Below are 288,358 nucleotides of genomic sequence, written 5' to 3' on the forward strand. Positions count from 1 at the left end.
TGTGTATAGTTAAATAAAAGCCAACACTGGCAATACCTTCTCTAGAAATGGAAGAAGCGAGATGCAGAAAACGTCTATGTGATCTGGCTTCTGGAGTTCTGAAGATGATCACTCTGCAGGATCTGGAATGGGTGGACCCGCTGTGAGGACAGAGGCAGAAGAGATTCTCTGGGCCTTGGGAAGAATGGGGACATTACTGATGATGAACACAGCTAACCTTTGTGGCCAGGCTCTGTTATCCAAAGACAGCTAAAGAGTACTTTCTCTGCATCTGGATAGATCTAAAAATGGTCCAGATTTAGACTCCAGAATATGAAATTAGGCTAGTCTTGTGAAATTCCCTTTTCTAAAGCCATTGTTTTTTTTGTTTGTTTGTTTGTTTTGTTTTGTTTTGTATTTTTGAGCACAGAGACTGAGGTCCAGAGTAGAGTGACTTTTCCAACATCCCCGGGTAGCCCGAGAGGACAGACTCTAGGCTCCTGCCTGCATAAACAGCTCTCTCTTCCTTGCCTAGATGTTTGGAGTGGTATTTTCCAAGATAAATGTTTAGAATCACATTTTTAAAAAGATTTATTTTTGATTTGTTTCTGTGTGTATGTGTACATATGCTAATGCCCTGTTGTCCAGAAGGGGCCATCAGATCTCTTGGAGCTGGAGTTACAGCCAGCCGTGAGCCTCTTGACCTGTGTACTGGGAACTGAATTCTCACTCTCTACAAGAGCAGTAAGTGCTCTTAAGCTCCAAGCCATGTCTTCAACCCCAAATCACATGTTTTAATAGCCATGCAATCAGAAGGATAGAAGAGGTGTATTTTTTTTCTTTTCTTTTTTTTTCTTTTTCTTTTTTTCTTTTTCTTTTTTTTTTTTTTTTTTGATTTTTCAAGACAGGGTTTCTCTGTAGCTTTTGGTTCCTGTCCTGGAACTAGCTCTTGTAGACCAGGCTGGCCTCAAACTCACAGAGATCCGCCTGCCTCTGCCTCCCGAGTGCTGGGATTAAAGGCGTGCGCCACCACTGCCCAGCTTTGTATTTTTTTTTTTTTCAAGACAAGGTTTCTCTGTAGCTTTGGAACCTGTCCTGGAACTAGCTTTTGTAGACCAGTCTGGCCTCGAACTCACAGAGATCCACCTGCCTCTACCTTCCAAGTGCTGAGATGAAAGGCGTGCACCACTGTTGCCCAGCTAGAAGAAAAGAGCTGTAAAAGATCTTAATGGAGCCAGGCTTGGTGGCACACACGTCTTTAATCCCAGTGCTTGGGAGGCAAAGGCAGTTGAATCTCTGAGTTTGAAGTCAGCCTGGTCTACAGTGTGAGGTCCAGGACAGCCAGGGCTACACAGAGAAACCCTGCCTTGAAAAACAAACAAATATAAGATGTTAAGGGTGATCTGTCTATTCCACTGTACCCCAAACCTGGTTGGTGTCAGGCCACTTGATGAAGTTTTTAAAGTACAGATTCCAAAGCCAGGCACAGTGGCATATTCCTTGTGGTAGTTTGAATGGAAATGGCCCATAGGCTCTTAGGGACTGGCACGATCTGGAGGTGTGGCCTTGTTGGAGTAGGTGTGGCCTTGTTGGAGGAAGCCTGTCATTGAGGGTGGGCTTTGAGGTCTCATATGCTCAAGCTATGCCCAGTGTGGTACCTGCTGCCTACTGGTCAAGATGTAGAACTCTCAGCTCCTCTCCAGTACCGTGTCTGCCTGCTTACAGCTGTGCTTCCCTCCATGAAGATAATGGACTAACCCTCTGAACTGTAAGACAGCCCCACTTAAATGCTTTCTTTTATAAGAGTTGCTGTAATCACAGAATCTCTTCACGGCACAAGTAAGCAAACAGATTGCAGCGCTTGCCATGATAGTACATGTCTGTAGTCCTACGACTTTGGAGGCAGAGGCAGGAAAATCTTTAGTTAAAGGCCAGCCTGGGCCTTAAATCCAATGGGACTCTGTCTCAGAAACAAAAAAAAGCAAAAACAGTTCAGTGTAGTGGCTCATGTCTGTGATCTCAGCCCTGTAGAAAGCTCAGGCAAAGGACAGAAAGTTCAAGGCCACCAATAACAATGATAATGATAAAGATAAATAATTCTTTTAAGAAATTAAAGAATCTGGAATTCGTGTTTGTGGGCCTAAAATGACTGGGATTTAGGAGAGCTGCCTATGGTTGTGAGTTCTTACCTCATCTGCTGCCCACGATCCACCTCCAGCTGATGTCCATGTAGCAGGAAGTGTGTTCACAATCCTCTACAGCTCTGTTCAGTTGATAGAGGGAAAAACTGAGTCCAAGGTTAGGGACTGGAGAATGGCTATGCAGACTCTAAACTCTTCCGTTATCCAAGACAGAACTAAGCCAGGCTGCACAGTTAAGCCTTTTTGACATATTAGTAGTGTTTTCCCCCAATGTTGTTTTTGTGGTGAGCATGTTTCGTTTTTCGAAGCAGCTTAAAAGCTTCCCAGCCATGCTGCAAGGCACTCATATTTGTGCAGTGTTTACAATGCTTTTGTTGTTCATTAAACAAATTTACCCAGAATAACCCAACATGAAAGAAATCATCATGTTTACAGTGAGCTCCTGACAAAAATATGCGTACCAAAGACAGACAACACACATAAACCTGCATTGCCGGGTGGGACATGATTTGCTGCCGAATCCAATTTTTCTCATTAGAACTTGTTTTATTTGAATATGACTCAGTACCCCGTGTAAATGCAAGGTTGTTAATCTTATTACTATATGGAAAACAAATTAATTAGTATGCATGCAGCTGGAGATGAGCTGTTAGCTTGGTGTTAGAAAGATTAGGAAAATACACTCATTATTCCAAATGATATCTGATACACACGTCTGACTCTGCTTTAAGATCAGTGCCAATATATGAGCAACAGATATAGCTAATGAAACTCGGGTCTTTGTGCTCAGCATCTAAATGTTGGCGCTGGCCGGAGCTACACATGCTGCTCCACGCTCCCTTCCCTTTGTTATAAAACAAAGGTCAGTGTGCTTGTCACAACATTTCAACCAGAGTCACCTACAGCAGACACCTCCTCAGGTCCCAGTTTCTACCCAAACCCAGATGAGAAAGGCCTCTTTCCTCTGCTTGGCCACCACATGTCATATGCCCACCCTACCCAACACCTTATGCTCTCTTTTTAAATTTATTTTTATGATTTTTAATTATGTGTTTGTGTGTGGATTCATGTGTGTGAGTGCCAGTGCCTTCAGAGGCTGGGGTGTCAGATCTCCTGGTGCTAGAGTTAGAAGTGGTTGTGAGCTGCCTGATGTGGGTGCTGGGAACCAAATACAGGCCCTCCACAAGAGTAACAAGAGCTTTTTAGTGCTGGGCCATCTCTGCTGGTCTTCTGCCTTCTTTTAGTCAAAATGAACACCTCCAAGGGGCATGTGTTCTGTAACATGGAGACTATTTCCATTTGGAGAGTCAAGGCATATTGATCAGATTTCCATTCTGTAATGTGTGTGGCATCACACACCTCTAATCCTGGCACTTGGGAAACTGAGGCCAGATGATCTTGAGTTTCAAGTCAATCTAAGGTATACAGCAAGAACCTATCTCAAAAAAGCATGCAAGCAAACAAACAAACCACTTCTTTTTGCGCTAGGTTGAGCAATCACTAAAATACATAGTCAGGCATATATATACAGAATATGTTTGTGCACACCCAGCACACAGGCAACATTAACTACCAAGGTGACCAGGGAGGGATGCTGGGTGATTAAAAGGCAGATGTTGGTAAGAATAGGTTGTCTTGCTGGGTGGTGATGGCGCACGCCTTTAATCCCAGCACTCCAGAGGCAGGGGCAGGCAGATCTCTGAGCTCAAGGCCAGTCTGGTGTACAGATGAAGTTTCAGGACAGTCGGGGAGACGTACCCAGAGAAATCCTGTCTCAAAAAGCCAAAAAAAAAAAAAAAACACAATTATAATACTATACAGTATCTAGACTCTCTGTGTATTTTCCATCTTTACATGGCTTTATTTTAACCTCTATTTCTTTTATTTTCAATTTTTAATTTTTGGCTTTTTGAGACAGGGTTTCTTTGTATCTTTGTCCTGGAACTCACTCTGTAGATCAGGCTAGCCTTGAACTCACAGAGATCCGCCTGTCTCTGCCTCCCAAGTGCTCGGATTAAAGGTGTGCACCACCACACCTTGAAAAAGCCAAAAATTTTTAAAAGAATAGGTTGTCTTTCAGATTTCTGCTGCACCTTTTGAATTTGAGCTAGTATTTACTCAGTAATTTTCTTAAAAAAAAAAAAAAGAAATAGAACAAATGCTAATTTTAAAAACAAAACCTAATAAGTGAGAATTATTTCTCAAATCAAAGCAACCAGAAACAAATACAACAAATAAAAGGGAAAAAAGTCCTTTGGGATATGGAACTTTGGAAATTCCATTAGTAAACAAATCTCTTGTTCACTTGGTTGCTTGTTTTTGTTTTTAGGACATAGCTCACGCTAGCATCAAATTGACTATGAAAGCAAGGATGATCTTGAACTTCTGAGTCTTCACACTTCCAGTGCTGGGTTTACAGGCATGCACTAACCTACATCTGCCACATGGATCCAGGGACCAAGCTCCAGTATCCATCCTGCTTGGTGGAAAGTGCCTCTACCAGCTGAGCCGTTTCTCTGGTCCTCCTGTGCTTCTCAAACGGTTTTTGACTATGATGTTTTTTAAAGACAAAAAACAAGCAAAAGAACCAAAATAGCACTGATTTACTAACGTAAGATGTTAGGGGGCTGGAGAGATGGCTCAGAGGTTAAGAACATTGACTGCTCCCGAGTTCAATTCCCAGCAACCCACATGGTAGCTCACAACCATCTCTAATGAGATCTGGCGCCCTTTTCTGGCCTGCAGGCATACGTGGAGGCTGAACACTGTGTACATAATAAATAAATAATTTTTTTTTTTTAAAAAGAAGTTGGTAACCCTTTCTAGGCTCTAGGCAACATTTCTAACCTGAAGATAGGTCTCAGTTCTGCTGTCATCTCAGTGATGAACCTAAAGCTCTTCCACCTGGGTCTCAGGAGCTCCACAAAATGAAACAGTGGTGTGAAGGGATCTCTTTCATCCCTTCTGGGCCTTAAAGTCAGGTCCTGCAATAAAGTATCAAAAGTCCCTTCCAAAGGATGGGCATGGTAGAGAGAGGAGCAAAGAGACCTAAGGTACCCGGGGTTAGAATGTCTTTCTCCTTCTTCTTTAAGAATCCAGAGGTGGAACAGATGAGGGGACCTGGGAATTTAGCTCATTGGTAGGGCACATGCTCAGCATGTACTGGGCCCTGGGTTTAATCCCCAGCACCAAAACTTCTGGAGGTTAAAAGAAAGCAGTGGAAATATTCCTGGTCCCTAGCAGAGTCTCAGCACTTCTATTTGTTCACTGGCAGCTTCGAGCAAAACCCTGAAGTAAGTAAGACTCAGTTTCCTCAGCTATAAAATGGGTAAAATAACTACTCCCAAATTCTTAGAGTAGACATTTATGACAGAAAGAGAGCTAAGAGAAGACAGCCCACAGAAGTTTTGTCAAGCTGTTTTAAATGAATTAAAATGGTGGCTTATCAAGTTTTATTCCATTTGTTAATAGATTTTTCTATGCACTTGCAAGGGCACAGTATAAGTCGTGGTAACTGTCCATTACCAGAGGCAAAATACATTCATGAAAAGACTTTCACAGAATGATTTTCCCATATACACACACATTAAGAATCATGCAGGAACTCAGGGCCTTTGACCCAGAAAATCTAGATCTGGGGATATTAAGGAAATGACAAAAATAGAAGAAAGTGATCTGTAAGAGGCCACACATGGAATTATCTGGGAAAGTGGAAAATTGGAGTCCTTCAGAATACTCAGTTCAAGAGGATGGCAAGCCCCTTAAGAGGACATTAAGTGGTTATTAAAATTATTGTTAAAGCATTTATTTTTAAATGATAATTATGAAGAACATGGGACATTATAGTGACGAAATGATGGTGGAAGAGCTGAACACAACGATGTATAAATGATAAACCACCCTGTAATCCCGCCACATGCAACAGTTCATTTGTTAAGGTGGCAGAGTTAGGGATAATTTTCATTCCTTCAATTTCCTTCATTGTTCAAATGTTTTAAACTAAATAAAAATCTGAGAAACTGCCCCGTATAGGCATAGACTGTTGTAGCGTCCATAAATTCCTCACTGGAGAAAGGGATTAGAAATGGCTTACCATCATGAATCCTAAAATAAGACCCACAGATTGCATTTTCTCTAGACCCTCCTACCCTCCCAAGAATAAATTAAAATATAAACAGCAGATTTTTTAAATTAATTAATTTATTTATTAAAGATTTCTGCCTCCTCCCCGCCACCGCCTCCCTTTTCCCTCCCCCTCCCCCAATCAAGTCCCCCTCCCTCATCAGCCCAAAGAGCAATCAGGGTTCCCTGCCCTGTGCGAAGACCAAGGACCACCCACCTCCATCCAGGTCTAGTAAGGTGAGCATCCAAACTGCCTAGGCTCCCACAAAGCCAGTACGTGCAGTAGGATCAAAAACCCATTGCCATTGTTCTTGAGTTCTCAGTAGTCCTCATTGTCTGCTATGTTCAGTGAGTCCGGTTTTATACCACACTTTTTCAGACCCAGGCCAGCTGGCCTTGGTGAGTTCCTGATAGAACATCCCCATTGTCTCAGTGTGTGGGTGCACCCCTCGCGGTCCTGAGTTCCTTGCTCGTGCTCTCTCTCCTTCTGCTCCTGATCTGGACCTTGAGATTTCAGTCCGGTGCTCCAGTGTGGGTCTCTGTCTCTGTCTCCTTTCATCGCATGATGAAGGTTAATATTCAGAAGGATGCCTATATGTTTTTCTTTGGCTTTACCTTTTTATTTAGCTTCTCTAGGATCACGAATTATAGGCTCAATGTCCTTTATTTATGGCTAGAAACCAAATATGAGTGAGTACATCCCATGTTCCTCTTTTTGGGTCTGGCTTACCTCACTCAGGATAGTGTTTTCTATTTCCATCCATTTGTATGCAAAATTCATGAAGTCATTGTTTTTTACTGCTGAGTAGTACTCTAATATGTATATACTCCATACTTTCTTCATCCATTCTTCCATTGAAGGGCATCTAGGTTGTTTCTAGGTTCGGGCTATTGCAAACAATGCTGCTATGAACATAGTTGAGCATATACTTTTGTTGTATGATAGGGCATTTCTTGGGTATATTCCTAAGAGTGGTATTGCTGGGTCCAGGGGTAGGTTGATCCCAAATTTCCTGAGAAACCGCCATATTGCTTTCCAAAGTGGTTGCACAAGTTTGCATTCCCACCAGCAATGGATGAGTGTACCCCTTTCTCCACAACCTCTCCAGCAAAGGCTATCATTGGTGTTTTTTATTTTAGCCATTCTGACAGGTGTAAGATGGTATCTTAAAGTTGTCTTGATTTGCATTTCCCTGATCACTAAGGAAGTTGAACATGATCTTAAGTGTCTTTTGGCCATTTGAACTTCTTCTGTTGAGAATTTTCTGTTCAGCTCAGTGCCCCATTTTATAATTGGGTTGATTAGCCTTTTACGGTCTAGTTTCTTGAGTTCTTTATATATTTTGGAGATCAGACCTTTGTCAGTTGCGGGGTTGGTGAAGATCTTCTCCCAGTCAGTGGGTTGCCTTTTTGTCTTACTGTCCTTTACTTTACAGAAGCTTCTCAGTCTCAGGAGGTCCCATTTATTCAATGATGTCCTTAGTGTTTGTGCTGCTGGGGTTATACGTAGGAAGTGTTCTCCTGTGCCCATGTGTTGTAGAGTACTTCCCACTTTCTCTTCAATCAGGTTCAGTGTGTTCGGACTGATATTGAGGTCTTTAATCCATTTGGACTTGAGTTTTGTGCATGGTGATAGATATGAATCTATTTTCATTCTTCTACAGATTGACATCCAGTTTTGCCAGCACAATTTGTTAAAAATGCTCTCTTTTTTCCATTGTATACTTTTAGCTCCTTTATCAAAAATCAGGTGTTCATAGGTTTGTGGGTTAAAGTCAGGGTCTTCTATTCGATTCCATTGGTCGACTTCTCTGTTTTTATGCCAGTACCAAGCTGTTTTCAATACTGTAGCTCTGTAATAGAGTTTGAAGTCAGGGATGGTAATGCCTCCAGACAATCCTTTATTGTATAAGATTGTTTTGGCTATCCTGGATTTTTTGTTTTTCCATATAAAGTTGATTATTGTCTTCTCCAGATCTGTGAAGAATTTTGACGAGATTTTGATGGGGGATTGCATTGAATCTGTAGATTGCTTTTGGTAGAATTGCCATTTTTACTATGTTGATCCTCCCAATCCAAGAGCAAGGGAGAGATCTTTCACTTCCTTGGTCAGAGTTACCCCAAGATATTTTATGCTACTTGTGGCTATCGTGAAAGGTGATGCTTCTCTGATTTCCCTCTCTGCTTCCTTATCCTTAGTGTATAGGAAGGCAACTGATTTTTTTGGAGTTGATCTTGTATCCTGCCACATAATAAAAGTTGTTTATCAGCACATCTGGAATAAATATCTGGATTTTCGAACATCTGGATTTTCACACTTGGGATGAACATCTGGATTTTCACATCTGGATTCGCGCATCTGGAATGAAAATCTGGATTTTTTGAACATCCGGATTTTCACATCTGGATTTTCACATCTGAAATGAAAATCTGGATTTTTGAACATCTGGATTTGCACATCTGGATTTTTGAACATCTGGATTTTTGAACATCTGGATTTGCAAATCTGGAACGGACATCTGGATTTGCACATCTGGAACGAACATCTGGATTTGCACATCTGGAACGAACATCTGGATTTGCACATCTGGATTGAACATCTGGATTTTTTTGTTTGTTTTTTTGTTTTTTTTTGTTTTGTTTTGTTTTGTTTTTTCGAGATAGGGTTTCTCTGTGGTTTTGGAGCCTGTCCTGGAACTAGCTCTTGTAGACCAGGCTGGTCTCGAACTCACAGAGATCTGCCTGCCTCTGCCTCCCAAGTGCTGGGATTAAAGGCGTGCGCCACCACCGCCCGGCGAACATCTGGATTTGCACATCTGGATTGCACATCTCCATCCAGGTCTAGTAAGGTGAGCATCCAAACTGCCTAGGCTCCCACAAAACCAGTACGTGCAGTAGGATCAAAAACCCATTGCTATTGTTCTTGAGTTCTCAGTAGTCCTCATTGTCTGCTATGTTCAGCGAGTCCGGTTTTATCCCATGCTCTTTCAGACCCAGGCCCAGCTGGCCTTGGTGAGTTCCCAATAGAACATCCCCATTGTCTCCGTGTGTGGGTGCACCCCTCGCGGTCAGGAGAGAGAGCACGAGCAAGGAACTCATTGTATACCAGGGAAAGTGACAGTTTTGTCTCCTCTGGGTCTCTTATGTCAACATCTGTTGAATGAGAAGGACTGGTGCTGGTGCTCAAGGGGTTGTCTCAGCAGAGCTCAGGCAAACCCGCAGCTTCCCGCTGTGCTGCAGCAACATCCTTCCAGAGGCCTTGCCCATGCTCTGCTTCCAAGCCTCACCCAGTCCAGCCATGTCTTAATCCTAAGAAAAAAGCAGGTGTGGCCATACTAACTTCTAACAAAATTGACTTCAAACTAAAATCACTCAGAAGAGATCGAGATGGACACTTTATACTCGTAACAGGAACAATTAATCAGGATGAAGTCTCAATCCTGAATATCTATGCCCCTAATATAAAAGCACCCACTTATGTAAAAGAAATATTACTAGAACTCAAGGCAGACATCAAACCACATACACTAGTAGTAGGAGACTTCAACACACCTCTCTCACCAATGGACAGGTCAATCAGACAGAAACCTAGTAGAGAATTAAGAGAATTGTTGGAGGTAATGAAGCAAATGGACTTAACAGACATCTATAGAACACTCCACCCAAATAGGAAAGAATACACCTTCTTCTCTGCAGGTCATGGAACCTTCTCGAAAATTGACCACATACTCGGAAACAAAGGAAACCTCCACAGATACAAAAAAATATCAGTGTCCACCTGTGTCTTATCAGATCACCATGGATTAAAGTTAGAAGGCAACAACAATGCTACCCCCAGAAAGCCGACAAACTTATGGAAACTGAACAGTCAACTACTGAACCACACCTGGGTCAAGGAAGAAATTAAGAAAGAAATTAAAGTCTTCCTTGAATTTAATGAAAATAAAGAGACAACATACTCAAACCTATGGAACACAATGAAAGCAGTGCTAAACGGAAAGTTCATAGCACTAAGTGCCCACTTAAAGAAAACGGAGAAAGCATACATTGAGGACTTAACAGCACACCTGAGAGCTCTAGAAAAAAAAGAAGCAGACTCGCCCAGAAGTAGAAGACTGGAAATAATCAAACGGAGGGCAGAAATCAACAAAATAGAAACTCAGAAAACAGTCCAAAGAATCAATGAAACAAAAAGCTGAGCCGGGCGGTGGTGGCGCACGCCTTTAATCCCAGCACTTGGGAGGCAGAGGCAGGCAGATCTCTGTGAGTTCGAGACCAGCCTGGTCTACAAGAGCTAGTTCCAGGACAGGCTCCAAAACCACAGAGAAACCCTGTCTTGAAAAACCAAAAAAAAAAAATAAAAGAAAGAAACAAAAAGCTGGTTCTTGGAGAAAATCAACAAGATCTACAAACCCCTATCCAAACTAATTAAACAACAGAGAGAGAACACGCAAATAAATAAGATCCGAAATGAAAAGGGGGAATAACCACAGACACAGAGGAAATTTAGAGAATCATTAGATCTTACTACAAAAGCCTGTATGCCACAAAACTGGAAAATGCAAAAGAAATGGACATTTTTTTAGATAAGTACCATATACCAAAGCTAAACCAAGACCAGGTGAACGATCTAAATAGACCTGTTAGTCACGAAGAATTAGAAACTTATCAAAAATCTCCCTTCCTAGCCGGGCGGTGGTGGCGCACGCCTTTAATCCCAGCACTTGGGAGGCAGAGGCAGGTGGATCTCTGTGAGTTCGAGACCCGCCTGGTCTACAAGAGCTAGTTCCAGGACAGGCTCCAAATTCACAGAGAAACCCTGTCTCGAAAAACCAAAAAAAAAAAAAAAAAAGAAAAATCTCCCTTCCAAAAAATGCCCAGGACCATATGGTTTCAATGCAGAATTCTACCAGAACTTCCAAGAAGAGCTAATACCTATACTCTTTAATGTATTTCACAATATAGAAACAGAAGAGTCATTGCCAAATTCCTTTTATGAAGCTACAATTACCCTGATACCTAAACAGCAGATTTTAAAATCCAGGATTAGTTCATTATTCTATTTCAGACACATAAAGAGAAGGAATATGTCCTTCCTCTCTTTTGGGTTAAGAGTTGCTCAGCCCAGTCTCACTGTCCGTTCTTCCCCATTGGCAGGAACTGGGTCACCATTTCTATGTTACACATTTCTTAACGTGTTAGAGGCGGTGGTGATAATGGTCCGAGAACGAAGGGACCCACAGTGCCCGCACTGTGACATGAGCGTCTAATTTGAGCCAGCTGAGCCTCCGTCTGCTCTCAGGATTCCTTGAGGACTTCGCAGGAAGGCACGGACAAACTGTTTGGATCGTTGTTCTTTGAAAATATCAGTGTGGGCTAGAAGAGAAGGGCTGCAAGTCAAGGCTTGTCTGGTGAGGCCCTGGGTTCTATTTCCAACAGGAACAGGAGCTCATGACCAGCCTGGGCCAAGCGAGGTCCGGTTTCAAAGGACAATACAAAAGTCAGTGGGATGCAATGGGCAGGGAGAGAATCAGGCTGTGTCTGAGGCTCCGTTGAGGTCTCATCTGTGAAGCCATCATTAGTAAAACCTGCTAAACATATGGTGACAGTTTGTGATAATAAGGGTGGGGCATCCCCTGAATGTTCAAGACATCCCAGTTAAATGAGGAAGCGAGACAAAAGCACAGGCAGTGCTGTGTGTCTCGACCACACTAGGAAAACCCAAGGCAGGGGGATCATGACTTCAAGGGAAGGCTGGGCTACACAGTGACAGCTTAGGAAGAAGGAAGGAGGGAGGGAGGGGGGGAGGGAGGGAGGGAGGGTTAAAAAACAAAAGCTCTAAATATGAACCAAAAAGAACAAAAATAAAACAAAAACAAATGTCAGTTACCAGGGAAAGTGACAGTTTTGTCTCCTCTGGGTCTCTTATGTCAACATCTGTTGAATGAGAAGGACTGGTGCTGGTGCTCAAGGGGTTGTCTCAGCAGAGCTCAGGCAAACCCGCAGCTTCCCGCTGTGCTGCAGCAACATCCTTCCAGAGGCCTTGCCCATGCTCTGCTTCCGAGCCACACCCAGTCCAGCCACTCCTACACAAATATGTTTCAGACATATTTGTGTAGGAGTGTGTATTCCAGGAGGACACAGGCACTGGAAGGAGCACATTCTAGGGATTTCCTGCAGACCAGGCTCGTGGGCCCAGAAGCCTGGCCGCTGCTTGCCTCCTGAGCGTGCTCTTCCAACTGGTATTTCAAGCTCCAGCATTTGTTTTGAGGTTATTCATCCAATGACAGGGGGCAGATTTTGGAACTTCCCTCATGCTAGTTGAGCAGATGCTTCCAAAAGAATCCTCAGTGAATCCCCGAAGAGCAGAACTAGGAGCAGTGGACAGAAGGTAGATGGAAGCCGACTCATTCTTGAGGAAAGGCTGTCTTACCGGGTGTCCCACAATGCAAAGGGCTAGAGCGCTTACTGTCCTTGGAAGTACTCAGCTGTAGGCTGAACATCTGCTTATTGGGATGGAGTAGAGCAGCCAGCCTAGAGGCAGATGGTTCAATTTAACGTGGTTCACTATTCCAATTCTGTTTCTGTTAATGAATTATTTACCAATTATTGCTTAATTAACAGACCACTAATTGATAAACTACTGGTTATAGCTTCTTGGAGGATGTCTTAGTTTTTTTGCATTGTTGTAACAAGATATCTGACTTAAACAGGAGAGGGCAGATGGGGGCAGGGTTAGATGGTTTGGGAGGGTCTCCTTCCTCATGGCAGAGAAGGCCTGATGGAGTCCATGGCTGAGGCAGTGTAGAGCTGGGTCTCCTCATGCTTCACGGCTTTGGGGAGTAGGAAGCAAAGAACCAAGGCTATGACTCTCAGTGCCAGAGCCCTCAGGCTAGTGCCTCATTCCCTCCAGATAGGCCCCGCCTCCTAAAGGTTCCAGAACCTCCCAAAAGAACCCCACTGTCTGGAGATGAGGCCTGCAAACACATGAGCCTGTGGGGGAACATTTCACATCAAACCATCTACAGAGACTCCGCCCTATTCAATGTCTCCCTGAAGAGAATGCCCATAGGAGGTGAAGGATGGGACAGAATACTCGTGACTCACCTATAGTGTGAAATACTTTCCTCAGTTTCTAGCCTGGTGGTGGTGGTGTATATGTATATATACACAGCAGAGGGCCCCTCATTAATGTGGTACTGACCTCTATCATATCTTCATTTCCCCCTCAGGATCCCAGGCTTTCCTCCCCACCTCCCCGTTAGTTCTGCCCAGCAGTGTGCTAACCCAGCAAGTCTGCATCCCGCAGTATCATGACAGCTGTTAACCTCACAACCCTCAGATGTGCTTGAGTTGAATTTCTTTGCTTCCTTTCTCCCAGTGTAAGAAAAGAATCCTTTCGAAGGAAACATACAGTTTTTCAACACGTGAGCTCTGTCGGCCTCTTCCAATCCAAACCCCACTCAGCGCCTGTCAAATGCTGAGCCATAGGTTCCTGAACGAAAGGAGAACTGTGTCTAGTCAGCCAAAATAGATTCTCCTTAACAGCACCAAGGAGTCAAAGAAAACGCATCCTTATTTTGTGGAGGAATTAGCCAGGCATTCTATCATTTGGTTCTTAGGACAGGAGTGAAGGGTAAGGTGAGTGGGGGGCAGTTATGTCCCCCATTGTCAAGGTTAGTAAACTGGGGAGGAGAGAGGTGAGGCTGTCTTTCAGAGACCAGGGAGCCTGAAGAGGGTTAAAGAGGCCTATCCAAAGAAGTTTTATTTATCCATGTGACTCACCAAAGTGAGCGTTGTGCTGTTCCTAGGGTTTTGGAAATGGAACATGCACTGTGAAGGCAAGAGGTAGACAGGGAGCTGTGACAGTGTGACAGCTCATGGACCCCACTAAAGAGCCAGGTACTTGAAAGAAATCCATGATACCCCGTGTAGTCGCAGAAGCCCAGGAAATTAGGTAGCTCTTGCTCACCCAGGAAGGCCATCTTGCAAAGCTCTGGCGGAAGTCCTATGGGTGCTCCTTGGGACTGACAGGTAAGTGGACCAAACCTTAAGATGAGCACAATTCTACATTTTGGGGACTGTCTCTTCAGCTGGTCCCAGGAATTTCTCTATCCTCCTGCCTAGCCAGTTTCTAACTAGGCTAAGGTATTTGTTCTTCTCCTGCCCCGTTGCTCTTACTGAAGCTTCGGGATGTAGCATTCTTGTCTTATCTTTTCCAGTTCACCCTTCCACTAGCCGGGTAAAATGCTGTCCTTTGGAGATCTTTGTAAGCTAGATGTATTGACACACACCTGTAGTCTCAGCACTAGGGAGATGAAAGCAGGACCTGGAGTTCAAGGTGAGCCTCAGCTATATGGTGAGTTAAGATAACCTGGGTTGCATGAGACTCTCTCTTAACCTTCTGTGGCCCCTAAATCTTCAAATGTCTATGAATACCCCTAGCAGGAGAAAGGAAGAACCCCTCCTTTGTTTCTTTACTGTACTTAGTTAAAAGCCTGGTTGGGTTGTCCCGTGTTCTAGGCTTATTTCTGCATTCTGCCTATGAGCGATTGATGGCAGGAGGCTCTCCTCTCCCTGAAGCACTCAGCCCTAAGCATTTTGCTGTTTACCGAATGGAATCAAATTAAGGACAAGAAGAGGGAACATGCCTGTCTCCAAAGCAGGATTGGAAATAAGTGTTTAAGTCTGGCTGCTGCCATTCTGGTAAGTTCCAAGTTCTTGATATTTGGACAGTTGCAGACCTGGTAAGTGAGGCAGAGACAATCAATAGTTTGGGACATTTTCCTTGAAAAGCTTTCCTTCCTCTCTGCTGTCATCCTTTCCTCCCTCCCTCCCTCCCTCCCTCCCTCCCTCCCTCCCTCCCTCCCTCCCTCCCTCCCTCTCTTCCTCCTTCCCTCCCTTCCTCTCTCCCTCCCTCTTTCCCTCCCTCTCTCTGTCCCTCCTTCCCTTCCTCCCTTTCTTTCTGTTTTGGTTTTTGAGCCAGACTTACATTATATCGCCCTGGCTAGCCTCAAACCCATAGTCTTCCTGCCTCAACCCTCACAGTGCTTGAGCTGCAGACCTGCTCTGGAAACCTGTCTAAATCAGTATCTCTCAATGGATGACTAGGTACTTCTGGTACCTGTCTGCTCACTTGTGGAAGTCAGGAAGCCACCTTGGGGTCTTATCTCAAAGCTCCCTCTTGTTCACAACTAATCTTACACTCTCCTTGCCTGTCTCCCTTCTGGACAGGGCCTGGGTCTCAGATGACGTTGTTTCTTGGCTTCTGACTCATGTGCCTGTGACCCTTCCACACAACCTATGAGGAGCAGAGGATGCTATGCCGAGGCTATCTGAGGCCCTCTCAGGAAACATTTTACTCTCCACCCTGGCTCTCTTGATAGTGGAACCCATTAGGCCAAGAGAGCAAGGATCTCTAGTACCTCAGGCTGCTGCCTGGCTCAGGGGGAGAGGAGTACCTTTGGAATAGGTGGTCCTTTAAAACGGGCAAGCATGCAAAAATGCCACCCTCCCTTCCCATCAGTCAGGAATCCTGCATAGACCCGTGGCTAGAATAGCCTTAGGGGCAGAGTTTTCTCTGGATCTTGGAAACTGCTCTGGTTGGTGCAGAGCAGGTACCCAGCCAGGACAGAGAGGGCCTAGGAGGTAGGAGGGACCAAAGGCTAACTCCCTAAACAGGCTTTGGTGAGAGCAGACAGGACAAAACACCACTCCAAGCTTAATTACAAAGAGTGCTTAATCCCTCCCCCCACAAATGCAAATCACCCACAAAGGAGAACAGGAACCCCAGTGGCCAGGAAGACCCACAGCCTTAGAAACAAGCGCTTCGGCTGTGCAGGGCAGCTCAGCTATGATCCAATACAATGACTATTGTCAGAGAGGGCTGTTTTTCCATGTTTTTGTTTCCTATTCTTCGAATTTTCTTTTGCTACCTAATTTCATGCATCAGAGGTCAAAAGACAAAAGGTTGGGCTTGGTTTAGAGGCGGCAAGCTCCCCACCCCCAGGAACGTGTGTCCGGAGGAGTGCTCTGAGGTCCTGCCGGGAAGGCGCCAGCAGGCAGGTTTTCATTCTTGCCTAATTCTCTTTTGTCACTTCGTGGGGTACACGAATCTGTGTTCAAGTGGCCTGTGAAATGAGATCCCAAACTAGGAAAAACTGGGTCCTCTTTAAGTTCCCCAAAACGTTTCCCTTTCCTATTCTTTTTGTGTAAGAGTTTGTCCAGAAAAAGGAAAACCCACCTGAATGCTAAGCCCATCAGCGTAGAGAACTAAATATAAGCATGTGTATGCATGTGGAGATAAGTTTGTATGGTTAGATAGGAATGTTTATTGTCAATATAAAAGCCGAGTGTGTGTTGCTTAATTAGTTTTTTTTTTTCTGGGGAAACTTATAAAGATTTCCCCAGAAAATTGCCAGCAGCTGTTCTAAAGCTTGTTGGAATGGAAATGACGGCAGCACTTTAGCACAAATGACTTGGTGTGATTATGTTAGTAGGAATTTTTGTCCTTGGACCTCAAGTCTTTTCAGTGTCTCATCTTGGTTTCTTTGGTATAGTGAACTGCTAGGTTCCCTTGTGTGATAGGTAGACCCCTGGGCATTCATAAAGAGAATAGCACATCATGATTTTTCAAATAGCTATTTTTTTTTTATTTCTTCTATGTTTACAGACTCTTCAAACTAACCTTATGTTCCAAACAGCTTCCAGCTGACTGAAGACTTCTTTGGAGAGATCTTTAGTTTTCTTCCTTTTGGAAAACTGGTTCAGGTTGGAATACCGTAGGACGGTCTAGCCCCCACCTCCACTACAAAGCAAAGTTGAACACTTTGGAAATGTCTCTGTGGCTGTGGGACTGGTGTCAGGAGCAGCTCACAGACCTTTGGGGCTTCAGCTTCACTTCTGTGTCCACCTCACTCTAGGCTGAGTTCTGGAAGGCGCTCCCAACAGAAAGCAGGTATCCACAAAATCTGAAAGACTTTTAGAGTATGGTTTTATTTTAGCCATATCTTCAAGCCCAGACTTTATACCCAGCAAGGTTCTGACCACCCCCATAAAGGTACTTCCCCACAAGAAATATAAAAAACAAAACCAGTCCACATTGCAGATTCCCACTTTAGGCTTCAGGAATGCACCCCATCCTGCTGCACCCCCCTGCCATAGCTCCAAGTTATCCAGAGAAACCGAATAAAGTAAGCGAGAACATTAAAGGGCCTACTAAAGCTTCACTTCCATTTAGTATTGTTATCGGCATTAAAAAGCAAAAGAACGGTTTAGCCTGCTGCTTTCACTTCCAAACCGCCTGTGAAGTGAGTACCTTTATATTCCAATACTTCATGGAATCAAATTTCATCACATTAATTTTTTATTAACTTAAAACACATTGAATAAATGTAAGTCTGGGCTGGTGTATGAATATTTAAAGCTCACATGCGACACGAAGAAAGAAGAAAAACGAGTAGAGAGAACGAAAGGCCCATTTACAAATACGGACAGAAATAAACATTCAATCTTTTTTATAAAAAAAATTGATTTATTACTGACAATTCTGGTATTGCTACTTTTCAAAGAAAACATAGAAAGAAACCAACGGATTCACAGTTGTTTTCAATCAGAATCCCTGCAAATCTTTCAACGCCTCGCTTTGGATTCTTAAGGTATTTTCAATCGCTTGGACGTGTTAGCAAATTTTAAATACAGCTGACGGTTTTCTGTATTCATATATTGCAAGTGAAAGTCTAAGAGAGTAGATTTAACCTCGGAATTCTCTAAGAGTTGCCGTCAAATCGGGCCTCTGTGCATATGTATACAGCATATACATTTGACGTCTGCCATGTGTTCCCGTGCACTGGAAACCAGTCGTGAAACTGAATTGAACTATTGGATTTGAGTTGAAATGAACCCATCCAAACGACCCCGGTCTGCACTCTTTGATCTGCACCTTTTTAATTAAAACAAGAAAACCAGTAAAGAAAAATAATCGAGATAACCCACCATAAAGCATCAGTTCCCCGGAGCACATAGCCCCATCATATATTCCGCGGTACCGGAGTATTTCCAGCCGGCGAGTGGCTGTCACATGGTACCCCAGCGAACCAGCAGCCAGAGTTCCAGAGCTCGAAGCCCCCTACAAGCAGAGGAACTTAACAGCAGCAGAAATGAGTGTTTTGACTCAAGTCAGCCCTAAAAACCCGCCGCAGCAAGTGACCAATGTTGTGTCCTTTTTGCACTTTGCGCCCCAAGAAGTGAAGGTGGAGGGCGACCCCATCCATCTAGGCACAGTACCTAGGCAAGTTCCAAGCTCAACGCAATGGCCCTACGGGTTCTGATTTCATGTCCACTTTCCCTGTTGCCACAGCCTGGGCCTGGCAGACGACGCAGGGCGGGGCTGGGCTTTCCGGGCACCGCCTGCTGAAGGTGCGGTACCACGTGTGTGCTGCGCGACTCGACTCCGGCAGTCCAGCTCAGGCCGCGGGATCTCGCTGACCTGGGGTCCGGACTTTAGGGCGGGGCCTCTTCCTCGCCTCCTGCCTGGACAGCTGCTCCCACCCACCAACCTCACCGGCTACAGAGAGAAGCCCTAGGACTAGAGTCGTTCGAGTGACTGCCCCCAGGGCTTGCCCAGGCAGCCAAGGATGACCCAAACCCTCCCTAGCACCCCAAGATCAGGGGAGGGAGATCGCCCGGCCAGAACCGAATCTCAGTTTCTGCTCCTGGGTGGTGTTCCCCTGCCTAGTAGAAGAGCTCGAACTTGGCCTCTCTCCTTGTCAGCCTTCCCCCTTCACCTCCTTGACTCTAGCCTTCTGGATTGGGGGAAGCTCACTGCGCGCCTCGGCCAACCCCTTCTGCGGGCTCTTTTCTTTTCCTGTCACTCTCTGCTCTCGGTTTCTGCTTTCTCCCTCTTACACACTGACGGAACACGCGGGGTCTTGGGAGCCGTGGCACCAGCCCCTTTCCTGGGCCTCCAGTCTGCCTCTTCCCTGCCTCGCCTCTGCCATTCTGTCTTTCTCTATATATTCTCCTAGCATTTCCTAACCGGCTTAACTAGCATGATTCTCTGACTCTAAGTGCTACCGCCACCCCACCCCCCGCCCCCGCCTCACTGCTTGGCGTGGAATTAAAATACACACGTTGAGGTTAGTGTGTTATTGCGGCAACGTGATTAGAAAAAAAAAATGTCTTATTCTGTTCTTAGAATATTTCCAGTCATTACGATTTGGTTTCCTCTCCAGGCGATGCCAGCGCTGGTTTCACCTTGCAGGCCGCCGCTGCGGAGCCCGCTGGCTGTGTGTATGTATGTGTTCAATTGTGGATATACAGACCCACGGTTGCAAACAGGGCGGGCACTCCGAGCCCAAAAGCTGAACACAGGTTTCTAGAGTTTTAGGCGAGGAAGTAGGGTGCAATCAGGGATTCGGACTCCTTTCTGAGCTTAGACTCCTTGCTTCCTGGCCCTTACGCGGTATCTCTAGGGCCTCAGCATCAATTCCGTGTCCTCCGAAGTGGTTTAGTTTGGTCACCTGCTCCGCAGCGGGGAGCTGCCTCTACTTTCAACGCTGCTGGCAGGGGGTTTGGAGGAGTTGAAAGCACGCTAACCGGTCGCAAGAAGACGTCAAAGCACAGCTGGTCGAGTGAGTAAGGGAACAGTAACTAGGCCTGGGTACCGCGGAAGGGGATTCTGAATTCTGCACCACGACCCGCTAGGTTGTGGCTTGCAACGGGCGCCCCCTCGGGAACGCATGTTCGTTCCACACTGGTCCGAGACGCACAGGGCGCACAGAGCTCCCCCGGATCTACTTTTTGGGGAGTCTGGCAACCCCGCCATTCCGTAGTGTTTGGCCTAATCCTGGTGCTTAGCTAGATGTAGGCAGGAACGAAATAATGGTTAGTGTGCCCTCCCTTAATCCCAAAGCCCCCACAAAACCAAAATATACGCCCAAAACTCATCATATCGTCTCACAAATATACAAGTAAAGCCAACACAGCAAAACAAATCCCAAACCCTCATCCAAAAACACAGCTCATTAAAAGGAATCAAAATCGAATAAAACAAAATAAACACATTTACCAACGCAGCACACACAAGTCACTTACAGATATAGAGCATATCAAAGCACTGTTCAGAGGAAAGGCCTGGCAAGGAGACAGTCTAGAAGGGCAAAGAACAAAACCCACACAAAATCAAAGCAGTCAAGACAGACAACAATACCCATCCCAGAGCTAAACCTGCAAAAAATCAGTTCCACAAAGGAAAAAAGAAAACCAACAAGCAAAACGCAAGAAACAAAAGATTCACAGATAATGGAAACTCACAGGAAACAAACAACAAAACAAAACCTCTAAATAGGAAGAAAAGAAAAGCCTACAACTCCCGCCCCAGCCCAGGGTGAACTGTCAATTCCGAAAGGGCTTTTGATCTCCTGGAGCAGGCAGGCCGCTCCTCCCCAGCGCAGCCTCTCGGCGTCCTAGGCGGAAGGGCGGGAAGCCAGAGCAGAGGCCCGGAGTCTAAAGCTCCAGGACCGCCAAAAATCAAACCGCGGAGTAGGGACCGGGACCCACAGGCAGCAGAGGGAGGAGGTGGCAGGGGGGACTGCGCAGACCCCTTTAGGTGTGGGGGCCGCTCGGGATTCCTCAGCCACGTTTCCGATTGTGGCGAAATCTGCTCAGTGGATTCGTGATGTCCGGTTTCCACTAGCCCCCTCCCCCCATCCTCGAACTCTAGGCTCTTCCCTCTAGGTTGCAGCCCAGCCTCGTGACCACCCCCTCAAAAAAATCAAACAAACTCTCTGAGGACGATTCAGTTTCCGAAACTGCCATTGTCCAGCGTGCCAGAAGTGCTCCCCCGCCCTGGAGAACCTTCCCCAGCGACCACCCCGCGGCGGGGCTCCGTAGGTTTCCTGAGGCCACAGCTTAGATTCCAGATTGGGGAGGGGACAGGAGGAGAGGCTTGGGTCGCAGGGAGCCGAGTTGGACGGGCCACACCTTTGCCTAGTCTCTACGCACCCGATTTCACCTCTGGAATCAAGTCTGGGAACTCAGGGGATGCCACAAGGTCTCCTAGCCTGAGGGCAGTGGGATTTCATTTAGGGGCCTGGGTAAGGTGTCCATAATTTTCGCTTGTTTCTGAATCTACTGAGATGGTTCTGCTTGGCCCGGGATCTCCAAAGCAAAGGTCCGGGTTTTATCCACAATCTTTCTGTTGAACCTCTGAGTTCCGGGCAGAAAGGAACCTGCTCTGGAGAGCAGATCTGGGATCTGGAGGCTGAGTGGAATCTGGGGACAGAAAGGACGTGAAGTTGCCCTAGAAGTAGAGCCCAGCAAAACTATGGAGATTGCAAATGGATTGGGGGTGGGGAAATTGGGAACTCCGAAGGCGGGCGCCGCCCTAGGGGTGAATCTGAGGATGCTGGAACGTCCCCCGTGACTGACAATTGTGCTAGCATAGTATTCAAAATCACCTACTTGGTAGAACTGCTCTTTCTTTAAAATAAAAAATCGGGCCTACTGGCACCTACGAAGCAGGGTTTGCATATAGAGCGAAAGCGCACAGGGCCGCGACCCCCAGACGCAGGTTTGGAAGCAGGTGCGACCCGGTAGCTCGGGTTTAGCCTCAGTCCGCTCCTTCCCCTAGGCGCGCGACTAACGCGGGGCGCAGTCTGAATCCTTCCTTCCCTCCCCCCAACCCCCTATAAAAAAAAGTCCGACGCGGCAGCCGTGGCGGCACTACTGCTCTCCAGGCCTCTCTCGCACGCCTTCGGCCGGCCCGGTCCGCCCCGTCTGGCACGCTGGGCAGGCCGTAAAGTCGACACCCTTTCCCGGCTCCTAGCCCCGCAGTGCGGGGCGGTGCGCCGGGGGCGCGGCGTGTCTGGGGACATCTTGTGATGTTGGCGAGAACAGGACATGATCTCACATGGCGAGAAGCTCTTTAGTTCCTTAATCATTTCACGGTGCCTTCGGACGCTTTTTTTCCACCTAAAACGTTTAGTTTCAGCTCAGTGATCAGCTACCCCAGCTCGGCGGGGGAGCGGAAGGCTTGAATTATTCCGACTTGTGAGCGGCCCCAGCACAAAAAAAAAAAAAAAAAAAAAAAAAAGGAAGGGCACAAAAAGTGGAAACTTTTCCCCCCTGTCCATTTCATCAAGTCCTGAAATATCAAAATGGATTTAGAGAAAAATTACCCGACTCCTCGGACCATCAGGACAGGTAGGACCACCGTGAAACGGGCATCATACATGCTAATGCTAACTCTGGGACACATTCCTAGCGCCCACGTGAAACAGAGGGGATGTGCTGAGTTTCCTGGGGGAAAGGCCTGTCGTTCTATGTGTGTTTGTAGGGCTTTCACTGCTCTGTTCTGCTGTCTTCGAGGAGACCCGTTTTCTTTGGTTTTTGTTTGTTTCTGTTTCTGATGCTTGTGTTGGTGTTAATCTGGAGGTGTGCAAGTTTGGGTCTGAGTGTTTGCTTAAAAGGTTCAATGTGTGCATGAGTGTGGCTGAGTTTGTGTGCCCCTAAATGAGTGTTTTGCTTGAGTTTGTGTGCTTGATTGTGTCTTCACAAGCTTGTATCTTGCCCTGGGTGTATTAGTGTATGCTTAAGAGTTGGTGCTTGTGTGGGTGTTCTTTTGAAGCCTCCAAAGCGAGTGTGTGTGTGTTTGTGTGTGTGTATATATATATATATATATACATATATATATGCATATTCACATATAATTTTGATAAGCACCTCACTCATTGTGCATCTGCTGCTTTGAGGGTCTGTTCCTAAGCATCTTTGGAAGGAAGGAAGAGGTGGTGACTCCGACCCCTCCATTTTTGGATGTCAACAGCTGTCCAACGTATACATGCCAATACACACAAAAGTGCATGTCTCCAGGCACAGGCATGGCTCTGGGCCTACTGGGGTATAGTGTCCAAAGCATGTGCTGCCAGGCCCAAGTCTTATATTGGGAGACAGAATCAAAAATGATGTGAACTCAGGGCAATTGGGCCCTCACTGTGCACTGTGTACTGTCTTATTCCTGGGGTACTACTGAATTGCATTTGTGTACAAGGGTCTCCTATGGCAGACACAACTTTGGTGGGTGAGAAGAAGCTGTCTGTGGGCTACTGATGACATGTTGACAGCCCCCACCCACTCCCTTTAGGTTTTCACCCAGCCTCTGACATTGTATGTGTCTGTGTGTCACACTGTATGCTCTGGCCATGTCCTGTGGGTGCTGCTCCAATGGAGGAGAGCTCAAGTGGATGTATATATGTGCCTAGTCTGGTCATTTAGCTGGGGTGACTGTATGTACATAGGTCTTCTTGGCACAGTGCCCCTGTGTCTCTCAGAGGCCCAGGCACTGGGTAGCGGGGTGTGTTTATGTCTGAGAAGATGAGGCAGAGCAGAAGGCCTCTGTCTACCCTAAGGCATAACCTGGTAAGACAACCCCCTTTTCTCATTAAGCCATGTGCCAATGTGCACACAAATACTCTGAACTATGGCAAGAAACCCACTCCTCTCATTCCTGGGTCATCTGTGAGACCCCAGTTCTACTCCAGCTTTTGATAAAGTCTAAGAGCAGAGAGGAGAAAACTTAGACCCCAAACCAGGATTTTTGTGGGTCCAGAAAAGCCACAACAGAAGAGTGAGGACAGCGGCCAGAAGAGCGTTGTCATGACAGGACGGATGCAGAAACCTGGGACGCTATTCCCTTTCCACTCTTCACTCCCAGACAACTTTCCCTTCTCCACGTGGTGGGATGCCCAAAGGTACTTGTGTCTGGGTTGTTTATTGTTGGAAATGGGTTGGATGCATGTGAGTCGAGAGGGGTCTGAGTGGCTGCCTCTCCTGACAAGCTGTCTACCACGAAGAATGTAATTCATGGCGGTCGATGGGCTCTTTGATTAGTTCAATCGCCTGAATAATCGTTTAATCAATAAAGCATTTCACTCTTCTATGCGGTTAGGCTAGGTGGGGTTTGTGTAGGGGTAATCCTGGGGGGTTTGGAGCTTCAATCCTAAAAGTCACACCCCTTACTGATGGGTTAGGGTAAAAGCCACCTGCTTGGGGTGGAGTCACAGCTCAGGCCAGAGTACCCTTCTGCCTGTCTCTGAGACCCAGCCTAGGACAGAGGAGGGAGAGGACTGAGGGACTGTCCAGGCACTCAAATGACCCTCAACTTCTAGACCTTTCATAGGCCACCAAACTGTCCTTCCTCCAGAATCCCTTCGCCAAAACCCAGCTTCCCCACTCCTAGCTTCTCTGTAACTCAAAACCCAATGTTAAGCAAGGCCAGCACACAGCAAGGAGCCACTTAAACAGATTCCCCCTTCCTTGGAAAAGTGGAAGTGGAGGTTCAGAGGACAGGAGCTTATGATGCTCATCAAACAAGACTAGGTCTAGATGCAGGGAGAATAGCACTTCCCATGCATGGGACAGCATCTCAGAAAGCTCTGGGAAACACTCCAGAGCATCCTTTCCTCTCTGTTCCAGGCACTAGAAGCTGAGGCCTTTGGAGAAAGGACTGCTAAGTCTTAAGTCTTGGGAGAGAGACTTTGTCCTGGTGCTCCAGCTCTGCAAGGACAGGCTGGTAGGGGTGACAAGCCCCAGCACAGGAAATGTGAGCATTGATTTAATGCTCTCCTCCCCAGTGACTCCTGCAACGTAACTCAGGCCAGGGAGAGAAGACTCTTGATCCACTTTCAGGAATCAGATGGGCATCTCTAAGCCCCATTTGCTGTGCAATCGCAGATCAGTTGCTTTTCCTCTTTGGTACTTTTTCAAATTAAAGGTTAAAAAGAACCCATCAGGTTAGAACGGCAGTGCCCAGGCAGCTCGGATCCTTCCCAACTGAGCACGGGGGTCTGAGTCTTGAAAGACCTTGCTTCACTGGAAGAAGGAGCAGGCAAATGGGCTGGGAGTGAGCTGCAAGCGTCACTCTCAGGCTAGAACTCCATAGCAGCACCAGTGTGCTGAGAACTTGACTTTCTGAAGACTGGAGGGAGTGATGGGGAGCTGGGGAGGGGTTGGGGGTGGCATGTGCCCCCCCCCGTCAAGTAAAGTCTCCAAGTGCAGAGAGAATTAGATAGATGCCCTCTCTTCAAAGGTGTTTTGGCTTCTGAAATACTCTCAAAGTGGTCATTCTTCCATCAGACAAAACTTGCCAAAGCAATTAATCAATTGAAATACGTTGTGCATTTTGTTAGTTTTGTCTCCATGGTGGTTTGGTTCCATAGGTCTATGCCCTCTGTGTAGCTCTCTGCTAGTCCTTCCTGGACCCAGGCTGCAGATGAAGGCAAAAGTGAGGCATGGAAGCAGAGCTCTATTAGGGAATAGCTGTGTGACCTCAGACTGGTCGTTGAACCTCTCTGGGCCACTGCCTGTAAGGATGGACAGGGTGGTCATATCAGGACTCTTCACTTCTTTGGGGATTTGAAGTTCTCAGAGCACAAGTACTCCAGGAGTGACAAGAAAACCCACTCAGAAGGAAATTTCCTCTGACCCAAGATCACTAAATATAGGGAGGGGCTACCTTCCTTCACTGGTTAAGCTGGGTTCCACAGAGGAGAACATAGCCCTGCAGATCTGCAGATGAACATCACTGCCTGTAAAAAGGGGAATCTGGGCTGTTCCTGTTAGAATGCTATCTGCAGTTTCACCCTGCCCTCAGAGTACCCTGGGGATTCTTTCCAAACAATACAGGACAACTGGCCCCTTCAGGCGTTGTCCAGATGAATTATTTGGTTTGACATCACCTCCCCTTCCAGCCTTCAGCCTTCCCTCTGTCCCAGACTTGCTCTAGTATGACCTCAGATAAGTTGCATCCTGCCTCCTACCTTCAGGTTCCACATCTGTAAAGTGTGTGTGTGTGGGGGGGGGCATTGCCCCAGAACCCTTTCAGTTTTAAGATCCTAGATCTGGGTTTGGAGCTCAAGGAGCATGGTTAGGAGCAGGAGGTATCACTGACTACTTCTCTGGGGCAGCACTCTTGAACTCACTAGTAGGAATTAAGAGTCCCATACCTGGCCTGGAAGTGATTCTTGTGGAACTACAGGATAAAGCCAAAGGAACCCTAGGCTACCATCTTTTTCCTGTTGTAACCTTTCTGCCCTAAGGCAGAGGTGGATGTGGGGGCAAAGGATCAGGACTGGGAGGGGTACCCGATGATGGAGAGAGAAAGCTAACACCCACCACCTTGCACACCACAGCCTTCTGAGTCCCCAGAGACTGGCCTTGGCCGTTTTCCTGCAGCTGTGGCCCAGTGGGGGTGGGGATGGTGTCAACAAGGGGAAACTTGTCTACATGTATCAAGCAGCTGTGACCAAGACAGCTATAGAGAGTGGACCCAAGGATCGACCTAGTATAGAGATGTTAGAAGTGGAGTAAGGGGGAAAAGACTGGACAATGAGGAAAAATTTAGGCAGAAAGTAAATAGGGAAAATGGCCTGAGGGTCCTCCAAAGATCAGCTTGAGCTCTATCCCCTCTATGTTATGACTGAAGCAGACATCTCAGTGTCCTTGTTCAGGTGGATTTATGTTTATGATTCAAAGAGGTGAGTGTTTAGTCTACACTCCCACAATTGCTGGGGCAGGGGAATGTTCAGTATCTGTGTTGGATCTGAGCACACTAGGGGGCTCACGGAAGGATAGCTGCTTGAATGAAAATACTTCTTTTTTTTTTTTTTTTAAAGTCCAGCAGCTTTGATTACAGTCTGAGAGCCTTACACTCCCGAGAACCTGAGCCATGGGCTGGTTAAAGAACTTTGCTGGATCAGCAGAATTCCGCTGGAACTCTATTTTGTCCTAAAGTCTACAGGAGCTATGGCGAGGGAAGGTCAGCTTTTTCTGGCAATTGGAAACTGCAGCATTTGTAGCCATCTTGGTGCCACATTGCCAGGCACTTGTAAACAGAAGCAACCACATAGTCGCGAGTTTCAGGTGCTCTCATTAGCGCGGGATGCCAGTGCACGCCTTCCGTTTTAAAGGAGGCCTTGCACCAGATGCGGAAATCCTCTTGTTGACAGAAGCTTTGAGCTGAGCGTATCACCAGCTCCCAAGGGACCTATCAGCTCCTAGGCTGAGACTGCAAAAAGGATCTATGGCTCTGTTGCTTGAGACAACCTGGTCCAAGTTTTCGAGACTGCCCAGTTTCTGGTAACCTCAAAGTAATATCCCCCCGACTCTGCCTTTGGTTAATGCAGCACTGGGGACTCTGGAGAGACCGAGAAAGTGGGGGGTGGGGGATACAGAGGAGACGGCCGCCGTCACTTAGTAGATTCCTGATAAAATTAGGAAATTTTTCCATTGGAAGGAATCAGCATCAAAGACGCCTTCACTAAACTGGCCATTTTACCGAGGAGCAAAGTGAGTCTGAAGCGGCAGGTATACACACGTAACTCCTCCACCTAGACTGAAAGCCGAATCTCTACTGCGCTACACGACTTCCTCCAATAACTGTGGGTGCTTTTCTTTCTTTTTGCCTTCTGGAGACTTCTCTTTCATCCTCACCCTTCGTCCCTGTCTTGGTTGCCCTCAGTCTCTAATTCTCAATCCCAGAATCCCAACTGCAGAAAGGTTGGTTTTGCGGGATCAAGAGCTGGGCTCTCCAGACACTGAGTGGGCCCTGTTCTGTCTCTCCCCATTTTCCATCCGCGATCCACTAGGCCTTCTCCCCACGCGTTTGTCAATGAACGTGGCGCCGCCGCTTGGGCCCCGCCCCCCATTCTCTCCCATTGCCCAGGTACCGGCTAATCAGGCGGAGTCCGTGGGTTGCTTAGCCAATAGGGCAGTACTTCGGGCTAGGACTGGATGCCCCCGTTCTGATTGGCTTGGTGAGGCGTGATTGGCAGGTGAGCTCCCGCCCCGCCCCCGCCCGGAGGGAGGCTGAGCCCCGGGCGGCGCTGTCCACACGCAGCGGGTCCTGAAAGCGGCTCCGGGGCGGCGCGGTGGCGCACTGTGCGCGCCGAGCAGGCGGAGGGCTAGCGCCGGCGGCGGCGGTAGCAGCACGGGCATTAGAGCCCGCAGGGGCTTCATCTCAGCACCGACAGCCCTGGCGGCCCCAGCGGCCCCGGCGGCAGGGACCCGCATCCTCTCCTGCGCCCCTTGCTCACCGCTCGGCAGACGCGGTGGCTGTCCCGGAAGAGGCAAGCCAGGGATAGTCCAACCGGACCCCCAAGAGCGGGCAGCGGGGTTCCAAGAGTTGGTAGCGTGAGGGCACAGCCAGGAGCGAATGGGCTGGGAGCCTCGGGGCCCGCGGGAACTTTGAAGGCGGCGGGTCCCGGGCTTCGGGGCGCTCCGGGCTTCCAGCCTTAGTAGCGGCAGCGTCTTAGAATCCGCCGCGGCCCCTGCGCGGCTGGAGAGGGAGTTCTTCTACAACTTCGTTGGAGACGTCGGAGAGCCGGCGGGAGAGAGGCAGAGGGGCACGTTCAGCCCCAGAGACTCGGAGCAGCGGGAGACAGGATCTGGCGGAGGCCGAGGGGTGGACAGACCCTCGAAGCAGCGTGACCGAAGCAGCCTGGCAGCTCGCGAGCCTCGCTGCCCCAGAGTGAGACGAAGGGCCGTGCGCTCGCGGCCTCTTGCAGGCTTCTGCTTCGGCGCCGAGCGCCCCTAGCTGTCCCGGAGGTGGGCCCCTGCGCTATGCCCTCGACGCCGCGGGCGCCTGGGCCTCTGCTTTTCGGGTGTGGGCCGGGAGGCGCCGCTTGAGCCCGCGGAGGAGCGAAGCTATTTGGAGTTGGGCGCCCGCTCCCAGACCGACTGCCTGAGCACCGTTTCCCGCCTCTCGGCTCAGCTCTCCGCGATCTTTCGCAAGAGGCTTGGAGAGGGACCCCACGGCTGCAGAGGTGTTTTCTGAGCCCACCTCACAGGGTGCCTGGCCTGGTGGCGCGGGTCCCTAGGTTCCCTGAGCAGCCCTTTGGCGCCGAGAGGCAACGGCGTGGGCCGACCTGCAGTCTGGAGCGCCCCGATGGAAATACACTGTAAGCACGACCCGTTTGCATCCATGCATAGTAAGTAGGCGGCGAGCTCGCTTCTCTCACTCTCCGGCCGGGGTCGGGTTGGGGGTGCCGGACTACGGGGCAGGTAATAAGTTCTGGAGGGCTCGGGACCTCTGTAGCTGCGTAGACAACTTTGCAAAGTGCAAGGCTTTTAGGTAGCGGACGCGGAACGCGTTGGCCGCCAAAGCCGAAGTGCCTGATCGGTAAATCCCGCCTCCAGCAACGAGGTAGTATAGGCGAGCTGCAGCCTTTCCTGGTCTCCTGAAGCTAATTCTCAAAACCCTGGTTCATACTCATAGAAGGCTCAGAACTGGGCCAGTTGGAGGGCAGGAAGTTTTAACAGAGGTCAGTGAGAGAGCGCCCCAAACCCCAACTGTTGGCGTCCTTTTCAGCTATGGACCTGACCAAGACTAATGCTTGGCCCCAACCGGTCCCTGTATGTGTGAAGAAAAGAAGTGAGAGTTAAGAAAGTGCACCTGATCCAGGGTTCCAAATGTCTCTTGGGTCGAGGAGAGGGGATTTAAAAACAAAAAATCAACGAAGTCCGGGTCCCTAAGCTACACTTTAGTTTAGGAGTCGGCCAGTACTGACAGAGACCTTTAAAGACACAATTGGGTCGTTCTCTGTAGGGTGCCTGCCTTGATATGGCTTCTCTCCTAGAAGAAAAAGAGAGGGAGAGAGAAAGTAGGAAAGAAAGAAAGCAAGCAAGCAAGCAAGAAAGAAGTTAATTAGTCCCATGCAGGCGCATCTGCCTTCTGAAAGCCTGTGCGGTGTAGGAGACCGGCAGGGTCATTTCGGGCACCGGCAGGGCCCTGCTGGCTGACCCGCAGGGATTCGGCCAGTTCACCCATTAACACAGCCTCCTGTGAGATGAGCTCTCTTCTCAGGCGAGTTAACGCTGGATTAGATTCGGAGATTTCAAGGAAATTCCAAGTGGAACGAATCGCGTTTTCCTTCTGTTGGCTGTAGAATCGGCCAGGGGAAGGCGCCAGGCTTTGGCAGACTGCTCTCGGGTGCCCAGCTCGGGTCTCTGTGGACTGGAGATCGCGGAGTAACTCCGTGGCTAGCAGCCGGCTGCAAGCTCGCTTAACCTCAACCAGTCGGGATCTACTCTAGTCATCATGGGTCCCCTATTTAACAAAGGCAACAGAGACCCGGCTAGAGAGAAGGCAAGCCGGGGCAAGAATCTTCGTGTCTTCCACGAGTGGCCTGGCCGCTGGGGAAGGTTTGTTTAGGCAGCCAAAGCGGGCTGCAAGCCGGTCAGCTTCTCTTTGTGTCAATATCCTAGTTGGAGGTAATCCTCCCAAGCGGCAACAAGATTCGCACAGAGAAGCGGCTTGCTCTGGTCCCAGCCCCAACGATTCCTCCAGGTTTGGGGACCGGGTTTAAGCGGTTTCCAGTACACCAGGGCTCCAGCGTCTTCCACTGCATTTTCCTGCACAAAGTGGCTCTGGAGCCTCTCTGCTTTTACTCAGAGCGAACCTGAAAACAAATGAGTTGGGGGCAACACACTGAGAGGTGGGCAAGTGTTGGCTCAGTCATAAAGCAACTGGGAAACAAGATGGGTAGGGCTGGCTCCCCTGCTTCTTCCCTTACTGGCGGAAGTCCAAAGGCCCGCACTGCCTCTCTCTGTCCAGAATTCTGCTGCCCAGAGTTCATGCCCAAGCCCTTGGGGAGATAGCATCAGACTCGGTGGTCTTCCGGTGTGCCTCCGTGTGGAGAAGCAGCTCCTTCCAGGTGCTGGTTAACCAACTGCTAATGCTTAAGCTTTCCTGCCGGGCCTTCAATCTGCCCCCTCCTCGGGAAGTGCTCCCTCCTCCCATTCTCAATCTCCCTGGCAGCACAGTGGGGGCTGGGCCAGCCTTGCTTCCAGAGCTAGTGGAAACCCTTGGCTTCTTTGGAAAGACCCTTAGTTCTTGTGCCCAAAGCTGTGTGCTTGCCCAGTGTAGTCTGTCTCTGGGTCCCAATTTGCTGGCAATGAGGGCAGAGAAAACAGGCTCTGCAAGGTGGCTGGTATAGCAGGGTCCTTTGCTTCATCTTTATTTCTGGCTCTGGTCAGTTTTTCCTTGTTACCTTCCTTCTCCCCCCCACCCCCAGCCCCCAACCAATTCTGCATAGGATAGCTTCTGTTGGGAGGGACAGGCCCTGCTGCCTAGCAGTCTTCTGAGTTCAGAGGTACCCCACATCCTCCTCCAGTTCCATCAAGCACACTGGCACAGTGACTCTTCCCCAGATGGTTCCTCCCTCCGAAGCATTTTGCCTGCTAGTTAACAAAGTACTTTTGTGTCAATGCTACACCTGAGAGTGACCCAAACTGTCAGTTACCAGTCATTTTCCAGAACAGGATACTGAGGCTAGAGAGAAAAAAAGACTGGCAAAGATCTGCTGCAGCTGGTTCTTGGGAATAGAGGCATGCTGTTCGGCTTTGGAGAATTAATGGAAGGGGGGGAAGAGAAGGACTTGGTCCCAGAGAGGCCAGTTGGAGTGTACACACATGCAAGGCTCTGCCTCTGTAGTCCAGCTGTGTCTGTTTTCACAGCATGTGTGCCAGCACTTGGCTGTCTGCTCTCTGTGATCCTGTTTGCCTCTGCCTTCTGCATTGGTGCATTTAGAAAGAATTTCAATGATCCGGGCTCTTGTAGTTCAGTCTTCAGCTGGCAGCAAACATCACCTTCCTAATTATCTGTGCCTAATCATAGTTTTGGGGGTGTGGGCAGTGTCCTTTGTGGTCAATATATCCCTAACAAGGTCTGAGGAGCATCTGCAGAAACCAGTTCCTTCCGGAGCAGGAGCAGAGACACAAAGGTCCTAGGGTCATCCACAATTCCATCGTTCTATCAGCCTTCAAACCCTGCTCTTCCAGATGGGGCCGGTCTTTACTTTTGCTGTATCTGTGTGTGTTTCCCAGTTTGTACCTAACTTGTTTGCATCCATTTCTGTGCCAGTCTCTAAATTCTGCTCCTCTTAGGAATGATAGCCGAGTTCATGTCTTGGCCCTGTGCCCTCCTGGCAGATGAGCCCTCACCTAGCTGGAACCCACGGTAGAACATGGGACTTCAGTCTTTGAAGAGATACAAAGCTGGAGAAAGACCCGAGAAGGAGGGAGAGGAAACAAACCCCTACCCATAGAGACCTGCCCTCTAGAGATCCCCTTCCATTTGTTAATCTATTTAGACTTTTCCATTCCTTGCCCCACTCCCTCTGCCTGCCTAATCTAGTCTCTGTGCCCTATCTCGCCTTCCCTTCTTTGCCTTCTGTCTCACTCGGCCCTCCTCTCTATGGTAGAGAGAGTATAGAGAGTCTATAGCATCTATATCCTGTGCACATACCTCTCTTTCCCTGTCCCACCTCCACTCTCCCTCAGACTCTTGACTTCCTTTCTTACCAATCCTAGATTAGCACCTTTCCTGAGGCCTGCCTTAAAGTGCTCTGTTGGCTAGATTCATGAATGAGGCAAGAGGACCAATAGGTTCTGGGGCCTGTCCAGAAAGTTAAGAAAAGTAAGAGTCACCTATGTCTAGTCCATGTCAGCTGGAGGCACTTGCCTTGGAGTCTGCAAACTCCTTAGTATTCCTTGTGGCCAAAGGGAGGTAGTTTGGGGGATCTCCTGTGATTTAAGGAGACCAGACTCCAGGAAACTTTTGGTGTTTGTTTGGTTTTGTTTTTGTTTTCTTATGGTAAAAACCTACAGATTCCCTACAGAACTGCTCTTGGCATTGAAGTGCTCTGAAGGCTGCCACTGTGTTTTGGGCAGGAAGTCTCAATTGTTAGTGGTTTAGTAAACAATGATTGCAGATTGGCTGCAATGCCTGGATCCTTAGATCATAGCAAATGTGCGCTGTGTCTTTTAGCTGCCTTTCCTTGACATGTGTCCTCCCAATGAGCACACGCCAATTATGGATATACTTTCTTTTACTTAGATCCAGCCTCTTCTGGAAAAACTGGTTCACCCTTTTCCCCCTTAATTGATCTCTGTCCCAGAACAAAGCTCTTGCTCAGGGTTGCTGAAATCTTTCTGTTTTAAGTAAACTATGCAATTATGTCCCTAGCTATAAAATTCTGTTCAGGAAAATTTTCTCTCTTCCTATTTTTTCTTCTCCTGTGTGCAATGTTTCAGAACAATCAAAATTCCTTAAAGGTACATTTTGACAATCAGAGGAAAATCCAGTGTAGTTTGGAACTAAGTGATGTAAATTACCTTTTAAAAATTGTGGTTTTCTTGGAAATAGCCTGAACTTGGAGATTTGGGAAACTCATTTGTGAATTTGTTAGATACTTTGAAGGATAAAGGTTGTTTTAGGAGTGTTTTATCCCTCAATTTCAGATGCTCATGGGCCTGCTTGTAGATCAGTCTTGGACTGGGGTAGGGTGGTGGTAGCCGAACTGTGGGTGTTGTTTCTCTGTTTTAAAGTTGAGGGGTGGATGTGTGTGACCTTGTAGGTGCCTTGACTTCCCTTCTAGAGTTCAGCCTGTCCTAGGCTAGGCGATTTCCCCTCCTTGGCCTCTGAGTTGTCAACAGCATCAGGATAATTCTCTAACTTGGCTTCAGTTTCAATCTTCAGCAATGTAAGTTAGCATACTTCAAAGCTATAAGGGCCAACGACTCTGCATTGTATCGGTCGGTTTAGTTTACTTCCTTTCAGCTGGAGGTGATTACCAGATGGAACATCAGAGTGGAAAGGGAGCTTTCTCTGACTCCTTTTACTTAAAATACATTCCATGGTACTCGTAAAAATCTGGTACTCAGTTGCTTTATTTCCTCCTAACCAACTTCAACCTGCTTGCAAATTGCAAAACTTGCCCAAAATTCCAGGGGCACACCTTTCTAACAAATCCTGGTTCAGTGGAGTGTGCCGTGTGCAGAATACCCTGTGACTCATTTCTTTTGTGTGCTCTGAGAGGGTACAACGGTCAGGCCTGCACGTCAACCTCACCGTCTTAAAGGAGGGCTTTAAATTTTTCTTTCCTATTTTTAAATTAAGGCAGCAGTTAGGTTTTGTCTCTGTGATCTGAAAATGCTGGTCATTAAAAAGAAAGTCTTCAGTTCTTGAATTAGGTTGCTGATGCAAAAACACTTTCCCCCTCGATATGTAGATCTTAGAACAGCCTGTTTCACTTTGAAGACATTTGTTAAAAAGAAAATGAATTCCACTATTTTCTTTTCCTCTTTAAATTTGATTATCCTAAGATATAATTTTCTCCCCAGGATCTCCCTCAAATTCCGCATTGTGTAGTAAACTGTGCTCCTTTCATATAGATTTCTTTTACACATTCCCTTACCGATTCCCGCAAATGAAGAGGAAAATGCTAGTAACTAAAAGAAAAATAAAAAAACAAAACAGTGTGGGGAGGTACCAGCGGCTCCGCTGACTGCCTGCAGATGAACAAAAGCTAAGACCGGTGTTAAAAAGCAACCTAGGGTCCTCATGTCATCTGCATGATTGGACTCCAGGTGCAAGACATTTAGCCTGCCAGCATTTGTGACCAGAGGGCTCTGGGTGCTGAGAAGGGCACTTCTACTATGTGACTGGTTCTAACCACCCTTCCCCTTGCCTTTGTTTCTGATCTGTTTCAGGACATGGAGGAGTGAATCAGCTTGGGGGGGTTTTTGTGAATGGACGGCCACTCCCAGATGTAGTCCGCCAAAGGATAGTGGAACTTGCCCATCAAGGTGTCAGGCCCTGCGACATCTCCAGGCAGCTTCGGGTCAGCCATGGTTGTGTCAGCAAAATTCTTGGCAGGTAAAGGACGGGCTCCAGGCTTCCCTCAATGTTTTAAGAAAGATCTAAGAGACAGTCCGGAGCTGCTCAAGGTGCCAGTGTCGACAGTGAGACACAGCAGCATTTTGCTCTCCACACTCAGTACTTGAGAGTTTGCATCATCTTTTGAGATCCTCCTAATCAAAGGAGCTGTGGGACCCTCTGTTATCAGTGACATGTGGAATAGGGTGACTTTGTCAGGAGAAGCAATATGTTTCTCAAAAGTCTGGTGGATTATTTTAGGGAACCCATAAGTCAGAGGCTCTTGGGAATTTCTTCCAAACCTCTTAGGTGAGCCTGGGGTCAAGGGAATGGCTGGAGTTGGGGGCATACATTATTTTATACAACCATAGATTGTTTATTTTCTTATTTTCCTTTTTCTCTTTTGGTGCAGGGCTGTGTGCGTGCTAAGTGATTGTCTACCACTGAGCTATATTGCCTGCCCTCACTATTTTCTTTTTGAATGTTTTCAGATAGCACTCAATATTTAAAATCCAGGCATCATCTTCAGTTGTATCATCAGCCTTCTCAAGTTGCTGTAGGGTTTTCTTTCTGTGTGTTTTGTTTCTTTTTTTTTTTTTTTTGTAGTGACAGGCATCCTACTTAGACACATTAAATTAGACAAAACAGCAACAAACACTAACTCTCAAATCTGACATTTGAAAGTTGCCACTTGACCCAGCAATTTGCTGCAAGCAAAATACTTACAATGACAGTCCTCTCAAAGGACTGTGCAGACGGTTAGCCTCATGTTTATTTTTCTTTTTTCTTTCTTTCTTTTTCTTTTTTTTTTTTGCCAGCCTCAGCACGATACAGGAAGATTTCGAGATGAGGAAATAAGCCTCTCTAGGACTGACTAGCATATGTCCGGCCAAGTTAGCTCTTGGGTTGGATGGGGGCCTAAATGACTCTGGAACTTTGTCTCTCTCCATAACCCCAAAACATATTGATAGTTGTTTTGATGCTGTTGTTGTTTGTTTGTTTGTTCTTGTTTTTTAATGTCCTGGGTATGTGACATTGTTCTAGGTCTTCCCGGGCAGACAGGCACATTCTCAGGTCAGCTCTTCAGGGTTTTCTTGCTATTTCTCTCCCTGGGGTCAGTGATCCTCGTCTTTGTCCTGGAGCTTGCATTACGGTTCAACAATCGACACCTGACTGTTAATCATGAGCATTTTGAAGTATTTTCCAAGTTTTCTCAGTTACACCATGACTTTCTGTTCTGTCTGCTGGAATTTAAAGTTGTTCCAACAGTGTCAACACTGTTAATGATAGTAGGAATAACCACATAGGGGATCTTGATTAAGGCCAATGGAAGACGTCTCAGGGACAGGAATCTGGCAGTTTCATTAGAACCACCTATCTCTGTGCTTATTCATCTTCTTTCTGCCCAGCGTGGGTCATATCAGCCATGGAGGACCAGGGCTCAGTCCGCTTCTGTTAAACACTCAGCCAGCAAATGACTTCCAGCCTGAGTTCAGGAAGGAGCCTAGGAAATCAGCCTGGTGGCCATGTTAGATGGTGGGTTAGGGGAAGATGGGAGAGGGTGCAGCAACAGGAAGTAGCATTCAGGGAGATGGAAGGAAGAGAGAAGACAAAGGGAAGAAAGAATAGAAAACGTACGAGAAAAGAGGGTGAGAGGAAGCTGTTTTAGAAGTCGCTAGTCTCACTTTTGGAGCCGAATGGTCCCTACCTTCTATGCAAGATGCTTCTTTGTGGGGGGTGGGAAGGGGAAAAGAGGGGAGGCCCTTCCTTTGTTTTTCCTGAGACATCTTTGCTGAGCTGACATTTTGTTCACTGTTTGAACACTTCAAGCTGCTGAGAGCCTTTCTCAGACAGCCAAATGACTGGGTCTCATGTTCTAGAGCCCCAAAGCCCTCTACATCTCCCATGGAGACTGAGGTGGACAGGGATCCTTCTAAAGTCAGGTCAGCAGACTCCCGTGGACCAGAATAGATTTGTCACTGGGCAGAGTGGCACTCGGAAGTTATGCGCCGCTCCGGTGCCTGGCCGTTTAAGTTGTCAACAATAAATTGGAATTTCATAGCTCATTATTTTCATAACTAAGAACCACAGTGGACAAAATGTCACTCTAATTAGAACTGCCTTTTAAGAAACAAGTTCAGCCCTAAAACAGTGTGACTGGGAATTTCTGAACTTGGCCTGTTTGACCTACAGATTGCCCCCACCCCCTAGAAGAATTTGATGGGTGCTCACGGGGTGACAGATTATAGAGTGCTTGGTGTGTGGTAGCTGTGGTTTTCAAAGGCTTTGGAGCAAGGCAGGAAAAGTTCTTGGGAGCAGGAAAGGTTTCCTGTCCCTCCAAGAAGGTATGTGGGCTGACAGGAGGGTGGACATTCAGTCTAGAACTCAGGGCTGTAGAGGATCTGGGCATCATACGAAGGCCAAGTCAGATCACGGAGCAGGGCCTCTGTCTCCTCTCATTGTGAATGCCTGGTCATTTGAACATTGGTGGCATGTCACACACTAAAAATAAAAGTGAGGATTTTAATCCCCATCCATGCACTCTACTTTATGCAAATCCTCTCTCTGTGTCCTTTTTTCCCCCCAAAGTCTTCACGGCCATTCTGAATTCTTGTTACCCTAATAGCTCTGCAAAGGAATCTTGGCAAATAGCCTCCGCTATTACAGGAAGAGGGTAACTGAGGCCGAGGAAGGCTGAGTTGGTCAAGATCACACAGCCAGTTGGTGTCAGAATCACTACAGGCATGGCACCTCTCCACTCCCAACTGAACGCTCTTTGTGGCTCTTTGCACCGAGGGGCACTGGGCTGGTGGCTGCCGTTTATCTTTTGTCTGTAAAAGCCGAAGGGCTGCACGGCTGTTCTGCTGAGATGAAAGGATGGTTATTAAGTCTGAATCCTCACTTGACGCAGTCTTGAGTTGGTGTTTCGGGAGTGTCTATGTTGCCTTCTAAGAGCCTAGCCCACGTGTCAGTCAAATGCAAGACAGAGATCTCGAGTGTCAAGACTGCGGAATTCCACAGTTGGCACTGCTCAAGCAGACTGGGCAGGGAGCCCTGGGCTGTCACATACCAGCCATGTAAGCAGGGGACTTTATTCTGCTGCCTGGTGAGTTTCTGCGTGGCCACTGTGGTTCTATTGGATTCATGTATTCTGAGAACATGTGTGGTCTACGTATATGTAAGTCCTATCCCGAGACTATCCTTGCCCTAAGAGGACCAGGTGATTATTGGTTCATGGAATGAGTGAAGGATGCTTGAAGAAAAAACCCCGCAAATGGTAAATCTCTCTGTCATTGTAAGGATCGCAGCTACTAATGCTTAAAATGTTATAATCAAAGCAGAAACTTGTGGTAATGCGGAGAGTATTGGACTCAAAGTCTGGTTTGAAATCTGGGCTGTCTCTGTAACTAGAGGAGCTGGGCGAGTCCCTTAGTCTTCCAATCATTTATATTCTCTTCTGTAAAATCCTGCTGACTTCAAAACATGTGTGAGGACTGTGGTAATTTGAAGAACTCCATACTCAAGAGTGTTGTGCCAGAATAAGGAGTTGTTATGTGATAGTAAATAATTGGCTTTCTCAGCTGGGGAGATGGCTCAGAGGTTAAGAGCACTGGCTGCTTTTCCAGAGGACCAGGGTTCAATTCCCAGTACCCACATGGCAGTTCACAACTGTCTGTAAGGCCAGTTCCAGAGGATCCAACACCCTCACATAGACATACATTCAGACGAAACACCGATGCTTGTAAAATAAAAGTAAATAAGTTAAAAGTAATTGACTTTCTCTTGAGAGGTTGAAAGGACTGTAGAGTCATCCAGAGATGCTGTGTACTAGAATTCAGGTGACTTTCTATCAAAAAATATTTTTTTTGTGGGTATCTGTTGAAGCCTTTTGTGATTAAGAACATTTTTGCTTCCAACAACTTTATAAAAAAGGAAGATAAGTTTGATTTTGTTTTATGCTTAAAATTGTAAATGACTCACTCTCCTCGATGATGAATAGATATGTCTTCACTTCCAGAATATTCGCTTACTTGGCCCTAAACAGACTTACCCAAGCTGAGAGTTTAGCAACCCTATAAACGTTCCACCATTGCTTCTAGGACACATTTCCATCCATCCAGTAAAATCACTTCATCCTCTTCCTCTTTTCCTCCCTCTTCTTCTTCCTCCCCTCTTTCCCCTCCATCTTCTCCACTTCCTCTTCTCTTTCTTCTTCTTCCAATTTCTTCTCTTCCTCACCCTCTCAGCATATATGTAGCCACGTCTCCTTGAGAACTTCCGATCCTCCTGTCTCCACCCCAAGTACTGGGATTGTAGATGTGTGCCACCCTTACCTTACTTCTTATAAATAGTCGAGGTTTAAAACTTATAATTTCTAAAATGTCTTTAAAAAAATCTTTCAACCTCAAGATAATCTTCTTTGGAAGAGGGAATCAGGAATTCCTCTGCAAACACTGAGAGAGACATCCAGTGATAGCTAGAATTCAGAAAAAGCAGTGGGTCCCTTTTCCCCCTCCCCCCAAATGAGCTTTCGTGCCACCCCTCTCTCTGGCAGGGCTTGGCTGTAAAACCCAACATCCTATTTGCGTTAATGAGGAAAAGCTGATAGCATGGAAAAGTCCTTAGAAACAGCCATTTACCTCAGGGAGGCCTCTGGAAGAGCTGTCGAGAATCGTGGTTGGTTTTTCTGATTGCTTGGGATTTGATTTCTAATACACATGTCCCATTAACGCTGGAATCCAACACTCTTTAATTTTATATCAGGGTTATTGTTTCTCTCTTTTGGAAAAAAATTATAGAGAGTCTTCAGAGAACTCTGGACATTGTTCTGCGGATGGGAGGGCCAGCAAACTGGAGGTCTACACCACCTTTCTGGGGAAATTTTAGTTCAGGAGGCTTGACCAGAGTCCTGACCTGGTACCCTAATCCTTTGTGACTCAGGGAAAGCATCTAACGTCTGTAAAGCCATGTTCACTATCACGGAAGGGGACTTCCCCTCATTGTCCAGGCGCTTATTCATTCATCTTAAACAGTTTGTGTGCTTCAGGGCTCTCAGAGGAAGAAGAGGAAAAACTAACTTGCATTTTTTAATAATCTGTAAAATGGTGGATGAATGTGAAAACATTTTGAATATATGTAGCTTGCTGTTGCATTGTCCAATATATGTATTTTATAATTATATTATAAAATGTAATATGAGCCATGTGGGCCATTTGAAATTTTCTCATAGACTACTTAGGAAAGTGAAACTAGTATGATTTACTTTAATTATGAATTTTATTTAACCCAATGTGTACAGATTGTCATTTTGACATACACCAATATGAAAATGGTTAGTGGGCCGGTCAGATAGCTCAGTGGATCAAAGTGCTTGTTGCCAAGCATGGTGGCTAGGTGTCCATCCCTGACACTCCTCGGTGGATGGAGTTGCTTTCTGAGCTTGGCACATACATGCACACACATGCATACATGCATGCACACAAAATACAATTTTTTAAGACATACGATTTAAAAGATTATCGAGCTATTTAATAGCTTTTGGTACTACATTTAAAAATCTGATTTGCTGTTTATATTTTCAGCACATCTTAAATCACACTTGTTTCAAATGTTCATCCACTTTGCAGGCTCCCACGGCTGACTATGGCCCTTTCTTCTGGGCTCCCATGGCTAACTGTGGCCTTTTTCTCTTGGGTCTAGGTATTATGAAACAGGAAGCATCAAGCCGGGGGTGATTGGCGGATCCAAACCAAAGGTTGCCACTCCCAAAGTGGTGGAAAAAATCGCTGAGTATAAACGCCAAAATCCTACCATGTTTGCCTGGGAGATCAGGGACCGGCTGCTGGCAGAGCGAGTCTGTGACAATGACACGGTGCCCAGCGTCAGCTCCATCAACAGGTGAGGGCAGGGCAGGGCTGGGGCTGGCCTACTGAAGGATCCCTGCTCCCCCTCTCTGAAGATCTGCTTGTTCTCCTTGGAGAGGTGAACAGAGGAGAACAATGGTGCTTGCTGGATTCTGTTACCTTTCTCCTCTCTAAAAGGGACAAGACTTCTCAGCTGAGGGAGAGGACGCTATGCCAACACCCAGGCCACTTGAGTTTTCTGAGCCAGGAGTGATTGGCACCACCCAGTTCACTATGTACCTGTGTAGATATAGTGTGAACTGTCGATAGTATGAACTATCCTCATCAGACTTTCACAAGCACCCCCGTCCCCACCAGGGGCTCCAGGCCTGAGTGCTAACTCATCTCAGAGGCTCCCAGGCAGACAGTCCAGCCTCCAGTTTGGACAGAGGTTGAAGCACAAGGTGTGGGAAACGAAGTTCCCTTTGGGCTGGGGACATGCAGCTCTTTGTTCTAACCCTGCTGCCAAAATGAAGTGAGATCTCAGCAAAATCTTGTGTGAGCGTGTGTGTGTGTGTGTGTGTGTTGTGTTGTGTTTTTCTGAGAGCCCAGGTCTCTAATGTGGGTTTTCTAATGATTCTAGTGTAGGTCTTCAGGGATATCAGGTGCTTCAGAGTCAAAAAGATGCTTACTTCCATGCACTCTCAGCTCTTGCCCATGGAGAGAAAAAAGCCTGCTCCACCATGGTGCCAGGCATAACGTTTTCCTGGAGTTCACATGGTGTCCTTTCTTCTCTCTCCCTTAGGCTGATCCAAAGCATATTGCCCAATACCATCAGAGCTTTAAAAATCAATTTCTGACTTGGAATAGATGTGGTATTACATCTGTGTAATCCAAGTACTCTGGAGGCTGGGGAAACAGTGATTTTGAGGCCAGCCTGGGCTACATAGCAAGACCACTAACTCAAAAAATAAAATACTACATAAAATGAAAAGTACAATCTAGAAGAAGAATTTCCTTCCTTTCTTCCTTTTTCTCTCCCCCTCTCTCCCTTTATCTTCCTTTCTTTTTAATGGGGCAGAGTCTCACTCTGTATCTCTACTTGATCTGGAACTTGCTATGTGCTTGAAATGATCCTCCTGTCTCAGCTTCCTGAATGCTGGGTTTATAGATGTACCACTGCCTGGAGAAGGTAATTTTCTATTATAGATAGTGCAGTCTCTGACCCATGTAAGCATGCAGGCAGGAGCAACTGGTGTAGCTCAGTTGGTAGACTGCTTGTTTTGCGTGCAGGAAGCCCTGCGTTACATCCCTAGTTCCTCTTAAACCTGGTGTGGTATAGGTCTCTAATCCCAGTGTCTGGAATTACAGTAGAGTTCACATCATCCTTGGACGACATGGAGAGTTCAAGTGAGAGACTTGAGATCCTGCTACAAAAAACCAAAAAATAAATAAACAATTAAACTGAGAAGCTCACAGTCGGGGATGGAATGGTGAGCTGAACAGAGACATTTGTTCTCTAAAACCCACAATAGAAAAAGATGTCGGGCGTCCTGGAATTGAACCATTCCAGTTTCTCCAGAGTCACACACTACTGCGGCTAGTGCTGAGCCTGCCTGAGCACAGAGAATTACTTACACTTGAAAGAAAGAGGAGGTCTGACTGGAATGTCTCCGAGGTCTCCTCTGGTCCCGATGGCAGCACGGTGGGCCCAAATGCACAGCATCACCATGGGATGGATGTGCTGGCTTTTTAAGTCCTGCTAATTCATCGACCCAATCCCTACTGAGGCCCTGCCGTCTTGCAAGGTGCTGAAGAAGACAGAAATTGGGTGCAATCCTTTTAGATTTGCCCAGGCGGGTAGAACTGAGGAGAAGGGGACAAGGCCAGGGGTCTGGGGTGAGGGGTGTAGAGTCTATTTTTTTTTCTCTGAGTTATGAAAGGTTACAGTTGCGAGTTCTCCACACCTGACTCATTACAGGATTTCCAGGACACAGAACAAACCTGATTTTTTCTCCGAGTATCCAGGTTATTGTTTTTTTATTTTTAAAAGTAAATTGCATTTCAGAATGACAACATTTTGCTATCAGAACAGAGAGTTGGCAAATCAGAGATCCAAGCCACCTTTCCGGTGAAAGTTTAGTGGAAGATGTGAATTTTACTAATGCATATCACTCTATTATTAGTAGGTACAATTTGAAATTTCCTGGTAGATTTTAAGAAAAGCAAAAAAATGTATAATTAATTGTGATTATATTTACTTAACCCAGCATAGAAAAAAAAGTATTTCAGTGTAAGATCAGTATGAAAATGACTAATGAGCTATCTAACATTCTCCTTTTTGGTCTAAGCTTTAAAATGTGATTGGCAGCACAACTGGACTCATACTAGACATAGTCCAGTGTCCCCATGTTTAAGCACCATGCCGCTTAGATCCCTATGAGGCAGGAAGTGGGGCTCACTGGAGAATGGAGAGACAGGAATAGAGGCAGTAGTGGAGAAGCTGGTCCACTCTGTAGGGTAACCTTGCACAAACACCTGGCCAGGATTTGGGGAGCCCACGTGTTTCCCAATGTAGGGTACACACACAATGACATGGTCCACAGAATAACCCTGGGTGCCCCACGGCAGTCACAAACTTTATTGCGTCTGTGGGTGGGGCAGGCAGATGGCTAATGAAGGAAGCAGGTGACTCCTGAGGCTCCAGGGACTGAGGCAGGTGAGACAGCACAGCCCTGTGGGTGGCAGCCACTCCTGAGCGTCAGCGAGCCAGAATCTTTCCACTCCTCAGAGAGTCTAAAATCCGACTCTCTGTGTGCGAGCAAATGTGGATGCATGCACACGAGAAGCATCTAGACTTTTACGTGGTGGCAATTCATTTCAAGGCCAGCACACAGCAGGGCTCCAGCTTGATCTTCTGGAATGCAGTGGAATTCATCGTCACACGATTTAGGAAAATCTAAGTGCCATATCGCACCCGTGAATTTTTGAACACTGCGAGCCTTCTTCTCGCTTCTTACAGTAGGGAGGTCTGGTAGCCTTATAGAATCCATCTGAAGGACAGCGAGATGGCTCAGTGGGCGAAGGTGTTTGTTGCCATGTCTGAGGAGCCACGTGGTAGAGGGAGAGAACTAACTCCTGGGAGTTGTTCTGTGATCTCCACATGCACTGTCGCAACTAATGGAAATAAATAATCAAGTGTGATTTAAAACTACATTTAAGTCCAGAGTAAATCATTTCAAAGAGACACATATAGCAAAGCAAGAAGTAGTTACAGACGTGGCAAAGGCCCTGGAGGGTGGACTTGGATGAGTGGCCCAGGACTGCCTGGCACGTCTGATACTGGAGGTTCTGCTGCTGGCGATGGGCCATGGCTAGATTCTGGGAACTCCTGGGTACCTTAGGCCACACATGTGGCCAGTTATTGTGTCCCCACGTGACCTCTCTATCTGTGGTCTCCCACAGCCCTCAGACCTGTTGTCCTGTGGCAGGTGTAGCGCTGAGGCCCAGATGGGAAGGCCAGGGGAAGGGTAATTGAGATGGAGACCAGAGTAGAACCAATGATAAGATGAGGCCTGTGGGAAGGAGGCCAGGAGGAGACGCCCCCATTCTTTCCCTATTTTAGGGCATCACGGTGTGCTTTGCTGACTGCTGATCCCTGGGATCCCCAGCTCTTTGCAGTGCTCCTTTTGGGGGCTCCTCACTGCACCTTCAGTGAGAGTGCCCCAAATGTGATGCAGTCTCTTACCAGTGCACCCCTTGACTCTAATCTCACTGGAAAGCCTATGCCATCCACTGCAGAACTGCTTTTATTTTATTTTTTTTTAAATATTTATTTATTATGTATACAATATTCTGTCTGTGTGTTTGTCTGAAGGCCAGAAGAGGACGCCAGACCTCTTTACAGATGGTTGTGAGCCACCATGTGGATGCTGGGAATTGAACTCAGGACCTTTGGAAGAGCAGGCAATGCTCTTAACCACTGAGCCATCTCTCCAGCCCCCCTGCTTTTATTTTTTATAGGAAGGCAGAGCCCGCTGCATTGAGAATGATGCATCTTCAGATAACCGGCTTGCAAGGGTCAAAAGGAAGAGAGTCCATAGCTCTCTCCTAGCCGTGCTCCCACCAAGGCGGAGTCTCACTATTCCTCTATTTTAAACAGCCAGAGAGGCGATATCTGCATTTATAGTTATCCTAGGGACCACAGTGTCCTTGCTATGGCTCACCCCTAGAGGCAGGTGCCATCCTGCTGTCTGCAGGAACTTCCTCTGGAAACAGGGCTGATGTGGAACCAGATATCACTGAAGCACCTCTGCCAGGCTGGTGGGGACTTTCTGGGATGCTGCACAGCCGCACTGGAGAGTCCTGTAGTTCAGGCAGGGTGTCAACTGGAGGTGGCTGTCTCAGAGCTTACTGAAATGGTGGGTAGAGTGGGGTCCTCCCTTTTCTGTCCCAGTTCTGTGGCTCCTAAACTAGTGGCCACGTGCCAGGATGAGTGGCACTCCCGGGGAGGGAGACCAGCTCTGTTTAGCACCAACTGGTTGTGTGCATGTGGAAAGTGGGGCCAGCGTTACTGGTTCAGGTCAGGTTTCTTTGGAAAAGCTCAAAGCTTACACATACTTATTATTTATTCAGTAAACAACAATAAAATAATCTGCAGGAGCTGGAGGCAGCCTGCTGAGTGGTAGTTTGTTAACTGCTTTATTTATTTTTGTTTTGTTTGTTGGAGGCAGGGGCTCACCCTGTGGCCCAGACAGGTCTGCGACTGCCGATCCACCTGCCTTGGCCTCCCGAGTGCTGGGATTGCAGGCATGTGCCCCCGTGCCAGCCTTACTTCTGCTTTTTAACCTCGACTTTGGCAGCAAGTCTTCTGAGACGTTCCCTCGCTCCCCTTCTTCATGCCAGTGGCAGGCTTCAGTGTGGCTGTGGATACACCCAGCTTAGTCCCAGACTTTTGGATTCTCAGTGTAGCTGATGGCCCGTGCATCTCTCTGTGTTGATGGTAGCTTTAGCCGTGTGGTTGAAGGGACCAGTATTTGGCACAACCGCACAGCCAACCAGTCCTAACCTGCGAGAGCCATGGTGGTCATGCTCAGGCTGGCTGGAGTCCCTTCAGTGGCTTTCTCTCTCTCTCCTCTTTAGCTGTGTGTGTGTGTGTGTGGTGTGTATGTGCATGTAGAAGTTGGAGTTTGATGTCAGGAGTCATCCTCGGTTTTCTACCTTATTGACTAAGGCAGGGTCTCTCACTTGAATCCAAAGCTTGCTAACGATCAGTCTAAGTAGCCATCGTGCCAAGGTCATCCTCTGCTCTCTACCTTCTGAGGCTAGAGTTGTGGACGGGCCACCCAACATTCACACGAGTCTCCCTGGGTTCTGAACTCTGGTCCTCATGTTTGCATGGCAAGCAATCAATAGCTGAGCGACCTCCTCGTCCCCTCAGCCCCTCTCCCCTCCTTTGAGACAGAGTTTCATCTAACCTACAGCGGCCTTCGACTTGCTATGTAGCCAAAAATGATCTTGAGTTTCTGGCCCTTCTACCTTTACCTGAGTGTACTGGGATCACACCCAACTCAGGTGGTCCTGGAGCCTGAAGGCAGCACTGTGTACGTGTGTACTAGGCGAGAACCGTAGCATCCAGCTACATCCCAGCCCCCATCTCACCTTTTCCAATTCACTGCAGGATCTCTTCCAGTAAAACTGTGTGAGAGATGATGGCGGATGTGGTCAGGGGGACTTAGTTTTTCCAAAGGGAGGAAGGATGCTGAAATGGAATTCTTAAATGCTTATAATGTAAAAATCCCTTAGATTCTGAAAAAGGGTTTCTGAATTCAAATAGCTTTTATGTCTCATGCAGGATGTGGTTAGCAGAGGGATCGCTTCCTTCAAATGTAGCTCAGGGGAAAGTGCTCAGGCCCGGGGGCTAGGAGTCTGGGCTGGCCCTGTGCTGTGTGACCCTGGCTAGATCACTGGAGCATGCTGGACTTCAGTCTCCTCATCTGTATGTCGGTTAACATCCGTGTTATCTTGGGCCATGCGTATGCTTAGCATTATAGGATGGGTCTTGTTGATTTAGATATGGTCTCACTATTAAAACCAGGCTGGCCTTGAGCTCTGAATCCTCCTGCCTCAGCCTCCTGGGTGAGGTATCACAATTGCTCCCTGTGCCTTAGGCAAATGGGAAGCATCTGAATGCTTTAAAGTTGAAGCAGCTCGTTCATCATTATGAAGACAGTAATGAGGATGATGACATGTGACATTTATTGGGCATTTGATATGGATCGGCCACATCTCAGTAGTTTATTAATTCAGCCCTAATAATAATAATTCCATGGTGTAGGAATGATTCTTGCTCCCATTTTTCAGATGAGCAACCTCCAGGTTGTGGAGATGAGAAACTGAAGGCTGGATTTGAGCGCCAGCACTTTGGTTCTGGGGTCTGTTTGCTTCCTCCCTGTGCTGCAAGAGGCCTGTTAATGGTTTATGGCCTTTCATAATGCTTTGTCAGTGGTTTATAGGTATTTGAAAAGAAATGTAAAAATATGTACGTTGTTTTGTTTCTCGACAAATTTCATAAAAAGGCAGGGATTTATGTTGGACTTCAGTAGGAAATTGAACATATATTTAGCATATCTGAATGCTCACTCATCTGCTGCATCTGTAGACAGACACAGAAAAATTAGACCAAGGCTGGCAGGATGGCTCAGCAGGTAGTGACTTGTCACCGAGTCTGACAACCTGAGTTTGATCCCTTCGACCCACAAGGGGGAAGGTGGCGACTCCTGAAAATTGTTCTGAGGTCGTATGTGCTCACGTGCACACACATTCACAATGTGATCTTAAATAAAAACACAACTAGGTTGAGTAGCAACATAATTCAAGAGGTCAAGGAATTATTGCTTCCAGGTCTTTATTCTATATATTCTGTATTTGCCAAATGAAAACAACTATTTTAAATATTGTGACAGACAAACAGATGTGTGCACATGTTGGCTGCATTTGAGGAGGTGTTTAAGCTGACTCGTCAGAAAAGGGCAGACGACTTCACTCAGGTGGCCAAGACGCAAATGCTCTATGATTAGGCTTATAGCATCGAATGAACAAGTCTATTCCAAGATATCAGCTAACGATGCCAAGTGCCCTGGGTGCCTATGCCAAGCTGTAAGATCAGGCCGGGCAGGGCTGGCCATCCAGTGAGGTTAACAGGAGGCACCTGCCACTTCCAGCAGAACCTGGAAACCCGGGGCAGCCTCAAAATGAGCATTTAGATGCAATGGTTTGGCACGTAAAGAGTTCCTGGTGGAATGCCGTGTGGAAAGTGCAAGACACGAAACTGTGCACAGCTTGGTTCTGATTTGTTGGTGGGAAATGGTGTCTTCATACAGCAGCAGGAATGTGGGCATGATAACGTATCCAGTGTCAGTGATTTTTTTCCCGATTTTTTTGAGATAGGGGTCTCAATATATAGTTCAGGCTGGCCTCAAACTTTCAATCTTGTGTCCCAGCTTCCTAAGTGCTGGGGTTACAGGAATGCAGCACCATGTCTGATAGAGATCGTCTTTTTATGTTCCCATGTCATCCACATAGTCTGCATGGGGAGATGGCTCAGGAGGTGAAGGACTTGCCCTGTGCAAACAGGGACCTAAGTTTGATTCCTCGGAATCCACATTTACAAAAGCTGGGTAGAGTTCTGTGCAATGGCTCAGCCAGCAATGGTGCGTGCTGCCAACCTGAGGATTGTTTGATCCTTGGAGCACATATGGTGAAGGACAGGACAGACTCCAGAAAATTGTCCTCTGTCTGTCTGTCTGTCTATTCATTGTTTTCCTGTCTCTCTTTCTGTCTGTCTCTCTTTCTCTCTCTCTTTCTGTCTCTCTATCTCTTTCTCTGTCTGTCTGTCTGTCTGTCTCTCACTCTCTCTCTCTCTTTCACACACACACACACACACACACACACACACACACACACTTATATTCTGAGCTCCATTGTACCAGACACAGGCAGATCTCTGGAGCCACCGGCCTAGCCCCGTAACAACATCTAAGGTTGTCTTTTGGCCTTTACACATACTCACACACTATTCACGGGCACACACAGGAACATGCAGACATGCACACATATACAGGCATGTAAACAGTAGTCTATAATGAACACACTAATTTAATAATGACGTAAAATTCTACCAAGTAATAGTTTGGAACAGCGCTTTTCTTGAGAAAGTCACCATTTTATTATGTGCCCTGGGCTCCTGGAGGCCCCAGGTGTGGGTCCTGCTGGAAGTCTGCACCAAGGTTCCCCAAGCTCCTGCAGAGTGTCGGTGTTGCCAGACTCTGGGCACAGGGAAGTCACTGATGCCTTTACTGCTTAAATACAGCGAGCCTTCGTGCGAGGTTTTCATTTTTTTTTTTTTTTTTTTTTTTTTTTTGATTTTCGAGACAGGGTTTCTCCGTAGCTTTTGGTTCCTGTCCTGGAACTAGCTCTTGTAGACCAGGCTGGACTCGAGCTCACAGAGATCCGCCTGCCTCTGCCTCCCGAGTGCTGGGATTAAAGGTGTGCGCCACCACTGCCCGGCAAGGTTTTCATTTTTTATGAAGAGTATTTGATTACTTAAACAAGTGGAGAACGACCTAGGGGAACTCCCTGGTTGTGCTGAGGCTCACAGTGAAATGGACTCAGGTTCATGTCAGAACCACAACAAGGATTTTGGGAAGGCAAACTGGGACACTCCTGGCTCTAGCTGCGTGGGTCCTTTCTATAAAGTTCATTGGTTTTAATTGAATAAAGTTTGGTTTTACAAGTGTGCAGTCTGCTGTTACAAGTCCTGCATCTTTGGAAGTAGCTGGGGCGTCTCCATCCTTTGTGGTTCTGGTGTGAACTTGGGTTCTGTGCTCTGTGGTCAGTTTGCACCTTTGCTAAGGTGGCCCTGAAGGCTGCTCCGGCCAGGGAACCGGAATCTTCGGTCTCTCAGAGACCACAGCTGGAAACTTTCAACAGAGTTTGTCAAGCACGTCCTTTCTAGCTAATTTCCTTGTTGGGTGGGTGTATTAATCCTATTTGTGGAGTCTTTAGGGTGAAGAAAGCAACATGAGAGCCCCGGCAGAGGACAGACAGGTTCAGTTCTTTAGTCCTGCAGGTGGAAGCTGAGCTCTAGTGAGGGGAAGAGTCTCTGGTGGGGCTGAAGATACACCTGAGAGCCGGTTCGGCCCACTTGGACCAGGAGCACATCAGCTTCTTTCTCCAGAAAAGGAGTCACTCAGTCAGGTGTGGTAGGGCACACCTGTAATCCCAGCACCTAGGAGAGTCAGGAAGATCAGGATTTCAAGGATAGCCTAGGGAGCTTGAGGCTAGCCTGAGTTATGTGAGATTCTGCCTCAGAAAACCTAACAAACCAAAACAAAGAAAACAAAACAAACAAACAAAAAAACTGAACAGAGAGGCACCGAGGTTTCAGGGGTGATGCCAACCATCCAAAGACACCCAGGGAGAAAACTCGGAACTCACAGTTCCCAGTTGGGGCCATTATCTCCCACCCCAGCCTGGCCCCTTTGCTGTATCTCTGCATAACTAGCTAAGGTTTCTTTTTCACTCTTCCTCCTCCCCTCCTCTTCCTCCTCCTTTTTATTTATTTATTTATTTTTTAATAGGGGCTCATGTATGCTACACTAGATTTGGACTTGCTATATAGCTGAGGATAACTTTGAACTTCTGATTTCCTTCCCTCCCCCTCCTCCTTAGTGCTGGGACTGTGGGTGTGGTACCAACACGTGCAGCTCCATCCTTGCTGGGGGTGGAACCCAGGGCTTTGCTCATGCTAGGTGAGCACTCTACCAAGGGAGCCACTCCCCAGCCTCAGGGTCTCTCTCTTTCCTTCTCAATGGTAAATAGTCATTTGTTTTTCTTTTTTCCCCCCTAACTGCCTACAGGATCATCCGGACAAAAGTACAGCAGCCCCCCAACCAGGCAGTCCCAGCTTCCAGTCACAGCATAGGTAAGAACTTTTAAAAAAAATTTGAAAATCTAATGGGCTCCAAATATTCTAAAGAACTTTTAATCATTCTTATGGACAGATAATTCTGCATAAAACACTTCACACGCGTCCTAATGCTTTCCCTTTGTCATTCTCCAAGGGCTGAACCTGGCAAATGAATTTTATAAATACCGCTAAAAGGTTTTGAATTTTACTGATTATTATGATAAATAGCTTTCACCATGAGACAGAAAATTGAAATCTAAGCCAAAAAAAATCCACTAATGGGGGTCTATAGAATGTCAGATAATTAAAGTAATAAATCAAGAAAGGGATACTTATTCATAACATTTTCTGCATCATTAGTCAGTAAGTAGTTTTGAATGTGTTTTTTTTTCTTCTATAACCAGCCTTCTGCAATTCTTTGTGCACTTGCAGTCTTGAGTGAAGATGTAGCAAAACTTCCCAAACTTTTTTCCTCTCTTGCTCTCGCTTCACTCTCTCGTACGCTGCCAACTGTTGAGGGCTGCCTCTGGGGTTTCTGAGGTCCACAGGGGAAGTCTAAGCGACCATGATTCATAAGGGTGGACTCCTAAGTTGTCACACTCCAAAGTCTAAACTTTTTTCTTGCTTCCTTTTCTAAGAGGAGTTGAAAATGACATTCATAATCAAGGCAGTTCTTGATGTCATTTCTCCACTTGGCACAAGGGGGTACTTCTGGGTTATTGGGGGAAAGTTGCTCTACTGTAAGGAAGCAGGTGGCTATTCGGCAGGCGTCTGCCGATTTGGGTACCACAGACCCCAAGAATTCTGCAGCACTGCATCTTAGGTTGTGCAGTATTCAGTGCATTTACATTGCTAGGTAAATCGGTGTGTATGTGCAATGTGTGTGTGCTTCCTTGAGGATACCAGAAGAGGGCGATGGAGTGTTTGGAGCTGAAGTTAAGGGTAGTCAAGCTGTTTGATACGGGTTCTGGGAACTGAACTCAGGTCCTCTGAAAGTTCTCTTAGCAAGTGCTCTTAGCCAAGGAGCCTTCTCTCCAGCCTCCACTGCCATTCTTTCTTTAAAGAAAAACCTGAACTTCTGGCAGAGACCTGGCTTATTGCTCTAATTCTGCCATTAGCTCACCCAGTCAACTAGACCAGTGTCTCACCTCTGAGCATCAGTTTCTCCCTTGTTGTATGGGTAGGGGCACAAACCGGGTGTTCCCTGTGATTTCTGATCCCCCAAGGGTGACTCTTTGAAGGGAGGTAAGATAGAAGTCCTCGCTGCCCACGGCCTTTCTTCATTCTGTACTGCCATTAGACAGACTTTACTATGCCCTTGCTATGAGAACCCTGGGGTTGGGGAGCAATGCCAGACAAAAGTCCCTGTCCTCAAGGGCTTCCAGTCCCATGGAAGAAAGTGGGAAGGGAGTTTGAAAAACAAAAAACAAATGAAAACACCAACAAAACAGAACAACACCAGCAACAACAACAACAAAAAAAACCAAAGCCCAGGAAACAGGTCTACATGAGTAGCAGGAAGGGGCCATCTCTCTGTTGGATGGAAAGACAGGGCTGAGAAGGGCTTCCTGGGTGTGGTGAGGGGGTGCTTGTACTGAGATTTCACTTGTGGCTTTAACTGTTTCAGGGCACATAGCATGAAAAAGAATCAAACTATCCCTCAGTAGCATTACAGGAATAATTCTACAGTAATTCAGCAGAATGATTTGTTTTACCCCAGAAATTTCTATGAACACTTTATCTCACATGTATGCAGCTTCATATAGTTTACAGACTTGTTGAGCATCAACGACAGTTGGAGCTCACAGGTTCAGTGGCTACCCTAAAGTCCTGTGTGAAGACAGAACTGGAACCTGAGTCCTCTGTGCCCAGTGTGACTGCAAAATACGTAACCAAGTGTCATCCGTCCTGTCAGAGACACAGCCAACCTTGTTTTCCCGCGTGGCTGTTGACACGCCACGTGGTCTCTTTATTCCTTTGTTCTTGCACCTCAATACAGAGAGGTCATGGGATTTGCATACATCTATTTTGAGGAGTCTTTTTTTTTTTTTTTTTTTCTGGTGAAGGGAAAGGGAAGTTAGCCATTTCTGCATTGGTGTTTCTTTCTTTCTTTCTTTTTTTTTGGTTTTTCGAGACAGGGTTTCTCTGTGGTTTTGGAGCCTGTCCTGGAACTAGCTCTTGTAGACCAGGCTGGTCTCGAACTCACAGAGATCCGCCTGCCTCTGCCTCCCGAGTGCTGAGATTAAAGGTGTGCCCCACCACCGCCCGGCACTGCATTGGTGTTTCTTAAGGGAGATCTAAACTCAAGCTTGAATGTGAACAGAAAGGCCCTGTACCCTGTAGGTCTCTGGAGCCAGAGACTGCCTCTGCTCCATGGAAAAGTGGCTTCTTCCTCCACCTGTGCCCTGCTCTGCAGAGTAAAGGCTCCATCTGCTTCCAGCTGGCGGCTCAGGGAGAGGTGTGTGAGAGCCGTCTACTAGTCTCGATGAAGAGAGGAAGAAGCCCCGCATCTCATAGTGGAAATCCAGCCACATAGCTAGAGAGGACCTTCGTAGATCCCCTGGACTCTAGTCATTGTGAAACTTGCTTAAGTCCCTCCTCTTTTTCCCTCTGGGACTTAGAGACCTGGCCCTGGCTACAGTAAATCACCACCTCTGTTTCCCCTTCCAGGAAAGGAAAGTTTAGACCTGAGGATAGCTATGAGTGCTGCATAGTTAGACTACTTTGAAGCTCTTCACCATATGAAACTAACTCCCCTCGTTGGGCGAACAGTAAAACAATCGGTAGCACCCTGGGGTGCTGCAATGGCCAAGTGAAAAGCGGGGTGGCAGTGGGAGGGGGACATGCTGTCTTTCTCCATATTTCACGGTGGAGGGCATTCTTTATTACACGTTATTTACTCTGTGTGTGTGTGAGAGAGAGAGAGAGAGAGAGAGAGAGAGAGAGAGAGAGAGAGAGAAGATCTGTATGCAGGTACGGCTGGAATGCAAGCAGAGATGAACGTGATTTAAGTATGCATCTAGGTCTTTTCCTGGCATTGGAGGTGGCACCGGCTGCCCTCCTCCAGTGCCCTCCTGTCTCCTGCACCCTCGGACTGGCAGAGATCTTAGCACTTCCCTGTATTTATTTATTTAGTTAGTTAGTTTTTCGAGACAGGGTTTCTCTAGCTTTGGAGCCTATCCTGGAACTCGCTCTTGTAGACCAGGCTGGCCTCGAACTCACTGAGATCCGCCTGCCTCTGTGCTGGGATTAAAGGTGTGCGCCACCACCGCCTGGCAGCAGCAATTCCCTTTTTATTCTGTGCTTGCACTCCTTTCTGCTGGGTCTGTGGCAGTTGTACCCAGCCCTGTGTTTCTAGTGAGCACCCTTGTGACAGGCCCACACCCCTCTCCTTCTACAGTGTCAACGGGCTCGGTGACGCAGGTGTCGTCGGTGAGCACCGACTCTGCAGGCTCCTCATACTCCATCAGCGGCATCCTGGGCATCACGTCCCCCAGTGCCGACACCAACAAGCGCAAGAGGGATGAAGGTAAGAGATGGCTACGCATCCCTGTCAGGGATGGACCAAATAGGGTCTATGAGGGGCACTCTTTCCTTGCTGGTCTCCACCCATTTTCACTCCGTGGGTGAGAAACGCCACTGTGGCCTGTGCTTCGCTGCTTTTAAGAGGATCCTGAGGACAGAGGACCCCAGCGCTGCTGTGTAGATGGTCTTAGCTCAGCAACAATGTCTCCTCTTTGGGTTTTGGAGGCAGGAGATGGGTTGGGGAGGGGCAGCCACTGCTTTGCTCTGCAGTGAGGGGCACGTGTGGGGAGAAAGGGCAGGAACTGGAAACACTCCTCTGTGGAGAGATGATGATGAAGGGTGGAGGGAAACACACTATCCCCCTTGTGCCCTTATACCTGAGATGAAGGAGCACTGGGGTCTCCTGGGGATTTCACAGCTGACATCTTTTCCCGTGCTACCTGTGCTGTTGGAGCTGGCCACCTCTGTGTAGGGCACAGGCTGCCGTAACCTGGCCTCCTTCCACTAAAACCCCCCACCCCCGGAAGTCTGTAAAACCTTAATCAGAAAATGTGCATGTGTGTGTGTGTGTGTATGTGTGTGTGTGTCTGTGTGTGCACGCACGTGCATGCATGCAGGCTGTGGTCTGGGGCTGGAGAGCAGAATGACAGGAACTTTGATTCAGTTATGTATCTGCTGGCACATTTCTTCCTCAGCATCATGTAAGGGTTGCCTGTTGTCATGAATACAGGCCTAATCACTTAACATCTGCACCTAGAAAATTTAGTGAGCCCAGTGGTGAATTGGCCTGGGGTCTCTATGCCCCAGGCATTGGAGCTGGCCTCCGTGTGCAGTGGTAGTCCAAGTTGGCATGATTCATGGTTCTCGAAGTCAGCTTCACCTCCTTCCCTTGCTCCCATACTTCAGAACAGATGTCAGAAGTGTTTAACTCAGTGGGTTGCTGTGCCAGCTTGCTGTGGGAGGCAGTGGGCCTGCCATTTCTGTTGGTTTATGGAGTTGATGGTGTCATCTTTTTCTCCGTGTCACATGGACTTCAAGCAGATGTATCAAGCTGGTGCCTGGCTATGTTTGATCATAGTGAAGGGGTGGGTTATTGGATGCCACTTTGCAGCTGAAAAACTCAGGCAGAGATTTTTTTAAATTAATTTATTTATTTCTTTATTAAAGATTTCTGCCTCCTCCCCGCCACCGCCTCCCATTTCCCTCCCCCTCCCCCAATCAAGTCCCCCTCCCTCATCAGCCCTAAGAGCAATCAGGGTTCCCTGCCCTGTGGGAAGTCCAAGGACCACCCACCTCCATCCAGGTCTAGTAAGGTGAGCATCCAAACTTCAGGCAGAGATTTTTGGAGAAAGCAAAAAAAAAAAAAAAAAAATCTAGTTTAATGTTTACTAACAGACATGTTCTGACGGCGGGAGGCCATGGTGCTAGAGAGTTAAAGGTTAACTGTCTTTGACCAGAAGAAGCTTTTTGGCCTCTCAGCCAGGCACATAGTAGTTTATAGGGGCCAGGTGTCCTTGAAGGTTGGTTAATCAGCTTGTTTACTGAGGATGGCAGCTGCTTTGGGGAGACTGATATTAAAACTTTTATTTATTTATGGGTGAGGGTGCACCAGTGCCATGGCACACACGTGGGGATCAGAGGACAGCGCGCAGAAGTCGGGATGTAGTGGCGCGTGCCTGTGATCCTAGCACTTGGCAGGTGGAGACAGGAATATGAGCCCAGAGCCAGTGTGGGCTTCACAGCAAGGGCCTGTCTCAAAGACAACAACAACAACAACAACAAACAGAAACAAAAACAAACAAACAAAACATGGCCTTTCAGAATGAGATGAAGGAATGGGTGCTCTGTGGTCCTCCCAGTCCTGAAACTTTAGTAGTCTTGAACCCTAGGAAGACTTTGCATGAAATCTCAGTCTGTGCTGTGGAGGCTAAGAAGGGCTTGGTAGTCTTAGAAGTTTTGTAGAATTGAAAAGAATGGAGACCTGAGTGAGGCCCCTCATGGCTGCCCTGCTTCAGCAAGAACGGAGTAGATGCAGCAGAGAAGTGGTTTCTGTTGAGAGATGTCTCAGGGTCAGGGGCCCTGCACAGGGCTCTTCCTTCCTCGTCCTTTCTTCTGTATTCCCCCGGATCTCTGCATTAGCCCCAAAGAGAGGTGAAGAGGCAGAGCCAGCGCCCTCACTTTAGCAGGGAAGGTAACCGAGGGTCCAGGGCGTTCTGTGCCATTGGCAGTCACTCAACTTGTGTAGACTAGGAAGTAAAGGGACTGAAGAACCCTGCAGCTTCACCCCTGGTGTTATCTGGATGCTTGTCACTGCCCCATCCTCCAGCTCCCCTCTGGAGGTGAAGCAGCTTGTGGCTGGGCAGAACCTGTGGTGGGTCCTGAGAGAGTGGCAGGCAGCAGAGCATGGTTAGTAGGTTGGATGATGTTGAGGGTGTTGGTGAAGTGAGACCTTGAGGTCAAGGGTTTGGGAGCAGAGGGTAACCCGGGCAACTGAGAGAGTGACTGGACACAGGAGGGACCAGCTGGAATGAGGCATCTCACTCTGGATACAGAAGGGTGCTGGCCTCTAGGATGATAAGCAGGCCTCAGGAAGTCTCTGCAGGAAAGGGGTATTCGAGGGTCAGGAGGAAGACAGTCTTGCTCTGCATCTTCTTGTGGAGCTGAGACATCCTAGTGAGGTCCCCCACTTGGCTCGCTGGTACACTATCATCTCCAGCTTGGACTTGTGCTTTGCCCTGTGAGCATTCCTACCTAGACCTCAGGTCTGGGGAGTCAGTGATTGGATACAATCTCAGGCAGAGGACAGGCTAGGGGAATCAACTGAAGTCTCTAAGTCTCTCCACAGGGCAGAGTGTGAGGTGACACTCTCCATGGGGGCCGAGTGAGCAAGGTAGAGAGCGGCCTGTTTAGATCCAAGGGGTCTAGGAAGGCTCATCTCAGGAGAGCATTAGAGGGCTAAGGAGAGAGAACGTGCCAGTCAAGGGTAATGGAGTGTGCCAGTCTGGGACTCCAGTGAGCATGTACAGAGAAAGGGCCAGCCCCAGGACTTGGACAGGGAGAGAGGTGGCAAACAAGTCAGGTGCTGAATACTGACTATAGCCCCTGAAATTTTAGTTTGAAAACAGAACAGCTTTAGAGACTCAAGAAATACTGTGCTAGCTGGGCGGTGGTGGCTCACGCCTTTAGTCCCAGCACTTGGGAGGCAGAGGCAGATCTCTGTGAGTTCAAGGCCAGCCTCGTCTACAGAGTGAGTTCCAGGACATGCACCAAAGCTACACATAGAAACCCTGTCTTGAAAAACCAAAAAGAAATACAGCGCTGAATGTCTGAGGTGTTGATGTGGTTGTGGAAATGACTGGCCCACCAGCCCTGTTCACTAGAAGCAGAAAAGAAGCCATAAGTGTAATTAACCATTTTCTGGAGTAACAATAAGGACACAAGAGTGACCGTGTCCTCCTCTACTCTTAGCACTCAAAGGTGGGATTGAGTTCAAGGCCAGCCTGGCTACCAGCAAGACTATCTCAAAAATACTAAAATCAAACCCGGGCGTGGTAACACCCAGGAGGATCAGGAGTTTAAGGTCAGCCTCTGACTGTAGTAAGTTTGAGGCTAGCTTGGGTTATGGGAGCCTAGTCTCAAAATATAAATAAAAATAAACAAACAAAAATGCAATCAACCAATCAATCCCCCACCCCAACCCGAAAATGAGTAAATAGAAAAGGAAAGATATGGAATTAAGGGTTGAGAAGAAGGATTGGTTGGTAAAGTGCTTGCCAAACAAGCATGAGAGCCTGGGCTTGTACCCTCTGCATCCTAAAAAGCTTCAAACAGTGGTGTGAGCCTATAATCCTGCTCTGGGGAAACAGGCAGAGGGTCCTTGTGCTCTCTGGCTCACCAGCCTGGCCGAACTGCTAAGCTCCAAATTCACTGAAAGTCCTGTCTCAATAGATGATAGATAGATAGATAGATAGATAGATAGATAGATAGATAGATAGATAGATGTGAATAATATCTGGCCTCCATATGCTTGTGCACCCACCCACACTTTTGTATGCACACATGCACACTTACACAGAAACAAGTGGAATCAATCTTAGCATATTTCCCTAGTCTAAACATTATCATTCCAACATATAGCCGAGCCTTAGGATATGCCATGCTGCCTCTTTCTGCTGGAGCTAAGTTGTTGAAGTATGGTGTGCATTTTACAGGCACTACACATCTCATCTGAAACCTCAAACCGGATGTTGTCAATCCTGTCAAAACAATGAAGTTTTATAGCTTGTGTGACTTTCGTTTTGTTATTTGCTATTCGTTTTTAATTTATTAACTAGTATTACCGTTGTATATGGGTGATGTGTGTGAGTTAGGGTCTTCGCATGCCACAGAGCACATGTGGCGCTTGAGGGTCAGCTTTGTGGACTTGGTTCTCTCCTTCTACCTTTGTAAGGGTTCGTAGTCCTCAAGCTTGCGCCACAGACCCTTCCACCCTAAGCAATCTGCCTTCCTGGTTTCTGCTTTTAACATTTAAGTGCACTGAAATGAAATGAAAAACATAGCAGACAAATGTGATGGTAGAACTTGCCTATAATCTCAGCCCTTGGGAGAATGATGCAGGAGGCTGGGTGGCTGTGAGTCTGAGGGCAGCCTGGCTGTGTAGTGAGTTCAAGGCCAGCCGAGGGTACGTAGCCAAACTGTTTTAAAACAAGAAGAAAAAGCCTTTAGCTGTCAGCTGCACGAGCCGTATTTCCAGTGCTTACCCATCACAGTGGGCTAATGGCTACTGTACTGAACAACACCATGCACGTAATAGGTGGTCAATAAATGCTTACTGGAAGAATGGGTAACCAGTCCCTTCAGATTTCATAGTTAATGAGGAGGGCAAATGGAGTCTCTTGTTGCTTCAATCCCAGGCTTCTGTTGAGCAGGTTAGGGCCTTTACAGAAAACCCTGTTTGAGTAGAGTCTCAGAGCCACACAAACAGCTGCCGGAAAGAGACTTTTCAGACTAGAAATTCCAGCTTCCTCTCCAGGATGTGTCTGGGACCATACCTGGGGAGATGACCCTTGTGCCCAAAGTTCAGATGGACTGTTATGTGACTGAGGCAGCATCGAGTCCCTGTGGCCTCTGGGTGGTTAAAAGGGGCTCCGGGGAGCAGAAGGCAGCTAGTGTATTGTGTGTGTTCCCTCATACCAGCTAGACTGGACCAAGGATGGGAGAGATGAACAGGGGCTGGACAAAAGAAGAGCAGGAGAATCAAAGGAGGCATCTGTTTTGGTTGCTGTGACTTTTGGAAGCTGTGACAGCTGAGGCAGCTGATGCTTCTGTGACGTGCAGACTTTGAAATGGCCTTCCTGTTCATGTGTCCCTTTGCTATCTTGGCTGGCTCTGAATCTGCTTTTTCATGGGATGGAACTGGGTAAGGGTTCTGTTTTGGGCAGTTCCAGCCCCTGCCAAGATCTTGCTCAGAGATGTCTGGGAGTCTTGGGGAAGGCCTGGACCTTCAAGGTGAGGGCAAGTTGAATCTTGTGGAGAGGCAGCCTGGTCCCTTGGTTTCACCTGTGACCTTTCATGGAAAAAAAAAATAACAAAACAAAACTGTGGCAGTTGTCCCAGGACCCTGCTGAGCTTAGGGTTCAGTGCCAGAGGCGAGACCTCTGTCTCCAGAAGACCCAAAGGAACTGCAGGCAGACTGGACTTGGGAGCATCAGGCGGGGCTGTGATTAGCAGCCATGGGTGAAAGGGCAGCCCCTCTGTTGCTTCCTGGGACTTTGATCTCTAGCGAGACCTTCTTCTGTCTTCTTCCGCTGGTCTCAAGGGCCCCCATTCAGATCCCCTCAACCTCCCTCCCCGCCTCCCCTGAGTTTGAAAGGCCATGAATACCCGAGGTCAGTGGAGTGAGAACCCTTTCACTAGCTCAGAAAACCCTAACGATCCAGCACCTGTATAGACTTGGGACAGAAGCTCCTCTCAAGACAGCCAGGCTCACTGCAAACAGCTTTCTGGCTTTTTAGGAAGAACAGAAAGACCCTGAGGTGCCAGTTTGTTAAAAATAATGCCAAGTTCAGTGTGACCCCCATAGTGAGGTTGGGGTAGTTGGCTGTGGGCTCCTCCCACAACTGTCTGTTCTTGTTGCCAGGGTGTTTTTGTGTCTCTGGCGGTCCCTTTTGTCTGGAAGCACCTCTCATGTTGGGTTCTCCTAGTTCTGTGTGTTTTCTATTAGCCACCCACCCCATACATCTTTTCTGTTTGTTTTTTGATTTCTCTTTCTTATCAATCCCAATAAGAAACGTCCGTCATTTGGTCAGTGCCCCACCCAGCAAACCCCTATAGGACTGTGATGTGGAGGGATGGGAGAACAAGGCCCAGCGCTCACTCCAGCCAGAGGCTGGTGGGCTCTGGATTGTCTGGGCAGAGGATGGAAAGAGTGGGGAAACTTCCTGTCAGATTTCCTAGAAATGGGCAAAGCTGAGGCTCTTCTGTCAGGGAGTTAGTGGCAGCCATAGACCTCGCCTCATGATTTATTTCACAGACCTGTGATCTCTGGGGAGCCCTGCCTCTTCGCGATGTTGAATCTGGGACACGGTTCTGAGCCATTCTAGAGCAGGAGAGGAATGGTCTGAGGACTTCTTGTAGTAAGATCTTGAGCAAGTAATCTGGTCACTGAACCTGTGATTTGTCATTTGGGAAGAAGAGGTGGCAAGAGCCTTGTAGATTATCCTGAGGCTAAAAGGAAGTGGCTTCCCTAGAGGGTTTAAGTACAGACTACATAAATGGTGCTGGGGACTTGAAGATGTGAGGACAGTCTCAGGCGTGTGGAAGGCTCCAGCCACAGCTCAAGCTGCGTGGCCGCTGAAACTCACAGGTCTGCCCGCTTGCTGACTTCCTGTTTATAACAGTCAGGGCTTGGTGGGGCGATGAAGGAGGACAAGCCGGGGAGCCCACAAACAGCCAGGCTGAGCAACAGTGCCCCCAGGTGTTGGCTGCCAAGTCAGGGGCCACTCCATATCCTTTCTCTTTTCTTTCAGAACTGAGTTTCCCACTCTCCTTCACAGAAAAAAAAAAAAAAAAAAAAAAAAAAAAAAAAAAAAAAAAGGACTGAGCAAGCCTCAGTTTTCTGAGGAAAGAGGTGCAGAGTGCACACCATCTGGTGTCCTGGTGTCCCCCAGGGTAGAGGACAAAAGCAGAGTGCCCAGGGCTGGAGGGCTGGGCCTCTCAGGGGTTCTTAGAGTCACCAGCTTATGTCATGGCCAGCAACTAGGAGGTTAGGACCATAATGATCTTCTCCAAGGTCATTGTGCGGGTGAGAACTGAGGCTGGGCTGGAAGAGGTGTCCGAGTGGGTCAGGTGGTAAACCCCAGAAAACCTGGATCCCCAGAAACTCCTTGGTGTCCTCTGGGGTCCTTACCGTTACAAGGCACTGTGACCTTACCTTGAGTCTATTGCTGCAGGAGAAGCTCAGCCACTGATGCTCAGAGACACTTGACCATGAGCACCGACCTTTCAGCTGTGTTCCCTGCTCCTCCTCTCTTTGCTCAGTGCTGCCAGGCCACGAGTGTTCTCTGAGCCCTGCATCTCAGCCATTATGCATCAGCACCCTCTGTCTGGCCGGGGTTGCCCAAGAAGTTGCTTAGCTTGGTCAGCCTGTCTGGGTTGTCCCCAGTCAGCTCGCTCCCTTGTGTGGATGCTCAGTGCTGGTCATTCAACCTTCACAACTGGCTAAGGCCATGGCTGCTTCCAGGGTCATCATGGAGGCCTGGAAAGAAATGATCATTGCCTGACGGAGGCATCCATTCTCGTAGTAGCTTTTAGGGGGCAGGTAGGTGGTTTCTGCCATTTTGTTGTGGCCCCTGTTGTGACTTCCCTGGCCTTGTGAGGGATGTCCTGTACATTCATCTAGATGGCCCCTTCCCTGAATTCTCTTGTTGTCCAGGCAATGACCAAGGTCCTCACTTGCAGTGTTCAGAGCTGGGTGGCAGTGGGCTGGCTGCAGGTCGTGGCTTCATCTGGAGGTTGGAGTCTGGAACTCTGGGTGATGACCACCCTTTGGGTTTCTGGATGACTGCTCCCAGCCTGCTCTAGCACCTCAGTTGTGCTAGTTTCTAGGTCTCAAGAACCTAATGCTTCTAGAATCCACGCCTAGCCCCTAGAGAAAGGAGTCTCACCCCGCCTAGAGCCATGGGAGGCAGGCCGAAGTGGCAAAGGGTGTGTAAGCTTGTACACAAATGTGTGCACCATTATGGTCAGGGGTGTGGAGAGTCCAGCACAGGCCAGAAGTGGATGGGCTGGGAAGTCAGATTCTTGGGGTGAGTCCAAGGAGCCATGCTGTAGATTTCCAGAACAGTGGGGCTGAGGTCATTTGTGTTATACTCCCCAGGGCAAGAAGCTCTGATATCACCCGAGGACGTGTTGGGGTCCATAGAGATGCTAAGGACTGGATGTCTAGTTCCCAGTCCAGCTCTTCCTTGTCCAGCCTTTGAAACCATGAGCTCTCCAGCTGAGACCCAGGCAGCTAGCTGCAAGGGCTCCTGGGCAAAGAGTCCAGGTGGTCTCCTGCCGGCTTCATGGGTCTTTCCCTCGGGCTTGGGGCCTGTCCCATGGGTGGGGGGCCAGGTTTCAGTTCCTCCTAGCTCTGGTCCTTCAGTTTCACTTTGATTCAGTGAGGGAGAGCCTGCGTGGGAGCCAGAAACACTGACACCCCCCCCCCCGTTTACATGCCTACTTAGCCCAAGCCTCCCACAGTCTCCCAGACGCTAACATCCGTTCACTGCTTTGGTGTTCAGGGAAACCCTGGGATATGACAAGCAGGTCTCACATTTGGGGTATTGGAACTCCTTTAAATGTAAAACTCATTGAGGGCTAATTAAATTATTGGGCTAATTAAAGTGGGTAAAATTAAATTATGTATTTATTAAAATAACAACACTAAGCGAGTGATGTGTATAATAGTAATAAATAAAGCATGTATAAGAACTGTTTTCCAAACTGAAAATTTAGTAGGCGTAAGGCCGTTCTACACCTGTGCAAGTTTCCTTAGGGTCTGGGTTGACAGAGGACAGCTGGAGTCTCAGAGATGCCTCTGTAGCATAAGGCCACACATCCCAGGCTCTGCAAAATGCCACTGTGTGCTCAGATGAATGCAAATGACACCAGGACATTATGGTGAAAATCGTTCCAATTTCACAGACCCCCCCCGCCCCCGAGGGGTCCTGGGAACCCCCTGAGTCTCTGGACTACACTTTGGGGATTTCTGCACAGGTTGCTCCTGACCCGGAATGTGCCTGTTCATCTCTCATACAGACAGGGATAGTAGATACGTTGTTTCAGTTAAAAGAGGTGGCGCGGGGGTCTCTCATTCCTAACTGGGAGTGGCAAGGCACATGGGATTTGTCAATCTTCCCACACAGAAAATGTGTAGTGTAGTTTATGACTCTTCTCTTGGCCTTTGCTTCCACAGAGAAACGTGACCACTGAGCATTTTGTATTCCAGCAGAATGTCCGTAGGGTTTGAGGTCTCCAACTTGCATCCTTTGTGCTCCCTCAGAGATGGGGACCCACTGATCTCTTTACCCAGTTCAGTTCCGCACTGGCTTGCAGGCCCCTTCCTGGACATATTTTTGGTGGGAGAAAAATTCAGCTGTGATACTGATTGGGAATGAAATATAATAAAATAAGAAAGTGTCTTTAGAATCTATCTTGATGCCTGGCACTAGACGAAAGCAGATATGAAAGGAGATTTTTGATCTGATTACGCAGGGGCTTCTGGGTGTTTCTAGACTATCAGGGGAGGTGACTCATATGCACGTGTGTGCACAATGTGTGCTCATGTCTGATTTCACTCTGGCATCCCAGTCTTCACTTTCACCAGCGTGCGTGTCATTTGCATTCATCTCAGCTTAGCTGGAGAGGAAGAGCCTGCCCTGAGGCAAGCCGAGATGTGCCAGGGAAAACAGATGCATTGAAAGAAGTTATCAAGAAGATGATGGTGTGAGAGACGTGGCTTATAGTGAGATCAAGGGAGCTATGAGCAAACAGGTGTGGCCCCTTGGGAAAGGATTAAAAGTGAGGCGGGGTTAGAACTTCCCAGCACCAACCACCAGGTGGCACCATTGACCCAGGACCGCTTAGTTGTTGTCTAGGGTACCAGGGCAGTGGGTACCGGACATCTATGAACTGGTAATGCTTGTTCCTGGGTTGGAGTGGCTTGCCTTTGTATTCCATTTACCTGAGTCTCCCTTCTCTGCCGGAGGGGAGGCTGACCATGGTTGTGGGGATTAATTGTGCCTTTTTTTTTCCACCTTGTGGTCCAGATGTCTCAACACAAATTTTTCTAGGAATTCTTTGGTCTACCCTGAGCTTTTACTTGGTGTGTGACCTTGGGCAGGTCACTTCTCGCGGGAAATATCTTTCAGTAAAACTCTTCCTGGTTTTAGATAAAATATCTGATTGGAAATGCTTCGGAGTGTGTGTGTGTGTGTGTGTGTGGCTGTGTGTCTGGGTCCCTAGGGACTGTTGCAGGGTTCTCAATGTCCTCCCCCCTTAGCTTTGAATCTCTGCCCACGAACATAGAACAAGGCCTTTTGGCAGATGCCTGCTTGAAGACATGGCGTCTCTGTCTTAAGTATTTCTTCAACCCCCTTGTTGTTCTCCTTCTCTGCATCTGCCCTGGTCCAAACATGGTTCCTTTCGGACTATTGCTTCCGGCCCACGCTGGTCTCTGCCTCCTCATTTCTCCCGACTGTATTTGGCACAGCACACTTAGTGTCTCCTCTGCAATTCCGTTCTGAGCCGTGGCTCACAGGAGACTTTAACCGTTCTCACCCACACATTGCCCCCAGAAGCCCTTTGAACTTCTGAACAAAACTGGCTGACTCATGAGACGGAGCCCTCACTACTTCAGGTTCAGGCTGTCAAACCAAAGCTCCTTCGGCAGCTCCTCAGCGCCATCTGCCCTTTCCTGCTGACATCAGGCAACCTGGGGTTTGCTTCACCCATCGCTACTCCTGTGACTTTGGGAGCAACATGTGAGCCTCAGTTTCCCCATATGGAAACAAAGGCGCTGGTTGTGTCTGCAGCTCAGCCACAGGAACAGACTGAGCATGTGGGGTGCCAAGGACTCTCCCAAGGCCTTTCATTCTGGTACTGTGTCCCTTCCCTGCCCCACCATAACCCAGCTGACGTTCCAGGACTTCAGGATCCAGCTTGTCACTTCCACAAAGAGGGATCCCCTGGCCACCTGTCCCTTCAGCAATGTTAATAAAAATAAAACACCTGTCATTCATCTATCTCCCTTGATTCCCAAAAGCAGTGAATCCCATCGGGGTGGAATTCACAGCTACATTGGTCACCAGGTCACCTTAGTGCCCAGCTCAGGCCTGCATGGTCACTTTAGTGCCCAGCTCCGGGTCTGGTGCATGATAGCATGTAGGTCCCATATGGGAGGCTGGGTGGCTGAGGCATGGGTTTGGCTGGTTAGTAAGGGGAGGCTGTCGGATAGAACTCACAGCCTTATCCATCAGACTCCTAGTCTCCTGTCCAACCCAAAGCCTCCAGCATGACCACCAAGCCCCATAGAAGGGAGCTAGGAAGACTAATCTACAGGGGATGGAACATCCTCTGGCCTAAGGCACACATGCATACATACGTGGGCCTACGATTCTCCTCTTGCCTGATGCCTGAGCATGTGTTCCTAGTGTGACTGGACTGTGGCCCAGACCAGGAACTACAATGAGAAACAATACAATCACCAGCACTGGCAAGTTTTGATGACATGCATTTAATGATTAATGCAGTGCCTGCAACCAGTTACCATACGGGTACTCTCAAGACCCTCTATTTTCACAGAGATTCAGAGAGGTCTAGGAAGTTGTCCAAGGTCACTCAGCTCAGCCCAGAGTTTGGCAGGGTGGGCAGGGATCTGCCACTCTGGTTCGCCTCTCAGTGTCACAATAGGATAGTGCCAGCGTAGGGCTGAGAGTCTCCAGGGGCAAGTCCTCGGCTCTTTCCAGTTCTGCCCCGAGCTGGGACTTGGATGGACACAGCTCAGGCTTGTGTCCCTGCTCAGGTCTCCATTTCTGAAAGTTCTCCAGCAGCGCTCTGCTCTGTGCTCTTCCCTGACACATTGGAGCTAGTTAGCTTCGGTATCGGCCGGCCACTGACATGGGTGACACCATCGGTGTATGGGGTCCTCCCAGCTACTGGCTGTGTGTGCGTTCATGGCTGAAGGTCTTCCTTGATTTCTTTGTTAAAAGTGGGGGCTTCCCCACTTTCCTTGGTAACTAAAAATGTCACCTATAATATTTGATTTGCACTGGCCAGATAAAATTATCATTATTTCCCTTAATATCAGAGCAGAGTTTTACCCTGACTCTAAGATTCCGTAACAAAATCTTGAGAGGGGATATTTCTCTGTCTCCTATTCTTTGTTTTTGTTTTTGTTTTTCGAGATAGGTTTTTTCTGTAGCTTTGGAGACTTTCCTGGAACTAGCTCGTGTAGACCAGGCTGGCCTCGAACTCACAGAGATCACCTGCCTCTGCCTCCCGAGTGCTGGGATTAAAGGCGTGCGCCACCACCACCCAGCCCCTCTATCTCCTATTCTTTTGCCAACCCCACCCCATCATTTTTCTCCCATGGTCTCACTGTAAAGCCATGCTGGCCTCCCACTCCCAGTGATCCTCCAGCATCAGCCTTCCAAGTGCTAGGATTGCAAGCACCATGTCTAGCTTTCTCTCTTGTTTAAAAATGGCATATCCACTTAATAAGATAATTCTGGCTAGGTTCAGAAGAAAAAGAACCAACCAGAAGTTATTCATTTATGGACATAGGGTCTGATGCCGCTTATGCTAATCTCGAACTTGCTTTGTAGCCCAGGATGAGCGTGCGCTTCTGATTTTCCCACTGAGATTACCTGGACTGGAGGTGTGCCGCACACCCGGTTTATGTCATGCACAGGACGGTTCCCAGTGCTTTGTAGGTGCAGCAAGGACTCTAGACGGCAGCATGTTAGCCCCATCCTGCAGAAACTCAGCGGAGTCCAGTTGTGCCTGACGGGAGGCTGCTGTAGGCTGTGAGATCACACAGGGCTGGAAGAGCCTGGGTTTCCTTGCCCAGTTTCAGCACTGCCTTGCCGTGTGACCTTAGCTGTGGTCCTGCTCCCTTTTGGACGCTGGAAGCCTGACGAGTCTTCTAGCTCCGGATCCCCTCTCCTTTCTCCTCCCACCCTCCCCCCACCATCTTCTCTTCATGTCCTTTCTCTCTGAGACACAGACTCCATCCAGTACCTCTGAATGGCACTTTTGTTCAGTGAACATTTCTCCTCTGCAAAGGGAGACTGGCCGGGTTTGTATCTTTTAAATGCTGGACATTTTATCAGTTAAGAACCTTCATAGCGCTCTCTCAGGAGACAACCTCGGGGAGGCAGACTGAAGAGGCAGACAGGGAAGTCTGCTGGAGACCATTGACAGGCGAACAGCAAAGCCTCTCTGGGGCCCGAGGCTGCATCTCTCCAGCAAATGGCTCCTTCCTGTTCTTCCGCATGGCTCAGAGAATCTTCCGGATCACCTTCCAGATCAACTTCACCTGTCGTCCTCCTGGCTCCCTGCAGGGAGAGAGGGGTGACAGCAAAGTCCAAGTCTGGCTTGTCCTAGTTCAAGGCCCCTTTGAGAAAGGGCTGAGAGTGTCGGACTCTCAAATGCTGGGCCCTCAAGTCTTTCCTCTGCACTCCCTTGCTGCTGATCTTGAGCAAGCTTTGCCGGGCCTCAAACTCCCCTCCCCTTTTCTTCTCCCCTTTTCTTCTTGGTGTGTGAGTGTGGCATGTATGTGGCATATGTGTGTGGTGCATGTATGTGAATGTGTAGGTGCACACACCTGTGCACACTCGTGAGGAGGTCACAGAAGGACATCAGGAGTCTTCCTCTATTGCTTTCCAGCTATTGTCTCAAGACAGGTCTTCTACCAACTGTTTTGCCTAGACTTGTAGGCACTGAGTTTGCAGGATCCACCTATTTCTACCTAATACGAAAATTACAGACATGCAGCCATACTCCGCATTTTATGCCGGTGCCCGGGGTTCAAATTCAGAGCCTTATTCTTGAAGAACAAGCAATCTTACTCACTGAGACATCTTCACAGTCCTTTCCCCTCTTTCTGCTTTTTGAGACAAGGTCTTGATGGGTAGCCTAAGCCAGCCTCGAACTCCCAATCCTCCTGCCTGCACCTCTCAAGTGCTGAGATTTCAGGCATGTGCTACCATACGCAGCTCTGTTTTCTTACCAGCAAAAGGAAAACAAGTCCCTCAAAGGCCTGGCAACTTAGTGAGTCCCAGTGCCCAAGAAAGTGCTCTATAAATGCTAGGGCACCAATCACCTACTGGGGCCATAATGCCGTACATCTTATGAATCTGATTTGGGATCTTGCCTAAGGATGAGTTTTGTCATCTATGGGGATGGGGGAGACAAACAGCAATGAAGCCAAGACTGGAGAATGCAGGTCCAACTGGCCACTTGTCCTCTGGGGACTCTGGGACAATTTTCCTGCCTTGTGTTCCAGGTACTCTCTTGGAGGTGGTAGTGGTAATGACAGTATGGTCTTTTTCAGCAGTCAATCATGGTGGCGCTCGCCTACAATTCCAGTAGGAGAGGGTGGAGGCAGGAGGATCTCTTGCTCCAGGCCTACATAGAGAGATCCTGTCACAAAAACAAAACAGAACTTAACAACAATAAAAGTAGTGCCTCCTGGCTGGATAGAGCCCTTGTATAGGGTCTGTGAAGCCATGAGTTTCAGCCCCAGATCCACACAAAAAAGGTGGCGGTGGTGCACACCTGTAATTCCAGCTCTCAGAGAGTGGAGGCAGGAACAAAAATCACAAGTTCAAGGTCATCCTCAGTTATTCAGTGAGTTCCTGCCTAGCCTGGGATAAAAGAGACCTTGTTTCAAAGCAAGCCAGCCAGCCTGCAAGCAAACAGAATCTGCTTCCGAGGGTTGGAACGGGGAAGGGGGACGCTCAGGCCTTGCTTTAGGACTTGGCTGTGTGTGCACTAGGCAACCGACTGATGCTTCCAACCCTTGCCTCCAGCACACTCAAAGCCGGGGCTTAGGCTGGAAGATTCCAAGCCTCCAAGTCCTTCTGAGCCTTGGCAGGAGAGGAAAAACAGGCGGGAGCAGCGAGAAGGGGTTTATTAAAGGCCACGCCAAAAGTTGCATCCCAGGATCCTGCCTTGGCACCTAGCGATGGTCCCTTCTTCCGAAGCCGGAGCTACTCCAGGACTGGCTTGTTTTGTGCCCCCGCGGACCTCCCACCAATCCCCAGGCTGGACCTGCAGGTTCTTGGCCCCGGGAGGGCTCGGCTTTGCCGCACCTGGTGTGGAAGGAGGAATCAAACCTACCGCGGCAGCACCGGGCGCCCTCGGGAAGGGGTTGCCTGCCATCGCGCCTCGCGCTGGGCCTCTGCTGAACATTTGCAATTTAATTGACATTTGGCGGCTGGAAGCCAATCAGTATAAGTCAATTGACGTTCCGAGATAAAACTAATCGGCGACCGGGAGCTGCTCCCGCCGGCGCTGCTGTGGCGGGCCTCGGGGCGCAGCGTGGCGGCCGCTGCGCCGCGGGCTGGCCCCGGCAGGTAACGGCGCTGGCGCGTGTCTCGGCCAGCGAGGGGGCAGCCCGCGGCCCGCTGATTGCCGCGCAGCCCACGGTGGCCGGGAGAGGCCCGTAATGAATGACTTTATTTGCCGGGGCCCTGCTGAGAACAATTGAGTTTGTTATGGTAACAACGGATGCCAGCTTTCCGCCGCCCCGGGGGGTGCGGGCGCGGGAGCCGAGCCACAGGAGCTGCGCAGCCGAGCAGATGATGCGCGCGCTGAACAGAGGGGCGCCGGAGCCGGGGGCCGGGGACAGAGCAAATGTTACATCCGAGTCTGGCTCATCAGGAGAGCAGCTCCGGGCCGCCTTGGACAGTGCTGCAGATGACGGATAAGGGATACATAGTGCATAGCCGGATGGGAATTCATCGAGCTCCCTTGCTTATTGAACAGGCCAGTCTTCCAGATTGTATCTATGACTGTCGCCTTTGGCACTGAGCTTGGAAGTAGGTTCCCGTCACTTTTTGTTATTTTTACAAAAGGGACAAAAGGCATCCCTTCCTCAAATACTGTGGCTTGGGGAGTTGAGGGACAGCATTTCAGAACCAGTTAGCTCTGCCTCATGTCTGCATCCTCAGGCTTTCTGGCGTGACACCTGCCATAGGCAGACTTCCTTATCCCAGCAGAGAAGGATGTCTTCGAGCTCGGAGGACAGGGGCTCGGAGGTGCATCCCAGAAGACTTCAGGGCTTGACTTAGAGCTGTGAGCTAGTCAGCTTCTTGGTAATCTTGTTTCTCTTTGGTTCTAGACACACTGGGTCTACCTCCCCCCTCCCCCCACCCTTCCCCCCTCCCCCCACCATTTACAGGTGTACAGACTGATGCAGAGCCTCTGAGGAAACAGGGTATCCTCTGCATGGGGGTCTGGACTGATAATGCAACAGAGGTTTGCTGTGAGAACCTTGTCCCTGTTCTGTTCTTTTTCCAGGCCTCAGTTTCCCAATCTGCAAAAAGGAGGGAATTGAAATTGGCTCACAGAGCCATCAACGGGGAAACTGGGGCCAGGGTCAGGCCTCTGCTTCTACCTCAGAGCCCTTGGGTGTTGCATGCAGTGTGACCACTGAGAATAAATCATTCCCCCTCCTCAGTTTCCTGAGGCAGACAGTAACAGGCTCTCTATGTGACAGGCATAGCTCACAGCAGCCCTCAGAAGCATGGGGACTATTGCTGTCTTCATTTTTGCAGATGGGAACCAGGGACAGTTAGAGAAACAGTCTAAGGTCACAGAGGCAGTAAACTGGGGACTAGGTGCAAACCCAAACGGTTGGCATAGATAGCAATAGCGCCCTTGACCCCTGCCCTGTTCTTCCCTGCTCACCTTACTTCCCCCCCTTTGTTCTTGTGGCCCCCAAACTCATTGTTCACGTTTGCAGGATAGCAGGTGAGTGACATTTCTAGCCTTTTCTGTTGTAGAGATAGGGTCTCATGGAAACTGCCTTGAACTCACTGTGCGGTCAAGTCTGGCTTTGACCTCCTGATCCTCCTGCCTCAGCACTCTCAGCTGGGATTACAGGCATGTGTCACCATACTCTGTTACCCCGGGCCATTTCTTCTTCTGGCTTTGCCCTCTGTACCTGGCTGTGGATAGCTGAGAATAGGCAAGGAACAGCTAAGGCAGAATGCGGAACACTCCTTGGCGTAGTCCAGCAGGATTTTTGAATTGAGAAATCATTCTTTTTAATTCCTTTCTTCTTTTTTTCTGTAGACCAGATCTCACATAGTTGAGGATGACCTTGAACTTCTAAGCCTCCCATCTCTATCTTTGGGGAGCTGGGGTTACGGGCATGTGCCACCGCACTAGCTTTGAGGTTTGCTGAAAAACAGGTGGAGGACGCAGGTCTTGCCTCTAGGAGCAGGCTTCCAGAGCAGTTTTGGGGCACCTGTCTTTTGTCCCTAAAACAGTCTCTGGAGAATTCTTTGCATCACTGAGATAGTCCTTTCTCAGATGCATAGACTAGGAAAAATGGTCTCCAGTCAGGCATAGTTCTAAACGGCAAGACTGGAAGAGCTGGGAAAGTGTTCATCCCAGCCAGCTCTACTCCCGTCATCCCAGCATCTCCTCCTGGCAATGGATGAGATGTAGTGCCTCCTTTGCTGCCCTAAGATGAAACTCAGGTAAAAGATAACCTACCAACACTCATCATTTTAAAAAGTAATATAATGCCCAACTGTAGCAAAAACGGGAACATAAAATAAAGGGATAATGAAATGTGTACTTCATTACACACAGGCTCAGGTGTGACTGCACCAGGAGACGCGGGGAGGCGGTTAGCGCTTGCCCTTAGCGCGGAATCGTCATGAATCCAGCAGCTACAAATGTAGACAGCGGTGGCTTTATGCAATATCAATGCCTGTGGCGGTCCTGCCATCAGTAAACCGAGTCTCTGAAATTGTGATCATGTCCTGATAAAACTCCAGCCAGTGCAGAGCGCCGTCTTCCTCCTATTTATATGGTGGTTGTATTCTTGGGAGTCAGTAGATATTAAAACACCGAGGTTTTGTGGCTCTGAGTAAAAGAGAGTTAGGTTCTTGGCCCAGATGTTTATACACAGTCTCTAACAACCTGACTGCCGAATGTGTCATTCTAAAGGTATGTGGGGTTCATGACAATTATTTTTTGAGACAAGTAGACTTGCCCAGCCTCGAGCTGGATGCACAGATGAGGACAACCTCGATCCTTTACCTCCCTCCCGCATCCTAGTGCTGGGATTGCAAGAATGTGCCCCCAAGCCTGGCAGCACACAACCATCTTCCTTGAACCCCACTGTGCTTTGTGACATCTCTGGTCCCTCTCATTCACTGTCCTAACCCCCACCCTCCACTAATGACAGCGACTCACAGACTTCCCAAACCCTTTCATCCCATTACTCTTTACTGAGAGCCACTTGGCCAGCGCTGGAGAGACGGCTGCCAGTAACATACTTGTCACATAAGCACGAAGACTTGAATCCACATCCTCAGCATCCACACAAGAAGCTACATGAAGCCTGTCATCCCAGGACTGGGGAGGAGGAGACAGGATACCTGGGGCTTGCTGGCCAGTATGTCTAGCCGAATTCGTGAGCTTCAGGTTCAGCAAGTGATTGTCTCAAACAGGTGGCAGCAATAGAAGACATCTCCAACGTCCCCTCTGACCTCCACATGTGAGCACACACACGCAGACACCAGACCCCCACCCCCTACCTCACCCCCACCCCCACTCCCCACCGCAGATGCCCACCAAGGGCTGTTGCTACAGAAGGTCTCCCTCTGTGTGATCTTCCTGTGGGAAGCTCTGCAAGTCTTTCTAAAAGCAGAAGCCTGCAGCTGGAGTCATAGTGTAGTTGGTGGAGCGAGAGCTCGCTTAACATGCAGTAGGGTTGAGTCCAATCCTGGGGCGGAAGTTCAACATTATCCCTGGCTATACAAGACCGTGTTTCCCATAGTCCCTCTCCAAAACCACACACACACCACTTCGTATTCTGTGTATCTACTGTGTGTAAGACCTGAACTGTGGAAACAAAAAAAAATCAAGCATGTCACTTGAATTATATGTAAGCTTTGAAGGCTGCTGGACTCCCAGGGGATCTCGGTCAGTGAGTGCAGGCCCCTCATCTCTGTTCTCCATGATCCCCTTGACTTCCTTACTCATGCTCCCAAACCCAACCTTGGCTGAAATATCACCTTCCTCCAAGAAGTCTTCCTTGATGCCAGAGCCCAAAGATGCTTGAACCAGAGATCCACTCTAGCCTCCTCTCCCTGTGTACCTTGCCATTTTATTTGCTCATTACAGACAGGGTCTCATGTAGCCTAAGCTGGTCTTGAACTTCCTATGCAGCCCGGGTGGAGGACCTTGAACTCTTGATCCTTAGAATCAGATAAGCAGGAAAATGTCACAGCATGAACATGTTTGAGGTGTAGAGATTGTTATTTTTATCATTTTCCGGTGTAGCTTTTCCCTAGGCATACCACTAGTCTGTCTAACGTAGAAATACGCTGAGTTCAGAGCCCAAACACGTCAACTTGCTCCCATAGGGAAGAAGGAACAGGGCTTCCATGCAGAAAGAAGAGCCTTCTGGGCACTTGTGGTTGCTGTCTTCCATAAACCCGCCCCTCTTGTGTGTGCACTTGTTGGGAAAACACACCAGATACACACAAAAGCCTCTGGAGTTCTTTTCAGCTGGGACGGGAGATGACACACGTTGGCAGGCAGAGGCCGGTCTCTGTGTATCCAAGAGAAGTCGAGCCAGGCCGAGTATATCTAACAGGTCAAGCTCTGAAATGAAGAAGCAATAAGCCAGTGAAATGGTACTATCACCGAAACATGATTGATCAATTGAATTCTATCAGGGACAGTGGACAGTGAGATTAACTCAGGCCTGATAGGTTCAATGAGTTAAAGCATGATGTTCATTTCAGCTTCATTTCACCAGTCTTTGCTTGTGAAATTGGTCAATCAATAGAGGTTGAAGATCATATATATATATATCTATATATATCGGGGACTATCTTATGGCGAATATCATCTTGGCCGTTGGCTCCTGGCTGGGGCTGCCCAAGGCAGGTAATGGAGAGAGAACAAGGATTCCATCAGCCCTATCAAAATGGCCTGGTATCTTCTCCAAATGAAAAGTATTTTTGGATCTCTGATGATATATCTTTTTTTCTCCCTCTCACTTTGATCTATGCCTAAACCCATAACCATCTTGGAGGAATATAGTGATTTCTCTTGAAAACATTTGTGCAATGATCAGACAGATACACTTCAACATATGAACCTTCTTTCTAGTTATATTGTCCTTGGAGGCAGAAAAATAAAAACAGTGATTTAAAAACTCAAATAGGGGTAATGTGAAGATGGCAGACTATATGATTTGAAACTATTATTTATTTATTTATGCATAGCCGGGGTAGGGAGGCAGACTGCTGCGTGCTGGGGGTGGGCTTACGTTTTGGATAAGGAGTCTTGGAGCTGAGCAGATAGTTAGGGAGGGAGGCCTTGCATGGGTTAGTGGACTTTGTACAGTACCTCTCTTTGGCTAATTCTTTCCAGCTCACCTTAGGACTTAAGTCGAATTGTTTCCAAGGAGCCCCATTTGAACTGTCCTGTCCCAGTCTGGATTATGCGGAGTAGGTTAGATTGAGTTCAGAGCACCCGCCAGAATACCTGATCCTATGCCTTCTACTTTTCAGCTGTGGCCCTTGAGTAAGGAATTTAACTTCCCTGTGCCTTGTTTCCTTCATCTTGGAAGTTAAGGCAGCAATACACTTGCTGTTCTTGGGCGTTTGTGAGAGTGGGTGAGTTAGCTGCTTGACCCCAGGGCTCTGTCTGCTTTGCAGGCTCCCAATGCTTCTCTAGGCAAAACAGCATGAGTGACCACTGTCTGCATCCTCCACCCCAGGGTGGGAGTTAAGACTCGAACCCTCAAAGCTCTGGAACAAGGGCCACAGCAGATACCCACCTGGTACTCCTGAGTAGTAAACTGAGGGACTTGGTGCCAGCATCAGGGGCCTCGTGGCCTGGGCTGGCAGCTTGATTTGGACCTTCTGTCTGGCCCCTGGCTTTGCCATCTGGTCTCACGGGGGCTATCCCCAAGGGAGTGATATTTAGTCCCTTGGGTCCTTTCCATTACCGGTGCCTCTGACTCACTGAGTAACACATAGCACGGTCAGATTCGCTTGAGTCAAACCTGAATGCATTTGCCAATTTTACAATTTCATGTTTTCCTTCCCTGCGAAGGAAGATTGGGTGAAACGAATGGCTGAATCGTGGTGGTTCCCGTGGAATTTCCCTTCATGCCACTTCAGATTTTCTCAGTCTGTGCCCCTAGTTTAGGGAGGGATGTATAAAATCACCTGGGATGTTATCTGGGTTCTGGGCTGCCCTGGACTCTTTCCTGCCCTGCCACCCTGGTCCCTAGAGAGAAGTCTGGTTCCCCCATAGATTCCCTAAAATGGCAGCCAGCTGGCTCTGATTGTCCCTGCCTAGATTCCCATGACCTTGCCTGGCTTGGTGCTTTTTACCTGTTCAGGCATCCTGACCTCAGGTAGCCGCTTCTTAGGCCCCCTTAGGTTGTTAGGCCGTCCTGATCCACCCCAATGTCAATGTGTGTGAACTGCTTCAAATCCTAGGGAGAAATAAACTTGTGGCTGTTGTTCTCGCTCCTCCTCCAGAGTCACAGAGGCAAAGGGTGGTTTTCTGAACTCATAATGGAGGCTGGCCATTGTGGAGTTTCCCCAGAGCGTGCAGCCCCATGGCCCCTTGCACCTCCTTAGATTATTCCTCTAGTCAACAAGCATTGATCAGAAGATCAGCATCTCCTGTTTGAGATAGTCACACAGAGCCTCTACCCTCAGACAGCAAGGAAAACGAGCTTGCGCACCTGCCATCTTAGAAACAGCACCTGCTATGCACCAGGTGTCTTGCTCTGTGGTTTGCAATGACCCTTTTGGTAACTCCGTGTATGGTGAGCATCCCATTTTGCAGATGAGAAAATTAAGAATTAGGAAGGTTAAAGAAATATCCAGGCAGGACCTGGTGGCACAAGTCTGGATGGAATCTTAGCTACTCTGGAGGCTCTGGCAGAAGAATGGCAACTTCCAAGCCTGCCTGCAGAGTGAGCTCGAGGCCAGACTGCCTGACCCAGTGAGACCCTGTTATAACAGGTGAAATAACAGGCTAGCACTAGAGTGCTTAGAAAGTATGTACAAGGCTCTGGCTTCAGTCTGAGTAAAACACACACACACATGCACATGAGCACACACACACACACACACACACTGGGAGAGGGGAGAAGTTGCTTAGGTATCATGGGTTTGTAAATGTGGAGTACCCAGGCTTCCCCAGTATCCCGAAGCACATCCTCTTCATCCTCATGCATAGTAAGAGGCCTGGGAGTGCTCTGCTGTGTATTTACTCTGTGATCTTGAGCAACAACTGAATCTCTCCAGTTCCCAGGACTTGAAATGGAGATCCCTCCCTGAGACCAAGTTCAGAGGAGGGATGATCAGAAGTCAGCTTCAGACTGGAGTTGTGACCTGTGAAAAGCCCTCTAACAGAGACCCAGAAGAAAGGGTGACTAATTCAGACTTTCAGGCGGGCTGTAGGAAGGAGGTATCTTTCAGGCTGAACTTGCTTGGCAGGGTGAAGGGTGTGCCAACACGGGGCAGGGAGTGAACTAGCATTAAGGAGCAGGGAAGAGGCAGAAGAAGCCAGGCAGAAGCCTTCTGAGCACTGTGGGGGGTGGGGAATGAAGAGACTGGTCCTGACTGGGAAGGCAGATCACAGAGGCTCCAGAGGTCCTTGGGCCTGGAAGGGGAGGCTTGAAGGGTTTTCCCAATGCAAATGATAGTGACAGCAGAGGCAGAACCCGCGCTCCCACTGTCTCTGTCAAGCCTCTTTCTTCATTGCTGGGACAGATGCAGAAATGCTTTTGCTAATATGGCCCCAGCTAATGTAGCCAGCCTCAGCCCCTTCTGGCTCCTTACCCTTGGTGAGGCCTGTGTGATCTAGAGCCCCTCCTGTGGAGAAATTCCACAGTTGATTTTACCCACAGCAAGGGTTCTGTGAATTCCACTCAAAACATTTAAGATGAGGATTAACATGACTGGTCTGTTTTTATAGATGTTGCTTTTACTTGTTTTTGTTTGTTAATTTTTGAGATAGGGTCGCATGTGTTCCAGGCTAGCTTTAAACTTGCTGTGTAGCAGAGTCTGGTCTTGAACTCCTGATTTTCCTGCTTCTACTTCCCAAGTGTTGAGAATTCAGGTATGGGTCACCATGGCTGTCTAGACTGCTTGTAGAACTGGTCACTATATTTGCAAAGATCAATTCCAAGTTCCTTCAGCTCATTTGACCCAAGTTGGAAATGCCTTAGGTGACAACCGAGTCCCATCAGGCTGGCTCAGGACCCCAGTGGCAAATGGTGAGTCTGTATGTTGGCAGTGTGCCTTCTGGGTGCACAGTGGAACCACAGTTGATGTACCTCGAGAAGACCTGGGGCCAGAAGAAGGACGGAGAGTCTGTAAACACAGTAGTGGGGCCTGAGCAGTATTGCTGGAATTGTAAAAGGCTCTGGGGAATGTGTTTCAGGGAAGAAAAGGGAGGCCTTAGGTCTGGGTGGTATGACTCAGAGATAGAGCCCTTCTGTATTCTTCCCAAAGCCTTGGGTCCCATTGTAGCATCTCTCTCTCTCTCTCTCTCTCTCTCTCTCTCTGTCTCTCTCTCTCTCTCTGTCTCTCTCTCTCTCTCTGTCTCTCTCTCTCCTGTCTTTCTCTCTCTCTTATACAGGAATGCCCACACACATACACGCACACACAGGCATGCACACACATATTCTCTCTCTCTCTCTCTCTCTCTCTCTCTCTCTCTCTCTCTCTCTCATACAGGGATGCACATACGCGCGCGCACACATACACACACAAGGCATGCACACACATATACACTCTCTCTCTCACACACAGAGGGGGAGAGAGAGAGGGAGATGGAGAGAGAGAGGGGAAGATGGAGAGAGAGAGGGAGGTGGAGAGAGAGACACGGGGATGGGGGGGTTTCTTCCTTTCTCTTCTCTGTCAGGAGCCTCTCTCCATAAGGAAATCTCTTCTTTACTGCTAGTCCATTTCCAAACAAAGCGTTGACAATTATATACTGGTTGGCTGAAGTAATCACTTAGGGCGTTGGTAGTTGTGTGTGTGGCATTGCCTATAAATGCAATACAGAAAGGACAGTGATCATTTGATATTATTTAGCAGATAAAATATAAGTCAGTTTTGAAGGAGAAAGGAGTTAGAAATGGCTTTATATTCTCTCTCTATATATATATTTTTTAAAGACAGGATTTCATGTTGTGGCCCAAGCTGGACTCAAGCTCCTGATCCTCCTGCCTCAGCCTTTCAGGAGCGAAGATTACAGGTGTGTACCACTGTAACTCAGCTTCAGTGAGAACCTCAGTGGTCCTCACCTCTTTAGTTTACTGATGGTTACTCTGGGGCCCAGAGACAGAGAGACACTTAGCCAAGCACACACAGCTAGAACCCAGGTTTGCCAGCTCTTAATACTTCTCCCACTGGGCCTGGCTGCCCTGCTGGGGACAAGCTGTGAGGACAGAAGAGGTTTGCATGGCTCTGGGGCTCTTCCAGATCTGTGGAGAAACAGAACTTTGAGAATAGCTAGTGGCTGCTGCCAAAACTCCAACCTGGTTTCTCAGGGCTCCTCAGTGTCCAGCTGAGGCTGAGTCCCAGAGGCCATGATGCCAGAGGGGTTTTGCAGACTCCTGATTGTTTTATCTTTTTGCTCCCAGTAAGCATCTCCAGACATAAAGTGTGTGGTGGTTTTCAAAGAAAAAACCAAAACCCTGCAAGAGAAATGCAAACTCCCAGAATCCGCCATGCTGTGAAGAAAATGCAATGGCTTTATGATCTTTTAAGACACACAAGAGAAGGCTTTCTCCCACCAGATGGGAATCTCAGGCCATCTTGCTTCTTCCTGCTTTGCGTGACCAAACCCAATTGTATAAAGCTTTTAGCTTCAAAGCTGGGTTCTGAATAACATTGGCTTAACCTGAAATTTGAAGCCAGCATTTCTTTGCTTCCCGAGAAGGGGCTTCCTGCCCCTTGCTCCCCTGAAGCTAGCTTCCAGAATGTTAATTCTATGAGCCATGGTTGACTAAGCCCAGCACTGGGTCTATTACATATTATTTGATTTGGAGCCGAAAGAAAAAAAAAAAAAGATTTAAAGATACCATGCCCCTGTATACCTTTGCACTTTTGCCCATATCTGTCTATATATTTAAGCATACTATCCACGGTGTGAATTTGGAGTTTCTCCCTGGAATAAAACCCGTCTGAGTTTTTCTGTAGCCTGCTTCTAAGACCACAGCCTCCAATTAAGTCAACATCTCTGAAGCGCCACAGACGGTCACATTGCCTGCCTGGCGGGTCAGACTTGCCCTTGTGCTGGGGATGATTTTTTGTGCTCATCTCTGTAGCTGCCTCTGAGCACGTGATCTCTTGGTGTAGCTCATACCCACAGTGCACCCACTGTGTGCAGCATCCAGAGGCAGACTGGCGTGCCCTTGCCCTCTTGGCACCAGATTCCTTTTTGCTAGAGTGCTCACCTTGGCTGATACTTGCGCCTGGCCTGGCCTGGCCTGGCCTGGTTAGTTTTCAGTTAATGTTTGCCTCTCCCATGAGTGAAACTCCGGGAAGGAAAGGGCTTTCTTGCCTGTGGCTGCATCCTTTGCATCAACACTTGCAGAGCTGGGAATAGCTGAATGAAGACCCATAGAGGGATTCCGATTCGCACAGACCAAATTTGCACAAGGAAGGTGTTGTCATAAGTGCTTTGCACAGGTACTTCATACGGCAGCGACAGAGATGAACTAGCGAACAGCGCAGTGTGAGCACGAAGGGCCAGGGGCTTGCTGCAGAGATGCGGGGTGGCTAGAGTCCTGAGAACGGGAGCTGGAAAAGTACTGGGGCAGTATGGAAGGCATCCCAGAGGAGGAAGTGTGTGCACTTGCAGGCTGTCCGTCCTGGAAAACAGGACACAGGCCAATGAGAAGTGTAGTTTGTGTTACTCCTGGGTTGACTGGGTAACCTGCAGCTAACAGGCTTACAGCAAACGCTATCTTGATTGGCTCCTGGTCTCTAAAGATGCAGTTGGAAGCAGAGTTTAGGAAACAGGGCCTAGGGTTGAGGAGTGAAGTGGGTAATTCTTTCCCCAGCTGCTCAAGTCTGCTCAGGGCTCCTTCAGTAAGACTCAAGTTTTCTGTGGCCTCTGAGCCTCTCTACAGGCTCCTGGGATTTCATCTCTCCCTCTCTGTTCCTCTCCTACCCATCCTTTACTTGTGATTCAAACACAGCCTCCACCCCTTGGAAGCCCCCCCCCCCCCCCCCCGGGCAGGGGCATTCCCTCTAGCTTTACCTGGTTACACGTGTGTATTTCTGTGCATTGTTTTATACTCACTGTCGGGCTGTGTGCAGTCCCATGTTTGTTTGTTTGATCTCTTCACGGAAGTGGGCTGTCCTATCGAGATTGCATCCCTCGTCACTGCATCCTCTCTTCTTGTTTGTTTTATAAAAATTTAATTTGCCAGCTGGAGATATTGCTCGGTGGTTATGAGTATGTATTACTCTTGCAGAGGTCCCTGCACCCATATCACAACTGTCTGTAACTACAGCCCTAGGGGAACCAAGGCCTCTGGCATCTGTGGGCACCCACAGTTATGAACACATAACCCCTCCATACAGACACAACATCTATACGTATACATACTTAAAACAAAATCATCTTAAGTTTTTAATATTACCTGGTACAGAGTAACTTTTAAAATATTTGCTAAATTGAACGTGTAATTATGTCTTTAGGAGTGGCCTAAGTCTTTTCGTGGCTGTTACTTATTTGTTTTTTGTTTTTATTCTTGACAGAGAATCTTTTGATAGGCTAGTCTGGAACTCTCGCTATTCCCGCCTTCACCTCCTGAATTCTAGGATTACAGGCATGCACCACTATACCCAGCAATCCCATGACTTCTTAAGGAAATGTCACTTAGTTCTTTCCCCACGGAGCAGGCATGTGAATGGAGGTGCTTGCTTGGGACAAGTTGGTAGCATCTGGGTCATCAAAGCAGCCTGAGTTCCCTTGAGTGCAGCCCATGGGGCCAATATTGATTTAGAGAAAGTCACAGCTGAACCAGGCCAGCCCTTTTCCTGAAAGACCCTGTAGAAGTGGGTCCAGGTCCCAGCTAAGCTGCTTGAACCCACAGTGCGCACAGTGTTCTCAAGGGACCCAAGGACCTATTGTACATAACTTGAGTTGGCTCCATGCCTCGAACTCTCACTCTGTGCTAGGCCCTACTTGGTGACCAGTGACCTGTCCACAGGGATCCAGAGTCAAGCCACCCTCCCTGAGCTTCCTCGGGAGATGAAGCTCCACCCTCCAGGGCTCTCAGTTTAGAGGGTTTAACTGGCCGGGGAGCCTCCAGGCCAGGCAGAGTTGGGTCTTCTTGGGGAAACAACCAGTAGGAGAAAGAGTGGAGATTTTGGTGGGAGCTGGTTTCATCTGGAGTTTGCTGGCTTCCTGGGAGTCAGTGTGGTTAGCTGAAGTAGGGAGGCAGAAAGCAATCTCTTAAAAATTGATATGATCTCCATGGCAGCAAGAAACCTGATGGGTGCTTTGGAGTGCAAGGTCACTGGGGCAGAAGTGGCTGGGACAGGATGACTGGACAGAGAAGTTGCTGAGTAGGAGAAAGCTGAGCATTGCAGGTGTGTGTGTGTGTGCATGTGCGTGCATGTATGCGTGCGTGCGCATGGGCATGTGTGTATGCACGCGTGTGTGTGAAATTTAAAACATACAAAAGACGGTTCAACCCCATTTTTCAAATTAATAATTCATTGTATTTTCTTTGAACTAAAAACACCATCCCCAGAGACAGACATGGTGGGCAGCTAATGTAGCCGAATACTTTCTTAACTTATGCATCAGAATAGGCAGTGCTTGCAAGTTCTGAAAGGCAGATGCATTATATGCAATATTTCTCTTATATTTGTGCTAGAAAGTATGTATACACAGAATATATGTATCTGAACATTAGTAAGAACACATCAAGCCATCTTCTCTGTTTTCACAAAACACTGTGGACATCAGGATCCTGCACCTTGCTCATTCTTCACATAACCGTTGATCCTGAAGGTCTTTGCATCTTGGTTTGCTTGCTGTTCACTGCTACATGGTTTTCCGCTGTTCCAGTAACGCCACAGCCTGTTTAGCCAGCTCCCTAGGAATGAACTTGGCTTGTTTCTAGCCTTTTGTTCCAAGAGCCTTGTGCATCTATCATATTCCATATACATAAGCCAGCTATAAAATATACTCCCAGAAGTGCCGTCTCTTGGGGATAGTGCACATGGGATTTTGACAGGTTTTTGTCATGTCATCTAGCACAAGTGTGTGACTAGAATGGTACAAGTGTCCTCCTAGCTTCCTAGAGCAGCGTGTTACAGACTGGGCACGATGGCAGTGACGGATGTGCAGGGTGAGGTACAGAAGCGACAATACCCATGACTAAGTCTCTGACTCACCCTGAGCGCAAACCCTTGGGCAAAGAAACTGTGTCATTTCTGAAGGCCTGGAGTTTTCATCTGCGAAACGGGGGAATAGTAACATACTGAATTAGTTCCTATTTTTGTTTCTACCACGCAATTCCTCAGGGCAGGTAACTTGGTAATTCCTCATGATTCTGCAAGTTCAAACCTGCGGTGCAGGCTCAGCCTTGTGTGAGTGTGCACATGCTTGTGTGAGAGAGGAAAGGGCTGAGATGAGAGGGGGAAGAGGAAGCAGGAGGATAGGCACCACCAGACAGGAAGCCAGAGAGGAGGGCACCACTGATCTCATGACCTCCTCCCCTCCACCCCTTTTACACACTCACTCACTATCAAACCTGCAACACATAAGCACTAGGAGCACAAATACAAACCACGGCACATGTATGAGGGGTCCGTGTGGAAAGTAAGGGACAGAACCGCTAACAAACGGGCTTTGCACTGTGTCTAGCATGCGATTATGAGTGGCTGACTCTGCAGTTAGCAGCAGGTGACCTTGTCCCGCAGCCCCTGAATCCCTGTCATGGGCAGGGAGCTGGCTGGAGGGTCAGTCCGGCCCCCTCCCCAGCCTCAGGGTCTGGCCTTTCCTCCGTGAGTGGCAGAATAGCCTCCACTTACCCTTTCTCTCTCATGCTCACCAAAGGTATCCAGGAGTCTCCAGTGCCAAACGGCCACTCACTTCCAGGCAGAGACTTCCTCCGGAAGCAGATGCGGGGAGATCTGTTCACACAGCAGCAGCTGGAGGTGCTGGACCGCGTGTTCGAGAGGCAGCACTATTCAGACATCTTCACCACCACGGAGCCCATCAAGCCGGAGCAGGTACGCTGTGACTCCTGCCCACGACACCTGCTGCCACCGTGCAGGCCTGGGTCATTCCTGGATGCAGGGGAATCTGTACAGTAAGGCTGAGGGTCTTTGCAAAGTGGGCTTTTTTGTTGATGTCGGCCAGGCTTGGCTGGTCACAACATCCCACAAGGCCAGGAGGATTTGCTCCGGGGGCCTCTGAGGCTTCTTGGCCTGCTAGCTCTGTCTGTAGCCAGCCACAGAGGCACGTGATTCCTATGGTTGCTCTGCCGCTAACAAATGCGTGCTTTCCCGGGGCTCTTTGGATAGGGGTGTATGTGATGAACTTCTGGGTCACTCCAGGGGTTTTGCCATCCTCTCAGTTAGGAACATGATCTCGATATATAGATTCACTTTGTGGCCTCGGGCTCACAGTAATGGAGTGGATGGATGATATCTCGTGATGTTTGGCCTGTGCTTGGCATCATGGGACTCCTGGCAGGTGTGACTAGGCCAGGCATGGGGTCAGTCATCAGAAGGCCCTGCTCTGACAGGTAAGTCAGACACCAGCCTTTCTTTTATGGCTCTCTTTGAGATGAGGAGATTTTACAGACCATTTAGGCAGTTTGCTTTCAGATGGGGAAACTGAGGCCCATAGAGACAAAGCAGCTTGCCTAAGAATGCTCAGCAAGTACTCACTAAGCAAACACTGGCAACTGTTTAGTACGGAGAAGGCACGGAACCAGATACTATGTGCCCATCAGTGAGCAGATAAGCTTGGACTCACCCCCAAATCTGTAGATTTGTAGAAGAATCACAGCTTGGTACTAGAGAGATGTCTAAGTTCCTGTCAGACCCTCTAGCAGAGACTAGCCATCTTGGACACTGCCATAGTAAACAACAATAGGGGTATGGACGTGGAGGAATGTGTCTGGCAGAGCGAATGTCAAGGGCAAAGGCCCTGAGCTAAGGTGGAGAGGCCAGGAGTGGAAAGATCCACTGTGGCTGGGATTCAGGGAACAGGGTGGGAGGTGACGCTGAAGAGATGAGCCTGGTCGTATGGACCGAGGGAGGATGTTGCTCATTCTCTCACAAGTTAAATGATCCCTCCCCTGCAAGTGACATGGCCATGTGCACTGGGCAGAGCTGACCCCATCCTAGAGCCTGGGTTTGTGGAGAAGACTATCTCAGAGAGCAGCCCTCCACGGCTGAGTGTTTCTGAGAGCTGGTAGAAGCCACATTTCGTCTGAGCTGTGGGAGACGTAAATAAGAGACCAAGGGTCCAGAGCTCTGTGCCCGACCTGGTTTTCCCACACAAGGTTGCCAGCATCTCCATTAAACCAGGCTGATTGAAACACAGACACTGAGTGTCGAGTCCCTCTGCGTTTTGTGGGAGTCCCACAAGTCCTGAAGTGCCACTTTATCCATTTAAATGTGTGAGAGGATGGGCCCAAGAGCAGGCCTTCACAGGTATCCCAAAACTGTCCAGGCACCTCCTCGCTCGCTCTGGAGCTCGCCGGTCCAACACATTTCCTGCATCTGAGCAGTGGGCACAGTACAGTGCCAGACTTGGAGGGGGCAGAGGCCCAAGTCAGGTGGCATCCCTGTCAGTTCTTTCGCAGAATGGTGTGATGTGAACTCTGGAGCCACAGACCTGAGAAAGCTCGATGGATGATGTGGAATACTGAAGAGGGGAGGCATTAGCTGTGAGGGTTGCCCCGAGGGCAACCGTATTGAGGAGGGAATGCTGCACGGATCCCAGGGCCGAGGCCATACGGGCTCAGGAGGTAGACGAGGCCCAATAGGGAGAAGGCCTGAGCTGCGCGGGTTCTGGGAAGATGTGTTTCTATGGTGTCCTTCGGAACCCTGTGGCCTGGTGCATGCAGGCCTGTCTGTGAGTTCCAAGGCAGGATAATGACCGACTCAGTATTTTCTGGCTAACCCGCTTCACCTCTCTGAGGCACACCGTAATGAGGAGAGATGGAAGGTGAGGCCGGAGGGCGCCCTGCACACAGGCAGGCACTGGACTATGAATGACACACCCTCGCGCCCTGTTCCCAGTCACTAGGGACAAGTGGTGACTTGAGCTGATGAAGGGGCTGCTGCAGAGTAAGACTCGAGCATCAAGGGTATGAGCTCCTCGAGCCCCCTCCTGCTCACTCTCTTCTGAAAGACTGGTATGGTAGTGATGCCAAGAAGTGGGCCCCTGAGCTGCTGGCTGTGGAGACTGGCCATCTCATCCACTTGCCAGCAAATCAAGTGGCCTGCGTCTCTGTTAGTGGCCTGATGCGGGGCTTGTTATTTCTTTCACTGAATGATCTAATGGGGGGCTATAAAGAGCACGTCCTGACTGAGGAGCTGGGACCTTGCTTTGAGCCCTGCCTCTGCTCTGTTGAACTCCTGGCTTTTTTTTTTTTTTCTGGACCTCAGTTTTCTTATTTGTGTAACCACAGTGGACAAGGACAGCAGCTGCAGCCAACTGACAGTAAGAGCCAAGGTTAGTCACTTCTGCGTGACAGGGACTGAATGCGGCCCACACTGGACCGTTCCTTTAAATGTCCCCCAAGCGGCTGGATCATACCGCTGAGGCCCTGTTTATGGATTTGAACTTTGAAATAAACTGTATACCCATTTTCAGGCCCAGGATGGTTGAGGCTACAAGACTAGAGTCTGACCTCAGGCTCTTCCCTGTCCTCATGTTGTTCAAGATGGTGTCATGGGTCTTTGTGTCCTTGAGGGTTCTGGGATCTGTTCCTGGACTGGCTAGTGTTTGCCAGGCCTTCCTCAGATAGTCTGTGGGTCATTCCAGGACATACACGGGCCTGGACAGATTACCCATCCCATTCCAGGGAAAAACATCACTAACTTAATGCCAGGGTGGCCCCGAGGTCACCGTTGGGAGCCTTTCCTGCTAACTTCTGCTCTGAGTGGGTGGCCATCTTGGACTGTCTTTCAAGGGAAACTCAGAATCCCCTTTGTCTTGGTGGAAGAGGTTAAGGAGACTCACTCTGGGCCATTGAAGCACTTCCTTCTCAAAATTGTTATTGAGAAAGTAGTTCTGTTTTCCCTAGATGACGGGAGAGTGAAAGTTACCACAGAGCAAGAGAAGTAGGGGGCAAAAAAAAAATCTGCTGATGTGCGTGCATGTGCGTGTCTGTGTGCGTGCATGCGTGCGTGCATGTGCATGTCTGTGTGTGTGTGTGTTCACGGCTGTGCGCAGATGTACATGTGTGTCCAGCAAGTGGAATCTGTTTTAGTAAAACTCAAGTTGATGCTGGCTGTCACTGTGGTGGGCACTGGCTCTGGCAGAGTGGGTCCCTCCTCCGGCCACCGAGAGGACGCAGCCGATTGCAGCCTGCTGTATTTACCCTCGGCAGACTATTAACCAACACCAGGCTATTAATCTGGCTTTTGAGCCTTCACTAAAGCCCATAAAAGCTCACAGTTGTCAAATGGAGTTCATTTTAATTTCCTTTCAATCACAGTAAATTATTCAGGTGATAAATCAGCTGGAGCAGCCTCCTGGCTGTAATAGAAACCCTAATTCCTGGCTAATTATCCAGCCCATTGCTGCCAACAGATCAATACGGGAGCAAAATGGAACGGGCCCAGGGCCCTCCCTCCCATTGGGGCAGAGATAGAGAGACAGCTGGGGACGGGGATGTGCTGCTGACCTCCTGGGAAGTTCAAAGGTCATGGGGGGTTAAATCAGGAGATGGCCTGTTTCTTGTCTAACAGAAAGCCACCAGAAGTGCCTCCTGTTCTCCAGAGCAGCTTTGCCCACTGCATGGTGGCTCTTCTGTACGCCAGCAGGTGGACTGGTTTCTAACTTGGCCTGCTCCCATGGGCATCCTCCCCATGGGAAGGGGTTGGTTGTTGGCATCACCCAACAAGACTGATCTTGTTCTTCAGGGGCAGACTCAGAAGCTACCAGGAACCAGAATAGAGGCCTGGGCATTGGGGAGGGATGTGAGGCTCTGGCTTCAGGGGGCTCGTTTTCCTCCCTGGTGTATGTGTGTCCTGTGAGGAGGTGAGGAGGGATAGGGAGACGGGTATATCAAGCCACACTCACAGGAAGGTTCCTGGGGATGTCTAGAGGGCGGGGCAGATCTGGGCCTGTGGAGACAGTAGTGTTGCCTGGAAAGGGTGTTCTGCACAGCTGGAAGGGCACAGGCAAAGGTCTGGAGGATGCCAGCATGGGGCCGGACTATCTTCTGAGTGACAGGAAGTCAGGGACACAGATCCCAAGTGAGGACATTTGATGTTGCTCTGGGATCAGAAAGTCTCAAAGAATTCAGCTGCTGTGGCCTGGACCATGCTCCCTCATAGGAATCCATCTTCACTGGGACTTCTTGCCTCTTGCCCTGCCCCGGTGTGGTCATTGGAGCTTTCTTCCTGCAGCCTACCCTGCCACGAGAACTGCTTGTGGTTTCCTCCCTAGTCTGTCCTTTTCAGAACCGTTCACTGTCCCATGTCCCTTCACTTGCCCATAAGATGCTCTTGCTCTGGCTGGGCCTCACCCCCCTGCACTACAGGAGCCGAGCTGCTTCTGTGTCAAGAGGGTTGCTAACCATGTCTCTCAGGCTGGCATGTGCACATGTACGGTACGTGCCTGCGTGTGGACACAAGGAAGAGCGTGGCAAGTGCTTAGTGGCACTTTCTTTGATACTGTTCACACTCTAATCTGCTGCTCCCTGGTTCCCTGCATGGAGCATCAGTCCACACCTGAATACACATCCCTGTCCCCTTGGTCCAGGCCAAACAAGAGTCCTGTCTACTCTTGTGAGTCACCCATGGCCCCACAAACCCCTGTCTCCTGTTTGACTCAGGCTCACAGAGTGCTAACTCTTACCGAAGAATCATAGCCAGTGTGTGCTCACTGCTCACCCTCACCACAGGCCGTGGCAGATTCAGCAAAGAGCCACTCGATGCTTCTTCCTCCCACAAGAACCTCCGTCAGCCCACTATGCAGACGGCACAGTGAAGGTCCAGTGAGACGGCTGTACCATGACTTAGCCAAGGGAGCACAGCAAGCCCAGAGTGAGGATGAGAAATGAGCACTCATTCCTCGGCAGGGAGCGACGGGAGTAGAGGGACTGTCTGCGGCAGGGCAGGAGTGAGCAGAGGTCTCGCTCCCCAGTGTGAAGAAAGAGCGGTACAGATGACACCTACACGTGACACACACTCTTTCACTTCAATGTCTCCTTGTCTTTGGATTGAGATGGAGTGTTCAGTAACTCTTACTTTCTAGGTCCCTAAAGGTACCCAGTATGCCTAGACAATCCTCTCTCTTCCCTTCCTGTCGTCATCCTTGCTAAGAGCCCCAAGTATGAAAATGACCTGGGTCTGGGGACTCAGGCTTCTTGGCATGCTGTGTAGACACTGCCCCGGAGACACCCATGTGTTCTCAGGCAGCTTTGAAAACATTCTCTAAGCCACTGGGCACTCTTCTCTCTTCCTGTGGATCCCCCCAAATCATGTTGTCTGTTTCACGAGGCAAGGGAATTCTTGGGGGGTGACCGAGGGAGGTGTCCCCATATGAGAGCACGGGGTCCCCAGGCTTCAGGAATGTTTCTCCAGGGTTTCTGCATCTGTGGTGCTGGATTAGACCAGGCCATCCTTGAGATTCTTTTAAGCTTTAGCATTCTGTAAGGTATGAAATTAATCAGAACCCATCTCTTATTTTTATTTTGACATGTTTACATTTCCCCCCCTCCTGTCTATTCTACTCTTTTTGATGACAGGCCAATTCCATGTCTGTGGCGTTTAAGATTACAAGGGAATTGTCACAGCGCTGCCTGCACCTTGCTGGGATGCTCTCTCATTCATGTATTCATTCATTCATCCTGGAAATCTTGCAGACAGGCCGTGCCAGTGACACTGGCCACCTGTGCTATGGTGTGCGGCAGAAAGAAATAATGGCTGACACCGCCTAAGGCTCTGTGTGAGTGCTGACTTGGGTCGAGGTTTTCCCCTCAAACTACGCTGCCCACTATCTGCAATTTAAAAGAGAGAAACAGTCTGGGGACGTAGCTCAGCTGGTAGAGTACTTGCCTAGCATGCACAAAGCCCTGGATTTGGTGTCTACATGAACCCAGTGTGGTAATGCCCAGAATTCCGGCACTTCGGAGGTAGAGGTAGGGGGAGCAGAAGTTCGGCTGTCTTTGGCTACATGGTGAGATTGAGCCATCCTGGGCCCCATGAGACCCCAGCTCAAAGAATAAAAAAACAATTAAAAAGGACGGAAGAACCAGGCATTCTTGTCCAATAGCTTGGTTAGTTTTGAAGCCACACTGGAGGTTCAGCTTAAGGAATTTAGTATTATAGAGCTCTTCAAAATTATAGGAACAAACCTTTCCTGGTTTGCAAATTATATCTAAAATGCACAAAGGTTGTTAACACGGTCGGGACCACTTCAGGTTCCCATCACCGTATTTCAAATGATAGGCGCACTATACCAAGAGCAACAGTAGAATATTTCTGCTGTGTCGGAGGTGGGGAGAGCGGTGTGTCCTTAGAGGCTGAAAAGAAGAGGGAAAATAGAGCCCCAACTCCCAGAGCTAGTGTCCTGATGGCCTAGGGTGCCCGTTCTGCTGGCCCAGGGTGCCCGTTCTGATGGCCCAGGGTGCCCGTTCTGATGGCCCAGGGTGCCTGTTCTGCTGGCCCAGGGTGCCCATTCTGATGGCCCAGGGTGCCTGTTCTGCTGGCCCAGGGTGCCCATTCTGATGGCCCAGGGTTCCCATTGTGAAGGCCCAGGGCATCCATTGTAAAAGCCCAGGGTGCCCATCCTGGTGGCCCAGGGTGCCCGTCCTGGTGGCCCAGGGCATCCATCGTAAAGGCCCAGGGTGCCCGTCCTGGTGGCCCCGGGTTCCCGTCCTGGTGGCCCAGGGTTCCCGTCCTGCGCTGTTTCTAGTAAATGAGGGGTTGGAGTATGCTGCTAATTTTGGCAGAGACCTGGCCTATGTCATGTGAGAGTTGTCACCCATACACTGGCAAAACTGCCCGATAGCTGGAAGGTCCGCATTGTCTGTGGAAAAAGCCGTAGGCCAGGCTCATCCTTATCTTGAGAGACTCAGAGTAGAATAACAGTTTCCAGCAAGAAGTTGAAACCTCAGACCTGTGCTATATCCAGGTGTGGTTTCTCACATCATACTTGGCATAAGAAACCCGAGTATAAATTTATACTAACTGAATTATGTCAGTGTAATCCCAGCGATGCCTCAGAGAAGCACGTGGAAACTCGCTCCTCTTGACCCTTCTACAACCGCGTGTGTACTCCATACAGAATTAGCCACAGCTACTCAAAATGACCTCACAATCTAAAAGATGCAAACCTTGCAAGGGAATGCGAGTGAGACAGGAGACAGCTGGAGAATCCGACTCCAAGAACCTAAGAGAACAGGAAAATTAAAAGAAACAGTAAAAACCATTATAAAAGACTAAAATATCTTTTAAAAAGATACAGATTAGAAAATCACATCTAGAAATAAAAGTGGTTGGTACTCATTAGAATTAAAAGTTCAGTGACAGGGTAAACACCCGCTAAGAAACAGCTGAATAGAAAATTAATTGTTTGGGAGACAAGAGTTGAGGAACTAGAAACACAGCAGAGAAAGGTAAAGATTGGGGGAAATGAAGTCGTAAAATCCCTGAATTCACTCTAAGCACCACTCTGCACAGGTGTGGGAGGGTGTATCTCGGTGGTGCAGTGTCTGCCTGAGATCTTACGGTTGATTGCCAGCACAACACAAACACACAAACACACACACACACACACACACACACACCAGTCCTGAAATGAATCATCACATGTACACAGAATCCTGGTGTTGGGGAGGTGGAGCCAGGCAGATCTCTGGGGCTCCCTGGCCATCAAGTCACACAAATTTGTGGAGCCCCAAGACCCAATGAAAGCCCTTGTCTCTACAAGGTGGGCGGAGGAATGGCATTTGAGGGTGACTTCTGGCCTCCATGTGCACCTGCACACACATATGTGCTTGCACACACATGGTCCTGAGCACACACCCGCATACACCCTGAACCCCCAGGAGAGAGTAACACTTGAATTATAATTAAATAAGCAATCACTTATCATTTAAGGTGGTGTCTACCACCAAAGCCCCTCACTGAACGGCTAGACAGTGACTTCAGAGAGAGATTAGAGGCTTCCAGTTTCAGCTCTGAGAGGTGGAGTTTAGAAGTTGTCATTTCCACCTTCACTGCAAAAATAAAGCTGAACACATGGAAAATGAACAGACTTTACTGGCATATCAGAGAACTGAGGTCCCAGGGTTAACAGTTGCTGCAAATTGTGAAGAAGCATGAAAAAGCAGAGTTAGAGATCTCCTGCTTACACTGAACCGAGCTCGTACTGAAGTCCTATTTGCTGCCATTCCTACTACTTGATATATCACATGAACACTTCAGGACCTTCTTATGTGTGTGGTGCTGGAGACTGAACCCAAGGACGTGGGGAACAAACACTGTACTGCTGAGTCATAACCCCAGTCTCGCATGTGCATGATACATGTTTCAACAGAAAGTTAGGCAAGAGAAAACAAAGCAAGAAGAGAGAAAGCATCCCAAGAAGAACTACACACAACATAGACTTTAGAGACATCCAAAAACTAAAATAAGTAAAATTGATACGTTAATTGCACTAGTGGAAAAAGTAGGCAGGCTGCAAAAACATGTGGGTAGTAGCAAATGATGGGGAGACTCGGAAGGAAGAAAGAGAGGAGCCTAAGTCAAGCACACCTCTCCTGGGCTCACTGATAGAGTGCGTGAGGCCTAGCAAAGCATAACCGAGCTTGCTGAAGTTGTATCAACAGGAAGTTCCCAAACTGAAATGCGGGGGGGGGGACAAACCAACAAAACAAAACAAACAAACAAACAAACAAACAAAAAAACCAAATTAACAAAAAAAGCCCCCAAGCTCTGAACTGCGGGAATCTAAAGAGCCATCCGCACGTAATGTGAGAAGAGGAAACAAGTGAATACCTGGAGTGGTAATGGCCAAGAGTTCCCCACCGTGAGAGACAAGTGAGCAACCCACAGATGCAAGAATCCGAATCTCAGAGAACCCAACCCACGCAAGCACCAAACTGTCCACGTGGAGGCTTATCACAGTCAAATGTCAGGAGATCCAAGACAAAGCCATGCAAGAAATGAGAATATAGAAAACCACCACATCTCCTGGCATAGACATGCATGCCTTTAAGTGCAACACTCAGATGTCTCTGAGTTCGAGGCCAATCTGAGCTATGTAGTGAGGCCCTGTCTCAAGCAAACAAACAAACAAGCAAGTGAAATAGAAATAAAACCCCGCCATGTTGTTAGAGGAAGAAAGTGAAGAATTACAGATATTTCTGGTTGGAAACTGTGTAAACAGAGAATGAGGTTTAATATTTAATGTGCTGAAGGCTTAAGGTGCACCTCCTGGCAAGTCAGCCACACTCCGGGAGATGGCCCATCCCAGGAGCACATAGGCGGCATAAGCTGGAGTCAATAGGAGATTGGGGAAAAAAGGATTGGAAGTTGAAGGGGTAGGGAGGAGGGAGTGGATCTGGGAGGAGTGGGGCTCAATATGATTCAAATGCATTATATGAAATTCTCTAAGAAATAATTTTCAGGGGCTGGAGAGATGGCTAATAGGTTAAGAGCACTTTTACCCACACAGTGGCTCACAGCCGTCTGTAACTCCAGTTCCAGGAGCTTTGACGCCCTCTTATGACCTCCACAGGTATCGCACACATTTGATGCATATGTAAGCAGACAAAACACTCATACACGTAAAATAAAGTCAGTTAACCCAAAAACATTAGAAAGGGAGCATTCGAGTATTGAAGGGAGAGGAGAATTATCTGAGTCAGGAACTAAGCTGCACAAGGAAGGAAGCCAGAGTGAATTAAGATGAAATAAAACCTATGGTTTTTAATGTTCTCAACTGGTCTAAAGCCAGTGTAACTAACTAAAACTAGTTTAAATTAATAATAGTAACATCGGATGGAGTGATTAATATAAATTGATTAATATAAATAGACACAGGAAATGATTGCAACAATGTCCCGGGGGCAGGAGGGTGGGAATGGGAAGTGCCTGTACTACCTGCTCATGAGGAGAAATAATGTCATTTTGGAGGTAGATGGGGTGTTATAACTCTGTATTACAAATTCCAAGGAAAGTACTGTAATTTATAAAACTTTCTAAAAAGAGTAAGTGAAGTGTTAACAGAAGAAGCAAAATGGAATCATGGGAAACGGAGTAAAGCAAGGGGAGGGTGGAGTAAAGAATGAGACTGCGGAACAGGAAGCTATAAACAGTAGATATCAGTCCAGTTCTGTAAGAACCACTCTGGACGTAAGTGGTCTGAATGGGCCCATCAGAGGATGGCGAAGGGCAGAGTGTGTAAGAAAAGTCAGGGGACTCAACTAGACATTGCCTACAAGAAGGACACAAAACTTAGGAGAGAGTAGGTTTTATGAAGTCATGGTAACCAGTACAATGGCAAATTAAGAATAATCTAAATAAGATTATTCAATAAGTTATATTGACTGTCAAAATCATGGCTAGTTTTGGGGACTTAGACACAAGTAGAAGAAGAGATAATAATGGCAGACAATACTGACAACTACAGCATTCCAAGGTCTCATGCTGACCAGATAGAGGGCAGACATGTGATGGACTGTTGGGAGCAGAGGAGTAAATTCAGAGTCCTCTCTAATATGTGTTGTTAGATGTGACAGAATGCGTGACTTCTAAACCAGAAGAGACAAAGAGAGACACAGAAGATTCTCAGGAAATCCAAAGGAATATAAGAGGAAGAAGGAAGGGCACAAGGAAAATGCAAGACAAACAGGAAGTTAGATCATAAAGAGTAGAACTATATAGAAGTAGTCAAATTAAAAACTCTCAGATCATAAGTCATGTGACATAACCAAAGCATACAAACATGCTATTTATAGAAAGCAACTTGAAACAAGATGAAACAGAAAGAATTCGAGTAATGAAATAGATAATATAGATCCATCAATACTAGCCAGAAAAGTTGCCTGGTAATAGCACCACCAGAGAAAATAAATTCTAAGGTTCCAAACCTCCCCAAAGACAAAGGAGTCGTTTTTTTTTAATGATAGCAAAAACAACTCCAAGGAAATTAGCAGAGCAATCCCCAATTTCTACGCTCTTACCCACAGAGTCTCAAATATCAGCAGTAACAATTGCTAGCCTCAAATTCCCCGATATCGTTAGAAGACTTTAAGAACCCAAAGAAGCAGTCACGCTGACAAAATGCCGGCAGGGATGTTTGTAGGACTCAAGCAATGTAGTGAACAAGCTTCATGGAGCAGCTCGCACCATGGCCAAGTCACAGAACCACAGGCTCTACATACAGTGACAGAACTTAGGGGACCGACAGCTCCCCAGCTGGGACGGCAAGTCCGAGCAACTCCAGCAGCTCACCCTAGACACTGTGTTCTCTGATCGCAGTGCAATAAGGTTAAAAAATGCATAGTCCATGGACTGGAGAAGTGGCTTAGTGGCTAAGAGCAGTGGCTGCTCTTCCAGAGGACCCAGGTTCAATTGCTAACAACTACATGACAGCTTACAACTGTCCGTAACTCCAGTTCCAGAGACTCCAACATGCTCGTACAGACAAATGTGCACATAAAATAATAAATAAATAAAAGGTAAAATGTATAGTTCAAAGAAAATATATTTGAAGATTCAAAGCAAGGTCCAGTGACATGGCTCAGTGGGTAAAGATGCTTAAAACCTGATGACCCGAATTCAATCTTGGGTACCCACATGGTGGAAGAATAGAATTTCCACAAGTTTTTCTGTGATTTCCATCAGTGTGTTATGACAACTCAGTACCCACACATGCATGAGCACACACACACACATACACACAAGGTAATTATGAACAAAGGCATTCATTTCTTGGAGTCCTTCCTACTTGTGAGAGTCCTATCTTAGTGTTTCTTAATAAATCTTCATTTGATTTGATTAAAACAACAATAAAAACAAACCCAGAAACACCCAAAATAAACATCCTGAAAAAAAAATCCATGTGCCAAAAATTTTAAGTACTGGTGGAAAACACACACACACACACACACACACACACACACACACACACGCAGAAAATGAGAGTATCTAGCCATGCATCTACACCACAGCTGAGCAATGAAGCGGAACAGCACGGGGAGCAGACCGTGACCTTGAAAACATTTATGGAATTCTCTGTCTGCTTACCTGCAGACACATCTTTGCACCGTGTGTGTGCAGTGCCCTCAGAGGCCAGAAGAAGGCATCGTATCCCCTGGAACTGGAGCTATATATGGCTATGAGCCACCACGAGGGTGCTGGGAACAAACCTTGGCCCTCTGCAGTAGCTGCTAATGATCTTAATTGCTGAGTTGTTTTTAACACAGCCCCTGGGTGCATTTCCCCCCAAAGGTAAAAGTCTAAGGAAAATTAGGAAGTCTCAGAAAATTAGAAAATGGTCAGCAGAGTCCATTCCAATAAGGTCTATCCCGATAAAGTCTATTCCAGAAGGAATGTAATACATTGCAAAAAATCCAAATGGTAAGTCAGTAATATACAAAAATGGGAGGCTGTCTTCCTGTTCCTCACCTAAACTGCCCCCCCCCACAATGCCAGCGTTAACAGTCGCTCACAACACCCAACTTCTCCACCTCCAAGCTTGTCCTTCAAGGAACTGGAGCTGTCTGGCCTGGAGAAAAGGAAACACAGTGACTACCAAGAGTATTGTCTGACTCAGGAAGGCTCCCGTGGGAGCGCAGAAGAAACAGGCATCTTTGTGGCGCAAGGGACAGAACCAGGGTCCCAGGGGAAATCAAGAGAAGCGACTTATGTCTTCTGTCTTGGGGAAATGATGGAATTTTTAGTCATGCCTGTGTTCTGAGCTGAGGACCATCACCTGCTGCAGCCTGGTATTCAAACATCTGAGCTGAATCTGACAGCCCCGGGCTCTGTGAGGAAATGGCAGCAGATGGCTCTTGAGCGGTGACTCAGGGAATTTCAGGGCAGGTGAACACAAGTTGGAAGGTCTGGAGGAAGCTGGAGCGGTCAGGTGTGTGTGGAAGATTGACGTGAGCAGGTGAGCAGAGAGACCCGAGGAAGTGTTACAGCAGACAGCAAGGTGTAGTCCGGTAAGGCCAAGGAACACGAAGTCTGCAGACCTAGCCTTGTTCAGACAGCCCCAGAGATAGAAGGGAGGCCTGCCCCCCATTGGAGAGGGTACCAGTGACCTGGCACTGTTACAACTTCTTACACTGGCTGTGAGCTTCCTGGAGGAAGTGCGGTCTTGCTTGCAGCATCTGCGGGAGCCTCCTGCTTTTGGGTTTGATCACTGATTCCTGCTCTGTAGTGGTGAGCGGCAGCTGCGTTCCAGCCCGGCTAGCTTTACCTGAAATAATTACATGGAAACTGTATTCTTTTAAACACCGCCTGGCCCATTAGTTCTAGCCTCTTATGGGCTAACTCTCACGTCTTGATTAACCCATTTCTATTAATCTGTGTAGCACTGCGAGGTGGTGGCTTACCAGGAAGATTCTTAACCTGCTTCTGTCTCAGAGAGGAGAGCTATAGCGTCTGCTTCACTGCCTTCTACCCAGCATCCTGTTCTGTTTACTCCGCCTACCTAATTTTCTGTCCTATCAAAGGGCCAAGGCAGTTTCTTTATTAACCAATGAGAGTAACACATAGACAGATGACCCTCCTCCATCAGATTCCCATCACTTCCTGGCAAGGGTTTACTTTTCTACCTTCTTGGATAAAGGTGTTTAAAGATGCTCGAGTATCAGTGCTTTCACCTCAGCCTTCTCATATCTCACGCAGGGACAATGGTAACCTTTGTCACAGTGCTGCCTTGATTGAGTGAGATGAGTGCAGATGGGGCTTAGCAGGGTCTCTCTAGAAAAGAGCGCTAGAAATCCAAGCAGGTAGGTGATGTTTTGACTAAATCTCAACGGTTTGACTTTACTACCAATAAAGACTCCAGAGCCAGATGCTGGGGTGAAATCCTGCTAGTTCAGAGAGAGAGAAAGCCCCTAGCTGGCCTTCCTCCTTAGCCAACGTCCCAGAAACCTGCCTCCTCCACTGTCTCAAACAAAACTCCTCAAACTCAGTGTCCCTCCCTTCTACTTCCTATGCATCTCTCTATCCATCCTCCTGACTCCCTCTTACTCTCTATAGTTTTTTAATAAATAATTTCATAAATTATTTAAAAAATAATCCTGCCAACTGGTTGCTTCTCTGCCTCTTGGTCTTTGGTTGACTTTGCTTAACCCTGTTAAAAATATTCAGGCAGAAAACTCTTGGATTAAAGGTGTGTGCTAGGGCACCACAACTAGAAAACAGGTTTTTTTTTCCATAAATAATGCAATCTCTGGCTTCACAGTCTGATCAAATATCCTACAACAGATAGGGCAGGGTGGGGCAGGATCCAGTTTGCATCAGAATGCCTAGAACTGGGGTGGAGAGGAGCACTGGTCCAGAGGTCCCACCCCCCTGCAGTGGTCCAGGGGCTCCATCTGCCTGCAGTGGTCCAGAGGTCCCATCCTCCCGTAGTGGTCCAGGGGTCCCATCCTCCTGAAGTGGTCCAGGGGCTCCATCTGCATCTGCCTGCAGTGGTCCAGGGGTCCCATCCTCCTGCAGTGGTCCAGGGGTCCCATCCTCCTGCAGTGGTCCAGGGGCTCATCTGCCTGCAGTGGTCCAGAGGTCCCATCTGCCTGTAGTGGTCCAGAGGTGCCATCCCCCCTACAGTGGTCCAGGGGCTCCATCTGCCTGCAGCGGTAGAGCCTTTGTGCCATTGAGTGGCTGGGGCTTTCTCCTCCCCAGACTTTCTCTGCATTTACCGGCTACAGATTATACAGGCAAATGAACTCAAGGCTTCTAGGGGAAATCCTGCTAAAGCAATAAAAATAACAATTTGTACCACTTTTAGGACTTCTGCTGAAGGAGCTAAGAAACCCTGGTAGTAAATTATTAATTCTGGTTGGACATGAATAGTTCTAGTTCTGCAAACAAGGGCATTCCTGTTTCCTTTCTGGAGAAACAGGGGACTTGGATATTGCTCAAAGCGGAGGGGCGGGAGGTGCTGCAAACTCAGAGGAGAGATTCAGAGGGGCCAGCCAGCAAGGCTTGGAAGATCCCTTCTGGAGGAAGGGAGGGAGCTGTTCCGGGCGACGCTTGTCACTGTCACTCATGCTCTGGCTGCACTGCATGGCCCACATGGCAGGGCTCTGAGGAGAAGCCAGGATCAGCCTGGTGTTGGAATCTAACCCTGCACTCAGGAGACACTCGCGGGTTACTGATCCATATTCTGACACCCCCAGAGAATGACTAAACGATACAGACAGGGCTCCTGCCTGCCCCAGCCTACCATCTGGGGGACGACACACAAAGTGGTGGGGAGGACAGTGAGCAAGGGATTGTCACATGGAAAGCAAAGGGGAGGAGGATGAGTGACAAAAAGGGCATGGACGTGTGTGTGCTCTGTCTGGGGAAAGGGAGTTCTGGGTGGCCTGAGTAGGAGGTACAACAAGGTGGGAGCGATGGTTCCGGAAGGCCTATAGACTTACATATACATGTTCTATATACTGTTCTTAATTTATACCTATGTATACACACGTGCATACATGTAATTAAATGTTATATGTGTGTACACAATCTGGACAATGCACACAATTAATTACTTTGCATCATCCGGTTTAATCCTTAGAAACCCTTTCAGGAAAATATTCTCATCTTCTCAGCATCGGTGCCCTTTGCTTTTGGGTGTTGAGTATGGATTGGTGGCCTTCGAGGCCACGTCTGGATCTGCTGTGGCTTCCCTGTGGGATGTTCTTCTAGGAACAGGCATGTTAATTTATTATGAATGCATGTAGGATGGAATCTGGCCACCAAATTACAGAATATGGGCTGTCTGGAGAAAAAGGTCCCTTGTTGCCTGTGTCCTGAGCAGCATGGGATTTGCGGAGGACATTTTTGACTCTCTTTAAGACCTGAGGGAGAAGCTCAGTGGTGGGGTGTGTGCTCAGTATGTATAAAGCACCAAATTAAAATAAAATAAACAGAAAAGAAAGAAAAGGCCAACATCGATGTATGGGATCTGGTAAAGGTGATCACTTTGCCCTGTTTGGCCCTGGCCGACTCATCATTGTATTGTTCTGAAGGTTAGGAGCTACATACAGAAAGGAGGTCGTGGCCTTTCACAGTCTGTTGTGGAACTGCCTAGTGTCAAGAACTGCTTCAAGTGTCTCCAAGGGGGTGTGGCCCAGCTACTGAACCCATAAGTGGATATTAGACATAAAGCAAAGGATAACCAGCCTATAACCCACAACCCCAGAGAATCTAGGTAGCAAGGAGAACCCTAAGAGAGAGATACATAGATCCCCATGTGAAGCAAAAATAGAAAGAATTCCTGAGAAAATTGGGAGGGGGAGAGGGAAGGGAAGGGAGAGGAGGACATGAGGGAATGGAATGGTTGAGATAGGGGAAGGACAGAGAGGGAGAATAAGGAAAGAGATTTCTTGATTGAGGGAGCCATTATGGGGCTAGCAAGAAACCTGGCACTAGGGAAATTCTCAGAGATCCACAAGGATGACCTCAGCTGAGACCCTAAGCAGTAGTGGAGAGAGTGCCTGAACTGGTCTTCCCCTGTAATCAGATTGATGACGGCCTTAATTTTCATCATAGAAACTACTGGAAGCAGATGCAGAGATCCACAGCTAGCCCCGGGCTGAGCTCCCAGAGTCCAGTTGAAGAGAGAGAGGAATGATGACATGAGCAAAGGGGTCAAGACCATGATGGGGACACCCACAGAAGCACCTGACCTGACCTAGTGAGAGCTCACTGACTCTGGACTGACAACGTGCGGGGTGGGGGGGGAACCTGCATAGGCCCAAAGTCGGCCCTCTGAATGTGGGTGACAGTTGTGTGGCTGGGGCATTCTGTGGGGCCACTGGCAGGGGGACCATGGTTTATCCCTAGTGCTCGAACTAGCTTTTTGGAACCCATTCTCTTTGGAAGGATGCCTCACTCAGCCTAGATATGGGGAGAGGAGGGGCTTGGTCCTGCTCCAAATTGATGTGCCAGACTTTGTTGATTCCCCATGGGAGGCCTTACCCTCTCTGAGGTGTGGATGGGGGTTGGGGTGGGGTGGAAGGTGCGGGGAGCAGGAGGAGAGGAGAGAGAGGGAATTGGGTTGGTATGTAAAATGAGAGAAGATTGCTTTAAGAGATTAAAAAAAGAATTCCACCATAAGGCAGGCATCGCTGCTCCTTACACTCATTCCTGTGTGTATTTCCCAGAGCACAAGGGAACCACCTGAATTTTTAAGCCATGGAATAGGTCCTGGAGCTAGTCAGGAATCTAGAAAAATCAAGCATGCTGTCATAGTTTTAGAAAAAGAAGCTTCCCTACCACAATCAGAACCTGTCCCAGACTCAGTAGGTCGAGACCTCTGGAAACAATCACCCTAACGTTGGTTCCGTATATGATCTTCTAACTAACTCTCATGGACAACGACTGAGGGACTTGGACCAGTGGGCAGAATTCGCTAGAAAGAATAGCTATGACTTTAGTATCTTAAAATGAAAGTTACTATTTTCTGTTTGAACTGATCTATAAATACCAATCTCTTTGAACATCTATTTGATTTGTTTATCTTTTTTTTTTATTTATTTTTTATTGATTTGTTTATCTTGATATCAATTCGACGTTGGAAGATACTGGAAGCAGCACTTGTCAAAGCCAGCTATCCAAAGGGAGTTTTTATTTCCTTTGTTTTTTTTATGGCAGAGACAGGAGTGTGGTTACATCTGTCCCAAGAGTCTTCTAGATCATAGTCTGTGGACAGTAAGGTTTCTAAGGTCTTGACTGAAGCGCTCTGTGTTGGAGAGGATCCAAGACACTTCTACAGACACTCTTCCCAACATGGTCCGTCAGTGACTCCAGGCTGGGTCTCTTTCAGGCCGCTTGGCTTTCCCAAGAGGATACCAGTACCTCTCCTAGCCGGGTCTGCATGTGACTAAAGACAGCGGTTTTTCTGTTATCGTTGGCTAGGACTCAGAGTGCTTCCCACTGTTGCTAGTTCAGCGCATACATGTGATTCCTGGGGAGCACTGCTGGGCGGTGTACAATCTCTATGTCTTCCACTTATTCTAAAATGTTTCAGTTGGGTGACTGAGCCACCTGGATGGTGTCCTCAGTGTTACTTTCCCTGAGTTGCACTTTGAGGTGATCCATGACCCCTCTGTATAAGGTCACCCATGGGATGACCACCAATGACTCCGTTGATTCTTAGGGGGCTGGGAGAAATAGTGCCCGGATGAGAGTCAGTCTGAGAGCGCTGAGTACCACACAGGTCTCCTCTCATGGCCTCTGTGAAGCTGCTCATCCCTTTCTCTTCTCCAGGTGGTAGTGAGGAGAACCTAGAGTGGCCCCTCCTGCAGCATCTCCATCTGTTTCTCATCTTGATCATCTAGGTCTTGGGGGCATGGAGAGCAGAGCCATCAAGGCTGTGGGTTCTAGCCTGACTCCGACAACCACCAACCTCAGGATCTTGGACAGGCTAGGTAGCCTTGCTAAGTCTCAGTTTCTCTGTCTACAAAATGGACACAAGGAGAGTGAGCTTTCTTGAGCTGTGGGAGAGTTAGCCAAGGATTCCTATGAAGTGGAGAGACTATGCCTACCATGTCATGTGTGTTCCATTTTCATGACTACAGTTATTTGTCTCCATGCTTTATTTATCTTGTGTATGTGCACATGTGGAGGACAGAGGACAACCTTCAGGAGTCTGTTCTCTCCACCACATGAATCTTGACTATCAAACTCAGGTCACCAAGCTGGGTGACAAATGCCTCTTCCCGCTGAGTCATCTCCCTGGCTCCTTGCTCTTATTTTAGGCTCTGATTTGGGCTTTCGTTTTCCCCCTCTACACCTCTCTGTATTTTTTTGCATTATGTGAGCTCTCTTCAGCCTTTCCTGGAAAGTGGGAAATGAGTTACAAAGCAATCGAAGTTAACCAATTTAATAATGTTCAATAGACTAAGAGTTGTTGGAAGACTTCTTTGTCCCTCTCTAAGTTTATCTATTCCAGGGGCTTTTATTATGAAAATTATCTTGAGATAATATTTACCCTTTTTCCTTGGGCAGTGATCTAACTCTTTGCCTTGTACTAAACCATCTGCAAAGGTGTGGCCTGTGGGTGTGTAAGCGCGTGAGGGTTGAACTAACTCACAAGCCCTCTCAGCTAGGTCTCCAAGAAAGCTGAAGACAGCAAATGCGGTTGGCTCCATGGCAACACCAAGTTCCGGCTTTGAAAAGTCACTCTAGGTGTGTGAAAGCCCAGGCTCATGCCCTGGAGACCAGGAGTGGCCGTTTGAAATGAGGAATGGGGGATGGTACTGGAGCCACTGCCAGTGGGACCCTAGAACCATTCGTGTGGGAAAGTGTCTGGGCACACCCTTCACCTGCACCCATCCCAGAGTAGCCTAATTGACCAGCTCCAGGACAGTGGGAGACCCCCCAAAACAAGGTGAAAGGTGCCCGAGAAACACAGGTGCAGCATGGCCGCTGTGACCCCCTACTTTGGAGCACAGATGGCGGCACACTGTGCACAGTGTGCTATTTTTGCTGTCTTCTGTTAATGAGCGTTTCTTGGGATTGATTGTTCCACAGAAATAAAATGCTGCTTTTTGGAGCTGGTGAGATGACTCAAGGGTAAAGTCACTTGCCACCAAGCCTGACCCCCTGAGTCTGATCCAGAGTCCACACGATGGAAAAGAAAATAACTGTCTCCTGCAGGTTGCGCTGTGACCGCCATGTGTACATTGTGGCATTAATATGCACACACACACACACACTACATAGATGTTGTTTTAAAATGTGCTGCTGCTTTTCTTTATTTTAAAATTTGAGACAAGGTCTCATATAGCTCACGCTGGCCTCGAACTTGCCAATATAGATGAGACTGGTCTTGAATGCCTTACCTTCCTGCCTCCACCTCCCAGTGTGCACCACTGCACCCAGCTTTGCTTTATTCTCTTTAACAGTTATACTAGCATTCTACCGTGTGAGCTATCGAAGACTGTGTAGGGTGTGTGCTTTTGGTTGCTTCTGATAGTTTTCTTCTTAAGAGTTTGTAGTGAGCATTTCCCCTCATGTTTCTTTCTGTCTGTGAGAGACTATCCTGGCATATGTTCTCAGGGCTAGAATGGCTGGCTCAGTATATGTGCATTATGAATTTTTTCTTTTTTAAAATGTTTTTGTTTATTTATTTATTTGGTTTTTCGAGACAGGGTTTCTCTGTGGTTTTGGAGCCTGTCCTGGAACTAGCTCTTGTAGACCAGGCTGGTCTCGAACTCACAGAGATCCGCCTGCCTCTGCTTCCCAAGTGCTGGGATTAAAGGCATGTGCTACCACCACCCGGCTTATTTATTTTTGAGATTGTAATTTAATCACAACAGTTATCCCTTCTCTTTCTGCCCCCAAACCCTTCCACATATCCCTCCTCACTCTCTTTCAAACTCACGACCTCTTCTTCCACTAATTTTTATTACATATATATATATATATACACATATTTTCTAAATGGAAGTTGTTGAATCCCTATGATGTGACTCGTATATATGTTCTCAGGGCTGACCATTTGACACTGAATAACTAGTTGGTGTACTCATCCCTGGGGAGGACTACTTTACCACTCTCAGCTTTGCCTGTAGTTCCTTGTGTGGGGTTGAGGCATTATGGTCTTTTCCCTATCCAGTCTGGCAAGTTTGTTGGTGTTGTCCTTGGTCAGCTCTTGTTGGGCAGTCATGTTGGTGAGACTTTACCAGTGTAGCTTCTGATGTTACTAGGAGAGACAGCCTCACAGCAGACTCCCCGATCCTCCAACTCTTACAACCTTTCCACGCCCTCTTCCACAATGTCCCCTGAGTCTTAGGTGCAGGAGTGTCTTGTGGATGTATCCATTGGGATTGGGTTCCTCAGCCGTGCATTTTGATTGGCTGTAGTTTTCTGTAGTGGTCTCCTTCGGTAGTAAAGATGTTTCCTTGATGAGAGGAGACAACTACTCCATTTATTTATTTATTTATTTATTTATTTAGGTTTTTTTGAGACAGGGTTTCTCTGTAGCTTTGGAGCCTCTCCTAGAACTAGCTCTTATAAACCAGGCTGGCCTCGAACTCACAGAGTTCCCCCACCTCTGCCTCCCAAGTGCTGGGATTAAAGGCATGCGCCACCACCGCCCGGCAAGACAACTGCTCTTAACTGTGGGTATAAGGACAAATGTTTATAGATTGTGGTTATGGATTATGTTGGTTTAGTGCATTGAAGGCTGTAGATTTTCCTCCAATAACCATGATTTCATTAACACTGAGTAGTTAGCTAGATCTGCAGGACTAGTCTTGGTCTCCCTCTTGATGAGCAAGTCTTAAGTCTAATTAGAGAACAGCCGGCTACCATTAAGGTGAGCACGCCACTGCTGTGTCCGTACGTCATCATGCCATGCTGGTTGTGGATGTGGTTCATAGGTGCCACTGCTGTGTCCGTACGTCATCATGCCATCCTGGTTGTGGATGTGGTTCATAGGTGCCATGGCAGGGTAGCCTGTCAGTTGCCTCCCTTTTTTGGAAGCTTGCATGGCATCTTCTAGTACCATGAATGCTGGTCTTCAGGGAGGATGCTTTCGGGTCAGATTTAACTCAGGGGTCTTTGGGCTCTGTGTCTGAAGTTCATGATGTCTTCCTTTGTCGCGGCCCCCCTCGTCCAGCAAGGATGACGCGACCACCGGAGCTCTTCTCACTGCAGTTTTATTCAGGACCTTTTGACAATTGTAAAATCTCTCTCTCTCTCTCCCTCTCTTTTCCTCTCTCTCCCTCTCTCCCCGGGCAAACCTCTCCCAGCCCTTAAGAAGGCATGGGCAACCAACCCTGGATTGCCAGGTGGACACTGCTCATAGGTCCACGCATATGCAAGCAGCTGACAATCATTGCGTGATCACAGCATAAGTCAGGTCTTAGCCATAGGAGTTGATTATCACAGAGAGCACTCGCTTTCGGGATTGCGGAGGGCGGGAGCCAGCACCATCATGTGTGACTCCACGCAGCTCTCTACATTGCCATCAGGTGTGGCTTCACGCAGCTCGCTACATTCCTTCAGCAATAGAGAAGAGCAACCTTCCACCTTTGAGGGCTAGCCAAGGGCAGCATCAGTAGGCTGTATGTTCTGGGACTCTCTTAGAAAGTCCTGACCAACAAACCAAAGAGGGCCCCTCATGTCTGGGGTTGGGGGTTTTGTTAGGTAGTCTTTGGCTCTTGGGGGCAGGATTATGAGCCTCTATGAGAAAGGCTCATTAAAACTATATATGTATATTTATTCACGGAATCACATGCATTATAGCTGCTTTTTAGAATAAATAGTTCTTAGAATAATTCCTGGTGACTTTTTCAGACACCCATATTGTTATTTTGCCCACTCCTTTCCTTCTCTTGTATTTACCTCCCTCTCCCTTCCCCAAGGGGCCTCTCTTTTTCTCCATTTCTCCTACCAGAACACTATGAAGTTTTAAACATAAATTTAAACTGCTCCCCTCTGAGGCTCATGCCCCTGTGTGAGTAAGGCCTGGCTCTAGGAACTATGGCTTCAACCTTTTCAGTCTGGAAGACGAGAAATGAGATGTTGTGGTTTTAATTTGTACTTTTTTGACTGTGAGTGAGGTCTGCTCCCCCTCATACACTTTAATTTTGGAAAAATTACAGAAAGTTTTCAGAAAAGTTGTAGAGGTAGATCAGCCAGTTCCCACATACCTATCACCCAATTTCCCCTAGCGTTAATGTCTGGCCTAACCACAGCTCAGCTCATTTACCAAAACTAAGAAACCAGTGTTGGTACAATACTAAAAACTAAACTCCAGGCTTTCACTTTTGAGCAAAACTAGGCGTGTTTTGGTGAAAGCAAAGCTTGTACCAGAGCCCCTCTCTCTCCTGAGCTCAAGAGTACCACACCTTAAACCTTCACACCATACCCAGCACTTTGTGCTGTCCGCCCAAGCCTCTAAAGGTCAGAAAGGCTGGACTCCATGGAACATGGAGCATGGAACATGTTTTCTCTCCTTATTTTGGGAAACAAATACAGCGTCTGCTGTTAAATGTCCAGATAGGCACTTTGTTCCATCAGCAAGTGCCAAGGTCCGGAAGTAGGATGCTTCATCCATTAGAGTCTCAGGGAAACAAGGGGACCACGCAATATCTCCTCTCTACGTGTACACTGAGCACAGGGCGGGGATGGCTGGGCTGAAGCTCCTGTCTGGAGATTTGTTGCGCATCCGGCTAGAGATTTCCCAGGGTATTGTCAGGGGATGAGAGTGGCAGAAGAGGACCCGGAGGCAGGAATAGAGAAACTCCTTTCTCCAAATGCTTCATGGATACCAAGCCTTTGTGTAAGTAAACAAAGCACTTCATCACACAACCGCATTGTCTCCCAGTAGCACTGGTCATTATGTCCTTCTCGGGGAGAGAAATCTGAGGTGTATTTGTTCCAAAACACACACAGGAAGAAGCTGAGCGGGTGCTTGATCTGGCTTCTCCTGCAGAGCTCTGTGTGCTCCCTCTCCGTGCGGTCTGTGGTCTGCTGTTCAGGGATGCTCCGCGAAAGCATTGGGTTAGGTGTGTTCCACAGAGGAGGAAGTTGAAGCTTGGGGAGGTGAGGCCACGGGTCTGACAGGAAGGGCTCGCGTTCCGACCCAGCCTCGCCATCTGTGTGTGATCTGCCTCCGGCACAGCTGCCTGCAGTATGACAGAGTCTCCTGGGTGTTTTTAAGCTGCCATCACCACATCAGGGACAGCAGCTCTTCTGTGCCAGTCCGTTGCTGACTCCTCTTTGGGAACGTGCCTCTTCCTGTCCTTTTCAAAGCTGGGTTTCCGGGCCCTTCTGATCCTCTCACCACCCAGTCCTGAGATCCCCTTCTATCGTCACCTGACTTCAGGATATGGGTCCAGAAAATGTACTAGGTACAGAGGAGATGAGGAGGAACATGGTGGATAAAAGTAGCTGCCCTGAGGGAGCTTCCATTCTCCGGGAACAAAGAAGGCATCTGACCTAGAGGCCTAGAAACTTCTGTGGGGTCCAAGTCGATTCTCCTTCCTGCTGGTCTCTGAGCATCCTGGTGTTTCCTGGGACAGTGGCACATTCTAGTGGCTGTTCTAGAGGCTCAGGATGTTTTCTCCCTGGAGGCCTGGCATTCTGCAGTGCACCACGGGCTGAGGGCAGGTCCCCAAGCTGTTCTTGGGGCTCATGTGCGAATGCACGTGATTTACCGTGTCTCACCGCGCCACATGTCTTTAAAATTACAGTGCCCATTTCCTGCCGAAATAATTTTCACAAAGAGTGGCTCCTATTACCACAAGAGGCGTGCAGACGTCATGATTTATTATTATTTATGGTCCCAAGGCCTTGTTTATGCAAGACGGGTTAGGTGCGTGCGATAGAAATGCCATTATGCAAATGACATTGAATGTCCTTACTGCGCCTAAATAATTTTTGTGTTGGACGATTAAACCTCATCTGTTATTGATATGGGCTGCAGTCGGGCTATTACAGAGTCCCAACAGTACTTACTCCCAGTAATGGGAAAATTGAGAGAGAGAGACCAACACAATTGCCCCAAGTGGGCTGTGATGGTCTGGAAGGAGCTAACACCTCTGAGGCCTGAGCAGAGAGTGCCGTGGACTCCTCCTCAGGATAAATAAGGCAGGCAGTGCAGGCAATAAATTAAGTCCGCGTTGGAGTAGGCGCCTTAGAGGATTTGCGGCCCCTCAGTCTTGTGATTTAGCTATTTGATTTAGCCAGGGGACCAGAGCTGGGGCTGAGGGAGATGCTAGGGCGGAGGGGAGGGGACCAAGGGTGGCACCTATGATGCTGGCATCCAATCTGCTTCGCCCATGCTGCTTCTGCGCTCTCCTGCTCGTGTGTGCTCTCACTCCCACTCCCACCCCCCCTTTTTTGACACAGCTGTGAAGTCCCATTTTGATCAGTGTTGATAGCTTATGAATTCCAAAATTGACAAAATTTACAGAAAAATGAGGATAATCCATCTTCCTTAGCAGCCTGTCAGGAGCTGGCCATACTTCATAATCTCCAATTACAGATGCTATTTTCCGACATTTACATGCAGATATTAGAACCAAATGAAAATGAGAAACAAAGAGAGAATGGAAATGCAGCTATTTATATGTATAAAAGACAAACAGGTAAATTCGAAACATTTAGATTGGATTTGGGGGTCCCTCTAGGAGGCTGGAAAGAGACAGCCTGAAGCACGTGGGGTTTGAGAACAAAATGGTAAGAAGCACGGTCTGCCTGGGTTCTGGCAGTTTGGGTTAAAAATGGGGTAGAAACTGAGGACATTTGTCTGGGAGTAAAGGGTACCATAGAGTCTTCCCCAGGGCTGTGACACAGATTTCACAGAAGGGCACACTTAGAACCATCCTCGATTTATGGGGAGGGGTGTCTGCCACTGGGTTGACTTTTTCTCCAAGACCAATATTAAAAAAGTTGATCAGTTCTGATGACAAATGCCCAGACTTCCCTTGACAAGGGGACTCAGGAAGGTGCCACCACGTGTTGGAGAAGGGCTCTGGCCAGGTGTATGATGAGTTGCCAATAACTTTTCAAACGGGATATAAATAATAAAATTAATGGGAAACGAAGGGGTACCGAAAGATGGATCATGCCTGCTTCCTTCTCGGGGCTAATCTGGCGAAGAGAGGAGGGCATGGGAGGCGGCTTAGTGATGAAAATGTTCTTCCCACAAAATTGAAGGGAGAACAGCCTTGCTGCCCTCGCAGCTGCATGTGGCACCGGCTACTGGAAAAGCCGGGGTATTAATTAGCACCGCTTTGGATTAAACTCTCCCAACCATGTCGGATGGTACGATTTTTCTCTTTGTGAGCTTGACACGGGGTGGCAAAGAGAAGCCTGCCTAGACTTCTCAGCCTCCTGTTACACCAAACTTGTCTTCCACTTAAGGATCAAATCTCCTCCTCTTCTGGAAATGAAAATGAGATATTTGGGGGCTTTTGCCGGGCAGTTGGGCTCAGAGATGGTTTTGTTGCATGAATGCAGGGATTGGAGATGGGTCTCAGTTGCCTTTGGCTTGATAGCTTTTGTTTGCTTGTGCGGAGCTTGTTTCTAGCCAGCATCTTTGTGTTATCTGAGCCTTGATTTGCAGGAAAGGAGCTAAATGAATGTGAGCATCACTGGAAGAGGAACAAGGCACACTTTAAACCAACCCAAACTGAGCCTTTAGGAGAAGTGGGCTTGTTTACATGTACAGTCTCAAGGCAAACGGCTTGCTTGTTTAAATAAATTATAGGCATTAGCCCTGAAAATAATTATTATGCTTTGTTTCCTGTTCCGAGGTGCAGGCTTCATGAAATTAACACATTACTGCAAAGTGCAGACAGTGTGTAATGGAATCAGAGGCTCTGACATGAACTTAACCTTGACAGAAAGGCACATAAGCAGAGAGCAGCGCTGCCATTGAGCCCACCTTTTCTTTACTGTCAACTCAGATGAAATTTGGGCTTCTCCAGAATTGCTGAAACCTAAGGCCAGCCAGCATCTCCTTCCATCAGCTTCTAGTAAAGTCAGGGTGTCACCTTTGGTAAAGAACACAGAACAGAGCCCACAAGCTGACGGGTAGGTGCCCAGCTTGTCCTTAACGATCTAAGAATACCACACCCTTCCTTTCTTTATTGTTTCCCATGGGTGTGAAGATTAATTGTTAATGTTGACATTCTATCTGAGCATGTCTATCCTTTGAATTTATCACATAGGAGCTTTCTGTGGCAGAAGGCTTGCTTCAACACTAAGCACCACAAACAAATCATATACAAGCTTCAATATTAAAAGGGAGAATATGGGGGCGGTTGCTAAAGAGATAACTCAGTGGTTAAGAGGGCTTGCTGCTCTTGCAGAAGACCTGAGTTTGTTTCCAGCACTCACATGGTAGCTCATAACCTTCTGTAACTTCAGTTCCAGGGCTTCTAATGCCCTCTTCTGCCCTCTGAAGGCACTGCATGTACCTGGTGCACATAGTAAATTTGCACATACACAGAAACTAAAAAAAAAAAGAAATGGTGAAGTTAATGACGTCTGTGACTGGGCCAATCTGAGGGCATTTTATGTTAAAAAATATTTAATATTGTAGTATTCGCTATGCTTTTGTGTGTGTGTGTGTGTGTGTGTGTGTATGGGGTGAGGGTGGGGGATGGGTTTCTGTGGGTGCATTGCCCATGGAGGCCACAAGAGGGCACTGGATTCCCTGGAGCTTGGGTTATATGTCTTGGTGAATATTTCACCACAGGGGCTGGAATTGTGTCCTGAGAACAGAACTCTGGTCCTCTGCAAGAGCAGTCTGTACTCTGAAGCACCAAGCAGCCTCTCCACCCCAGTCTGGTAGTGTTTTCCAGAAGACGTCATTATTGAGCGAGGATCTGAGGGGCAGAGGGAGTGGGCACCGAGTCGGGAGGTTTAGTTAGTAGTAGGTGAAGATGCTGGAGACTGTGAGAAGCCACACCTGGCCTTGCAGCTGGCCCTCCTGGCCTGGGCGGCAGCGCTTCACCACAAGGCAATCGAGAAACAGAGAAATGAACACAGACTCGGGAATCAGCACATGCATTTGCCCCTGCTCTGCATGTTCCTCAGCCTCAGTGTTCTCATCTGTGACATGACAGGGCTAAGGACAGTGACAGAGGGTTGGTCACGGTGGCGTTCATTCTCTTGCACTTTTTTTTTCCTTTTTATTTGCTGATGGGGGCTGATTTTCACACATTCATGGTACTTGGCACCTGTACCTCGTGCTCACCATCTGTAAGGGGGTTTGCGATACCCTGCGGGATTGTTCGGAGGATTAAACGAATCAATACCTTTTAACCTGCGGCAGTCCCCCGTGTGTAGGAAGCACGTGGAACATGCAAGCTATTTCCAGTTTTTAAGGTGCATTAGGATTTCTTTGAGTTCCAGCAGAATCCTCTAAACCATAGATCGTGGGTCTGTGTTCAGGGATTTCTTAGTCTTCTTTTTCTGGAAGTTCCATGGCAGTTTCTGTTTGGCCTAGGGAATCTTTAGTGACAAAGAGGCCATTCTCTTCAGGCGCCCTGTGTTTGCCTTTGCAGAGAATTGCCTGTTAGCGAGTCCTTTCTGACAGGGGACAAAGGGGCAGAGGAGTGGCCTTTTGGCTTAAGGGAGGGGTGGGAAGAATAGGCACGGTTCTGCTTTGCTCTGCTAGTGGAGGTGGTCAGAAGAAGGGTCTGCCCCTCCCCGCCCCGCCCACCCCTTCCCTCCCCACCCCACCCGTACCCTGTCCTGCTCTATCTGATAATAATTCTCCCCGTACCTTGTCCTGCTCTATCTGATAATTCTCCCGTACCCCGTCCCTGCTCTATCTGATAATTCTCCCCGTATCCTGTCCTGCTCTAAATGATAATTCTCTCTTAGAAGGGAAGTGGTCCACTATCATTTCTTCTTGGTCCCAGGAAAACCTCCCTCTCCTCCTCACAGCTGGACAGTATGAAAGAAGGAGAACTGTGGGCATCTTGGGGTGGCTCCTCTCCTCCCGTGATGAAAAGGGTCCTCTTTTTTCACCCCATACTCAGGCGTCTTGGTAGATAAGAATCCCACATTTCCTTGAGAGGAATGACCCTCCCAGCTCATTGCTAGCTTTAAAGCAGGATGGGACAGCCATGGGGAAAGCTGTGGAATTTGGCTGCATAAGACAGAGCTTTGTTTCTGGGACTTTCCTTCCTTCTACACATTAGGACCTGAACTGATTGATCCTCAAGAGCAGGCCCAAGCCTCACGCGAGTCTTCCTCCCCTACCCTCAGGTCTCAGACCTGCAGGCCCTCACCCTTCCGGTGGCCCCAGACATGGGTGTCAGTTCTCAAAAGGCCCCAAGGTTCAGATCTTTGTCAGGACAATGAGGGTGTCCTTGTGGGGAGGGGCCTTCCAGTTTGTGTCTGGGGACACGTGTGAGCTTGCCGATTCCACACTGGTTGCGGGGTGGGAGGAGGACGTGAATGCTTATATTTTGTGTCACATACACAATCACTTCCGGTTCATGGCCTCGGAGAGCAACATTAGGAGCCAGGAAATGAGGACCCCAGAATCCGAAGCAATTGCTCCAGCCACAGAGGGGGTGCAAAAGGGGTGGCGGAGCCCCTGGAGCCCTGTATGGAATCAGACAGGAAGATACCAGCCTGGGAAACTCAGGGGGCATTTGATGGCGGTGGAGTAGAGAAACCTTACCCGAGGCCTCTAGGGAAGTCTGAGCACTGTTCCCAAGGCTGACTCTGTGGCAGTAGAGTTGATCCTCAGGAAGTGATGAATTCCTTGTCACCGAGACACACATTTGGTCAGCTCTGAACACCAGATAGACGCTGGCGTCTTGTCTTTGGGCCCCGAGCCTTGAGGCTCACGTAAGGCCTACCAGAGGCCAGAGAAAGGTTTCTTCATTACTCTTTGCTGAAAGTTTCCCTGGGACAGAAGGCATGCCCTCTGACCCCACTGTCCTTTCTGGAATGTCTCTGCTTTGCCCATCCCACCTGGAAGCTTTTTGGGGTGCTCTGGGATTGCAGACAGAAAGAAAGATACACCATCCAACTTTGCATGTGTCTCCTTGGAAGCCCTTTGCTCCGCTGAGAATCTTTTTGACCCAGACACGGCCACCGTCCTAGAGAGACAGCAGATACAGTCTCTGCCAGTCCTGTCCCTTATTCTGTTAGAGCTGAAAGACCATCGTCATCGCTTGTCCCCCCTCACACTGTGAAGCCCCTCAGACACCACTGGCAGAGCTCAGCCAGGCACCTGTCCCTGTCCCTGTCCTCTTGGTTCCAGGCATTTGTATCACGGCTGTTTTGAGCCGGGTCAGGAGCTGCTGCCACAAAGATAAGGGGGACTCCTTCACTCCTTTAGAAGCTGACACTCTCGCTGCAGGATGGGGACCCTGAGTAGTTAGGATTGCAGTGGTGATGTGGCTTGGTAGATGTCTGCACACTGGTGTGTCTGGGGGGCATAGAGGAGGGAAATCAGGGAGGCCTTCCGGGAAGAGGGAGGCCTTCCAGGATCCTTGACAATTCCTGCCTCAAGCAGATAGTAGTAGCCGTACTTTGTAGACGACAGGTACTATTACTAGTGTCATTCATAGTCTACAAGCAGCAAAAAGTTTATTTTCAAATTTTGCTTCATTTAATTTGGTTGGTGGAGACAGAATGCTAAAGCCTATTTGTTGGTTTGCAGTTGTTATTTTGAAAACAAATGAAACCTTTTGTTTTGAGATTGCTATAGACAGATGTAGAGTAATGCAGAGGAATCACATGACTCTTTCACCCAGTTTCCCATAATGACCTCAGAGCTAGGCGTGGTGACTGGCAGCCGTACGCCCGGCACTTATGGAGTCTGCCATCCCCTCTGTGCCTCCACTTCTTAGCAGTTTCATTGAAGTATTTTCCACCCTAACATTTTGGTGTTTTTCAAGTTCGTTGTTGCTCTTTTTGTTTGTTTTTCAACATGCCTGGCCATGGGTAGTGGAAGGAAAGGAAAGGAAAGGAGAAAATAGGAAAGGAAAAAGAAAGAGAATAGAAAAAGATTTGCCCTCCAGTTCTTGTGCTCTTAGCATTCCCTCTTCTGTGTTTTCGTGGCCTTCCAAATTTGCTCACAAATCTCCAAATTCCAGATAAGAAAAGGAGCTGAGAACAGGCAGTGTGTGACCATTTTCTCGGTTCACTTCATGAACTTAGGTGAGACCTAGCGCTGGCCTGTGTCTGGGGCAATGGCTACGTTTGAGTGAAATCTTTTTCTGCTCCATCTCTGCCTCTGGGCTGAAGGACTGCTGGCATGAGCAGGCATGAGGACACCCGGGCTCCCTCCTGAGCTGCTCTTCTTCATCTGCCCACACTCCAGGGTCCCAGCGAGATAGTGGACCTGCAGGATGTGGCAGGGAAGGTACCAGGCAGGAGGAAGGTGTGAGGTCTCCTTTCTCCAGAATGGTTTGGAATTCACAGTCCCTGAAGGCAGAGGCTGGAGTAGGGATGCAGCAGGCTGGAGAAGCAGAGCAGGCATGGGGAGGGGCCAGAGAACGAACTCCTGGCTCTTCTTGGCCTCTTGGATGCTCTCATTATGTCACAGTACTCGGGGACTGCTGGTGAGATTACTTCTTCCTTACTGGGACCAGATACCTGGAAACAGCCAGTTAAGGGGGGTGGGTTTATTTTGCTTGGGTTCTGGGGGATGCATTCTGTCCTGGAAACTAGGGAGTAGTGGCAGAAGGATGAGGAGACTGGCTACACAGCATCTCTCGTCTGGATGCAGAGGCATGAATGCCGTGCTCAGTCCCTGCTCGACGGTGCCCCACTTCACTACTAAGGCTTGATTTTCTCTTAAGATATTGAGCAGAGTGTAACCGTCTCATTTATCATACCTGAAATTTAGCAAATCCCTTGCTGTTATCAAGCACGAGTTTCCCATTTTATGGCATGATTTTTTTTTTTAAGTACATGTTTTACAGTTTGCCTAAATCAGGGTACCTATTGAATTGATTGACATATTTCCAAGTCCCTGTTAGCTTGGCAGCCTCCTTGCCTCTCTTTTCTCACCTTGGAATTCACTTCATGAAGATGGAGATTGTGCTTTGTCTTGAGGGCCAGTGATAACAGCAGAGAGTTATCAGCATTAGAAAGGGATTAGAGGTAGAGTGAGCGGGCCCCCAGAAGGAAGTCTCTAGAAGCCTTGAGGTGTTCTTAGGGGAAGAACCCTTACTTCCCCAGTCTCCATCTTCAGGCCAGGCCCTGAGGACTCTCCCCCTCTTCCCTAGCCTCGAGCCTCCTCTGGGGAGGGGCGGAGGTGAGGAAGTGTCTGGTCCTTCAGACAGACACCTAAACACTACCATAGGGAGTGGGGGGAAAAAAGGAAAGGAAGGAAGGGGTGGGTGTCCTGGTTCTGACTGGGCTCCCAAGGGCTGTCCGAGGCCGTAGTACCCCAGCACGGAAGTCCCCCGTCCAGGGCTGGCTGAGTGGCACCCTGAACTCTCATGCCCGTGCTGGGCCCCTCTTCTCACTTCCCTCTTTCTCACGTGTCTGTTTCTTCTCTCCTCCATGCTATGGCAGTGGTGCCCGGTGCTGATGAGACAATACTTGGTGCAGCCCCAGGCAGTGCTTTTCCAGGTAATTTCCTAGGGACCCAAATGACATCCGGTGCACACTCTCTTGGGACACGTGCCTCAGAGTCTGTGGCTAGGACTCCTCAACTGCTCAGTACCTGTCTCCAAAGTTGCTTTCCCTCTCCCAACCATCAGATTTTCGTGCGCTTCCTGAAGGCAGGCAGCCAGGACTTAGAACGAAAACACCATTTCACCCTGTCTCACTGGCATAGCCTTTCCCCCAGAATGGGTCCAGGAGAGACTGAGCCGGGACAAGAGTCCCTTGTGATCACTCCAGGCTTCATTTCTGTCTCCCATTGGGCCAAGATTTCGAATGACAGAGAAACATGAAGCGTGCCCACTCCTCTGATTCTCGGACTTCAGACATCAGAGAAGGCAGCTCTGAGTGTCTTTGTAACGCTGGTGTTGAAGAGAGGGTGAGGCCCACCACGAGCTGGAGTCTACTCTCTGTCAAGGAGGGTACACAGTCTGAACTGGTGGGCACGGCCTCTGGGCCCTTGGGGGTGTCTGTGGCTGCAGGCAGAGGGGTTTAGTTCTGTTATTTGTGCGGGACTGGGCAGTCTGTGAACTGCTGGCCTCGGTTACTGTTTGTTTCTGGGTCATGGAGGAGGACGGCAGCAGGGGCTCCCAGGAGAGGGAGCAGGAACCTGACATGACAGCTTCAGACAGACTTTGCAGGGCTCAGAGAAGGGGAGAGTGGGGAACACAGCTGGGCTCTGTGACTGGGGGTGATTAGGATGGGCTGAGGAGCCCAGGAGTGTGGGTGCATCAACACACAGTGTGTGTCTGTATGTGCCCTCCACAGTCACGTCCCGTGGGCTGGCACTCGGCTTCCCGAGTAACAGAGAAATGGAGGAAGACAGACGTTGCTACCAGGAACGGGGCACCAGGAGCCCTCTCTCGTCTCTGGCTCATCTCTCATCTTTACATCATCTCGTCTTCTTTTTTTACAAGAGTCTCTCTCTCCTAGGCCCCATTTTCCACAGAGGACTTGTCTGAGGTGATCTGAAGTCCGTCTGAAGGAGTCCAAATGTACTGTAGCGAAAAGGGGAGGCTGTTGTTCCAGGGCCCAGCAGTGGTGTGGGTCTGCTGGCTGAACCCCGAGTTTGACTGAGCTTCCAGCCAGCCAGAGCTAAAGGGGACACACAGTGGGTTTCTAATGTGCTAGTTGTTCGGTCGGAGGCAAATGAACAACTCAGCATGGGAAATAACCTTTTCCCCAGGGAGTTAAGGGAGGGAAGGGCAAGGAATTTGAATATTCTAATGGGCAGTGTCTCCAGAGGTTAAAAAAATACCTTTGTATGACCCTTTTCTTGTATTGTCTTTAATAAGTGTGCTTCTCCAATGACTTTGACCAACACTGGACAGGGACCCAGCTTTCCTGTCACCTGGCCTGATGAGGCATATGAGCGGGAGGAGGCAGGGTTACCGTGTCACTTGGAGCTCCTGTTTGAAAACTTTCTAGTTAATTCTTTTGCTTTTCTGCTTTTTTTGAGACAGGATCTCACTGTGTAGCCCCAGCTAGCCTGGAACTCTGGATCCCCCTGCCTCATGGGCGCTAAGATTATTAGCATGGACTGGCATTCCTGGCCGCCAGTAAATTCTTGAGATCTGTACTTTATGTCATGTGGATGGACAATTTATTCATTCATTAATTTATTCATTCATTCAGTGCACACTTGCGGGGAGGCTGTAGGGAGGCCCTGTGTTCTGAAAGGAGAGAGACAAATAGCTGTTATATATGGAGGTGCTATGACAGAGTCATGCAAGAAGCCACAGAGTGAGGAAGCAGAGGAGTGATGATTTCGTGGGCGGGTATAGAACCAGGGATGGCTTCACCAAGGAGGTCAGATTTGAGCTGGGTCTCATGGACAGCGTAGGAGCTCTTTTCATACGGAGATGGGCCCTCCAGACAGAGATGGATAGGAGCCTGGCATGTTGGAAGCCCAGCCCGTGAAAGACCTGGAGATGGGAGAGAACACCACAGGCAGTTCCGAGGATAGACTGGAGGAACAACTGAGCACCCCCATAAAAGATAGTAGCCTGCTCCCAGAGGAGCAGAGGAGGAATTGTCATATCCCAGCAATAGCACTGGGCCCCTGCTGGGTGGAGACAGAGCTGCTAAAGCCTCCGTTGGCCCACAAGCCTGAACTCTTTTTTTTTTTTTTTTTTTTTGGTTTTTCGAGACAGGGTTTCTCTGTGGCTTTGGAGCCTGTCCTGGAACTAGCTCTGTAGACCAGGCTGGTCTCGAACTCACAGAGATCCGCCTGCCTCTGCCTCCCGAGTGCTGGGACTAAAGGCGTGTGTCACCATCGCCTGAACTCTTCAGTGAGGTTCTTTCTCTTTGCCTCCTGAAATGCTTTAGTGACCGGCATAGGGAGCCTTCGCTGCATGCCGAAAGTACCTAGTCTCGCGAACCCAACAGTTAGGAGAGACTCCGTGCACTCACGCTGTCTGACACGGAACAAAATCAATTACTGGTTTCCACCTGGAAATTTAAATACATGAAGAGACAGGAAATCCCCATCAGCCACACTTTTGCAAATGGTTCTGTCTCCTTGGGGGAACCTACGCTTTCCTGCATAGCCTCAGCTGCCAGCTGTGTCTGCAGATAGAGTCCTGGAGACTGTGGCCAGGGAAGGTGTGGGGGCTGTGCTGACACTTGACTGGATGCTGAGGGCCTGGAGGAGCTGCTTGTTATTTAGCTTTCTTTCCACGGAAGAGATCCATGGTAGTTCAGTTCCAGCCGGCCTACCTTCGTGTCCGCTCCCTCAGCCAGTGCCCCATTCCCATCTGGCCCCCTCCTTCCCTTAGCCTCTCAGCTCTACTCAGTAGTTCCAACTCAAGGGACGGAGCTCACTCAGCCCACCCACAGAAACCTTTCCTGACCACACCCACCCCACGAGAATGACGGCCCGGTGCTTTCCTCTATCTTGGATGGACTTTCTGGGGCTCTGCATCTTTCTCCGGGAGCTTGTGGAGGATCTCTTCTGTCTCACGCACCCGCATGCACGCAACAGGGCCTAGCATAGGTGAAGCAAACACACTCACTGTGCTCGGGCATCCAGGGAGACACAGAAAGGGGAACTAGGACCCATGTCCTGGCATCCAGGAGCTCTAGAAGGTACCACCGCAAAAGAGACGCCCCCTAGAGGCATGGCCGTGCACTGCAGGAAGTAGCTGCCTCTGGGGAGCTTTTATCTCAGATGCATTCTAGGGTGTGAGCAGCAGTTCTGTCCAAAAGGGAGAGAATCTGGACAGCGACCTTTCCCCAACAGTTCCCTGCTGCATGGAATGCCAAAATGCTCTTCAAATGCTGCTGTTTCTAACTCGCAGCAGGAAATGGATTTTCCTCTCTACCCACTCATATGTGAACCACGATTTACAAAATAGGGCTTAACTTTTTTAGGTGTGAAAGCCTTGGTCTCTGTTCTATGCCTTCTAATTCCGCTACCAGTGAGCTGGGGATATAGCTCAGCCGGTAGAGCGCCTGCCTGGCATGCATGAAGCTCTAAGTTCAATCCCCAGCACGGCAGAAAATTGAGTGTTATGATCCATGCTTGCTATCCTGACCCTGGGGAGCTGAATGTAGAAGGATCAGAAGTTCAAGGTCATTTTCAGCTACATAGTAAGTTTAGGCTAGCCTAGGCTACATGAAACCCTGTCTCAAAACAACCCCAAAATAGCAACAAGAACCAGCTAAAAGAAAACAAAACAAAGAAACTCAATTTTAAGTAGTTGGAACCAACTGTTTGATTTCATCACTGTTACAGGTTGGGTCTCACAGTTAGAGAACCATTAGGGTAACTGTCAAGATGCTGGGGTGAGAGGGACCCATGTTTGAATCCTGGGGCCGAGGTGCTGTTTGGCTTTAAGTTCATCGTGTTTCTTCTAGAATCGACGTCTCAAGCTTTTGCATTGAGAGGTGGAGTAACACAGCCCCCTTCATGGGCAGAGCTTGGCTTGAGATGGAAGGCACAGGTGAAGTCCCTGACACGGTGTTCTCTGGAAGCTGGGAAGGGCTCCCTGAGCAGCGTCACTGCCCTCTGAGGCTGGGGGCTGCAGTGGAGCTGAGAGGACCGCAGGCGCTGGGGTCCCGAGGTGTGGGCCATTGAGGACAGCTCGGAGAGTTCCTGGGGCTTGTCAGTCATCTTCCAGAAGAGACTGATTCCAAAAACATGTAGCAAAGAATCCCTAAGCCCATAACAGGCCCGGCTACTCCATGGAGAAGCCAGGCTGGGGCCCAGGTCTACCTGCACCAGGGACCACTAGAAATCTGCAGTAATTAACGTGGTGTGTTATTGGCACCGGGAGAGATAAATGGACCAATGAAACAGGATCCAGGCTGGAAGTCATTTGTGCACATATGGAACCTTGATATATAGGTAAGGAGATGTACAAATCAGCAGGAAGAGATGGACTCTTTAATAACCAGCAATGGGCAACCGGTTATCCATTCAGAAATGGGGAGAAGGGAGAGATTAGATCTTTATACCAGACACAAAAATCAATCCCAGGTGGATTAGAGACCTAAATGCAAAAGGCAAAGGCACCTGATCTGGCCAGCTTCAGGTCCTGCCCAAACTCCCGAGGCACAAACGTGGCCTCATGGGATGGAGAATGAAGCCTTGGGGAGGGGCACGGGGATGCTCATACAGAGTGACCTGCCACAGTGAAGACAGGAGCGGGTCTTAGCCCTCTTCCCATCCCACCAGTGCCTTCTCATCCTCTGGAAGGTCTTCTTCTGGGGACCATTCCTCAGGGGACGTGTGTCCCGCTCCACCGGCTGGCCCTGCCAAGTGGTGCCGCAGGAATAGCAACCATCATTTTCCCAAGTACACGAGGAACTCCAAGTCACAGGCTCTCAGCCTCCTCACCCACCTACTACTGTCCCTGCCTGCCAACTATGTCATCTTGAACATACAGGATGTGACTGCCGTTGGCAAGGCCAGGCTCCGGAGAAGCCCCCGGCCAAAACTTGGTACACACAACCGAAATCTTTGTCTTTCAATGTTTGTAGTGGGATTTGGAAGGGGCGCAAAGACATGTCGTTTATGGTTATAATGTCGTCCTTCCTTGAATGGGAAGGTCCAGGCTGGTATTTTTTCTGCCTTCCCTGGAAGTCATTCTGCAATGGCTTCAATGTCAAGGAAATGGCTCATCATAGGCTTAGATTTCATGAGTGACTTAAAGAAATGGAAACGACTCTGCCCAGCACATCTGGTTGTTGTGGGTTTGATAAATCTGACATCTGTGCCTGGAACGTTTAGCACACAAGTGTTCATAGACTTCCAGAATCCAAAAGTCACTCGTCAAACTGCGATTCGGCTGGCTCTATGTGCTGAATTAGAGCTGGGAACTTCTCATCGGGAGTCTCTCTGATCTTCTGAGGATCCAGCCCTCTTTCTCTTGGACTCTGGATTGGGTGATTCCTCAAACTCCTTCTTAACACTTGTTTCTGGGGTCCCACCCTGTTGTCTGAGAGCCCCCAAACCAGAAACCAGGCTGCCCCTGCCCTTGGCAAGTAGATTCTTATTTCTGCCTTGCTCTGACGCCCTCCCTGGCCTCTGGGGCTGAGCCGGGGAATCTGTCGGTTAGATCTGACTTCTTGCGGTGCTGTGTGAACTCCTGCCCATCTTTCCACCTGGGAACGGTGGTCAGTTCTGGAGACATGTACTGCTCTGTTGAGCTGCGTCTGCCCTTTCCGCCTGGGTTTCCCGGAACCTCTGTGGACAGATCATGGCCTTGCATCTGATCAGGGGGCCTCTAGGCTACATGCTGAGATGTCTGCTTCCTCTTTCAGACCACAGAGTATTCAGCCATGGCCTCGCTGGCTGGAGGCCTGGACGACATGAAAGCTAACTTGACAAGCCCCACCCCTGCTGACATCGGAAGCAGCGTGCCAGGCCCGCAGTCCTACCCCATTGTTACAGGTGAGCATACCTGGATGGGAATTTGGGAGGGAGGGAGGGAGGGAGGGAGGGAGGGAGGGAGGGAGAGAGAGAGAGAATGTGAGGTTGGAAGCTGTTCTTTGTGCTTTTGGATATGACTGGGCTCTACTTTAATGAGGTTAGAAGGTCCCAGCTCAGGTCAGGTGGCAGACTGCTGGGAAACACAGGACACAGGTTGTGGCTGAAATGCGACATGACTGCGCGCTGCTTCGCAAAACTAGAGGAGAATGAGTGCCAAGAGAGGCAGGGCTGCATTCAGAGGGGCCCTGTGGTGGCGCCAGGCACTCAGAGGTCTGGGATCTCTTCCTTTCGCGAACCAGGACATCCTGTGGTTGGCGTCAGCTGCCAGGAGAAGAGGGACTCTGTGAGTAACCACTGGTGCTTCAGATTTCCCATCTGCGGCTGCGCACAGAAGGGCTAGGAGGGGCTGGGTCCGTGCCAAGCAGCTGGCTTTTCTGGCAGCCTCCATTATTGCCATCAGTGTGAGAATTAAGAGTAGCGGCCTCAGGCTGGTGGTGCCGCTCAGCCAGGGTTCTGCCCAGCACGTGCGGGGCCCGAGTTCTGGCCCCAGGGCAGGCTTCCACTCCCTGCAGGGCTCCAACCAGAATTCCAGCTGTGGTCTTCCGATCTGTATGCTGGGGACAGTGACAATGGCTTCAGTATGGGACTCTTGTGAGGATGACCAGGTCCCCACGCACAAGGTGCGTGGACTCTTGCCTAGCACAAAGTAACTAGCCAGCAAGTGTGTCTGCTGTGACTCCCCGGAGCCCTCTCATGCTGGTCAGTGTGGGACTTGCTGCTGTGGGGGATCCCCTTCTCCAGCCCAGCATGGGAGAGCCCTGGAACGGTCACTACAGCCAGCTCTGGGAGGCAGGAGGCAGGAGGGTCTCCAGAATATGAAACACAGATATACTTAGGCTGGAACTTGGGATCCAACCAGAGATAGCAGGATGTCCCCATTGGCTGGTGGACATAACCTGAAAGTAGTTAACAGAACCAAGAAATTCTCATGTATTTGAAGCAGGAAGATGAACAAGGCAAGATCTAGGCCCAAGGGTCCCTTAGTGACAAGAAAAGAGGCCTGTCTCTGAGACCTAACAACCAAGTCAGCCCTGGGGCTTAGGGTAAAAACAGCCGAGCCCTGTGTGCAGGTCTGGGTACTACACGAGCGTTGGGCAGAGCAAGAGTGACTTGGTACTCGGTTTAGCTAAGCTGGTGAACAGCCTGAAGCCAGCTGAGCTTCAGGGAGGAGGTGAACAGAAGGGATGCCAGCCAGGGAGCTCCAGAAGGTGGGATGTTTCCCGAGGACCCCTGCCGGGGTTCACTAGGGACCTTCATGACAATATTGCTGTTACACAGGGGCAGAAGCCAAGCTGAGATGTGCCCACTGTATGGAGTAAGAAACTGAGTCACAGCCACCCTCACCTCTTAGGAAACTGCACTGCAGAGGAAACGTTTGGGGCAGGATTTAGGATGTGGGTTTGGGCGCATGCTTATTTAGGCGGCTAATAGTCCAGTGAACACTGAGGCTAAGATTCTTGTCTGTGGGAACGAGATGCATGCCTGCTAGCTAAGGCTAATCTGGCCTTCAGATCAACCTAATTGCGCCTCATGGAGCTTTCAGAAAATTTGAGCCAAGACTTTAAAAAAAAAAAAAAAAAAACAAGCCTTCTGATATCTCAAAATATTAGAAGAGCTGGCCCCATTGGGCCGTAGTCCCTTGGACCATGGCAGGTTGGGTCTCAGTGGCAGCAGCTCCTCAAACAGGCCTCCATGGTTCCCAGCCAAAGGCCACCACAGTCACATTAGAAACCATGCATAGAAAGGAGTGTGTATTATACTTGGATCTGCAGAGTTGCAGTTGAAAAGGCCAGCAGCACGCTACAGGGGCTCCCAGACCTGCAGAAGGCTGCAGGAAGGTCAGGAGTAAGATACATGGATTGGTTTTCAGAACCCTGGACCAGATATTAGTTTGTGTTTATTTGAATTTCTTCATTTTTAAAGTCACATTATAGCACAGAAAAGGAGTATAAACATCCCTGACCAAAATTAGGGCTATGCTTAGTTTTGAAATGTCAGGGACCTTCTAGAGCAGGGCATGAGAGGGTACACCTATGGTATCCAGCACTCAGGAGGCTGAGCTGGAGGATCAGGAATTGGAGGCCAGCCTGGGCTGCATAGTAAGACCTAATTTCAAAACACAAAAGCAGACATACAAAATGGAAGGCATATTCCGATTATCAACATAATCATTAGCTTCCTTATAAAGAAGTAATATTTAGCATAATAGAAGAACAAACCCTTCAACAACGACATATACAATCCCAGAGAATAAATTTAGCTTTAGAGCCACAGTGACAGAATAGAACAGTAGAGAGATGCTTCTTCCTAGACTGACTGTCAGAAAGGCGTTCATTCCCAAGTCACCGCTTACCATAAAGCAACCCCAAGGAAAGCACAATAGGCTTTAAGAAAAATTGCCAAAATGGTGCTAAATACTGGCTAAAACACTGCAAGGTAGCTAGAAATGTTCTGAAATAAAGAAATAAGTATATTATTAGAACACTCCAGAACATATGACAAGGTGACAAGGGGCCAGCAAGATCAGTCGTGGGTAAAGTGCTTGCTGCCCAACACACACACACACACACACACGCACAACCAACCAAAAATAATAAATGTAATAAAATTTTAAATAAGAACAAAAACATGTGATAATTCTATAATAACTAAACCTATTGTAGAAGTTGAGGTTTCAAACACATGGGCTGGGATGGACAGAGCAGAAACAGGTCCAAATACATGTGGCCAGATCCTCATTTCACTGTCTCCATGGGAACAAATGGGTTGAGTTAACAGTATGCTAACTAACCAGATTTAGTCATAACTCATTGTGCTGTATATCAAAACATCACAGTGTACCCCTAAACATGTATATTTATGTATCATTTATAACAAATTCCAGTTAGTCAAAACTTAAAAAAAAGTCATAATAAACTAGAACAAAAAAATCTTAGGGAAAATTATAATCTTAGTGTAGAAAAGGCCTTTAAAATGTTTCAAATGCAAATAATTGAAAAATGTTAAAAGCCTTTTGTATGTAAAAACATCCAAAGACAAAAATAAAAACTATGGTAGGGAATGTAATACAGATGATAAAAGTTAGTTTGTTTAATATGTAAAGAACTTTTGTGTACACAAAAAATATTGCTAAGCACTATATATGTGTGTGTGTGTGTGTGTGTGTGCCTGCTTATCTGTATGTGCACCGTATGTGTGTACATGCCCAAATAGGCCAGAAGAGGGCACCAGGGCTGCGGAAACTGAAGTGACTGGTTATTGTGAGCAGCCTGGTGTGTGCTCTGAGACCCAAATCTGGGTCCTCTAAGAGTAGCAGTCCCCTTAGCTGTGGAGCCGTCTCTCTAGCCGCTGTAAAAAGGGCTCTTAAAAACAAATAAGGCCAGGCAGTGGTGGCCCACGCCTTTAATCCCAGCACTTGGGAGGCAGAGGCAGGTGGATCTCTATGAGTTTGAGGTTAGCCAGGTCTACACACCTGTTTCACATCTACTTTTAAATAAGAATCAGAACAGCACCTGGACTATGAAGCACAGGAGGAGCCAAGTGATGTGTGTCTTGCTAGGTACACATCCTGAACGCCCGTACTGTGGACATAATGAGGTTACCCAGGGCTTTCCCGTGCACAGAACACACGCGTGAAGGGGTATGGGTGGGGAACTTGTACGGGCTCATCCTGGCATTATGGTTTACCCGTAGGTTGAGGAACTCCTGGCACAGCTCCAAGTGAGACACAGCAGCTGGGGTCCTAGGAAATATGAGGTCTGTGAAGACTGTGGAGATGGCAGGTTCACACTTACATGGAAATGACGTGTAGTTCCCAATTCAAACGACTGTGAACAGGTTTTTACCTACTTGAATGTTTGGTGGGATGAGGCCATAGTGAAGGAAAAAGAGAAACATGGTCTGTCTGTCTGTCGGCCAACAATGCCCCCATCATAGAAAATAAACCCCATGAACATTCCAGACCTTGAAAGAAAAGCTGCAGAGCCGCTGGGTCCTGGATCTCTTCATTTACTTCAGCCTGTGTTAGTGGCTGTGTTGGTGGCCATTGATCTGCCTGTCCACCTCTGTCCATCTTTTCTGGCCACAACAAGAATGGGGGATAGGAGTCCCCGAGTTACCCCATCCCTGCTTCCATATACCAGGCAGCCCAAGGAAGGTCTCATTAGAGCCCGAGTCAGTCTCTCTGCACCGTTTATATGCCACATTAAATATTAAGCTAAACCCTGCTCTGCCAGCCAGGGCCACGCTTCAGAAACCGCTCACCCTCTGCAAATTTGGTGACATGACCATCCAGTTCCTGCTTTGTCAGCAGTTTAGGCCGGTCCTGATTGGGACTAATTACCTGCAGGTGTGTGTCCTTGGGCCCCAGGCCTGCTGATGGGGCAGCTACTGGGTTTACCTACCTACAAAAGGGCATGGCAGGTGTGGGGCCAGGCTCCTAGCTTCTGCCTGCCTCCCCACTGGTCAAAGAGCTGACAGTCTTGTCCCCAACTGGGCCTCTCTGACCTTTTGCCTTTGAGAATAAAGGAGTTAGGCCAACATATGTCCCTGTGGTCTCTTCCCTGGGGACCAGGTCTTTGCATCAGCAGATTGGAATGGCAGGACACCGAGGAAGGCCTCCTTTGGCCCACATTGGTAGTGGCCTGGGATCTGAGACATTTCTGACATCGCTCCCATCAATCCACAGATGCCCTTCTATAACACGGTGGGTGAGACCCATAAAGGCAGAGAGAGTAGCTGCCAAGTCCCCGAGTCTCCAGCTCTGCCTGCTACAGTTAATGTTGGGAGCATTAGGACCCCAGACACCCCTATGCTCTCTTTATCTGAGCAGGAGCTGAGGCTAGAGGAAGGAGCTCAGAACAGGAGCCAGAGGGGAGGAGTTGAGTCTACACTTGTCACTTAAGTACTCTTGTGTTAGGGGCAGATTCGGTGTCCTCTGTAAGCTTCAGTTTTTCTAGTTATGAAATGGGAGAACGACTGTTTCTGCTGCCTGCCTGCGATGTTTGGGAGATTGTCTTGGATTTTCATTTCTGGTTTGTAATACTGGTGATGCCAGCAAGGTCCGCTGCATCTTCGGCAAGAGCTCGGTGGTGGTGGTGGTGGTGGTGATGTCTGTATTGGCATCTGGCATTTTGTGAGGATATTTTGAGTGTACCTTGCTTAGTGCTAAGCATGGTGCTTAATATATATCTTGGTTCTTGCATAAATGAGTCCGTTACCTCCATCCTTGGTGTATAACACAGACTATCCCACTGTTTGTTTTCTATGGGGCTGGGTAGGGAGGCAAACTCTTGGGGACTCTCAGAGGGTCCTTATTCTGCCCGCACATGTCCACAGAAAGAGACTCAGGACATTTGTTGTCAGGACATCTGGCTGAGGGACAGGGAGTGCAAGGGCCTGTGGGCAGTCGGGGATGTTTTCTTGTGTGTGTGTGTGTGTCTTGCAGTTCTGTGTGTGTGCTCATGTGGGTGTGCAACCTGTGTGTACTGACACACGTGTATGCATAAGCATGGAGGCCAGAGGTTGATGTTGGGTGTCACTCTCGATCCTTCTTGACCTTGCTTTTGAACTGGAGCTTTTCACTGTACCTGGAGTTCACAAACTCAGCTGTGCTGGCTGGCCATGGAGCTTCGGGATCCGCCTGTCTCTGCCTACTCAGCGCGGGGATTACGGGGTGAATACTACCCCACCTTTTAAACACACAGCATTAGGGAGATGAGCTCAGGCCCTAATGCTACTGCAGCAAGCAATGGACAATCTCCCCCATCTGAGAAACACTAAAAACCTCTACATCACTTTTGGCCTGTGAACGGAGGGGCTTGGATCCTTGGGGGCAATCTTCAGGGTTGGTTCCAGGCCCCTGGTGGGCGACCCCCTCATACTGAGCGACTCTGGAGCTTTTCTAAGGAGACTTCCTGCTCAGATGTGCTCTGCTTCTCACTCAAGCTCCTGCTGGCTAGCCGCCAGGCAGCTCTGAACAGCCAATTGTTCATCCTTCCGTGGGGAACACCTCCTTTGACCCACTTTTTAGGAGGCTTGTGGAGGCTCATCAGACGCAGCTAAATACCTCTTCCCTCAGAGTGGAGTCATAATGAAAAATGAAAGCAAGACTCCGAGAAATGTCTGTGTACCCAGGCTGCTGAGAAGTGCTGGGGGAAAGAAAGGACGGTGAAAGTCGTAATACCGCATGAGAGCTTGGGACCCAGTGCTGGCCCACCAGCTTCTAGGGGGAGAAAATGGGCTGTAGAAGTGGCTTCGCGCCTTGGAAAGGGTGATATCCGTAGCTACTCATTCTGTGGGGTCTCTGGGGACAGTCTCTACCCTCCCTGGGTGTGCCTGCATGCAAGGGTGTGGGGGGGTTGGCATTTACAGTCAACACCAAATGAACACACAGTGTGGTTTCACAATGTCGGGAGCTCTGGAACAGAATCCCAAGGGGGATATTATTGAAAGGCTGGGTGGGGAGTGGGCTGAGGTGGTGAATCAGTCTCCCCAGAGTGCCAGCATGTGATCAGAGATGTCAGTTATGAGAAGTTTGGGGATTATTTGGGGAAAACATATTTTCCAGCAGAAGACACAGCCCCAGAAAATGTCCTCTAAATGTATAGAGAGAATGAAGGGCCTCAGGGGTGGGGCCATTTCTCAGTTCCCTCTCAACTGCCAGTTGGGCCCAGCCTATAACTCAGACCTTGGGGTTTCTCGGACTTAGAAACTACCAAGCAGGGTAGTGGGGCTCTTCACATAGTCCTGCACAATTCCTTACCAAAACTGGGTCACCTCTGCTGCCAGTGACCTTACTATCTCAAGAGCAAAGAACCTTCATATGGTACATGCAGGAAGCTGCCTTCAGTTGAATCACCTTCAGGTTAGGAGCTGAGGGTCCTGCAGTCTAGGCTGGCATCTGTGCTGTGAGCTCACAGACCTAAGCATTGCCCCAGATATCCCTCAGCTTGGCATGTGCCCTTGGCATATGTCTACCCCAAAGAGTTTTTGATGTGCATAACATGTTTTCAACACTAAAAATATCATCTTTCATATTGAAGATCAGAGAAAGATCCAAATGTCCACTGGGAGGAGACATACAAAGTTCACAGCGGCTTTATGGGGAAGGCTCTTCGGGGTTATTAGTATTATTCATTTCCTATGACTTACAAGGCAGAGAGCAATGTACACAGTAGGCTGCCTTTTGTGTAACCGTGTACTTGGACACTATAAATGCATGCTTGTATTTGTGCATCTTACACCCTGGAAGGAGCCTCGGGCACACACGACCATGTTTAAGCACAGAGTGTGAGAAGAGTACATTATTACTGAACCGTTTATATCTGCAAAAATGTTAGTGTGGTGTGTGTGACACACACACACACACGAACCATGGCACTCACATGAAGGTCAGAGGACACTCTCCTGGAGTGGGTCTCTCCTTCCAGCCATACGGAAGTTCCAGGGATTGAGCTCAGGTCACCAGGCTTGCTTGGCAAGAGCCTTCACCCACAGACCCACCTTGAAATCCCTGTTTACATTTTAAAGCTTCTGAATGTTGTCTATTTAGCAACTACAAAAACAGTTTAAAAGTGGCCTCAATAAAATCAGAGGACTTGACCTAAAGATTAAAACAACTCTCTTAGTAGGGCAGTGGTGAAACACACCTTTAGTCCCAGCACTCAGGAGGCAGAGGCAAAGAGATCTCTGTGAATTCGAGGTCAGCCTGGGCTACAGAGCGAGTTCCAGGACAGCCAGGGCTACACAGAGAGACCCTGTCTCAAAAAACACCTCTCTCAAAAGCTTGGTGGACTTGCTCCTCTTGGGTCAACACGGGGAATGTGGAAAGAGGCCTGCCCCCTTTGATACCCTGGGGAAAACCTACATAGCCCTCCAGCTTACCTGACTTGCTAGCATTCTCTGGCAGTTGGGTTTCCAGCTCTGCCTACTTCCTCTGCCAGGCCCCTCCAATTTCCTTTGCTAGCTGCCGAACACCCCCCAGCTGTCATGAGCCTTTGCAGAAGCAGTGAACTCCTTTACATCACCACCTAGACAGTGCTGAGACTAGACCGCTGTGTAAAGACTCAACGCCCAAGATGGAGAGTCTCCTCCTTCCCTGCAACGCCGGTCTGTTTGCCTTCCAGAATGATTTGGGGCAAATCCAGTTGGTTTTAAAATGCTTGTTTCCACATCGGTAAGGGAACCCATGGTCGTCGGTCCTCGGGTTCTTAGGATCCCAGAGTTTTCAAATGCTCGTATCTGTAAGACTACTCTGAGCCCCCAGAAGCCCAGAGGTCTGATCAGTTGAAAGGCAAAGTGAAACACAGGCATCTTCATAATTAACACGCACATTGAAGAAACGATGCCTTGCTTTCAGGCTAGCCCAGTGTTCCCAAGAACCATTTGGTGAATGAATGAATATTTGCGTAAAGTGTGATGTCAATTAAAAAAATTAATTTCCGCTGAAAGTGCTCTACTTGCTTCTGACCTTGGATTTTGTAGGATAAAAATAAACGGAGCTGGATGGCCCTCCTGGTAATGTACTAGTAGATTTTTTATTTTTTACACTCTCGGGCAGCTTGGACGGCTACAGTTCCAAACAGCCCTCCAGTGGGTCTCTGGTCCTCCAGCTTCCCGGCGCGCCCAGCTGTGACCCATCCTCCTAAAGCAGTGACTTCGTTAGCAGATTCTGACCAGAGAGCTTCCAGACCTTCCCCCCCCCCCCCCCCCCCGTCTAGAGAACAAAGCTCCTGGCTGATTTGTATGGTTCGTTCATGCATTCCTTCATTTCTCCTGCCATCAAGACTTGGGTCTCCCTGCCTGTCGGCCTGTGTGGGGCCTGAGGTGTCAGCACGCTCGCTCTGATGGAGGAGGCACACGTGGAGACCTGCACAAGGCAGAACAAAACAATGGGAAAGCGTCAGCTTCCTGGGAGACCCTGTGCACGTGTGCTTGTGGTGGGGCGTGGGGGTAGGGTGGGAGCATATGTGCCTTCTCTTCGGCCAAGTATTAGAAGAATGCTTTGTGGAGAATGCATTGTTGTCTGTGGGAAGCCATGTTTCTCTGCTCTCAGGGGTTAATTTTTCATCACTTCTGTCTGTCTGTCTCTAAATAGGATTTTGTTATGTATGACTAGTCTGGAATTTACTAAGTAGAACAGGATGGCCCTACATTAGTGGACAGTCCTGATTCTGCCTCCCAAATGCTGGAATTTCACACCACCATGCCCTCCTTATCATGCCTCTTTCTTCAAAGTTCAGGGTGTTCACTTGGTTTTGCTCCTTGGTTTTCTATGACACGGTTTCTCTGTGTATCCCTGGCTATCCTTGAACTTGCTCTATAGACCAGGCTAGCCTTAAACTTAGGGATTCGCCTGTCTCTGCCTCCTGAGTGCTGGGATTAAAGAGGGTGCCTGGGTTCCTCCAGCTGCAAGTGGAGGGGTTTTCACCTGCCTCCCACCCCCACCACCGCCCTGCTTTTGATAGCACTGAGCTCCTTGTCATCACAGGACTCCGAACAGAGCCTTCTGTGTTCTGAAGCACAGCCAGGCTGGCGCCAAGGCTGCCTCCACCCTGCAGCTTGAGGACTGAGGGCTGGGGGACCTCTGTTTCCAGCTGTTTGTGTGTGAGCCTGAGTTCCCTCCAGACACGGGAGTAGGACCTTGCTGTGCGACCAGAATACCTAATAGAACAACCGGAGGGAGGAAAGAAGTGCTTCCCCATGGTTTCCGGGGTGCTGTCCCATCCTACGGGGACAGCGTGACTGAGAAGAGCATTCACACCATGGCAACCAGGAAGCAGAGGACAGCAATGCAGGGCGAAGCCATGGCACGACACACCCCGAGGACATGCCTCATGGGACTCACCTTTTACAACTAGGCCCCATCACCTCCTTTCTCGGCCTCCCCACAATGCTGTCATGTATGAATCTGTTGATGCATTCATCCATTCTTTAGGCCGAAGCCCTCAGGAAACACCATCGTAAATGCCCTCAGAGGCAGGTTTTGCTGACTTCTTAGGTATTTCTCAGTACAAAGGGACGATTAAGATGAACTATCACGTGAGTTGGTGTTGAAAGGCATGGCACTCCCTCCTGGGCCATTTAGGTCTTATTTTAAAAATCTGGATCTCAGGAAACTAGCCTGAGGCAGAGGCAGACTTTGAGGTCTTCACACAAAGGGGTGGCTGCCATGGAGCCAGGGACTCTGGTTTTCTATTCTAGACAACTCCTGTGTCTTAGTTCCTGGTTGTTGCTATAGCAGGTTCCCTCAGTGGCTATCTCATTGGTTAAAACATGGGCGCCTGGATTCAGGCCTGTTTTTTCACCTTCTTCCATTTGGCCACACTGGAGCCCTGGCTCCTGCTGGCCTCCTGACTAGGATGTCCTGTTGTTTGCCCAGAGGTGGGAGCCAAGTGTGAAAGGAAGAATGGATGCCCTGGAGTCGGGTCAGACCACACCCTAGGCCTCCTTCACTCTTACGGCTCTGAACACCTCCCCTCTCTGGCCATTGCTTTTCACGCATGTTGGGAATGGGAGTTCCAGTCCTGGCCAATTACCTCACTCTAGGACTGTAGTGAGGTGTCTCTGGAGATAAGGCGAATGTCCCATAATCTGTAAGCACTATGCCCTTTCCTGTGAGCCCACAGAGAGCCTGTCACCCTGCCGGCACCAGGTGTTCCAGGTTTGACTCCTAGAAGGAAGATGAAAGCAGACCAGGGCTTTGCCCATAAAACACTTCCACCCTGGGGCCTGGGAACCAGCTACTCTCCCCATAAGCCTTCAGCACAGGTCTCCTGGGAGCAGTCTCTGTGTGCGTGTGCGTGTGTGTGTGTGTATGTGTGTGTGTGTGAGTGTGTGAGAAGCTCTCCCTTCCCCCGACTGTCCCAGTTAGAAGTGATGCTCGCTCATCTGGGCCCTGTTCCCAATCCTCTCTGCCTCCTCCTATCCAGCCTGGTGCTCGGCTTGGGATACAGTAGGGACTTGGGGAGTGGAAGGCAAGTGGATAGATGAGCTATGGTGATTGGTTGTTGCTAATCGCCCCTCACTCCACCCTGCTAGGTCATGGTCAAGGTTATTGATATAATTCACACACTCACATACATATCTTCTGTGAGCAAAGAAGCACATTTGATTTTGAGATATTATCATAATTATTATTTCTTTCCCAATCCATTGCCTTCTACTATCTGCCACCTCCACTCCCCACCCTGCTGCCAATGTTCCAAGCCCAGAAAAAAAAAAAAGCCTTTCTAATTTATCTCTATTAGCTTTTATTTTCATTATCTGAGGCTGTAGGACTCCTACACTCTGAGAATGTCTATGAAGGCCTGATGAGGCTGCAGTCAGCCCGAGTCTTGGGGTGCCCTCTGTTTATTGGATGGGCCTGTCTTCTTTCCTCACCGATCTCTCTGTATGTGTCTATTGTGCCTTGTCCAGGATGATGTCCCTGGATCTCCTGATCTATGTGAACTCTGGGGCCAGGCCTCTCTCCTGAAAGACGGTCTTAATTTTGGACAGCCAGAGTCACACCCAAGTTAGGGCCCAGTCGACCTAAAGTCACCCCTGGGAAGGAAACACACATTTGCCTCTGCCCTGCCCCGTGCCAGGCAGTGTTCTCAGTCCTTTGGTTTATATTGACTTGTCCAGACGGCATCTCCTTCTGGAAGGGGTTATTCTCACTGTCTCCATTTTGCTGTGTGACAACAGGCACAGGGGGAGGTGCATAGAAACTTGCTGAATGCCATACAGCTTGTAAACGGTTGCGGCAGGATCCAAATGCAGACAGCCAGGCTACAGAGGCCACGCGCTTGACCATGGAGCCTCTCACCAGGCCTGCTGTGCTTGTGACAGACAGGAAGTGCAGCAGAGGAGATCTCAGTGGGGCAGACCACAACCCAGGGGACAGAGCGCGCACAAAGCAGATGGCGGTCAGCCAATGTCCCTTTTATCTTGGGAAACCGTATTTGCTATTTTTCTCATCATTGACACATGCCCGAGCAGAGCAACTGAAGGAAGGGTAGGCTTACGTTGGCTCACTATTTCAGGAGGATTTCCATCTGTCACCGTGGGGAAGGTACAGCAGAATATGTGGCTGGTGGCAGGTGGGCATGGCGGGTTCCTCACACTGTGGTTTAGACAGGAAGCAGAGGACACAGTCTGGAACCAGGAGTGGGTAGACTCTCCAGACACCAGTTCCTACTGAGCTACTTCTCAGCCATGCCCTGCCTCCTACAGCCGCAAGCTAGACCCAGCTGTTCAAAACATGAGCCTGGGGTGGGGGGTGGGGTGCAACTCAGACTCAAGTCATAACAGAAACTTGGACCCTCTCTATTCTAGCATATTCTTACCTGGGTCAGGCTACCTGGAGATGTCCAGTAATCCTGGGAGGCTTAGCTTAGCCACTGGAAGACTTCCCCACCCCATAGACTGTCTTCCAGTATGAGGAGCCCACACCAATCCAGCAGCTCCTACCTAGACCCAAACTTTATTTCATTCTTTTGTTTTGAGGGGGAAAGCAATAGAGAGCTGATCATCACTATGTTCCTCTGTCAACTTTCTGGCCAAGCCTCTGAGGGAGCGCTCATGACTTTGGGTTTGGTTCTCTTCAGATATGTTCCCAGTTCCTCACCTTCAAGCTGAGAAGGCTTCCTGCGCCCTTATCCAATATTGCTCTTCCTGGCTGAGAGGGCAAAAGAGGCCAAGAGCAAGAGCAGACCTTGAGGGTTTGTAGAAAACCCCAGCCGGGTACCTGACAAGACTAACAGGAAGATCCATGGGATGGGAAGGCCGGCCTGCCTCACTAACTAGAACCTTCAAATTTTGTTTGAAGTCTCCTTTTCTAGACTCCCATCTCCATGCACAATCAAAGTGGTTGGGTTTGGGGGTAAGGTGGGAGCGAAGGGCCAAGAGGAGAACAGTTAAGGGTGCAGTGGTTCCACCAGCTGGACGGACTAGGAATATTTTAGCAGCCTTCACTACCTGGAACACCAGCTCTGGTGTTGTTACTTAGAGGAGTAGTGTTGACAAGGACGGCCAGGGTAGGGCTAGGTGATGAAAAGATTCTGCTCGGTTCATTAGTTCAAAATCTCTTCTGGATGGAGGAAGAGGTTCCCAAAGGAATCAGGCCCGAGGCTCTGGGTTCCACGTGTGCTTGCCTAGTCCCTAGAACTCCCAGTTCAGGTCTCGGGAGCCCTGTTTCAGCTGCTCCATTCCATGTTCCGGGGGCGGGGCCAAGTGGCCAGCCTCTCTGTGACTGGAGCTCACCTGCAGCAGGAAGTGATGGTGGCTGCCTGGCACCCTCTCGGGTGAATCCCTTCTTTGACCTTTGTGATTATTCCTGTTCAATCTCCCCTCGTGCTTTTCCTCCCCGCTTTGAGGTGCTCAACTCCTGCCCCCTCTCTAGGGTATTAAGGATGTGAGTGAAATTGATGACCAAGATGCCTCGGGTCTTTATGATGATGAATGACTTGCACTGCCAAAGCTTTTATTGTCTGTGATTTGGGGAGAAGGAGAACTGATATATCAAGGCTGCCTGTCACACATTTAATACAGTTATAAATCCTGACGTCACTGGTGGTCAGGAGCCGGAGCGTTCCACCGGCTTCCACTTTGCAGAGCCTTTATGGATTTTTATCCTCCTTGCCCCTTACTTGGCTTGACTGTCACAATTGCGTGGGGGGGGGATGGGCACATTGAGGTAATGATTTTAAATATCGCAGGGACATTCTGGTCTAGGGAGGAGATGGAGCCCTTCCTTCACCTATGGTCACAAAGAAGCCAGTTGAGAGTCTTAGGTTCTAAGATGAGCAAGAAATTCCTCACTGGGACAGCACCTAAAGCCTACCCATACAGACTCTCTCACCTCTGCTCCACCGGCCACGCTGGCCACGGCTTTCCTAGCGACTCAACATCCGCTACCTGCTGGTGCTCCTTCCCTCCCAGGGAGGGCAACAGGAAAGCCTTGACTTTTGATTTACAGAAGAAGAAACCGGGGCTAAGAAAAATGAGGTGTTGGCCCTCGTGGGCCACACCAAGTAGATACCAAGGGAGTTCCCCCAGGGTGAAGCCACGGAGCATCTCCATCAAGTTTGGGGCACCTGCCAGTCCTAGGGAGAATCCTTGACCCTCTGCTTTAAGAGCCTGGGAAGGATTTTAAATTTTCTGACTCACAGTTTCCACACCTAGAAACAAGAAGAGCTCTCTCTTCCTAGACTGTTGGAGGGTCACATGGGGTCACGGATATCCCTTTCCTAACAAGCTCCTGGGACAGCAGAGGGAAACGTTTTTTAAAGACTGGAGGGACAGTGAGAGAGGCATGCACTCGGGAGCCAAGGAGGGCCACCTCTTCCTTCCCGAGGTTGTATGGAAGTGGCCGGGGGAGGCTTCCTGCAGAAACCTACACTGGACCCTTGGAAGGAGAAGAAGTAGCCAGGCTGGGACAAGCTTGTTAGCAGAGGGAATAGTGTGGTCATGGTGAGGGAATGTACCCAGCAGAGATAAGCAGATGGAGGCGAGGGAGGGACAGGTCACAGGGACTCCCAGGGAACTGACTCAGAAGTTAAGACATCTCCAGGGCCTCTAAATAGCAAGTGGTATCCTATAGGACTCTCTTGGGGGGAGCTCTTGGCAGGGGACATACGTAATGAGGATGAGACATAGCAAGAAGCTTTGACCGGGTGACAGAGGTTGCAAACTCTCAAAAGAGAAAGAGTGAGGACATGGGCCAACTGTAGTAGTGTGGGTTAAGGAGGAACCACGAGGCTAGAGCTGGCTGCAGCACAAAGGGTGGGGGCAGGGGATGACTGGGAGACTGAAGTCAGGGAAGCTCCCTGGTTGGAGCTGGGAGACTAGGCAGATGAAGAAGCACAAAACAAAAGCCCCTGTCCACATGGGTTCGAAACCCCAGCACTTCACCCAGATTGAGCCTAGTGGAGTGGCAGGGAAGATGTTCTCTGAGCTAATGGGCCCTCAGTCTCGCCTCTGTGCCAAGCATGGTGCAGGCACTCCCAGGGAATGGTGACGGGGTCCCGGGTGACTGTTGGAGGCAGCCAGGCTTGAATCTTCCAGTGAACAGCTGTCCCGGCAGGATCACAAGTCCTAGATGGGAACGCGTGTGCCTGACTCTGAGTGTGCTCAAGACAGGGAGTGTGGGGGCAGGGCTACGGTACCCGGGGAGGCGTCTGCCCAAGGGGAGATGCTGAGGGCGGCACAGAGTTTGCTAAGGCATGGAGATGAAGTGAGGAAGAACAGGTTGTCTGTGGTGTGGAACGAATATACCACTTCTATCAAAATGGTTGGGAAGAGGCCAGGGGGCATCTGGCTGTGAACTGGAGGTACTGAAGAGCCACAGGCACAGCCTTCTTCAGGAGGCTGGAGCGGCAATGGGAACCTCTGTTGTGACCGGAACTGGCTATGAGGATAGTCCCTAGTCCCCAGCTGGAGGCTATTGCAGGAGAGGTGGGTGGACCCGTGCCAAAGTGCCCAAGCTGGGCCCTCTCATCCAGGGGTGCCACCAGAGCCCGCTGAATGCCCTCATTGTGCCTCTCATGTGCTGGGGAGAGACAGGAGCATTGCTGGCTGCCTCCTGCTGGTGTGTGGAGCGCCAGGCAAACCACATGAGATCCCATCTCGCGCATAATGTGCAACCGAGGACAAAATTAGATTGAGAAGTAAATGGAGCCGAAAATTTCCGAAGCATTTCCCGTCAAGAAGCTGTGTGATTGCATGTTTTAATTCTCTGCGTTTGGGTGGGGATGGCTGGAGAGAGAAAGGAACTTTGATGGGAGGGTACCTCTGGGTTCCTGGGGCCCGAAGGCCAGAGGGGAGAAGAGATGCCTTTTGTGTCTGTGACTTGAGACTCCACACAGCTCCCTCTGACTTACAAAAATGTTCAGTCTGAGTAGATTTGCTCCTTTTTGGAGTTAAGGATACTGGGACTGGAAGCTGCCTTGCCTGGGGCTGTGTAAACAGCGTGCAGGCAGCAGGACTGCCAGTTCCCGTGTGCGTGCCATGTGTGCACAGCGGCACACACCTATAACCCCAGCCTTTTGGAGACTGGGGAAGTGGGATCTTGAGTTTGAGGCCGTCCCAGGCTACAGAAGGAGTTCCAGGTCAACCAGGACTACATAGCAAGGCTCTGTCTTAAATGCCTAACTCCTCCCAAAGCCAAACCTAACTCACGCTGATGTCACACTGAAGAACCCTCTTCCCTCTCCCTCTCTGCACACACACACACACACACACACACACAAACACACACCTTTTCCTTCCTCTAGTTCCAACCCTGGAAATTCCAGGAGGCAAAGCCACGGCTTGCTCACATTGGCAGTGTATAAAGTGAAGTTGAGAGGACTAAGGAGAGGACGCCATCAGAAAGAGTTTGCCACGCGGGTGGGAAGGTCTGAATCTATCCCCAGCACACACATGAAGAGCCTCGAGTGGTGGTGAGTGCTTGTAATCCCAGAGTCAGGGAGCAAGGGACAAACCCACCTCTGACGCCCACTGGCAAGCAAGTCCCAGGTCCCATTAAGGAATTTTGTTTCAAAAGGAAAAATTAAAATAAAAGGTAAGACCAGTGAGACAGTAAGATAGCTCAGCCAGTAAAGGTGCTTGTCACTGAGTTGGTCGACCTGAGTTCAATCCCTGAGCCCTACATGATGGAAAGAGAGACCCAACTCCTGACAGTTGTCCTTTGATGTCCACACACATACTGTGCTGCATAAATACACACACACACACACACACACACACACACACGCAATTAGGGAAAAAAAAGTGTGTAGGTTCTCCTGAGGAACACCAGCAGAGGTTGACTTCTGGCTTACACACAAGCAAGCACACTCATGTGCACACATACAGGATCATCATACATGCCCTCAGGGACACACCAACATGAAATAAGCAAAGAAGTGAGGCTTAGCCGGAGCTGTCATTTGTTGGTAGCACAGAGGCAGAAGGCAATGGCAGATCCTTCTCTATCTCTGTGTGTTACCCCATCTCTCCCTGCACAGTGGTTTCCAGAAGGCTCCAGAGACCCTGCTTACTTGACTGTGTGTCTGCAGAGTCCAAGCAGATACCAAGATTCTCGGGGTTGCTGCCAAAAGAAACAAAACAAAACAAACAAAATGCTTTCTGGCTCATTCCATCTAGGACCCCGAGCCCCAGACTAGTGACGAACTCAGTGCCAATTTCCTAAGCTCTGTGACTCAAGGGAGGAAATGGAAGTGGGAGGGAGCTAGAGAAAGCAAAGGGAGGCCATGGGTGCAGAGACGTGCAGGGTGGCTCTAGAACCCAGGCCTGGCTAGGCTGACTCTCTGCACAAGGCTGTACCTTTGCCGTGTCTTCACAGCTCATAGAATAGGCCTTTGGTCGTCTCCAGCATTGCTAAAGCCTTTTAAGACTTTTTAGTGGGTTTTTTAAAATGGGGTCTAACTATGTTGTCTAGGCTGGTCTTGAATTTCTGGGCTCAAAAGATCTCCTTCAGTAGGAGGTCCTGTGATCAAACCCAGAATTCATTCTCTCTCTCTCTCTCTCTCTCTCTCTCTCTCTCTCTCTCTCTCTCTCTCTCTCTCTCTCTCTCTTCCTGTATATCCCAGGTTATGAAGCAAAGGTTGGGTTTGAACTCCTAATCTTCTTACCTCTACATCCCAAGCGCTGGGATCACAAATGCGTCCCATTTTGTCCAGCTGTTCCACTCTTGCTTGTCACGAGACCAGGGCTGTGACCTCTGCCTCTCTAAGCTAGTTTCCTTTGCTGTGGGCTTTAGTTGGGGAGCAGACAACAATCAAATTCAGGACAGCTTACTCCCGTGTCCCTTCCTCCATGATGCTCCCCACATGGTAAATTCCTATCCCTGCATGGCCCAAACCATCATGCCTTCCGTGATCCCACCTGTGCCTCCTGATGACCCACGAGGGAAGCAGGGCAGGCCAGGGGTGATTGATTATCTGCATTTCACAGGAGAAACCAAGCTCTGAACTGGCAGGGACTTGCAAGCAGGAATCTGAGCGATGCTGGGCTCTGAGAGCAAGCAGGAACGTGTGACCGTACCTGCTTCTCTAGGAGGGGAGGGCTGTGCTCCGGCTGCCTGCAGTGCCAGCCCAGCAGTGTGATTTAATGGGTGTTCTCTGCAGCACATTCATTTGCTACGCCCCCTAGGAGGTGCCACAGCAGGGCAGAATTGGTTTTCTTTGGCAAGCAGCACACCCGCCCAACCCTCCTCTCTCTCTTGGCGGTTGCTTACCAAGGCTGGTCTTACTCACTGGATTGGTGAAAAAGATGAAGGACAGAGTAGGTTGTGTCAGATGTTAGCATTGCCCAGATGTGCCCACCCCCAGACAGGGCTCTGTGACACTGACATCTAGACCTCAGGATGTGACAAGGACAGGTTGTGGGGCTGGTTCAGGGTGGACCTGAGTCCCTTGCAAGAGATCAACCTGTATCAGTGGTGTGAACCTTTACCTACTGGCTTTTTCTTGAGTCCTTCAGTCCTTCAATATTTCTTTATATTATTTGATCTCTTAAGTAAGCAGACCAGGGCTCCGGGTTCCAAGGCAGGATGTTCCAAGAGGGGAGGGAACATACCTGAGGTATAGCAAGGGACTGGTGGGCTTTCTCCCTCTCCGGCCCAGGCTGGTTCTGCCCCAGTGGGCTTTACCTGTGATCCTCCAGCTCTGACCTCACTCCTTAGCTTGTAAGGACCAGCAGGCCCCTCCCACCATGCTTGATCTATGCTAGACTCCCAAAGGCCTTGGTGGCTAAGAGTACAGGCTGTTGGGGTCCTAAATCCAATCCTCATCACTCCTAATCTGGTCCGTTTTCTGCCTATGCAACCTTACGCAAATTACTAAATCTGTCCCAGCATCACTTGACACCTACATTGATGCGCTAGGTGTAAAACCAGCCTAACTGACACTTAGGGCATTTGCACAGGCCTTATGCGTATGAAGTCTTCGTTCCTGCTTACCAGTCTACGTTTGTAGATGATGGAACTAATGCACGCTCAAGGCTGTCAGTGGTGGGAACTCAGTACCTCAATAACAACAGCACTGGTTACTCTCTTCCATAGGAATGTGGGGATGGCTGAATGGCACAATGCACTCAAGTAAGAGTGATAGACAGTGGGAGCTCCCCAATGTCCACACTGTTCTCTAGTCACCGTGCATGCTCGGTGCAAGCTCTCCTGCCACAGGGCATGCAAAGCGCAGGCTGCATCACTGTGGGACAGGGGTGAGTGGCTCCCAAGGCTCTGCACACTGGAAGAAGCAGTGGGTCCCTCTCCACTCAGTGGCCTCCAGTTCTATCGTCACCTGATGCACACTGGTCCCAGCCTGGCAGAAGCACAGCATAAAGGGGGTATGTATAAGGAAGGGCTGGTCATGTGGAGAGTGGGCCGCAAGGGTGGCCCACAACTCTGTCTCAGTCAAGCCTCCTGACTGTCCCAGTAAAGAGGAGCTGTGTGAACACCCTAAGCAGTCCTGCAGCGCCCGTGCCACTACAAGATGGTACGTGAACCGGGAACCAGGCTGAGAGACTTAAAAACACGTAGACAGAGACAGACAGAGAGGGACACAGACATGGGTCATCCTTGATACAAGAATGCCAACCTTTATTGTGCTCAGGGGCAGCTTATATAGGGATCTTTAGCCACGCCCAGCTCTCGGGATCTTTCAGCTGCAGACTCATCTGTTTCAGAGCAGCTGCAGGCGAGGTCTTGTGCTCAGAGCAGCTGCAGGCACAGGTGTTTTGCTCAGTTCACTCCAGCAGACAAAGAAAGTCAAGGGGCCAGGGGTCTGAAGCTCCCAACAGAAGACAAAATGTGCCCTACTTCTGACGACCTAAGCCAGGCTTATCCTGTGACTAGGCATGACTGATCCCCCGTACAGCAGTGAAGCCTTGGGAGACTGTGGGCAGTCACTGGTATTGCCACTAATTACCCTGACCCCTGAGATTTGGGCTCTGTATCTGCTCCTATCATTTTCCTGTCTCCAAATGTGGTGGTTAATACTGCTTGCCAGCTCGACTGGCCCTGGGGTCATGCCCGAGAAGACAAACCTCCAGGCTTGTCTGGGAGCAGTGTTCTTTTTTTTTTTTTTTTTTTTTGGTTGTTTTGAAACAGGGTTTCTCTGTAGCTTTGGTGCCTGTCCCGGAACTAGCTCTTGTAGACCAGGCTGGCCTCAAACTCACAGAGATCCGCCTGCCTCTGCTTCCCGGGAGCAGTGTTCTGGATGGGATGGCCCACCGTAAGTGTGGGCAGTACCATCCTGTGGGCTGGGGCCCTGGACTGGATAAAAGCTGAGCTGAGTACCAGCGTCCCTCTCTCCCTGGTCCCCACTGTGGAAGTAACCTGTCAAGCTGCTTCATGCTCTGCGCCCCGTGACTTCCTGCCACGAGGGACGGTACTCTCAACCAGTGAGCTATCAGGTTGCTTTCTCCAGGTATTTTCTACAGCAATAGGGAAAGTAATCAACACACTGTCCTTGCCACTCACCTGTCACTCTTCCTAATGGCAGCATGAGCAGGCCAAGTCTCCTTCCCCACTTTTTAGTCTGCTTTTCGTAATACGCTAGTGGGAGCCCGGGAAACCAAGCCACCAAGTCTGTCGGAGCGATATGCCTCTGAAGATTAGCTTTTCCAGAGTTGGAGGCAGGAAGGACTCAGAGCAGCCCTTAGACCTTTCCTTTGGCTGTTCATAGCCACACGGAAAGAGGCTTACATTGTCGACTGGGGTATTCCAAGCAGGCGGGACAGGCCATCACTGAGCATTGGATACTGGTGTGCACAGGCCTGATGAATTTTGGATGAGTATTTGTTACTTGTATAAGTGACATGGCCAAGACAATCTTGGCATCACGAGGCCATCCTGGAAAGCAAGGACTTTCCCCTATGGCAACTCAGTTCCAGAACAAGGGACAGCAACTTCGTGTGTCTTAAATATCATTCTCCTTCTAGACTGTGTGTGGACCCCTTGGGGAATGGACATTGTCTGGCTCTTAAGAAAAAAAAGTTAATTTTAAATCAAAATGTTAATTTTGAATAGAAGGTAATACATTCATGTGATTAAATATTTAAACTGTAGAGGAAAATATAAAATGAAAAATAAGCTTCTTCCTTGCCAATCTCAACTTTCTTGTTCAGTTTTGTGTAAACATTTATCACCTTAACGTCTTATTTGTCTCTTAGCACATGGCTCTTATCCATTAGTTTTTACTGGCAGGGATAAAACTATACAGTACAGAATCCTCTATTGCATTTTGTTTTATACATTTAATAATATATTTTGGAGATCGTTCCATAATCCCCACATTCAGATTCCTTCTCCTCCCTTTCTTCTAATTAAATGCAAGTCTTGGTGTGTTCCACTACACATCTCCACGGTAAAGTCTTGGAATCAGAGCTGCTAGTTAAAGGGAAGGCACATTTTGTATTTTGCAGTTTATTTATTGAAACCAAATATATGGGATGATGCATGGTGTGGGCAGGGGAGTTTAGGGTCTGAAGGCAGAGCCTCAATCGACACGCATCTCACCCCGTCTTAGTTAGGGTTTTTATTGCTGTGAAGAGACACCATAACTACAGCAAGTCTTATAAAGAAAACATTTACTCGGGGCTGGCTTGAGGTTCAGTTCATTATCATCGTGGCAGGGAGCATGGGACTGTGCAGGCAGATGTGGTGCTGGGGCGGTAGCTGAGAGTCCTGCATCTTGCAGGCAACAGGACTGAGACACTAGGGTTATCCTGAGCGTAGGAAACCTCAAAGCCCAGCCCCTCAGCGACACACTTCCTCCAACAAGGCCACACCCACTCCAACAAAGCCACACCTCCTAATAGTGCCACTCCCTGAGATTATGGGGTCAGGTACAGAGTAACTACCACACACCCTTACTCTCTGAGTATGTTATTTCAAAGTAAGGATTGCAAAGTTTTCCATCTCCCAGAGTGGTTGTGATGCTCAGATAGAATGTATACACAGAGCCCCTGTGTTTGGAGCTCGGTAAGAGCTACATGCATGATGTTTCAGTTGTTACAAGGGCTGTTCTCGTGTCTTAGTTCTCTGGGGCACTCAGGAGCATCACTGAGCAGATTTCAGATACTGCATGAATGAGTGACTGGACCAGCCCTAGTTGCCTTGTGGCTCCTCCTTCTGCAAACACAAGCCCCTGGTCTTGGCAGAAAGGCCCAGAGTCACTGTGAAACAGCACATCTTTGATAGTGACAAGTTCAAAAGAAGAGGGACTTCTGAGCAGTCCCTTTGTACATTTCAGCTGCCAGTGGGGGCTGTGAGCTAGCGCTATGCACATTGTGCGCAGGTTCACACGAGAGGCTGTGCCACAGGCCTCGCTCCCTCTCCAAGCCCTTGGTATTGCTCTTCCATTTCCCCCAAAGTGGCAGATGTCCATCTTGCTAAAACCCTTCCTCTCATGCCACTGTCTCAGGCATGGTTCCTACAACAGATAGCAAATACACTTTTGAAAGGTTAGAAACATAATCGTTTTAGTCATAATTGCTATAACAAGATACTAGGGAAAAGTAACTTCCAGAGAGATGTGCACTCCGTCTATAGCACCACAGTTCCCAGCCCAGGATCCAGTGGACCTGCCCCTTTGAGCCTCTAGTGGGGATGTTGGATGTCTGTGCTTTGCTTGGCCTCCTCCACCATCAGGGGCCCTCCTCTCTGGCAGGTATCTGGTCCCAGGCAACAGTCCTGACTCTAGCCAGGCCTGGCAGTGGATGGAGCTGCTGCTGGTGAGGTGGGGTCAGATGGGACTCCAAGGCCTTGTGGATGGGCAATGGTGGAAAATTGGAAGTCTAGGGACTAAACATTTGGACGTATTTTCTTTGTTCTTCAGGACATATATTTATTTTAGTTTTGTTTTTTAAATTTTAAAATGAATTTCTTTATAAATGCTTGCAAAATAATTATGTTTTTAAGTTTTAAGATCACATTAGTTATTAGCATTGACATAGTCAAGATATTCCAAATGAAAGGGAACTATGTGAAAAGCAGGACTCCCTCTACTCCTAGCTGTCTGAGCAGCCCCATCTCCTTCAAGAGGCTTCATTCCTGGACACATGACAAGACCGACTTTTAACCTCTTTTTACTCAGAGGCTCTGGGGTGGCCGGGGGGGGGGGGGCTGTGAACTGGTATCAGGCAGGCACTCTTGGCAGCAGCCAGTACCAGCCTCTCTATTTGTCCCAAGACAGAGGACACCAACTCATAGGGTTAATACCTATGCATGGGAAGAACTTTTTCCAACTGTTTCCACCGAAGTCCTTTATAGCTGGGGTGGAAGGAGAGGCTACATGCAGAGACCTCCTTCTTGGCTACCCGGGGTTGTCAGGACCACGGACAGCAGCCCCTCTCTTGGCCAAGGCGTCATCAGTAGCTTCCTGTCCACCCCAGCCAAAACTCATTCACAGTTAATGACTGCCTCTCCATTGAGAATGGAGTGGTGTGTCCCATCCTGTCTCTCCCTCCCTACATCAGGTAGGTGGAGGGGGAGTTGAGTCTGTGTCCCATGGCATTCAAAGTGAAGGCTTTGCACACTGTCAGAGTAATGAATTCTGCAAGGGCTTGAAGCAAGGGCTGGAGCATTTTTGTGTCATGTGTCTAAGAGTGACAACCCCCAGTGGTTAATTACTGCCACACGATGAGAACTGAGCTGGTAGCAAAATGAGATAAGTTCATTATGAGCTAAATTTGAAGTTAATTGGATTCAACCTCCCCCCACCCCATTAGTCTACACACAGACTACCTAGGAAGGGGCTGGGTGGAAGAAAAAGTTGTATCTGAGCAGAAACTGGTAAGCCAGTTCTGGTCATTTTATAGAGGTAGCAAGGAAGAGCCTCTGAGATGTGGGTAAGAGGGAGCCATGGCTCCTTCGGCCGAGCAGAACTGAATCATTGGGTTAAGATCACCATGACAGGTACTTTCTGTACCTCCTTTTGACCAAGCCAGGGCAGGCAAGGTAGGGACAACAGTAGCTCTTGATTTCTGGAGAGTTCCAGTCCATAGGCAGAAGGAGGACAAGAGTTGGGGTGTGGGGTTGAGAGTGGGGCGTTGTTTGGTGTCAGAATGCCCAGGGTTTGGACGTGGCTCCATTCCTTACCAACTATGTGAACTTGGGAAAATGCCTAAACCTAACCTCTGCATCCTTGTTCTCATGTCTGGAAAATGGCTGGCAAGAGAGCTTGTCTTACGAAGGTGTTGAGGGTTGTATACAGAATACAAACAGTACTTAGAGCATTGCCCATGCTACAAGCATAGCTGGTATTGAAGATTGGCACGAGAAGTCCTGTTCCAAAGCACGCCTCATAGAAAAGCTGTGGCTCTTTTGGTTGGCCAGTGTCCAGCGCGCAGCGTCCAAGGTGAGGGAAAATACACACCACCTCAGCACAAGAGCATTCCCAGACTTTGAAAACGGTCGTAAAGAGTGCCATTGTTTCAGTCCCTAAAAGTACTATTTTTCCAGTTATAGAAAGAAAGACTCAGATAATCTTACTACTTTTCTGAAAAGTCACACAGGTAGTAAGTAGTGGAGGTAAGATTTGAACTCAGGCCCGTGTGTCTCCCAGACTTAACCCTTCCCTGCCACATTCTAGATTTGGCTCCAGAGGTAACTGTGGAGGGTGTGTGAAAGAATTGCTTATGGGGGCTTCCTGGCTCTTGAGGCCTGGCCTCACAGCGCTGACCCAGCCTCTCCTCCCTGGAGGGAAGGCTGCCCTCTGGCGGCCATGCTCCTCAGGGCAGCTGTGGCTGTGGCTTGCCTTGGCCCAACCCTGCTCTCTCCCCTAGATGCATTCTAAAATGTCTGGCACCTTCTCTTCATGTGTTCATCTATATCCACACACCTTTTGTTGTCCTTCATCCAAAGACTTTCTGGAAGACTTCTGGACTCTAACCTTGGACTTTCTGCGTCCGTCAGCTGGCGGGCACACGAGCTATCACAAGCAGAGCTCCTATGAACTCACAGGCAGGTTTTCACAGGGGCACTTGGTCTCATTTCTGTTGGCGGTACAACTCGTGGAATTGCTGGGTCACGTGGAAGCTCTATGTCCAGCCTTCTGAGGCACCGCCAGGCTTTCTGAAGTACGCGTACCATTTTACATCGCCTCCAGCGGGAGACGAGAATTCCAGGTTTCTTCATCTGCGGAAGATTATATTCTGTCTTTAAGATGCATCTGTCCTGGTAGGAGAGAAACACTCTGTCACTACGGCTTTGGTTTGCATTTCCCTAATGGCCAAGGCGCTGGGCAGCTTAATCTGGGCTTCTATTGCTCCTTTTCATCCATGTGCCTATGAAAGTCCTTTGCTCATTTGAAATTGGTTTCTCTCTCTCTCTCTCTCTCTCTCTCTCTCTCTCTCATTAATTTCTGATGTTTTTAATATATTCTAGATGAAGCCTTTTATGAGAAAATTGATTTGAAAATATGTTCTCCCATGCTATGGTCATCTTCACTTTCTTTTCATTTTAAAACCTCCTTGGTGAGAAGGGGCATAAACATGAGCCTTTGTGTCGTGCTGTGTTTGGAGATGTTGATTCTGGATCAACTAAGCAAGAGCTTAGTATCTTATTAATTGCTTTGCATGGATGGAGGCAAGTGATAGAGAAGGGGACAGGGGAAATGCTCTCAGAGTCACAGGGTCCACGCTCCAGGCTAGGAGAGTCCTCAGAGGCCAGCACAGCAAAGCTAGGCCTTGAATTCTTTCTGTGTTTCCTCCCCAGGATGTGGCCAGCCTCTGCTTGGATTCAGACTGGAGTCCTTGGAGGCCCCAGGAAGTGTGTTTGTAGTAGAGAATATGGATTAATAACAGTAGATCTCACATAGAAATCTTGTATCAATCATCAAAGGCTTAGTAGACCAGACTGCGATGCAGGGCCGACAATCGCTTGTCTTGCTCATGCCTATGGGGGTCAGTGGGAAGTGGCTGAATCAGGGGAGGACGAGTCATTCTCTACCCTATCTTCCTGTTTCTTGGATGAGAGACTAGGTGAGACGTGTTCTCATGGCGACAGCAGAAGTACCCAGTGCCACACCCAGACACACACTCGCACATCAAGTGCTGCCTGGGGAGTATCTACTGGTACTCTGTTGTCCAAGACAAGGTATATGGCTAAGGCCCCACAGGGGCAGAAAAACCCTCTCTGTTCAATAGGGAGAGCTAAAACCCATTCCTTTCCATTTCCCTAATTTTTGAATGTGGTTATGTCCTTGCTACCTCTTTGGAGTCCCGCCACCACCATCGTTCTTTTTCAAGATGGCGGGAGGAGAGGTAGAGTGTTGTCTTTTGTAGATGAGGACACTGAGGTTCAGAGTGGTGCAGAGTCTCCCAGGGTCATACCGGGTCAGCGGTAAAGCAGGGCTGGCAGCAGGAGCTGGTGCTCTCCTTGCTCTTCTGCAGGCTGCTCTAACGCATTAAGCTGGAGGCAGTCCTCTGCCCTGGTCCGTATGGAATTTTGTCAGTGGTGAAGGTAAGATGGTAGTGTCCATCAGCAGCCTCCATCCTGACTGGTACTGCTCCCGGGCGGAAGTGCAGAAAGTTGAGATGTCACAAAAAGCTGTCAGTCTGATTTCCTCAATTTTCCCAAGAACAACTGTGTGTTCCTGAGAGTGCTCGTAGCTACAGGGTAACGCAAAGGAGCCCCCAGGAACCAAGAGACTCAGTGGCAGTGTTCCTGATAGAACACACGTCACTATTTGCCAGCTTCTCACAGGGTGCACTGCCGGAAAGGGAAAGAGTGAGCCCAGCAAGGCCGGAGCCAGCACCAAGCCCCACTGAGGAAGAACCTGCTTCCAGCAGCCCGAGGCGTACCTATAGGCCTCTGGGCAGTGCTACACACCTGCGGGGAATGAAGGCTACGCGGACTTACAACCTCATGCCCACAGCCCTTCACATGTGTGCACACTTAGGCCAACAAGAGCCTCGGGGGCTCTGAAAGACTCAACTGGGAAGTCTTTTTAAAGTTGGAGAAACTGAGGCTGAAGAGAGAGGTAGTTTGACTTGCCCAGGGTCCCACAGAGGTTCAGAAGCAGAGGTGGGACTGGGACAAAAGGACCCTGGGTGGTCTTTTGTCTTCCCCCTCCTGAGTGCTAGTGAGTGTTGTGTGTCCAGTGTCATACAGCCCTGTTCTGGGCAGCACGTGGCTTCTTCCCTGGAGACTGACAGCCACCTCCATTGTGACTTCCAGTGGCCTGTCAAAGGCCTCTTCCCTCTCTGCTGTGTCACCTGCTCATCTGGTCCTGTTGTCCACCTTATCAACTCGCCCTCCCAGTTGCCAGCCACCCTTTCTCACTGCTCCTCACAGTCCCAGCACCCCTCAGTATCAGTAGAGGCTCAGGCTGAGGGCTAGAGCCCTGGACTCAAAGCTGAGCCCCGCTTCCTGCTGGATGGGCCATTGTGCACTGGTTACTTATCCACCCTTCCTCCACCTTCCCCTTCCACACTGTTGTTAGCACAATGGTGTTAACATGTCGAGAGTGTCCAGTGGCAAAGCAAGGGCTGTTCTGTCATTAAAATCTCATCACCTCAGCTTTGTCCAATCCCCTCCAGTGTGTTTCCATTGCTCTGGGATAGGGGACAGGAAACCTTTTGAAGGACCAGAAAAGGCCGTATGGAAAAGCAGGCTCCTGCAGATGACTTGGGGCTGGACTGGACATCAAATGGGTAGGAACCAGAGGGAGGCTGCTTGAAATGGGAACCCCCTGAGCACAGGCTTGAGGGTGCAAGCAGGTTGGCATGGCAACTGGCAGGTGTTGACGGAGCTGGGGAAGCTCGGATTGAGGAAGCCGCAGAAAACTAAGCTGAAGACTTCTTAATGTCAAAGGTGGTGGGAGCTAGTCTTCCAGGCTAAGGACACCCATCCATGACTTGACAGTCCCACCAGCTCTTTCCCTGGCTCTAGCAGGGGAGCTACTTTTCCAGGCCCAAAGCAAATCCAGCTGGCTACTTCTGGTTGCCATTTCCCCACACCCTCCAGTAACTCCTCTTGTCTTATTGTATTGCCTGAGACTGTCAGAATAATTTCCCTTGCTAATAAATTTCCTTGTCACATTCTTGGCTTTGATAGGAAATCCTCCAAGTGTTTCAACAATGAAGTATAATATAAAATATTGACTATTTTAAAATCAGTGTAAGACCAGAGTGTACTTCGATCTTATTTACTAACATATAAAGAACGAAGTTTGGGTAGTAGCCAATGTCTTTTTCATCTCTTTCATACAGCCAGTTTTTTTAGATAGTGATAGGAAGTTCTAACCAATATTTTGATACTGAACCATCCTTTCATACCTGGAATGAAACTCGTTTGGTCCTAGCCTGTCGTTGCCTTCCCCGAGGTGCCCGATCGGTGTGATAGTGGACTTTTGCTCCCATTGTTGACAGCCGCAAGAACAAAGTAACTTAGTACCATGTGAGTGAGTCATGATACTGACCTTTAACCCTTAATCCTTCTGCTGTGTCTGCTAAGTGCTTACATCACAATTAGGTCAGGCTGGTGGAATGAATTGGGAAGACTCTCTTGGTTTATAGACTAGGGCGTTTAATAACATAAGAATATATCCCTTGAAGATTTAAAGCAATTTTCCCCAAACGAGAACAAATAGAAACTTGCTCAGGAAGCTAAGTGGACAAGGCATTTATGGTTTAATAAAGACATTTGTTCTACTTCTCCCAAGACTATGAGGCCGCTGGTATTTTTTAGTTGCTCTTGTGTTAATTATGGTAGTTTATGTTTTCCTAGAAAAATCAAACCTTTTGTCCAGAATTTCATGTTTATAAGTATGCAGTTCATATTCTTATTTATGAATATTATTTTTCTATTATTTTAGTTATGTCTTTGTTCATTCTTTATCTTTTTAAAGATAAAGATAATAAACATAATTTCTTTATTGATTCTTTAAGAATTTCACATCATGCACCCTAATTCTGCCTACCTCCCAGTCCCCCCTTATCTTTTCCTCATCCCTACAATGCCCTTCCAAAAAGAAGATTTTTAAAGATCAATCCAAAATAAAACAAGCAAACAAACAAGCCAGCAAGAACAAGAACAAAATTTAAAAAAAAAAAAAAAAAAAAAAACCTTCTTCCCTTCTCCATCTTTCCCTCCTGTGCAACACCTCTCCATTTGTCTTGGTGGCACTGGGAGTGGTGTGTCACACAGTACACACTTTGCCCCATCAGCTTCACTCGCAGATGTTTATTGCAGCAAGTCACTGGTCTGGTTCAAAGCCTCTGGTTTCTGGTACACCATCATCAGTGGGTCCTCACGGAAACTCCCCTGGGATATCCTGTGGGTATCGTTCCATGGAACCAGTCCCTTTATGAGCTCCAGCAGGTCTTAGGTGGAGTAGATGTTAGGATGGACCAACCTGAGCCCTGGCTGTGGACCTGGGTGGTAGCTGAGCTGGTCAGTCCAGGCCGCTGGGGATGCCTGACTCAGGCAAGGGGGCAGAGCAAGCTCCCCTATGCCCTTGCCCTTAGGTTCGGTTCTCCCCTTGCTAGTGGTGTAGGTTGGGGCCTTCTCTCACAAGTACAGGGGCCGGCTCTCCTGTGAGGGTCAGGGCCAGCTCTCCCATGAGGGTCAGGGCCAGCTCTCTTGCTACAGTGTCCACTGAGAGGCAGGGCCAGTTTTCCCAGGGTCAGCGAGGGCGGGCCTGGCTCAGCATGGCCCTCTGATTTCATCACACATGGTTCCTTTGGCCCCTTGTGGTGATGCTGGCCACAGACATCAGCACTGAGCTCAGCTGCAGCTGGACCATGGACCCAGACATGGCCCTCAGCAGCAGCCTGGGCCCATTTATCTTGATAAATTTATGGGATTTGTTTTAAACCTTGACTTAGGTCTGTCTGTTTCATTGGTCTTTTCAGACGAGACTGGGCTGTTTGGGGTGGTCTGGCTATAGTTGTCACTTTATTTTCAAACACTGACCCTTGGCTGTGTCTATCTTTCTGTTTCCCCTTTTATGTATTGATTCCGTCCTCCTCTTCCTGTCCCCGAGTGGCTTTTATTGCTTTTTTCTATGGCCTTCCGAGTTGAGCTCTTTGCCAAGGTTCTGATTTTCTGAACCTTTGCTTGAAGGATCAAGGTTTTAAAGTGTGTACCAGCAGCAAAAACTGTTGACCAAACACGACCCAAAGGGCAGACACTTGTTGAAGAATGAACTGGATCCCGGGAGGCAGACCCCTTGCTCAGACTCTCTGAGTTTCCATGGGCACACACTGCCCTCCCTTCTCAGGACCCTGAGCTAGGGTAGGCCCTGGGCTGAGGAGTCTGCTGTGTCCAGTGGACCCCAAGTTGGTTGCTCCTCTCCCTCCACCAGATCTCAGTTTTCCATCTGCAAAATGGCAAGAAGAGCCTCCCTAGCCCCCCATTGACTCTCTTCTTGAACAGGAATGGCGGGGACTGCCGGACTCCCAAGACCCTTGGTGCTTCTGCAGAGTGGCTTCTCTCACTAAAATGTTTTAGCCCTGTGCCCTTCTGACCTTAGGGTACAAAGACTTGGAGCCCTGACTTTGCAGAGAGGTACAGGGAGCCTAATGGGGCAAACCTCCTTCATCATCTCTGGTCCTGCAAGCTCGACTATTTGCTTCTGTCTTGCCCCTCCTTGAGAGGATTGCCTGGTGCAACTCGTGCTGAGGATGATGGACTCCGGTTAATCCTGGGGCGTCTGCTCAACTTCGATATCTCATGTAAAGACACCTGAGCCAGGGTTCCCAGCCTTAAGCCAGGGAAGTGATGAGCAGGGGCAGGGGACCCCTTTTGGGGGCTTCTGGGGTTCTGGAAGTTCTGGAAGGTTGGTGGACTGTGAGATGGGGCAGCCTCGGGAATGGTCACTGACTGATGGCCCCAGAAAGACTGTGGAATCACTCAAGGCATGCTCACATTCTCATGCTGGTGTGGGTTCTTTGGGGGCCATTGGTTAGTGATGGCCCTCCTCCAGCCACCCATTGGTGGAGCTGGGCTCAGAGGCCGTACGTGTGCAGTTGCTTTGTAAGAAAGACTGGGAAGTGCTCTGAGACCCATCTCGGCTCTGCGTGATCAGCAGTCACTCATCGTGCAGCCCACGGTCCCTTCTGCACCCCCCCCCCACATCCTCGGTGTCCACACCCTAGTCCCAAACCTCCATCACTTCCCGCCACTTCCCAGGGTGGCAGACAGTGGCTGCGCCCCTTCCTTTTAGGGTAAGCTGCCAATTCTCTCCCCAAGGACAGTGGCTTCCCTTGGGGTCCAGAAACTACAGAACACAGTGCTTTGCCAAGGTCTGTCTTCCACGTCTCGTCACCGGACTCCCTGTCATATATAACCTGCAAGAGGGTTTGAAGGGCCACAGGCCCTGCTTCTCCCTGAAGGGACACAGACAGTAACACGGTTGTGCTTTCCTTGCTTACAGCATTCGGTTACCTTGAGATTACTTTCCACAAGCCTTTTGGATGTTTAGTTACCCTGTAGACTTATGCACAAAATGCCTACTATGTGCCACAAGGTACCTGCTCTGCCATGGGTCCCCCTGAGATCTGAGCCACTTGCTCCCCTTTTGCTTCAAGTCTGCTTTGCCGTCTCCAAAATGTCAGCGTGCGCTAGCCAAGGGGAGCTCTCCGTGCTCTTCTTGCAATGATTCTTGAGCAGAGCGAAAGACTCTTAATGGATTGCCGCCTCTCTAGCAGGGCCATAGGGATGGGCAGGAAGTCATCCCTGCTCTCCAAGAGCTGCAAGCCTCCACTGGAGGGTCTTGACCTCTGTGTGCCAGCGGCAAGGCAATATTGGGTTGGGAGAAGGGTCCTTCATGTTCATTGAATAAAGGAAGATATCTGGGCCCTGGGACAGAAAACTATGGGGGCTGGAGGGTGTGATGTGCTCCCTCCCCATGCTGTTGGGAATGGAGGAGGGAGATGTGTCAGCCTGTCTTGGAAGGCAATGGTGGGCTACATGTGGCAGGAGGAGGATGGACCGTATGCTGAGAACCAATCAGGGGCAACAAGGTGGAAGTGGAGCAATCAAAGTCACATGAGTACACAGCCTGGTATGTGACACCGATGTCGTCCCACCTCCCTGAGGGGTGTGTGTGTTTGTGTGTGTGTGTGGTGTAAGCATGTATGAGTGACATGGGGAAAAGTGCACGCTGGTGTTCAGCTTCCAGAAGTGACAAACGTGTAGAATGTCCAGGGAGCTGTGGCCAAACATCAGGCTGCAGAGATGCTCACCCTGTGATATGTTGCTTTGATTCTTCAGGCCGCGACTTGGCAAGCACGACCCTCCCTGGGTACCCTCCACACGTCCCCCCCGCTGGACAGGGCAGCTACTCTGCACCGACGCTGACAGGGATGGTGCCGGGTGAGTTTGCACTGCCTGCATCTCCACAGCAGGCGGCAGATGGGGTGGCCATGGGAGGGCACTATCTGCCCCAAAGCAGCCCGGGTGACCTCCATGCTTCTGAGAAAGCAACCTGAATAAATCAAGAGGTTGACTCAGCCCCTTCTGCAGCTGGGGCTGCACTGAGGAGGACACCAGAGGGTGGGTCCTTGTATGACACTTAAAAAGCCTCTGGTCAGCCTCACTGGGTGCCAGGGCCCAGAAGGGTGCAGGGCCAGCCAGTTGGAGTATCCCCCATCCTTCCTTCCCTCCCTCAACTTCTCCTGTATTCCCCAATCTGTGTAATATGAACCACATGGAAGCCCCACAGGCTGCTCTTGGTGGTGTTAACTCTTGAGTGTGAGAAGTGTGTTTTCAAGGCAGACAGGCTGTCGACTCCTGAGTTTGCCACTGGACTGAACACCATGAAAGCCTTAAAACCTGTCCCTCTACCAGTGGCATGTCAGCTTTGACACTGAGATTAGAGATCACCGTTCCTTAAAGGATGCCCTCTGCTGCCCTCTCCCCATTATCCCATGGACCAGGGTGAGTCCACAGAACCGTGGTGCTCCTTCCTCCACTCTGGAGGCCCACCCAGATGGAGCTGAGCTTCTTCTGGCTCTACCGCAGGGCTGTCCTCTTGAAGATGCCCTAATAACCTGTTTGTGAACCCTTGATGGTGAACTCTTGGTAGGGACTTGAACGAGCTTGATTGTAAGGTATATAAGGCTTCACAGGTGTGTGTGTGTGTGTGTTCACATGACAACAAGTGGAGCAAGTTAGGGCACAAACAGGCAAGTGGAGTTTCCCACACTGTGTACCCTGGCAGAGAACATCAAGGAGCCCCACAATTCAAAATTCCATCCTGGCCTAGTTGCGTGCGCAGTGTATTTAACAAGGTAGGAGGATGGAGCATATTTCATTTAACGGTTTGTTAGCTTGATTTATGCCTTTTAAATATGAGGCATATGGGAAATGGCCTCCACGGGCACTCTTGTCCTGGGCCTTGCCAACACCTGGGAGGCCTGCCAGGTTGCACAGCGAGAGCGTCATCTTTCCTGCTGCAAGGATGGCCCTGTGGCGGATGCCGGAGAAATATAGCACCCAGGCTCACGGAGGTGGTGGGCACACACTGCCACTACCACACCCTTGGGCTCCTCTTTCCCCAGCCTCTGCCAGTTGGGGTCACAGACCACACTCAAGAGCGGCTCTTCCCCTTTCTATACACTTCCGTATCAACAGGCAAACTCCTTTCTCTGTGCTCATATAAACAACGCTGTCAGATGGGCTAGCTCGAGGGCATTACCCCATTCTCCTAAATGGCTGGGACCCAAAGAAGTTAGTGAACTTCACTGGGCTGCCAATGGGCTTAGCCCTTAGCAAACGGGCTTCCTAAGTCCCTAACCCTGGCTTTTCAGGAGGAAACTGCTGTAACAACCCTGGGTCCTGGTCCTAATTAGGGCTGATTAAAGTCACATCACCTTGATGGCCCTCCCAGAAAACCCCAGCCTCCCCCAGAGACCAAGTTGAGAGATGCAGCCGAACCTTTCCTGGTTTATCAAAACAAAGCAGCCCTCGGACCCTGTCGTTCCTCCAGCCCCAGTACCAGGCTCCACACACAAATGGCTGTGCCTGGCCGAGGCCCCAGTGGGATGGTGGTAGCTTCTCATCCAGTAGGGATGGCAGCAGGAGTCACGGGACCATACAAGGCCACAATCTCCCGTCTGTTGCAATGGGAACACGGGACTTCTGGGACTCCATCCTCCACCACAGAGGGGAGTTGCACAGAATTGAAGGGAGGAAAGCAGAATTACAGTTGGGGAGCCTGCTGCTCAGGGACCCTGAATTCTTCCTTCTCCATATCTCTCCACTGCTTCCTGCCCCGTCACCACTCCCTCCTCCTGACTGGCTCCGACCTTTCTCTTTCCCCACACTCGCAGCAGTCAGTGACAGATCGAGACAGCTTAGCACTTGCTCCTCAGTGTCCTAGCCACTGTCGCGTCCCTCTCCCAGCATGCATTGCCAGGGTCTTGCCCTTGCTTAATTTGTGGGCCCCTCTTCCAGCCCTCCCTGTCCCCAATCACTCATCTCCTTCATTCAGTATCCTGGACTGGACCACTTCCCACCTTGGCCTGTTGAGATCCAGCCTCGGTCTCCAGGTCTGAGCACAGACGTCACTGCCCACAAACTTCCAGGATGGTCTCTCCTGGGGTCACTAGTGTTTGGTGTTCCATCAGCTATGTTGTGCACACCGCTTTCACTGGAGCCGTTTCAGCCTTGGGCGCCATCATAGTCCCGAGCACGTCCTAGGTGCCTTCTGTGAGTGTCTGCTAGGGGACAGTAGCAGGGCAAAGCAGATAACCAGTGCTTTAATTTCCTGTGACAAGCAGAAGAAAATCCCCAGTGCAGTGTTCGGGATAACAGGAGAATTCTCTCACGTCTCTGTAACAAGTCTGAAGTTAGGATCACTGGGCCAAGATGCTGGTGCCGGCACAGTCCCACTCCCTGGGAAGCCCTGGGAAGTGGCTGCTCCTCAACTCCTCCAGCTTCTTCCTTCCTGGAGCTGCAGCGCTCCAGGGTCAAGTCTCTACGCCACCCGTCTCTTCTGTCCCATATAAGGGCACTCAAGTTCTCAACTTCTTCACATCTGCCAGCCTGTCTTGGCACTCACAGGATTCACACAGGAAGCCTCACACGTCAGGTTCTAGGGACCGGGACGAGACTACCCTGTGATCTGTTTGAGATCTTACATTTGTTCAGATTTCTGCTGCTTAACCTCTGGTTTCTAAGCCCGTGAGGTATTTATGTTGGGATCCAGTTCTCACAGCCGTGGCAGGCCTGTTGACGTGTTCTGAGAAAACAGTTGACATGACTCCGGGGGAGCCATTATCTGCTTTCCCCAGCTCTGAGGTGGCCGCACTGGAATGGATGGTTTCGCTGTAAATCAGTCTCCCGTACTTGCTGTGGGCCTGCAGTGCAATCTGCAGGGAAGCCAGAAACCCCATGACTCCCTGCCTCCACGGGCTTTAGGAAACGCTTGGCTGTTGCTGCTTCCCACGTGTGGGTGGAGGCTCCCCTTTCTAATATTCGCTTTCAGGGCACACACAACAGGGACTGCCTCCAGGGTACACTCAGGCAGCTGAACTTTGGGCTGTGAGAAAGCGGGCCTGTGAGGTCTGTGTTGAGTGGCAGCTTGTTGGCATGTCCTGCTTCCTGGCCCTGAGGGCTGTCGCCAGGCTATCTGCCCCTCCTGCTCCCGGGCAGTCGGGCAGTCTCGTGTGAGCTCCTCTGAGGTGTTTGTGGAGCTCCTTCCTGCAGCCCTCTGCAGATCCCTTACATCGACAAAAGCAAAGGCCGCACGTTCTATCCGCTTAAGGTGGAGACAGTTTTCAGTTCTTATTTTCATCAAGTCTCAGCAAATGCCAAAAGTTTTGCACCAAAGATTCCACAGTGCCTTGATCGGTGAGTAAGCCTGAAGATGTTTGTGCAGCCCCACAGATATTGACATGGCATTTGGAACTCTTAAATATGCTCGGCTGGGGGGAAGGGAGTTCGCTGCCCTTTGGCTTTAGTGAGTCTGAAAAACGGGGTAAGCATCTTTGAGAATCACCCAAGGCATCAAGGGCTCCTGCCCAGCCCCTTGTTTTGCTCCTGCTCTGGAGCTTTAGGAAAAAGTACCAGCAGGGCTGACAGTGTTCCCATCTTCCCCAGGCTGTAGTGGATAAAGCTGATAGACAGGAGACCTGTCAGGGCAGTGTGCGTGAAGGAGCATGACTGGTCCCTGTGGTCCCTGTGGTCCCTGTGGGCCCTGTGGGTCTTGGGCACTGTAGTTCTCACTAGTAGTCAAGGATTGGGAAACATGACCTCTAGGACCCTTGCGATGAAGTTGCACACTGAAATGACCGTTTTGGTCTCTGAGGAGGTTACAGGTGAGGACAAGGACAGAAGGGGCATCTGGGGCCAGAAGGAAAGTCTGGAGCAAACTGCAGGGTAGAACAGGACTGACTGTGCTGTGCCCTGACGGGGAGCGACCTGCTCCTCTGGCCGCAGCACCGCGGCTTTCTCTGCTCCTCTCTTCCAGCCCGCCTAGCTCATGCACACTTTTCTGTTCTCCTACATAGACAAACTGTCTCCAGGAACCCACATGTGTTAATTCCCTATTCCACCCATAACAAATGATCATAACACAGTGACTTAAAACAACGGAAATGTTTCTCTTCTAATTCTCGAAGTTAGAAGCCCAAAACAATGAAATCGTGCTAACGTCAGGGTATTGAGCTCCTTCTGGACTCGCGGAAGGGAGGGCTGTTTGCTTTCACCCTCTAGCTTGTGGATACTGCAAGCATCCTTTGACTTGTGGTCCCATTGTTTCATATTTAAAGTTGGCAGTGTTGGGCCTCAGGTTCATTGCCACCTTTCCCTCCCAGTCCTCCTCTACCTCCTGCTAGAGGAGCGTGTGCTTACCTCAGGTTCATTGCCCAACCAGGCTAATTCCCTTTGCTTCAGGACAGTTCACTGGCGACCGTAATTCTCTCTGTCACCTTCATTTCCCGCTGCTATGGAGTCTTACTTATTCACAGGATCTAGGGACTAGGATGTCAGGAAAGGAAGGCTTTTCCTGCCCTGGTGAGACTATCCCTGATTCTAAGTTCTGCCAGTCAGGCTTAAGGGCTGGGGCCTAGAACCTGGCAGGATGTGGCTAAATTTAGCAGGCACTCCTGTGTGGTCTGCCAATTCTTACAAAATCATGCTCGGCGCAGGTGGTGGATATCATTGGGACACTTTATTCCCACCCCATGCAGAGACCCTTCCCAGGGTTAGAACAGAATCCAGTGCACTGGACGGGTTTAGAAAGGCCCCCAGAGGCTAGCCAGTCAAGAATTGGAGACTCAGCACTGATGAGAGGTGGAGCCATTGCCCTCTGGGTGCTTCTCAAGAGGAAGAACGGCTTTTGCTTCTCCTGTGGGGTTCTCAGCCCCATGCCTCCTGCTTTTTGCTTGCGCTCTCATTGGGCCTTCTGAGGAACTCTGGCTTGGGCTGGGTCCCAGAGTGCACACCTGTTGCTCGTTTCTGACTCTTTGCTGCCCTCTTGTGGTCTGAGTCATTCTGCCGTGCTAGGAACGGACTAAGGAACCCAGACACAAGAAGCCACAGGAGGTCCATTCTCTTGTTAGTTATTAACTCTTTAGGAATTTTCTAAGAAATACTAAGTGCTGGTTCTGGGTCCAGTGTGGCATTTCAGACCCAGCTGCTGCCCTCAGGGAGCTCACAGTCTAATTTGGGAGACAGGTTAATAAAAAGTACATCATCCCATGTAGTGTGTTAAAAGTTATGGCATGGAGGAGACCTCAGTCAGTGAAATACCTGTGTGCAAGCTTGAGGCCCTGAGTTCCCTCTGAACCCACATTGAAAATAAAAATCTAGGCACGGTGGCACACATTTGTCATTCCGGCTCTGGGAGGGCAGAGCCAGAGGATCACGGGGCCTGCTGGCCAGCTTGCTTGTTTGGGTGAGCTCTAGGCCAGCGGGGAACTATCAAGATAAGGTGGAAAGTGTCCCCTGAGGAGTGACTCTGAGGTTGTGCTACGGACTCCTTATGCATCCACATGTGCAGATAGATAGATAGATAGATAGATAGATAGATAGATAGATAGATGAAAGATTAAAAAAAAAAAACAGGAATGTATACAGTGCCCAGGAAGTTGGGGGAAGGGATTGTTGAGGTGACTGGAGCAATGGAATGGAGTGGAGGCAATCAAGAGAGATGTCTCAGAGATCGTTTGAGTCAAAGCTTGAAGATTAGATTTGCCAATCAGAAGTGGGTAAGGGACCAGTATTGTCATCTAAGAGCCCCAGAGAGACCAGAGCACATAGGCACCTGGGGACCAGACAGTGTGGGCTCCTGGGGAGCAGACAGTGTGGGCACCCGGGGACCAGAGCACATGGGAGCCTGGGAGGACTGGGTCTTAAGCTTTGCAGGGCTAGAGGAGAAGAGCAGGAGAGGCAGAGTGACCATGATAGACAGGCCCCTGCTGGCACCATCATCACCCTCTTGAGCGTCAGGGCATGAGGCAAGGCTCTGATGGAGATGTCTGGAATGTGCTCAGGACCTGAGCCCTTGACCTCCCAAATAGCTCAGTCCTATGTGGATAAATCCACCGAGGAGTCTCTGGGCGTGGGGAGAAACTGGCAGCCCTCAGACGCTTTCTGAGGTCTTGTTACACTTCGGGAGAAGGTACTACAGAGGCAGAGGTCCTGCCTGAGCCAAGGAGACTTGGAGTCTGGTCCCAGCAGCCAGACTGTCAGACACTGATAGGAGGACCTTGGGCATGATCCTGGGGCTTCCTGTTCCTAAAATAGGGGGCAGTGGGTGGAGAAACAGGACTGACTGCACCCTAAGGAGTTTCCTGGTCCTGCCACTCCGGGGCTGGTGTCCACACTAAGGACTTTCCTGGTCCTGCCTCTCCGGGGCTGGTGTCCACACTAATGTCATCTAGCCAGCCTAGGAAGCTCTGGAGTCCACCCGTCTCTACTCTAAATGGGCAGAGATACACAGTCCTTCCACACTTCCACTGGAAAAGCCCCCCAAACTGCCTTGGAGACCAGAACGAACTCTCAGGACCACCACACCGGGAATGGGTGCCCAACAGCTTGGGAATCTGGAGCCTTGGAGCTGGTAGATGAGGGGACCATACCTTGGGTACTTCTCTGGGTCACAGTCCATGGTATGTGAGTCTGGGCTAAGATTCTGACTAAGCTTCCACCAAAGGCCCTTGTTTTGTTACTTTTCTAGTGCTGTGATGAGACACTATGGCCAAGACAGCTTGTAAAACTAAAGCATTTAATTGGGGGCTTGCTTACACTTTTAGACGATCAGTCCATTATCATCATGGCAGGGAGCATAGTGGCAGACAGAAGACAGGCATGATGCTAAAGAAGTAGCTGAGAGTTCACATCCGTTCCACAAGTTTCAGGCAGAGAGAGAGAGAGAGAGAGAGAGAGAGAGAGAGAGAGAGAGAATGCGAGTGGTGCCTGGGCCTACTATTAGCTTTTGAAACCTCAGAGTCACCTCCAGTGGCACACCTCCTCCAACAAGGCCACACCTCCAGATCTTTCCCATGAACTGAGGACCAAGTGTTCAAATATAAGAGCCTGTGGGAGCCATTATGGTTCGAACCACCACAGGCCCTCTCCTGGTGGTACTCCTTGAAAACAGTACAGTGACTAGGTTGCAGTGGCCTTGTAGATAAAGGGGCTACAGTCAAGATTTGCTTTAGAAGAAGTGAAAACATTTGTGGGAATTGTGCACACACTGGATGCATATGGGGTGAGGTGAACCTGACGCCTTCAAGGCCCTCCCCCGCTGAGAGGTTGGGGTGCTTGTTTGGTACAGAGAGGAACATGGGAGACACATGGAGTTCTGAGGAGGTTGGATGGTCTTGCTGGGTCTTACGTTGGGCCATGATCAAGCGAGATTCTGATGTGGAGATTAAACACGAATCCAGTGCTGAGGAAGGACGCCATCCCAGCCCCTGGCCCCACAGTCAGCACAAAGCAGCTTGACTCAGGCCTAGATCTATCTGCAAATGCCTCCAGTACCACTGTTTGCCAAAAGGCTAGCCAAGAGGGCCCCTGGCAGTTCTCTCTGGTTATCTACCTGAATCTTGCCTGGGAGCAAATCGCCTCATTTGCTTAGCAGGGGATGGGGTGGGGTAGGAGAGACTGAAGCCGTAGGAGGAGCAGGGCCAGACAGCACCCACCACCCCTTTCATGCTGGAGTGCCCAGGGCTCACACCAGCTTTTGTCTACTGGGCATCAATGGTCTGACCACTTAAGGCTGAGAACTCCCACTCACTCCTGCCCGGCCTTCCTTCTGCTTTTTCTCACATTATCGTGGATATTAGCCCCTACCAGACCGGAGATCCTGCAGGGGGCCCACCCTGGATCTCCCACAAGACTGTAAAGAGGAGGGCAGGATCCCAGACAGGCCCTGTGCCATAGGCTTATTCCCTTTTCAGGACTTTACGACAGTCTGATGCCTCGGGGGGAGTGGGGGGGGGATGTACTTCGCCTCTGAGATTCCAGAAAGGAAACTGGCAGGCTGGCATTAATAAACGTTCTGCGAAATGCCTGCAGATCGCAACATTAACTTTTATTAACTATTACATTTAATGCTCATAAAAATTTCATCATACTTGAAAACAATTTGAGGTTAGACTGCCTCACTTTGCAAATGTTCCCAAGTCCACACCGTGATTGCTAAGAAATCACAGCTAATAATCTCTCACATCGCTCATGGTCAAGTGGTTTCCAAAGCAAGACTATGGATATGAGGTTTTTGTAATTTTCGAGCCAAAATTAATAGTGTGCTGTAGTTATTGTGCTGTAGGGGCAGAGGGTGGTACTTGTGTGCCCGGGGAGAAGGGACCTGGCACAGACCCGATTCCCTGTTAAACCCCCTTGACCACAATGAGTAAAGGCAAGGCCTTCAGATGACGAGGTGTCAGCGGCCCTGGTTCCTCCCTTTGGTTTGTGGATCATCTCCATAGGAGCCTAAGGACACCTTGCCAGGCCTGGAGAGAAGAAAGTGTGACATCTCGTAAACCCAGGGATGACGTTAGCCTGGTCAGGGCGTACCAGGCTCAGAGAAGGGAGGGGCATGTGCTTCTGTGGAGGGCAGTGTAAAGATAGGGAACACACCACAGTCCATATTCCCATGGGGAAGTGAGAAGCCCATCAAAAGCCTTCAGAGGTGTCTGTGCCACTGTCCCTACACATGGGAGGGACCTAGCAAGATAGTTCTCACCTGGAGAAACTTGTGCTGGTCAGGGAGGGGAGGGGGATGAGCAAACCAAGGGCCAGAACATGATGGTACACATAGGCCCTGGGCCGTGCATTGTCCTGTCTGCACTTGGGCCCTCCTGGACCAGCTCTGGGCTGTGTTTTGCCTCTTTGGCTTGCGGGAATCCATGCTCCTCTATTCTAAGACCTTGTCAGCTGTCAGCTGGACCAGCCACCACCTCTAACTCACTGCACCTAAGACAACTCTCTCCGAGCCCAGAGCCCCCAGAAGCAGCCGGAGTCAGTAAGGTGAGGCCTTTGTCCTCCAAAGAAAGTGTTCTCAAATGATACCAAATCTCCACGTCTCTGCCACCCACCCCCTAACCTGCAGGGTGTTTACCGTCCGTCCGGAGAAATGATACACACTTGTTACCCAAGTTGCCACTGAAAGCGCCTTGTGAGACAGGAATGTTCACCCTAGTTCAGAAGCAAGTTAACAGCTCTGGTGGTGATGTACCTAGTTTGGATCACGCCTTAGGCGACCTGGGAGCAAGCAGACTGAGTGAGGTCTAGAACTCTTATCTCAAGTTCAGCCAGCCTTGGTGCCCCTGGGGAACCAGGAGGAGACTGTTTGATAGTCTCTGGGCCCCGGGGAAGAATATGGCTTCCCTGGTGCTCCCCTGAGGCGCCAGACTCTGCTGGGATGCTAGGACACTGTGCTTCAGGTTCTGGGGTATTCCTTTCCCCATCCCTAGCCATCTGCCAATGTGAATCGGCCTTGGGCTAGCCAACATTTACTCTCTCAGGCTACCTATTATTCAATAAATTCCTCTATGTAGACCCCGGGGCCTTGCCCAGTGTCAGCTCAACCCCAGGCCACCACCAACCGTGATCTGCTTGCTTGGAGCTGTTGGGACTATGTGCCCCAGTCTCATGATTGCTTTTGGGGTTAGACCCAGTCTGGAGCTCCTCTCGGAGGCGGGACTATGCCCGTTCCCAACACCCAGTAGATGTCTGAGAGCTGTAGATAGAACTCACGTAAATACTACCCTTACTGTTTGCTCGCGTAACTGGCCTGAGCGGAGTCCAGGCTCAGGGTCCAGGGTGTCATTACGCGGGGCTTGTGCTCCACTTAAACGCCGCCCTAGTCCTTCCAGTATTGGCTCTGGCTGCTCTCTGGAAGATACTGAGACAATGGCCCTTGTTACCCTCTGTTTGAGCTATTTATTTTTTTCTCTCCACTTTTCCCTCCTTCCCCTCCCAGGGGACTCGCCTCTCGCCCTCATCCCTCATGTTTTCCCTTTCACTTGCTGTCACTCTCATTGTCCTCCTGGGGCCTGGAAGGCAGGGTGACAGGCAAGAGGAGCCCAACCAGGCTGGGGAGGCTGGAAATATAGTCATTAATGGGAGCCGGGAAGCCCAGATGTCCTCCCTGAATGCGGGTAATTTGTTTTTAATGAAAAACCACGCGGTGACCCTGAACAAATGAATTGTCTTTATAAGGAGCCGATGTGCAGAGGCACAAATTAAGGACTTAAGGGAGACTCAATGCCAGGCTGGAAAGGAAGGAAAGAAGAAGCAAGGAGGGGGTGAAAACGCGAGAGAAATGAAAGACTTTAAAACGACAACTGTCTCCTCCTGTTCTTTTGTCTAAAGAACATCCCAGCTCAAAAATGCTTTGGGAACTGTTCTGCCGGACCGGAGTTCAGGACAGTTGGGACTGTCTTGAGGCATTTTTCACCCAAGTGCTAAGAATATGACCTCTTATTTGCTCAGAGCTTTCTAGTTTCTGAACCTCGCAGCTTAGTTGTTGGCCCAGTTTACAGAGATGAAAACTGAGGCCCAGCAGAAAGGGCTGCTTTAGAGCCGCACAGCAAGTGCAGGTCTTGGAGGACAAGGGAAGGACCACCCGCTCCAAGTTTGGCTCTTCGACATTCCGTACTTGTGTCTAGAAGTGGCTTTCTCTGTGAGGCGCCAGAGGAGGGTTGTGGCCTGAGTTGGTCTGTGACAAGCGACAGCGCCATGTCTATTCTGAGGGACTGGGACTGAATTAAATGCACTGGTACTTGGGGAATGAAGGAGTCATACAGAGAGAACACCCAGGAATGACACTGAGGGTGGGGGGCAAAGACGAAAACAGAAAAAAAAACTGATTGACACAAAAAGTTCTGTGTCTGACTTTACCCACTCAGGAATCAGCCCTGCAGCCTCCACCTCCCGGGCTCTTTTATGAGGGGATGGAGCAGATCATGATGGGAGGGGCAGCCATGTGGGCACTGTCTCAAGAGAGGCTGCAGCTAGCCGCTCTGCCCACAGTGAGCAAGTCCACCCTGTTGGACAGGTGGTTGAAGCAGGCCTGGGTTGGGGACTGCAGATGGGTTCCGTGCTAACGCCTACCCTCGGGGTCCAGAAAGGTCTCCAGGCAGTCTGCAGCAATGTCACCCTTCATCGGGGATAGAGAGGCCTGGAGTCCCAAGCTAAGGACAGGAGAGGCTGTGGGCAGAGTCACAGGGAAGGCAAAAGGAATGGCCAGTCTGTCTTCATGTCCCCACATCGCCTCAGTCTTTCTTGAAGCAAGGAAAGGAAGCATCTTGCCTCCCACCCTCACACAGACTTGGTGTTTCCAGAATGTTCCAGGCACCAGAGCTTCTAATCAGTGTTTGAAAAACCCTGGTCCCCCTTGCTCTCCATCATGTTCCTGCTGGGGCCTGTGGGCCTGGCCAGTTCTGAGTGCCCTTCCTGCTCTGACCCAGTGGATATAGATGGTGACCTCCTCAGGCCAACAGAGTAGGCCTAGAACCTGAGGCATTGTGTGTGTGTGTGTGTGTGTGTGTGTGTGTGTGTGTCGGGGGGGAGGGGTTCTGCTCCTTCCAGCTCTGCTTTTTACCCTAGTCAGGTATCTGGACAAAATGCAATGACTGTGTTCTTTCTCTGGGTTCAATCCCTCTGGAAGTGGGAACCTAACCAGAAAATTGGGCAAACAGAAAACTCAGACCGCAGCCCATGGCCTGCGGTCACGAAGTCTTCACCCTGGGTTAGTCCTTTGCCTCCCAGTACTGACTGAGTCCTTGCTTCCCCAGCTACCAGAAGCAGACCCTCCTCACAGCAGGCATCCTGGAATTGAGGGGTTTATTCTTTACCACCTTCCAAGGTGGATTTCAGCCCCATCAGGCTGGCCAGAAATCCCCATCACAGACCAGCAGGGCTGCCCACCTTCCTTGTAGGGCTGGACACATGACCACCCCACCCTTGCAAGGCAGCTACACTGCTCACCTTGGTGCCCAGCCCTGCTCCTGGAGTGGCCACACCCCTCCCCATTCCAGCCCGGGATACAGGGCCTCTCTGGATGCATCCCAGGGCATCCTTCCAGAGATGCACTAACGCACTTCCAACCAAAACACGGGCAAGTTGCTCTTTCTACAGTGGACAATTACAAACACCAGGCAGGGCTGCCAACTGGCAAGTAAATTCCGGAAGTGGCTTGGCTTCGTTACATTGCCAGGGAGCCAGCTGGGTGGGGTCCTCCCTTATGAGCTACCCTCTGGCCGTCCCACTTCACTGGCGTTCGTTCCCGCGTTCATTCTCCAGGTAATCGCAGGTTCTTCCGTGTGGCTGAGCCCAGGTCACAGTGTGGGCACAGACACAACCAAATGGTTCTGAGGCCCCAAGAGCTTCTCTGAGGAGAAGTGACCGTGTTTCATGTTTAGGACGGAGGGAAGACAACTTGAACGTGGTGTTTGGGAGTGGCTTTGCTGGAATGGTGGGCCCAGGAGGGAAAGAGGATACAACAAGGAGGAGCTCTGAGGGACACGGCAGCTGGAGGCTGGCCTGCCCACGGGGATGCGTGCCTGACTGGTGACCAGCTCCAGTCCCATTCATGATGGGAAGGCTGGAGCGTGCAAATCTCAGTCCCGAAGCCCGGGGCTGATCCGCGTGTACAAACAGGAGGCTCAGTATTTAGGGGCAGGGAGGAACAAGGGAGGTACCCTGAATGGCTGCCTGCTTTGGAAATTTCTATGCATTTGTAATAACAAAATTACCATAATTTGCTCGTTAACGCAGCTAGATCAGTCAAGCATTGTTCCTTCGCAGGCGGGCTGGGAGGTGCGCGCCTCTCTGCACACTCCGCACACCCCAGCCCGCCTGCCAGCCCGTTGGAGCACTAGAAATTAGCATGCAAATGGTCCTAATTCGGTGGGCGAGCTGTCAGGCAGGCCTCTCCGGCCTCGTCTCCATGAAGGCCCTGACAGCCCAGCTCCAGAGCTGGCCCACCCTCCTTGCTCCAGCCAGGAGGAGCTCTGAGGGGCACCTCCAGACTGACAGCTTGGCGGCCTCCCTCCCTCGGCTAGCGCCATCAGGCCTGGCGGCAGACTCCCTAGGGAGCAGGCAGGGCCTGCCACCATGCTGGCCTGAGGCAGGCTAGCGGGTGGGCTGCGGGGGAGGCTGGACCATGCTCGGGCCCACAGGCCTTGGCTGGCTTGGGCATATGGGGCGACATGAGAATGGAGAGGTGTTCCCTGACTGAGGCTCCAAGTGACCCCATGGCGCTCTGGGAGTACCTTCTCTATCCACACGTGTGCAGGAAGGTGGTTCAACTCCTGATTCCAGGATGGCTGGGCTCAGAGGGAGCTCTGCTTCTATCCCTTCTCAATGATGCCCTCTCTCTGCGCTCCTTGTGAGGGGGTGCAGGCCTTGCATGGTTGAGGCAGTGAAATTACCCGAGATCTTCCAAGCACTGACCCTCATTGACTACTTCCACCCCTCAGCCCCTGGCCTTTCACTGTCCATCTGAAAGTCAGGCGGGCACCACCCCACTTCATGGAGGATGGAGCTGGGGCATGCTTCCCCTTGTGACTTCAGGTACTAGGACAGAGCCCTGTAGTCTCACAGAGCCTTTTGCTTTTTTCTTTTTATGAGGTGAAGGCTGACTCCGGTGCCCAGGCTAGCCTTGAACTCCAGTATGTTCTATTTCAGTTCTTTCGTAGTGCTGAGGGTGCCACCCAGGGCAAACACTCAATCATGGGACCGCCGTCAGAGCTCTTTGAAGGGAAATCTCAGATCACCCTCTCCCTGGCAGGTGACCCATGGCTTATTCCAGTTTCTCAGGGTTGTTCCCAGGCTGTCTCTTGGGACCCTGCTCCTTCTCCTGAGCAGACAGGACCATTTGCCAGGACTCAGAGCTTAGAAAGCAGGCTAGATCTTAGTCCCCAAATCACCCTGCCTGTCATCTGGCTGTCCTTGTTCAGTAAGCAACACAGTCATTCCTAGGCCAGAGACGGTGCCAGATGCCTTGGAACTGGCGTTGCAGACAGCTGTGAGCTGCCGTGTGGGTGCTGGGAACTGAACCTGGTCCTCTGGGAGAACAGTCGGTGTTCTTTGTGGCTGAGCCATTTCTTTGTCCTCGCTGGGCTTTTTTAAACCTTCAGATAAATGAAGAGGTAAGAGAGACCCAAGAAATTCAAAGCCCTGGCTTCTCCCCGCTCTCTGGGGACAGACAGCAGGTCATGAGCCTTAGCTCATGCTGCAGTGCAAGGCTGCCTCATACTCAGCCCAGAGCCTGGCACAAGGCAAACGCTCGTGGACCGATTAACCCGCTTTTAATAACCCGTGGGTTATTTAATAGCCCAGGAGGCACGCAGACAGCGTCTGGTCACCACTATGCTCCCGTCAGTGCCTGGGGCAGCATTTCTGCTCCCTCCTGTTTTCCTTCCCCAGTTATTCTGATTGGATTTGGGGTGGGGGTCATAGAAAGAAACTGGTGAAACCTTGGATTCTGTATACCAACCTCTCATAGTATTGCTAACCACAGAACCCCTGGCACATCTCAGGGGCACATCTGTTTCCATCCGGAGAGCTGCTGGGAACTTGTGAAATTCCCTGCGTGAGTTGGTGAAGAGGCTTGCCAATTTAATTTCTGCCGAAGAAAGGGTTGCAGGGCTCCCCCTAGTGGACAAGTGAGATGCCTCACTCCCTACACTCCTGTGCGTGGTGGAATCACACACACACACACACACACACACACACACACTTGGTTTACTCAGTTTTCACATCTGTTCTCTGTCAGAATCCTCACCACAGCCTTAAAGTCCCATCTTCCACTGCTCTTGTCATAGGCTCAATGAGAGGATGGGCAGGCCAAGCACAGCCAAGGTTAGACCAGAGCATATTCCATTTTACCCAGCAGCCCACCACCATGTGTGGTCTTAGATTTGACCAGTGACCATCTGCTTGCATGGCGTGTGGCCCCACCCTCCCCAGCCTTGTGGCATAAGGCCCCAAGAGTCAGAGTTTTCCATCCTTTGGGGAGACTGGTCTTGTAGTCAATGTTTGTGATGGCTTCCCCATGTCTCCTCACAGACACCATTGTTCCTGCAAACCTTTATCTTATTTTATTTCATTGAGCTGGGGTGCAATGGCTTGAATGAATATGACCCCCATAGGTTCATGGGGAGTGGTATTAGTGTAGATGTGACCTTGTTGGAGCAAATGTGTTGTTGGGGATGGGCTCTGAGGTTTCTGAAGCTCAAGCCAGGCCAAGTCTCTCTGACTGTTCCTGCTGCCTGGCAGTCCTGATGTAGAACTCTCTGTTCCTCTCCGGCACCATGTCTGCCTACATGCCAGCATGCTTCCTGCCATAATGACAGTGGACTAAACCTCTGGACTGGAAGCCAGCCACAGTTAAATGTTTTCCTTTATAAGAGCCCCTGTGGTCACAGCAATAGAAACCCAGGTACTGGTCTGCCAAAACTTGCAATGTAGACCAGGCTGTCCTCGAACCCACAGAGACCCATCTTCCTCTGCCTCCCAAACACTGGGATTAAAGGCGTGTGCCACCACTGCCAGCTTCCAGGCCACTCCTAATAGCAGCCCCATGACCCGAAACCAGGTCATGTTCTCCTTTGAAGGCGGATGCCAGAGTCCTGCCATGACCCTTTGGCCACTCTCTCCCCATCTCTTCCCTCCTCTCTCTTCCTTCTCCAGCCATACAGAACTCCTCGCTCCTCTGCCCACCCCACCTCAGGGCCTTTGCACAGCTGGTTTCCTCGGCTCTTCCTGCCCTATCCAGTAGGATAGCTCTCACTTCCCTTTCACTCACAGGGAGGGCATCCCGAGCCACTCTCCCTAAATCTCATTTCCTCCTCGGCCCTTCCTACTCCAGCCCCACTTTGGGTCTCCTCCTCCCTGCACAGCGCTGTCTGACACGCTGTGCCCTGTCTGTATCTTTGGGCTCCGGCTTTACTGGGCGATTGGTTCCCCAGAGCGTGAGCTCCGAAAGGCCTGGGACTGCTGACTGATCTGCTCAGGCCCATGGCTCCAGGTCTAGCTCAGGCACCATCTCTGTACCTGGAGCAAAGGGGTGAAATAGGGACCCTGTTTAATACCTGGCCTCAAGGTGGGCACCTGCCAGGCTCCCAGCACACCTGGGGGACTTCTCCACCTGCTCAGCACCTTTTCTCCTGGGAAACATCTCCATTCTTCTCCCCTTGATCACCAAGATAGCTCTCCTCTCCTTCCCCTGCCCCACTTGACTTCCTTTCCAAAACTGCCTCAGGCAAGTCTGTGGGGGCAGTCACAGAGGACACATAGGTGAAGGGTCAGTAATATTTAAGAAAGAAGAGGTCTCAAGCATAAGATGGTTCCGAGTGTCAAGGCACCTGCGGCCACGGTCTACGGCTTGAGTTCAATCCCTGGGACCCACATAGAAGAAGAAGAAAACCAACTCCCAGAAGTTGTCCTCCAGATTCAACATGTACACAAATACACACATACATACATACATACACACATACGTCATACATCATACATAGATCAATGCTCTTAAAAATATTTAAAAGAAGAAAACTTTCCATCAGGACAACCAACTTCCAGGTGGACCTGCTCACTATGTTCCTGGGGAAACTGAGGCCCAGGCTGGGGAAGGGCTTTGATTTAATGAGTTTTGGAGTAGAGGAAAGAACATGCCAGGCATGTGTTCTAGCCAGGGGGTGCTGCAAATCCAGCTGCCTTCACAGTGCCTGTACCTTACCAAACACTGTGAAGAATGGTAGCCAGCCCCAAAGTATGATGGGAGGCCTCCTACGCAGCAAGTCCTTGGGAGTTAGCCTGCTGGGGACAGCCTTCTTAAGCGACTGACCTCTGAGGAACCCATTTCAGAGGCCTGGACTCTTAAGCCTCAGAGGATGCTGGGAAATTCTACAGTGTTGACCAGTGTGCCTCCAACGCCATTGCACACAGCCAGGAGAACATCTGAGCAGAAGGTGGTGAGCTCCTCTGCTTGCTAATTCCAGAATCTGTATTTCAAACAGCTCTCTGCCCGAGGCCAGCCCCGCCCCTCTGAGGACCAGTCCTCTCTCCCTAGTTTTCAAACTGACTCACAATATCCTGACAGCTGGCTCCACTCAGGTTCAGATAAGCTAGAGACTGATGGGGTTTTGTTACTGTTGTTTTATTTTGTTAGTTTGTTGTTGCTTTGAGACAGTGGTTCACTATATAACTCTAGTTGGTCTGGAACTCACAAAGGTCCACTCTTCTGCCTCCTGCATACTGGGATTAAAGGCCTCAGATAACCCAGTCTGGGGTGTGTACTGTAGTCTAAAGTCTCAGAGCTCTACGGATGGCTACATGACCTATGCTGAGCATCCAGACTTGAGCCCCACCCCACAAGTCAAAGGACAGTGCTCCTGCCCTGGGGCAGCTCTGCAGGGGAATCTGGATAGCAGAGTCTAAGAAAGGAATTGTTGGAGGAAGGGTGAATGGAAAGAAGTGGGTGCACTCCACGGCTTCCTTTAAGAAAGGAACACCCAAAGGATTGTGCACTATAGAAAAGGCGGTGTGACTCCGTGAGACCAGCTTGGGATGGATGGGAGCCTTGGGGAGCCCCCTTCTTGCAAAGATGGAACCAGGAAAGCCACAGCAGCTGAGGACTCCAAAGGCTCTGATCTCTGGCTTCCTTTTCAACCCTGACTCTGAAGAAAGAAATAAGCCTCCCCTCACCCGCCCCCCCCCCCCCCCGCCAAGCCCCAACTTGTCTCAAGTACCTGTCTTGGCACACTGGTCCCCAGCCACCTCAGAGGAAGGTAATTTATGTGTGTACAGCCCCCTCCTGCAGACTGCGGGCTCTCCGTGGGCAGGAACCGTATCTGATTCATCTCTACTTCTCAGTCCTACCTCTGCATGCTGGGGGCAGGAAAGGTGTGCAAAATTGAGTGTGTTCCTCGGGGTGCGGCGGGGCTCTGGGCTTCGGAGTTCCCTGCCCACAGTCAAGCCACACATCGCAGTAGTAATTGCAGAGGTAAATCTTGTCTGGTCTCCTCGCAAACGCTTGGGGAGGCATTCCATAAATATGTCAGCCGCAGCATTAAAATTTGATGGCAGGCAGTGCAGGTCGGGACTAGCACTGTGACTTCCCAGCAAGGTACGACACCTTCACCTGCATCTCATCAGTCAGTCCAGGATGCTCAGGGAAAGCCCAGCCTCGGCCACAGACGGAGCTGCTGACTCCCAGACCCACGGCTGCTCTGAGGGACAGGCCAGGTCAAGGCCACGGGGAGGTACATTTGCTTTGGGCTGGCTCCAGGCTGAATGGAATCCCTATACGCCCTGGGAATATGCTGGGACATTAGAGGGTCTCTGACTCGGAGTGGCCGGGGACAATGTTTTGAGACCGGGAGCTGGTGATAGGGACCAGGGACAAGGTCTTCACAGTCAGCCTGGAGGAAATTCAATATTTTCAAAACACAAACAAATAAACAAAGAGACCGGAGTATCATTAAGCAGGAGTCACTGGTCCAGGGTCCAGTCCCCGAGTATTCCCCAGGGGCAGAAAGCCAAGACACCATTCTCATCTTGTATCCACCTTACTGTTGCTCTCTTTGGGAAACTGAGGCTAAGATAATTGGAAGGGACAAGCTGGAAGAGACAGTGATCAGGAGTCCTGGTTCCTAGTTTGAGGATTTCCTTACAACCAATGGTTTTAGATACTTGTTGAAATGTGATAGAAACACCTGAAATGTGTTTTAACATTATATTTTGTTAATTCTTTGAGAACTTAATACTTACATACAAAGTATCTCCATCATATTTACCCCTCTTCCCTCCTAACTCCTCCCAGATCCACCCTCCACTCCTCACCCCTTCCCAAACTTCTGGCTTCTTATTTTTATTTTTAATAACCCACCAAGTCCAGTTTGCAGCCAATTCATATATATAGGTGTGGGGCCATCTACTGGAGCAGGGCAGACCCACCAGGGCCAGACTCTTAAAGAAAACTGGCTCTTCTCCCAGAAGCAGTCAGCTGTCTACAGCTCCTTAGTTGGGAGTGGGGGGTGGCTCCTATGCCTCTCACTCTTTATGCTAGAATGCCAACTGGCGTGGTCTTGTGCCGGTCTTGTGCAGGCAGCCATGGCTGCTGTGAGTTCACGGTGCAGTGGTCCTGTCAATCACCAGAAAATGCGGTTTGGCTCCAGTCTTCCCTGACCTCTGTGTCTTAGAATCTTTCTGTCCCCTCTCCTGAGATGGTAGCTGAGCCTTGAAGGGAGGGAATGTGGTGTAGATGCCTCATTTGTGGTGGAATACTCCACGGACACTCACTGTCTCTACTTTGATCAGTTGTGAGTTTTTGTTAACCATCTGGAATATACCTGTTACAAAGAACGAGAGGCCTGCTTTTGGTCCCGTCCACCGGGCTAGCTTAGTCCCGAAATAACCACACAGAAACTGTATTTGTTCAAATACTGCCTGGCCCATTATCTCCAGCCCCTTATTGGCTAACTTTCACATATTAGTTTAACCCATCTCCATTAATGTGTATCGCCACTTAACTGTGGCTTACCGGCATGAGTCTAACCAGCGTCAGTCTCGGTCAGGAGAACCATGGCGTCTGCCACACTGCCCTTCTTCCCAGAATTCTGTTCTGTCTTCCCTGTCTACCTGAGTTCCGCCCTATCAACTAGGCCAAGGCAGTTTCTTTAATAACCAATGAAAACAACACATAGACAGAAGAACCTCCTACACCATATACCCTTTAACACAGAGGATAAAAATCCCCAGCATGTTCATTTTTCAATCAGTCCTACAAAGCACTGAGTTTAATATCATTTGGGTCACTCTTTTTAATTCACAAAGAACTTTCAAGTGTGTCAATATTATGTGGTCCCGTGAGTGTTGGGATGACAACAGGGTAGCCCCTGAGATTCAGTTACAAAGTTATTGACTTTTCCAGTGCCATTCAAGTAAGTGCCAGTGGGCATTAGGCAGGCCTGGCAGTGACCTCCCAACTGTTAACAAAGAGGGGCCACTAAGCTCTTAGACTGCAGACAACCAGACACATCTTTCTGTCATTAATTTTAAAGTCACCTGCAGCTCAGAGCGTCCCCTGCTCCCAGGTTTGCCAGCCAGGATCCAAACCCTGCAGCTGCTGTGACAGTGTTTGCCAAGTGTCCACACCACCTTGGGTCCCCTACAGAAAAACAAAACAACTACAGAAAACCCAAATGCCTGAGACAGGCTACTCACCTTGAAAAGAAACTTATTCGAGATCAACAGGTATGGAGATTCAAGTTCAAGATCAGACAGCAGTCTCTCTGGTCTGAACCTGTGGCAGGGGTGGCATGGGCTTAGCAGTAAATAGTGACATGGTGGGGCTGGAGAGATGGCTCAGCAGTTAAGAGCATTGCCTACTCTTCCAAAGATCCTGAGTTCAATTCTCAGCAACCACATGGTGGCTCACAACCATCTGTAATGAAATCTGGTGCCCTCTTCTGGCCTGAAGGCATACACACAGACAGAATATTGTATACATAATAAATAATAAATAAATATTTTTAAAAAATAGTGACATGATGAAAAAGGAGGCAGAGAGAGGAAGGGACAAGTTACCCACCCTCAGAGAGGTAAAGGCCACCTGAAAGACCCACAGTCCCTCTTAGGTGCACCACTCTGGGCACCAAATCTTTAACACGTGGGCCCTTTAGGGGAGGCATCCAACATCCTGCTGAATTGGCCTCTGGACTGGGAGGAGCTGGGGCTCCTTCCCTCCATGCCTATCGTTGCTTCCAAGTGTTGCCTGGACTGGCAGGTGGGCAGATAGGAATTTTGGAAGCAAGCAAACGATGAGGGTATACATCCTCTGAGACCCAGACAAGCTACTTCCTGGCTCTCTTAGTCAAAAAAATTTCCAGCTGCCATGCTGTGCCTGTGTCTACCTTGCCCTCTGCTGACATCCATGTGCCTTTGACACAGACGGGCTCACAGGTCTGGGACCTGGGCTCCTTCTACCAGGTATGTTGACCTCTTGGAGAAAGGCCGCTGTGAATGCTGAGTGAGATAGATGTGCTGAAACACGGTCCAGCACTAGTATGCGGGCCTAAGAGTAAAGATGTAGCCCCAAATCAGAGATGTCAGGTGAGTTTCCCTAAGCCCATGACTGGGTTCAGGTGGAATCTCGTCAGAAGAACCCATTTTACTCTTTCTTTCCAACTCTTAAGCTGCCCTGAGTGTGTTCTCACAGTGATCTTGACATCATTAGACACCTTTGTGGATGTGTGGGAGCGTTTTCTTGGTAACTACTATAGTTTAGATCTGGAAGGATCCCTGAGGCCCTTGAGTTAAAGGCCCCAGTCTGACGCTATTGACCGGTAGTAAGACCTGTAAGAGGTGGGGCCTATGGGAGTCTTGAAATCGTGGGGGCATTGAGGGGAATTCTAGCCACAGATCTTTCCACTTTCTCCCTTCCATTTCCTGACTGTGAGGTGAGCAGCTTCGCTCTGTCCTGTCTTCTGCCATGATAGGCTGCCTGGCTACAAACTTCAAACCAACGGGTTTTGAAACCTCAGAATCGTGAGCCAGAATAAACCTGTTTCCCCTTCAAGGTCTTTGTTACAACGAGTGACAGAACACACCTCAGTGTCATTCTATCTGAGCAGTGGAACCTGGGGCCTGGAAGAGTAAACCCGGGCATGGGGGCTCCTAGGAATAGTTTGTGGCCACTGTAGGCCACACTCAGCTCCCACAGTTGGCACTGATGATATGGGCAACAGCCAGTAGCAGCATTAGTGCTCAGGCCTGCGCTCACCCAGCTCTCTGCAGCTCTCCCACACTGCTGTGGGCCAGCAGCAGCCAAAAGGGGCCCATTGTGCATTCTCTCCTTGTGCCCGCTCTCTCTCTTGGTTTTTCTCTTCCCTCGGCATTTCTGAAGGAAAACCTGAACTGGTAGGAGAAGAGGTTTTTCCCAGCGGCCAATCGATACGCACCATGCAGGGCTGTCCAGGTTGACAGGCTGACCTTTCCTGGGCTTGGGTTTTTGCCTTCCTGTTGGGAGCCCAGGAAAGTCTTGCTGTGGAGAGGGAGGGCAAGCATCCCTCGGCCTCTACAGGGCCAAGCTGGAGGCTGGATTCAGGGAGGATGGAGAGAGAAACCTCTTGGAGGTCATTTGCATATCTGCCACCTTCACAGATGAGAAAACTGAAGTTTGGTAAGAAGTAAGGTGTTTACTTGTCACTCAGAGAGACTTTGGCACAGCTCTGTCAAATATAGACATACGCAGACATACAGACCTATGTATATGTTGTGCATATTTCTGTATATTCATACATGAGCTTTTGTATCTGTGAATATCCTGTCTGTATGTAATATGTGTGTTAAATAACACAACGTATAAGCTGACTGTGTCTGTGTCATGTCCTCATTTTGATCACTGTGGTCACGGACAGTTCCAAACAGCAACGGTCCAGGTGCCCGCTGATCCCTGATCCACCACCGGTCATGTGGTTCTACAAGACCACTGGGAGGAACTAGGGTAACCTTAACCCCTTCCAGACCTCTTCTCCCCCTTCCTCCTCCTCTTCCTCTTCCACCCTCTTCCTTTACCACAAAGATTTTCTCTCACAGCCCAGCTTGACTCCAGAAACAGAAGTTGACTGCGAAGTCACTTTGAAAGACTTTCCATATGTTAATTGCAGTCGGCCAAGGTCTGGAGCAGAGGTGGGAGCCCACCATCTGCAGACAGGTCGGCCCCCAGCGAGCTCGCAAATCCCCATCATCTGGCAGGTGTCGTTTTGGGTTAATTAAGAGCTATGAGGAGCCTGCTTTGCCTGTCACTTCTGAGAATTTTTGGAAACTTTGACTTTCTTGCCATCCCTGGGTTTTGAGCGAAGGGGAAAATGAAAACACCTATGATGTTGAAATTGCAGGTTTCCCAGGCAACTGCATCCGAACATTTTATCACAGCCCCCTCTTAACTTAATTGTCGTGAGAGTTTCACTTTTGTATTTGACCCATTTGTATTTGGAAGGCTGTGATGTTTGGGGGGAATCCCATATCTTTCCTAAATGCTTTGTTCGGCTTGCTTTCTTTTTGGTTTTTGTTGTTTGTTTGTTTGTTTTGTTTGTTTTTGACAGTACTGGGATCCGAATCTAGGCCATTGCACGTGCCGGAGGAGCGCCCTAGCCCTCCTCTGACTTTCTGTTTTGAGATAGATTCTCACTGTGTTGCACAGACTGGTCTTGAACTCTCGCTGTGGTGCCGACCCTGAACTTGCCATCCTCTTGTTTCTCAGACTCCAGAGTGACTGGGATGACAGGCCTCTACCTCTACCATCAGGCTCAGCTCGAAGCTGTATGTTTCTTCCCCAACTTAGTCAGCTTAGTGACTTCAATGGGACTCTGGTGGCCAACAGGAGCCTCCTTCAGTGACCAGAGCCCGGGTCATCACTGTTACCTGAGAGTATATTATGTTAAATCCACACACCTGGGCTCTCAGCATTCTCTGTAGGGTGATGCTAACATTCTAGAACTTGCCAGGCCTGAGCTTGGGTAACATGGTCCATGCATTTGTCAAATGAAAGCATCAGTACACTTAAATGTATTGGTTTCGTAAACCAATATCCAATATGCAAACTTTATATCCAGAGGGAAAATGTCTTCATTATCTCAGTGATGAACATTAGTTCATGATATGCACACCAGAATACTTAAGAGAAAACGTACTGATGTTGGTAACTTACTTTAAAATGTAAAAATGACAAGTGACAGGGTAGAGTGATGAAGAGAACAGCGTGGAGACGCCGGGGATAGCCAAGGATGGGAAGAGGGTGGCCAGGGTGGTGTCCTCTAAAACTCTAGGGAGCGCTGTGCTGAGGAAGGGGGCCTGGGGTGGGCTCCCCTCTCCCCTGCCTGGAGTTTTCTCTGTCAGTCATGACAGTTTCTCTGTCAGGCTGAAATCCAGCCCCTTCCCCTCAAATTGGGGTCTGCAGATCGTTTATAACCATGATGCCCCTTGACCTTTTCCACAAGCTTAGGAAGTTGAAACTCCCATCTCCTCCTACTTAGAGAGGAAGAAGCTGAACCTCAAGGAAGTAAATCCACATGCCTACGGCCACAAGCCTGCCAGTGGCACGGCCTGGTCTGTATGTAACCTGGGTCGACGTGACATCCCAAGTCATTTTCTTTTCTCTCAAAAAAGACTTTGTTTTTATTTATGTATATGTCTGTGTGTCTGCATATGTGTATGCCACCTGTGTGTGGGTGCCCTCCTAGGCTAGAAGAGGGCATTGAAGCCACGGGGGCTGCAGTTACAGGCAAGTGTGAACTGCCTAATGTAGGTGCTGGGACCTGAACTCTGGTCCTCTAAAGCAAGCGCTCTCCAGCTGAGTCGTCTTTCCAGCCCCCACAGGACATTTTCTCCTTTCTTCTCCATGGTAGGCAGCTCTAGGCGAGAGCAAGCTACACATACCTAGGGCATAGCCTGGGCTGCTTCTCTCTGGCCTGTTCATATAGCTAGAATCCCATCCTGGGCCACCACTGGCCAATTCCATCCTGCCTTTGCTCACACAGTGCCCCCTTGGGCCAAACCGCTCCTTTCTGGATGCTCCCCCTTAGGTCTTCAACTAAAAGCAAGAGGGAATTAGGCCCTTGTTAGCTGCCTCATAGAAAACTATGATGTCCTTCCCAGTTTTGCCATGTTCCCAGGCTTCTTTCCCACCCTGGCCTGTGGCGCTATGATCTACACTGTCCTTACAGTGTCCTCTGACCGCACATCTTCATCGTAACTCCATTGGCCAAAGACGGCACCCAGACATCTCTGACTTCCATGTCCGGGGAGAGCACCAACTCTAGTCTGCGGGTGTTCTCTCCGTGTGTTTTCTGTTGCTATCACAAAACATCTGAGGCTGGGAAATACATAAGGGAGAGAAGTCCATCTCGGTTCACTGTCCAGGAGGTGGGAAAGTGTGTGGGCTTAGCAGCAGCACCCCGCCAGGACGTGATAATGTGGAGGCAAGCTGAAGGGTAAGGGCATGCACGAGCCAGGCAAGAAGGTTTGCATTGACTTTCTACAGCCCACTCTCCTGAGAAGAACCGAGGTCCCTCTGAATGACCTCCTCACCTCATAAAGGCCACCCTCAAAATAGTCACGTGACACTCAAGTTTCTGCATGAATTTTGGAGAGGGCATCCATATGCAAACGACAGCAATGAATGACAAGCCGTATGGATGCGTGGGAGATGAGCAGGGAGTGAGTTTTGCCCTGAAAGTTGGATCTAGGACTCTCAATTTTAAAGTGTACACACACACACACACACACACTCACAGGCACACACACACACTCGCAGGCACACACACACACACACACACTCGCAGGCACACACACACACATGCACATACATTCCATGTAGGGCATGTGCATCTTTAAAACCCTCTAATCTGGCCCTTCCATTTTCTCATGCCCAACTCTTCAGATCTCTCTGCCTTCACCCCTAAGCCCAGATCTTGCTTTTGTGTAACTAAGAACTCAGCGAAAGCTGAGAAATCCTCCTAAAGCCTGATTCCAATTTGTTAGAGGGTTTCTTCCCATTTTCCTTCCAGTAACCTTGTGTCGCTCCTTCTCTCTGGCCCTATGATGCAAGTGCTCACCGTAGTTCATTTCCTGTTGCTGTAACCAAATGCCACAGTACTTTATAGATAATGTAGTTCATAGAGTGTAAGGGCTGCCTCAGCTCACAGCTTCAAGGCCCGGGAGGTTCAGTCAGGTAGCTGTATCTAGGGAAGTTCTTCTTGCTGGTGGGGATCCTAGTGAGTTTGGAGGTGGTTCCAGACCTCAGATGACCACAGAACTCCCAGTTCAGGTTCCTCTGCTCTGGAAGCCACAGTTCCATGGTGTTAATGTCCTCCTGCATGGTCTCTGATATCTTTAATTACTTCCCCGAAGCCCCGCCTCCAAAAGTCAGTTCAAGCTCCCACACTTTTAATGCTTTTTCTCTTTTTTTTAGATTTTTTTTGTTGTTGTTGTTGATTTTATTGAGCTCTACACTTTTCTCTACTCCCCTTACTTCCTCTCCCCTCCCCTTCTACCCTCTCTTATGGTCTCCATGCTCCCAGTTTACTCAGGAGATCTTGTCTTTTTTCCACTTCCCATGTAGGTTAGATCTATGTATGTCTTCTCTCCTAGGGTCCTCATTGTTGTCTAGGTTCTCTGGGATTGTGATTTGTAGGCTGGTTTTCTTTGCTTGATGTCTAAAAGCCACTTATGAGTGAGTATATATGATATTTGTCTTTCTGAGTCTGGGTTACCTCACCCAATATGATGTTTTCTAGATCCATCCATTATCCTGCAAATTTCAAGATGTCATTATTTTTTTCTGCTGTGTAGTACTCCATTGTGTAAATGTACCACCTTTTCCTTATCCATTCTTCGGTTGAGGGGCATTTAGGTTGCTTTCAGATTCTGGCTATGACAAACAAAGCTGCTATGAACATAGTTGAGCACAGGTTCTTGTGGTATGATTGAGCATCCTTTGAGTATATACCCAAAAGTGATATTGCTGGGTCTTGAGGAAGACTGTTTCCTAATTTTCTGAGAAATTACCATACTGATATTCATAGGGGCTGTACCTACCTAGAGCCAACCACACTGAACCTCATAGAAGAAAAAGTGGAAAGTACACTTAAATGCATTGACACAGAAGACCATTTCCTAAATATAACCCCAGTAGCAAGACCCTGAGAGAAACAATTAATAAATGGGTCCTCCTGAAACTGAAAAGCTTCTATAAAGCAAAGGACACAGTCAACAAGACAAAACAACAGCCTACAGAATGGGAAAAGATCTTCACTAACCCATAATCAGACAGAGGTATGATCTCCAAAATATACAAAGAATTCAAGAAATTGATCATCAAAAGAACAAATAATCCAATAAAAAATGGAGTACAGACCTAAACAGAGAACTCTCAACAGAGGAATCTAAAATGACTGAAAGACACTTAAGGAAATGTTCAACATCCTTAGCCATCAAAGAAATGCAAATCAAAACAACTCTGAGATTCCATCTTACACCTGTAAGAATGGCCAAGATCAAAAACACTGTTGACAACTTATGCTGGAGAGGTTGTGGGGTAAAGGGAACACTCCTGCATTGCTGGTGGGAGTGCAGGCTGGTACAGCCCCTTTGGATGTCAGTGTGGCGATCTCTTAATGCTTCTAATGGAGATGAACGTCAACCTGACTATAGACAATGCTTTCATTGGTTCGTGTTGAAGACAAGGAGACTGCTCGGAGAGGTTTAGTCCCTTACCCAAGGCCACACAGACCCTGAGAAGTGCTGATTGGTGAGCAAGCTCAGTCCGCCTCAAGAGTGCTGCAGCCTGGGTTCTCCCTTGTGCTCCCATGCACCATGTGGGGACCAGGATGGAAAGGACCATGGCACTGGTGATTCCACGCGTCCAACTGTAGACAGCATCCAGACCTGCCTTGAAGGCCAACACGTGCTAAACCCGAGATTCGCTGGAGAAAAACCAGTCCCACAGTTGCCCAAATTTGAAGGAAGCTTTATTTAAAATATTAAATACTGACCAAGATGAAATTTGGAACTCCTGGAACAAACCCTCAGGCACAAGTTGTTTGGGGCTTATATGAACAAAACCCATGGGCTGCCATACTTTGCCCATGAGGCTTTGTTGTTACTTTTTAAGAACTACAACTCCCAGAATTCCAGGAAGTTTCCTGGTCCTTAGGCAGGTGGGGCTTATATGTTAATTTGGGGTCTTCTTTGTGCTTGGTGCCTTGTGCTTGGAGGTCCCACAGACTGACTGCTATCAGGACGCAAACCCACCCCCAACTTGGACCTTACAGAACCTTACTTTTTTAAGAAATAAAAGCTGTGACTTAAGGGGTTCAGTATGAACCAGTAGAAAGAGGCAGGGAGCCCCAAGCTGGGGCAGTCTTTTTCGCTGGAGAAATTCACAAGGGAAGGTGTGACCTTTGACATCGGGTCTGTTGACTTCGTCTCGGGAAGTCCCCACAAAAAGCTAGAAGCAGGAACTTGGATTTCCTACCCTGTGAAAGCCTGCTCTAGAGGAGGACTTTATACCCGTGATGGCCAGTTCCCTCAGCTGTGGCCACCCCTACCTCTGTCAGTAGCTTGCATAGCCAGGGACATGCTAAAGGAAACCGTTCCATGCTGACCCTTTTATACGCGGCTCTGCAGCTGCCTCTGCTGGAGCTTCTCAGAAGGCCTCACCATCACACATCACACGCTGACTGGCCTCAAGGCCCGGCCCCAGCTTTCAGCTTTGTTCCAAGTCCCTGCCTCCCTCTGATGTTGGAGTTCTACCCATCCTGAAGGCTGGGCTCCATGACCCTTCAGTGGGCCCAGAAGGGGCCCCAGGATTCTAAGCTAAATATATCTTGCTTTATAAGATGCTTTTGTGAAGTTCCAGCAGAAATAAGGTGCCCCTCTGTGTCAGGCTGGTGGTATGGAAGTTGAAGTCCTCGGCCTAAAAGACACAGGGATTATATCTGCTGCGTGGATCTAGCTAGGATCTATGGCAGTGGTTCTCAGCCTATGGATCGCGACCCCTTTGGGGCCTTATATCAGATATACATGTATATGTAAATATATAAAGATATTTACATTACAGTTCATAACAGCAAAATTACAGCTATGAATTAACAAGATAATTGTATGGTTGGGGGTCACCACAACATGAGGGGCTGTATTAAAGGGTCACAGCCTAAAGAAGGTTGAAAACGTTTGGTCTGTTCTATCCTTTGACAAATGAGGAAAGAAAGGCCTAGGATGGGAAAACAGAGTCTTAAAGAGAAGCAAGTTCAAGGCCAGAAACCTGGCCTTGGAGCTGTGTTCTGGCCTGAGTAATAACGTCTGTAATGCAGCTTTATCAATACCGTGAGCATCACAGGGTGCTGGGAGGTTCAGTGAGATTCTGGACGTGGAGGAGGACTTGGCGATGGATGGAGGAGAATGCCACTATGGCTGACATGTGTTGAGCCTTCTCTGGATGCCCTGCAAGTACCACGTGAGCTTTGAACTTGCCCTAACTTTTTAAAGAAGGAGCTGAGGTACAGAGGAGTTGAGTGACCCATTGAGAGTCCCAGAACTTTGAAGAGGCAGGCTCAGAATTTGAACCCATGAAGACTTTGTGCCAAATCGATCAAGGACTGGCATCCACCTGGTCAGTCTCCTGTCCCAAAATCAGTTTTGGTACTCTATGGACCAGTTCTGTGGATAGCTTCCCTGGTAGTGAGACCCTGGTATAGCATGCCAGATAACCAGGCAGCATTGCAGCGTTCCCAGCAGGTGGCTGGACAGCCTCTGGGTCAGCCTCATATTTCTGAGATGGCCATGCTCCCCTTACCAAGAATGTACTAGTCCAACAGGGTGCGTCACAGGACAAGGACCCAGGTGCCCACCTCACCATGACTCTGACCACACCAGGTAGGGGCCCCGGTGACTTTCTTTCCTGCTGGGCACCGGATGCTCTGGTAGATAACGGATCAGAAATTGCTTTACATCTTGGCCCGCAGCAGATGCTACAGCAGGTCCCTGGCTGTGGAAGCTGATGATGGAAGAAAAAGTGGTGGCCGTTGTCCAAGTGAGAGGCCTATTGGTGATTTGTCCCCGGTTGACCTGGGTGTTTCATTCATTCATTCCCTTCCTCACTCACCGGCTCAGTGAACAATTAGTCTTCCGTGTATGCTAGATGGCTGCCAAGCCTGGCGATGAAGCTTGGGATCGAGACATAAACAGACAAAACTCTGTCCCCAAGGAGTTTTCAGCCTCGTGGAAGAGACAGATAATTAACAAGATGAGCATGGTGAACAAGACAGGTTGGGATATGATGAGCTCCGCGGAATAAACCATGGCAGGACAGGAGGGTGGGCTGGTCGGGGAAAACATCGCAGGGAGGGCCTCTCCTACATGGGGCCCAGAAAGAGGGTAAGAAAGAGTGTCAGGGACTCTGTGCCATGGGGGTACCAGTGAACTACTGGACAGGGCACCCTGTCTGCTAGAAACAGGGCATTATACGGGGAGCAGGCAGGACACAGACCTGCAGGACCAGACTGCACCCAAGGCAAGGCCGCTGAAAAACTAGAGAGCCATGCAGGACACTCTGTGCTAGCAGGAAAGGGTGCCTTCTGGAAGCCATGCAGGTGGAAGAACGTGGTGCTGCTTGCTTAGGCTCACTCCTAGTGGATTTGGACGCTGTTCATGTACCTTCGCAGGCCTCCAGGGGTCCATGTCACCTCACTCCAGCTGAGTGGCTTTGAGACTCGCTCCACTGGGGATGGAGCTTAGAGAGGCTTCCTGGAAGAGGTGGTCAGGCAGTAGGAGATAGAGTGCTAATCAGAGATAGACCAGGCACGACACTATGAGGACATCCCTCTGATGGGACAGTTCATGGTGTCAGAGCCTTAGGGACAGTGTGTCCCCCTATCCAGGCTTCCATATCTCCACATTCCCCCCAACCTGTTTCTCAAAGAGGAGGAGGAAGAGGGGGAGGAGGAAGAGGGAGAGGGGGAGGAGGAGGCACTGTAGCACTGATGGATAGACCGAGGCTGGGCTGCTCGGCCCAGCACTGTCACCACGCTCTCCCTCTGTATGCCGGAACCTGACACCCTGACCACTGAGGCATAAAAAACAGAGAATTGGAAGACTCAGCCTGTCAGGCTGGGAGTGGCCCCAGGAGAGGCCTGAGCAGGAGTGTGTGTGCGCGTGTGTGCGTGTGTGCATGTGTGTGTGTGTGTGTGTGTGTGTGTGTGTGTGTGTGTACACTCTGCCTGGGTTTTCCTATGAGTTGGGAGGAAGACTGATCTCTTCCAAAGCCTCTTGCCCTTTGGCCTTTGTGCATTCCCTTTAGGGGGATCGTGGAGTCACGCTTGGCCGCAGGGCGTCTCCCAGGACCATGTAACCTCTGTCATCTCCAGCAGGGGAGGGCCTTACCTGGGGTTCAAGCAAACCATTCAGTGCCCCGCTGGCTTTCCATGCCCTGCTCCAAAGCCTCCACTAGACACAGCAGGCTCTCAGACACTCAGTGTCTTGAGAATGCAGTCTGCCCTCTGGGGCCCCAGCTGTAGGGAAAGGGGAGGAGGAAGTGGGCAGAGTCTGCTGCTCCAAGAGTGTGGGGACAGGATTTGAAGCTGTGCCCTGGCCTAGCTGGCAGAAAAGGGACTCCCTTGGGACTGCTGCAAACCCAGGGACCAGTCAGGGTGGGTGCTTGGCTCTTCAGGTTGCTGGATCTTAGTGAATCTTCCTCTGGGTCCACCCTATCCTCCCTTCACCCATGAGCAGTTCACAATGCCTTCCTGAGCATGCCTACAACCATGGACACTGTCTCCTCGCTAGGGCCTAGAAGACCCCAGCCCACTCCCTATGTTGTATTTCCTAAGCATTTACCCCACCCCTTCGAGGCAGCAGAGCTGCTGTCTACATTCTCCAGACACAGGGGGAGGCCTGTGTCTCATTCCCTGCCCAGCTGGCTGCCCTTGGCACAGTCGCTCTGCGTTCACAGCACAGGGGGACCACACTGGAGCTGAGGTTGTGCAGAGCGGAACCAACCCACACTAGGGTCCCTTAGGAGCCTCAGCCGGTGCCAACGGCCCAGCAGATTAGGACCAAACCTAGGCAGGTGTACCAAGTGAGGCCCCACCCTGTACCTGGTGACTCTGTGCCTTCCATTCCCACAGATACAAAGTGCTTTGGGGTGAGACAGACAGCTCACAGCATGAGGATGTAGCCCTAATGTGCTATAATTGATTACTGAAAGTGCCCGAAGCCCATGGAGGAGACCAGTGCTTTCAATATTCAGTATTTAAGCTGGCCTGAACCCACAGCCTTTTCTGAGCCTGATTTCACGTTTGTCTCCTGTTTGTCCCTCTTCCTACCTCCTGCAGGGAGTGAATTTTCTGGGAGTCCCTACAGCCACCCTCAGTATTCTTCCTACAACGATTCGTGGAGGTTCCCCAACCCAGGACTGCTTGGTGAGTACTGTCTTGTGGGGTCCCTGGGTCCTTGGCTGCCCTACTTGACCTCTCCATTGGGCCAGGGTCCCTCCTGAGGTCTGGTCACTGAGGTGAGATGGGTCATTTGCCCCATAAATGTGGACGATAGGGGCTGTTATGGTGGTCTCAGGGCAGTTAATTCCCCTGCAGCTTAAGTGGGGGAATGTGAGACAGGAAAGATGATAGAAAAATGCTTGCCCATGAGGAACTAGTATTTCTTAAGAACCATTAAATATAGTGCAAATTCCCTAAATAAAAGGCACTGAAATACAGACTTGGATTGAATGGCGCTGGCTGCCTGGAAAACTGTCTTACTAATGGCTCTGAGGCCCAGTGATTGATTAATGATGTCTGCTGTGGGCACAAGTAGTGCCAGCTCTATTAGCAACCAGCTGCCCTGTGGCTTGCCAAGGCATGCTGTATACGGCTCAGCTGGTGCCTAACCTTTATCCAAGACTCAACTGGCAGAATGTCCATGGCTGGAACAGCCTGGTCTGTGAATATCATCAGTATTTGTATACAGACAGACACACACACCCCAAGCAGGACTAGCTTTGGAAGAGCCCTTTGGTTTGTTAACTAAACCTACATGAAGCCAGCAGGTGAGTATCCCCCAAAGTTGGAGTAACTTGAAACAGAGGTCCCAGATACAGATTTCACCCCTTAACCCCTTAGCAGGTAGAACCAGCCAATCAGCTTGCAGGTTACAGTACCGATCTCACCCCTACAATCAGCTAAAGGTGTTCTTCTTGGAGCAGTGAGCAGAGAGAGGAGGAGCATTTGAGACTGCTCTGGCCTATCTGTCCACGTTAGCAAGGTCTCCTTCAGCCAGAGCCCACGAATTCCCCGGATCTTTAATTATTGCCAAACCCTAGGTCTGTGAAGTCTCAGCCTTGACTCCTTCCCCACTCTGGTGTGATTAAGACAGACACGTGGATCTGGGCGGCGGTGGCGCACGCCTTTAATCCCAGCACTCGGGAGGCAGTGGATCTCTGTGAGTTCGAGGTCAGCCTGGTCTACAAGAGCTAGTTCCAGGACAGGGAGGCTCCAAAGCTACAGATAAACCCTGTCTCAAAAAAAAAAAAAAAAAAAAAGACAGACACATGGTACAGGTGACACATTTCTCACTACCATCCAAGCTGGGCATGAGCCTTGTGTGTGATGAGGACAGTCGACTGGTTTTGAGAGCCAGGTTAATGACTTATAATTGCAAACAACAGAATTCACTCTGGCTAATTTAAGCAGAAATATATTTAGTGAAGGACATCAGAGGTTCCCAGGATCTCCAGACAGACTCGATAAACGAGCATGGGACAAGAGCCAGGAACACACTCAGAGGCATGGCCGGGTTGCTCTGCTGTAAGCACCCCATGGTTGCCAGCTGGCAGGAGGCAGCTTTCCTTAGGTGCTTGATGGCCTCTGGAGCTGCTCCCCACCACTGTCCAGACACAGGGGCCTTTGACACCTGTTTCTAGTAAATGGCGTCCTCCAGCCCACTTCCCAAAGGTGCTTCCTTCCCCATTAATGTCCAGCACAATAGAGTCTAATAGGCAGCTCTCAGGTAAAATGCCTGTGACCCAGCAGCAAGGGAAGCCAGGAGGACAAGCCAGAGGCAGGCCTGTGCCACAGGAAAAGTGCCAACACAAAAGGAGTGTGAATCGTGTGGGGCCTGCAACATGAGACAAGGCTTGAGTCCATAACCTGGATCTGTCAGGCCACCTACCCGCCTGGGCCTCAGTTGGCTTGGGGATGAAATGAGGCTGGTTACCATGGTAGCCTCTCTCACCGGCACTGAATATGAAGCTCTTGAGGCCCGGTGCTCTGACTCCATGGGGATACTGCTTGCATGTAGATGAAGACACGTGGCTCATCTGACCACTGCCTTGCAAATAGCTCCGGTCTGCTCCCACGCTCCCATCATAGGGGCCCTGCCACAGAAAGACCCAGTCTGATGACTTCTCGGGTTTGGGGTGAAGGAGGCCAGGAATATAGGGTCCTGGCCTGTGTTTCCTTAAGCTCAGGTGAGCCCCTGAAGACATATATCACAACTCACTCTTCCCACTCAGACCAGCCTTGCACAGACTCCCCAGGTACCCCAAGCTGGCCTGGCTGAAGCCTCCTTCACCAACACAGTCAGAGTGAGGGCTGACGGCTACCCTCAGCACCTCATCTCATGGGTTCCCCCATCCTGTGGGATCCCCCAGGCTGGCGAAGGGGCAGCAGAGGCAAGCAGAGCTGGCAGGGTTGGCAGCGGGAAAAGCAGGCCATGGTCAATTAGGATTAGAATAGGGGCGCCTGTGGCCGCTGTAAAGGGATTAGGGAGGGAACCAGCCCTGAGCCAGCCAGGAATGGCTGTGTCAAGAGGTAAATTGATGATAATGTGAATTAGGGGGGAAAAATGACAGAAGGAAGGACAAGTTTATTCTAGATGGAGGTCTAATGGGTGCCAGGAAGACAGACTGCTTTTGTGAGGTGATGTTTTCATTTTCTGTGGTAAATCAAAGCCTCAGCGGAGGCTGCCACCCAGGCTGGCTAAGCCCTGAGGGGCAAACAGAGCTGTGGGAGAGTACTGGAAACCTCACCGCAGGGCTGCTAGAGAAGGGCTTCTTTCCCTCGACTTCCTGCCGCTCGTAGACCCTTTGTGGATGTCACCCCCATGGTTTTCATATCCTCACGCAATCTCCAGACCTGCAGGGAATGAACCCCACCCCCACCCTGTTGCTGTCCCATCCCACGGAGGAAAGAGTCAAGTCTGGAATAGGGACGTGACCCTGGAAGCAGCAGGAGAATGTCTTTGGGGGATTCTCGGGTGTGCCATGCTTGCCTGGGCCTCATGGAACAACCAGGAGAGGCCACCACACTCCTACTGCCTGAGGCTACCCCATCTTCCTGAGTCAGAGGCAAGAGTGCATGAGCCTGTGAGGCAGAGCGCGGAAGGGAGTCAGGATGCTCGCGTTAGAAACCTATTGCATGCTAGCCGTATGTGGTTTGACAAGTGTCCTCACCCATAAAACCATCATAGTTCCTACCGGATAAGAGTTAATGGGTGTAAGTCCTTAGAAGAAGGCATTTCCACAGCATCATGACACCCTCATTTCAGGGTGCCCTCACATTTGCCCCCCTGTGACCCTTTTTTAAAGAGGAACACAACTGAGGCTCAGGGGAGCAAAGCCACCTGGTCATGGCCTTCCACCAAGACACGGTTGGGCCTGTGAAGAAAACCACACAGCTTCATTCCCAGTTAGGGTGTCCGGGGGAATGGTCAGGCTCCACCCCCAGTTATGGGGAGACCCGGTCAGAGTTGGTTGGATTTGAACGAGACTTCAGAACAATTCCAAGCCCGTTCTTCTGAGAATTCAGCCCATTAGGCCCACCCCAATAAGACCGGCTGATGGGACCCCAACTTCTATCAGCTGCAATGAGTCAGTCTCTCTGCTGCTTACCTGGAGCTGTGTTATGGTGAATGAAGCCCTCACCAAGGACACACATCCTTGGTTCAAGCCCAGGATTCAGCACTGAAGTGTGATGTGAGTGGGTTTTTATATTGCTGAACATCTGTCTCCTTGATGTGAAAGATTTGAAGCTTTTTGGTTCTGAGAATCCAGCCAGATCCCTGGATCCTCAGCTCCCCGTGTCCCTGGATCCTCAGCTCCCCGTGTTCCTGGATTCTCAGCTCCCCAGGTCCCTGGATCCTCAGCTCCCCAGGTCCCTGGATCCTCAGCTCCCCAGGTCCCTGGATCCTCAGCTCCCCGTGTCCCTGGATCCTCAGCTCCCCGTGTTCCTGGATCCTCAGCTCCCCGTGTCCCTGGATCCTCAGCTCCCCAGGTCCCTGGATCCTCAGCTCCCCAGGTCCCTGGATCCTCAGCTCCCCAGGTCCCTGGATCCTCAGCTCCCCAGGTCCCTGGATTCTTAGCTCCCCAGGTCTTTGGGGAAGAATTTTGGTACAGACAGGAAGAGGCCTCACCTCACATACACTGCTGCAGCTGCTCCATGTCCACGTCCACGCCCATGTCCACGTCCACGCCCAGGCCAATCCCACTTCTGTCAGTAGTCACCAGAGTTTGTCTGAAAGCCCAGCTCCCCAGGGCACAAACTCCTTTCTAAATTCTTTCCCCGAGGTGGGGTCTCAATATAGGCTGGCCTCCACCTCTGGGCAGTCTCCATGCCTCAGGCTCCCAAGCCCTGGTTTACACCTGCAAGCCAGCACTTGTGGGTAAGTTCCCCTTAGCTCTGAGTGTCCGGCCATATTGAATCAGTGGCTCTTCGCTGTTGCCCCTCCTTGTCGCCACTGAGGTCAGGAAGGGAGCAAACTAGCAAATGCTTGCACAGGGTGGCCATGGGGGTTCTCCACTCCTGCTTGCTCCCTCTGGACCATTGTTCCTTCATACCAGAATCCTCCCTGAGCAGGGCTGGGAACTTGGGGCAAATGCCAAGAAGGCCAGAGCCCAATCCTTGCCTATTCAGTATTCTCTGCCCTAAGATAGAGGAAACGTACCAAGGGGAGAGGTGGCCACAGCGTGTGACTCAACCTGGGAAGGAAAATGAGCTCATGGGAGAGTCTTCTCAGAGGAGAGGGCAGGGCGGAAGACTTGAAGGAGGCCTAGACAGAAGAGGGGGTAGGAGCACAGGGCCGGGAACTGCAGGCAGGAGTCCTGCATCTGCTAGGATGGGGGTTGCTGGCCCTGCCCCTACAGTTGAATGAGATGACCCATGTAGATGATAGCATCAGGCACAGACTTTGGGTATGGTATGGAAGGTGGCTGGGAATAATGGGAAGTGTGGCCAGTAAGTCCAGAGAGGTTGGCCAAGGCTTGTCAATCCAACAAAAACCTGAACCCTTTTACTCTTGTAGGTCTCAAAGATATTTTTACCTAAGACCAGACACTAAATATTTGAGACTTTATGGTCCATAGGGACAACTACCCAGTTCTTCCCAATAACTTGGAAGGAGCCAGAAGTCACACAAAAGGAAGGGGAGACCACGTGCCACAGCCGGGACAGAAACCAGGGGCTTCCATCCGCATGCCGTTCTGGGCGGCCCTGATCAGACTGGCAGTTCAGGGGAAAGATCAGGACAAAGGTCTTAGGGAAGCAGACAGTGGCCCGAGTGGATGAGAGGACATCAGGGACAGAGGTGGGGGGACTGGTGGGAAGGGGACCCCCAGGTCTGACCTCTGTGCCCTCTCGTCTCTTCCAGGATCCCCATACTATTACAGCGCCGCAGCCCGAGGAGCTGCGCCACCTGCCGCAGCCACCGCCTACGACCGCCACTGACCCTCAGAGCCATGTGCACCAACTCTCACCACGCATATCATTGAGTAGACAGCTTCCCGATTCCCAAGCCAGACAGAGAGACCCGACAAGTCCATCTTCCACCCCATCCCCCACACACTTGGAGCACCCTCCCTCCATTTTCTCCTGCCCCGGATCCAGGTAGGGCTGTTGGACTTCTGGGTTCTCATCCATTTCAAGAGTCAATTGATGAGCTTCTCCCAGGGGTGACAGGCTTCTCTGCTGTTCTGAAGACTGTTGTGGCCAAGCCCATCCTGCCAGTCCTCCTGACCGTCTGCCTGTCTTGGAAAGGCCAGCTGGCTTCACAGCACCCATGTAAATACCTTCTCACTTCTCTGTGGACCTGAGGGTCTAACAGAGCAGATTACCCACAATGCATCACAGGATATCTTCCAGTTCCGCACAGAAGACGCCCTCTGCCCTGGTGCCCTGTCAGTGCTCCAACTCAAAGCTGTCTTTGACACTGACAGCAGCCACCTGGAGGATGCCTGGCCTCCGGCTCACTCCACTTCTCTGATATCTACAAGGCTCACTGGTGGTCACGGCGTAAGCTTCCCTTGAGGTTCCCCCCAAGAGGAATACACCTCGGGGAGACGCCCTGGCCTCTTACCTTCATTTCCACGGAGTCACCGCAGCGTCAATAGTCCTTTTCTTAATCCAGGGACTCCAAGAGAACTGTCTGGGAGCTGCTCTCCTAAAGTAAGAGGTCGTCCAAGTGTGGATGGCACTGTGACTCTGGATGGCTCTCTGGATCAAAAGATCATCGGACCCAGACCAGGGACAAGCCTGAGGCTTTCCTGGTCCTCCTGGCCCCTGGAACCAAACTGAGCTTGTTTTCCAAGGCATGCCCAAGCTCAAGTCACTCTGGACATCAGCCATGGGCACTTCACAGCTGTCCTTTGGGACCCCAACAACTGGATTCTGGGCAAGCCTGTCCCAGGCACAGGGACAGTGGCTAACAGAAAGGACTGATGTCTGCACTGAGGACCAGCACACTCTGCGGGCATCAGCCAGGACCTGGGCTTCCTGGCAAGCAGTCCTGCCACCCTTGGGGAGCACAGAGCGTGGCTGGGCACGGAGGTGGTGGGGGTGTGGCAGGTCAGCCTGTCCGTAAAGGGTGTCAAGATGGAACTCGCTGTGGGAAAGGTGGAGGAATATGTGGGAGACAGAGGAAGGGCTGGGGAGGGCCGGGACAAGCAATGAGGAACCAGCCAGGGGGTGGGTAATTTGAGGGTGGGCTTGAGTCTGGGGTGCCCAGTGACACAATTCATTCATCTGGGACCTCTGTTCTCCACATGATCCCTCTTGCAGAGAAGAACCCCTGTCTAAACTGAGGACAGCAAGCAGTCATTTCCCTGACAGTGTCCCTAGGGTCTGCTGTCTAGTGGAACCTCAGACCTTTTACCTCTCTGAGCTTCTGCTGGGCTGACAGCTGGCCGATCTCACTATTTTTCCTTCTCTCCCTTCCTCCCTTCCTCCCAGGGAGCTGAGGCGATGGCAGTGTCACCTGGGTCAGGCCCTCACTTTTGAGCAAGCATATGGGATCTTGCTAATGTTCCAATCAAGAATGGGAACCACAGAGCCTCAAAAAGATCTAGTTTAGTTCTGAGAGGAAACTGGGGCCCAGTTTAGGGAAGCCCAGGATCAGACAGGGAGACCAAACAGAACCCCATCCCCTGCAACCCCGCATTGTTTGGTGCCTCAATACCTCCCACAGGGTAGTAAGACAAAAGAAGAAATTGAGGCTCAGTAAAGTGGAATCCCAGCGGAGGTAGGGCTGGGACCTGGGCCCCTTCTGACACATGATGGTGGCTGTCACTTCCATTTTCCTGGAAGAGAAGGGGGCAGTGAAGATGGCAGGGGACCATTGTCCCAGTACTCCAGGCCAGGCTTCCAAACTGGTGGAACTGCCAGGGATCCCTGTCACCAAGCTAGGGGCAAGGCATGTGAGCTTGGAGCAGGCTTAGCACCTGGGGAACTTTCTAGCGGAGGAAGGTAGCTGGGGGCTCAGCCCACCCCCAGGAGATGAGCGACCTGCATTTAGCCTTCCTTTGTCAGCTAAGGTAGGAGGAGGCTCTGTCCTCGTTCCTTCTCTGTCCCTGCTACTGCTCTGTTAGAGTGATGCTCACCCTGTGTTCCTCCCAGTTCCAAACTGCAGGAGGGCACAACCTCCCCATACTGCCTTCAGTGCACATACCTCCCTTCCTCACCCACGGTGGCTCCCTCCCCGCCACCTCATCTTGCCCACACAAGGAACTCCATCTGTATGTCTCTCCTCTCCGAGGAAAGCACCCGAGGTGCTGCTGGGCCTCAGACTGGAGTCTGTATTTATTAGACAACCCCGTGGTTCCTGGGAGAGAAGCCAGGCAGAAGCACAAGGGCACAGAGGTACATGGCTGCTCACGCACACACTGCTCTCGCCAGCTCCAGAGATGCAAATGTATTGTGGGTGTTCTCACGTTTGCACACCTGCTTTCTCTAGCTAGCACCCTCACAATGCAGATGCACAAGCCAGAGAACTCAACACGGAGTAGGGGTTTCACCGGCACTGTGGCAGAAGGCGGGGCTATTCCTCCAAGGACCTTTAGTCCTATTTGAACTTTGTGAAAAAAAAAATGACATTTTCATACCACTTATCTAGCCAGCCGGAGAATTTGTGATGCTATAACAAACCCACCGTCCCCTTGCTAAGTCACCAGCTTAGAGACTGCCTTCATAAACGACACTGCACAGTGCTTTGTAGTGCTCCGCTACCCCATGAGGCCAAGATCCTGACATTCCAGGCTCACTGTGAAGATAAGGATGAAGTGAATTCTCTGGTCTCGGAGCCATATTCTTTGCCCACAGAGTTGAGATCCCATCACGAAGTGTATGGCTTGAAGACTCCCATCCCTGAGTCCTCCAGAAATCCCGAGACCTACAACATGGAAAGAAAGAACAGAGCCCAAAAGTTGGTCTAGTAACAGGAAGGGTCTGGGGACTGGTAGCCTTGAGGGTCCCATCAACACTGACACTTTCAGTCTTTACCTAAACTCCCACAAGCACCTCTGAGTTTTCCCATGAGCCTTTCCTTGCTGTACCCTGAGGCTCCAAGGACAATGTGTCCAAGCCTGTGCCACAGTCCCTGGCAGGGTCTAAATATGAACGTCCCATGAGCCATCCCCTTTCTTTCTCTTTTCTCTGCCCTTTCTACTTTGGAACAAACTGTGACAACGTACAAGGATGCCTGGTCTAGAACCTGGCCTCTCTAGGTTGCAATACCTGAGGCCGGTCAGGTGGTTTGCAACCACTCTCTGGTCGGGGAACAAAGCAGCAGGGTACGGTACATCCCCGGGTGTCTAGAGCATGATTGGCCCATGGGTTGGCATCTCAATAGTGAAAACTTTAAAAACACTCTATTGGTCAAAAGACAAGGATGCCTATGGGCTGAATTGGGCCAGTCAGCCACCAACTTGTGAACCAGTCTTGTGGAAAGCCCTTCTGTTCTCTCCTTGTTCTTTCAAGAACACTTGGGGAAGATGGGAGGGAGATACGTGGTGCACAAACAGTTTCTAGAACTTTGGAAGCGGCGGTGGGTTTGAGGGAGCTTCTGGTTTTCTATGTGTAGAGCCCCAGATGTGGCCACAGGGCATTGAGGAGTGAAATCCTCTTATGAGCAGTCAAACTTCAGAGTGACTGACGTGCTTAGCTCCGTCCACCCCTTTGTAGGTGACATTTCAGCTAGAATTTAACTCCAAGACATGGGTAGCAAATCTTAAAAACAAACCGAACACTCCCAAGCATATACTAGGAACAAGAGGCATTAGAAAAGTGGTCTTCCGGGAGACCCCTGCACAGGCCAGGCCAGGCTAGAGTAGGTTGACCCTATAAGTCTCTGAGTTAGACCAGCTCCCTGGTGGCCCTGGCCTTGTCACCCATCTGGAGTCTGCCTGTGATAGTTTCCAGGCACACGATGGTGCACCTGGGTAAATTTATTCCTTTATCGCTTTAACCTCCAAGAGGTCCAAGGCATGTGAATTTCTTAAAAGGAAACAAAACACATGATTGCAGACTCGGACAGTCAGGCCACGACATCTTGCCTTCCGTCTGCCCTACCTCCCAGTGGCCCCTTCAGCTCCTTGGCCCTTGTTGTCCCTGGACCTCAAGATTCCCTTTTGCATATTCATGAGGGAGCCACAGAGTTGATCCGCACTTTCTTGCTGTCAGCTAAGGCTGTCCCTGCAGTGGCAGCCAGGTCCCCAAGAGCCAGCTGCAGAACACATAGTGAATCCCTTGCACAGGTGCTGTTTGGATACAGATGCAGCGAAGGTAGAGTGAGCTGCAAGCTGGGAGTAGCAGGCATCCATCTTTCTTTTTGTCTTTGGTACTGAGGCCCAGTTCCTGGCCCCTTCTAGGACCAATGGGGTACTCATATATGATCACTGCCATTCACGGGTGTCACCTCCAGATGAGGTTGAACACAGCCACCCTTTAGTACCTCTAGATTCTTCTGCCTACACCTTAGTCTCCTGGGTAGCAAGCACCAAGCTGCTGTTTCTGTCCTCACTGTGGGCATGGCATGGCTTGCTGGTGAGCTCTCGGTTGGGACCAGGCTCAGCCTGGTCAGCTTTGGTTAGGGGGCAGAGAGGGGAGCCAGGGAAACTAGCAAAAGGTTAGAGACTTAGCAGTTGTGTGTCTCTCGGTGTCTCTAAGACCTGACTTCAGGAGACCAGCCTGTCGTCTCACTTGCCCCGGCCTGGTTCACTCGCTTGCTAAATTGCACACGGGGGTGTAGTCCCCCAAACCACCATGCAGATGGCACATCCTTCGTCCTCTCATCTTGAGAACATGTAACGATGGGTTTTTGATTGACAAGTGGTGCATTTCACTTAGAGTGGAACAGAAAGGAAACTATTTAATGACCCCCTTGTTCTCAAGCATGAGACATTTTAACGAAACTGTTTCATTGGATTTGAGGGAATGGAGAGTTGTACATTCCAACCGATCCATAGCCAATTAATTGCTAAAAGTTAAAAAGAAAATAAACCCCAAATCTATTTTAAACATCGTGCAAAACTCAGAGCCTCGTAGTCAGGCCTTCTTCTCCATGCCGTGTGCTCAAGTGCATGGACAGGGGAGTTTACACACTTATACACGCACAAGCACACACACACACATACATGTACACAGTCTCAATACACAGTCACTCACACACATAAGTCACCCAAACACACACATAAAGACCTCTATCACACACACACACATTCATGTACACAGTCTCACATACACAGTCACACACACAAACACACACACAGTCAGTCATATGCACATACACACAGACCTTTCTCTAGCACACACACACACACACACACACCCTCTAATACTAGGACATGAAACTCAGAAGAGCTGCTGTGTCTCCCGATGCCAGTTCTTGCTGGCTCTGCTTGCCTTTGGTCACAGGTGAGTGGACCCAGCAGCAGCCTGTCCTGGGGCTCAGAGAGGGACAGAGCTGGCCCCAGGCCCAAGCCACCAGCACAATGTAGGTAATGGGCATGAGGACCTGTTGTGGCCAGCATGCTGCTTCTCTGCCTGGTTACAGGGCCGCCCCCACACTCCTGCTGGACGATGCTGCCCTGGTTTGCCACTCTCTAGTGGCCTCCGGACATTGGGTATTTGTGGGGATGTAGATGACATTCCGATAGAACTCTGCCAGGAAGACAAGTGAGTTTTGCTTCTCATTCTTTTAGATGGTTAACACTGTCCTAGGGACTGGCCCAGCATCAAAGAAATGCATAACTACTGTATCCGCCAAAGTTTGTGATGCCTGCATAGACGCTTGTTAAAAAAATATACAAAAAAAACCGACAAAAAAATAAATACAACCACACAATTGAATTGCCTTTGAAAGTGGGAGATGATCTGTCTCCAACAGATTGAGAAACAAAAAGCTTCTTAAAAGTGTGTATGTTTTATATTCTTTTTTTCTAGTAGAACTGACTTGAAATATTGGTGGTTTTTTTCCTTAGTGATGTGTGTTGCTTTTGTGTGTGATAATATTTGAATGTAATTACAGCAGTGCCAATTTGCCAAAGATGTTGGACATATTTTTCTTTTGTTGGGGGAAGGGCGGGGCTTCGGGTGGGACTTGGGAGGACACTGGGATGGTATACTGGTTTAATTTTTTTTAAAACTTTTTTTTCTTGTCAAACCTGGGATTTGTGGTTTTATTTTAAGTTAAATGGTTGACTGCAACACCTTTATTTTAAATTAGCTGGAGAAACATGCAATAAGGTTGGCGTAGTCTCAATATCTGTGTCTTTTCATAAGTGACTGTTTCTTGTGAAGAATTGATTTTATGTAACCTTTATGTGAGATAATTATTTGTAAATATTTGCCATAATTTTATTGGTTCCTAAAATAAAAGTAATTTTTTAAGTTGAGAAAAAGGATTTGATTGTATTTGTTTTTACTAATCCATACATGGTCTTTGCCAACCTTGAGGAAAGCCCCTGGCATGGTAAGCAGCTTCATGGCTCTTGGTTAAACCGGGGTCGGAAACAAATTTCAACACCCAGTATATAGGACTGTACATGTGACAGAAGGGGCAGACTGTGCAATGAAGGGGTGATATCCCCTGCCACACACACATTCACACACACACACTCACACACACTCACATACACTCAAACTTACACTCATACACACACTCTCTTGCACAACACACTCACATTGTCTCACACACACTTACATAACATGCATTCTCACACACTCATATACTCACACACAACACATTCTCACACACTCACACATACTTATATACACTATATATACATATATCACTTATATACACTCATACTCGCACATACACACTCACATACACTATCACACACACACATCTTTACACACTCTTTACACTCACACATTCTCACACACTCACACTCAAACACTCTGACGCACACTCACATACACTCTGACACACACTCTCACACACTCACACTCAAACACTCTGACACGCACACATTCTCACACACACACATTCTCACACACTCACACTCAAACACTGACACACACACATTCTCACACACTCACACTCAAACACTGACACACACTCACATACACTTTCACACACTCACAACTCATACTCACACACACTCACTGTGTCACTCGTTGGCATGGAAGCCTTCACTAAGCTCATTAACCTCTGCTTCTTTAACGCAGAGATAACCAGGACTACCCACATGGTCCGCTCCATTTGTTCATCAACAACTGACTGAACGGCTCGTCTACCCCAGAGCGAGCATCTCCTCTACCCCAGAGCGAGCAAAAACCCCGCTCACATCACACTCATAACCTGGTAGCTTGGAGCATGGAGTAAACACAGCTGAATTACTGAGTGAGGGGCATATGCCTGCACCTATGCTTTTGACCTTAACCCAGGCCGAGTCTCCTCAAACCTGAAGTGCCTGGGGCTGACAGCTCAGAAGCCTCTCACACCAGAATTCCTCATCCCTAGTCTCTAAAGCACAGCTCTGTCTGGCGTGAGCTTGGTGACCAGACTCTTCAGTCCTGGGAGGGAAACCCTGTCTCTGAGCCATTAGAACTGAGCAGCTGGGCTGCACAGGAACCAGGGGTAGCTTTTTTTCCCATTAGGGGGCAGGGCAGCTGTAGACCTGAGCCATGCCCCTGCCGGGCTTTGTCAGTCTGCAAGGGCAGGCGGGGACCGCTGTGCCCCTTGGCACAGTGTGTGTAACTCAGTAATTGCCAGAGATGGAGTGGGCGAGTGACCATGTGGGGGCCATGGACTGCGACTCATTCATATTTAATAAAGCTGCCTGCGTGGCCTCCATTCATTTCTGCAATGGATGGTGACGATGAAGATGATTCCTAGGGGAGGGAAAAGGGGGATGAGCGTGCAAGAGCCCAGCTCTTCTTCTTCCTTCCCAACCTCGGGCTCAGAGCACCAACTTGAGAGAGAAGCGCTTGTGTGGGGGGTAACACAGAGAGGGGGCCACCAAGGCTCCTGCTTCCCTGCTGTGTGTCTATGATAGCCAGGGCAGGTGTAGCCCCACATGACAGCTGAATGGAGGAGCGGGACAAAGCCCCCAGGAGAGGAGGGTGATTGTAATTGAATTAGAAATGTTTCCCACAAGTTGCTGTTCATAAGTTTTGTCCCCGGGGTGATGCACTATTTTGCATGATTCTGGTGTCTTCATGGAGGAAAGGGGTGGGTCTTTGGTAGCATGTTATTACTGCCTTTTCCCTTCCCCTTTCTCTGCACATCCTGGACCAGCACGTGAACTCATGGGTTCTGCCTCACGATCCCGCCACCATGGTGCGCTGCCCAAGCGCAGGGGACCAAACTAATAGGTGCTGACCCCTCTGAAACAGAGATCCAAAGTAAACCCTTCTTCTCATGCCACAGCAAAAGAAAAGTAATAAATCTAGGGGCATAAGTGCCAGCCAGCCTGAAATTCTCTCCACTTGGCATCAACCACAGAGCAGGAGGAGGGATGCTGGGGTCTGAAGAGCAAGGCGACACCTCAGATCCATTCATTTCTCAGATTCCCTCCACACTGGCCCTGGTAGGGGCTGCATACAGGGAAATGACTTACCCCTGTGCACGGAGGTCCTACCCTCTGAGGCTCTGTATGTCAGACTCATAGCTAACCCGACTGTGGTCCCAAAAAGATGGCTACCTTGGCCCATGTCATTTCCTAGCAGGTCGGTCTGCCTAAGCAGTAGGGAGGTGGCAGGTGTAGGCAGGGGCTGAAGCTCCTCCTCAGCGGGCTGCAGAGACAGGGAGAAACAAGCATATCTGTCACATGGCTATGTGAGGGGAGGGGGACCTCAGGCCTGCTTGTCAGAGCCGACTTTAGGAGAGGTTCTTGGCCTGCCAAGTCCAGGAAGTGGAGTGGTTGGTACCCTGGTACCCGGAAGGCTCCTTACAGCAAACATAGCTGTCGTGGTTTTAGACTGCTAGAGACATTAACACCCCAACTGGTCGGATTTGGTTTTGGTTTGCTTATTGTTACGTCCTGATTCTTTTTCTTCCGGGAGTACGCCTTGTACACGATCTTTATATAATTTTTTGAAATCAACAAAGCTGTTCTTGGCTTGGTCTCCCCTGATGCTAGGAGGATTCAAGCCCTGCTTCAGGCCAACTCTGAGGGCGTTTAGTAGAGTTCCTTCTGTCTGTATTTGTTTTCAAGGCTGAGAAACTTCAGGACTACACACTAGGTGACTAGCTGACTTGTTTTCCTTCAGTCTGGGGCCAAGATCAAGGTGCGTGTGTGCAGATGCACAGAGACAGGAGCCCTCTGAGGTCTCTGCCAGCGGGATGATGAGAATCTGGGGAACTGTCCACAACTCCACCCAAGACTACAGAGATTCACAGACCCAAGTCCGGCCTGGGCTGGCTCGTCACATGCCAGTCGTCCTTGGCATGTCTCATACTATGTCTAACCAGCAGACTGTGCTTTCTGTGCTGGAGACTTCTGCCCCACCACCCACCTCCATTTCTTAGCTCTCCAGTACGGCCTCCAGAAAGATCTTTCCTTGTACCTACATTTAATCCAGCGTCTGCCGGACTAAGTAAGGGGTTACTTTACAATTTTTCATAAAACTAGTAGGGTTATAGGTACTGGGTGAAACATGACTTTGTAGCTCAAAAAGAGATAGAAAAGTCTCAAAAGAAAAGAGTAATGTATTTGAAATATAAATACTATATAATACAGATAAGATTTTATATGTGATTACATTTTTTTAGCAAAATGCAAAGGCAAATAGGTTGGTGGTTGGTTAACTAAATCTAAGAAATATGAAAAGATACACTGCCCTTAATATACAAAAATTTTATATGTGAAATATGAAGATAGTCTCCTCCTCAACAGAAAAATGGGTCGAAGACACGCACAGCTCATTCACGAAAGGACATGAACCATTTCTCAGTATAAGCTCAGCCTGTGAGTCAAAGCATAATTCAAGTTTACAGGGTTATTTATTGTTTTGTTTTGTTGTTTAAAATGGGATTTCACTTTAGCCCAGGCTGACCTTGGACTCATGATGATCCTCCTGCCTCAGCCTCCCAGGCCTTACAGGTGAGCCACCTCACCCAGCACAGACACTGTTTGCAAAAGGACAGAGGTCCTGTCAGTGCTGGAGACGGTACAGAGAAATGTCCACCAGGCTGCCCCTGAGCCGTCTGAGAGGGTGAAACCAAAGCCATTCTCCCATTTCTAGGCTTGATGCTGGTCCCTCAGTCGCGGGAAAGTGGGCAGGTTCGAGGAAGATCAGCGTGTCGTCTGGAACAGCGGAAGTTTACCCGTCATCCACAAACATGTGTAAATATCGCAACAGCGCTAATGTAACCAAGAAAATCACTTCCTGTTGTTTCCCCTTCAGTGATATTTTCTGCTTGGCTGAGCTTGCTTAGCACACTGGAAAGGCCAACTCATCAGTTCTTGTTGCTAATCAAGAGCAGTAATTGTCCGACTGCAGAGCCTCCTGACTTGGACTCTGCTGAATAGGATAACAAGTTCCGAAAAACGCTAAGTAGTGGTTTCTAAAAACCAGCCTCTTTTAATAAGGAAGGCCCCCGAAGAGCGTTTATAAAGAAAGCCTTTCTGTGAAGTGGAATGAAAACATTGTGCGTATTTTACAGAGCATGGCAAGTAGGCGGGAAACTTCCAGAAATTCTTAAGCCACGGACTCCGTAGATGCACTCTCGTTTTCCTCCTCACTGGGAAACATGCGGATTGGTCAAGGCGATGCCAGCCTATAGAATGAAATAAGCGTAGCACATAACGTCAATGGCAACCCAATAGAAATCTGTTGGGGGTTCACATCGCTGGCACTCACAGAAGGCAGGCAGCCTTCCACAAGGTGACCCGAAGATCCAGGCTTCTTTCTTCTTTTTGGCTCTGCTGTTTTCAAGTTCGCCTTATTTGAGAGAATTATGCCTGCAAAAAAGGAAAGCACCTGGAGCCCATGCCATGAGATGTTTCCATCAGCAGGGCGGAAATGATATGCATTCAGAGTCTTTTAGCCAGAGCCTAGTCCTGTGGCCACAGACCATTGCAAGGGAGACAGGGAAGCAGCCTAGCGTGTGATGAGAAAGACTGAGAAGGCAGGTTTGGGGAAGGACTAACCGCGTCAGCCTAACACCCACGAATGTCTAGAATTGCTACCTTGGCTTTGCTCAGAATGGCCTGAACACGCCCTGCCCTGCTTCAGACCTCAGCTCTGCCCTGCCCTCAGGTAAACCCCAGCTGACACCTTAGAGACTAGCATACTTCTGTCCTGGAAGGGTGGAAGGAGGTTCACGGTATGTCCTCCGCAAACCTGCATGGGGGCCCTCTCTGATCTGCTGCCCCCCTTCCAAATACAGCTCTGGGTTATAAACAAGAAGGCCTGTTAGCATTTACTAAGTGCTAACAATTTACCAGCCACTAACACTTAGCGGAGTTTTTCCTGTTGCTCCAGAATTACGTAACCAAGGCCAAGTGTTGAAGTCACTTCCTGCAGTGCTGATGTACGGCCTAACTCTCTAACTGCCTCCACTCACCATCCATGACCACCACCATTGACACATGCAAGAGGCTTGAGACAGAAGGCGCGGACAGCAAGGGGAACAAGCAAGTTCATCAGAGAGGCCAGACACTCCCTCCCTGTGAGGACTGCTAATTCCTCCTCAAACCAAGCAGCAACAGCTGAGAGAACCCCTTGCAAGACTGGAACTTCAGCTTCCTGAGCATCTTCTCCATCAGCCAAGATTTTGGCCTGCCCTTCTGTTTACTGGAGCAAGCCTTACAGACCAGACTGTGATAACACACACACCTCTCTTCCCAGTAGCCACACTAGTTTGCCATAGAAACCAGGCAGTGCATGTCTTTAATCGCAGGGGTGCACGCCTTTAATCCCAGCCCTAGAGAGGAATATAAAATGGGAGGAGACAGCCGGGCGGTAGAGGCGCACGCCTTTAATCCCAGCACTTGGGAGGCAGAGGCAGGCAGATCTCTGTGAGTTCAAGACCAGCCTGGTCTACAAGAGCTAGTTCCAGGACAGGCTCCAAAAAACCACAGAGAAACCCTGTCTTGAAAAAGAAAAAAAAAATGGGAGGAGACAGCTCACACACATAGTCTCATTCTGAGATTCCTGGAGGCAGGATCGCCATTTCAGACTGAAGTAGAGCTAAGAGCCAGTGGCTGTTTTGTTTTTCTGACCTTTAGGTTGAACCCCAATTTCTGTCTCTGGGTTTTTATTAATCATGCTAAAACCCCTTCTGGTGAGCATGGAGGCAAATACTTGGAGGGTTCAGTAGTTCAGGGACAGTGTCTGTAAGGTCCTTGGGATGCAGGACTGCGTGGAACAGCTGTCCCATGGGAGTCAGTACTGTCACCAGACAGCAAGAATGGACCACTCCTGCTAAGCATGCTCACTGAGCCCTGTAAGGACTTTCTGTATTTCCCCCAGATGGGAAGAAGGTGCGTGCCTGGGCACTGAGCACCAAGCAGGAGCTGGATGGCCACTCTGCAACACTAACTGGCTCATTTGGTACACCTGGGCAAGGCCTTTGACAGCATAAAATGCGCTTTCATTTGTTTCTCTCTCTTGTCTCTTGTGCTTTAAAAAAAGGCAGGCAAAATGGCTCAGTGGGTAAAGAACCTTGCCACCAAGTCTGATGATTTGAGTTCAGATCCCTTGGTGGAAGAAGACAGCTTCCCTCAGATTGTCTCTGAACTATGCATACACAAATGCACAATAAATACATAAACATGATAACACTTAAGAAATAATACCGGCCAATGATAGGCTTCAGCTGGCAAAGGTGCTTGCCACAGAAGCCTGGCAACCTGAGTTGCATCCCTGGTGCCCATATAAGGGTGGATAGAAAGAGTCAACGCCTCAAAATTGTCCTTTGACCCCTATGCATGTGCCATGGCATTGTTGTGCACACATATACATTATGCACACCATGATAGATAGATAGATAGATAGATAGATAGATAGATAGATAGATAGATAGATAGATAGATAGATGATAGATAGATAGATGATAGATGATAGGCAGACAGATAGATAGACAGACGACAGACAGACAAATAGATAAATATTTTAAGATAACACACAACATGTGGTAGGCAAATTCAAGAGGCGGAGCAATGGCTCAGTGGTTAAGAGTCCTTGATGTTCTTCCAGAAGAGTGGCATTTGGTTCCTAGAACCCATGTCACTGACCCACAACTGCCTCTGACTCCAACTCCAGGGGACTTCTTTCCTCCAGAGGCATTCATAAGCACATGTGCACACACACACAGGCACCGACACATACATAAAAATTAATAGCCGGGCGGTGGTGGCGCACGCCTTTAATCCCAGCACTCAGGAGGCAGAGGCAGGCAGATCTCTGTGAGTTCGAGGCCAGCCTGTTCTAGAAGAGCTAGTTCCAGGACAGGAACCAAAAAGCTATGGAGAAACCCTGTCTTGAAAATCAAAAAAAAATTAATATAGGGGCCAGCAATACAGCCCAGTGGACAAATGGACTCGCTGCCAAACCTAGTACCTGAGCTAGATCTCGGGAACTCACATAGCGGAAGGAGACGACCGACTCCTGCAAGGTGTCCTTTTGACCTCCACTTGTGTAGCATGTCATACTGCAAGTGCACACATGCCAATCAATCAGGCAGTCAAATAATTAAATAAATGTAAAATTAAAAACTTTTTTAACCAAAATAAATCCAAGAGGAATTTATAAAGCAGGCAAGTGGCTCTCACGTCTTCCCCACCGCAGACTCTCAGGCCTCTTGCCTCTGACCACAGCCTCCGTCTAGTACCCTTGATAGCACGTGTGGAGAAGGAATCACTTTATTTAAAAGGACTTTCGGCCACAGTCTAGGTTCTTAGGGGCACTTCGCTGTGAAGAAGTGCGATGTTTTCCTTGGCAAAGCTAAAAGAACAGACTTTTTTTTTTTTAAATCCTTGTTAAATATTTATTCTACTGCTGGTAATAGTTAGTTAGATCCGCTATGAATGACTGACAAATTCAGAATAGCGGTGGCTTAAGCAGGACAGATGATCTGCTCTCACAGATGGATCTGAAGGTCAGTGATCCATGGCTGATATGGCAGCTTGGCCAAGGAGCCCCACGGGGAGCAGAGTCAGTCAGCCTTGGCCCTCCCAAGGCAGCATCTCCTTAGCCACTTGGCCCAAGACGAAGCACGGGGATTCCAGGCTTCAGAACGGAGGAGACGAAGAAGAAAATGTCCCTCTAGTGAGGTTCTAGAAAACTACTACCTGGTATGTCTGCCTACACCCCATTGACTGAATTAATTGTGTGGTAACATCTAGCTGCAGAGGATGCCAGGACTATGACCTCTGTCCCCAGCAGCCCCATTTGTCCATCTGCATATCCTATTAATATGACTGAGAGGAGCTGACAGAGCATAGCCATGGTACCCTCAGGACCCCATTGCCTACTTCACTGGTTCAGTTTAGAGACATGTTCAGTGGAGTTGAATTGAAAAGGGGTAGGGGATAGGGTAGTCCTGTGCAGAAATGTCGGAGGATCTGGACCTCTTCGGAAACCCACCAAGGTCCAGATGAGACCTGACCCCAGAGAACTGTCATCTTCTGGCCCCATCCCTCTCTCATCCAGATTAGAAGGTCCTCTTCTGGGATTCAGCCTCCCAATCAGCACAATGGGGACTTAAGATAGAGCCTTGTAAGCACCAGTCTTTTTGCTTCAGAAGTCTAGGGAGTCTATGGTCCCCATAATTGGCCATACTCAAGGGGCCAGAAGTCACAATGACTCACCCAGAGGTAAGGATGAGCCAGAGATCTGAGGGTCGCTTGTGTCTGGACCCCCCTGTGGCAGTCCTGGTAGCTCAGAGGCCCCCTGTAGCCCTTACTGAGTTGGTGAGCTGGATCTCAGTGAGTACTGCTCCCTGCATGTGATGGTTAATGCCGTCATCTTGACCAGCTCTAGAGTCACCTCAAAGACAAACCTGTGTGAAAGAGTTTCCAGATTAGTGCACTGAGGTAGAAAGACAAATCTGAATGTGGATGGCACTCTTCCACGGGCTGGGGTCTAGACTGAAGAAAAAGCCAGTCGAGCACCAGCGTTTCTTTCTTTCTACTTCTTGACCACAGATAGAACGTGGCTGGCTGCCTCACACCCCTGCCACCTTGACTCCCCCACCATGGTGGACTGTACTCTCAAACTGTGAGCCAAAAACCCCTCCTCCCTTACGTTGTTTGGCCAGGCATTATTTGCAGCCAGTAACTAACACACCCCTGAAAAAAAATTTCAGTATTCTGGTCACAATGAGGCTTTGAAAATAACTCCCCATCTGAAGAAATACCAAACTGCTAGAAACTACCACTCATAAGGGAAACTATTAAAAATAATGATTAAGGGGTCCATGAAAGGTAAACTTTGAGAATGGATATATTAGTTACTTTTCTATTGCTTTGCTAAAAAACCATGACCCCAGAAACTCATAAAACAAAGGATTTGTTGAGACTTATGTCTCCAACAAAATAAGAGCCCATCATGCCTGGGAAGTATGGGGCAGGTGACAGACACAGTGGAAGGGACAGTTAGAGCTCACATCCTGAACCACAAGCAGGAAGCCAGGAGAGAAAGCAAGGACAGGTGTGAGGTTTTAAACCCTTTCCCTCCAGCCAGATCACATTTTTTAAGCTTCTGCAAACAGCACCTCCAAGTGGGGACTATCCAAATGCCAGGGCCTATGGGGGATATTTTCATTCAAACCACAACAAAGAAGTCTGTTCTGTAGAGATGCCTGTCTGACATGCGGTGTCCTTGAGGAAGAACAGTGTGTCGATGAGAATGAGTCACGGCATTGTTGTTCAGTCTCTGGGCAGACTTAAGAACATTCTACAGAGCCCCACTAACAACACTGAAGCTCTCAAGAAGCACTGGGACCCTCCCTCGTGATTAGAAACCTGACTTAGGGGAGAAAAACTAAATGTGCAGTTAGACAGACACTTCTTTGAATGGACTAGAGTAACATCCTCAAATTCTCTAGAGCCTGATTAACTGATGCCAGTTATATTAGCAGCTATCGAGGAGGCAGGAACTTTTTTTGGTAAGGAAGGGCTTAAGTATTGGAAAAATTCCCAGGCTACCTGGAGGTTTTAAATGAATCAGATGAGCTTCAGTAGAGGAAAGAATCAGTCCCGGATTAGGAGGTGTGGAAGATGCAGCTCAGCAAACATGTGAAGGCTAAGGCTGTTCAAGAACTTCCCCCAATCAAACCTATACTTAACTAAACAAGTTTCAAGTAATTTTATTTTATTTTTATTTGTGTGTCTGTGTCTGTTTATGTGTATGCCACATGTGTGCAGGTGCCTGAGGAGGCCAGAAGAGGGCACCAGATCCCCACGAGCTGGAGTTACAGGCAGTTGTGAGCAGCCAGGTGTGGGTGCTGGGAACTAAACTTGGGTTTGGAGGAGCAGCAAGAGCTCTTAGCCTCTGAGTCACTTATCCAGTCCTTAATCAAAGAGTTTTTAAGATGAGAAGTATGCCTGTGCTGTTTTTAGACAGCCATTACCCTGTGGGGACACAGCCTCAAGCAGGAGGAATTCGGAAACTGGGCTGGCGAGAGTCCGCTGTCCGTGGTACTGAAGCATCCTTCCGGCCGAGCCCAGCCAACAGATGTTCCTCCTTCTGCCAGGATGCAAGGGTTTCTATCCAACTTCCCCATCATTCTGAACCTGGGAAAGGCTTTAATTTTCTATCTTGATGAAAAATGTGTGGTTTATACACTGTCACGCAACAAATGGAATTAGGATTTATTTTCACAACTTACATGGTGTGTTTGGGTTTTTTCCACATGTCTTTGACAGTCCTATCACATTTCTGACAGTTACAATATTTTTTCCTTTCTGGGAAGTTGGAAAGAGGCAGAGAACATGTTTCCCTGTGTTTTTCACTGAGTCTTGAGAGTGCTTTGTACAACATAGCCCTATGCATTCATGTTTAATGTGTGTGTATAGGTGTGGGGCTATGTTTGCGTGTGGTGTGCTGGGCTGCAGTGTGTGTGCATGTGTATGTTAGTTATTGAGCTGTGCATTTGCATATGTATTTGTGATGTGGCGGTGGTGTGTGAATGCATCTACAATAAAAAATTAGCCAATTAGATGCTACTCCAATTCAGATATCATCAATAACAAACCTCTCTCCTCACAATGTCACACACTGACGTGTATTGGGCTTGCCAGCAGTTGGGAAGGGTCAGATTGTTCACCATGCAAATTCCATGTGTTTTCAATTAATCTCACATCTGTGTTTGCAAGTGTGCTGCTTTAATTACACAGGTGAGGCAAATGTCTCACTCCCAGTTATTGATGGGGGAACATTCCTTTACTCCATGCTTCAGAGTCTTCATCAGGAAGAGCTGTAAAACAGGACATCAGTCCCCATCCTTTTACTAATTCCTTTTTCATTATTACCGCAGATTTACAACTTAGGAGTCAGGGTGCTGAGCTTTTTCTCCCACTAGAAAATTCGTCTGTATCCTAGAATCAGCTTGTAGCTCAATGTAAATTCAGTGTAGAATTCAGTCAGTTATTAAGTGGATTTAAGTGGCTGAACCCTGGTGTAATCTGACCAGCAATGCATGAAGGAAAGAGTTGGAGGTGTAAAAAAATGTCAAATAGCTTTCTCAGATGCATTAAACTATTAATAAAGATAAAACGATCTTTATGTTTGGGGTTTAGAACATCTTTTTTATGATAGCAAGAAGCCACTTTGATTCACGACTCGTTGCTTTCGGGGTCTGGTGTCATTATTCAGAAGGTGTCAGGAAGAAAGCGAGACAAGCTCCTCACAGAGGGAGCGCCAAGGAAGGAAGGATGCTGGCGCGGAGGATGGCTCTGGGTCAGCTGTGCTAGGTGAGGCGATGACGGGGGATAAAAAAGAACGTGTCCGCTCGCGGAGTGCCCTCTCTAGAGGACCCTCCACTTGGCTCTGAGCTATCGCTTTCTGTGGCCCAAAGTGGCCTGCCTGAGGCATCTCACAGAGACGCTACGCTAGATACATTCCATTGCTCTCATCCACACTGGTCCACATCTTCTTGCTCTGTCCTGACCTGTATCCAAGGTTGGTTTCTGGAACAAATCACCCTGACCCTCCAACCTTCTGACTTTCAAATAGATGGATGTAGCCAAAGGCAGGGGCGTTGGTGGGGCACTGGAGAGATAGAGAAGCGAAAGGTCAGAGAGTTTGTCCTCTCTTCCTTCCTGGCTCATCCCAATGGCTGGTTTCTGGAGTTTGCAGCTCCTCTCCAAGGCTTCCTCAGGTGCTGGCTACCACACTCCTCCTCTTGTCCTCAGGCCTCAGGTATTGTTCCTCCCCTCCCTGCTGCTGCTCCCCCATCTCCCATTGCACCCCAAGTCTAACTCCCACCTCAGCCTGTGTGCTCATCACTAACTTCTTCACAGCTGGACTATTTAAGGGGCAGCCACTTCTTCTGGGGGCCCCTCCTTTGACTCAGAAGAGCCCTCCCCTGGAACCCTTGCTGCTTCAGGGGCTGCACAAACAAGTGGGAGACAGGCAGGCTGAGGCAGAGGGGAGTCAAGAGGAGGGAGGAGGGAATCTCACACAACACATTTGTTACATGAGGACCACTGGTGCATGGCTGCTTCTCAAGGCTTCTCAGCCACATAGCTGCACATGCCCGTGATGTCCTTCCAATGCATGCTGGCCTGGCAGCTTCCGGGAACCAGGGATCAGAGCAGGCAGGCCTTGCTCTCAGCGAGTTTACAACAGCAGGCTAGTCCTGTGTGCTAGACTATGATGCGGTGGCTCAGACTCTGAAGAACAGGTGAGAGGGGAGGAACATGAGGGTCAGAGAGCAAGGTTTCCTGGAGGAAGAGCATTCGAACTACGGCCATAAAGAATGAAAAATGGCCGGAGAAAGAGAGTTGGAGGGGAAAGACAAGGGACAGTGCATTCTTGGCAGAGGAAACTCCAAAGGCAAGGGGGAATGGTAGGAGTCAGAGAAATGACGTGCAAGACAAAGGAGGGACAGTGGAGAAAGTGCCGCAGGGTGGGCAGTGCCGCCTGATCTGCAGCCTCCTCCCAGTCTCGGCCCCACCCCCCAAGCCCTATAGGACTCTGGGACTCTGGGACTCTGGGACTCAACCTGGTTTCTATCTGCATAAGAGTCCCTGGTCCACAGTGTGCCACGTAAAAACAGGCCGGAAAAGAAGGGCTCCACCTCGGACGCTGGAGTGAGACGGGTCCTGAAGTACAGCGAACCCGACATTTTCCACGTGATGATAGGGGGTCTGAAGAAGCTCAGGTCTTCCTCAGGTCATGTGAGCTTTAAAATAGCAGACCAGGGTTAAGGCTGCTAAGACCAGGGTGGAAGGAAAAAGTCATGGCCTAATTGGAAACCGCCTCATTTGGGAAGGAAAAAATCATGGAGAGGTGAGACAGGGCAGGTTCTGGTCCCCTCCTGTGCCATTGCCAGGCTGGATTGTCTTGTAACTCAGGAGAGCCTGGCCCTTTACCTGGATGCACCCTGGGTACCTCCATACAGCCCCTGGCTCAGCACAGGTGACTGGCGCTTCTCACTGAAATCATGTGAATATTAAGCTAATCAAAGCCTTGCTTGAGAAGGGATGGGGCCAGGAAGGCGGCCCTAACGAGCTGCGTGTCACTCCCTCCACCCCACGCGTCTTGTGCTGTCCCATTTGTCTGGCTGTAATCTACATTTCAAATGATTACATGGGAAGCTGAAGTGGTAGTGACAAGGATAAACGAAGCTTGTTAAACTAATAGCTGCACTAATGCCCAAATATGTGAACTTCCCGACGCAGGCCGCATCCCAGCCTGGCGGAGCTGTCAGCCCAGCTCCCCCGGGCTCCGCCGCCAGCCGCGGCCACATGATGAATGGCCCTGTCGACCAAACTCATCCGGGGCCCAATTAAACAGGCAGAAATGAACTAGAGCCGTCAGGCAGCCGGGGAGGGGGGAAGTGGGATGGGGGAAGCCAAACCAGACACACAGAGAGGCTGGGGGAAGGGTGGGAGTCAAAGCAGATAGGGGGAGTAAGGAGAGAGAGGTTCAGTGGGCCAGGGAGGGGGTGACAGCAGCTTGGGAGAAGGAAGGCAGAGAGCTGAGGACGATGTGGCAGGGTGGGAAGGGAAGGAGAGAGAGAGAAAGACGGAGACAGAGGCAGGAGACCAGTTTGAGAGAGATACCAGGAAGGCAGAAACCAGCACCCACTGAGACACACAGGCACCCAGAGTGGGAGAGAGATAGCCAGAGAAACAGCACAGGAAAGACACACGGTACCCTTAGCCCAGTAAAGAGGACAGCGTTTGGCATGGAGTGAGAGGAGGGAGGAAGTGGTGTGGGCAGGCAGAGGAGAGGAGAGGATCTCGGGAAGAGAGAACAAGTCCCCTGGCAAGCCATTGCAGCTTGCGGCAGCAGAGAAGTCGTTCTGTCAGAAAATGGTCATTTAATGGTTTGCCGAGCCTGCGACAGATATGTCATGTGAGGCGGCTGGGCGGCAGTCCCAGGGCATTTCCTTTATTAATTACCAGTTTCCAGCAGCGCCCTCCATTGCTGCCTCACGTTCAATCAGCCCAGCCCCCTGACTGGAGCTGCCCCACTCCCACAATGCCACTGCCAGGCACTTGGTCCCATTTTCCAGAGGAGGAAGACAGAGGCAAAGGCCAGACAGGGGAAGGTAGAATCAAAAACCTACTTGCAGACCAAGCCTTCCTTTCTGCCAGTCCCTGGTGGGCAATGGACGCCCCCAGTACAGAGAGGAGGCACCCAATCCCTCCCTAACCCCAGACTAAAGGAAGGCTGAAGCCTTGCCCCTGGCCCTTTCATTTTTAAAATACACTTTACCTTTTCTTGTTTACTTTTGGTCTTGGTTTTTGAGACAAGATCTCTCTGTAGAATCCAGGGTAGCTAGAAACTCTCTCCTCTCCTCTCTGGCCCCTCAAGGGCTGGGGTTACAGGCATGGGCCACAAAGCTCAGCTAGACATCACACTTTGTAAGCCTGGCATTTGTATCATGATCTCACACATTCACATGTGATTCAGTTTTACTGTGTCCTGGTCCATTCCTTCCCCTCTCAGAAGTCCTTAGGTTTTCAATCAGAGTCAAGTAATTCGAAAGCTAGTCCTTCTCCGTGGCCCTCGCCAATAAGAAATGCTTCATCAGAATATGTATTGAGGAGGCTAGAGAGATGGCTCAGTGGTTAAGAATACTGGTTGCTCTTCCAGGACCCAGGATCAAATCCCATCACCCACATGGCAGCTTAGAGCCATCTGTAACAGTTTCAAGGGATCTGATGTCCTAGTCTGGCCTCCTCGTGCAGCAGGCATACCCTTGGTACAGACCAACGTGCAAGAAAGACACTCACACATAAAATAAAATTAAGATTCAATAAGGAATACATAATGACACAGGAGCGCAGATAGTCAGATGAACCAATGGCAGGCCCCACCCACTGGACAGTCTGCAAGATGGGTAAGTGGAGCTAAATTCTCCCAGAGACCCACACTGCCTATGCCACTGAGGATGTGAATCTGGGTGCTTGGTCTGAAATCCCACTTCTCCAACTACCCCTGAAGTCTCCAGGTTCACTCCCACACACATACACACACACACAGTCCATGGGAGGGAGCAGATTTTGTCAGCTCTGATTTGCTTCCGCTGGAGCTCTACTTGGCATTGGCTAATTTACTGGGGTCACAGTCGGTCTTGGCATAGGCTTGGCCAAAGCTACAAGCCACTCCTTCCTACTGAAAGGAAGACTAGAGCTTTCCTGGAATTTTCTATGTAAAAGAGCCGGCTGACCTCAAGCTCAGAGATCCACCTGCCTCTACTTGGGATTAAAGATGTGTACCACCACCTACACAGAGGAGGCTCTGAGGTGGGAGATAATGAGGCCAATACACAAAATAAGGGAACCCAAGAAACTGGGGGAAAGAATCCTGAGGATTTGCTTTAAGCCTTGATTCAGCCAGGCCTGAAGTCAGCAGGCATCTCCTAGAGGTGGTCATTCCTTTGGCCCAGTTATTACTCTGTTCTTTCTTACAGCATGTATTTTTTTTTAAAAAAAAATTCCTTTCCCTTGCGTCTGAAATGAGGCACAAAACTAACACAAGGCCCTTTCTTGTGTTTTGTTGGCACTCAGCCCCCTGCTCAGTGTGAGCCATATTGGGTGCCCTGCTCCGACACACATTGCCTTGTCACTAGGGGAAAAGGCTCAGCCGCAGGACTCTGGGTCTCCAACTGCCTGTCTTGCGATGTCTCCTTAGGGCATTGGGACAAAGGGAAGCTGACAATGGTGTCCCTTCTCTGAGCTCAAGGGTAGCTAAAGGCTTTGAGAACTTGACTGAGTTTGTGTGTGCCTGTCCGTGTGTGCAAGATCTCTCACTGAACCCGCTGCTCACACTTTGGAGAGGCTGACTGGTGCACAAGCCCCAGGGACCTGTTGACTCGGCTCCACAATGTTGGGCTCACAGATGTGCATGAGCAGGCCAGGCTCTTCCCGTGGGTACTGGGGATCTGAACTCAGGACCCCATGCTTGTGCAGTGAGCCCTTCATCCACTGAGCCATCTCCCAAGCTTCCTTGGGATCTTGTAAAAGGCTGTCTCCAGAGAGAACAAAGGGGGATTTCTCAGCCAGGGATTCCAATCACACCACACTGTCCCAGAACCTTCAGTGAGTCCTCACTGCCATAGGGGGGTGTAGCACCTGAGTTTAGCAGTCAAAAGGAGCCCCAGCCTGACACGAAGGCCTCATCCCCTCCTTTTTGTCCCAGAAACACCCAGAAAGTTCTTCTTAGGCCCAGCCCAAACACTATTCTTGTGATCAGGCTTCCTTAGTTCCCAGAAACAAAGCAACTCTGCTGATCCACCCCTGAAAGCGGTTGCTCCTCTCTAGTGACCCATCACAGTCTGCCTTACACTAAGTGCATCTTCTACCCAGCTTCATTCTCCTCCTCTATCTGCATCAAACACTGTCTGGGTTTATCTGTTAGGCACTCAGTGGTTGGTTGCCCCAAGAGTTGTTTCCCTCACCTGCTTCCCTGACACAGTCTGTTCCCTTCATTTTCTTACCCTCTCAGAATTTTAAATTATTCTTTAGTGGTGCTTATTACATTTTATAATCAAATATTTATTAGCATGAATATTTGATTGATGTTTATATCATTTGACCAGAACATATGCTCCCTAAGGGCTGAGATTTGTGTGTGTTTGTACACATGAATGTGTACTCATACACACACACACAGACACACACACAGACACACGCACGTATATGGGGGCCAGATGTCAATGATTCAGCTAAACTGGCTACTAAGCAAGCCCCAGGTATCTTCTTGTCTTTGACTCTCTAGTGCTGGCTGTACAAGAACATGCCATTGTGCCTGGATTCGATGCAGAGACGGAGGGCTGAACTCGGGTCCTGATACTCACATAGAGAACACTTTCCTGGCTGAGCCACCTTTCAGGGCTAGAAGGTGTAGGTAGCTAGAATGCTGTCTGAAATATCAGTCCATGTTAGCAGACTTGGCACTGGTAGAAGCAGTAACTGAATAGGTATACAAACAAATGAACAAGAAAATGAATGAATGTCTTGCCGAGCCCTTTACCAGCTGAGCAGTGGTGGGGCCAGAGACTTTATGTCCTCACTGTTTCCAACAGTCACTGTGAGTGACCAGGGGACGGGATGGCAGCTATCAGCCAGTGCACAGTCTACAAGCTTTCCTGGACTATTGATGGCTACCTCGGACACAGGGAAGCTTGAGCACTGAATTCAAGCTAGGCCAGGAGCTGACATATTTTAATAGCTGTAGAGAGCTCTTCCTCGTCCTTGCACACTGGGGCTGCAGAAATGCTGAACAAGCCCCCTGCCCCTAGAGTGCGCATGTACATTTTTCCCAAGTTGTTCTGACCCATCACCTCTCCAATGGGCTATGACATCGTTCTCAAATTTTATTACTACAAGATGGGCGTCCTCAACTCCTCAGTAAACAGCCTTACCCAGGCCCCATGCACACGCAGGCAGATCCAAAATGGACAATAACCCCAGGCCTGGTGGAGTGTTTGATGGGATGACCACGGGAAAGCAAGCCAGGAACCAGCTTTAAAAACAATATTTATTTATTACAATTGTCAGAGCAATGGAGAAAATTGCCACTTAGATGGGACTTTGCATTTGCGGAGCATTTTATAATCAACACAATTTCTCCCGACGATTTTTGAGGACAAGATCTTTTTGTCTTTCCCATTCACAGGCAGGAGGAAGTGGGGGAAAGGAGATGCCATGCTTTCAATTATGCAGAGCACACGCTGATAGAACTCTGGCTCGCTGGAATGGAAGCACTGTTTTCTCATGTCTGCTATGTCTGGGTTCTTATTTACATACAAGGCCCTTATTAGACAGTCTGAGTCCTGATTCACCGCTGGCTTCTCTGGGGTACATTTCCATTGTTCCACTCAAAGAAGAAAACAATGTGTTGGCATACGTCATCTCTACTCATCACGTTCCTTGGTCACCTGTCCTTTGAAATGTCATGCAAGTAGTATGAGCGAGGTTAGGCTAGGTAATGCTGCTGTAACAAATGGTGTCAGGTTTTAATGCCCTCAAAGAACAAAACTTTATTTCTATCTCAAGCCATACGTACACTGTGGACCAGCTGCATGGGCTCTGCTAATTGTAGGTACTCATAGACCCAAGCAGATGGAATAACTTGTATCTAATACACTCAGTGATTTGGTGCAGATGTGGTATATGTCACATCAGAGATGACTTTGGAATAGGCATACAGTACCCAAGAAGTAATACCTCTGCCCAAAGAGCTAGAAATAATTGACAACTCACACTAATAAATTAAAGCTGTTTTTCTTCTTGTCTAGAAAATTTCCAATTCTGTAAACAGAAAGATGTTTTATAGCTGATTGTACATCTTTAGGAAGGCAAGGAAAGGAGAGAAGGGGGGAAGGAAGTAGAAAGAAAAGACAGAAAAAAAATAAGAGTTTTGCAAAGATTGGGTTTTTTGTTTGTTTTTTTTTCCAAAATCAAGACATGTTAAAGGGGAAAGAATAGATAATGAAATAGGACAAGAAAAACAAATAAAAGGTATGCAGATTGCAAAAAAGCCCTAAAAACCAAAACAACAAAGCAACAAAAGTTGTCTCTACTTGTAGTGGACATGACTGTGTGTATAGGAGAACCTAAATGTACACAAAACACAATGCAACAAACCCACTGGAATGAGCATGTGAATTTAGAATCGCACTATATATTAAGCCAATAGAAAAGTCAATTGCATTCTACATACAAACAATTTAAAAATGATGTTAAAATAAATGCCATTTGTAACAACATTCAAAACACAAAATACTTGCGTGGATGTAATAAAGATGACCTGAATTTTCCACACTGAAATTACGAAAATGTGCAGAAGGAAGATGCTTTTCAAATGACCAAATGAAATGGAAAATTTTAAATCCATGTGGCAGAAGACTCAATATTCTCATGATATTAACTGTCTTAAAACTGATCTAAAGATCCAAGTCATAAAGATCCTTAAGTTTTATTTGAAAGTCAGGTGCGATGGTGCACACCTTTAATCCCAGAACTAGGGAAGCAGAGGCAGGCAGATCTCTGTGAGTTTGAGACCAGTCTGGTCTACAGAGTGAGTACCAGGACAACCAGGGATATATAATAAGGTTTTGTCTTAAGCAAAGGACCAATAATAGCCAAAAGAATGTTGAAAATCAATTAGAAATAAGAAGATTTACACTACCAAACATCGTGACTTACTATGTTAGGCTCCAATAACTTAAGAGGTTGATTCTGACGGAAAGAGAGACAGCTGTTTTAGTGGAACAGAATGGAGGGTCCAGATATGGGTTGTATGTCTATTGTCGCTTGGTTTTTGTCAAGGAAGCCTAGTCAGTTAGTAGAGAAAAAAAAATGCCTTTGACAATGTTCTGGAACAATGGTTATCTATGTGAGGAACAAAGATACCAGACCCGTCTCACCCCATACACAAACACTAATTCAAGATGGCGCATAGACATTTACAAAAGTGAAACTATTAAAAGAAAATGTAGAATATGTTTATGACCTCCAGGTAAACACTTGGTCTTAGCCAAAAGGCCGAGAAGTGATTACCTCTAGGTAAGCAAACAGTTCTTAGGATATATATAAAATAAATTATAAAAGGGGGCAAAAGAATGAATTATAAAAATAGAAACTTCTCTTATCAGAAAGTATCATCAAGGGCTGGAGAGATGGATCAGTAGGTGTACTCGTTAGCGTTCTGTTGCTATGAAGGGACACCATGACCAAGGCGATTCTTAGAAAAGAAAGTATTTAATTGAGGGCTAGCTCACAGTTTCAGAGGGTGAGCCATTATCATTATGACAGAGTGTGATGGTGATCAGGCAGCAGGACGCTGGAGCAGGGGCTGACAGCTTACATTCTGATCTGCAGACAGAGGGAGAGAGGGAGACTGGACCCACGCTTTTGAAATCTCAAAGCCTACTCCCACTTGGCATACTTCCTCCAACAAGGTCATACTACTTCAATAGGGCACACCTACTTCAACAAGGCCACCCCCACCCCCACAAAGCCACACCCACTCCCACAAGGCCACACTTCCTAATCTTCCCAAACAGTGCCACTAACTGTGGATCAAGCATTCAAACACATGAGCCTATGCAGACCATCTCATCCAATCCACTACAGAAAGTAAAAGCATTTGTTGCACAAGCCTGATCACCTTGAGATCAATTCTTGGAGCCCACAGAGGAGGGACAGAATTGGCTCCTGAACATTGTCCTCTAACCTCCAGGTCCACACTGTGGCATACATACACTTGCACACATGCACACTAATAATAAAACAAGTAATAAAAATAGCCAGGCAACGGTGGCACATGCCTTTAATCCCAGACATGGGTGGCAGAGGCAGGAGGATCTCTGTGAGTTTGAGGCCAGCCTGGTTTGCAGGGTGACTTCTGGGACAGGTGCCAAAGCTACACAGAGAAATCCTGTCTCGAAAAACCAAATAAGTAAACAAATCACCACCAAGAAAAAAAAATAAGTAAAGCATAAAATGAGAGGAAATACTCAGAGCATCACCATCCGATGGGAGTCCTAAGCAGTGGAAAAACAGCAGAATTGGGCTTGCTGTAGCACAGTGGTAGAGAGCCTACCTGGGATGTGCAGGGCCCTGGGTTTAGGCTCTAGCACCAAATAGCAGAAAACAGAATTTCTAAAGAAAAAGGTAAAGCTCTTGAGCAGATACTTTACAAGGAAGATCTCCATACAGCTGACTAGGACACATTCAGAGCGTCACTTGGCATTAGCTGTCAGAAAAATGCAAATCAGAACCGCAATGAGCCGTCGCGCCATCCCACGGTGGAAGGCTGAACCCATAATGCCAACCGCAGCAGACACTGAGGAGAATGAAGGCAACTGGGATTTTTGGGTTTTGCAGCTCGTGGTGTCATATAGGACAACCACTTTAAACTGTTTCATGATTTCATAAAAAGCGAAGCATTTATCTTCCCAGCAACTTCATTTATTTATTATCCATCCAAGAAAAATTAAAATATGTTCTTGAAATGGCTGGTAAAATTAATTGTTATAGGATTTTATCCACAGCAGTTAAAAGCAGAAAAAACTGAGATGTCAGAATGAGTCAAGCATGGGCTAGCCACCCGATGGAATATTGCTGAGCAATATAGAGGAATGAGCCACAGAGACATGCACTGAGGACAAATCTCAGAACATCGTGACAGAAGGAAAGAGTCAGACACAGAAAGTGCACAGTCTTGTTGTGGGATTTTTGAGCAAACTGTGTAAAAATGTGTCTCTGTTTTCCCTTGCCTGCCTAAGGCACCTGATTGGTTTAATAGACAGTTAAATGGCCTATAGCAAGGCAGGGAAGGTTAAGTGGGACTTCCAGGAAAAGAGGAACTCGGGAAGAATCTAGGCATGCGAGAGACACCAGTGAGACATGGAAGAAGTCGGACGTACAGAATGGAGGAAAGGTAAAAAGCCACGTGGCAGAACATAGATTAATAGAAACAAGTTAATTTAAGTTATAAGGGCTAATTAGACAAGCCTAAGCTAACGGCCAAGCTTTCATAATTAATTGTAAGTCTCGGGGTTGGCAGTCCGGAAAGTCCAACAAGGAAGACCTGCTACACAATCTATGATGCTGCTTGTTCTAGATCGGGAGAAACTAACTTTCATTAGAACTCAGAGAATCTCTAAGTGAAAGGGTTCTGTCTTAACACGCATCCAGGGCACCGATGGCAAACATGCTCACAATGTGTGCAGTCTCCTTACGTGGGGAAGTCGGACAGCAGTGCCCTGAGATGCTCTGGATCAAACCATGGCTCTATCCCTAAGTAAAGGGGAACAATGGTGCCAGGCAGGCACTCTGCACACACCTGGGTGTCCCAGCCTGCTCACCACAGCGACTCATCCTCACAGCGGCTGTGAGTGTCTTCCTTCCACACGTGACGGGACTCTTTGACAGAGTGTTGCAACAGCCCCATGGCAGGCTGACCTGCTGAAGAAATGGAAACTGCTGAGCCCCTGAAAACCTCAGAACTGATGACAAACTCCTGACTTTCCCAAGGAAAGGCCCCTCCAGGCGGCCCCATGTGTGGATTAGTAAAATCTGGATCCAAGAAGGGGGAAAATGTCCCCCTGAGTGCAGCCACTCCTTCCCGGAGACCCCCAAGATCCCAGTAAGGAAGATGTGGCTGCTATAGTCTGCACCCCACAAAGAGGCTGAAGGCAGGAGAGGTCACCTGACTTGTCATGCCATCCCAGAGGCCAGGCAGTGGGAGATCTTAATGCTCTGTCCCCATTTAAATGGCAACTGGGAGGCAGTGTGGTCCAGTGGGTAAGGCTGTCAACTCTACAACACAGAGACCTTGGTTCACGCCTCTAGTTCTTGGGTCAGAGAACCACTCTGGGTATCAGTATTCCTTCAGTAAAATAGGAGGGACGATATAATGGCAGTTAGCTCTCTCTCTCAAGACGGAACTAAGTAATTGAGGTGAGGGAGCAGGGCCCCAGGTTCGTAGTAAGTGCTCAGGAAACGGTAGTTGATTTTGTTTGGCCTCATGACCTTGACACCACTTTAAGCTCTCATCCTACAAGACTAAAAACATCTGGATCATGTGTGATGTTTGCCACCCCAAGGAAGGCTGGGGGCCTAATTAAAATTGCTACTCTGTTTACATTATCAGCTGTCAGGATTTTTTTTTCTTCCCACAGAGCAAAAATTTTTCTTATCAAAAATCTATCCGCTAAAATGCTAATGATCGCCAGTGATTAGAAAGCGCCGCTCGGATTGTGGAAGTTCCCAGCGGGCCGCTCAGACATGGCTTATAACTCGTCATCTGGAGAAACGTCCTCAGCAAATCAAAGTTTGCTGTATGTGACCGAAAATAAAAAGGAAAAGAGAGAGAGAGATTTCATTTCCTTAACGCTTCACTGTGTGGGTCCAAGAGGGACTTTCCAGTTAAATGACAGAGACCACATTATTAGTTGTGGAGTCATTTCTAACAGAAATCTCCCAAGGCAGGTTATTCAAGATAGACCTCAAAACACCACCAAAGCCTGTGCAGCTTATCTTAACCAGTGAGCATTCTGTCTGGCCACATGGACACCGTCCACTTTTCTTGGCTTCATTCAGCCCTTGTTTCCCCTCTCCTTCCGCCTTCCCCTTTGAGAGGACGGATCTACAGGATTGGGTCTCTCAGTGTGCAGCCATGATCTCCCCACGGTCAGACCTGAGTATCTGTGGCTTCCTAGATTGGCTCCTTCGAGGTGGAGTAGGGGTTGGTGTGATGGCTCAGCTGGCAAAGGACTTTGCTACCAAACCTGAAAACCTGAGTACAATCCTTAGAGCCCACATGATGGGAGGAGAAAGCAGACTCACACAACTTGTCCCCCTCCACACAGAAAGACAGACAGACACACAAATACATAGATGATAGAAGATAGATAGATAGATAGATAGATAGATGATAGATAGATAGATAATAGATATGATAGATGGATAGATAGATAGATGATAGATAGATAGATAGATAGATAGATAGATAGATAGATAGATAGAGACATGAGGGGGTCCCAGCAGGGCCAGACAGGCCAATGATGCAGCAGATGGGCTCACCTGGCTGCCCACACCTTGGCACTGTCAGAAGACAGACACGTTGCACTTGCGACACCTCATGTCCTGTTGTTTGGCCTCTTTGGGCTTCTGGAGCCACCAGAATACAGAGCCGAACTGTGACAGAGGAACCACTCAGGACACAGGAGTTTGGTGTTCGGTTATCTGGTGGCAGCTGGCCAGGGCAGATGGAGGTGTAAGGTCGGGAGCGCACAGTGACATCTATGGCATCCACTCAGCAGACAGGCTGGGGCTGTGTCTCAGCCCCTCACTACCCATTCAGTCAAGACATGTAACTGAGCCTCTGCCACACGCCAAGAACTGCGCTGGAAGCCAGTGATCCAGAGGTGAACAGATGATGTTCTTGCCAGGCCCTGCCCCCCAAGCTTCCAGTCTGGTAGATGTGGCAACAACCAACAAAATTAAGCAAATCAATTCCATAGTTACGGACTCAGGCTGGTGTTTTGAAGGAGACCAACAGTGCTATATTAACAAGGAATCTTAATGTTTAGCTGAGCCAAGTGTTGCAGTGGTACCTGATACCATGTCCTGAGTGCAAATTCCTGGCCCCGAACTTAAGCCTACAAGATCAGAAATTCTGGAGTGGGGCCCAGTAACTTGCAGTTTACCAATAAGCCTTTGAGTGACCTGGGCACATGATCGAGTTTGAGGCCCTGGTGATGGCAGGTTGGGTGGTGTCTTGGTGTTCTATTGCTATAGAGAGATGAATGGCCAAGGCAGCTTATAGAAGAAAACATTTAATTGGAGAATTGTTTACAGCTTCAGAGGTCAGTCTGTTACCATCATGATGATGAGCATGGTAGTACGCAGGCAGGCATGGGGGCTACATTCTGGTCTGTAGGTGTGGGGGGGTGGGGGGGGTGATGCTGGGCCTGGTGTGGACTTTTGAGATCTCAAAGCCCATCCCCAGTGATAGCTTCCTCCAACAAGGTCACATCTCCTAATCCTTAACCTTTTCAAATGGTGCCACTCCCTGGTGACTGAGCATTCAAACGTACACCACAGGTACTGAGGAGCTGTGTGAGTCACCTGGGAAGCGGCCTGCAGTGAGGCTGCAGGAATGAGGAGGGCCCAAAGCAGCCTCAGCTGTGTGGCCTCAGGCCTCAGTTTCCTTGGCTGGGAACTAGTTGTGAACTGGTTCTCCCACAACTGCTTCAAGATGACACTCCCTGGGCTGGGCTTAGCACAGACTCTGCCCAAATGTGAGCTCTCTGGCGGTAACTATTCCAGCAAGGACAGTAGCAGCTCTCTGTAGCCTGAATACAGGGTAGGCAGAGACGGGAAGATTGGTTGCCAGAGCTCCCTGGACAGCCCGTCTAATCTTCAGGTTTAATGAGAGACCCTGTCTCAAAACATGAGAAGAATAGAGGAAGACACTCAACATCAACCTCTGACTGCCACATGCATGTGCACACACAAGTACACATGTACCCACATGCACACATGCATGTTTTGTCACATCTTGTTAATTTGTTTGTTTGTACGGGGACAGGGTCTCATATATTCTAGGCTAGCCTTGAACTCACTATCAGCAGAAGATGACCTTGAATTTGTGATCCTCTTGCCTCCAGAGCCCATGGTAGCATCACAGAATCACAGGCTGCACCATCACTCCTGGTCTAGGCAGTACTGGGAATAAAAGCCAGGGCTATCTGCATGCTAGGTGAACCCTCTACCAATGGAGAGCTACATCCATAGCCCCCAGTTCCTTGCCTCTCGGTCTGGGAGCTTTGGGGGAGCATGCTTCCATCCCCCAGTTTTGAGCTGCTGCTGCTATGTCTGTTCCCCCAACTGGAGCACATCTGGTGCGTGTTCCCACTGGGCCTCCCTCTCCTGCGGTTCTCACTCACCACAAAGGTTCCTGGCTCCTGCCTGGTTCTTCAGGCCGACCCGCAACAACTCAATTCCCTCCTCCTGAGGCTGCCCCCGCAACAAACAAGACTCTGTGTCACCCTGGGAAAACCACCCCCTGTAAGGTCCCTGTGAAAGTTAGGGAAATTCATGGAGCTAGCAGGCAAACACAAAACACGGCAGCAGGCTTGGCTAATAAAATCACACTGCTTAGAACGGACGAATCATTGAAGTGAGCTGAGGTCAGTCAATGGTCCAGGTAGCTTTTATTTGCATCATTATCATGTGTCAGACCTGTTTGGTGATGAGTTTAATTCAGTGATGTCACTGATCTCTCATTCGGGCCTCGGAGTTGCAGGAGTTGCCGTGTAGAGCTGCAGCAGTGGGGGAGGACATATTAACGTAAAAACGTTTCTCTAGGGCCACCGAGATGGTTCAGCAGGCAAAGGTGCCTGCTGCCACCAAGCTTGAAGACCTGAGTTTGATCGCCAGAACCTGTGGGATGAAGGAGGAGAACCACATTCCCAGACTGTCCTCTGACCTCCACACAAGCATATGTGATGCCCACACAGGAGAAAAAAAGAAAAGTGGAAACAGTAAAAATTTGTCATGATAGGATATCAGGATCTGTGCTGTGCTTGGAAAATTCTCCTGTTAAAGGATAGCAGAACGTAGGTAGTGGTGGCGCACACCTTTAACCCCAGCACTCAGAAGGCAGAGGCAGGCGGAGCTCTGTGAGTTCAAGGCCAGCCTGGTCTACACAGCAAGTTCCAGGACAGCCAGGGCTACATTGAGGTATTCTCAGAAAAGAGAAAAAGAAGGAAAGAAGGAGGGAAGAAAAAAGAAAGGAGGAAGGGAAGAAGGGAGGGAGGGAGGGAGGGAAAGAAGGAGGAAGGAGGGGCAATAGCAGAGGCTACCCGAGTCAGGGCAAGCTAGGAAGGAGCCTTCTGCAGCTGTGGCCACTCGGCCTCTTCTTGAAGAGTTCTGGGCATGGTAAGCTCACTCTCTCTAAGGAACCCAGACCTTAGAGCAGCATTGGTTGAGTGGCAGATTCCAATCTGCCTTTGTGGTTTACCCCTTTTATCTACTTATGTTGGTCCAAAAAAATAGAGAAAAGATGTCCAGTTATTGCTTTCTCATAAAAGCCCCTCCAGTACTTTAGGATACAGAGATACACTGTGGTCCAAAGCAAAAGACCTGATGACTTAGATTTGGGGCTATAATTCTGGTTCCACTTCACTCTTGGCTATGGTTATGTGAAGAGAGTCACACAATCTCTTCACACCAGTCACCTTAATGAGAAAACGGGGCACTACCCTTCCCAGTCCTTGAGAGGATCAATGAGCCAGGTCACCCAAGCGCCTACAAGATCACTTCCACTCATGAGCATCGCTGTTTCGTTTTCATTGTCCTCCGGGACTAGATTCTGTCTGTTCACTCTCCCCTTAAGGGAATGCTTAAGACTTCTCAAGCCGTCGGGTGGTGGTGGCGCACGCCTTTAATCTCAGCACTCGGGAGGCAGAGGCAGGTGAATCTCTGTGAGTTAGAGGCCAGCTTGATCTACAGGAGTTAGTTCCAGGACAGGCTCCAAATCCTGTCTCAAAAGAAAACAACAAACAAAAAAACTGCTCAAGTCTCCTTCTTGTTCCTCAGCTACGAGGCGCAAGAAAATATTGTTCTAAAACTTGAAAGTCTGTCAGGGAAAAGGCTGAGTGAGGTTGCTTAGCGGTGTCAGTAAACACTGAACACAATAGTTCCAGGTACTTTTATAACTTAGAATGGGGACGAGAAACCGTTTAATGACAGATATGCCTCAAACCAAACTGACTTTTGAATAACTTGGATGTGTACCTAAGTGAAATGTCTTAAATAAAGATTAGGCATGTGTGCAGAGCCCTGCTCTAATTACTCGCTGGCACAGACACCCTCCCTTCTTCGGAGACGCGCACAGAGTCTCAGTTCCCGTTTCCCCCCAGGTATTGCGCTTCACGGTGATGAATGGGAACTGATTCTTGGAATAAAAATGCTATTTCTATGGGGCTGTGGCGGCAGTGGGAACGCTGTTAGCTGCTGTTTGAAATGCACACTTCTGGCAAGGAGACCTGCCGCTGCCTGCCTCCGAGAACACCCCCCGGCTCAGCCCGAAGATTCTCTGAGGACCCCAAAGCTTTTCGATGGCAGGAGTTTCAGAAGCACCGGGGACTGCTGCTGGGTCGCAGGCAAAGCTGCCGCTCCCGCTACAGCTGTTCCAGGCTCAGATGCTTTTCCTTGGCCAGTCAACCATGGCGTCTAGGAAACCCCACAAGCAACGAATGCTTCTCCTGTCTCCTCCGGTTGCCCACGCCTTTTTAGGTTTGGGGCTGTGGTTGTCTGAGTGTGACTATATTCCATGGAGGCAGTAGCATGCGTTATCTCATTAGACTCGGGGTGCCCATCTGAGCTTGGCGACTTTATTCCCACTGTACAGATAAAGCAGTTGAGACTTGGGTCTCAGTTGGATTGTTCAGTGAGTTCAGCTCTCACTTCTTCATGCCCTGTCGAGAAAGGGTGGCTAAATTAGTTTCAGCAATAAAACCGGAGGAGAAATGAAGCAGGTCACTCCAAGAACCAGAAAGTGTCACCCTGTCCTTTCTGCATTGTTCTGGTCACCAGAGAAGCAGTAATAAAAAGAAGCTTCCACAAACCCATTCCCAAGTTACCCCTATGAATAGCAGTGCCAGCAAACCCTAGGTAAGGAACTCATAGCAAGCTGTCATTTTCAGCCACTTGGATTTCGGGGCTATTTGTTACTACAGCATAATCTATACTATCCTGACTGGTACAAAAATGGCCAAAATGCTAACAAGGTTGTGTGGATAGAATCTGAAGCCAGTTTTTCCTAATAAAGCTTATGTTTCAGGTACTACTTACCACACTCTCTCCCTTCTTCCTTGCACCGTGTTTCTCTGCCCCCTCACCACTCCCTGTCCCAACCTGCTGATGGGAAAAGCACAATCCCAGGGCTCCACTCTCCTAGCTTTAAATGCTCCTGGGTCCCACAAAGGCAGTTGTGCCCACAGGAGGAAGAGCATGGATGATCTCACCCTCCTCTCTTCCCCTATGCCCTTTGCCCTCCCTCCTGTCTGGACTCTCCCCGTAAAGCTCCAGTCTTACTGGATTCATCACTGTATTAAAACTACTCTGTGGCTGGACCTGTTGGTACAGCTATTCCAGCTGCTTCAGAGACTCAAACAAGATAACCACAAGTTCAAGGCCTGTCTGGAATACAAAGTGAGTTCAAGACCAACCCCGGGCAACTTAACAAGACTCTGTCTCAAAAACAAACACATAATATAAATAAATAAATGTAGCTCAATGGTAGAACACTTGCCTGGTATATACAAGGTTGTGGGTTCGATTCCCAGTGCTTCAAACAAAACAAAGCGCTCCCTGTCTCTCTGGTGCTCTCACTGACTGCAGCAGGTTTCTGTCTCCTGTCCGATGGTTTCTGCATCGGCCATGACATGAGAACATTCAGAGCTGACACAATGGTTCAGTGGGTAAGGGGGCTTGCCACCAAGCCTGACAACCTGAGTTCAATTCCCAGAACCCACATGGTGGAAGGTGAGAACCAAGTCCTCCAAGTTGTCCTCTGATCTCTACATTTGTGTGCACACATGAGCATTTACACACGCACACACACGCACACACGCACACGCACGCCAAGCGCCCCCTCCCTTCACTCCCCATACCGTTGTCCCCTCCATCACAGCATGGGTCATTGTACTCCATCCTTGTCTTGACATGCTGCTTCCCCACCCCCGACTGATGCAACAGGACAAGGACCACAGCAGGCTCCTTCCTGTGTTTCCAGAGTTCCCTCAAGACTGGGAGCTTCTGACATTGCCAAATATCAGCCCACCCCACACATGAGCTCCAACAGAGAACAAAATGGTGTGTGTGTGTGTGTGTGTATCTGTGTGTGAGTGTGTATCTGCGGTGAATGTATATCAGTGTGTATGTGTGTCTCTGTGTTCCTTTGTGTATGTATCTGTGTGTGTCAGTGTGTATATCTGTATGTCTATGTGTGCACCTGTGTCTGTGTCTGTGTGTGTCTGTGTGTATGTGTGCAACTGTGTATGTTTCTGCATCTGTATGTATCTGTGTCTGTGTCTCTGTGTGTCTCTGTATGTGTGCCTGTGTGTGTGTGTTTATGTGTCTGTGTGTGTCGGTGTGTGTGTTTGCATGTCAGTGTGCATGTGTGTTTCTCTGTGTGTGCCTTTGTGTGTATGTCTGTGTCAGTGTGTGTTTGTATGTATATGTGTCTACATTTGTATGTGTTTGTGTGCCTATGTGCATGCCTGTGTGTTGGTGTGTGTGTGTGCACGTGTCTGTATGTCTGTGTGCGCCTGTGTAGATGTCTGTGTGTCTGTGTCTCTGTGTGTATGTGTGTACCTGTGTGTGTGCTTGTGTCAGTGTGCATGTATGTCTGTGTGTGTGCCTGTGTGTCAGTGTGTGAGTGTGTGTGTGCCTGTGTGTGTTTGTGTGTCTGTGTGTGTCACTGTGTATGTGTGCCTATGTGTGTGTTTGTGTGCCTCTGTATGTATCAGTGTGTGTGTGTCAGTGTGTGTCCATGTGTGGGTCAGTGTGTGTCCGTGTGTGTGCCCGTGTATATATCCGCATGTGTCAGTGTGTATGTCCGTGTGTGTCACATTTTCCAGCTTTGCTCCATTCTCTTGAAGATCAGCTGAAACAAACAAAACAAGTTCAGTTCCTGAGCCCCAGACGGGTTCTCCCCGGGCACCACCGTGTTTTCAAGCATCATCTGTGCTCTCACTCCGAGGTCTATATATCATCCTTGCCAGAATCTGTCCCTGAGGGGTTGTGGCAGGAGAATCGTCAGCTTTTACCACAATCAGAGCTGGTTCCATCACGAGGGAGGCTGGCAGGCTGAGAACGGCTTGTCTTCTCACAGGGGCCGGCACTCCAGACAGGATTCTCTCCTGAGGCTTCATCTTCCTCCCTTCTAATTTCCTTTTATCAGAGAGATAAGGCAGGACAGATGAAGAAAAAGGAAAAAAGAGGGGGGAACAAAGTCCACCGGCCCCTCCCAGTGCTCGCCTCTCCCCCCTTAGCTAGCTCACCCTGATACAACGCTACTTGCTGTGTTCCACCACAGGGTACTTGGTGAAGGTCTCCTACACTTCCTCGTGCGTTCAGTAGCAGCTGCTGTGTCTAAAGGTCGGGTTCCTGACAACCCCGCCAGTGGTGGAGGCCCCACTCGACAGAATCCCAGTGGGAACGCCGGCAGTCTGCTGTGGATAAAGACAGAATGAGGAAGGCGGGGGTGGGGGGGAGGGATGAAAACAGAGAAGTAAAGGCCTTGGCTATGTCCAGGATCTGCTTCCTACCCTTCTCCAGTTTCAACACTTCCACTTCTAGGTCAGGCAGGAAGATCAAAGCAGGCATGGGAGACTATTCCACTGTGTGAGAAGACAGATGGTTTTGGTATTTGACTCTGGCCAGACTCATGCTCAGGAGCAAACAGGGATAAGTGTCATAAAACAGGGGTCAAAGAAAAGGTCGAGAGAGATGGTGGCTGCCTCCTAGGGTTCCCTTCCATCTGCACATCGTAGTGGAAAAGCCCAAGACATTGATCCATGACCAGAGAAGTAGTCACAGCACGCCCTCATCACCTCTAGACGGCCCCCAAATAGAAGCTCGGGTGTTCCTTGGGGGTCTCCGCTTTGGGAGGACACAGAAAGGACAGGATTGAGATGTAAGAGCACCCAGTGCTCTGCAAGCTTCCTGTGGTTCTTCTCCTGGTGGTGCTGAGCCTGAACCCCTGAGAAAAGGTGGCTTCTCTCCGGACCTCCAGGAATGGGCTGATGGATGGAACTGAGTTCATTTTTCCTCCTGAGTGGAGAGACAGGCTTACAAATTGGATGAGATTGATGTGGTGTCTGCAAGTGAAGACATTCTACTTCCAAAGGCCTCATTCGGAGATTTGCACATGCTCCTTGCAGTTTGGGGGCAAATAATCTTTGTCTCATCCCTGCACAGCTAAACAAGATCAGTTTCCACATGACCAGGTGGTTACGGAGTGAGTCTGCCCCTCATCTTTCACCTCCTCTGTTTGTGCTACATAGTCTCTCATTTTCCACCATGTTATCACGCTCCTGAATTTCCCATCATGCTCCTAGACTTCCCAGACTCCAGAGTCATGAACCCAGCTAGATAAACTTCCTTTATAAATTACCGAGCTTTCTGTATAATTTTATAGAGACAGAAAATGGGAAGAGGAACCAGGGCACTATGACTGTGACACTGATATGACCCCAGGGGGTCACATACAGCAATAGCCACGCTCTTTGCAGCTCTTCATGGCACCTTCAGGCGGCACATGAAGGAAGGGTCTCCATTTGAGCAAAAGGACAACGAGACTCAGTGAGGAAATGGAGGTCACAGCACTGGAACTGGGCTTTCGGATGCTCAGCCCTGCTACCTTTCTTAGGCCTGGGTTTGCAAGTGGCTTTTGTCTTGAGCTAATGGGAAGGGGACGTATGATTGATTAGGAATGTCTGCTCTGAGTGAAGGCCAGAGTGACACCAGAGGTGAAGTATATTTATGGACCCTTCTCCAAACCCTCAGCAATATACCCTTTTTTCTCCTCCTCAGAATAAAACAGTTTTGAAATTACCTCCTCCTTCCTGTCTCCAGCTCAATAAAATTTTCTGACCGAATGGCCAGAAGGCGGGAAACTTCAACATAACGCTACCTGGGAAGGAAGGTTTGATAAACAATTTAACATTGACTTCAAGATTGCAAGGGGAGTGTTTAATTTGCTCAAGAGACCCACTGTCCTCAAGGACTCCAGTCCATTAGCTTTTGTCCAACTAATGACAAGTGAGTTTTCTATATTCATTAGAGCAGACTTGGGATTTGGCTTCAGGGGCAGTGAACTGGAGAGGAAATCACACCAGACTCAAGAGGAATGTTCTTGATTGCTTGTTGTGCGTCTGGAAAAGAATAAAATGGTGTTTTCTAGAATCCTTGTAAGTCAGGCATGTCTGTGATATGGATGTGGGGGCTTCAGGGAATCAGGACCCACCCTAAAAGACCTTTTCAGGTCAAGCCAAACCAGTGGAGCCCAGCTCAGGTGATCTCACCAGCAGAGACGGGAGAGACAACCTGGTGCTGAAGAACTCACAGTTTAATAAAGAAACTGAGGCAGCACCCCCACCCTGCTGGTGGGAGCACTGAAAGAAGCCCCTGGTGCTCAGCGTCCCTGGGATCCTAAGCCCCTGCCTCTCCTACTCTGGTGTCCAGCATCCAGCTACTCTCAGAGCCGTGATCACAGAGATCCTGGAAAAAAAACCTCCAAGCCCTGGCCACACTGTGCGGCTCTGTTCTCTGCATCTTTACTTTCCCTGCCCCGTGAGTGTCAGCGTCTGGGTTGCTATCTGAGCCCCACACCCATTACTCCCGAATGCTTCTACAAGGCCAGGAGGCTGCTGAGACGGCGGCCTGTCTGAACAGTATCTTTGTGGAAAGTATGTCCCTAGACCGTCCATGTCAGGCAGGAAGGAGATGGCCAAACCAGAATCAAGACAAGAGGGAATCTGGTATTGATGTTTACACAGGTGTGGCCTGATTAAGAAATATCAGCAAATAGCCTGGTATAGTTTTGTACCCTTGTAACTCCAGCCCTCAGGAAGGCTGAGGCAGGAGAATTGTGAGCTCAAAGTCAGCTTGACCTACATAGCCAGACTTTGTGTCAAAACAAACAAAACCCTACAAGGGCTTCAGAGATACCTCAGTCAGCAAAGTGTTTGTTTAAAAGGTCCTGAGATCAGCCTCTAAAAACCACTTAAAAACCCAGGAGTGTTGGGACTGGAGAGATGCCTCAGTGGTTAGAACACCTGTTATTCTTCCAGAGGGCGCAGGTTCAGTTCCCATACCAGGTGACTCACAACTGCTTGTAACTCTAATTCCAGGGAATCTGATGCCCTCTTTTGGCTTTCAAAGGTACTGCATCTATGTGGTGCACATATATACACTCAGGCATGCACATACACACATACATACATACACATAAAAATAAGTATATATATATATACTTTATTTATACATATATATTTAAAAGACAGGAGTGATGGCATACACTTGTACTTTTAGTTTTGGGGAGGCAGAAGCAATGAACACTGAGGCTCACCACACAGCCACTCTAGATTACTCAGAGAGCTCCAGCCAATGAGAGACCCTCCTTTCTGAGACTGATACTCTAGATTGCCACATGGTTCACACATGTGAACTCTTAGACACGTGAACATACACAAGAAAGAGGAAGAAAGAGTGAGACCAAGACAGAGGGAACAGAGAACCAGGATATGCTGGTTAAACTGTCCCCTAGGAGCAGAGGGAGCCATTAGCATCATTCTCCTGAAAGTTATCAGGAGAAAACACTGAGAGAAAAATAGCTACTGTCAAACCACCGGGAAGGAGCGAGGCACTAAATAGCTCAGCCTCCATTACCATCCTCCTGCCTTCTGCTGGTGCCTTCCAGAAAGCCAGGAAGCCATAAACCTTGCAGAGTAGAAAGTAGGGAGACAAGGGTGGATAGCAGAACAAGGGCCCAGCACCTCCCCCTCCAGACCGCTGCTTCCTGCAGTGTCGAGATCAGCGTTCCCTTCCTCACCCTTTTCACTATGGGTCAGCATCAGTCTGTACTGCTGGTGGAGGTGACGCTCTCACCATCAGGGCTGATGTGGGACTCCCCTCTGTGTGCTGTGAATATGTTTTATTACCGTTGGTTAATGAACAAAGCTGTTTCAGACAATGGCTTAGCAGAAGAAAGTCAGGCAGGAAATCCGAACAGAGATATAGAGAGAAAGTAGGCGGAGTCAAGGAGACACCATGTAGCTGCTGAAGGAGAAAGACACCAGAACCTTACCTAGTAAGCCATAGCTGCGTGGTGATACACACAATAATAGAATGGGTGAATTTAAGATGTAAGAACTGGCTAGGAATATGCCTAAGTCATTGGCCAAGCAGTGTTGTAATTAATATAGTTTCTGGGCAACTGGGAAACGAACAAACAGTCTCCTTCTACACACATCTGTCCCCAACACAGCCACCCTTTAGCACCTCCAAACAGCCTGAACAAAAGTCCTTACTCTCCTGCATGTTCATAAAAGACCAACTAGAAAATCCAACCCAGGACAAATGCCACCTCATCCTTGAAGATTGCCTGAGTCTACCAGCTGGAAGTTGAAATTTCTTTCTCTGAAGCCTGTACGGTCATTGCTCACAAGGGCTTGCTGCATTTCTCTCTCTCTCTCTGTCTCTGTGTGTGTGTGTGTTTCTCTGTGTCTCCCTCTGTCTCTGTCTCTCTTTGTCTCTTTCTCTGTGTATATCTGTCTCTGTGTCTCTACGTCTTTCTGTGTGTCTCTGTTACAGATTTTTGTTTGTTTGTTTGTTTGTTTTGTTTTTCGAGAAAGGGTTTCTCTGTAGCTTTGGAGCCTGTCCTGAAACTAGGTCTTGTAGACCAGGCTGGCCTCAAACTCACAGAGATCCGCCTGCCTCTGCCTCCCGAGTGCTGGGATTAGAGGCATGCACCACCACCGCCTGACATCTGTGTGTCTCTGTCTCTCTCTGTCTCTCTCTCTCTCACTCTTTCTCTGTCTCTCTCTCACACACACCTGGCTTATCTGTGGGAATAAAAAGGGGCATCTTGTTCATTCTAGAATTGATCCTAAGTCCCTTGAAACAGCCGAGGCCCCATCCCTGAGGAGAGCATCCAAGAGGCCATTCACTGTCACAATTCTGTGAGCACTCAGTGACACCCTGCACGTACCATTCAGTGACAGACTGCCTCTAAGGGCAAAAATGGATCCCCATGGCCATCCTGGAAGCCTGGACTCTCGACAGAGCCACTATTCAGGGGCTGGGACCTATTCCAGAACCTCTAGTGGGCATTAACACCGCTACGGTGTCCTTCTGTCTGTCTCGCGTGAAGCAAATAGGAGCAATAACAGCGTATCTGGCGCATCTCCACACAGCTCCAAGGACATCTACTCTGCTCAAGGGCAGAGTCCAGGAGGCCACCGGATGCCCCAGACACAGCAGCGGGTGATATGGCTGCTTTCTTTCCTGTGCACTTAACATTTTTAGCTCTCTGGGCACCTAAGAGGACCACATGACATATCCACTTAGAGCTAGGTGTGGCCGACTTGCTTTGGCCAAGAAGGTGTGACTGGCAGTGCTTCGTGTCCCTTCCAAGGGGAAGCTTTAGGAGTCCACACACGATCTGCCACTCTGTCTCTCTCCCTCTGTTACACTGAGCAGCAGTGTTCCATATAATATTTGTCCTGTCAGTCAGGGCCTGGCTGCCAATGACAATAGCATGGACCAGTGCCCTTGGCTGATTCCTAGGAAAAGTGCTGTAGGCCACTGAGACCTGGGAGGTGCTCGTTACCACAGCATAGACTAGCTGACCCTGACTAACACCCATGGGGCCTGTTACCTTCTCCATTTCACAACAAGGAACTAGCATCTATTGTGTGGGCATGTCTGAGTATTACCTGGCTTGGCCAGTGTAAACTGGAATGCAATTAGTTCTGAATAAACATTAGCTATGTGTATAGCCACAGCTCATACATAGATCTAGATGTAGATATGAAGTGATTTTTTTTTTAGGGTAGGCAGTTTTCCCAAGACATGTCTCAGGGAAATCCCAGGTCCTGATCTCCATAGGCCCCCACAGGTTCTACTGGGAGGTTCCCCCCACCCCTGCTCTTTCACTAGAAGCCAGCGCTTGAGAATCAGCAACCTCAGCAAACGCTAGCCCTTCCTTGGTTCTTCCCATCTGTCTAGCCATTGACCTTGACTCGTGAGCAATTGCTGCCGAGTGCATGGGAGCTGGCAGCCATGGATTTTCTTTCCTTCTGGGTTAAATTTCTGGCCGTCAGTGCATGAGTGTCTATTACCTGTAGTTCCCCGCCTCTGGAAGAACCGGAAGGCTAAGGGATGAAGGGGTTGCCACAGCTGCAGGGATGGGAACTCCGGAGATCTGGTCCAGGATCATAGGCTCCCCTGCGAGCTCTGATCACCAGAATATCTTACTATTCTTGATCGACAGGGTGACATGACCCACCAGTACATCTGTAGTATGCGCCACCTAAATTTGCTAAGTAACATTCTCCTCTGCTACTCATGTTCAGTACTTAGCGGGCACCAGGCAGCATAGTAGGCTGAGATTTCTGCCCCCACCAGCTTGCAGACTGGCTAATAATAGCAGCAGTTGCAATGGCTAACATTTTGAGTGTTATATAGTGACAGGCATTACCTTCCAATAAGAGACAAAGACGGCCGGGCAGTGGTGGCGCACGCCTTTGATCTCAGCACTTGGGAGGCGCGCAGATCTCTATGAGTTTGAGGTCAGCCTGGCCTACAGAGTTAGTTTTGGGATAACTAGGGCTGTTACACTGAGAAACCCTCTCTTAGAAAGAAAGAGAAAGACAGATGGGGGGAGCAAGCATGGGTGAGATACTGTCACCATTTCAGAGACAAGGAAGCTGAGGCACAGAGAGGTTACAACAGAGCCCATGATGGTTAGAAAATGGTGACACCAGGATTTCAGGCTAGATGAGCCTGAATTCAGAATTTCCAGGCCATAAAGAGTTACCAGAGAAGGGAGCTGGCATCTCAGAGACTGCTCACAACAGCCTTTGGGTCTTGGTGCTTTCCTGTTTCATGTTGGGTTATTGGGGCCAGAATTAGGAGGGGTTCATGAAGTCATGCAGCAGGCAGGTGATAAATCAGGACTCCATCCCAAGGGCATGACATCAAAGCCTCTTCCTTTCAGGAAAAGTGGAGATGCTGTAAAGTGGAAGGGAGTCATATCAGACAGGGTTCTCTAGAGGAATGGATCCAAGAGACTATATACGCATTTGGATGTGTATATGGATGTGTGTATTTATGTGAAATCTGAGACGGAGACAATGTACACACAAGGGACCCGCTAGTCCAGCAATGGCCATCTGCACACTGCAGAGGCTGAGGACCTGGCAACTGCTTAGTCTACCAAGCTAGATGCCTCAGCAGTCCCAGCCAAGATCTGAAAACCTGGATGCTCCCCCAGAGAGTCACTGTGTTTGAGTCCGTGTTGGAAGGCTGGAGAGGATAGTCTTCGATAGATGCTCTCATTCGGAGAAGTGAAGGGGCACACACTGCCTTCACCTCAGACCGCCTCAGAAAGTGCTGCCCGCTGTGACTGTGGTCCCCTCTTCCCTTCAGTCGCTCTTCTCTGTAAGTTCCCTTGCCACGTGCTCGGCGGTGAGTCTCCTACGTTACTCATCTAGTCACATCAAGTTGACAATCAACCATACAAACAACCTGACAGAAATGACACGTTTAATGGACACATCAGCAGAGTGTGGGGGAACAGTTGGGAGTAACTGATCCCAGGCTGAGGAAGGAACACTTCCTACAAGGGATAGCATCTGAGGAGAGGGGAGAAAACCCTGAAGGAATGGCGGGAAAGTTGGTACTGTCACACTAGGGCATAATAACTGGGACCGAGGCAGCCTGAGGCTGACATTGCCCCTCTTGAAGGCTGGCACTTTGAAAGCCCCTTGCCTTTTTTCCCCTCTTCCCTTTATTCCATATCCAGATAGTTCGGAAGAGACAGCAGACTTCAGACACCCTGATTACCTTTCCCAGAGCATGGGGGCGGGGCATACCGGGGGGGGGGGCATGGACACTCCCACAGAGACGCAAACAAATTCTTCAGCCACACCCCCACTGCATTGGTGTCTCCTCTTTGTGAGTTCACGATTCATTTGTTTCCTACCTTCTTGTCCCCATCCTGGAAAAAAAAAAAGAAACTGGATGAGAGTAAGGGAGGAATAAAATAATAGGGACTTTTGAGTCTAGAGCAGCCATTAAATACTCTGCCCATCCGGCTGTATTAAATGGAGGAGAGACCCGTGGGGGCAGAGGGCATTGTTAAAACTGCTTTGGTGTGGCAGCTGGAGACAGGAGAAACAGACCTGGAAAGGGTTTTCCGGATTGTACTGAGGAGATGGAAAAGAATGAGTCCCCACATAGAAGTGATGCTCACAGACCTCTCCGGATCCGGATCCGGCAGGCAGTGGCGGAAACGCTCTCCTTGCTCCTTTACAAGAAGGACTGAATTAATTCAGGGACTATGCGGCCTTGTACTCCCTTTTCGATTACAGACAGACCTAGTTTTTGCAGAACTCATTAACTAGGAGGTCTATAGGGACCTGGGCTTCCAAGCCTTACTGGACAGGTCTCAAGAGCGGGCTTCTGAGGAATCCAGATGCCTGGCATTGGGCAAGGCCTGGGAGGAAATCCGGGGCCTCAGGTGCAGCTCTATCTGGTCATGTGCATCCAAAGAAGGTCAATGTGTAGAGGAGAAGGGAAGAGCTAACAGGCTTCCTCTCCTCCCCGTAGCACGCCAGGCCATGCCCACTCAGTGTCTCACGCCAGGTGACGTCAGCTGAGAATTTCCTATCAGTGGCAGCCTTTCCCCTCGCACCTCTGTCCTAAGGCCCATGATGCTCACAGTGCGCAGCGGGAGTGACCATCCATTTCGCAGCTCCTGCTGAGTTATCAGTTGCCAAGGGTCACCTCTCTGAGGCTTTGTTGTCCCAGCCTCCGTGTGTGATGTGATCAACAAAGAAATAAGTCCAAAGGGGCAACTTTGGGGAAAGAAAAGGTAAGAGAACGCAATATTTTACATAAAACTTCCCAAAAAGCTTCAAGCTAAGATGGGAGTGGAGATAGCCCAGTCAAGCGACCACATTCTAGGAAAGACTGAGACAGGGGCCGGTTCATAGCACAACAGCCAACTCGGCTTCCGGAACTTGTATGCTGAGTGCATTTCCCAGCTCTGGGTCAGCAAAACTGGGGGTGCTATAATTTCCCGATCAAGCTATTGTTTTTAAAATGCTTAATGTTGGTGCTTAGCACCAAATGGTGAATCATTCGCTACCCCCAGGTTCTTCGGCATATTCACAGGCTGCTGGCCAACCACAAACTCTGCCTCTGCTACCATAGAAACCAAGCTGCACTAGGTCAGTGGGGACCCCTGGTGGCAAGCACTGGAACTGTTGGACCACGGTTTCTTCATCATCTTTAATCCCACCTGAGAATAATGGAAACACTAAGCCCCTCTTTTCCCCACCTTTCTCTGTTCATAGCTCAGTCCGTTGCCTCAGAGACCCTCTTATGCATAAACAACCCCTTCTCTAACTTTGCCCCAGTTACCTTTAATTAAACACTTCCTTCCAAATTCATTTTTTACCTCTGAGCCCTAAATCTGTTCCTCTTCTGGCTGATATGCCTAACAACGCTGTGCACACTGCCCAACACAGCCACCAAGAGCTGCAGTGACTGGTACTTTTAAATTTAAGTTCCACACACTTAAACGTGCTCGTTAGAATTAAACAAAGTCAAAATCTCAGTTTCTATGCTATACCATCCATACGGCAAGTGACCTGTAGTCACGTGGGTTGGGGTGACTGAACTAGATTGTGCACGAAGGACCATTACTCTCGCTGCAAGCCCTTCCCTTGGGCAGCACTGCTCCACATCTCCCTAGATAATCCCTTTAAAGGTATTCGGGGAGAGGGGGCTGTGATGGTCCGGTGGTTAAAGTGCTTGCCACATAAGTGTGAGGACCAGAGTTTGGCTCCCCAGAGCCCACATAAAATGACAAGCGGGTATGCTCATCCACCTGTAATCCCAGCCTAACAAGGCCGAGATGGAAAACACAGAGCAGGATGGAGAAAAAGGCTATCCACAATGTCGAGCCTTGGGCTTCATTGAGAGGCCCTGTCTGGAGTAAGGTGTAAGAGGGGTCCACGAAGAATCCTGATATCAACCTCAGGCCTCCACATGTGCATGCATATAGATGCACATGCACCCACACATGTATGTGCACACATCCATGCTAACACGCTAACACACACATACACATGAAAATGGGAGGAAGAGATAATGTATGGAAACCCTCTGGAGTTTAAGGAAACTGAGTAGCATCCCTCATCTGATTCAAGTTGTTTTTCCTTACCTGTCAGCATTCAAAATGAACAGCTCTGCTGGTTTCTCAGAGACCCTCTTACTCTAAACACCATCTTCTCTAACCTTGGTCCAGTTGCCTTTAATTCACTCTTCCTCAGGGGGCTCTGTGGATGTGGGCTTGTGTTTCCCTAACCAGCTCGTAGCTACCCTGCAATGCTGCGCTGGACGTGATCTGGAACACAGACTTTTTACACCCAGCCTCCAGGAAAAAAGATGGCCACATAGGTTTCCAAGCATTCCCTTTTAGGGATGGCTACGTAGGCTGCTAGGAGTTCCCTTTCAGCTCTAAGAAAAGATTCCCTTTGAGAATTGTCTTCTCAGTGGAGGTTTTTATTGAATGACCATCGGGAACCACAAAAGATTTATTACTCCGTAGCTTTGTGGGATGATCTGGGAACTAAACAGCCACTTACTATTGATCTCACAGGACCACTGGCTCTGAGGTCTAAATGCTGACTATGCCTCAGCTGGGGCAATCAGGGCTTAGAGTCTGTACCTTAACCACAGGCACGTGGGGACACCCGTGAGCACTCGCTGGCAAGATGGAAGGAGGGAATAAAACCACCCATCATTCCCACTTCCAACACAGACATAAAATGCTATTTTAAAGTTGCCTGATTGGTTCTAGAGGGAAGGAGCAAGGTGAGCCTTGGGAGTCAATCCCCTGCTCCTGTCCTAGTGTGACTACCCAGCCTTGGTAGTCAGTCCCCTGCTCCTGTCTCAGTGTGACTACCCAGCCTTGGTAGTCAGTCCCCTGCTCCTGTCTCACTGTGACTATCCAGCCTTGGGAGACAGTCTGCTGTCCTAGAGTGACTATCCAGCCTTGGGAGACAGTCTCCTGTCCTAGAGTGACTACCCAGCCTTGGGAGACAGTCTCCCGTCCTAGTGTGACTACCCAGCCTTGGTAGTCAGTCCCCTGCTCCTGTCTCACTGTGACTACCCAGCCTTGGGAGACAGTCTCCTGTCCTAGAGTGACTGACTATCCAGCATCCTGACAATGTCAGGAACAGGCACAGGCAGGGGCGTGGATTTCCCCTGAGGGAGCTGAAGTCCTAAAAGACAAACTTAGGGGAGGCCACACTCCATGTGACAGCTCAGATGATGGATGCTATTCCTATTGGAGATGCTTGTTGCATCCTTCCTTCCTGCCATTTCTTAGAAGAAAACTTAGAATGTGGCCACCTTCCCCTGCTCTCAGTTGATTGGGCTGAAGACCTGTCTCTCATAGGCTGACCCGTCTCTGATAGGCTGGCCCAGACACAGCTTCTCTCCAAGAACAGAGAATGGATGGGAACAGGAGGCCTTAAAAGCTCCAGGGTGAAAGTGCCCTACAGTGGGGGCCCTACTGAACCACACAGGAGCAGATGAGCAAGCAGGAAAATCAATGAGACAGCAAACAATGCAAGAAACCTCAAGAGCAGCAAATGCAAACCCAACCTCTGAAATACTGGAGGTGGCAGAGGTCTTTCTTGGCCTGTGAGGCCTACCTGTGCCTTTTGAAGAGAAATTTCCTGAGCTTTTGTGACCCCTTCCCTTTTCAGTACCTAACGATGTTGGGGATGAACCTCAGGACTTTGCTCGGGCTAGGCCAAGAGTGTCACCACCGAGCTATATCCCCAATCCACTGCCCCCTTTTAACCCGAGCTTCCAGAGGGGCTCTATGTCTTGCCTCACAATGACTCCCAGCCAGGCTCTCTGTCTTAGCAGAGCTGTGAGAGACTGATGTTGTGTGCTTATCTTTGTCTCTCTGCTCTCGGGAACAATTCCTGTGAATACTGCACAAAGGAGGGAGCCAGATACACAGACAGGGCCCGGCATTTGTTGCACCAGCTTTTCCTGGTTCCTCTGGGCAAAGGACAGAGGTGTGGTTCTGAGAAGCATGCAAGGCAGAGAGGCAAGGTGAAGCCCCAGCTAACTCTAGGAAACGGTCTCTATAGAGAGTGCCTGAGCCAGGGTTCGGGGACATTTTTCTGATTTGGCTGATTCCACTGAACTGATGAGGGGGTGGTGTCCCCTCCATGTTTAGGGATGTCATGTGGAGTGTTCAAATGTGATCTATGTAGTTTCTCACAGTATTGCACCTCCAAGGGACAGTTCAAGACGACCGCCAAGATCTGGGAGCCTCTTCTGGCCCCTTGTCGATGCTGTTGTAATGAAAGCACTGTGCTGTGGAATATTATTTTAACCGGGCAAAGACGTGTTCCATTTGCTGGTGCTGCGGAATATGACTTTAATTACATAAAAGCGTGTTACATTTGTGTATGGAAAGATGTGCTGCATTTGTTTCACCTTGCCAAGATTGGTCTAATAAAAAACTGAACAGCCAATAGCTAGGCAGAGAGGGCTAGGCAGGGCTGGTGGGCAGGGATAATAAATAGGAGGAGAAATCTAGAGAACAAGAGAAGAAGAGAGGAGACACCTGGGGCCAGTCAGGCAGCCAACAGCCAGCAGCGCAGGACAACAGAAGAAAAGGCAAAAAGCCTGGAGGCAAAATGTAGATGAAGAGAAAGAGATTGATTTAAGTTAAAGGGAAAAAACGCTAGCCAGAAATAAGCATAAGCTAAGGTTGAGATTTATTACTAATAATAAGTCTCCTTTTTATGATTTGGGAGTTAGTTGGTGGTCCAAAGGAAAAAAAAAGTCTGAGCCAGGCAATGGTGGGTCACACCTTTAATCCCAGCACTCGGGAGGCAGAGGCAGGCAGATCTCTGTGAGTTTGAAGCCAGACTGGTCTACAGAGTGAGTGCCAGGACAGGCTCCAAAGCTATAGACCCCCCCCCCAAAAAAGAAGTTCTGGTACTACACTATATCCAGTAATCCTCACCAACAATCACCATGGCAAACTCTTATGACAAGCACCAGACCAACTTCCGGCACCTGTGCCACAGTTGGCATGCAAACTAAATCCCTAGAGTGGCTTTTCTTCATTTTTAAATATTTGTTTTATTCGTATATGTGTGTGCCTCAGTATGTGTGTGTTCTCAGAAGCCAGAAGGGGGAATGGGATCCCTTGAAACTGGAGTTACAAATGGTTGTGAGCTGTCATGTGGGTGCTGAGATTCGAACCTGGTGCTCTATAAAAACAGCCGGTGCTCTATAAAAGCAGCCGGTGCTCTTAGCCCTGAGTCACCTCTGCAGCCCCAATTCTGATAGTATTAAATACACTCATGCCAATTAAATTTTGATTGTCTCCCTGAGATCCAGGATGGTAAATAAGGATGATGGTTTGAATACATAAAGCTCCCCAAAGGCTCAGGATTGAAATGCTTGGTCCCTAGATGCTGGCACCACTTAGAGAGGTTCTGGAAACTTCAGATGTGGGGCGGGACCAGGAGAAATACATCACTAGAAACTGAGCTTTGGAAGTATGTTATCCCTGGCTACTTCCTGTCTCCTCACTGTTTCCCGGTAGCAGCAAGGGACCAGCATTGCTCCACCACACACCCCACCACCACCATGTAGAGTAAAGGGCTCTACCGTGCCCTCCCCACCCTGAGGAACTGATCCCTCTACAACCAGGAGCCAAAATAAGCCCTTGCTCTTTTAACTTGTTTCTTTGGGTGGCAATAAAAAGCTGGCGACAACATTTTTCACCCCAGTCTCCAGCGGAAGCTGCTTGGCGGCTGTATTGAGGAAGATTCCGAGGACCTGAGTGAGGAGCTGTGGGTGACTCAGATTTTACACAGTGAAAATTGGGACATGGAAAAAGGTGGCCACAGGTAAAAATCACATGGTCTACCCACAGGAATATCCCTGCGCAGAACCCTGATCCAACAGAGACCAGGAGCCTGCATTTGGTGTGGAGGTCAATGAGCAAAGCCAGAATGCTTGGAATAGGGGGATTTGGATGTGAGAGCAACTTGAAGGGTAGAAGCTGTCCCAAGACTCTTGTCAATGGTGATGGCAGGGAACTCTGAGGAGAGCCAGCTGCAGAACAAGCCTGCAAGGTCACTGTGACCCCCTCCTGCCAATGGCTCCCTCAACTTATCCAGTGGGGGGAGATCCTGTACCTGCTTCATCAAGAAACTCACTGTTCATTAAAGCTGTGATTCCCAGCCCAGCAGCCGTGCCGATGTGATGGTCCCCAAAGCCCTTCGCGTGTCTGTTTATCTACCTCAGAGATTGCCTAGGTCCCCAGACCAAAGGAAGTCCAGCGCTCTGCAATGCAGCCCAGGTCCCAGAGGGGCCCCACAGGGGGGCATGCACCTTGTTTCTGACCCCTACACCATTCCTATCCCAGCACCTCCACCCCTGTACCATCCATCCCTCAGCACCCCACCCCTGCATCATTCCTCTGTCAGCATCCCCTCTCGCCTACAGGAGAACACTGACTTCGGTATGCAGGCTTTGAATGAAATAAAAACTGACAGTGTAGAGCCATGTTTAGGTCTACATGTCACGCAATTATCTTTGTCAGAATTCATTTTGTCTCTACCCCTTAGGTTGTAGTGGCTAAGATCTTTGAGAAGTTTGAAGAAACTGAGGATGAGATGAAGGGGAGACTGGGAACATCTCTAGAAGAAGATGGCTTCAGGGTGCGATAAACAAGGCCCTGGGAAAGGGGTGAGCATGAGGGACTCAGGAGAGAGGAACCCAGAACCCCAACAGGAAGAGAGGCAAGTCATCTAATGTTTGCCCCAATTTTAACCCCCTCTCAAGCACCCCAATTCAGGGGCAGGGTCCTATCCAAGCTCAGACCCCTATATAGAGAACACTTGGGCATGGGAGACTTGGAATCTGGCCTAAAATATTCTCTGAGGTGCCCCTTTGCTTTAAAAAGCCCAGCCCAAACATAGAACAACCTAGGGAAGGACAATCACAGACAGGTTTTCTCGCCGCTCCCCAACATCATCACACAAGGATGCTCTTCCAGACTCCCAGACTCACTGAGTTTCAGGGACCTCAGAGGTCATCCAGCCCAGGTGTTCAAACTCCGGACTGGGAAATCAATTTACTGAACTGAAAGTGATTTTAAAATGAGATAAGAGAAGGGATAAATGTCAGAATATATTGTTTGCAGCGAAAGAGATTGCTTTGTGAAACTTTTGTTTCAGAAGTGCACGCATGTGTGTGTGTGTGTGTGTGTGTGTGTGTGTGTGTGTGATTGCAAATCTGTCTCTGTGGGTCACAGAAGCAAACATTTGAAAGCCACTGATTTAGCCCACACCCCACTGGTGTGAACTGCCTTTATGACATTTTCAGTAAATCATATGGCATTTCTTGCTCACCATCCACTCCTCCACGAGAGTCCAAAGACTCCTCATGTGGCCAAGGCCCCTTTCAATGCCCACTGCTCTGTGTCCAGGAAGTACTTCCTCCCATGGAGCTCATATGTGCCGCTTGTTCCCTCCCTCCTGGTTTTCTCTTGTTCTCTGACCATCCCTCTAAATAAACCCACTCCACTTCCCACACCAGCCTTAGGGGAATAGAGGACAGTGTGACTGGGGACTCTATAGCTCATCTTTTTCTCTTGCCTGCCCAGTACCCCTTATGAAAGCAAGGCTTTGGCCTTCATGCTGGGCCACCATCTCTGCCTAGCTCACGGTCTGTGTGATTTAGAGAGACTGGCCCCATCCCTGGCTCCAGAATCGGCCAGCATTGAGCATCCCAGGGACTGGATCCAGAGGGGGAACCTGATTTAGACTAATCCAACCAGAAACAACCAGGAACTTTCAGACAAAATTCACAGAAAAGGCATTAAGAAACTAAGATGGTGGACAGGAGACCCCAAACTACTACAATGTCCATCTTTATCAGTCCAGAGGCTGAGTAAGGAGCGGCACCCTGAGGACACTCCTCCATCAGGCCCCAATGACCTACCACAGCCAGGAAAGGCCCATGCTACCCTCCAGGACAAAAACTGACATTTCAGAGTTGGGATAACAACATCAACACCAAAGAGTCCCAGAAGTCTTTTCTTCTCCATCCTATGCCTTTCCATGACCAAGAATCATGCCAGCACCAATCACTTCATATCTGTGAGATGAGATATGGACTCAGACAAAATGCAGAAACAAAAGCTTAAAGCCCTCACATCCCAGAAAGGCCTGCACAGGGGTCTACCCAAGGCCCCCACATCGAGCTCACCTACTTACATTCATTATTCTTCTGGACCAGCTCTGGAGGTGAATAGGCAACATTTCTCCTCTATGGTGACGTGGGATTCCCCTCTGTATATTGTGAATATCATTGGTTAATAAAGGAACTGCTTTGGGAACAGAGCTAGGCAGGAAAAACTAAATGGAATGCTGGGGAAAAGGAGGCGGAGTCAGAGAGAAGCCATGGAGACAGACATGCTGAAACTTTGATGATAGGCCACGACCTCATGGTCACAGATTAATGGAGATGTGTTAAATTAAGGTATAAGAGTTAGCAAATAAGAAGCTAGAGCTAATGGGCCAAACAGTGTTTTAAATAATATAGTTTCTGTGAGATTATTTCAGGGCTAAGCAGCTAGAACGACCAAGCAGCCTTCTCACTACACTCTCCCTAGAGTGATCTTTTAAAAATAGAAATTGGGCCATTCCTTCCCCTGTATAAAGAACTTTCGAGGCTCCCTCTGCCCCATAGAGCAAAAGCCACGTTCCTTACTATACTCCATGGGGCTCTGGATGTCTGCTTCTCCCACAGATCCTACATGATTTGTCTGTTCTCACCCACTCTGTCTTCTCATTCCCAGCTCATGCCAGTGTTAGCCACTTCCTCCCCTCTGGCCCTGGCACCAAACCTCAACTTTAACATGACCTACTCAGAGACCCCTCCTCCAGACACTCACTGAAATGAAGGATGTCCCACCCAGTTTCTCTTCCTAGATCCACCGATCTTTCTCTTTGTAGTACCTGCTTCACAAATTTGCATCTTACACAAATTTATATAAAGCCATTTTTTCCCTCCCTGGTTCAAGCTGCACTGAAAAAGCCTAGGACAATACATGAGGGCTCCTCCTCCATAATTATTTGTGAGATAGATGAATTAATTTACTAAGTCAACACTTACTGGGCCTTCCAAATGGTGACAAGGATCAAGTGAACTAACACTACCCAAATAGGAATGATTTTCCTCATCTGATGTTTCTGCCCACAGAAAACTGGCAGACAACAGCATGAGCCAACCACTGCCTGCTTTGGGATGTTTCCAGGGCAATCTGAACAATAGTAACCATGGGAAAGGTCAAGAATTCACCACAGTTTGCACATCAAGGGCCATTTACAGTCTAATCATTTGAATTAATCTCATGACTTGAATGAGATCTATTTTTGTCAAGCAAGCAAATAAATATATATATCGATATTTAAGAGGCTCGTGCATGTGGCGTTGGCTAAAATACGACTGCATTTCCCACAGTCATTGTCTCTGGAAGCACATTCCCAGCTGTGCTGGCTCATTTCGCTAATCTGCAGTGAGTACAGTATTGATCCAAGCAGTCAGGGAGGAGACATTAGCCTGGTCACATGCATGGCAGCATGGTCACTTCACAGACTGACTGGCTGAGGGGACAGTCTGGAAGTCATCCTTCTGCTGCTCTCTCTACCCCTGGATATCACACACACACACACACACACCACACACACACCACACACACACACACCACACACACATACACACACACACCACACACACACACACCACACACACATACACCACACACACACACCACACACACACACACCACACACACATACACACCACACACACACACACCACACACACACACCACACACACACACACCATACACACCACACACACCACACACACACACCACACACACACACCACACACACATACCACACACACACACACCACACACACACACACACATACACACGATGGCATCTGAGTTCACAGGACAGGGACAGCATGATGGCCACATCCCAGGGAGATATTCCCACCCCCACAAAAGGTTCTCCCCATTCATTCCTTCACTCTTTCGTTGCTAGTAAGACTTCACACACTTAATGTCTAATTCTTGCTAGGATGAACCAAATGGACATTCTCTCATGCCGCTTATGGAGATATAAGTGAGCACAACCAACTGGAAAGCCAACTTAGCTGTTCCTATTCTCTGACCCCGAAAGAAGTAGGCTTCTCTGAGCCTACTCTGGAGTAAAATAGTCACAGACGTGCTTACGGTCATTATCAATATTCCAAAATAGGGATGGGTTCATGGAATAAACTAGGGTATGTCTTCACAAGCAATATTCTTTAGCCCTGGAAAGCATCTGTGAATAATCAGGTGGAGAGGGAGGGGAGAGAGGGGAGGGAGAAGAGGGAGAGAAATAGCTTTCAAGCACTGTAGACAATTTATACATCATCATTCAGAAGTCTTCCAACTTATAATTTTACATGGGAAAATTGCTGCATTGATTAAAGAGAACGTGTGCCACAGGGAACGAGAAAATGTTCTCAATTCTGTCCACATTTGAAATAAGAAGAGTTAAAGGTTATGTTTTGCAAATGCATATACCAAAATATTAACAGCCCATGCAGGGCTTCAAGGTGTCTTCTTCCTGAGAGATTGTCTAGATTTTTCAAGCGTATTCTTGTAGACTCAAAAAGAGAAAAAAAATCCATCTTTGTTTGCAGATACACACATCTGGCCAGTGAGCACCTGCTAGCCATGAGGTCTGTGAAGTCATGGTGAAGGCAAGAAGAGATACAAGAGAAAGGATACCTTGTGAAAGGCTGGGAGCTGGAGCCTGCGTTTAGTGGTGCACACCTGTAATCCCAGCACCCTGGAGAAGAATCAGGAGTTCAAGGTCAGTTTTTGATGTCTTAGTAACTGTTCTATTGTTGTGAAGAGGCAAGTCTTATGGGAAAAAAAACATTTAATTGAGGATTTTCTTATAGTTTTAGAGGATTAGTCCATGACCGTCAGGCATAGCACTGGAGCAGGAGCTGAGATATCCTGATCCACAGGCAGTGGGAAGAGATAGATAGATAGATAGATAGATAGATAGATAGATAGATAGATAGACAGACAGACAGACAGACAGACAGACAGACTAGACCTGGTGTGGGCTTTTGAAACCTCAAAGTCCATCCACAGTGACAAACATCCTCCAACAAGGCCACACCTCTTAATCCTTCCTGTACAGTTCCACTAACTGGAGACTGAACATTCAAACATAAGAGTCTACGAGGGCCATTCTCATTCAAACCACCTTACTCAGCTACATAGTGAGTTTGAGAACAGTTGCTACAGAGAGTCCTGTCCCAAACTAATGAGAGTAACCACAACAAATGATTTTTTTTCCAAAGTCTTGGAGATTTGAAAATACATCACCTGGAGAACATGGTGAGTTCTTTTGCTTGGCCAGTTGGAATCCACAGAAAATTTAGTGGCGGGTAGGACCACATGGGTTAGAAACACACCTTAAATCAGACACTTGGGAGATGTTAGGTCATGTTATGGGACTTAGAGAAGTGGCATGTTAGGATGCTTTCTCAAGACAGTGCCTGCAGGCAAGTGTAAAGAGTGCTTGGATGGGCCACACTATAGCCATGGCACAAATAGAGAGGCTGAAATGTGCCCAGGTAAGAGATCCGTGCACAGAGCCAGTGGACTGTTCCCTGCCCATCTCCCTCCAGATGAGAGATCCGTGGACAGATCCAGCCAGTGGACTGTACCCTGCCCGTCTCCCTCCAGATGAGAGATCCGTGGACAGATCCAGTGGACTGTTCCCTGCCCGTCTCCCTCCAGATGAGAGATCCGTGGACAGATCCAGTGGACTGTTCCCTGCCCGTCTCCCTCCAGATGAGAGATCCGTGCACAGAGCCAGTGAACTGTTCCCTGCCCATCTCCCTCCAGATGAGAGATCCGTGGACAGATCCAGTGGACTGTTCCCTGCCTGTCTCCCTCCAGATGAGAGATCCGTGCACAGAGCCAGTGAACTGTTCCCTGCCCATCTCCCTCCAGCTGAGAGATCCGTGGACAGATCCAGTGGACTGTTCCCTGCCTGTCTCCCTCCAGATGAGAGATCCGTGGACAGAGCAGATGAACTATTTATTCCCTGCCCATCTCCCAAGACCTGGCATGAGTTTGCTGAGGCAGAGGTTAAAAGCCCCTGGTGCCAGAATTTCTGAGATTCACTCTGGGTTTTCCAAATGCAATGTGGTGATCACAAGCAAGCTATCCAATCTCTCTGTGCCTCAGCATCTCCGTTTTTATACCACCATGTCCCGAGCTGTTGTGAAGACCCTGTGACAACACAGGCAAGCACTTAGCCCAGGGCCTAGGACAGAGCAACCGTCCTGGCTAATCGCCGTTAGTCCTCTGACCAGAAGGTCCCCCTATGAGGTGTTGCCTGCGGGAGGCCTACATCCAAGGCGTGCAGCAAGAGTCACCAAAGACTTATACTGTGGATGCAGCCAAGATCATGGAAGGACTAGAAAAATGTCGGTCACAACTTTGTCATTACGTTCCAGAATTAGAAACCAGGGTAAGATCAGTGTGCCAGGACAGAGCTTCTGGGCCCCCAGCTGATGGCAAACACCTGGGCATGGCCTCCTCTTTTCTGCTTGGAAGTCATGTGTTGCCACTCTGTGGGTACCTGCTCCCCTCATTCATTAAAAACGTCACTCAAAGATCCTGTCCCCAATTCAAGGTCCATGCATACACAGGAAATAAAGACTCCCGTTGCCCCCCCCCCACCCCATACTCACCTCACATCCACTGCTGTGAACTGACAGTGCCTTCTTTAAAAACTGAAGGGTTGGGAGCGGAGCTTCCTCTGGTCCTAGGGAACGGGAGAGGTTAGTGGGAGGAGCCATGGCCCCAGCAAGCCCATCTGCATCCCCAATTCCCGGGAACCCCAGAAGTGATAAACAGGCTGGCTCATTACAAAGCGAAGATACGCGCGATCAGTCCATGCCTTTAGGGTTGGGCTACCATTTAAAGAGAGGCAAACAGAATAAAAAGACCTATTTTCAAGAGACTCATTTAAACCCAGAGAGGAGCCGTAATAATGTCCACGGCAGCTCTGTTTAATTCGCCCTGGCTCTCTCAGAATTGCCCTGAGATAATCAAAAGGAAGTGAAGAGGAACCACCCCGACTCCCATTCAGAAAGGATATTGTAATTAGCATCCGTGCCCGGACCCTGCTGTCAGGCACGCTTTGGTTGCAGTGGGCCCTCCTGCTGTCTTCCCTGGGCAGGAGACACTTGGTCCTTCCTCCCTTACCCTGAGGTTGGGAAGCACAGAAACGACACATCCATGACCGTATTTCTAAAATCATCTCTCAAAGAGATAAATGACTTCTTCCCCCCAGCCTGGTCCGACCCGGGGCCTGGGAATAGATAAATCCATTTACTCAGAAGCTGAGACCCATTTTTCTCCCGGTGCCATCCATAATCCCATCTCCTTCAATGTGGGAGATGCTCGGCGTGATGAATGAATCTTGGTCACAGACAAGAGGTCAGATCCTCCTGGGAAGGCGCAGGCAGCCAATCACAGGGCCTAGCCTATGTACAGTCTGTCCAGGATTCTTTGAGTGTCAGGAGCCTCTACGCCAGTGGTCTCCTAGAAGGAAACCAACTGCAAGCCAGAACCCCTTCCTTTTCCCACTCAGCCTGTTTAACTGTGCCAGGGCAGGAGGAATCTTTCCTCGAAGAATAGAAGGAATTTGGTGTTCACAATTGTAATCTCAGCACACGGGAGGCAGAGGCAGGAGATGGAAAGTTCAAGACCTTGTCCCAGTAAACAGACAAAGCCCTGGGGCCTCTTGCAGCTGGATGGAAAGCCTGGCCCTCAATGGACAGTCCAAAGCTCTTGCCTCCTCCCAAAGCAGAATGGGCCTACATGAAGATTCCCCACCATTGGTGATGATGCTTCACAAGACAAGGCCACCAAAATTATCTTTATCGGTTTGCACTCTGGTTGCTATGGGGCATTTTTTGATTGTCAACTTGACTGAAGAAGAAACACCTAGGGCATTGGGTGAGGAGCACTTCCGGGTTTTCCACAAAGGCTTTTTCAGCAAGGATTAATCGTGTGGGTATGAACCACTCTGAATGTGGACAGTACCGCCCTGTGGGCCAGCGTCACGGGCTGAGTGAAAAGGGAAGAAGGAACTCGTCACTGAAAACCAGCTTTCTCTGCTTCCTGAGTCTCCAAGATGTAAGCAAGCAGCCTCCTGCCATCCCGATGGAGAGAGAACTGGTCCCACGGCCACAGTGCCCTCCCCACTCTGAGGAGCTGTATTCCCTTAGCCATGAGCCAAAATGAACCTCTGCTTCCTTAAGTCACCTCTTGGTCAGGTCGCAGCAAGTAGGAAAGAAACAAATATCCCATCTGGGACACAGCCGTGGGGATATTGTAACATAGAATCATGACCAAAAGCTACATTTGCAAGAGGCCCTGGCAGCCAGGACATGCTTCAGGTGTCATGAGAATATCTGGCAGGGAAGTACAAGCTGCCCTTCTGTGCTTCAACTTGTACAGAAGCACCGGCAGGCGTCCTGGCCAGTCAGGAAGCAGGGCAGACCCAAGGCCATTCTACCGGCTGTTGTGCGTTCCTCTACAATCCCTTGCTGTGATAAAGGTGGGGACTGCCCTGGCAGCCAGTTCTGCAGTACGGATCCAGGAGGGCTCTCTAGAGATCCAGCTGAGCCCTGCTCCCCAAGCACGTCTCAGATTCCATGCACAACTAGCTTTCTATCAAAAGCCCCTCATTTCCTTAAACAGCTGAAGTTGTTTTTATTATCTGTAACTAAAGAACCCTGATTTATGGAGATGCAGCAATGGCTCAGTGGTTAAGAACCCTGATTCTTCCCAACCTACCTGGCCTTGGGAGTGGGTCCCAGATTAAATTAGTGACAGGGAGGTGGCATTGAACTCACTGATTTGGGTCAGGGATGGGGTCCTCTGCTTTCACTCACAGAGGGCAGCTGCCTATTGTAAACCTCAGTCTCCACAGATGTGCAGCACTGACAGAGGTGCAGCCTGCACCTACGGAGCGGAGTCCTTCCGGTGCTCAGTCATTATCCCCATGCGCTCCTGCGGTGCAGGAGTGGCATCGTTCCTGTCGGGGAAGATCTTCCAGATGGAAGAACCAACCAGAGCAAAGGCCCAACAGTCAGAGCAAAGACCCAACAACCAGAGCAAAGGCCCAACAGCCAGAGCAAAGTCCCAACAGTCAGAGAAGAGGCCCAACAGTCAGAGAAAAGGCCCAACAGCCAGAGCAAAGGCCCAACAGTCAGAGCAAAGGCTCAAGTGTGTCCATCTTGGGACTTTGGAAAACAATGAAGTGTGGAGCAAGAGGGAAGGTGGGTGGATGAGGACGTGGCCTCTGGGCCTGGCTGAGAGTCTCAAGGCCATGATAGAAGCAGGTCAGCCATCACACCAGCCAGCATCCCAGCACTTGCCTTAGTGGTCTTAATAAATGTGGCGGTTTGGATGAGAATGGCCCCCATATATTTGAATACTTGATCCTCAGTTGGTAGAACTGTTTGAAAGGGATTAGGAGGTGTGGCCTTGTTTGAGGAGGTAAGTCACTGAGGGCTGTCTTTGAGGTTTGAAAAGACGTGGGCCATTTCCAATGCATTCTCTCTCTCTCTCTCTCTCTCTCTCTCTCTCTCTCTCTCTCTCTCTCTCTCTCCCTCTCATGGATTGAAATGTAAGCTTTCAGCTGTTTTTGTTTCTCCAGCTGTCTGCCACCCTGCCTTACTCTGCCATTATACACTCTAACTTCTGGAACTGTAAGTCCAATTAAACTCTTTCTTGTATATGTTGCCTTGGTCATGGTGTTGGAGAAATGAAAGCAATGAAGGCGTTTGGTTAACCCTGAGATCCAGCTGTCTGTACACTCTTCCAGTGGGGCATTTGTCCTCCTGACCCTGTTTCCTGTCTCCAAGTCCCAGTCCCTTTCTCCCTACTTGACATCTCCCTGATATCCCCCTGCCTTACCTCTTCTCTGAAGAGGAAGGGGAAACAGCACGTGGTGGCAGAGGGGACAACCCAATGGTAGGATGAAAACCCCAGGAGCAGACTCCTGTACCCCAGTGCCCACAAGCTGGCTTTGGTGGTGACCCCGAGTGGCCCAGGTGTCCCCTTTTGTTTCCAGTGTCTCAGTGCCACTGTGCTATCCCAAAGCCAGCCCTGTGAGAAGTTCCATCCCATTAACTCCTCCACGTCACCATGGTAACAGGCTCCCGACTCTCCCAAAGACAGGAGATGCTCCGTCGACACCAGGGTAGGTCTGCACTCCATCCCCAGATGAACAGAGATGGGTGGAGACTTCACTGGTTACCAGCTGAGGTCACCACCTGCCCTCCTGTCATGTACCCGACACAGAGCCTGCCCCAGGAACCAGCCTCCACCTAAGACAGCCACCGCCACCGAGTGTGTTAGCAGATGGCTTTCCACCTGGTTTAAGTAATCTTGCCCCAGGATCACATTCCTGCCTTGTCTCCCTCAAATACTGATATCTAAGCTGGCTCCATCACAGACCCAGGCAGACGCAGCAGCAATCCACAGCAATGGTAAACTCAGGCTCTCTCATTGACTGCTGTTGTAAACTTCTGAAGTCTACGTGTAGTTTCTCCCATATATAGGAGAAATCGAAGGCTGGCGAGGTTAAGGGATGCTATGAGGATGTACTTTTGAGCCAGGACATATTTTACTTGGCATATTTAATACTCAATAGTTCTTATGGTATGACAGGCACTTTTTTTTTATTACAGTGTGTGTGTGTGTGTGTGTGTGTGTGTGTGTGTGTGTGTGTGTGTGTGTGAAGGGACAGCTTGCAGGAGTTGGTTCTCCCCTTCAACCATTTGTATTCTAGGGACTGAACTCAGGTTGTCAAGCGTGGCTGCATGCTTCCTTACCCACTGAGCCATCTTGCCAGCCTGTAAGTCTCCTGAGAAGTAGGTACTGCCAATTCACCTTATAAAAGAGGAAACTGAGGCACAGGTAAGTTGGATGACTTGCACAGAATCACAAGAAAGACTGGAGCCTAGATCCAAGCCCAAGCAATTTGTTTCCTGAGTTTGCGGCCAGAATCACAATTCTGGGATTGGTTGTAATTCTACAAGTCCTCACTCCCAGCTGCATTCCACCACACCCGGGAGGCAAGACACTGACCGTCTGGCCATTGGCCATCTCTCTGGTATCTATTCCTGCCTCTTACTGAAGTGGCTGGCCTCTCAGAGTGGCCTCTATTCCCGACTGGCATGGAGAGCTTTATCTCCCAGCCAGCCCAGAGCACTCTTTTCCAGTTTGTCCTGCTCTCCGAATGCTCTCACCTTTCCACTCATGGTTCTGGGCTTTAAAAGGCTCCCATTTGGAACAACAGACAGGACTTGTCTTCTTCAGAGGAAAGAGCCCTCTGATGGCCTCATGAGGGAGGTCCCCCAGTCCTCGTACATTCACCTGTCTCCGAAGACCATTAACGCAATCACTTAACAAGCGCCTGCTGTAATAGAAAGGAAGAAAGAGGAGGAGCATTGTTAGTGGTTTGAAGGGGAGGAGAAATCATAAAATCCATCAAACCTGTATTTGTCTCATTAAAAGTGTTCCTAATTTATAATGTCCTGGAATGCAGAGGCCGCCCAGCTGTGCAGGCCCGGTAGTCGTGCCTGGTGTACAGACACCCCCCTCACACTCCTGGGCCCCCTCTCCCACCTCGCTGGGACTGCCATCAATTTCTGCTCATCAGCAGCACTTACAGTAAATGGATTCATTTGTGGCAATGGGAGCTGAGAGACAAAGGTGACAATATAATTAAGGTTTTTAATTCTATGCCTGAACAGTTAAGTCCAGAACTCATGATAATTAGCCGGCTGTAATGAAAGATCTTTAATCGTTATTTTCCCTTTGTTTCCTGTAATTGTTCATTTCGGCCAATGACATTTGTCCTTTCATTTGAATCTAGCTGCACAGTTCCATTACGCCCATAAAGTGAGGAAAATACGGTCATTTACACAGAGCTGGTCATTTGCAAAGTCAGGGGTGAGATGGCCCACAGAGCCTCTCAACATGCTGCTGCTGAAGAGGAGGTGAGGCTGTGACTACTTTCTGAGGGAGAGAAAAAACTGAGCTCCAGAAATCCCCAGGCAGGAAAGGGCAGATGACCGAGAGAGCAATGGGCCCTGCATAGTGAACCTAGCCTGAAGACTCAGTTGGCAAAGCAGTTCTGGGAAGGGGCTGTTGCCACGGGAGTGTTGGATTCTGGAATGAGCATAGTGTCTTTGTACGATATGGTGTTCTGTTATTAGCGTGCCTCTTTGCATTGCTCTTCATCCGTGCGCAAGTTGACGGGCACGGGTGCCTTTCGCAGCTCCTGAGAAGCTCAAAACGGCGAGGATTGTTTCATTTCTATGGTGTTTCTTAGAGTGCTTATATCTTGGGCTTGAGAAAGCTTAAGAAACACACCGTTCACGTGACAAATACTTCTAGAGGGACCTGTCACGCGGCATGCGGGGCTGGCATGAGTAGGCACTCAGAAGCTCCTACTCACATGGTCTCCATAACCTGAAAGATCAGACTTTCCCCCCCAGGATTGCTATTGCAGGAACGATGCCTTCCACAGTGTTTGTTGCAGGGACGACATCACACCTCCCAGCTGTGTGACAGGACCCATGCCTTTCCCTTGCTGTGGATGTTTGGACTCCTCTTCAACCATGAGTCCCACTGGACAGGTTTCTTGAAGGTAAAAAACCTGCCAGGAGCCAGTGAGTGCAATAGAGCCAAAGGGCTGGAGCTTCTAGTGGAGACGGAGAAAGTGGGGTTTGAGTTTGACCTCACAACTGCTCAGGACTCAAAAAGATTCCAGCTCAGGAAGACTGAATGGTGGGATTGTGAACGAAGGGGAACTTGGGTTTTGTCCAAATGTAAGGAATGTAGTGACATGCATGGGGGTGAGCAAGCCTGTGGCTGTGTGAGGCAACCCAGCATGTCTCTCCTGACCTGAGTCCTGCCAGTGGCTCGCAGAGACCAACTCAGCTCTGTCTGGAAAAGACAGAAGATAATCAACACAAGATGGGTGCTGTCTCCTCTTCAGTTGCCTTTGATTACCTGAGGAGGAAGGCAGGCCACCACAATAAAATCCCCTTGCTTGTCCTTACCCTGTTCACAAAAGTCAGAGGGGTCATTTGAAAATCACAGCCGCACTTCTTAGTAAAAAACCTTCAGCGGCTCCCTCAGGGCGTGAGGGGAAAAAAATCTCAAGCCTGACTACAGTCTGGAGTGAGTGCTGCCTGCCTTCCTCTGCGCTCACCCCAGCCTTCCATCCAGGCAGGCTGCTCAGCCCAGCATGGAGCAAGCTCATTTCAGAAACTGACCTTGGTCCATGCTGTTCCCTCTGCCTAGGGACAAGCCCCCCCTACCAACCTCCCTCTGCTTGGTGAATGGCGTCCTTCTCCCCAGCCCTGCTAAAAATGTCACTTTCCCAGTAGCTGTCTCTAAATGATGCTGCTATTATTTTATTTCTGGGCAGCTTCCTATCGTGGTGCATAAATTCATTGAGCGGACTGAAGAGCACATTTGCTTTCTGTGTTCAGCCAGGGTCTGTGAGCCCTGTGGGTCTGAACCCGTGACCTCAAACCTAGAATAATAACCAGTACAGGAAGTGCTCCAGCCGCCTAAATCAGCCCTCAAAGTTAAACCAGACCTGCTAAACTAGCCCTTGAAGACCTTGGCTTAAGTGAAAAGAGGCCAAAGGCATCTAGAACTCCTGAAGGTGGGAAGACAGGAAACAGCTGATAAGTGTCCAATGAGATCCCAAGATGGCCCTGTGGGAGGAGGCTCATGAGCCTGAGCTCCTATCTTGGGGTGTCAGCAGGACAGAGTCGGGATTGCTCAGGTGGAGGTGGCCAGAGACCCATCATTTAAGGGCAGCCTCATGGTGAGCCTTCTCATTGGTCATTCTCTTCACTTCTCTGCACTTGGGAGTCCTGACGCTCTAGCCAAGCAAGCTCCCTGCCCCTGCTCCCACCGCCTTCCACCTTGGATTCCAAGAGGAGCCATACATATCAGCCTTGAAGCTGAGGTCACTTTCTCAAGTTCAGTTTATTGATCCTGCTGCCTGCCTGCCATAGCTGCTTATCCCGGGGAAGGTTCCTTCAGGATGAAGTGCAAGCTCATTGTTCATCAGAAACGCCCATGATCTTCTGCCAGGTTCTCTGCCAACCATCCAGAGAACAGAGGAAGGGGAACCGCGCTGCTCTCTGCCCGTTCCCTCTTCAGACCGCCTCACTCCTTTAGGCTCCTGCTGCCGACCTCCAAGAGAAGATTCTTGCTCACTCTAGTCCAGCTGGGTCACTGTCCCAGAGTCCCTCTCCAGACAGTGTGAGCCACTCATTTATGCCCTGACCAGAAAACCCAGCGACCCCAGCCCAGCCCCATCCAGGCTGCTGATATCAACCCTGTGTCTTCTCTGCGTCCCCTCCCTCTCATTCAGGTTGCTCTGCCCACATCTTGTTGCTCCCAGCCTCCTGTTCCATCCTTGACCCTCTGAATCCATCTTCTCCCACTGCTGCCTCATTGCCTTCCAGAAGTGAGCTCCAAAGCACAGTGCTCTTCTGCCTGGAGACTTATGGTAGCTGCAGAGACCTCTCAGAATGTATCCGCATCCGGAGCTTGGTGATCACGGTCTCCACCACCTTGCTCTAACCAATCAGGCTGAGTCTTACTTGTCATGACAATCGCTTGTCCCTCCAACACCCCAACCAAGCAGTATAGTCACCTCTTACCACCTGTCCTTCTAGTCTTGCTGTTCCTCTTGTGGGGAGTGTCCTCTCTGCCCTTTGTAGCTTAAGTAGCCAACCCTGCTGCCTCCTCCTCAACTCTTCTCCCACATGCTATAAAAACACACTACACACACACCCCTAACATACACACTCTACACATCACACATACACACACACACACACCACATACACATACCATACATGTCATATAGATAAGCCATCCATACTACACACACACACACATATATACACACACATACACACACACACATACACACACATATACACACACACCATAGAAACACCACATACACATACCATACATGTCATATAGATAAGCCATCCATACTACACACACACACACACGCACACACCATACATACCACACGCCCACGCTCCATTTCCTTGTGATTAAGCTCAGCTTCTCTACTCCCATCTGTCCCCACTGCTAAAGGCACATCCTCAAGCTCACTCAGCAGCTCCTGAGTATCTAGCTTCTGTCCTTAGCTTGGTGAGCTGAGTGTTTGGAAAACACTCGCACCCACCCAGGAGGCCTGTGCGGGGTGAGGCCTGGCCCCTGCCCCCAAGATGGATGGTCCATTCACCAGAACAGGAGAAGCAGAACTCAGTCACCTTGAGTCCCCTGGCCAGCGCATCCCTCACTGGAGACAGAAATGCTCGCGTGCCTGCCTGCCACCAGACAGCCACAAGGTGACTTCAAGTTACTCCGGGATCCTGACAGAGGAACCCGAGGGTCCCTTCCACTTGTGAGGGAAAATTTAAAGAGTCCTGTTTTCCCTTGCACCTCCCGTTCTCTCTGCAGTGAATGGGAGCACTGGGTGACTTGGCCTGACAGCATTACTGGGGAAGGCAAGTGGGGACCCCAACCGAGTTCATTAATTTCAGGTGGAGGAAGGAATGGACCCTGCCCAACCTTCTTCATCAGCTGCCACCCCACACTGGGGTCCTACTCGGAGAGATACAGGCATGGAGGGCACAGCCTGCAGCATTTCCAACCTCAGAAGCCCAGGTCCTTGCACTGTCTGCCTGCCCGAATTCAACAGCCAACAGTGGGACCTCTGCAACTTCTGAATTGCCTGCTGCCGACCACCAGGCCAACACTTTCTGAATAGCAGCCATTCAGGCTTTAAGGTTGTGAGAATAACGTCACCACCACCCCCACTTTACAGGCAGAAAAACTGAGGCTCAGAGAAGGGTCATTTCTGACCCCAAGATCACACATTTTCTGAGTGGTAAGTTTCTGAGGCCCAAAAAAAGAGGGTCAGCCTAATTTCAGAGGTATCGCCACTGCCCGGCTGTCCCTGCCTCTGGATACTTGCTCACTCCAGAAATCACCTTGGACAGACTAGGGCTCACTGCACAAGGTCCTGGGACAGAAGCCGCCTTGATATGAAAAACAAATGCGGCGCCATGTTGAGAGCCATCAGCGAGATGCCTGGAGCGTCCTAATGCAGACAGTGCGTTCCTCAACTGACTGCATGGCCCTACCCTCGATCACCTTCCTCAGGACCCCCGCACCTCCTGTCCTGCCACTCAGCTGAGGAAGAGAACATGGGATGTGGCATCAAGTCCAGCACCACTCCCTAGGGACCTTTGAGAAAAGTACATAGGACATGGCCTATTTCTTCTGATGCCAGCTGAATCTTCAAGTTTTCCTTGGGACACATGAGGAGGGAGGACGAGCTACCCTGCCCACTTCACCAGGTGAGGACAGAACAGGGCAGCAGAAGCCAAAGCCCTTTGTGGGCTGAAGAGGAACAAACCTGGGAGCTAACTGGGTGGCTGGACCAGGTTCTTGTTTGCTGGAGGACACACAAGAATCCTGAGCCCAGACACAGATAGTGTGGGGGATGGGCAGCGTCACATTTGCCTTGATAAGCAGGGCTTGGATGAGTTGGAGGGGGTGAGTGTCTTGGTCAGGCCCAACCCTCAGGCCCCACCCCCACTGATGATTTCTGGGGCCTAAGTCCCAAGGGCCTGCCAAGATCATGGTGACAGCAGGTGCCATTCCTGATGACTGGCTCTGGCCACAGGGCTGTTCTTGTGCCCTTGAATCTATTAAACAGAGCAAAGTGATTAATTATTTTACTGTCTTTATAGCATCAACTTTAACTTGCTTCCCATCCAGATTTCCAATTACATAAGCCAGAGTCTTAAACTCAGGAGGACATGTATTATTGAACTATTTATAATCAGAGTTTTTCAGAGCAGAAAAAGCTCTGCCAGGCAGGAGCTACACAACCAAAATTAATGATTCGGAGACCCAAAGACAATCTTTCTGCAATCAGAGGGGTGTGGGTGGCCGGAGGGGGAAAGCAGAGAGGTTGAGTTTGAATTAAGTACAGCAAACCATTTTCCACTAAAGGACACAGACCCTCGACGGGAGGGCACAGCAGATGGTGTGGTGAGTGGGATTCAGGACATACCTATGCAGAAAGCAAGCAAAGGGCCTATGGAATCCCAGTACCCAGGAGGCAGAGCAGCAGTTCCAGAACAGCTCTAGCTTCACAGTGAACTCAACACCAGCCTGAGCAATAGAGCAACACCCTGTCTCCAATAAAACGGGGAGAGGTGAGGACAATCAATGCAGTTTAGGGGGGCTATTTGAAGAAAACAGTGCAGCCTGGGTTACCATAGCTGCAGCACCTGTGGGTTTGTGACACCGCCCCCACTCCTAATAACCGACTGCTCCGTGATGTGCCAGGCCCCTTCCAACAGACTGGCAGCCCTGACTGACCAGCTGCTCCCATGTCAGTTACTTCTTGAAAACTTGTGTCTTTGCCAGTATGTGCTCCTAGCTGCTGATCCTCCTCTTCACAGGAGAATGACCCGCCTCTGTCCTGTGCCCACCCCTAAGTGACACCCTACTGTACTGTGCCATGGACATGTCTGCACCCTGCATGGTCCAAGCCAGCCTATGTCCCTACGGGAGCGGCTTTTTCCCACTTCAGTGTCCCACTGTGGGTCCTGTGTTTTGCAACATTTTGCCGCACATCTGGTGAGGTTCCACATCACTCCCTGGTCACTAGATAGCTGTCCCCTTGCTGTGTCCTCACTGTGGTGGGAGATATAGGAGCTCTCTGGGGTCTTTTTAGGAGGTGATACTAGAACATTTTGCATTGTCACAGAATACTTGAAACTGGTTCATCTGTAAAGTAAATCGGTGTGCTTAGCTTACAGTTCAGGGAGCTGAAATCCCAATCAGCGAGATTCGGCTCTGGCAAAGGCCCTTGGGTTACATCACACGGTGCAGAACATCATGACTGCAGCGTGCGTGGAAAAGAGCGCATGGGAGATAGAAAAACAGACCAGAGTGAAGCTGGCACTGGACTTTCATCGTGACCCAACCGAGGGAGCGAACTGGACTCTCGGGAGAACTTCACTAGTCACATCCCAGCAACTCAGCGGCCCAGCCCCTCCCCGAGCCCCACCCTTTAAAGAGTCCACCACCCCTGAGCATTGCTGTACTCTAGACGTGGGTCCATGTGAGACTGGACAAACCAGATAAAAACCACAGCAAACATCAAGTCATTTGTGGAGCTTCTGCCTGCCTTGACCAAGCCACTATGTCCCACCTCCTAACAGCCACCTTGAAGGCTAGGACTTCAACAGGTGAGTTTGGGTGATTTCAATCGCTCTAGCAACCCTGTAGGTCTCCAAACCACACCCTTTTGTTTATTTATCATTCTCTTTATTTATAAAGATTGTAGGATTCCTTTATATGGATACAAATATAGTTCCTAAAGTATGAGACAGTCCACACTGTGTGATTCAGCAGCCTTGAATTTGTTTTTATGGCACATTGAGTTTATAAAATGTTATGAATGATTTAACATTGAATTTTGTTTCATTTTTACAAACTCAATGGTGTTTTTTGCAGACATTTTGTCTTCATATTGCTTTATTTTTCATCTTGTTGGCCTTTTGCTTGTACATTATGGTTACCGTTTTTGGTTTTATGAAATTTGTTTTCAGTGTGTTTCTTGTGTTTTTGTCTTTGGCTTATCATCATTGTCATCATTTTTTTCCACCTGTTAGTTTTCCAAAGAGAGAAAAGGGTAGGGCGTGGAGTTAGGTGGGTGGGGAGATGAGGATGATCTCGGAAGAGCTGGGGAAGGGAAACCATGATCAAGATACAGCGTACGAAAAAATTGTTTTCAATGAAGGAAAAAAGACTTGAGCCTGCAGTCTCCTCATCTGTTTGATGGAATGAGCGTCACAGCCTTAGATGCTGTCAGCCAGGGGCAGAACCAACCACCAAACTAGACCTCCTGCCTACATGGGAACAAGAACACCTGTGCAGGTAGGACAACCAAACTTGTTTCCAGAAGCAAAACCATGAGGCGTATTATCTCACGTGACCAACAGCTCCCAGAATTCCAAGACGTTGTCTGTCTACAGGAAGATGGGGTTGCCATTGTTTTCTAGATCCCCTAAGCACAGTAATTTAAACTTAAAGTATATAACACAGCTGAAGGTGGTAGAGCTGACGTGTGAGAGAGCCTGGGCCCCTGCGTCCGTGTTGAAGCCCCATATTTCTGGAGCAGTCCAAACTAGCAACACTCAAAAAAGAATGTTCTATTAAATTTTAATTTCAGATAAGCAGTGACTATGTCTTCAGTTATAATGTGTCCCCATATTTGAGGCAGGGTGACCCCAAGTGACCTTTCTAAAGAAGATCTGGAGCCTTAAGATCACTAGGTTGTTTTTTGGAAAATGACTTGGACTTCTAAATTTAGGCTTGTTTATAAAACATTCACTACAACCAGATGTCCTATCCTATGCATGCCTATTTGTGTGCGTGTGTACCTGGGTGGGTATGCACTGGGGCTCCTGTGCATGGGCCAGGGGCAGAAGTCAATGTTGAGTGTATTCCTCAATCACTCCTCCAGTTTATTTTTGAGACAGGGGCTTCCACTGACCCTGGAGCTCACCAGTTGGCTAGACTGACTGGTCAGCAAGTCCCAGGAATGCTCCAGTCTCTGTCACCCCGGCACTGAAATTATGAGTACATGGCTTTTACACCAACGCTAGGAAGAGGAATCTGAACTCAGGTCCCCACTCTGCAGGGCAAGCACTTTACTGAGTGGACCATCTTCCAGTCTCTGGTCATCCTATCCTTATCTGGCAGCCTTACCCCTACCTCCTAAAACATCGGTCATGCTTCACAGGTGAGGCATAAATGTTGTATTCAAGCTGTCACACACTTGGAAGTCTGTCACAGCAGCTAGCGTTTGTAAGCATGACTTAACAGAACACCCCACACATACTCTGAGACAACTCACTATGTACCTCTGCCTAGCCTAGAACTTTCTATGTAGACCAGACTGGCCTCCAACTCACAGAGGCTTGCCTGCCCCGTGCTTTCCTGAGTACGGTGTGTGCTGTCATGCCCAGCTGTTGGTCATATGAGATAACACACCTCATGGTTTCGCTTCTGGAACACCATTCTCTTGAGGCACCAGAGATGAAGTAGTCCCGTCCACTGGTCCCGTCCACTCATGCAGGGGTGGGGGGTGGGGAGGGCAGTGTAGTAGGAATTTTCTTTGGGTCGCCAACAAATAAAGACACAGAGACTTATCATTAACAATGAATGCCTGACCTTAGCTTAGGCTTGTCCCACTAGCTCTTTTAACTTAAATTTAACCTGTTCCTATTCATCTATGTTTTGCCTTGGGGCTTTTTACCTTTTTTTCATTCTGTATGCCCTACTTTCCTGCTTCCTCTGTGTCTGGCTGGATGGCCATTAGTGTCTCCCTGCTGTCTGTTTTTCTTTCTTCCCTTCTTGAACCTAAATTCCTCCTCCTACTTACTCTCCTTGCCTGGAAGTCCTGCCTATACCTCCTTCCTTGCTATTGGATGTTCAGTTTTTTATTAGACCAATCAGGTGCCTTAGGCAGGCAAGGTAAAACAGCAACACATCTCTACATAGTTAAACAAATGCAACACATCTTTGCATACTTAAATAAATATTCCACAACATTTCCATAGCATGAATAATAAAAACCCAGAGATATATATTGGCGTTCAGTCTGAATATCAGAAAAGCAAGGCAGCCAGTCACTAAAAAGACCTTTTATCTCTACTAAATCTTCAGACCAAATGGGCAAGATCCTGTCTCCACGAATCCTCAGACTCCACACTTCACTGAGTTCCTGTCTCTTCCCCTTTATATTCCTCTCACTGCCCAGCCATATCACTCCTTTCTCCACCTCCCTGGTGCTGGTATTAAAAGTATGTGAGTCCAAAATACTAGGAGTAAAAGTGTGAGTCACCACCACTTGGGTCTGTTTCTGGGCTGATCTTGTGTAGCCTAGGGTAGCTTTGAACTCACAGAGATCCATCTGCCTCTGTCTCTCAAGTCTTGGGATTAAAGGTGTGTACCACTACTCCATGACCTCTAGTGGCTTAGCTTTGCATTCTGATCTTCAGGCAAGCTTTATTTATTAAAATACAAATAAAATATCACTACACATTCCCCCCTTTTCCTCTAAACAAAGGTTTTAGCTTTAACATAGTAAGACTATATACAATAAGAGCAACTGTCAGATAAGAATTACATTTACAATACCAATGCATTTGTATTTGACAAATTCAGATAAAATCATCCATTATCAATCTTATCTTGGTGAGTCCAAAATTGTGTACCTAATTTATTTTCTAGCCTAACTTGTATTACCAACCCAAAAGTATCTTTTCAGACCTCGAAACATTTTCTTAGATAAGCAACTTAAGCTTTTATATTTCTTCCTCTTGCAAACTTTACAGAAAGAAATTCTTACATGAGGTTTTTTTTTTCTGAATTTGGTAACTATAACTATCTCATCTTCAACTCCACGAGAGACCCGAGGAGGATGCAATATTACCTGAGTAAACAGAAAGTGCAGAGCAGGCAACTTCCAAAGCCATAGAAATGACAAAGACATCTGGCTGCCTGCACAGTCACCCAAGGTTTCTCTGCAAATTTGGGGTATCCATCTTCAGTCTACAGGCCTATAATATCTGACAGACTTTTCTGGGTTTTTTTTTTTTTTCAGTTTTTCGAGACAGGGTTTCTCTGTAGCTTTGGTGCCGGTCCTGGAACTAGCTCTTGTAGACCAGGCTGGCCTTGAACTCCCAGAGATCCGCCTGCCTCTGCCTTCCAAGTGCTGGGATTAAAGGCGTGCGCCACCACCGCCCGGCCAGACTTTTCTGTGAAGCAGGAATTTTGAAGGTCTGTCTTACCTTGTCTTGGCAAAGTTTGGCAATCTTTTTCCTTTGTGTCCTGCTTGTTCAGTTTGTATAGTATACTGTCAGTAGTTGAGGCAAGGGCAATTTCTTGCTCAAATGGCTAGCTTTGCCTCAATGAAGTGAACTCCATATGGAAGTTCGTTAATACCCATCCTGCTTTTATGAGGAAAATTAGTGCTGCCAGGAGCAGACAGTCTCACTGTTATGAAAAGCCATAGGTTATTAAACATCTTAAATGCCATATTGTAGGTCTCTGAAGCATTTGAAGATCACCTATATATCTAAAATATATCTGTTTAACCTTGAAAATATATCTAACAGGACTATGAGTTTGATTGTTATAGATAACTGACTACTAACCTGCATTTCTTAATTGTCTAAACAGTTTGTAACAATGGTCTTCAAGAACCAGAACTTTACATTGCGTTTTTTAAAGAGTCACATACATACAATACCTTAAACAAGAGTAGAAACATATATACAGTATAACAAAAATAACCTTAAATTTTTATCAATATATAAAAATCCATACCATTGTAAAATATCTGAGATGAATAAGGTGTCTTTTTTTATTTTATATAACTATTTTTCCCACTAAGGGATGACAAATATCCATAACCCACAGAATGACCAAAAATCATGCATCTCAACTCTTGGGAATGTGGGTGTTGTATTCTTAAAATTACTTTCTACTGTCTGAGGGCAAAGGTATCCCCAGGGGACTCTGAGAAAACTGATATAATTGTCAAGTCCTAAGAAAACTAGCCATAACATTTGTCATCCAGTCTGAAGTCTTGGCTAGCAGAGTCTGAGACTGGACCATCTTCAGCCTTGAAGTTGTTCCGAATACAGACTTCTGAGGAAACTGCAGTAGAGGCTAGGTGACCTCGGCCATCCATTTCCATTGCTGTCTGGTTCCCTTGCTCTGATATCACACAAACTTTCAAAGGTAACATGCATGTCTGCTTTAACACAAGTATAGACTGCATGTTATACACAAGTCAGTCAAAGATGGTTTTTTGTTTTATGTTCGAGCAAGTAAACAACATCTCACAACTTTATACAAATTTTGATTATACAATGTGGACTTTATGAATATAAATCTCTATTCATGTTATAAGAAAGGATGGCATGTAATAGTAAGTCATGAAGACTCAGTAACTAACACTCTTTCTTTAAAGACTTTAATTATTTTTAAATGATTTTTTTTCCTTTGACTGTCTATACTCATTTTCTTTTCTTTCTTAAGCACCTACGTACACTGTAACCTGTTTAAAGATTTTTGGGGAGGTCTGGACCTGTTTTACTGTATACCCGTAGTATCTGAGCCAAACCTTAAACTACTAAACACAGCTAGGCCTCTGATGTGCAGCTCTGGTGGTCCCTGAAAGTTGAGCCTTAAGCACACAGAGAACTGCATTTAACTGGGGAGAGCTGCATTTATAACCACCCCAGCTCTAGGATGTTGGTCTCCACACTGCAACAGGGGTTTTACTTAGCATGCCAACTGCTCAAGGGCTCTGCTACGCAGCAGTGCCTCTTAAAGGAGCCATATCCAAGTTTTTGCTTTTGCCTCTCTCTCTCTCTCTCTCTCTCTCTCTCTCTCTCTCTCTCTCTCTCTCTCTCTCTCTCTCTCTCTTTCTCCCCAACTTTCTCAGACCCTGGAAATTCAGGTCCCACATTGGGTGCCATTTGTAGTCTGATATTCTTTGGGTGGCCAATCAGCTTCCAAATAAAGACACAGAGACTTATTATTAATTATAAATGTTTGGCCTTAGCTTAGATTTGTCTCCTAGCTCTTTTAACTTAGTTTAACCTGTTTCTATTCATCTATGTTTTGCCTTGGTGTTTTTTTTTTTAACCTTTCATTCTATATGTCCTACTTTCCTGATTCCTTTTTTTCTGGTTGGCTGGCTTGTTCCTGGAGTCTCTTTTTCTTCCTTCCCTTCTTGAGCCTAAATTCCTCTTCCCCATTACTCTCCCTGCCCAGAAGTCCCTCCTATACCTCCTCCCTCACTATTAGCCATTTAGCTTTTTATTAGACCAGTCAGGTGCCTTAGGCAGGCAAGGTAAAACAGCAACACATCTTTACAAACTTAAACAATGCAACACATCTTTGCATAGTTGAACAAGCATTTCACAACAGGGGGGCATCATCACTGGCTCTTCTTGCCTGGGCAGATCTCAGTGAACACACCTTTGGGTGCTCCTCCCTTCCAGACACACTCTTGGGAGTTCCTCCCTTCCATAGGTACATCTGAGGCATCACAGAGGAAGAGATCTGCCCATATTCCAAAAGTCCTCTACTTAGTGTCACTAATAGTTCTAGTATGCCCATAAACTAAGCACAGTCTAAGGCTAGGAGAGTCCAGAGTCTAAGTAGTCTCAAGATGAAAGCAGTTGAGGGAAAGGAAACCATAGACAATCCTGAGTCCCTGCTGGAGGCGCAATAGCCTGCAGCTTCAGGTCCCACAGAGCAAGTGCCTTGGTGGGTACCAGCCCAACTGTAATGTTGGGAGTGGCTGGGCCAGAAGGTATGGCTCAGGAGTATGGACTCTTGAAGCTATGCCACGGAGTCATAGCAGCAGCTCCCCGAGAGAGATTTCCAGCATAGCCCAGAACATAAAGACTTTTTCTTTTATGTATCTGGATGTTTTACCTTTGTAGTTGTTGAATGTGTACCACGTGTGTGCCTGGTACCTTCAGAGACCAGAAAAGGGCACTAAATCTCCTGGAGCTGGAGTTACAAGCGATGGTGAGCCATGGTGTGGGTGCTGGAAACTGAATCCTGGTCCTCTGAAAGAGCAGCCAGTGCTCTTAACAGCTGAGCCATCCCTCCAGTCCCTAGAAGCAAGATTCTGAAGTTAAACAGGCACAAATTCAGGTCATGGCTTTGCTGATTCTAAACGATGTGACTCTTTCCCTCCATCCCTCCCTCCTTCTCTCTCTCCCTCCCTCCCTCCCTCCATGTGTGAATGTATGTGTGCACACATGTGTATGTGTTATTTCACCTTTCTGAATTCCATTTCCTCTCCATAAAATGAGATAATGCCAAACAAGTGTTACAAAATCACCAAGAAGGCCAGGGATGGAGCTCAGTGGTAGAGTGCTTTCCTAGCGTGTGTAAAGCCCTGGGTTACATATCTAGCACTACAAAATAACAATCATAAACTAATAAATAAATAAAATAAAATCACCCAAGACAGAAAAGCAAAACTAAACAATAAATAAAACCATCCAGGATAGCATACCCAAATACTTACCTCATAGTCAGTGACCAACAAAGGAAGGAAGACCCAGAGGCTGGAGAAGCTGGGAGAAGACCCTGTTTTTTCATTACTGCCTAGTTCTCATGAATATAAGCATCATCCACCCCTACTTCTGTGTACCAGAGGCCCCTTCAGCCAGGGCAGGGTTGAAGAAATGTTTAAGGCACCTCCATCTTTCTTTCCATCAGGGCCCCCAGAGTTCCCATCACCACAGAAAGAGGGTTCCTAACAGAAGTTGAATTAGTCTCCAATCTTATATATTGATGGCTGAAATTGGTTCCTCAGCATCGGAACAGACCGTGTGAGCTGCCCTGGGGACTCAGGTGCTGCTCACTTTGCCCCTCCAAGCCTGAGCCTTGCGTCTTCAGAAGAGAACGTCCTCTTGTGGACCCGCACGCCGAGGATGCAGGTGAGGCCTGGGCTCTGACATCCAGATGCTCGCCTGCAGCAGCATCATTCACCTGCTCCCAGAAACGCTGCCACCAGCTCCTCTGAGCCATTACCGTTCATCATGTTTATCTGCATTTAGGTGCAGTGGGGATTCACATGCTTCGATCTGTCTCTGTTCATGAAGCAATGGCCCAAAAAATGGTAATGACCCCTCTGATGCCACAGCACTACTGTGTTCCTCAAGCCCAGGACGGGCAGACTGCAAACAGAAGCACGAAACACCAAGGGCTATTAGAATGGCACACAAGCAACATATTATTTTTGTCAGGGGTGTGCATGTGGTTGTGTGGGTGTGTGCAATGCATGTGCGGGAGTTTGGGGGGGACTGTTAGAAGGTTACATCAGATGTCCTTCTTAATAGCACTCCCCGTTATTTTCTGAGCCAGGGACTTTTACTAAACATGACTCTCACTGATTCAACAAGGCTGGATGCCTGTCTTCTCTCACCCCCAGGGTTGGAGTTACAGACACGCACAGTTGCATCAGCCTTTATGTGGGTGCCAAGGTTCTGATCAGATCTCCGTGTTCACACAGCAAGCACTTTGCTTACTGAGCCCCTTTGCCTATGAAGTCATCATTTTGAACCATATCCCTGGCCCAAAAGGTAACTTTTAAAATAAGTGTATGTCACTTTCACTACAAAATCATTTACTGCTTTTCTGAAATCCAAGTTTGGCGTACTGTCTGTGTTCATCCAATAACCCCTTTTCTGATATGTCAAGTCAAGCTCAGATGAAGAACTTTCAGTTAATCAGGGCCTAAAGGGCTGGGCTATTCTCCACACAACCAACCTCACACCCTCTTCCTTCCTTCCAGCAGGTCTCCAGGGCAGGTCCAGGATGCCTGGTGCCCACTACAAGGGGACAAAGCTGTCCCTAAAGAAGATGGGCTTCTCAGTCTCCCTTGATATCCCAAATGCCATGGAAATCTGTGTCCTTCTTGTCCTCATCCCTTTGTTTCCTATGGTGGTAGGCCTGCAGCCAGAGGACTTCTTGCTGACCATTTGCATGTATGACCACCATCTTGGTTCTCACCTGGACAGGTAGCAGGGAGGTCCTACAGACTCAGAACCTTCGGTCCTAAGGCTGGGAAAGTCCAGCTGGAATGAACTGTCACTCTGCTACCCGAGGAAGACCACCCTGAACAGGACAACTGCTCTCAAGGGTCACACACCCGTCACTGCAGACAGCACAGTCCTGGGTTACAGTCCTCAAGTACTTCCATTCTCGGCAATCCCTGGAAGGAAGAAGGGGCAGTTTAAGTTGTGCCTGGATTCAAAGCAATGAGCTCAGCTTGCCACAGCAACGAGACTGTGTGACTGTGTGACTGTGTGGCTGTGTGGCTGTGTGGCTGTGTGGCTGTGTGTGTGTGAGCCCGCATGAGTGACTGTGGAGGAGGGGTCTGTGCGTGTGAGTGTGTGTATCCAGTGTGCAAAGATGTGTATGTCTGCATCTCTAGAAATGTGCACAGGACTGGTGTTGGAGCGGTACAGGATTCCCTCAAATGTCCATGTGAAAATAAATACCATTACTTATGAGCAGATGGAGTTTGGCCCAGGGAAATTCAACCCAGCAATTTTTCTAAGAATAATTTTTAAAAAGAGGACGAGAACATCTGAGCACTCAACAATTTGTCAAGCTGGAAAGCTTGTGGACAATGAAATACAGTGTAGCCATTAAAATTAACAGGTGTGGTGAACACGCATGATGTACAGAAGTTAGCAGCAGGGTGGGGCGCCATTCTGCTTTGCAATAGCCTTCTTACTCAGAGTTGGTTAGGCTCCCAGCAAGTTGAGAGGCAGGCAGAGCGATTTCCTGGGTGTTGGAAGGAGAGACAGGTCAGGAAGTAGACATGGCCCACAGAACCAGTTACTCCCCAAACCCTCTCTGCCTGGGGGTCAGGTAGGGAATTGCAAGGGAGGCAGTATTCTGCCGCTGAGGGGGAGACCCCTAATTTCTTCCATTGCCATGTTTGGGCCAAATCTCACAGGAAGGGAAAAGGCACTAGAGGCTCGTAGCCAAGTGTGTGCTTCCATGCCTGTACCCACTGCTACCCTCGAGGCAATGGCTCTGGGACATGAAATGAGAGGGCAGAGCCGTCTTCATCTTGAGGAATTCCCTTCAGCCCCAGAACCACGAGGAAGACACTCAGAGAACTCTGGCTTCCAAATGAGACACTGAATCTTGGCTACAAGAGAAAGCCATGGCCAGTGAAAAGATTGTGAACAGATCGGCCTCCTGAGGGGCCAGAGACAGGTGTGGCCACACTTGGGTTTCCTCTTCCAGAACTGGCTTTGAAAACGAGCCCAGTATGTCTGAAGTATCCTTAAACCAGAGCCATCTGGCCATGACCATGGGGTCTCATGAGGTCACTGGTCAAGCCCAAAACACACATCTCTGATATGGGGGTGAAGGTCTCATGAGCAGTATCTTGGGGCCACAAAAGGAAAGATACTGTGGCTGTACCTTCCCATCTCTTAGTCATCTAGAGAGTGGGACAGAGAAAACTGTGACAGAGGAGTAATCCTGGATGTGACAGAGCTGAGATCGCAGCGATGAAGAGTCCCCAAATAGTTATGACTTCACCAGGAAATTACTAGTTTTCTGCATCTGGCACAAGGGCACTTAGGAGGAAAGCCTGGTTCCCAGAGAGAGCAGGCTCCAAATGGGCACACCTTCCCAGAGCCGTGGAGTCCCTGACGACTAAGCGCCCTGCAGTTTGCCACACACTGGAAGACCTACTTCGGCTTGGCTGCAGGGAGCAAAGCCCAGGGAGGGAAGGTCCCAGCTTCGTGGTGTGGTTTTGCTTGTGAAACTGAACTTTCCTGGAGTCTCTGACATCTGACACCAGAGCAGAGGCCCTCAGCCTACCCATTCGGTTTTAGCTCACAGAACTGTTTTTCCAGAAGCAAATGTCTCAGAAGGCCTGTATGAGCCTAGTCATGCTCTGCATGGTGTCATGGCCACCACTCACCATCACCTAACAACCCACATCCCATGATAAGCAATGCAGACTCTTTACAAGAGAAGGAGGAAAGCCATTGCTAAGAGTGCTATAGCGCAGGGATGCATGTGGCACCCACTTTTAGACCCTCCCCTGGAAAACGACCCTGCTGATCTGAGGCAGCGCCTGCACCAGTGCCCCAACCTCCTTCAAAGGGCCATCCCTGTCTCCGGTGCACCCAGTGTCTACCCCGGTCCCCAGTGGAAGTCGGACCAGAAACCTCCTGAGGGGCTCTTACTCTGAAATGATGGTGGGACAGAGCAGGGAAGGTCCCAGAGATTTCTGTGCTGGGGAGCCATTCTTCCATGTCTGGAAACAACAGCTGAGGCAGGCCACGGACAGAGCGCTGAGACAGGAATCCAAAGAGTCAGCTCTGGAACACAGAAGATGCAAGACCCTGAACCCCAATTTCCCCACCTATGAAACGGGAGCATTATGGCGTGGTCTGACTGTGGTGGGAACGGTGACGACTCTCTAGCCATTAACAAATGTGGAAAGAAATCGGTACCTGCAAGAAAGGGCTGAGTGCCGGGGGGGGGGGACCCACTAGTTTGGTGCCCTTCTTCATTCCTCCCTCCCTCTCTTTCACGCTTGCAAAGGAAATGCTCCGTTGTTTTGTACCCAGGACCCTGTCCTGTCACACTGAACATTTGATTCAAATTAATTCAGACAGAAAGGCTTTGAGGCCACTTTGTCTTGTTTTGTTTAGCTTTGCTATCTGACCGAGAAAGGCTGCCAAGATCCCACCTCCGCACTCACAAATCCTCACAGCCGTGCAGCCTCCAGTCCAGCCTGCATCACGCCTCCTCGCCCGTGCACCAGCCGACATCAGACTTCGCAAAGGTTCCAGGATATTGGCTCCAAAGAAGCACCTTGCTTTCTCCCTCCTAGATGCCAAGAGAACCAGAGGACAGCTCCAAGGCCATGCCACTTACAGACAATCCTTAACAGACAACAGCAGGGCAATGACCTTCCTAGGAATCCCTCGTAGTAACATTTCAGCCCTGGCCTGCGACAGGCTCCGCTGACTCCTGGACATAAATTACTTGTTCATTATCAGTCCTCGACACGGGGAAGACGGCTGCAGCTTGATTGTGTCTGTGTCCTGTGGCAGGTATTCGCATGTTGGTGTGCCGCTGTCCGTGGTCCTGTTTTATATGGTCTAGCGCTGCAGCCTTCATCATCATCATCATCATGCAGGCTCAAGTCCCAAGTTCCCCACCAGCTTCAAGCTTCATCCAGGATGCCTGAGAGTCTTGGGATCTGGGTGGCAGTGAACACACACACACACACACACACACACATGCTCACAACAAGAAGCCAGGGGCAAGGGATATGGAAAGTCAGTCCCATCATCAATGGGCACAGAGTCTGGCTTGACTTAATGCTTAAGAGCCCTTGCTATAAGTCAAATGCTGTGTTAAGTAGACATGTTAGTTGTACGGTCATGTCTATAATCCTAGTGCCGGGGGTTGGGGGGGCTGAAAGATCTCCAGAGTTCATTGCCAGACAGTCTAGCCAACCAGTGAACTCTGGGTTCAGAGAGAAAGCATGTCCCAAGAAACAAGGCAGAGAGTAAGAGTGGAAGACACTTGGTGTGGCGCTCTGGTCTCTACAACTTACGTGCACATAGATACGAGCACACACAACTTATGTGCACATAGATACGACCACATACAAAATTTACATGCACATAGACACAAGCACACACACACACACACACACACACCAAGATGCATCAGTTGGGATCTTTTGGTTGCACATAATAGAAACCCAAGCCCAATCAGCTCGGGGGAAGAGGGAAATGGCACACACATTCACTCAAATAGGAAAAGCAAGGTACATCTTAGACCAAGACATCTGACCCCACCCAGCATGATACAAATCCCTGTCACTCTCTCCACATCTCTGATGTCTCCTGCTGGTTGAACTGCCCCCACCACAGCCCAAGACTGGAACTCTGTGTCAATGCAGAGCTTGCAATAGAGAGGAAAGAACCCGTATTTCCCCAGCTGCAGTAGGAAGTTTCCGAGGACACTGATTGGCTCCGTGTGGTCACATGCTGTGTCTGGCCAAAGCAGTTCAGCACTGACCAAAAAGCGTGTGTTCTTTCTGTGTTGTTGCCCATAGCTTCTAGGTATCCACCTTCCCCTCCAGTTCTCTATCAGCTCCCTATGGCGTCAGCTCCAGGGAAGGTGTGGCTTTTCCCAAGATGCACAGCTAGTGAATGTTTTTAATATTTTAGGCATCACCATCAGAATCTCTTCCCCAGCCAAAATGCTAATAGTGGATTGATTAGTTAGCTTCCTGCCGCTATGACAGAAATCCTGAGAGAATAAACTTAGAAGGAAGAGGGTTTGTTTGGAGCCCTCTGGCCCTCTTCCCCAGTGACCTAACTTCTTTTAGGGTCCTGCCTCTTAAAGGGTCTATCACTTCCCAATATAGACATGAGTTATTCAGCAAATGGGTCTGTGAGGAACATTTGAGACTCAAACTAAAACAGAAGCATATTAAAATATGCCTGTAAACATCCAACATCTGCACAGGAAGCACTGTGTGAGCCACTTATAAAACCCAGGGCAAAGCCAAGCAGTGGTGGAGCACACCTTTAATTCCAGCACTCGGGAGACAGAGGCAGGTGGATGGATCTCTGGGTTCAAGGCCAAGGCCAGCCTGGTCAACAGAGTAAGTTCCAAGACAGCCAGGGCTACACAAAGAAACCCCATCTCACAAAACACACACACATACACAAAACAAAACAACAAAGATAAGAGCTCTACTCTGTCCCAGAGTGAGGGTGGGGTGTACAGCAGCCTCCTTGGGCATGTCATTAACTTTCTAATACAAAGACAAATTCTAGATGACAAGCACAGTTATTGAGGAGACTTAGAGGTTGAGCGCCCCTGGATGCTGACTCAGGGCAGTAGGGGGCCACTGACCTGCCAGTATCAGGTACAGAAGAGCATGGCGCATGAGGATCCTGGGAATGGGAGCAGTTTACCCAGGTCTCCTACAGGGATGCAAATACAATGCTTCCTCCGCTCTTGCTCAACACCCCTCCGAGTGCACTAAGCATCCCTTCTCTTGTCCCCTGACAGAAGGGACAGCAGCCTCCTCACCTCACCTACTCGTGTGACTCAATGCTTGCCAACTCACCATCCCTCAACTAGTGCCAGACCTAGAGGCAGGGCCTGCCAAGTCTCCGTTTCTTCCCAGCCCTTCCTAACCCCCAGTGTGGACAGCAGCTGCTTGATAAGAATCTGAAAGATGGGTGCTGAAGAGATGGTTCAGTCAGAAGAGCGCTTGTTTTGCAAGCATGAGGACCTTAGTTTGGACCTCAGAACCTACAGAAAAAACAGGGCGTGGTGGTGCACATGCTGTGATCAAGCACTAGTCAGAGGGTAAACAGATTCCCGGACAACTAACCTCTCTCAATCAAAGCGTGGAAAGCCCATGAGAATCAAGGCTGGACGTTGTCTTCTTGCTCCACACATACATGCACACGGGACACGTACCCGGCCACACATACATAAAGAATTCAAAGGATGCAGTACTTCTAGGCTGAGTTGCCCAAACTTGGGGCTCCCTCCCAGCTCTGGGAAGGTTACTCTCTGGACTGATTTCTGAATATGGCTTCGGAGCTGAGTGGAATGCAGAGAACCCAACACACATGCGCACACACATATGCACATATACAAACATATATACACACACCAGCAGATATGCACACACAGATACATACATGTACACACTTGCATAAATACATACAGATACATACACACACATACACACATGCACACATACATACTCACATTCTCTCTCGGTCTCTGTCTGTCTTCTCTCTCTCTCTCTCTCTCTCTCTCACACACACACACACACACACACACACACACATACATATTTGGAAGGCCCTAGGTCACCAGTGTCTCAGTTTCTAATCCAGGAGGACTATAGTCAAGGCTGTTCTTAGCATCCTGCAAGACAGACATCTCTGCCTAGAAACCATCAAGGGGCAGCAAGGGCCAGTGTACTGTTGGATCCAACCAAATCCTCAGTCCCCAAGCAGAGGAGGCTGTCAGCGCCTCGTCTGCCATCCTGCAGAGTTCCCATGAGCCACGCCCAGGGCCTGGCACACAGGAAGTGCTTGACCGAGCCTGCCTAGTGAATGAAGAAATTCACCGAAGGAAACTGGCCAACCGAGGGAGAGAAAGTAGCATTTGTTAAATGATACTCTGTGATGATCTGTGTGTGTGTGTGTGTGTGTTGCCTATCTCAGTTTAATACCCAGACTCCATCCCCAGGAAGAGATCAGTGTTCCAACCTAAGCTCAAAGAGGGGAGGTGACAGGTCCATCATCAGACCCAGCCCCACAGAGCTACACAGAGTGTGTCACACAGAGTGTTCACAGGGGCAGAAGCGACTCTCCTCTCAGCACTGTCCCCCGACCATGTCTAACACTGTGCCTGTCTTAAATGAGATGCCCAGTTGTTTTCTGAGACTGTGGCTGAAGTCACAACGATGTCCCTGGTGACTGTTCTCAGTGGCAGTGAAGGGACACAGAGCAGGAAAGTCCCAGACCTGGTGGTCAAGGCCAAAAGTCACAGAAGCTCCTCAGGGATAGCTCTGCCCGCCCCACATTGGTCCTATGAGGCAGGCTGCCCACAGTGGCTAGGGCACCCTATGTGGCTGGCTAAGGGCTTGCAGCCAGAGTCCCCGGGCCAAGCAAACCCCAAGGTCCCCAAACTTTCTACTTCCATAAAGTGCTCTGATCTTGTCAAATTGCTACCAGAGGAGTCATAGCTGAGTGCACACTTGCCAGGTTCCCGCAGCTCTCCCGAGAGCTGTCACCATCTTCATCCATCATAATTGAAGCAGTCCACCTGCTCCGAGCCCATCTTTCAACTGCATCGATGGCTGAGATGCGGAAGATGTGTCTTGTCATCACCTTGACTTTTTTCCCTTTGGAGAACACAGAGGTCAGAGGGGACCTGGGGCAAGTGAAGATGACAGCACAAGTCCTGACCTCCTCGCCATGGCCATCTGCCAACTTCTAGCTGCTTTTCTCCACCAGGACCAGAGCAAGCCAGAGGCTCCCTTGCCTCCCAAACAGGTGCCCGCACCTGCCTGCCATCTTCAATTCTGCAGAAAGGTGGTCCCCGGGGGATTGTGGATTTGGAGTTGGTTCCCCTTGATACCTGGATGAGGAAGTACCCTATGACACATTTATACTTTCCCTCCTCCCATCTGTACCTTGGTCCTGAATCTCAGAAGAAAACTGCTTACCACTGGTTTCCTGTTGGGTTTGTGGACAGGCAGAGGGCATAGATGGGAGCAGAGGAAGATGGACACTCCTCAAGCTGCCCTGCTTCAAGAACTCTGGCCCCACCCAGGCAGCAGCAGCATCTTCCTGAACCGGCGCTGCCTGTTCAGAGAGCTCCTTCTCAGAAGCTGCCAACAGCCCCCTCTATGTGCAGAACAAACACCAAGGAGCTTGCGCAGGCATTTGAAGACTCAGGCAGTTCAAGGAGCAGCAGGGGCCCCTGGGAGAATCATGTTTAAGAAAAAATGTATTTCTTAGTCATCTGAGATGCCCTAGAACACTGAAAGATGTCAAGGAGAGAAGAAGCTGCCAGGCCTGTGCTTCTGATCCCCTCTCCGTAGCCTCCTCCCCATTCAATCATTTCTAGGCCTTAGCTGGCACTCTTTCCTCTCCTTCTCCTCCTTCTCTGTCCCCTGCAGGACCCTCACTCTGCTGCCCTCTGGCTTGACAGCCTGAGCACCTGCTCTGTGCCTTGGGTAGAGAACTCAAACCCTGCCTAGCTCCCAAACCACTACCCCGCTTCTCCCTCCGCCCCACTGAGCACAGCCCTGTCCACCCCTCCCATGAGGAATCACCTGCCCCTCTTCTGATATCTCTTAGAGAGTAGGGGTCAGGGGTTGAAGTCTGGGGTGGACAGGAGCACGAGGAAGTCCAGGCAGCAGCCTAGAAGGGCTTTGTCACAGGTGCCAAGTATTTCCAGACTCAGGCCAGGCCACTTCTGCACTGTGGAACAGTCAGGCACTGGCCCTTGATCGCTGTGCCTCCAACACAGTTCAGAGATAGCAGGCAAATCCTGGTTTCATCCCTTTGGCTCTGGGTCCCAGCTCCTTGTTTTATCTCCACAGCTCAAGCCCTACCCTGCAACTCAAAGCGGTGGAGCTACGGCCATCCTGGAAACCAGAGGAGCTTCCTCTACAGTGGAATTCTCGTCTGAGAAAGCTCATTCTCCTTACTGGGCAGGTGAGGTAGGAAGTGTGGTGATGACAGTCCTCTTCCCTCTGCCCATCCCTAGTAAGGACCACTTCTAATATGGCCCAGGAAGCAGCCCCTGCATCGAGGAGACCCCAGGATGCCAGAACAGGGCTCTGCAGAGTCAAAACTGCAGCAGCATGGGTCAGTGTGGACCCCTGGCCGGGAAGCCCTTCCCTCTGGTCCTGGGAGGGGGCAGGGCAAGCCTAACATCAATGCCTAGAGTAAAACTGGAAACAAAAAATACAGGTAGAGGTGAGAAATGGCAGGGTACACCTGTGACCCCAGCACTTGGGAAGCTGACTCGGAGGCGCCCACAAGCTCAAGGTCAGTCTGAGATACACAGTGAGACCTTGGATCAGAAACCAAACGAAAAGAGGTAAGTGGGTGGGAGGTAAGAGGGCTCTGTGTACTTTATAGTGCCAGCTCCACGTCTTCCTTGTCGTTGTTGATATGATTGACAGGCAAGGCTCAGCACACCTGCCAGACAGACACTTCAGGGGAATCTGCAGCTTCTCTGAAATCCGGTTATGCCCCACTCTTGCTAAGTCCCTGGCTGGAAAGGAAAACCTGGGTGTCTGCTCCCATCACCCACCGGAACCAGCTGCTGTGATTCCCAGCCTTAACGTTCTCCACAAGGGCATCCCATGCGGTGGCAAAGAGAGTGGGGAGTCTAGCAGTCAAGGGGGTCAAGTCCAGCTCGGCCCTTCCTGACTGGCTGGCCCTTGAGTCTGTTGAGCTTGCTTCTTCCCCTGAGCTCTGTGCTGGCGCTGAGGTGATGCCTGCGTAGTCTAGAATGCAGCACGCATCTCCCAAACATACACAAAAGGGATGCTATACCATGCAAAGGGTAACAGCATGGGCCTCAGTCTCCCACGCTGGAGAACGCTGTAATATCTCTCTACTCAAATTGAATCAGGAAGATGAAATTAGATTGAGTACAGTGCCCAACCATGCAAATTCTTACTACCAGGATCACTGTCTCCAGTTTAAAATAGGTTTGCACCGCTGATAAGCAAAGGAGCAAGACATCGAGACAGTTCTTAGTACAGCATCTGGCTCCACGGCAGCTCTCGAGGAAGGGTCCATTCGTGCAGTCCGTCCTTCCACTGACCCTGATGGAAGAAACGATGCTGCGGTTTGGAAAAGTCCTCTTTCCGGGTGCACACGCACTTGTGAACACTCACCCATGTTTCCACCGTTTCTGGAATGCATCTCAGACCTTGCCCCTGCTTTGCCGAGAGCCCCAGGGGTCTGCAGTTCGGGACTGTACTTGGTGCGTGGGGGGGGGTACAAGGATCCACCCACTGGGATCCCAAGGACCCTCCCCCATCTTACCAGAACCACACCACCCACCTTCCATAGCCAGGCACCCCACTCACTGTCTCCTCTGCTTGTGGCTCTTCAACCAGTCTAGTCCAAGTCTCTTCAAGACGCAACACTGTGCTCCCTCCTCCAGGAAGGCTGATCTTCCAGCACTTCGCTGGTGCCTCTGCTTGTGGCTCTTCAACCAGTCTAGTCCAAGTCTCTTCAAGACGCAACACTGTGCTCCCTCCTCCAGGAAGGCTGATCTTCCAGCACTTCGCTGGTGCCTACTCAGGTCCCAGTTTCCTTCTGCCCGGTGTCCTGGCAGCCAGTGTGCTCACATCTTTTCCCCCATTAGCCCATGTACTTACTTAGGGCAGGAGAGCCACCTCAACTTCCCAGGGCCCAACACTAATTTTAGGCGTAATTTCATGATAGCAATTTTGTGTGGTTTGGTACAGTTCTATGCTTTGAAAGCATATTTCTATCAATTACCTTAGTTTTAGTCTTGAACTGCTCCTCCCATGGTGGTAGGCTAAATATCATCCCCATTTGACGGATAAAAAAACTGAGGTTGAATTTCCACCTCCTTTCTGTGTTCCCCCTCACCCACATTGCCCAGACATTGCAAGATACGCTTGAGAAACAAAGCAAGGGAAAGCGGTAGCCTGCCGCTCACCGTGCCCCGTGTCTGTGCTGTGCGCTTGAACCCAGTTCTCAAGCTTCGGGCAAGAGGCTGGAGGTTGAGAACACAGACAGACACACACAGACCGAGACAGCAACACGGGTCATCCTTGAATTCCCCAAAAATACCCCCTTTATCATGTTCAGGGGCAGATTATATAGAGATAGGCACGCCCCAGCCAAACCCACCAGAAACCACTCTCCTGCCATCAGGAACTCCTGAAGGTCTCGTGCTCAGAGCAGCTGTAGGCACTCAGATCAGGGGAAAACAAGAAATTCAGGATCTGGGGTCTCACTGCTCCCAACAGTAGCCTGAGAAATAGTATTTTGTTTGTTTGTTTGTTTAAAAAAAATAAAGATGGCCTGAACTAGTTAGAGATCATTGACCCTGACATTCACCCAGGCAAGACTGATCAGTAAAAGGTGGAATCAGTGGGAGATGGCAGAGTAGAGGGTGAGAGAGCTCAGGACCCGCATTTCCCAAGTCAGATCTCACAGAATTAGTCAACTACAAAAGCCTGCAGCCAGGAAGTCCAATTTAAAATGCATTCTGTTGTGTTTGGTTTCTGCAAGTCCTCTGAATTCTTCCCCTCTTAGTGGGCTAGGTGTTCTGTGCTTGTCTTAACCAACTTTCTCTCTCTCTCTCTCCCTGCATATACATATGTGTGTGTTTATGGTTTATGCTTATCTCTTTCTTTGTGTCTGTCGTGTGCGTGTGTGTGTGGTGTGTGTGTGTGATGTGTGTGTGTTTGTGGTGTGTGGGTGTGTGGTGTGTGTGTGTGTAGTGTGTGTCCGTGGTTCGTGGACGTCTAAAATCCTCTATTACCTTGTGCCAGCCACCCCATCCTGAGGCTCAGGTCTTGTTTCTTAATGATGATTGATGGCTCTGAAGATGCAGCGAATCAATAGGGTCTGAATTCCTAAACTCTTGACAACAGCTGAGGAGAACACACATCTCAATGTCGGCCCCTTGAAGGCGGATGAGCCCCTGCCCCTCACTCTCCTGCTTCCGCGCTGCTCACATTAGCCCGAGATGGGGCTTGGCAAGTCACTCAAAGAGACGATTTGCCAGTTGGTGCACAGCATGGGCCATCATTCATTCAACCGACTCTCAGCCATGTCATTTGCACAGGCTTGTACCCGGTACTGCGGTGGAAGCGTGGAAGGAGAAGGAGAGGAAAGCCTGGCTCCTGTTCTGGTGAACTCAGTATCCTGATGAGAGTAACAGCACATAAAGTGACCCTATAGAGGGGGGACCAGAGCCTCTGCACCAGGCACCCGGTAGTTCCTCCAGTCCTTCTCTGTCCTCTGGACAGTCCTTTAAGGAACATGTCATTACTGAGGCTGGAGTCTCAGATGAGGTCACCTGGCCAAGGGTAGAGCTTGGAAGCAATAGACATAGGATGGAGGCATATTCTTCTTCATCTGAACTTAAGGCCGTGGAGGGAGGGGAGTCGCTGCCAAGGAGCCTGGGGCTTGTGAGCCAGGTTTCCGATCAGAAAGCATGGTTAAAAAAAGAAAGAAAGAAAAGAAAAAGAGCTTTCCCGGTCTCGTGCTCAACACAAAGCAGATTTCAGTCTTATTTCTTATGGGGAGTGGACACACATTTTTGTTTATTTCTCATGGAGAGTACACACACACACTATTTTATTTAGTTTTTAATTATTAGGAAAGAGAAAGAACATGAAGTTGGATGGAGGGAGGGATCTGAGAGAGAATGTGATCGAAAATATTGTAAAATTAAAAATTAATGAGAGAGAGAGAGAGAGAGAGAGAGAGAGAGAGGCGTCCACTCCAGTTTGACCCTGTAAACAGAAGTTCAGGAAAAAGGAAGGTGTTAGTTTGCTTCGAGCAGAATCCTTAAGCAGTGGCTCTCAACCTTCCTAGTGCTGCGATCCTTTAATACAGTTCCTCATGTTGTGGTGACCCTCAACCATAAAAGTATTTTACTACTACTCCATAATTGTAATTTTGCTAATGTTATGAATCGTAATGTACATATCTGATATGCGGCTACAAAGGGGTCTCTACCCACAGGTTGAGAACCTCTGCCATCAAGACAGGATGGAGCTGGGTCAAATGAAAACAGACCACAAGGGGCATCTCGTTGAGTGGGAAACAGGGAGCCATCAAGGGTGAGTTTCTGCTCAGCAGAAGATCCTAGGACAGAATAACGTAGAGGCTGCATCCGCGGCAAGAGAGCCCAGCACGGGACCTTGAGGGACTTAGTCTGGGTCCCCCGTCCCAGGCAGCAGCAGGAGGACGACCGCGTCCCGCTGAGCGCTGCGGAGGGCAGGAGGCGGCTGCGGGGCGGGCGGCCACGCTCCCCGACAGGTAAGTGATTGGATTAAGAGACCCGGCTGACAGGATGTCCGTTCAGCCGCTGAGGCTAATCAACTTCCCCATCCTGTCTGCTAATAAATCCTGCTCCGGGGACCACTCGCCTGATGATGGCTCCTCGGGGACCGCCGCCGACTTCTCCCGGAGCACTCGCTCGCAGTCTATTAAGGAGGCAGCGCGCGCCTGTCAGGTCCTCAGTCCCGCGGTGGCTCTGAGGTGCCCATCACCCAGGTGCGGCGGCCGCCAGCTATTGTTCCCGCCGCGGGGGTGACAGCCCGGCCGGGGGTCCCTCGCCTCGGGGGGTCCTGGACCCCCTCCGGGCGGCGGCCTAGCGGACCTGGCGCTCGGCCCTCGGAGCTGCCACCCGCTCAAGTCCGGGCTCTGCGCACCAATTAGCAAGTGGCAGTGGCTGGATCTATAATATCTGCAGAGAAGATGTATAAATAAATTAAAGCTTTAATTATTTTCTTGCATTCGTAGCAGCTCCAGAGAGGTAGCCCGAGCTGAGCTATTGAAGAAGCTGCACTTGGCTTGACTCTCACCTCCCCCACTCCCCAAAAGGCGCAGGGTGGGGGGTGGGGAGGAGGAGAAAGATTTCCTTTGTTGCTCAATATAAAAGTACAAGCCTTTTGACCTGAAGTCCCAGCTGCTTCTAAAATAATATGCTCCCACTTCAGTAACACACACACACACACACAGGCTTTCCTGTGGGTAGTGTCTATAAGCAGAGTTCAATCCCATATTTTCACCATGTCTGAAAGAACCTCCAAGGGCGTTATTAAATATGTGAAATACACCAGAAATATCCAAGCAATCCCCATCTGGCCCTGGGAAGGAGGAGGAAAGGGCTGGGGAAGTAATAAAATGTTTATTTTTTAATTTTGATGACATGTTTTACATCATTAAAAAGGACAATTATTCTTTAAAATTCAGCCAGCACGCTTCAGTGATTCAAAAGGTCTGCCGCCACAGAATCCATCAGATCCTCCTTCCAAAAGCCCAGCTTGGTCCACCCTCAAGGCCAAGCTGCATTTTTAAATATCCTCAACATGGACATGATTCCAAGTCCAAAAAAGGAAAGGAGGGAAGAAAGGAGGGAGTAGAAAAGAAGGGAGGGAGGGAGGGAGGGAGGGAGGGAGGGAGGGAGGGAGGGAGGGAGGGAGGGAAGGAGGGAAGAAGATGAAAGAAAGGAAGGAAGAAAGAGCCCTCATCTCAAGGAACAGAAAGGGCAGTAATGTTAGAGATTCACCTGTCCTTAAAAAGGTTTTGGTTCTCCAAGCCCAGGCCGTCTTAAACTCTGGCAGAAATTCGAAAGCTTGGTGGAAGTGAAGCTGGTTCAAAATGGCCCAGCCTTTGCCAACTGGCCAATATCTCCAAAGCAAAATATTATTGTTCCTCTATGAAATGCCTGCTGCCTGTGCTCCAGAGTGTGGTTATCTCCTTGCCTGTGCCGCCCACTCCTAGAGAGAAAAGCAGCCAGGATGTCACCAAGCCCAGCACCTAACAGCCAGTCCTTAAGACAGCCTTACCCTTCTCTCTGGATCTGTTTCCAGCACACATCAAAAGGCCAGTGCCTCACAGTGCCGGTCTACTTAAAAGCAGCTGCCTCCTGCTCACACTTCCTAGTGTATTTATGGGACTATAATCTGAAAAATGTACTAATATTATGTGAAGAGTGGTCTCAAGGACAGCCACCGAGGTGTCGCTAATGGGAAGTTGCATACTGTCCAGCAGAACAAAATTAGGCAATGTCCAACAAGGCGAGGTGGTTAAGCTACATTTCTGCTGCTCCTGGACTACCAGGTGGCTGTTACAGACCTATACTTCATAGACCAGAAAGATTTTAGAATTATCATAACTTAAAATAATCCCTACAGCCTGGTTCCTTCTCTGTAAAAATGAAAAACACACATACAGAAAGTGATAAGCTTCAAGACATTAAGAAACACTTTCCCTTGACGTCGGGATAGGCCATGATTTTTATCATCTCCTTCTCTACTTACCTGTGAGTCCACACTGGTCGCTTCTCTTGCTCATGACACAGTGCCACAGACGGCAAGTTACAAAGACAAGAGCTTGTTTTGGCTCACAACTCTAGTCCAAAGCTGAAGGACAGAATCTGGTGATAACCATTTCGTCCTCAGAGTCCTGAGATGACCCAGACATCATGTGACGAGAAAAAGGGAGCATGAACACACATGTATAAGTGTGTCTCTTCTCATGAAGCCACCAGTAGTCAACCTCTGGCTGGCCTATGAATTACTTTTTCATCGCTGTAACCAAACATCTGACAGAGTAATCTATTTGGAATGTTCATCCTTGTTCGTGGTTTCAGAGGGTTCTCTCCTTCAATGCAGGGAGGCATGGCAGAACACAGCAGGCCTCATCACAGTAGACTCGAAGCAGAGAGGCAGGAAGGGTCCTAGAATAATCTACCCGCCCCCCCCAAGCACCCCTCCACAGTGACTCACTTCTTCCAGCCAGGCCCCACGTCCCAAAGATTCCAGAACCTCCCAAATTAAGGCCACCAGCTAGGAACCAAGCATTCAAATCATGAAGGACTTTTAGATTCAAACCACAGCACCCTATCCAGGTCTAACCATACCCCAGTGGTATCCCTGTAACCACAACACCCTCTCCAGGTCTAACCACAATGGCATCACCTGTAACCACAACACCCTATCCAGGTCTAACCACACCCCAGTGGTATCACTGTAACCACAATGCCCTATTCATGTCTAACCACAATGGCATCACCTGTAACCACAACACCCTCTCCAGGTCTAACCACACCTCAGTGGCATCACCTGTAACCACTGTGGCTGGGGATTTTTCATTCTTTTCTTATCTCACAATGAGAACTAAACTCTGCTATGAGTTTCTATGTGGGTGGATGGGGTACCATAGTCAAACCATAGCATGGTATTTCTAACCTTAAAAAAAGATCCTAGCATCCAGGAGGCAGAAGCAGGGGTGGATCTCTGTGAGTTCCAGGCCAGCAAAGATTGCACAGTGAGATCCTGTAAGTAAAGATAGATAGATAGATAGATAGATAGATAGATAGATAGATAGATAGATAGATAGATAGATAGATAGATACACTACTAGTACACTAATAAACAGAAGCAGCAAAGGAATTTCTACAGATCATTAAGTGTGGGTCCAGGGTGGGCTCTGATGCTGGCACATGCTGGAGAATGCACACTTCCTTACCCTCCCCTAAACCATGTCTTCAGTGTGGGTGTTTATCAGTGGCATTACGGGAATACGGACAGGGTCATACCCATGATATGACCTTAGAGAAGAGGCAAAAGGACTAGGAAGCATAAGCAGGAAGATGGTGTCACCTGAAGGCAAGCTGGCATCAGGGTGTGGCTCCAGAGAAAAGCCAACAGCTAGTCAGGGTCAGCCCAGATCTGTCCTGTGCCACCCAGTTTCCCGGTCCTCTGGCTCACTGTGGTAGGCTAATGTTCAGGGATGAGGTGGTGGTCTTCCTCCCGTGTTTTCCTAAAGCTTTTGCTATCTTTAAAAAATATATTTGTTTTTTTATTATGTGTATATGTGTCTCTGTGTAGGTCTGTGCACGTTGAATGCAGGTGCCTGTAGATTCCAGAAGAGGGTGTTAGACCCCTGAAGTTGGAGTTACCGGCAGCTGTGGGCTGCCTGTTGTGGATGCTGGGATCTGAACCCTGGTCCTCTGGAAGAGCAGCGTATGCTCTTAACCACTGAACAGACATCTAGCCCATGGCCTTTGCTCTTGGTTCAACCAAACTATGATCTAGATAATGAGGTGATTTCAGCAGAATCAGAACAATGAGTCAGAGAGAAGAAAAAATAGAGAAAGGAACAGAGGGATTGAAAGCAGTTCGTTGTTGGTTGGTGTCAACTATGTGTCCACCCCAGAGGGGGGAAAAAACCTGGGCTGAAGAAGAGAATGAGGATGAAGGTTGGATGCTGGAGAAGTCCCTGAGAAGAGCCCTGAACTCCGCCCTTGTCAATCTGAGTAGGGCTTACAGGGATAGCAAAAGCCTTCCTTGGATTTGGAGAGCTCTGAAAATGGGAGAGACCTGAGTCTTCCCCAGGGAGCCCAGGGAGACACGAGCCATGGACAAAAGGTACTGTGTGAGAGATGGACTAGAAATGGCCATGAGGTGTAGGAAGCTTTGCGGTGCTTCAGGATAGGAGAAGAGTTGGTTTTCTTGAATCCCTTAAATGTCAGGACGGCTGAGATTTTTCTCACTTCTACAGTGAGTCCTGCCAGGAACCGGAAGCAAGGGAGCTGCAGCCTGTATGTCTGAGGTCCTGAGGAGACAGGACAGGGGCACAAGAGCAGCCGTGGGATGGGCATCTCCATCCATGACCCCTTCCACCCAAGAAATGTGTGCAAACTCAAAAACCTTGGTGTATAAAGTAGGTATATAAATCAAGCATTTACTGACAACAAATCATAAAGAAATATATCTTAAAGCAATTCTTTGGTACATATTACTTTACCATTTGTTAAAGACAAAAGCAAATTTACATACTAATGAGATGAATATGCTTATCTTTACAGAAAGAATTAAATCCTGTATGAATATTTGATATTGTAGGACATAACGCATCATTAACATTTTTCAGAGTTGATTAGTATTTTGATTTCATAACTGTAAGTATTGATAATGCTGCTTTGCATAATAAATACGCAGTACAATATGTAGAAATATGCTTAGGGCAATTTCAGAAGTTGTTGGAAATTGTGTCCTAACCCTAGGTCAAAGTTCACGTCATGATTTTATGAGATTCAAGCCACAAGTCAAAGAGCAACTTTTTAGAATCCAGCTTCCTAAGACACCACAATGAAAATATAAACTAATTTGATACTTAAATGCTGAGGAATGGCAGGAGGGAAATACCGAGTTTTTGTTTTCCATAGTAAAACCATCATACTTCTCTAAAAACGTAAAACACTGCAATTCCTAACATACGATGATCTCAGAAAGAAGCCCCAGGCAGCAATGCTGGGGGCGTTACACAGGATGAAATCATGTGCATAACAACATACACATGTTATATGTTCAGGACCAAGGCTGCAACGAAATCCCACAAGTAAACATCAGAAACGCCCTGGGTGCAATCACCTTTAGGTTTTGAATAAAATTTTGGTCATTGAGTACTCGGAAATCTTTTCCTGCTGACACCCCACCCCCAACACACACACATCTGGTTATGGTTTAAGAAGGTGGAATAGAGGCAACCTTAGAACACAGACAACCCAGTTCTCTACCTGTTAAACTGAGAGACTTACCCCACTAAAATTGAGGTACAATCCGTCAAATGAAAAGAGAGACGAGAACATCTCAAGCAGCTGAGATCACTTGCAGTTCCCTGAGACAACCTTCCCACTTTGTCTTCTGGCCAGACAAGCAGGACAAGAGGGAAGCTGGGGGTTGATATGGTCACACGGGACGCCACACAGAACAAGATTTTAGCCCCAGCTCTTCCGATACCCTGTCCCCTTCTCCCAACCCCAGCATTGTAAATGGCCACAGGCCAACAGGACAGAATCCGATGGAGGGCTGGGACATCCCTGGAGCATGTGACTGTGCAGGTAGGTGACGCCCCAGCCACTGTTGGGGATCCAGGTGCTCCTGGTGCCCGCTGAGCCAGCTTGTCTCCAGCCATGGCAGTCTGCTAATAACTGCACAGCCATCAGCACCACCTGCCCACACAGCCTTCCAGCACCTGATTTATCAGAACGGAGGGCGCACTCTTAAAGGGTCACAGCCCGCCGTGGATCTCCGGCTCCTTTAGCAGTAAGTGACAGAACATATTTTCTCTGCTAACTCCACTGTATGTTCCAGGATAGATTATTTTAAGAATCAAGACTAAATTGAAACAAGGCAGGCTTGAATTCTCCTCCCAGAGACTCACAGGAGAGGGTCATCTATCAGTTCCACACAGCAGGCACTAGAGGACTGATTCCGAAGCCCGAGCCTGTGGACTCAGCTCCCGACTTACTCACTTGCCTGTGTGACCTTGAGTAAGTCACTCGCCCTCACGGCCTCTCAGCTTCCTCACTAACTAAGTCCCATCCCAGTATGCAGGATGGTTTTTGTCAAGTCTGTCAAGGAAGCCCAAACCTTCCCGTGGACATGACAGAATTTCCCCAGGGAAGGTGCAG

General features: G+C 49.0%; 1 protein-coding gene across 1 annotated transcript; it reads left to right on the plus strand.

Annotated features, from left to right (window-relative positions):
- The first annotated feature begins 29,184 nt into the window (after positions 1-29,184).
- Positions 29,185-191,792, plus strand: Pax5 (paired box 5). The gene is made up of 10 exons (XM_057790573.1): positions 29,185-29,227; positions 34,791-34,956; positions 40,657-40,854; positions 50,720-50,784; positions 54,170-54,298; positions 83,653-83,828; positions 121,842-121,971; positions 154,283-154,384; positions 186,367-186,453; positions 191,672-191,792. Exons 1-10 carry the CDS (start codon positions 29,185-29,187, stop codon positions 191,746-191,748), a joined length of 1,173 nt encoding a protein of 390 aa, XP_057646556.1. The 3' UTR covers positions 191,749-191,792.
- Positions 191,793-288,358: the final 96,566 nt, after the last annotated feature.

Source organism: Chionomys nivalis, chromosome 16 (genome assembly GCF_950005125.1).
Source record: "Chionomys nivalis chromosome 16, mChiNiv1.1, whole genome shotgun sequence".
NCBI classification, from domain to species: Eukaryota; Metazoa; Chordata; class Mammalia; order Rodentia; family Cricetidae; genus Chionomys; species Chionomys nivalis.

Excerpts from the sequence above, each read along its gene's own strand:
- Pax5 (XM_057790573.1), top strand. The coding sequence starts at position 29,185 with ATGGAAATACACTGTAAGCACGACCCGTTTGCATCCATGCATA. Across the intron at positions 34,957-40,656 it reads GTCAGCAAAATTCTTGGCAG|GTATTATGAAACAGGAAGCA; the intron begins GTAAAGGACGGG and ends TCTTGGGTCTAG. Across the intron at positions 121,972-154,282 it reads GTCCTACCCCATTGTTACAG|GCCGCGACTTGGCAAGCACG; the intron begins GTGAGCATACCT and ends TTGATTCTTCAG.